At 41.3% G+C, this 288,358-nt stretch overlaps 1 protein-coding gene and 1 non-coding gene across 2 annotated transcripts; both read left to right on the top strand.

Annotated features, from left to right (window-relative positions):
* The first annotated feature begins 15,239 nt into the window (after positions 1-15,239).
* LOC148022342 (uncharacterized) lies at positions 15,240-29,907 on the top strand. The gene is made up of 7 exons (XM_087697963.1): positions 15,240-15,549; positions 15,692-16,355; positions 16,490-16,750; positions 16,858-16,935; positions 17,021-17,086; positions 17,439-17,504; positions 27,904-29,907. Exons 2-7 carry the CDS (start codon positions 15,693-15,695, stop codon positions 28,792-28,794), a joined length of 2,025 nt encoding a protein of 674 aa, XP_087554089.1. The 5' UTR covers positions 15,240-15,549; position 15,692; the 3' UTR covers positions 28,795-29,907.
* Positions 18,899-19,000, top strand: LOC148022343 (U6 spliceosomal RNA). Its single transcript, XR_015694517.1, has one exon. It is a non-coding gene; the product is annotated as a U6 spliceosomal RNA (small nuclear RNA).
* Positions 29,908-288,358: the final 258,451 nt, after the last annotated feature.

Here is a 288,358-nt window from a genome sequence, read left to right as displayed (position 1 = left end):
ATACAATATGAAGTTGGGCCCAAACATGTAGTGTTTTAGTTGTAGAAATTCAGGAACAGTCACAGAAAGCTTGCTGCAATAAAGTCTATACTAAATGTAGGAGGAAATCCTATAGCTCACCCTAAAGAGAGTATCATTCCCTTCAATTTCAAAAAAAATCTCCCCAATTAGAGTTAGAATAATCTAAGAGATATGGCCATTTTTGCATACTGAGGTCACTGTGGATAGGGTATAGACCACTACTAGATAGTCATAGAGATTCAATTATATAATTCTCTAATAAATTTCTATCACAAATTTTGATGGCTCATCTTAAAGAGGGATTCATCCCCTTTAATTTGAATAAAAAATCTCTCCAATCGGAGTTCCCTACTAGAAGTCACACACATTTTATTGACATTGGGTCTTGTGGAATAGCATTCAAATGATAGTGCAAAAAGGCAAATACAGGCCCATGATGAGATCCATAGAGAGACTAGAGACTCCAAGGCCTCAATGAATGATGAACATAGCTTGGCACAAGATTATAATGGTAACATGCAAGAGGATGTGCTCGATATGGACCCTTACAACATGCTCAGTCACACTCTTTGTCAACATGAGCTCCATCACATAGAAAGGCACAATGGCATGGTTGCTAATCATAATCAGATGCTATCTAAAATTGATATTGCAACTGAGAAAATGGCCCTCTCCAACTCTCAGAGTCAATAGACCTTAGAGTATCTCACCACTCGTAGCCTAGTTAGCCACTACTTTGGCATAAGAAAAGGAAAATGAGTCTAAGTACAAATCACGATAGCCTCCACCATTGGGGTCGCTTCATGGCCCATAAGATATTATTAGATCTAAGGGTATTCCCCCTACTACCACATATGAGGCTGGCAAGCCCTCTCATGTTAATGACGAGCCTCTTTTGAGCTCTCCCATCATCCAAGAAGCCAACCCTCCTGTGAGACCTCTGCCCACCATTGGTATAAACTCCCCCACTCTCCTTGTGAGCCCCAATGGCACTTATATGGCTCAACACAATAATGGATAGCATGGTATTAATGGCCAGATGGCATGTATGGACAACATGGTATGTACGGGGAGCATGGTATATATCAGTAGCAAGGCCCAAATGGTCTGTGTGACAAGATCATTATTACCAAGTACAATGGGCAATCACCATCCCCATCAGACTTGAAGGAATGGACTTCTAAATTGGATTCATATTTTAATATTTACCCATGCACTAATGATCAAAAAATGATATTAACCTCTCTTCATTTGAAATGGTTTGCCCACACATGGTGGTGCTATATCCCACAAGAATTTTTAGTTGATTGATTGGGAAGACTTTAAGATGTATATGGTTTGTCTTTGTATCCCCCATTAAAAAGGAGCAGTTGGCAAGACGATAGCACCAACTCGACCGACACAATCAGTAAGGGAGTACACAAACTAGTTTATGAACTCAACCATGTATGTTGAGAGCATTATTGATGGTGCAAAATTGCACGAGTACATCTAAGGGTTAGAGCCTAGCTTATCAGCTGATGTAACGGCTCAAAAGCTTTCTAGCTTATTTAAAGCGATTGAATTAGCTAAAAGATATGCAAGGAAGTACCATAAAAATGAGGGTTTTCAACAAGGTTTTGGGCAACCATGTACCTTGTAGTGAAAATAGAAATTAGAGGATTAGTAGATGAGAGGATACTATGCACAATAAGAGAAAGAGATAGAGACAATGTGGAAAATAGAGTGAACAACAGTTACTGATTTCATTGCTAGTAGCTATATGTATACATGGTACATTAAATGAGGTAGGTGACCTTCTACTCTAAATATCTAAGATATTTACAAAGGGAAAAACTATGGGATCATTTTGTCCACATGTTTGCATATCTTTATCTTATCCAAACTTTTATCCTAACATCCCCCTCAAAAGGATTCCATAGGAAATTCAACTAAATACAATTGCAAAAGAGAGAGAGAGAGAGTACCACTAAAGATCATGATTTATATCCATCATCTAGAATATTTTCCCCTCCCCATTTTAGAGCATGCAAAGGATTTGCATTGCAATTTTGTGTTTCAAGTGGGGAATTGATTTGGTGAGGAAATCATCATCATTATCCTAGGATGGTACATATTCAAGGGTGGTATTGGAAATTTCTACTATTTCATGTACAAAATGATATCTTATATCAATATGGTAGAGTTCGAGACTTAATTTAGGGCCTTGAACCATAGAGATACATGCTTTGTTGTTGGTGAAGATGGGAATTTGCTGAGGCTAATATCCTCCAAGAGTTTCTTAAGATAAATAACTTCTTTGGTGACCATGTTGCATGCCACATATTCGGCTTTCGTAGTAGAAAGTGCCAGTAATAAGTGATGTTGCTTGGTGTTCCGTGAGATATTACCATTTGCTAGAGTAACAATAAAATCTATGGGAGATCTTCCAATAGCAAGGTCGCCACCCCAATCTGCATCCAAATATGCCTTTAAAAGAAAGTCATTGGTGTCTTTAGAAAAACATAGCCCCACATGAGACATGACCTTAAGGTATCTCAAGACATGCTTTAGTTGCTTCCAATGTTTGTACGTGAGTTGATGCACAACCTTGGAAAGAATATGTCATGCAGAAGACAAGTGTGGATGGGTACAAGTCATTAGATACCTAAGATATCCAAGTGCTTCCATATAGGGAATAGTTTCCATTTCACATGCCTGGTCATCTGAAAGAGAGTGAGATGAAGACGGATTGAGTTGGAGATTCTGGGCAAGAGGAGTGACCATGGGGTTACATTGGAGCATGGAATAACATGAGAGAATAGACATAATGTAGGTATGTTGATGCATTTTTATGGATGTGGGTGTCTGTTCAATTACAATGCCAATACAGTAATGCATAGGACCATAATCTATTACAACAAATTGGGAGGATATAATGGATTTGACCTTGGACATGGGATGATGAGAGTTAGTGAGGACTAGGATGTCATCAATGTAGAGATCTAGGATAATGATTGTGATGCCTTGAAGAAGAATATAGATATTATGATCAATATTGAGGTTCTAAAGACATGGTGTATTAAGTGAGAATGAATGTGAATGTGCCATTGCCTTGGTGCTTCTTTCAAGCCATAGAAGGCATTATGCGATAGATAAACATAGGTAGGAATTTTAGGATCGACAAAGTTTGGAGGTTGGGACATATAGATTTGCTAATCTAAGTGACCATGCAAAAAGGCAGTTTTGACATGACATGATGTAGAATAAATTTGAAATGAGTACCCAAGGAAACTAATACTCATAAGGAAGCCATAGATAGTATGGGAGAGAATGTACTTCTGTAGTGGAGGCCCTCAATTTTTTTGAAACCACAAGCTACAAGTTGAGTTTTGTACTTGTCAATAGTGCCATCCAATTTGAGCTTTTTACAAAGCACCCATTTGCAACTGATTGTCAATTCTCCAAGAGGAAGTGGGACAATGTCCAGGTATCATTTTGAAGAAGAGCCTTGTATTCTTTGAGCCTTGCAGCTTGCCACCATTGAGAGGCTTCATGACTCGAGAATGCTTGACTGATGAAGGGCAATTGGGTGGCTTGGGAATGCTATTTGGATGTGGATATCGAGCTTGTCCAATGGCAATGTTGGCTTGGATACGAAGGCCATTCATGCTCTTGTAACATGGATTTGGTAGTGAGATGACTTCATCATTGTCTGAGTCAGAAGAGCTAAAGAGAGTAATGGGCATGGAAGGGGAAATTGGAGATGGAGGTTAAAGGGTAGTTACAATGAGAGCAGTAGGAGGGGAGTTTCCAAAAGTGGAAGACATTGCAACTATTCAAGCAAACCTTTGAAGAGTGGGAAGTGAATTTCAGTGTGCTTTTCTTGTGGGATTTACTATGGGAAGTTGATCAAGGGATAAGAGAGAATATTGCTAAGGAGATGAGGCAATTGTGAGTCAATTAAAGTATTCTAGATTTGTTGTAGTAGTTTGGGCTTTTACAAGTGCAATGATGGTAGCATGGGGTAGTTGAGATGGATATAGCTATGAGGATGCAATTGGAGAGCTTGGATTGTGTGATTCAAATGGATGAGGAGCTTTAGTAGTTGTTGTAACAAGAGCTGGAGAAGGAGATATGGCACTGGTTGCCCATGTGGACAGCTGATGAGGCAGATTGGGCACCATACTATGCTCGTTGAAATCTGGTGTATGCTTAAAGGACAGCATGGAAGGCCAAGCTATTATTGTAGGTGAGTTACTGGGCGGAGTAGGCATGATTGGAGCTGAATATTGCACTATGAATAGCACCAAATGCCATTGGGTTGAGTCAGGCGTGAGGTGGAGGGGAGCTTTAAGGATTTAGTTAAGGTGGAATAATTAATTTTGTTTGGATTTAGGGCTTGTCCACATGTGGCAAGTGGTGAGGAAGCTTTTTGACTAGATAAGTGATAGTTGCATACTCAGGAACGTCCAAGCGAAGCAATAGGAAGAGATGATTATGTGGCGGTGGATATAGTGAGCCCATCATGAGATTTTTCAGATGATAAATGCGAAGATGTGGTGGCAAATGGGGCAATTGCATAAAGGGTTAGGGATTGAGTTTGTGTGATGGTGGAACATTCTGGGAAGAGATTGAGTTCCCTAAATATGGCACTCCTAGCATGAAGGAAGTCCTTGTTGTATGGGTCATAAAACCAATAAGATTTTGACCATAAGGCTCACCACATCCCATAAAGATAAGTTATCTGGCTAGGGGAGAGAATTTGGACTTGTGATCTATGTTGACAAGAAAAGCAGTGCATCCAAATACCTTCAAATGTGATAGGTCATGAGAGTGGCCAAACGTAGGAAGTGTTATTGTGTAGAGAGATAGAGCACAACTTGTTTCGAAGATATGTTGCTATAGCAATTGCTTCCTCCCAATATTTTTTTTCCAAGATGTGCTAGTGATAGCATAACTCTTACAACATTTAGTAGAGTATGATTTTTATGTCTACCTCTCCGTTTTGTTGTGGATGATATAATATAGTAAGCTAGTTTTGAATGCCAAAAGCTTTGCAATAGTCTTCAAACTCATTTGATGTGTACTCTCCTCCATTGTCTATCCAAAGAGCTTTGAGTCATAACTCGTGCTTATTTTCAACTGCTTCCTTGTATTCTTGGAACTTGGAAAGGACTTGTGACTTCCTTGTGAGAAAATATACAACAATATATCTAGAGTAATCATCAATGAGTATCGTGAAGTATTTTTCTCTAGTGAGAGAAACATGATAGATAGGACCACAAATATCGAAGTGTCCGAATTGAAGGAGTTGATTTGTAATGGAGTAGGATTTGGAGTAAGGAAGATTTGTGGCTTTGCTGAGAGCACAAGCTTGACAAAATGGAAGTTGAGAGAGAGAAAGTGGAATGCAAAGGACAAGCTTCTTATGGATAAGTTGTTGGAGAACATGTTGAGAGTCATGACCAAGTTCAGAGTGCCATAGAAGAGTATGTTGTGGCATGTGAGTGAGGTGGAGTTAGCATAAGTATTTGCAAAGGGTTGGAGAAGTGAATAGCCAAGTATGTAAAGCTGACCTAGTTTTGGGCAAGTGAGTGTGAGAGAAGGTAAAAGTAGCTGCAAGATGCAATGGTCTTTGTAGAAGTGAGTAATGAGAGAGGATTGAAAAGTGAGCTCACTGACACTTAAAATATTTTTCTTGAGATTGGGAACATAGTAGACTTTATGTACCTTGATTATGTGATTGGAAGAAAGCTCCACTTGAATGGTGCTATAGCCTTAAGCTTGTTGGATCCTATTGTCCCCAATGGCAACACTAAGTGGAGTGGACATCTCTTTGAAATTGATCAACCATTCTTTATAAAAAATCATATGGTGAGTAGCTCTAGAGTCTAGGAACTAGGTATATTCTTCTTTGGAGTTTGAATCAGGTACCCAAACACTTATGGCTAGGTTGATGATATTTTTTGCTTGATCTCATGTATCATAATTGCCAACGCTAACAAAATGAGCTTGCCCCTTTGAGTGATGTTTGTTGAATCTATTTTTTGTTGACAATCCTTTTCTATATGACCTTGTCATTTGTAAACATTACATCTAAGATGATAGTGAGGATTTCTTAAGATGGATAAGGATTGAAATGACTGATGAGAATTGGGTTCACAATGAGAGTTACCAAGGATTCCTTTAAAGTTAGATTGATGAGAAAATTTGGGTTTTGGTGAAGGGAGTGAGCTCTTTTGTGAAGATGTTTTGGGTTGTAGGCAGTTATAGCTAGGACTTTGGAATCTTGAGTAGAAGAAGTGGAAAGAGTATCTCTCATGACTTACTCTTGCTTGATTGTATTGAGTAGAGGACCAAATCTTGAGTTTATCATTAGTAGAGATTTGAGTGGTAATAAAAGCTCTCTAGGATAGAGCCAAATAGGAGAGGAGAAACATAGATTATAGTTCTTCAAAGATGACTAAATCAAATATTATGGTTTCATCCTAGCAGGGATTGCCACATTTCTAAGAACTTAGTGGTAGACTTATCTTCATGCATAGTCACAATAGATAGTTTTTTGAACATGGCCATTTGATAAACAATATCTCTGTGTTCATAGGTATTGTTAAAGAAATCCCAAATACCTTTTGCAATGGGTATTATTATTACTAGTTGTACTTGTCGATCTCCACAATGGACAAGTATCTCCATTCTTGCAGCTACATCTCTTTGTATCCAATCTTCCTTGTCTGCTCCTTCTTGTTCAAGGAAATTTTCCTTGCCATTGATAATATTCGAGAGGTTGACTTGAGATAGGTAGAGTTCCATCCTTAGCTTCCAAACTTGATAGTTACTACCACTGAGTTTGTCAATCTTGATGTGTTGGCTATAGGTAGTGGCATTAAGGAGAGCCATTGGAAGAATAAGAGTAAAGGAGGATTAATGATTTGTGATTTTGAGGAAGATATGCTAAGCTAGAGAACTAGGCCTTGGGGCTACGATAACATGTAGTGAAAATAGGAATTAGAGGATTAGTAGATGAGAGGACATTGTCAGATAGAGTAAATTGCAGTTATTGATTTCATTGCTAGTAGTTATATATATACATGATACATTAAATGAGGTAGGTGAGCTTCTAATCTAAAATATTTGAGACATTTACAAAGAAGATAACTATGGGATCCTTTTGTCCACATGTTTGCCTATCCTTATCTTATCTAGACTTTTATCCTAACATACCCCAATGAGTCCGAGGGTAATATGGTGGTGTTTTTAGAGGCAATCCCATGCCTAGTAGTAGCCCCAAAATCCCTACTTATCCCCCCTTTCATGTTGAAAGAAAACATGGCGCTTTTGGGATAGCACTTACCTCTAATGGTGAGGATAAGTATGTTGAAAACAAGCCCCGAAATGCATTATCCTCAAGTGGCCATAATCACAAAAAATTCATCCCCCCAGATATTGTGAAGAATAGGAAAGAAAAGGGCTTATGTTTTAAGTGTAGAGATAAGTACGTGGTGAATTATTCTTCAAAATTCCCCTACAACACAACCAACGTCAAAGTTCACAACATTTATGTTATGGAAATTGCCAAAACAAAGAGGAGAAGTCACATGCTTGGAGTGCTCCAAATAACTTTGCACATGTTGAAAATGAGGAATATATAGAGGACTTGGAATAAGAAAAATTTTATGATCCAGAGGATAGGTTCTCCTTTGACCTAGGTGGCTGCCCACCTCATGATATTGGCTTGATCACTCCTATTACATCCCCTCAGGCTACCACTTCCCTTTGCTCCATTTCTATGGATGCATGGATAGGCTCTAGGAGCTGCAACACACTATGCATTCAAGGGAAAATTAATGGAAAGCATGTATTTATCCTACTAGATAATTATAGTACACATAATTTTGTCAATGAATCAAACATTGATTGGCTAAAATTCATTCCTACGAAATTATAGCACCCCCCCTGAAGGCTCAAGTGTTCAATGGTAAAGAAGAAATTAGCACATATGTATGCTCCAAATTTTCCCTATACTTGGTTGAAAACTATGTGGCATCAATTAATCTAATTGCATTAGGCATGGCCCCCATGATGTTATCTTGGGTTGTGATTGGTTAAAACACTTGGGTAAAATTACTATGAACTTGTCTCAACTCTATATGGAGTTTGTTATGCATTGACACCTCATCCATTTAGAGGAAGTTCATGATAATGCTGATTTTTAGTTAATTACAACAAGCAACTCAAACAAGAGTTTAAGAAATGCTCACAATTCTTTGCCTTGTACTTGAATAAGGAAAACATAGATCAATCCTCACAAGTGACTAAGAATTCAACATTGAAAGCCTTATTAAAGGAGTATAAATATTTATTTTAGATGCATACAGCCCTTCCCCTTAGAGGTAAGTGTATCACTTGATTGATCTTCTAATCCAGTAAACAAGCCACCTTATGGACTCTCCAAGTGTGAATGCAAAGAAGTTGCAAAGCAAGTCAAAGAGTTACTTGAGATGGGGTTTATTAAGCCAAGTTCCTCACCTGATGCATCTCCAGTCTTGCCAGTTAAGAAGAAAGATGGTTCTTTTCGAATGTGCATTGACTATAGAGACTTGAATAAGATCACGGTCAATAACCGATATCCTATTCCCAGGATTGATGACTTGTTGGATGAGTTGAAAGGGGCACAATATTTCACTAAGATTGATTTGTGTTCTAGCTGTCATTAGATACATGTGTAGGAGGGTGATGAGGTTAAAATAACTTTCAAGATTGATTGTGGAATTTATTATTTCCTAGTGATGCCTTTTGGTTTGACTAATGCCTCATGATAAAATCTTACATCCCTTCCTTTTCAAGTTTGCACTTTTCTTTGATGATATTCTTCTTTATAGTAGATCATGAGAGGAGCACTTGGCACATGTCAAAAGGGTGTTTAATCTCTTGAGAGAGCATAGGTTATCTGCTAAGGAAAGTAAGTGCATCTTCATGTTGACCTCAATGGAGAACTTGGAGTTTATTGTTAGTAAAAATGGCATACAAGTTGACCACAAAAAGGTGCAATGTATAAAGGATTTGGCCCACACCATCCACACCACTTCATTATGTGGTTTTCTTGATCTCTCCTCATTTTATAAATGTTTCATCAAGCATTATGCCACAATTGTAGCACCCTTGATAGATTGGTTAAAGAAGGAGTCATTTTTTGGGATGCTATTGCTGATCACAACTTTAACCAATTGAAGGGAACGCTTTATTGGGGCCATCCTTATATCCCCTAACTTCTTGAAAGAGTTTACCATTCAATGTGATGCTAATAGTAGAGGTGTCGATGCTGTCTTGCTGCAAGAGCATGGTGTGATTGCTTGAGAGAGCCGTAGGCTTGATGAAAAGGAGATGCATATGAATGTTTATGACCAAGAGATATTGACCGTCCTTCATGTTGTTGAGAAATGGCACCATTACCTATATGGCTGTTGGTTTAGAGTGAAGAGTGACCATTGAGTCCTCCAATACTTCTTGACTCAATCTACTTTGACTCTTAAGTAGAGGAGATGGGTGGAAACTTTGCAAAACTATGATTTTGACATCTCTTACACTAGGAGCAAAGACAATACAATGGCTAATTCACTATCATGAATGTGGGCATGCAAGGTATCATCCATCTCAAAGTTGCATAGTGATTGGATTGAGAAACTTTAGGAGGCCTATTTGCTGAATGAGGAATTTAGCCACATATTTCAGAAATTATAGTGTGGGGTAATGGAAGAAAACTCCTAATATCCGCTTAAAAATGGACTCATATGGTCCCATGTCAAGATTATTATCCCCCACACTTCTCCCTTCACACGGAATATCATGAAAGAGATGCATCCTTGCCCCACTACTAGTCATTTGGGTATTTTCAAAACATATGATAGAATTTCCAAGAGCTTTCACTTGAAGGGCCTATGGAGAGATGTCAAGGATTTTGTGGCTAGTTGTGTTCCGTGCCAATAGAATAAGAACAACACAATTAGACAGCTAGTCTCTTGTAGCCCCTACCTATTCTTGAAGGGAAATGGGCACATATCACTATGAACTTTATTACTAGATTTCCTATCACCAAGAAAGGATGAAACATTATGTATGTGGTAGTTGACAGACTCACTAAAGCTCTCCACTTTATTCCCACCAAAACTCAATATTCCGCATCTTAGCAGCAAGTGGCCACTCAAATCATGGAGCATGTATTTAAATTGCATGGGTACCATAGTTCATAGTGCATGACATAAATGCTAAGTTTATGAGCAACTTTTGGTAGGCTGTTTTCACATCTATGGGTACCAACCTTACTCCATCCACTGCATACTATCCACAGACTGATGGTCAAATCAAGAGGGTTAATATGTGGCTCCACTTAGTTGAAAATTGAGGTTTCTCCTTTTGAGACACTGTACGAATATAAGGTTCCCCTCCCTATGGTCTTATTCAATGATAATATCAACCCCTAGAGCAAAGAGGAATGCATGCATGCCTTGCTTTAGCAATGCAAAGTGAATCTTCAAAAGGCACAAGATCATGTGAAGCTTTATGCTAATGAGAGAAGAAGGCATATGAAATTCCAAGAGGGGGAGTTGGTCCTATTGAATGTGCCTAAGTCCCATTACTCTATTCTTAAGGATGGCAACAGTAATAAGATGGCCCATCGTTTCTATGGTCCCTATTGGATCCCATTGTTTCTATGGCCCCATCAGATCCTAAAGAGAATTGGTGAATTGGACTACTAGTTAGAGCTCCCCTCCACTACCAAGATTCACAACATGTTTCATGTCAACTAGTTGAAGCCCTTCATTGTCACCTCAATGGACTATGTGAGAGAGCTACCTCTCGTAGATGAAGAATGCAACATTCAATATATCCCTAAGGCAATCGTTGGGTAGTGAGATAAACACTTGAGATCTCAATCCATACCTCATCAAATGGCAAGCCCTAACCCTGAAAGAAGCCTCTTGGTGCCTAACCACTATCTTGGAAGAGTTTCCCTACTTAAGAGAGGCCCAATAGGCTGTGGACTAGATAGTTCTACCTGTTTTGACCCCATAGTGCAATTGACTCTTCACTTTCTCCTTTAGCTTCCATGGCTTCCTTCTCCCTTTGTTTCTCCCCTTTCTTGCAATTCTCTCTCCTCTCCTAGTATTTCTCTCTCCTCTTCCTCCTCTCTTCGTCTCTCTCTCTCTCTCTCTCTCTCTCTCTCTCTCTCTCTCTCTCTCTCTCTCTCTCTCTCTCTCTCTCTCTCTCTTCTTTATACTAAATTTTCACTCTCACACTCCCACTCTAATATCAACTAATAGAAATCGATTTAGATGCGTAATGGAAGGGAGATGGCACAAGATATGGAGGCTCAATCCATCATCTTCTTCTTCATCTTCATTCTTCTCATCTCACACAAGAGTATCTCCAAACTGGATAGATACTTTGATTGTAGAATGCTTTACACTTAGCCTCTTTCACATTTCATTTAAGCGTAGGATATGACTTAACCTATGACTTATACCAAATTTTCACTCTCACACTCCCGCTCTAATATCAACTAAAAGAAATCGATTTAGATGCACAATGGAAGGGATATGGCACAAGATATGGATGCTCAATCCATCTTCTTCTTCTTCTTCTTCATTCTTTTCATCTCACATAGGAGTATCTCCAAAGTGAATAGATACTTTGACTGTAGAATGCTTTAGACATAGCCTCTTTTTCATTTCATTCAAGCATAGGATATGACTTAACCTATGAGTTATTTCTCAACATGTATTACAATACATTTCTTTTTTAGTTAGTATAGCTTGGTTATTTTCCAACCATTGTATTTTTTTTGTGATATTGGAGATTGCATTTACTAGCAAATGGTGTGATCAACCTTTTCAATTGTGGTGACCAACATTTCTTAATTATTTTGTAACTGATGATCATGCTGGCTAGCATTTTTAGGCCCAATGTGACTAGGTTGACCAGCTTCTAATATTTTTGGCTTTATTAGCTTGCCTCTAGTGGTTGCCATCATTTTGACTTTGTACATTGCATCACATTCTGACATTCAGGGATACTCCTTTATCTTTTGATGCTACCTTCCATCTTCAACTTGATTTGGTGTCCTCACTGATGCTTGGGCTGCATGCAAGTACTGTGTGCCACTCTACTTAGCCTTCCATTCAAATTTAGTGCAAACTATCTCTTCATTCTCTTCTTTTCTTATTGTCTCTCTCATATTTACTCTCCATGTTCATATTTCTCTTTCATTGTGCACTCTTACAAGATGTAGCTGCCTAGAGCTACACACTGTATTGCTGCTTTTATAACAATTTCTCACACTACCCCACTTCTGACATGGTATTAGACCTCCATGTTAGGTTTTGTAGTGTTGTTTTCTATTATTGCATATTTGTGTCTACCTTCTTCTAAGGCCAATTTGCCCTCCATTGCATTGATGTGATTGACCTTCAACATAGGTGAAAATCTCCCTTGCATTTGCTACCCATTTTCTACTCCTACACAGCTTGTAGCCATCATTTTATGTATATAGCTTACCTAAACAACTGAGTTTTGGCAATACTCTATCTACACCTCTTTATTACTTCATCTTCTCTCCTCCTCTACCATGGAACCTCCTTATTGTTGTTCTAATGATGATAAGCTTAAAGATTTGGAGTATCTCACCTAGAGTGCTATGATGAAAGCTTGGTTTATGTAGAAGTGCCCATGGTATGATGTTTTAGGAGCAATCACGCATCCTTAGAGGCTAGATCTAAACTTGTATTAGTGCTTTTAATTTGGCTTTGGAGAGGGATGGGAAATTTGTTCATCATAAATATGGACATGGGTAAAGCTTATGACATGGTTAGGTGGAGTTTTCATGGCTTGCATGAGCTTTGGAGCTTATTTTTATAGCATGATACATGGTCTTTTCACCAATGCTACTACTACAATGTATGTTAATGGACTAAAATCTTATGATTTCCACTTGCGGACATTAGTTAGACAAGATTATCCTCTAGCTCCACTTTTGTTTGCCATCATTATAGACCCTCTTCTTAGGATGATAGACTTTAAGGTACAATAAGAGATTCTCAAGGGGTTGCCCCCTACCTAATTGAACTTCATTCCACACCCAAAAGTCCAATGATTTGATAACTTAAATGTGTTAGAAGCTTCTAAATCAAACATTGACTCGCTCATGGAGGTCTACAACATGTTTTGTTTTGTTTCGAGTCATGAAATTAGGAGGAGGAAAACTAAATTCTTCTTATTTGACAAAGAAGAGGATTGCCTTGAGTGTGGTTTCAAGCAATATGGCCCATAATAGATCTTCAAGTATCCAGGCTTTCCTAAGGGAATTAGGTCTTACAAAGTAGTGATTGTTTAGCCATGAAGGTGGACAACAAGATTGCAAGGTAGGGTATGTTAATTAGATTAAATGGGCACCATTATTGCATGTATTCTAAATGTGTACTACCGCTACTACATATATTGCCAATGTATACTTCTATTATTGCATGTATTGTCAATTTATATTATCATTAATGCATCAATTCCTAGTAGTTTATCATTACTCCATGACTAGTTTGTTTCCTTTGCGAGGAAAAGCATCCCTATTGCATGTGGGGATGCCTTCACATGCTCATACTATGAACATTGCTCCATGAAAAAGAAAGCTCATTTTTTTTATCACCTTAAAAAGTGCCAATTAGAATGAGCATCACAACATACTATATCTCATCATGGCATCAATTTATTGGTTATACGCTTCCACCTATCTATGGGTTGGTAATGAAGGAGCTCAAGTTAATGATGGATGTTGGGAAAAAAAACATTTGAATCCAGTAAAAATAGAATAGAAAAGAATATAATACATTGGTGACCAATAATATATGATCTTGTGCAATTGACAATGGTTCAATACATGCAATATTAATGTGATCATATATTATTGGTGACCAATAATATATGATCTTGTGCAATTGACAATGGTTCAATATAGGCAATATTAATGTGATCCACATCTCCATGTATAGATGTAACATGAAGAAGATAAAATTGAGCCCAACTCATGTAAAATCCACCACAACACCATCACCTACAAAACAAGACGATAAGAAACACATAGGAAGGCAATAGTTAGTCTATTTGATACCATGTTGATCTAATTTTTAGGATGCAATGACTATCTAAGTGTTGTACAACTTTGTTATTTTCTTATATATGGGCATTTGGGATTTTCTCTTTCACATACTATCATGGTTTTTTGCCTTCAAGTTATGAAATCTTTATATCCCTACCCACATCTAATGCAATATGCAATGTTTGCTTCAAATCTTAACTATGCACCTACAAGAAGTAGCGGTAGCTATTTCTCATAACATTCTTTGAGTGAGTTACACTCATGAGTAGTTTAAATCAGCGGACTAGGGAAGTTAGTAAACTTAGATGCAAAAAGGGTTTTGATAATGGAATACACAACCAGTTTAAATATGACTAGGGGAGTTAGTAATCTTAGATGCGAAAGGATTTTGTGATAATTGAACATCAAGGCTCACATCTAAACTTGTGGCCCGGGGATTGTTAGGTAGTTCTCATAACATTTTTTTAGTGAGTTGTACTTACAATAAGTTTAAAGCTCGTACTCTTAGATGCAATAGGATTTCGTATTAATTGAATGTTAAGGATTATAGCCATGGGGTGGCTGGAGCTTGGACTACCAACTCTACATGACATTCTAGTTAGAATATCCATCTGAGTGACTAGGCAAGTGGATCCATAGCTCTTTTTAAAAATTGAATATTGGTGCTTTCACTGTTGCATGTGAGCTAACGGTTTGTGATCATAATTCCTTAAGTAATCAATAAATTTGTAGATAGATATCTGGGAATAGCTGGACAGTGGACACCGAGAGAGAAAGGGGGGTTCCCGGCGGGGGGGGGGGGGGTTGGCGCTGTGTAAAGTAAAGCTCACTAATAAAAGGCCGGGAAGGGAAGGAAAAAGGTCGAATGACATGGATCCAGTCAAAGCTTTTTCCATCCGACGTGTCGAGCCAAGTGGCCGAGGGTGCATAAGCAAGCGCCACGTGGCAAGATTTGATATCGACTCCCCCTCCGGACCACAAGCAGCCAATGAGCACGAGGACGATCGGGGCCGTCGGCTGACTGATCGGACGGCAGGGAAGGGGGAGTCCGAGTTTCGCCTGTCAGAAGAGAGGGTTTCTCTCTCCGACGTCTTTGCCAAGCCCATCGCCCCGCAGCCTTCCCCCTTCTCTCTCTCCCGCTCTCTCTCTCTCTCATATTAGATTGCCCTAACGCTTTCCTCTCCTTCTCTCTCTCTCTGGTCGGATTGGTTTAGGTCCTTGCTTAGCTGTGCCTCCTCTGTTTTGATCCCGTGTGCCTTTCCACTCTCTCTGTTTTTCCCTCTCCTCGTTCTCTCCTTCCTTCTCTTGCTTTCCTGCAGGCTTCCCCTTGAAGAAGATCCCTTGACCAATTCACTCTGAAGAAAGCAGGATTACAATCTCGTCAGCCTGAATGCACTCAGGTATCCGTCCGTGCCCCTCCTCTTTCATGTGTTGTATGTGTTTAGTGAACTGTGCATGTAATATTCAGAGCGCCTCAGAGAGAGAGAGAGAGAGAGAGAGAGCCAGCCTGCCTCCCTCTTGATACCGCTCTGTCGCTTGCAGAATGCCAGTCAGAAAGGACTGCCCCAGTTGGCAGCCCTCCGCCTTGGAGGACCGGAAGCCGAGTAGGAGCGCCTTGCCGCATAAAGGGAGGAAAGCAAGCAAAGTACAAGCTTCTGGCCCAAAGCTTAGCTCCACTATTGATGAGATTTCGAACAGAAGGCGCAGGAAGAACTGTCTGGAAGATGATGCGGTCAAGCTTCTGAAAATAGAGTGGGATGCGGCTGAGGCATTGGCAGAGTTTTCTTGTATGGCCTACTTTCCCAAGGAGGAGAAGATGGCCTATCTTCCCAAAAAAGAGAAGATTACGAGCAACATCTACCCTACCTGTCTACCACGGTGGCTTGGCAAGCGCAAACGGTCCCCAAGGTCCGTTAATGGGTCTAACTCTGGAGACATGGCAAAGGATGCTGATCTAGTATGTGACTTGAACTGTGAAAGCAAAGATGTCTCTGCAGCAGAGTGCAATGAATTGGAGAGCAGGGCAATGGATGAATCTAGCGGAGAGTCTATCCCAGCTGATTCTACAGCAGAGAGTCCCAGTTCTCATTTGCCACCAGTGCCTTTGGACTGCAGGAGTATTTTGGTTGGGCAGGCAGTTTCGAAGTCTGCATTTCAGACAGTAGTGCCATCAACACCCAGCCAGACTACTTTGATCAATGTTAAGGTATTTGACATATTGCTGAGGTACATCTTACAGGCATATGCAAGAGTTCTCTATGTCAGGATTTTTTGCATGCTGCTTTTCCGATATCAATATTTTATAGTACGGTTCCATTTTCCAATTGCTTATGTTTGCAGGTTGAAGAAATGCAAGTGGATATTCCCAGTGTGTCGCCAGGGAAAGTTTCTGTGAAAAGGAAGCAGAAAGCTAGGCCTGCAGTCGTAGCCAATGAAGTCAAGGTGGAAGACAGAGATGGACAGGTTGTGGACACGATGGCATTAAAAGCCAGAGGGTGTGATGGCATGGTAGAACCAAACTCTAGACTGAAGTTTTTCCACGGAAAGAGTAGACAAGTTGGTTATCGCATGGTAAACAAGCCAAAAACTCCATTGAGTGAGGTGGGTGACATATAACTGGTCGGTACAATATTGTTGAGACTTCCATTTGGGTCTGGCATATGGGCCTGAAGTCAATCGTTAAGATGAAAGCTTGTCAATGGTTACAGGTAGAAAAAGAAGCTCGCAGGTTGCGTAGAGTGCAGGCAAACAGGGAATCTGCAAGACAAACAATCCGCAGAAAGCAGGTGCTTTTCTTTTGATGCCTTTATGTAGCACCTGCAGTATTTGAGACTGCTAATGTAGCTCCTAAGATGGTTTGCCGTATTGCAGATTTTATGCGAGGAGCTGACCAAAAAAGCAGCCAGCCTTGCTCTGGAAAATGCAGGCATGAAGCAGGTTGGCAATATTCAAGTTTGCCTTTTTGGCCTGCCAAGGCTACCCCCTTTGTATTTGTTTTGGGGATGACTTCATTTTCTTGAAGCCCATGGCTATCTTTCGGAAGAGCAAAATAGATAATTTGGTTGATTGACTAGAGCATCTAATTTTTAGGATATATCATAAAGACACACACGTCATAAAGACTTACTATTGGCTAGATATATCATGATTTCTAGGAAGGCCTTTAGGTTTATTGTATTAGGGAGGAATTGCAAGTGTCTTTTAATTAATGGCAGGACATTGTGCTTTGTAATTTTTTGGGTTTCATTGATCTGTTCTGTCTAAAATTTTGGGTTTTTTTTCTTGGCAGAAAAAGCAAATGCTGATGCAAGAGTTATATAGCTTAAAGGATCAAAACTACCATCTGAAAAAGCAGGTGATCACTGTTTCATTTTGCCTAGTTTGAGCCTTGCCTGCTTGCCTGTTGGAAAACAATCCATTATTTGCGGCCTGCTGAAGGCTTTTTGTGTTTCACCTAAAAGCAAAATAATAATCGTTTGTCACATAGTTGACAGTGCTGTTGTGACATTGCAGCACATTGTCCAAAATAGTGGTGATATTTATATTGCCTTGTTATTATCCATTTGCAAAGGAAGTTCATTGAGGTCCCATTACTTGAGCTAGGATATTTAGCAACTTCGACTCCTTGAGTTACAGTTTGTCACAAATAACAATATGTCTAACTTCTCTCACATTCTGCTTGTGTGATTGGTCTTCACTTTGAAGTGCTCATCATGTGCATTCTGTGGCATGCTGTAATGTAGCTTCTCTAAGTTTTACTCTGTTCTTTATGTCTACATGGTAATGAATGTGATTCTTGTCAGTGAACTTTATCTCATTGATCCTTGGGCTAAATTTTTCTTTCATTTGAGTTATTGATCACTTAGGACATGTATTTATGTTTAAGTGTGGGCCATAAGGCTTATATCCAGGACTCACGCTTTTAAATTAGGATTGGCATGTACAAGATTTGATTCTTGGGAATGTTCATAGCATACAAAGCGGAGTACCACTCGCAAATTTTTGTATGTATGTATGCCTTGTTGCATAGTTATGGACTACAGTACATTTATGGAAACACAACTTTTCTTATCCAGGTGATAGACTTGTTTCAAGACGATTGAGTTTTTTTGTAAAACATTACTTTTGTAATTAGTCGTATGATCCCAATGATTCAACAAATGCGCATACACATGGTTAATTGTTTCATTCCACATGTGTTCTGTAACAGCACCTTTATGAGGCTTTTAGGTATTGTCTTTTCTAAGTTTGTGTGCTTTATGTCACGAACTCAGACAACCTTTACTTTTTAGACTATATCTTCAAATATTGTACATTTTAACATGGTTGCTTTATGGGAAAACATTCTAACATGCTTTGACAGTGAACTCCATGAGAACATGAACTTCGACTTGATTATTTTTCAATTGTGTTCAAAGTTCCTACTTTTGACATAGTTAGTTGATTGTAGCATACATGTATCATTTTGCATGCACGTTTATATACCACATGCGTTTGTAAGCATTTGCTGTTATTTGTGAAGGGCCTTTATCTTGAGCTGACAAAATGCAGAACCATTGTAGCATACTAACATCAAATACAACATTAGGAGGGCAGAAGAAACACTGTAGGGGATCTCAAGATCACTGAAGGGCTCACAGGCCCTCAATTCGAGACTTGATGATTAAAATGAAGCACTTGAACTTAATACTAGAGACACAAAGAGAGAGAGAGAGAGAGAGAGAGAGAGAGAGAGAGAGAGAGAGTAATGTCTCTTTGGAGACATTTGATAAGATTTTAACGATACATAGAAGATTAGCATGGCCCCTACGCAAGGATGACATGCACAGAGAGAGAGAGAACAATGCACCTCATGTGACCTGCACCTGTTGGCATTCCACTTTGGAGAACCCCCTCCATCTGAAACTGGCTGTACTAACAATGTCAGTTGAATCTTTGCTCATTTCATGATGTCATTAACATGACCTTGACATTGCCAGTGCCAATGAGCTCTCTAATGTGAGCGGCCGCTGGAAATGTAAATGAGCTCTCAAATGTGAGTGGCCACCACCCCCCGTCCCCCACCAAAAAAAAAACCCAAAACCCAAACTGCCCTAAAAGAAAAAAAACCTCTTTGGAGAACCTCTTCCTCTTGAAACGGAGTGTACCTAAGACATATGGGGAAGCTTTGCTCATTGCATGATGTCATTAGGATGACCTGGACATTGCGAGTGTCACAATGAGCCCCCTAGTGTGCATGCAATCCCTCCCCTTCCCCCCACCCACTCCAACCCCAACCCCAAAATCCCCCTTCCTTTTTTTTAGACATCGATCACTGTTTGAGGTGCTGAGGTCATTCTACTCACAACCTTCTCTTCATTTCCAGCCTGCAGAGTCTATACTTTACTGCTCTCATCATTCAGCAGTCATCAATCAGCTATTGCAGCTCCATTTTTAGACATCTTTGCCTTTTCTCCTCCAATTGGTTGCCCAGCAGTCACCTAGCAGCAAACATCTCGCAGAGATTTCAGCATGTTCTTCATCTTTGACAGTTCTTGAGGACCGTGTTCCCCTTTGCTGCTGTCCTTCACTCTTGTTGTCTACTCCAATCCACAGTTTGGAGAATTGCATTTGACTCTCCATAGAGCATTCCTTGAAGGGTACTGCTGCTTGATCAGCCAAGGCAGTATAGTCACCCCTAAGCTTCACCTACCTCAGTGCTGGTCCTAGAGACATGGCCAGCCTGAGGCCGACTCACTCTCTCTCATTGCATTATATCAGCATGATTCATTCAGCATGCTTCAATGCTCATCATTCACCTTCATTCATCATTAATGTTTTTGAGTTCTTTGTCCCAGTGCTTGCTGTACATGTTTCTTGGGTTATAGGTGTTTCCTTCATCAGCAAGTACCATTCCCTTTAGTTCCCTCAATTGGGAACCCTACTGTGCTTTTACTTGCTGTACATTTAATAGCCATATATGGGCGGAGAATGTCTCTCTTACTCTTAGGGCACCATTTGGATGTGATAGGGGGTGTCTAGCAACCAAAGTCATTAAGTGCATTAACAAATGCTTGTTCTTACTATTGTAGTAGTTGTTAGTAGTATTGCTAGCTCATGAGTGAGTTTGGGCCATGTTTGGTATTCCTAGCTATTTTAGGCATTTTATTGTGGCCTGTATGATGCATATTTGGGTATTTATTGTTGGCCTACTGGATGCATTATTTGCATTCTTTTTGGCATGTTTATTTGGGCTCCTCCTTCACATTTAGTCATTCATCACTTGCAGATCCAGTGCATATCTTGGTGGAGAGAGGAGTTGGTGCCAGGGCCTTCGTAGCCAGTGACCCACTGTTGTATGTGTTGTCTCGTGTTTGGTATATGGATTCCATTTTCCGAGCATTTTTTTGAGTTATCTTCTTTGTAGTGTTCTTTCTTTCTTTCTCTTCCGCCTTGTGTTTAATAGTTTATTTCAGCACTTGTTTACACTTCCATTGCTGCATCCACTTCTGACATGGTATCATATTGCATGATCTAGGTTCTTGCTATTGTTTTTTTGTTGATTACAGGTCTGCCCCTGTCGATCGTTGCCTTTTCCTACTTGTTGCACAATGTCTGCAGCTTGGTGATTGCTGTTTGCTGTCCATTGCCCTATTTCCAGTCTTCTTTAGGCTGTGTTTTGATGTCCAGCTGCTGTGTTTATTGCGCCTAATGCCTTTGCAGGCTGGATGATAGCATCAGTCATCTTTTGATAGTGTTTGTTGGCTGTTTTCTCTTCTTTGCCGTTGATTCTGTGTGATTAGCTTGTGAACACGGGGTGTGAACTCTGTTATTGTGCAGTCTTTGTTGTTTGTTTGGCTGTACTCACTCTTTGCATACCTTCACTCTATCTTCTTTTCTTATCCTCTCTATATGGCTCTTTTGTGCACTTCTACTGATGATAAGTTACATGGATCTAACTATCTAATATGGAGTGTTGTCATGAAAGCGTGGTTTGTGTAGAGCAGTTATGGTATATTGTTTGTAGAGCTATTCCATGTCCTAAGTGTCCTTTTCCAATTCTTGAAGATTTCGATGAGAATAACCATGAGGAAGTTGTGCTTACATTGGATAGGGATGATGTGCTTGCCTATTTTGATATTCTTCGATGTATTTCTAAAGAAGTTATACTAGCAATTACCTCTTGCAGGACATCTCTAGAAGTATGGTCGAAGCTTCAATTGTTGTACGAGGCACCCTCCACCATGTGTGGATCAACCCTTTATGGCCAGGTTCAACAGATGAAGTTTGAGCATAAGGATACCATTTAGTCATTTTTGCTCCGTGTTACATATGTACATGACTAACTTCGACACATGCAATTTGCCCTTCCTAAGGCACCTCTTGTAGGAACCATACTCTACAAGCTCCCTTAGAGTTTGATGGAGTGGCCAATGCTTTGAGGGCATAGACATCATCTACGTGTGTGAGCTTCACATATGTGTCCTTGATATTGCTTGAGTATGAGGTATCTTTGTGTTTACAGGGGAGGCTTCTGTCTCACTATGGAGGTTTTGGTGAGGCTCTTGTAGCTTTAGAGAGGGGTGACAAGAAGAAGTTGAAGGCCTAGTGCTACCACTATGGTAAGAAGGGACACTTGTGGAAGGATTGCAACAAGGAGTTAGCAGCCTCATGGAAGGAGGAGGAGGAGAAGAAGCGGAATGCGGACTCCTCTACTGAGTCATCCTCTTTCTTCAACTCCGACTCTAATCCCACAGCCAAGGAAGAGTCCAAGGTGCGGAAGGGATATACTTCTTTTGGTTGAGGGAAGAGCTTGGTAGCTCCTTCCTCTACTCTTTCTAGCATAGGTGATGTGGTTATCCCTTAGGACTCTTCATTACCATAGAGGGAGTGTAAGAGGGTGGTGAGATGGGTTAGCCGAGCCTCGTCTATATAGGTATCTAGGTGCACAGGTTCTAGAGTGGGACGTCTTTGACACATTGACCAAAGTCTGGCAGGTTCAAACCTTGGTGCTGGGATTGACATCCAGGTTCATGATAAGCTGGTTATTTGACAGAGAGTGGGATTGGCTCATAGTTTAAGCTCACATGAGGGGACACTTTGGCAGTTTGGCCAAAGGCAGGTAATCCATGGTCCTGTATGTTCAGATGCATTTTTGACAAGATGGTCTTGTGTGCTACTGCGAGACATTGATGATGGACATAGAGACATGCAATGGTTCTTCTATACTTTTGGGAGTTGTTACGATCGACATCAACATCATGTTCTCTTTGAGGCATCTTGTTGGTGGCTTGATCATCCACTTCTCGGGTATTCATGGTTCTACTTTGTGGTCCTATGTTGTATGGACTATGATGAGTTAGTATCATTGTATCATTGTATTGGATTGGATCACCCATGAATTGAGAGAGGGTGTTAATATTATTGTCAACTCATGAATGAGTCTAGGCCATGCCTAGTATTACTAGCTATTTTAGGCATTTTATTCTGGTTTGTATGATGCATATTTGGGCATTTATTATTGGCCGAATTGATGCATTATTTGAATTCTTTTTGCCTATTTATCATTTAGTCATTCATCACTTGTAGATCTAGTGCATACCTTGGTGGAGAGAGGAGCCAGTGCCAGTGCCCATGTAGACGACGACTCATTATTGTACATGATAGTCTCGTGTTTGGTATACGGATTCCATTTTCTTAGCATTCTTTTGACCTGTTTTCTTTGCAGTGTTCTTTCTTTCTTTCTCTTTTATCTTGTGTTCAACAGTTATTTCAGCACTTGTTTATGCTTCCATTGCTGCATCTACTTGTGATAGTACTTCCTAATTTTGGTCTCCATATAGGGCCCCAAAAAGGCTTTATTTATATTATTTGGCATCTTTTATGCATGATAAGAAAACTACCGAAAGTGTTTGGCTGCTACCCGAGATATAGCCCAAGTGCCATTAGGTGGTGGTCTCATGTGTCTACAAAAAGAGCATGGACATTATTGTCTCAACGCACTCAGCCCATCTCATTCATTCTTCATTAGTTCCTCCACTCAGCATCCTCTAGTGCTCCCCACACCACTAGTCAGAAGACATCTCAGTTCACGGAGGTTCCCATGTGCTGGCCCAGCTGGAAACTTCTCTGCTGCTGATTGTGATCAGTTTTGGTGATTCAACCTGGCCATGGTCTTTCATGCAGTGTTTTGGTTGTGATCTATTTCCATTGTCATCTAGAGCAATGAACAGGCTGCATTTTGCTTCTCCCAGCTGGCCTCAACATTTTGACTGTAGTAGACAGGCCGCCCTAGTCATCCACTGCTTGCTGATCATTGTTTGAGGTGCTGAGTTCATTCTATCTATAGCCTTCTCAATGTTTCAGGCCTACATACTATACTTTGCAGCTGGCATCATTCAACTGTCATTGTCCAGCTATTGCAGATCTCCATCATCAGACATCTTTGTATTTTCATTCTTCAGCATCAAGGCATCTTTGTATTTTCTCCTCTAGTTGGCTGCATAGTAGTTTCCTTGACAGCAGCCATCATTTCGGAGAGATTTCAGCATGGCTTCATCTTTGATAGTTCTGGAGGATCGTGTTCCACTCCCCCTATTGTTGTCCTTCACTCTTGGTGTTTGCTCCAATCCCACTGTTTGGAGGATTGCATTTGAATCTCCGTCGAGCATTCCTTCAAGGTGCTGCCACTTGGTTAGCCAAGGTAGTGCAGTCATCCTCGAGCTTCACCTGCCTCAGTGCCAATCCTAGAAACATGGCCAGCTTGAGGTTGTCTCACTCTGTCTCATTCCCTTATAACAACATGATTCATTCAGCATGATTCAATGTTCATCATTCACCTTCATTCATCTTTAATGTTTTTGAGTTCTTTGTCCCAATGCTTGTTGTACACATTTCTTGGGTTACAGGTGTTTTCTTCATCAATGAATGGTAACTTACATGTTTTGGGGCTGTTAAAGAGCTAATTAGTATGGAATGACTTTTTTAGCTCAACAGCCTAACAACAACCATCAATTCGGAGAGATCTTAGCATGTTCTTGATCTTCAGTAGCTCTTGAGGACTGCGTTCCACTCCCTTTATGGCTATCCTTCATTATGGGTGTTACTCCAGCATCCCATTGACGAGAGGACTGCATTTCACTCTCCACATAGCATTCCTTCACAGGTGCTGCCGCTGATTCATTAGGGCAGTGCAGCCATCCTCGAGCTTCACTCACCTCAATATTGGTCTTAGAGACATGGCTAGCCTGAGGTTGGCTCACTGTCTCTCATTTCATTGTATCAGCATGATTCAACATTCTTTTGTGTTTTTGAGTTCTTTGTGACAATGTTTGCTGTCAACTCTCAACATGGTATCAAAGCATATTGTTCCATTTCTCAACACATGGCCTCACCTTGCTGTGTGGAGCACATGCCCCCAATGTTTCTTGTGTTCTTGCACAGCTGCATTCAGGCACATGTCTTGTGGATACCTGCCAATAGGATGTTGTGAGTTTACAAGTGCCTGAAACTGCTCTAATGATTATGATGGAAACCTAACTTGAGAAATGATAAGTATTCATGGGCTGAAAACTCTCAAAGGTGCTGGCTGACCAGCAACACCGACCTTAGTGGTCAATCTGGTGCCAATACACACTAGACAACAAATTTCTATCCCAACCGGCAATTCTTATTCATAATTTAGCTAGTGCAATGCCGATGCAACATGTGATTACCTAATGAAGCGAAAGGTCAAACATAGTCAACACTTGGTCAAATAGATGAATGCTGATGCTAACATGGTCCAAGATGATGGAGCCGAATTAAATGCACATTTGGATGCATGTGCACCAACTTTCTGAATCCTACATGTGAACTGCTCAACAGAATCCTCCAAACTAGGAGCAAGTAGTACAATCAATGATTACATGACACATTTTGGTTCTAAAAGCTTGCTAGTACTCAAGACTTGCTGTTAGCGTGCAAAGTGCTATTATTGTGGATATAGGACCTTTTGTATTATACCTTTGATTTTTGTGGATCAGCATTTTAGGGAAAATGTTCCATGTGGAGGCTTATAGGGCCCATTAAACCTACTTAACTGCATGGCTCTAGAACATGCAGGAAAACATAATGAATGTTTAAATTGTGGAATGTTGAGAGAGAGGACTTGAACACTGCAAACGATGCACATTTGACACATTGGAGTGGACAATGCATAGTCTTTAACACTTTGGCTAAACTTGGGGTGGTGCTGCACAATTAAACATTTGCTTGGGACTATTGGAGTGTATGGGGATTTGGGTGAGAACTTGCACAGAAACGCTTAGGAAACGAAGGCACGCAAATCAACAAACTGGCTGGCAGTGAACAGCCTAAAAATGCAATTGTGTTTTGTCACTGCATACCTCAATTCCCTAAGCTGGCCTCTTTTGAGTGTTCAGTCTTCAGCTTTGATTCTCCATTATAACTTATAACCATCACAAATAAAAGCTTGGAAGGAAATTCAAGCCTCTTTGGTCAATCTAGTTAATTATGCTTCCTAATACTTGAGAACAACAAAGCTTGAAATAGAACCGGTGTAGGGTAGAGAAAGTGTATTTGGACACGGCAAGGAGTCTCAAACCACAAAACACCCCCCCCCCCCCCCCCCCCCCCCCCCCCCCCCCACCAAATGCACCCACCCCGCTCCCCAAGGCCAAAAAAAAAAGTTTTTACTTTGTTCACTTATACACTTTGAGCAGCCTGCTTACTAATGGATTTATCCAGGCTGTCCAACAGCCACTGTTTCTTGTGGGAGCAGGCTGAGGAAGAGTTTCAGAGAGTGTTTTCCTTTGAGAATGGATCACGAGTGCAGCAAATGACAATACTGAGTGAAGAGATCTGATGTAGAGGGCTATAGACAGCAGGGCAGCAGTTTGGATGTTCGAAATGCAATGTCTCAGGCTGAGAATGATGAAGTGCAGCAGTGTATAGCGTGGTGACAACCTTTGGGAGGAGATGAGTCAAAATGTAGTAATGAGGAGCATGCTGACTGAAAATGCGGTTGTCAAACTATGCCAGAGATGGAGCAGTAGGACAGATGGCAGCAGATGGGTTGCAGTTTGCTGTGTAAAATCTGTCTAGGTGCATTCTAGCAGTAGGGCATAACCTCCAGGAGACTCGTGATGTCATCCAGGGGCAGGCAGCAACACCGGCTGAGTGGGAGGCAGTTGGCTGAGTAGAGGGCAGCAGCCAGTGGAAGGAGAAGATGATGAAGTTGATGATGATGATGGAGAGTTGTGGCATGGATGGGACAAAGTGGGAGTGCACACTGAGTCCCCTTTTATGGAACATTCTGAGCCAATTGACCTACTAAAAAGTCTTTGTGGTGCCTGAAACACGAAGTTGCTCTTTGGGGCCATTTCAAGAGCCAAACATATGATAATTTGAAAGGCAATTTTAGGTGTGTTAGCAAACTTAACCCTAGCATGTACATGATTCACAGTGAGGACAAACTTCAGCTAGTTTTAGCGATGATGAGAGAGTACTTTGAGATGGTGGTGTTCATGAGCTTTTATAGAGAGCACAATGTTGCTTCTGTTCTGATCATCCTTCTACCTCAATACAAACCAGCATATGACTATGATATGGAGCATTTTCTAGAGACTAGAAATGAGTTAAAAAGAATGCAATGTTATCTGTACAAAGACATGAAGATCGGATGAGACAAGTTTTGTGCCTTTTGGCAAGGCGGGCTCATCAAGATTTTACAAGAGAGACATGTTTGTTGTTATCCGTGGCAGTCGTTTTGCTTTTTTCCTATGACTATCAGGGGGTTGTGACTACAAAGGCTATACTTGGTACTCACATGTTCGAGGATGCGTATGATTAGATATGTCATGGGCTCTTTGAATATATAAATACGATGTACATGGCATCATGTAAATTTGCGGAGGGGCCTTATGTGGCATATAACATGGATATGATGAGATTGCTTGTCCTTACTTGGGCAAGCAATGTAGATAATGAGTATGATGAGATTGCTTGTCCTCACTTGACCTTGCTTATGTGGCATTGGACATGGGTATGTATTATGATGAAATTGTTTGTCCTTACTTGGACAAGCAACTTAGTTAAAGATTATGTATACTACATAACTTCATGGCATTTGTGGCTGGTGACTTGTTGAGCAAGAAGGCTTGCAAATTGCATTGTGGGATTCACTTAAAGGCATTGATTGTCAATTTAGCATGTATCGGGCTTGAGGCACTGGTAAGCCTTCAGTTGGGTGTTCACTTCAGGGACACAAGGGTGACTGATAAATACAAGGTAGTGACATGGATTAGGCTAGTTGGAGATACTAGAATGGTTATATGAGCTCAATCTGAGGTTCTCTGTAGGTATCAACCTGGGGCTTAAAAGTTCATTCACGTGGCCAGACTGTACAAACTCTGGTTTAATACAAGTGTATGTGGAATGTGTGTGTGTGAGAGAGAGAGAGAGAGAGAGAGAGAGAGAGAGAGAGAGAGAGAGAGAGAGAGAGAGAAGAGTCTTTATTGGCAGTTTGACATCATTGAGTCAGCAGATATTCTTCCTTGACCTGATCTCCTTTCTTGGCACACTGCTCTTTCTTTGGTTCCCTTGTTGGTCATATAGACCATTTGTTCTTGTAGCCTTGTTCTACTTCTGAATTTGTATTTTGGTAAGTAATACAATTACCCTTCATGAGAGAGAGAGAGAGAGAGAGAGAGAGAGAGAGAGAGAGAGAGAGAGAGAGAGAGAGAGAGAGAGAGAGTAACATATCCCTTATGCAGTTGGGAATTGAATCCTCTTCTGGTGACACGGGAAATGAATCTTTGCAACAATCATCAAACCTTCCTCCTCTATGGCCAGTTAATTTATCAGCTTTGCAATTATCAGGCCTCCATTATCCAGTTCCTGCACAGTCGTTGGTCTGGGCCGTAGCCATTTCCCAAGCTGCAGCTACGTACATGACATCTGGAATGCCAAGCCAGGGACAAGGCTCAGGTGTTGATTTCATGTCTAGGAGTTCTACAAATGACAATTCTGCCGCAAATGGTGCATCACCAGGCATACCTAAAAGCAGTCACACCTCTGTTCCTGTTACTACAGAACAAAGTGCAATGCCTAGTTTCACGGTGGAGCCTTCAGTTCAGGAGCAGACTTGCTCAGTGCCTAATGAGTCAAGTGCAACTGCAGGAACTTGTCTAGAGGGGCCTGATGTACCCAGTGATCAACAGCCTGAGTCAGCTTGCCAACTCAACTTAGCTGCTACAGATGGTCAGTGGTGTTCTGATGATGTGAGTCCTGCAGTTACACATGTGAATGCAGCAGGCCAGCGCTCTGGTTATCCTAAGGGCTCACAGTATGAGTCTATCACAGCCGTACATCCTTGGCCAGAGAGTATAAGCTCTGCAATTGTGGTTGATCCTTCTGGTGCTGCAATGGCACCTCATAGTTTGGCAAGTTGTATGGGAATGTTAGCACCGCAGTTTGGTGGACATGAAATCTCTGTAGCCGGAAGTAGAATAGGAGTTTATCTGGAAGGACCACTTGAGAGTCATCTGTTTAGGGGAAGGAGGTCATCTGCAGCAGCAGCAGCAGCAGCTGAAGCCAGGAGGAGAAGGAAGGAACTCACGCGAATCAAGTTCCTGCAATCTCGAGCACTAAAGCCGCGTTGCTAATCAATGTGGTTGTTTGACTGGATCATTCTTTTTACATTAAGTGAATTCAAGTATGGCGATAACATTATTTTTAAAAGCCTTATGTAACTGTTGTCTGTTTAAGAATGATTATAAGGACTTGGATGGTGCAACTGGTCCAGCTGAAATGTACAGAGGTAGTTTCAGCATGGTAAGATGTGAAAGAACGCCTAGCTCATTGCTGCTCCAGGCAGGGCTTATTGTTTTTCCAGATTTCATCTGACTTGGGGTCAAATTCCCCATGAAATACTGAGCCGAATTTATCATTTTTGAAGGAGGGACTTTGGTTAAATGCTCCTTTGCTAACCAGCATTCTTTTGAGGACAGACTATGGGGAGGGTTTTCCTAAGATTTGGACATTGTCCCTCTCATCACACTGCCATCTTTTCCTACAACTTTGATATTGCACTGCTCACCATGGCTCAGAAGTGGGAATGCTACTTTGTGAAGTCTACCAGGACAAAGATGCTGGTGTTGATAACAGTTGCTGCTTTGTGGATCCTCCTATTCATTGGGATATGTTTCTTTTTGTGCTCATTGTAATACTGGGAGCATCTTCAGGCCCCGAAGGTGTCACCTAGCAGGACATCTCCATCAAGCAGTGCTTGCTGGCTTGGAAGCACAATTATTTGCATTCTGATGAGAATGCATCAGGATGGCAACGGTTTCTCCTTCGGCACTTCTTCATTTTCTGTTTGTTGTGACGACCCACTTATCAAGATAAGCCACTCCCACCCCCACATTATATCTGCAACTTGTTCCTGAATGTGAGTTGCCAATAGTAGATCACTTGAACTCAGAATTGTAACCAAGCAAATTGGGAGGCTAGTTTTAATTAAATGGACTCGGGCATCTCGCCTGATATTCAGGATTGGTGCCGTGCCTGGCTTCTTTCTAGACTCACTACAAGTTTTGAAAGTGTCGCGAATAGGATTCCTTGACACGTACTCTCGGGTCCTATGTGCAGTCACTTTGCCTCGTTGGGGTCTCATGCATGACCACCCCCTTGGTGTGAAGTGCTAGGGGAAAAGGATACACATGACTAAGATAAGGAAAATGTGAAGGCAAGATGATGAACTATTGGATAATAAAAGAAAGTTGATATAAGGTTCAACTCTTACACGTGGTATTTGATGTAGCTAAAGTCAGGGTGTTGGGAGAGAGGTGGGAGACAGAAGTGAATGATTGAAGTGACTAGACCAACTAACATGGGAGCTTATAAATAGCCAAATATTGACTCAACGTTCTTTTGGATGACGATCAAATGTTTTAAGATGTCTTGGGCCAAAAGATTGACGGGGCCCAAAAATAGGGACAAAGGGTGTTGTACTCAAAATCGAAAGGAATGCAAATGAGGAAAAATCAAAGGCAATGGAAGAGTCTTCTCAAAGATGTTTGATGCATTGTCCACTATGGGAGCTTATAAATAGCCAAATATTGACTCAATGCTCTTTAGGATGACGATCAAATGTTTTAAGATGTCTTGGGCCAAAAGATGGATGGGGCCCAAAAATAGGGACAAAGGGTGTTGTACTCAAAATTGAAAGGAACGCAAATGAGGACAAATCAAAGGCAATGGAAGAGTCTTCTCAAAGATGTTTGATGCATTGTCCACTATGGGAAAGCAAACTAGCCGAGCTTTCTATCTTCGGTGTGCTTAACATAATAATATTGGATATCAATGTGCTTCTTGCGAGCATGATCATGAAATATTGGATTCCTAGCTGTAGTCAAGAAGCTCTAATTGTGACCCTGAACAACTATAGTTGCGAATGTGAAAATTCAATCGTAGCCAACATATGTCTCAACCAAATGAAACCATGAGTGATGCTCAAGTGGCTTTGTACTCTACATTGATGGAAAATAGAGTAACAATAGATTGTTGCTTGTTGCTTTAAGAAATGACAATTGAATCTAAAGCAAAGCAAAAGCGTATAGTAGATCTTCAAGAGTTTGTCACTTAGCCAATTTCTATATGTCCAACCTATCAAAAAGGCCCTCTCTCCATACAAGATCTTGTATGTTAGGATTCCCACAAGTACCTCAATGCCCTTGTAGGACTTATATAGCTAGACACACCCATGCCAACCTCTCTCCTCGCTCTAGATCCACCCATTGTCATGACACCCCCTATGGACATGCATGAGCTACTAGAATTCGATACATGGGAGTTAGAAGAGCATTGTATCGAAGAAGAGGAAGATTCAAGAGCTAAAGAAGGCCTACTCAATCATGATACAAACATCTAGAGCTCAATTGTTGCAAAACATAATAAAACACACCATTCCCCCCAAGCTACCGACCACACAGAGGAAGAAAGCCTTGAAGAGATTGTATAGAGATACTAGGAAAAGTAAGAAACCACTCCTTTTGTAGTCATTTTAAACTTTGTGCCCAACATATCTCTAGTGCACCAATGTGCTATCTACGATCCCCAATAATGATCAAGTCATCTACATAAATAAAAACAAAAAACCAACCTAGTTGATGATCTACAAATAGTAGAGCTTGGGATCATAACCTAACCACCAAAAGCCATGATCAAGAAAGAGGTGGTCAATTTGTTGATGCTAAGTTCACTATGCTTGCTTCAAGCCATAGAGAGCCTTTTGCAAGTGGTAAATTTGATCCTTTGATTTTGCAACGTGTAAGGTTGGTGGTTGCTCAATATAAATCTACTTATGAAGATCACCGTTCAAGAAGATTGATTTTACATCCATTTAGTAAATTGGCCATTTGTAATGGCAACCAATGCTAAGAGCATCTTGATGGTTGCTATAGAAGCGATTGGGGTGAAGGTTTTTATATAGTCCAAGTTGAGTTTTTGGGCAAAACGCTTGGTGGCAAGCTTGGCATTGCGCTTCCCATGTGCTTAATACTTGGTCATGCAGACCCATTTGACCCCACCTTCATAGTGAATGTGAAACCAAATCCAAGTGCGCTTTTGCTCAATGAAATCAAGCTCATCCTAATAGTGCGACACTAGGTATCCTATGTTAAAGCCTTGTCCATTGAAATGAGCTCTTTGCCCTACATAATCCTAATAGCGTGACACCAAGTATCCTATGTCAAAGCCTTGTCCATTGAAATGGGCTTTATGGCCTACATAACCATTTGCATAAGAGCATAGTTCACACTAAGTTAACCAACATGCTACTACTATCCTTGCAAACACTAAAGTTGTGATCTCTCAAGGCTACCATGAATCATATCTGGAAATAAATGAACTCTAGACTCTTGAAAATATGACAGTCGTAAAGTCTGTGGCTTCTCTTAGGGCACTTAAGAGTCCTGTAACTTTGGCTCACTATCCCCTTTTGACATCGACATATTTGTACCTTGTAGTTGAGGCTTAGGCTTCACAAACTTTGGCTCACTATCCCCTTTTGACATTGACATATTTGTACCTTATAGCTAAGGCTTAGGCCTCATAGGAGATGTAGATTGGGGGAAAGTATGTGTAGTAACGTAAGGTGAAATCGTGTGTGGGTATTGGGATGCTATGAAGTAGGAAGCAAAGGCAAAAGTTGAGGCTGAAGTGACTGCTTCTAAATAGTGACAGAATGTGCCTTCATGCAAGTGGAACTAGAAGGACCACTTGATAGAGCATTGTGCAGTCCTCAATGAAGACATCATCTTGGCCAACACTAACACTCTTATTGAAAGGATCATGGAGGCTATCTAAGAACAATCATAGAGGTGATAACTTGGGTATTTTTACTATAGCCAATGAAGGTTGGACTTGGAGTTCAACTTCCCCTAAATCTCCTTCGAAAAATGCAAATAAGTATCACAACCAAAAACACAAAAACAAGAAATTGATGGCCCTTTCTCTAGAAAAGCCTCATCAAGAGTCATACGAGTGATAGGTGTAATTTAGAACAGTTCTAGTTGTGAACTACAATGGCCATAACCACAACCTAAAGGAAATGAGGCAACTTGTAATGCTCAAGTGTGGAGTGGGCCATCTCTAGCATTGTCTTGTTTTGTTGCTTTATTGCACCATTCTTTGATGGTGTGTCAACATTGGCATGCTCCACTTGAATGCCATAAGAACAATACCAATGGTACTCACGGGAGAAAGTATCCCCACTTTGATTTGCTCTCATAGTTTGAACTCTACGAGTGGATCGTCTCTCTACCAAGCTTCGCAAAGTCATAAAAGTGCTTGAAAGCCACAAAATTAGGTTGCAAAAATAAAGGACTTACATATGTAAGGAAGTCATTTACAATTAATACGAGGTAAATAGCCTTGCCCAACGATGTGCACATGGAGCCACACAAAACCATGTGGACAAGTTCAAGAGGAGTGGTGGCTTGATGACACGCCTTATGTAGGAAAGGTTCTCTATCTCGCTCATCTCATGTGCAGCTGAGATAAGGTGTTGGAAGGCACGCTGCAAATCTGGTATCCCCTCATCATGTTAGCTAGCTATGCTGTAGCATTGACAAAGAGGAGGTTAAGCAAGAACTATGGACATAAAGGACCTTAGAAACAAATGCATGCCCTATCGGTTTGGCAACAGAGATATGGTGCCCATGCTCCCCTTCTGTCCCGGACATTCAGTATAGCCGCTCTCAATAACGGCGCATATGGCTAGTGGTTCCATTATCCACCAACCAAGGCTTCGGCTTAGATGCTGCCGAAGCTATCTCCCCCTGTACATCACAAAGAGCTACGGACATAGATACTGGAGCTAGTGTCATAAAGGCAGAGTCCTTTGCAGCCGTGTTGGGTGCCTTAGTTTTCCATAGAAGGATACATGTCAGGATGCTTCTACTCACAGTGATCCTTTATATGAGTAGTAGCCTAAGCGGCACTCCTTTGATGAAAATGTAGCATCCAGCAGCTTGTCCGGGTTGAAAACATAGGTTTTGCTAGCCTTCATGAGACATCCGCCTGGCAATCCAGCGGCAAAACATAGATCTTCCACCCTTTGAGGGACGTCCACCATGCAGTTGGGCAACAAAATACACGTCTAAACAGATTTGTATAGCGATAGATAGCCGAAACAGTTGGCGCCCAGCACTCACGAACAATAAAACATAAAAGACTGAAAATGCAAGGCTGGGGAAAAGAAAGCGGTGCCGAAGACAAGTGTAAATAGGTTGGTATAGGAGGGCGAAGCGCTGGAAGAGGGGGTAGAAGGGGGACTACACATGAGAATGTAGCTATGGCGAAAGGAAAAGGTTGTGTTGAGAGGGTGCAATATGCTCGCAAAGGCATAATGCTGATGATACCATGTGAGAGTAGACCATGTGAGGTTGGAAATAGTTACTAAAGCGAGCATGTGAGCCTATAAATAGGCAAGAGAGACCTAGACTCCTTTGGGATGGTGATCAAATCCTATGAATCAACGACTTGGGCCAAAATGATGGAGGAGGCCCAAAAGTAGACGGAAAGGAAAGAATGACCAAAAACATTGGACTAGGGTGGAGCTCTTAAAAACATTGGACTAGGGTAGAGCTCTTAATGTTCCTTATCGATTAGAAGAATCACAACAAGAGTTGACCAAGCCCACTAATAGCATGATTAGTATCAAATGGAAGTCCCACTAGACAAAAGAAGTTTGTGAGGACTCTTTGTGTGGGCCCCTTGTGTTGGGTCAAATGCTATCATAGTAGCCAGGAATTTCTACGTTTGTGAATTCAAGTAGGTAGAGTGCAAGTTTGCACTAGTTTGTCACTCTCATCAAGTGTGAAAAAGTAGTCTTATCAATGAAGATGCTATTGTAACTATCAATAATCTCCTCATATGCTAGGTGGTGGAACATGTAACATCCGCTAACCATATCTTATCAAGGAAAAACTAGCATAGGGTGTTCACTAGAGTATGTCACTCTCTTAGGTATTTCTAGTTGTCTATGACATGGAGCTAGTGTCAAAGCAAGTATGTGGTACTTGTAGATGGCCCTCTTTGAACCAAAGGGTTGTGCTGGTTTTTGCGAAGTCATAGGTGGTTCCAATTTGATTAGATCTTTCCTATTTACTTGGTTCTACTCATGGTGGCTAAGTTCATAAGATGGTGCCTCCAAGATATATTAAAAAGGTTGCAATGCTTCTGGATTGTGTCTATGTAGCCCAAACCAAACCTCAATCTATAATTACCAGCACCCTTAATCCTTGTCTAGCTCATGATCCCAACGATGGAAGATGCTATCATAGAGTCTAGACTCCCTTTGCCTATAATTTGGTGCTTAGCCTTGCCATCACGAAATCTGGAATTTGGACAGTGTACACCAGTGTGACTATACTTTTACTCAACAAAAGAGTTGCCACTTGTGTATGTAAGGAGGTCCCGCACACTGTGATATAGGTCACCCTTAACATCAATGCTTGAATATCCAATTTTTTTTCTAGCACCACATTTTGTGACTTGAATTGAACGAATGCTATGCATATAGTTTCTACATAAACCTCACAAAAGATTGATTATTAATATACTTGCATTTATTGCCTCTTATCTAGGGGTTTGCTCATGCTTGTCGTGAACTGTTGATCCAAGAATGTGAGTATGTTCTAATGATCCATTTTGTTTTATAAGCTACCTAACTTGATTGGGTACCGATGTGAGTTTTCCAATAAAGTCAAATACTTGACATAAATGAACTTTAACAAAGACTTGATTTCCTATGAAAGCCAATGCTTTTGGACATAGATGACTATATATCTTTACTTATAGTTGTATCATAGCCTCTATATGCTCTTACTTGAAAAAAGATCTTGAGGAGGTTCCCCATGCTTCATCTTGATAAGATAGGTGTAAACAAACAAGCAAGGAGAGAGGTAAAACAACAAGAGCACATGACTTGCACACATTCAGAAATAGGGTTGAAATCTCCTTCTTCACACAAAAGGCTTAGTCTACAACATGATAAAAAACCAATATGAGAATACCAAAGCAACTATATATGTAGTCACTAAGTGTGAACTTGCTAAAGGTAGATGAAATGGCATAATATATGTGGACTACATGGGTATAGTCCAGTTATAGTATCATTGGCATATCCTCTATGTTGGTCACTTAATACACGAGTGAGTAAAGTCCTACCATATATTCAAGGCTTGTAGCCAAACTATCTCACATACTACAACTATAACACCCATAAACATTGCCTGACTACTAGAGACACAACTATAGGTTGTTTCTTACTGCTCCAAGTAACATCAACACTCCCAAAGAAAAACATAAACCATTGGCAGATGTATTGTTTGAAATATTATCAATCCAATTTTTCATCCATGTAACCATTACACATATCCTTTAGAAACAACTAGCTATACCTCATAGTTCTCAATAGATCCATTCTCACCTTGTAAACCCATTTGTAGCCAATGGCTTTCTTGCATTGTGGCAAAGGTATTGAATCCCATGCGTTATTTGTCTTAAGTGCAATCATTTGTTCATCCATAGCATGATCCAAATGCTCATTACCCATTGCATTCTCAAAACTAGTGGGTTCTTTATCCTAAACCTAAGCCATGCTTGTACCATGATGAGCTACATAGCCATCATATGTTCATTGTGGCATTGGATTTTTTACTTTGGTTGATATGCTGGACCTAGATCACTACTAGGTGCCTTAGCATACTCTTGTCCCTTCCTTACACCAAATGTCTTAGAATCTAGAGTCCCAAACTCTTCATCCAAGCTCTACTTATAGCCATCTGAATCTCCAACAACATGAGAGAAACCTGGTGATACATCAATCATTACTAGTGAGTCCCCAATCTTCCCCTTGCCTTTTCTTGACATCTGTGATGCACTTAGTGGATTGACCTATCATACCAAGGTCTATCAATAGATCCATGACTAGGAGACTCCATGATCCACTTAATGTTTGTGACTATATACTTGTTTTCTACACAATCACAATCTCATGCACATCAACCCCAAATGTATCCTAAACATTAATATAATAGCTACTCATTTCATCAAGGAGAATATGCTTACTAACTCATTCCACATATAGCTAGCTTATAGTATCTATAACACTTTTGCTAAAGAGAATGTCCCATAAATACATATTTCAATGCATTGGGATTCACTTCATTACATAACTCATCAGGAATGTAGATATGAGCAATACATCTAAATACTTTCATATGGGATGGATATTGTTTTTTTCTTTGTATATTTCTCCTTACATGTCGCACCATATATTGTTGAGATATTTGCAATCACACCCAGCTTAGCCTCTTTGTATGGAGCAGTGCGGGCTCAGGATGTAGAATCCCATATGCACAGTGGAAAGTACAACCTAGTCTATTTCTATAAAGCATTGTACTTGACTATCACTTTTACAATGAGTAATGCAATATCACGATGCTTTCCTCTTTCAGTTAGTGTCATGGTCATTGTTAGTCCATTACATAAGATTGTGTTTATGAGTCCAAGCTTCTAGCTTGGAACCTAATTCACTTGTATAACAGTTGTCTCTATAGTCTCTATGTCAAGATGAATCTAGCCTTCATCTTCCATCCTCCATAGCTCCTGCCATGCTCTAGATCTATGCTTTTAACATATACAATTGTGGGTGTCCTGTTCATAATGTATACATTAGCAACAACTGCTTTAGCCTAATAGTAGTGATTACAATGGGTAATCACATGGATGGGTGTGTTGGATTTGTTCCACAATTGTAGAGAGAGAGAGAGAGAGAGAGAGAGAGAGAGAGAGAGAGAGAGAGCCTTGTGTGAGAATGGAAACTAAACCCTTGCCTTTTTTTCTTTATATTTTAAATGTAATTCTTAAAAAATGTTGTACTTTTGATTTGAAAGGGGTGTTGAGAATAGCAAATGGTGTTTGATATGTATGTCGATAGAGGCTGGATGTGTGCCCACAAAAGTCTTTCCCATAAGTGGCATTGTATGGAAGATAGATATATGATGTTGCTCTAGGAAGAGATGATAGAATCCCATAAGCATAGTGAGGTATAGTGATACTATCCAAAAAGCTATATAAGCAATAGACACTCATTTCAAAAGTATAGTATTATCATTTTGTATCACTTAAGATTGTGTTTATGAGTCCGAGTTTATCTAGCTTGGAACCTAATTCACTTGAGTTACAATTCTTTATCTCAATCATGTTTTATGTATATAACCTCCATCTACCATAGCTAGCATAGCTCTAGATCCATGTTTCTCAACGTGGTATCAGAGCCATGGTTGAGCTAGGTAGCTAGTGGTGTGATTTATTCTTCTTAGCAAGCTCTACTACAATTTGTTCCTCTTTCATTCTTCTCCTTGTACTTGTGTCCACTTCCATTCCAATCTCTCAAGCCATCCATTCCATTGGCAGCAGTGGCTACTGCTTTTGCTGAAAAAAACCCCATGCTCTGCCTCCTAGCACCATGTTGCTGCCCCTACCACTACTATGTCTCATGCTTGCGGTTTCTACCTCCATGTATTTGCTTGACATCAGTGGCAAGACCATGCCTCTCAGCGTCCACTCAGTAGCAAACGAGCAACCAACAATAGCCCCATAGTTTATGAGGAGGAGATCCAGAGGGTCGGCCAAGGCCTCGAGTTGTCCATTCAAGAGATTATTTAGCTAGCAAATACTGAGCCCAAAGATTCCAGTTAATGGAAAAAGAAGTCTCACATCTGGTATCCAAGCGGAAAGAGTTGTACCTAGGAGCACGCACAAGATTCTCCACAATCGTTTTTGATATTTTACATGCAAGGTTGCATGGCTTCAAAAGCTTCTCTTTAGGTACATGGTGGGATTTGTATAGTGGCACAGGCTCAATTGGCATTGAAGCTCTTAGCAGAGGATGCACTTCGGCCCATTTTGTGGAGATGGATCCTTGGATCATGTCAGAGGTGCTGAAGCCAAATTTAAAAGTGATAGACAAATATCATGAAGACTAGCAAAGAATGAAGACTAGAGCAAATGACAAAGACAACCACCAAAAAGAAGATAAAGAAATTGTTTCCACTGCCTGACAACATAAAAAAAAGAAACATTTCCCATAGTGGATGCAAAATCCCTTATCAAAGATGTAAATTTTCAAGCCTTAACTTGAGTAGGTTGCCAAAGACTAGTCTCCCAAGCCATGACATCATGTAGTGGGGGGGGGCAAAAGCCAGCAAGGGTAGAGACTCATCATTTGAGGGGGGTGTTGAGAATAGCAAATGATGCTTGATATGGATGCCCATAGAGGATGGATGTGTGCCCAAAAGAGGCTTGCCCATAAGTGACTTTGTATGGAAGATAGACATATGATGTTGCTCTAGGAAGAGATGATAGAATCCCATAAGCACAGTGAGGTACAATGATCCTATCCAAAAAGCTATATATGCATGTACTTGACACATTTCAAAAATATAGTACTATCATTCTGTGTCACTCAAGATTGTGTTTATGAGTCCCAGTTAATCTATATTGGAACCTAATTCACTTGAGTTACAATTCTTTATCTCAATCATGCTTTATGTTTATAACCTTCATCCATGATAGCTAGTATAGCTCTAGATTTGTGTTTCTCAACAAGGGGCCCTAGGGTTAAACTAAACCCCTTGCCCCTCTTTGCATGGTGCATGATGATAATGGTATCCTTATCATGAAGGATATTGTGTGCCTTGTTGTCCTCTTGTTAGTAAGAACATGTTAGAAGAATAAGAGAGAGATAGGGGCAATAGAGACCAAACATCTCTCAATGAGATTTTTCATTTTATTCATCACACATACTCAATAATTTAATACATGAACTACGTCTTAGTGACCAAAAGAACTAACCATTGACTAAGTATGGTTAAATCAAGTACCAAATTATTGAAGGCACGCACATGATAGACATCTACACACACCCAACTGTCATGTCGGTATGTAGTAGATAGATTGACCGAGCTTGCATATCTCAACAGTTCCCCTCAAGCTCAAGTCACTACCTGTATCCCAAGTAGCAATCTAAAATGAGTGAACTTATCTCTACCAACAAGTGATTTGGTAAATATATTTGCCACTTGATCTTCAGTCTTCACATGTATGAGATCTATCCTTCCTCCAAGCACTAGTGCTCATGTTATCACAATACAATTTGAAAGGTTTATCTACACAAATCCCCAAGTTATCCATCAACTTAATCAGCCATATTTTTCTTTTGTACTTGAGAGAGCCACAATAGGTTGTTTTTTACTACTCCAACTGACCATGCTACTTCCAAGACCAAATGCACATCCACTAGTTGATCTCCTGTCATACATACAGCCAGCCCAATCTTCATCACTACATCACTATAACCTGTAAGCTCAATAGGCTTTTTATACTCATAGAATAGTCTGTAAGACAATGCACCTTTCACATATCTCAAAATTCATCTCATAGCATCTAGGTGAGGTTTTCTTGGCTGCTGCATAAACTCGGTGATCAAACCAATTGCATAACTCAAGTCCTCAGTCTAGTGATAGTGAGATAGATCAGGCTCCCAAACATCTATCTATACACAGTCACATTCTCTATCACATTTCCTATATCAACAACTAGCTTTACATTTTGTTCAAGTGATGTATCCATGGGTTTGCATTCCAATATGCCATACTTCTCCAACATATTTTGTGCATACTGTTTCTGCATCATCCATATCCCATAAGTTATATGCACAACTTCAATCCCTAAGAAACATTTCAGCTCTTCCAAGTCTGAAGTATGGAATTCTTTTTACAACATAGCTTTCACGTCATCAATGCTCTATATGTCATCACCTATGATCACCAAATCATCTACATAGAGTATCAAAATCACATATATTGTCTCTGTTTTCCTAGTACATAGGTAGTGATAAGCTTTACCTAGCTGAAATCTAAGTGTTTGCAAGTGTTGAGGGTGCTCATGCTCAACCGCCCAAGACCCACATACCACTTATTTTTTTAAGCATTTCAAGCGAGTACAAATGGCTATCTCTCACCTAACTGACATGCCTTTAATCTTATCGGGGTGTAGTGAGCTTACCTTGATGCCTGAATGAGTAGCCTCCTCCCTCAAGCAAGCTAGTAGCTCCATGATTCATAATGCAAGCTCAAGCATCCTCATGCCTCCACCTCCAAGATCCATCCTCCATAGCCATGCATGAGAGAAGAGAAGAGAAGAGAAAAGAAGAAGAAGAGAGGATATGATGGAGAGCTTCCTCTCCAAGATCCCTCACCCTCACACACTCACTCTCTCACACTCTCATACACTCTCTCTCAAGTGCACACACCAAGCAAGAAGGAGAGAAGAAGAAGAGTCCACTTTAGCCATACACCAAAGAATGAGCTTCTCATTCACTTTTTGAGTTTATATACAAAGCCCTTATCCCTTTGGGTACCCATTCCCTTTTTTACATGACTGGCCATTGTGGCAAGGCCCTTTTTTTCCATTCCCTTCTAGTTGTCATTTCTCTTTACCTATGCCCTTCTACCTTTTACAATTTTCACAGGAGGGAGCATGGTGCTCTTTTATAAGATTTTAAGGGGCGCCTTACATTTAAAAAATGCGCAATTGCCTTTGACTTAGCTTTTGAGGCTGCCCTTGCACTTTTGGCTTTTTCCCTTCCTGATTTTTCTGCAGTGTCCGCATTTGGAGTTTTCTTGGACTTCCTTTTCTTCATCTCGAGCTGGGGTTAACAACAAGTAGCAAGTAATCCTTTCATTTTAGGCTCATGGGGCAATTCTTCAATTTGTATACATACAACGGATAGTCAAGATGCACATAGCCCTCTAGTTGATCCATATAAATCTCTTCTATCAAATCACAATTCAGGAATGTTGAGATATCGAGCTCCACTCGTGATACGCCAGGGTGACCGTTGTGTATTTATGTCACCGACTTGTCAGTTGCAGATGCGGTTGGTACACCGCCCCTGAATAATAGCTACATGATAGCTCTCCTTATCTACTCTAGTTCGTGGCTCAGTTAGTATGCCACCTTAGTTAGTTGAGTTTGGTTTGAGACCCATATCTAGGGTTCTTCTATTTTCTTTGTACTAGAGTTCTTTTGGCTTACACAACTAAGAAGAGGAAAACTGTTTTCAGCCTCCACCCTTGTGTGTCTTCCCCCATTGTGCAAGCAAGAAAGCTTCAAGCGAGACTCCTTCCTTCTCTCCCACAATCTTGACATGGTATCAGAGCCTTGTTCGTGGTAAGGAGCTCAAGAAAGCAAGCCAAGCTCGCGGTGTTCTGGTAAGAGGAGCAGTGTTGCTTTCATTTTCTGTTTTGGGAGCAGATCTCTGCAGGTAGCACAGCCAGAAATTGCAAGAGTGCATTGTCTCAGGTTGAGACGCCCTTCGCGGTGAAGCAAGAGGGCAGTATATGCTGCGGGAAAGAGCTTTAGCTCTTGGCGACCCTGTTTTTTTGATTTGAGGCCATTTCGGGGCCTGTTTTGAAGGCGGAAGTTTTCTGCATGCACTCAGGAAAAGGCCCTGTTTTATGCTGTGCGACCACTGTTCTACAGGTCGGTGAAAAGTTACCACAGAGATTGCATCGTATGCTTGTGTGCAGAGACATTGGGAGTTACAGAATCATCCCTGTTGCCTGTTGATGCAAAATCGTCACTAGGAAGTGACTGTGTGGTCAAATACCACTTTCGCCAGTTTTGCAGATTTGCCCTTGTGAGGGTGAAGTTGTGTTTTTGGCAGTGACAGAATTTTTTGCAGTATTCTGTAATGGCATCTGATTCTCTTTCACAGATTGTCACTGAAAAGCTTGACAAGAACAACTTCCAGGCATGGAAGTTTAGAATGACGAATTTCCTTATGGGAAAAGGATATTGGGAATTTGTTGCAGGAAATGAAGAAGAACCAGTTCTTCCTGATGTTCCCAATCAACAGCAAATGCAGGCATTTAAATCATGGCATGAGAGAGCCAGGAAAGTTATGTATTGGCTGTCTATCAGCATTTCAGACTCTATGATTGTGCATATTCAGGATGCAAGTACGCCAAAGGAGGCATCGGATACTTTGTCAAAAATGTATAGCACAAATACGCAAGCCAGGAAAATGCAGCTCAAGCAAGAGTTGCACAATGTGCAAAGAGAAAATATGAGCATCAACGACTACCATATGAAGGTGAAGAAGATTGCAGATGCACTTGCTTCCATTGGGTCACCAGTGGAAGATGATGATTTAGTTTTTGTGACCTTGAATGGTCTAGGAAAGGATTATGCACAGTTTCGAACATCCATTTCAGTTCGTGAAAGATTTCCTGATTTTGAGGAGTTGATTGCTCTTCTAATTTCTGAGGAATAGAGAAATGGTGGTGCATCTTCTTCAGGAGGAACTTCAAAAGAAGCTGTCTTCTACTCAAATGCTGGAAGAGGTAGAGGCAGAGGTAGAGGAGGCCGATTTGGAGGTCGTGGTAGAAATCAGAATATGCAGCAAACTCAAGAAAACCAGTCCTATGGAGGAGGACGTGGTATCTCTAGAGGCAGGGGGAGCCAAAGAGGTCGTGGTGGATGGCAAAGAGGTCAAAATGCAAACAGTAATGTTGAATGCTACTACTGTGGTAAAATGGGTCATATGGCTAAAGACTGCTATAAAAAGCAGAATGACATCATGAATGGAAAACTGCAACAAGGGAATTATGCATCTTCTAGCAGACAGGGTGATGACAGAAATGAGCATTTGTTCATGGTGCAGCACATGAACAATTCTGTGACAAGTGCAGAAGAAAGCAATGATGTATGGTATGTTGACTCAGGTGCATCAAACCACATGACAGGTCATGCAGAATGGATGGAGGATGCAAGGAAAATGGAAAAACCAGGATTTGTGGAGACTGGTGATGATACTGCACATCCTATTGTGCAGATTGGAAAAATTCCCTTGTCTATGCAGGATGGGAAAAAGAAATACCTGTCCGATGTATTTCATGTCCCGAATATCACCAAGAATCTGGTTTCTGTTGGTCAAATGGTTGAACAGGGCTTGCAGGTCAGATTTAATCCTCATGGATGCTTTGTTGAGGATATGAAAAATAAAGGTCGCTTGATAGCAAAAGGAAAGAAGAAGGGCAGAATGTTTACGTTGGATATAGACATGTCTGAATTGAGTGTAGCAATGTTTGCACATGGGACCGGTGTAGTTGCAGATATTGATATATGGCATAAACGCATTGGTCATGTTAATGTACAGCGACTTAAATCAATGCAGGCCCAAAATATTGTTGCAGGATTGCCCAAATTCAAGGTTGCAGAAATGCATAAGGTATGTGAAGCCTGTCAGTTTGGAAAACAGGCAAGGAAACCATTTCCTAGACATGTTCAAGAGAGTGAGAAGCCATTGGAATTAATCCACTCTGATGTGTGGACTACTAAAGCTGCATCTCTTGGAGGCTGTCATTATTTTGTCACTTTTATTGATGACTATAGCAGAAAAGTTTGGGTGTATTTTATGAAAAAGAAAAGTGAAGTTTTTGGGCATTTCAAAACTCTTAAAGCTATGGTTGAAAAAGAAACAGGCCTGCAGATAAAATGCCTAAGGTCAGATGGAGGGGGAGAGTACCTCTCAAATGAGTTTGCAAGGTTCCTGCAGGAGCATGGCATAAAGCAGCAATATTCATGTAGTTATACCCCACAACAAAATGGAATTGCAGAAAGAAAAAACAGACATATTGGAGAGGTGTCTCGTGCCATGCTCAATGAAAAAGACCTGCCAGATTTTTATTGGGCTGAAGCAGTTGCTACAACAGTCTACATAATGAACAGGACTCCCACTGCAGCAATACATGGAATGACTCCAGAGGAGAGGTATACTGGTAGGAAACCAGATATTTCTCATCTGAAAATTTTTGGTTGCATTGCCTATGTACATGTGCCAGATGAGCTGAGATCCAAGTTGGATCCAAAAGCTGAGAAGTGCATCTTTATTGGTTACTCTCTGCAGCAAAAAGGGTATAGATGCTATAACCCTTCTACTCGTAAGTTTACAGTGAGCAGAGATGTTGTTTTTGATGAGATGAGTAGCTGGTATAAACCAGTAAATGTGATTGATGATGTAGATGCACAAAATGGTAATGCTGCACAGAATTCACAGCAGCAGTCACAAAATATTAGTGGACCTGGAGCGTCCTCTAGCAGTGGTTCACATTCTTCGCCATGGACAGGTAGATTGAGATCAGGAGAATCTTCTCAAAGCAATGCAGATAGTGGTATGCAGGTATCACGAAAAGGAAAAGAGAAGGTTGATCAGCCCATGGTTGATGTGAATGCAGGTCACTCTTATGTGGATGGTGAATCCAGTGGCTCAGAACAGAGCATTGATGATGAGTTGGGTATTCCTTCTATTGTTACACCTGGAGTAAGGAAGACCAGGGATGTTTTGAGAGCACCTGGGAGTGAACCCACTTTGCGCAGGTCTACCAGAGTTAGGTATCCAGTGGATAGGCTGAAATATGATGGATTTACAGCCATTCACTATGCATATATGGTCAAGGTGATACAGGAACCAGAACCCACTTCTTTTGAGCAAGCCATGGGAAAAGAAAAATGGGAGAAAGCCATGGATGAAGAAATGGATGCCTTGGAAGCAAATGCTACATGGGAATTGGTACCTTTATCTAAAGGTAAGAATGCAATTGGCTGTAAGTGGGTTTATAAGGTGAAGCACAATGCAGATGGTTCTGTGAACAGATACAAGGCAAGATTAGTAGTCAAGGGGTATGCACAAACATATGGCATTGACTATGAAGAAACATTCAGTCCGGTTGCAAGGATGGCAACCGTAAGAGCAGTCATTGCTATGGCTGCATCAAAGGGATGGTCTTTACATCAGATGGATGTAAAGAATGCCTTCTTGCATGGTGATTTGCAAGAAGAGGTCTATATGGAGCAGCCACCAGGTTATGTGCATGATGTTCATCCTGAGTTTGTTTGCAGGTTGAAGAAAGCCTTGTATGGCTTGAAGCAAGCACCTAGAGCATGGTCTGACAAGATAGGACAGTATCTTGTCACTATTGGCTTCCAGATTTCCAAGGCAGATTTCTCACTTTATGTGAGAAAAACAGAGAAAGGTATTATGCTACTTGTCATTTATGTTGATGATTTGATTATGACAGGTGACAGTGATGAAGATATCCTTCATGTGAAAATGCTATTGAAGCAGAAGTTTGAGATGAAGGATTTGGGAGAGCTGCGTTATTTCTTGGGCATTGAGGTGATTAGATCACCAAGTGGGATACAGCTCTTGCAGAGGCAATATGGATTGGACATGCTGTCCAAATATGGGATGACAGGCTGTAAGCCTATTTCAGTTCCTTTGGAGCAAAATGTGAAGCTGAGCACAGATGCAGGTGAGCTTCTAGAAGACCCTACTATGTACAGACGCATAGTAGGAAGTTTGATTTATATGACTATTACCAGGCCAGATTTGAGCTATGCTGTTGGATTGGTAAGTCAGTTTATGCAGGCTCCAAGGAAACCACATTTGGATGCGGCTAGACGCATACTCAGGTATGTGAAGTCCACATTGCAGTATGGACTATTTTATGAGACTGGGGTTCAGATACAGCTGCATGGATACACTGATGCTGATTGGGCTGGTAGCATTTCTGATAGACGATCTACCAGTGGATATGTGTTCTCTTTTGGGAGTGCTGCAGTCACTTGGAGCAGCAAGAAACAGCCTACAGTTGCCTTGTCCAGCACAGAGGCTGAGTACAGGGGTGCAGCAATGGCTGCATGTGAGGTAGCTTGGTTGCATAAGCTACTTTATGATATGCATCAGTCTACAGATGGGCCAGTTGTCATTTATTGTGACAACATGAGTAGTATACACTTGGCAAATAACCCAGTCTATCATGCTAGAACAAAGCACATTGAGGTGCATTATCACTATGTGCGGGAGAGGGTTTTACTAGGTCTTATTGATCTAGTTTATGTCAGCACAGAGGATCAGGTAGCTGACATATTCACGAAGGCATTGGGCGCAGAGAAGCTGCGCAAGTTCAGAGACCTGCTTGGTGTGCAGGAATTGGGATTGAGCTCGAGGGGGAGTGTTGAGATATCGAGCTCCACTCGTGATACGCCAGGGTGACCGTTGTGTATTTATGTCACCGACTTGTCAGTTGCAGATGCGGTTGGTACACCGCCCCTGAATAATAGCTACATGATAGCTATCCTTATCTACTCTAGTTCGTGGCTCAGTTAGTATGCCACCTTAGTTAGTTGAGTTTGGTTTGAGACCCATATCTAGGGTTCTTCTATTTTCTTTGTACTAGAGTTCTTTTGGCTTACACAACTAAGAAGAGGAAAACTGTTTTCAGCCTCCACCCTTGTGTGTCTTCCCCCATTGTGCAAGCAAGAAAGCTACAAGCGAGACTCCTTCCTTCTCTCCCACAATCTTGACAAGGAAAGCATTTTTAATGTCCATCTAATAAAGATTCCAGCCTTTGGATGCAACCAATGAAATAACAATCTGTATAGTTGCCATCTTAGCAATTGGGCTAAAGCTTTCCATACTATTCGGTATATCCTTTCATGATCAATCTGGCTTTATACCTCTTTAGTGAGCCATCAGACTCACATTTTACCTTATAGACCCACTTGCATACAATAGGCATTTCGCCCTTAGGTTACTCAGCCAAATCCCATGTTCTATTTTTCAGCAAAGCCTCATATTCAACATCCATAGCCTTGTACACGTTTTCATCCTTAATTGCTTGTGCAAAAGATGTAGGCTCTTTATATTTCTCCATCTCTATCATGTATGCATAATGTTTCACTGAGTATCCACTGTAGGTAAGCCTATCCACAGGCTTTCTTTCTCTCTGTGATCTCTACAATGGTGAACTAGATTCTGCTCTCTCATGAGGCACTATATATATTTGCTTAAGTCCACGTGTAACGATTGTAGGTATGCCAAACTCTCCATCCAAACTCTTAGAGGAGTCATATCTTGAAGTCAATGGACCAATAACATCAATAGAAACCTCACGTTTTCCTTTATCTCTCCCCCTCACTAACATATCCATGCCAGTGGATGGAGGTCCATGGCTGTGAAGCCCTCATGTCCAAGGACTTATACTGGCAGGTGCATCATGAGAAGATCCACTAGTAGAGATAGTTTCTTGTTGTCCATTTTCAGCATACGTGCCTTGCGAAGGGTCATCATATACTTAGGCCTACTTAGCACCATATCGAGATGCTAGCTCATCAAACACGACATCATGACTGAGCAATATCTCTCGAGTAGTAGAAATAGTGCACTTGTATGCCTTTCTTTCATGTGAATATCCAAGAAAAACACATTTCACTGCTTTAGGGTCAAGTTTCTTCCGTTTTCATTTGGAACATGAACATCATGAACATATGCAGTACTTCCAGATACTTTCAAATGTTAGATGTTAGGCTTGTAGCCATAGAGCTACTTATAAGGTGTCTTTTTATGTATTCCTATTGTAGGTATTCTATTCATAATGTAGGCAGCTGTAAGTACTGCTTAAGCCCAATAATGTATTAACCCCAGTGCAATAAAGAAAAAATACGTAGGGGACAAAGCGAAAAAAGGCGGCTCGGTTGAAGAAATAGGAGAAAAAATGCCAAAAGTGCAAGGACTACCTGAAAAGTTCAAGGCATATGTAAAAGAGGAAAGACACATTTTAAATATAAAAGCGCATTCTAAATCCTTGTAAAAGATCACCAGGATCCCTCGCGTGCAATTTGTAAATGTAGATGGGTATGGGTGAAGGCACAATGCAATAGGGAAGGGAATAGGAAAAGAGGACCTAGGCCAAAATGACTGGGTATGTAAAAAAGGGATGGGTGCCCAAAGGGAATTAGGGTTTTGTATAAAAGGCAAAAAGTGAATGAAGAAACTCATTCTTGTGTGTGGCCAAAACTAGGTCTCTTCTTCTCTTCTTCTTCTTGTTCTTGCTTACTTGAGCTTGTGCTTGAGAGAGGGAGTGTGAGGGCGAGGGACCGTGGTGGAGAAGCTCTCCATCTTCTCCTCTCTTCTTCTTCTTCTTCTTCTTCTTCTTCTTCTCTTTTCTTTTGTCTCATGTGCAGCAATGGAGCATGGAGCTTGGAGCTTAAGTATCAAGCTTGCTTGAGCTTGCACCTTGGATTATGGAGCTATTAGAGTGCTTGAGGGAGGAGGTAACTCGATTAAGTATGGAGGTAAGCTCACTACGCTCGTAGGTGGGAGAGTACATACGGCTATGTGAGAGGTAGCCATTGCACTTGACTTGAAACACTTGAAGTAATAAGGGTCCATGGGTCATGGTTGAGCAATAAGCTCCCGTTCGGCCGGGACCAATGGATTCAATATTTGAGTGCTTGTGCGCTTCTAATCAAGCATTAAAGTAGGGTTTTCCCTGAATCAGTGCTTGAGATAGGTAGGAAGTGAGAAAGTTGAAGAGGTATTCAATTTTCTTTTTTGCAAGTAAATTTTTCTAGTTTTTGGGATTTAGGTAAGTAGGTGGGATTAGTGTAAGCGGTTGCTTGTGATTTGGATGCATATAGGTAAGAAAAAATCAAGAAAAACAGAGAAACAAACATTGGGTTACTGTTGTAAATATAGAAAAAATTGGCTTTAATGCATTGAGAGAGAAAAGAGAGAAGAAGGGGAGTGAGAGACTAAAGAACAAGGGCTTTAAGAGGCAGAGAGAGCAAATGGGAGCTCATTTCTACATTCAGAGTTGAGAGAGAGAGGGAGATGCCAGGTTGCCTGTAGGATAGCGGTCAAGCAAGGAGTGCTTTGATTTGTGAGAGGCCGGACATAATCACAGGCTATCGATGAGTTGGTTTGATAGCAAACTTCTTGTTGTTTAATCTTGGAGCTTTCCAAGGACTAGGGTGAGACATCAAGATCATTGCAACGAATTTACAACAAGTTAATGTTAGTTTTCATTGTTGCATTTGGTACTGGTCCATCCAACTACCCCAAAATCGTCTGATTTTCAAAATCAAACGCAATCAAATCATCCAATTTTGGACAAACCTTAACCACTCCAGAATCAAACAGCCCCAAAAATTGGATAGTTTGATCATTTGATTCGAACGAATCAAACTCGATAGTCTAGACTCGGATGTCCGACTCTAGGAATCATATGTGAGAAATTAGGCTTTCGTCTTTTCTTGTGTGCATCAAATGTTCAATTGATAGTGTGTCAATCCGATAAAAACAACATAGTTAATCATACACTCTTCCTGATCCTTTTGTGCATTTAATGGATAGTCTAGTTAGTTCATTCTGATCTCTATGGCATCGTGGACGTGTGATTTGAGGGGTAGTAGTTTTGGTTAATTATTCCAGGTCTGTATCGGAAACACAGGACTGAGAGTCAGTGTCGCTGTTGTTTTTTGGGCCATTAGATTGTGATTTGTGAGTGTGGTGGCCCTATGAGCCATTCCATGCATTTGGAGTAGACAGGGGGTATTGTCTAGATTTGGGCTTTGCCTACCCTAGGTGGATCCAATTTTCCAAAGTCTTATGTGTAGTCTATCCGAGTGACAATGTTTGAATGTTTGACTCCGATTGTTTGAGTCCAAGTGGTCATGTCCAAGTTTGGACGTTTGAGTGGCCTTGGTCATCTGAGTCTGAGTGAATGACCATCCAAGTCTGAATTAGGTATAGGGTTTGAGTCTTGGACTCGAGATTGTTTTGTGGTTGTCCGAGTGGACTTGTGATTGGGACTGTTCGAGTAGTAGTGAGACTTGAATGACTGTGGAATCCATCCAAGTGTTGCGCCAAAAGTTTCAAAATGACAAGAATCGTGACAAATCTCATATGCGCCTTGATCAATATCTCAACTATGATCCTCGAAGCAATTATCCAACACAAAGGCACAATCAAAGCTTACCTATGGGACTCGAAGGCGTGGTGGTGAAGATTGCCAAGCACAAAATGGTTTCTAGCCCATTAGCTCTCTCTCTCAACTGACTGCACACAAATGAGCTCTCTCTTTGCCCTCTTGGCTTCTTAAACCCCTCTTTGCTTAGTCTTTTACCTCCCCTTTCTCTCTCTTTGCTGTCTTGATGCCTTAAAGCTCCGTTTTCTCTATTTTTTCCCTCTTTTGGGCTTGCTATTATAGTAGAAACCCTACTATGTGTTTGTTTGTTTTCCTTGTTTTTCCTTAACTAAATGCATCCAAATCATAAGTAACCACTTACACTAATCCAACCTACTTACCTAAATCCAAAAAATTAGAAAAAATTACTTGGAAAGGAGATCGAACACCTCTTTAACTCCCTCACTTCTTACCTGTCTCAAGTACCAGTTTGGGGCGAACCCTACTTCAATGCTTAATTTCGGGCATGCAAGCATTCAAAGCTTGAATTCGTTGGTCCCAAAAATGAAACCAAAATGTGGGAGTTGTTGAGATATCGAGCTCCACTCGTGATATGCCAGTGTGACCGTTGTGCATTTATGTCATCGACTTGTTAGCTGTAGATGCGGTTGGTACACCGCCCATGAATAATAGCTAGATGACAGCTATCCTTATCTACTCTAGTTCGTGGCTCAGTTAGTATGCCACCTTAGTTAGTTGAGTTTGGTTTGAGACCCATATATAGGGTTCTTCTATTTCTATGTACTTGAGTTCTTTTTGGCTTACACAACTAAGAAGAGGAAAAACTGTTTTCATCCTCCACCTGTGTGTGTAATCCCCTATTGTGCAAGCAAGAAAGCTACAAGTGAGACTCCTTCCTTCTCTCCCACAATCTTGACATGGTATCAGAGCCTTGTTCGTGGTAAGGAGCTCAAGAAAGCAAACCAAGTTCGCAGTGTTCTGGTAAGAGGACCAGTGTTGCTTTCATTTTTCTGTTTTGGGAGCAAGTCTCTGCAGGTAGCACAACCGGAAAGTGCAAGAGTGCATTGTCTCAGATTGAGATGCCCTTTGCGGTGTAGCAAGAAGGCAGTATATGTTGTGGGAAAGGGCTTTAGCCCTTGGTTGCTCTGTTTTTTTGATTTGAGGCCATTTCGGGGCCTGTTTTGGAGGCGGAAGTTTTCTGCACGCACTCAGGAAAAGACCCTATTTTATGCTGTGCGACCACTGTTCTACAGGTCAGTGAAAAGTTACTGTAGAAATTGCATCGTATGCTTGTGGCAGAGACATTGGGAGTTACAGAATCATCCTTGTTGCCTGTTGATGCAAAATTGTCACTAGGAAGTGACTGTGTGGTCAAATACCACTTTCGACAATTTTACAGATTTGTCCTTGTGAGGCTGAAGCTGTGTTCTTTGCAGTGACAGAATTTTTTGCAGTGTTCTGTAATGGCGTCTGATTCTCTTTCACAGATTGTCACTGAAAAGCTTGACAAGAACAACTTCCAAGCATGGAAGTTCAGAATGACAAATTTCCTTATGGGAAAAGGATATTGGGAATTCATTGCAGGAAATGAAGAAGAACCAGTTCTTCCTGATGTTCCCAATCAACAGCAAATACAGGCATTTAAAGCATGGCATGAGAGAGCCAGGAAAGTTATGTACTGGCTGTCTATCAACATTTCAGACTCTATGATTGTGCATATTCAAGATGCAAGTACGCCAAAGGAGGCATGGGATACTTTATCAAAAATGTATAGCACAAATACGCAAGCCAGGAAAATGCAGCTCAAGCAAGAGTTGCATAATGTGCAAAGAGAAAATATGAGCATCAATGACTACCACATGAAGGTGAAGAAGATTGCAGATGCACTTGCTTCCATTGGGTCGCTAGTGGAAGATGATGATTTAGTTTTTGTGACCTTGAATGGTCTAGGAAAGGATTATGCACAGTTCCGAACATCCATTTCCGTCCGTGAAAGATTTCCTGATTTTGAGGAGTTGATTGCTCTTCTAATTTCTAAGGAGCAGAGAAATGGTGGTGCATCTTCTTCAAGAGGAACTTCAAAAGAAGCTGTCTTCTACTCAAATACTGGAAGAGGTAGAGGCAGATGTAGAGGAGGCCGATCTGGAGGCCATGGTAGAAATCAGAATATGCAGCAAACTCAAGAAAACCAGTCCTATGGAGGAGGACGTGGTAACTCTAGAGGCAGGGGGAGCCAAAGAGGTCGTGGTGGATGGCAAAGAGGCCAAAATGCAAACATCAATGTTGAATGCTACTACTGTGGTAAAATGGGTCATATGGCTAAAGATTGCTATAAAAAGCAGAATGACATCATGAATGAAAAATTGCAACTAGGAAATTATGCATCTTCTAGTAGACAGGGTGATGACAGAAATGAGCATTTGTTTATGGTGCAGCACATGACCAATTCTGTAATAAGTGCAGAAGAAAGCAACGATGTGGTATGTTGACTCAGGTGCATCAAACCACATGACAGGTCATGCAGAATGGATGCAGGATGCAAGGAAAATGGAAAAAGCAGGATTTGTGGATACTGGTGATGATACTGCACATCCTATTGTGCAAATTGAAAAAATTCCTTTGTCTATGTAGGATGGGAAAAAGAAATACCTGTCGAATGTATTTCATGTCCCGAATATCACCAAGAACCTAGTTTCTGTTGGTCAAATGGTTGAGCAGGGCTTGCAGGTCAGATTTAATTCTCATGGATGCTTTGTTGAGGATATGAAAAATAAAGGTCGCTTGATAGCAAAAGGAAAGAAGAAGGACAGAATGTTTACGTTGGATGCAGACATGCCTGAATTGAGTGCAATAATGTTTGCACATGGGACCGGTGTAGTTGCAGATATTGATATCTGGCATAAACGCATTGGTGATGTTAATGTACAACGACTTAAATCAATGCAAGCCCAAATATTGTTGCAGGATTGCCTAAATTCAAGGTTGCATAAATGCATAAGATATGTGAAGCCTGTTAGTTTGGAAAATAGGCAAGGAAACCATTTCCTAGACATGTTCAAGAGAGTAAGAAGCCATTGGAATTAATCCACTCTGATGTGTGGACTACTAAAGCTGCATCTCTTGGAGGCTGTCATTATTTTGTCACTTTTATTGATGACTATAGCAGAAAAGTTTGGGTGTATTTTATGAAGAAGAAAAGTGAAGTGTTTGGGCATTTCAAAACTCTTAAAGCTATGGTTGAAAAAGAAACATGTTTGCAAATAAAATGCCTAAGGTCAGATGGAGGGGGAGAGTACCTCTCAAATGAGTTTGCAAGGTTCTTGCAGGAGCATGGCATAAAGGAGCAATATTCATGTAGTCATACCCCACAACAAAATGGAATTGCAGAAAGGAAAAACAGGCATATTGGAGAGGTATCTCGTGCCATGCTCAACGAAAAAGATTTGCCAGATTTTTACTGGGCTGAAGCAGTTGCTACAGCAGTCTACATAATGAACATGACTCCCACTGCAGCAATACATGGGATGACTCCAGAGGAGAGGTATACTGGTAGGAAACCAGATATTTCTCATTTGAAAATTTTTGGTTGCATTGCCTATGTACATGTGCCAGATGAGTTGAGATCCAAGTTGGATCCAAAAGCTGAGAAGTGCATCTTTATTGGTTACTCTCTGCAGCAGAAAGGGTATAGATGGTATAACCCTTCTACTAGTAAGTTTATAGTGAGCAGAGATGTTGTTTTTGATGAGATGAGTAGTTGGTATAAACCAGTAAATGTGATTGATGATGTAGATGCACAAAATGGTAATGCTACACAGAATTCACAGCAGCAGTCACAAAATATTAGTGGACCTGGAGCGTCCTCTAGTAGTGGTTCACATTCTTCGCCATGGACAGGCGGATTGAGATAAGGAGAATATTCTCAAAGCAATGCAGATAGTGGTATGCAGATATCACGAAAAGGAAAAGAGAAGGTAGATCAGCCCATGTTTGATGTGAATGCAGGTCACTCTTTTGTGGATGGTGAATCCAGTGGCTCAGAACAGAGCATTGATGATGAGTTGGGTATTCCTTCTATTGCTACACCTGGAGTAAGGAAGACCAGGGATGTTTTGAGAGCACCTAGGAGTGAACCTATTTTGCGCAGGTCTACGAGAGCTAGGTATCCTGTGGATAGGCTGAAATATGATGGATTTACAGCCATTCACTATGCATATATGGTCAAAGTGATACAGGAACCAGAACCCACTTCTTTTGAGCAAGCCATGGAAAAAGAAAAATGGGAGAAAGCCATGGATGAAGAAATGGATGCCTTGGAAGCAAATGCTACATGGAAGTTAGTACCTTTGCCTAAATGTAAGAATGCAATTGGCTGTAAGTGGGTTTATAAGGTGAAGCACAATGCAGATGGTTCTGTGAACAGATACAAGGCAAGATTAGTAGTCAAGGGGTATGCACAAACATATGGCATTGACTATGAAGAAACATTCAGTCCGGTTGCAAGGATGGCAACCGTAAGAGCAGTCATTGCTATGGCTGCATCAAAGGGATGGTCTTTACATCAGATGGATGTAAAGAATGCCTTCTTGCATGGTGATTTGCAAGAAGAGGTCTATATGGAGCAGCCACTAGGTTATGTGCATGCTGTTCATCCTGAGTTTGATTACAGGTTGAAGAAAGCCTTGTATGGCTTGAAGCAAGCACCTAGAGCATGGTCTGACAAGATAGGACAGTATCTTGTCACTATTGGCTTTCAGATTTCCAAGGCAAATTTCTCACTTTATGTGAGAAAAACAGAGAAAGGTATTATGCTACTTGTCATTTATGTTGATGATTTGATTATGACAGGTGACAGTGATGAAGATATCATTCATGTGAAAATGCTATTGAAGCAGAAGTTTGAGATGAAGGATTTGGAAGAGCTGTGTTATTTCTTGGGCATTGAGGTGATTAGATCACCAAGTGGGATACGGCTCTTGCGAGGCATTATGGATTGGACATGCTGTCCAAATATGGGATGACAGGCTGTAAGCCTATTTCAGTTCCTTTGGAGCAGAATGTGAAGCTGAGCACAGATGCAGGTGAGCTTCTGGAAGACCCTACTATGTACAGACGCATAGTAGGAAGTTTGATTTATATGACTGTTACCAGGCCAGATTTGAGCTATGCTGTTGGATTGGTAAGTCAGTTTATGCAGGCTCCAAGGAAATCGCATTTGGATGCGGCTAGACGCACACTTAGGTATGTGAAGTCCACATTGCAGTATGGACTACTTTATGAGACTGGGGTTCAGATACAGTTGCATGGATACACTGATGCTGATTGGGCTGGTAGTATTTCTGATAGACGATCTACTAGTGGATATGTATTCTCTTTTGGGAGTGCTGCAGTCACTTGGAGTAGCAAGAAACAGCTTACATTTGCCTTGTCGAGCACAGAGGCTGAGTACAGGGGTGCAGCAATGGCTACATGTGAGGTAGCTTGGTTGCATAAGCTGCTTTATGATATGCATCAGCCCCTACAAATGGGCCAGTTGTCATTTATTGTGACAACATGAGCAGTATACACTTGGCAAATAACCCAGTCTATCATGCTAGAATAAAGCACATTGAGGTGCATTCTCACTATGTGCGGGAGAGGGTTTTACTAGGTCTTATTGATCTCGTTTATGTCAGCACAGAGGATTAGGTAGCTGACATATTTACGAAGGCATTGGGCGCAGAGAAGCTGCGCAAGTTCAGAGACCTGCTTGGTGTGCAGGAATTGGGATTGAGCTCGAGGGGGAGTGTTGAGATATCGAGCTCCACTCGTGATATGCCAGGGTTACCGTTGTGCATTTATGTCATCGACTTGTTAGCTGTAGATGCGGTTGGTACACCGCCCATGAATAATAGCTAGATGACAGCTATCCTTATCTACTCTAGTTCATGGCTCAGTTAGTATGCCACCTTAGTTAGTTGAGTTTGGTTTGAGACCCATATATAGGGTTCTTCTATTTCTATGTACTTGAGTTCTTTTTGGCTTACACAACTAAGAAGAGGAAAAACTATTTTCAGCCTCCACCTGTGTGTGTAATCCCCCATTGTGCAAGCAAGAAAGCTACAAGTGAGACTCCTTCCTTCTCTCCCACAATCTTGAGAGGAGCTTTTGCTTGACCGCCGAGACCCATGGATTGCTTATTGTTTCAAGAATTTCAAGCCAAGTGCAATGGCTACTTCTCACATAGCTATACGAGCTCTCACACCTATGAGTGTGGTCCATGCTCGATCGAGTTGCCTCCTTCCTCAAGTTGTTGGGAGCTCACGCTCGTCGACTGCCAAGACCTAGGGACCACTTATTCTTTCAAAAGTTTCAAGATGAGCACTAACCGCTACCTCTCACATAGCCGACACACTATCCCTCTCTATGAGTGTAGTGAGCTTACCTCGATGCCCGATTGAGTAGCCTCCTCCCTTGTGCACACTGGTAGCTCCACGATTCATGATGCAAGCTTGAGTGACCTCAATCTGTCTCCTTCAAGCTCCATCCTCCATAGCCGTGTGAGACAAGAGAAGAGAAGAATAAGAGAGGAGATGATGGAGAGCTTCTTCTCCAAGATCCCTTACCCTCACACACTCACTCCCTCCATCACTCACTCACACTCCCTCACTCCCTCACTGAAGCGCAAGCAAGAAGGCAAGAAGAAGAAGAAGAGTTTTTGACGCACACCAAAGAATTTGGTTCTCATTCACTTTTTGAGTTTATATATAAAACCCTTATCCCTTTGGACAATCATCCCCTTTTTTACATGGATGGCCTAGCCTAGGCCCTCTTTCCTATTGCCCTCCTATCTTCATAGCTTCCTTTTTACTACCCATCTACCCTTACAATTTGCACAAGAGGGAGCTTGACACTCTTTTACAATAATTTTGGCTACGCCTTTATATTCAAACATGGGCCTTCTCTTTTTTAGCAGTTTTTGGGCTCTAATGGTTGTGCCTTTGGACTTCTTATGGCCATGCCTGTGCTTTTGGGATCTTCAAGTCTGATTTTCTTTTGGGCTACCTCTTCCAGCTTCTCCTGATTCACACTTTTTCACTTTTTCTACTTTTTCTTTAGTTGAGGTTAATATTACCCCCCTCCTAGCGGAGTGCCAGTTCCATGGCACTGATGGGTAGTAGCTGGAAGGTGGGGTGGGTGTAGCTAGATGGATTTTTGAGTTTTTATACAAGCCCTTGCTAAGGATGGTGTTGAATGGATCTACCCTTGAAATTGAAGATGATGTTGGGGCGAGTTCCTCCCTGATGCTGACGATGGGTGGATTTGTCCTTTGAAATTGAAGATGGTGTTGGATGGATCCTTCTTGAAGAATGGCGAATGGAGGGATCTATCCTTTGAAATTGGAGATGGACAGATCATTCTTGGAGAATGGTGGATGGATAGATTTGTTGTTTGAAATTAAAGATGGTGTTGGATGGATCCTTCTTGGAGAATAGCAGATGGATGGAATTGTCATTGAAATTGAAGATCATGTTGGACGGATCCCTTCTCCTGCTCTTCAAGGTAGATACAATGCAATCTTAACCTACAAGACAAAGTTATGCACTTCCTAAGGGGTGTATCTACCTCTCCGTGTAGTGCATGGTGCAGGTGCTAGTGGAATTGGGAGTTGGGTTAAAACCTCAAGCAAGCATGTGGTGTTGTCCCACACTTAAGGACCTAGGTCATGCATTGTTGTAGGTGCGGTGTGCGGCTTAGGGAGACATGTTTGGAAGTCTTGCCCTTGAGGTTCCCTAAGCGTGAAGTGGGGGATGGGGCTAGGTAAAAAATCCTAGGTGTAGTGATTGTGGCACTCGCATGGTTTCAAGGACTTAGTCTTTTCATTTTCTTTCTTTTCTTTTCTTTTTCTTTTATTTTCTTTTTCTTTCTCTTAAAAAAAAGATAAACATTATCGACATCATAGATATAGGGGTGTTCTTAGGCTATGCCCGGTCCTCTTTTGATAATGTATCATGGGGTGGCTTAAGGGATTCCCTAAAAAAGGCATAGCTTTGCATGTAGCTCTTGAGATTAGCCCTGACGTTTAGAGGTGTGGTTGACAAAATTGGGTGTCTACACCTCGTAAATTGGCTATCATTCATGTTCTCAAGTACCTTCATACAAAAGGAGGGTAACAATATAGCCCTCATCATTATCCAGGCCATGGTATAACTATCTATTCGTAAGTTGAGATCAACAAAGAGTGGAGGGAGGTCGGCCTCCTCAGTGGCTGGCTTTTGCTTTAGTAGAAACCTAATAGTCCTAAGATAATTACAAGTTGTGATGAAAGTGGGGTTTGGATAGGATGAGAAATCCTTGAGGAAGTGTGTAATTGACAGACAGATGTCTCCTGCCTTGAAGGTTAGACACTCCTCGGGATTCTCTACATTGGAATTATAGATCTTAGAAAAGTCATACCTACCATGCTCTTCCCTATTGTAATCCACTTCGTGCCTGCGAGGGTGGGGCATGTAGATATGATCATTCCTTTCTTCAGGGAGCCACAGAGGCAATCTATGCATCAAGGTTTGTATTCTAGATCCTTCTCTACCACTTGGGCTGTTCTTTGTAGCCTTGGACCATTTTGGGAATTTGGTACACCTTGTCCCGCCAGTAGTCTAGGACCTCCCGCCTCCATCGAGTGATAACTATGCTCCACTTCTCGACCCATCAATTTGCCAAGTTGTTGGCCATTTTAATTATGCTCTCCACTACTTCCACTGGTAGGAATCGGTCTAGGGCCCACGGGTAGAGGAATGATAGCTCGAAGGGCTAGGTTTGGATTTATCCTTGCTCCCACATACTCAGTTCCTAGGGCTAGTTGACAGGATAGCAATCCTCGCGTTGTGGCACAGGCTCTCCAGGAAACTATTAGGGTTGTAATCTAGCTCTTTGCTATGCTTGCTCCACCAATTCCCGTCTTCTTCTCTTAGCTGGATATTATGATAGCCATGTATATCTTGAACAAGACTCCCAGTGCAGGTATTCATGATATGACACCATTTGAGAAGCTTTATGTCTACAAGCTTGATATCAGTCACATGAAAATATTTGGCTGTCTTGCTTACGTGCACATTCTTGATGAGAAGAGGAAGAAACTTGATCCAAAAGCACATAAATGTGTTTTTATTGGTTATTTGTAGGAGAATAAGTCATATAAATGCTATGATCCCTCTACTTTAGAGAGACCAGTGATATGATGTGATGGACAGTAAAGGGAAAGAAAAAGTCCTTGAGGATACATCTGGTGTGATGAAACCTAGCAGGATATTTACTACAAAGTAAAGGAAGCAAAAAATGAGGCATCAAGAGGAAAAGCGCCAGCCAAAAAAAGGAAAAGGCACCCTACAAGAGAGTGGAAGAAGTCTAAAAGCATGGGAACAACCACCAAGAGTACAAGATGCAACCATGGAAGCTGCAAGAAGCCAAAAGTAAGAAGGCACACCTTTAAACATAAAGGCAGAGCCAAAATCTTTGTAAAAGAGTGCTAGGATCCCTCTAGTGCAATTTGTAACCATGAACGAGTGGTAGGACTAAGCTAGGAAGAGAGGAGGACAATGGGAAAAATGGCCGGACATGTAAAAAATGGCCTAGCCACGTAAAAAAGGGGATAAAAGGATGATCGCCGAAAAGGGATTTAGGATTTTGTATATAAAGTTCAAAAATTGAATGAGAGCTCATTCTTTGGTGTGTGGAAAAGTGAACCCTTCTTCTTCTCTTCTTCTCTTCTCTTGCTTGCTTGTGAGTGCTTGAGGGAGGGAGGGAGTGTGAGTGAGTGAGGGAGTGAGTGTGTGAGAGTGAGGGATCTTGGAGGTGAAGCCCTCGTCCATCTCCTCTCTTCTTCTTCTCTTCACTTCTCTTATCTCGCATGTGGCTATGGAGGATGGAGCATGGAGGAAGAGGCTCGAGGGTGCTTGAGCTTGCATCACGAATTGTGGAGCTATCAGAGTGCTTGAGAGAGGAAGCAACTCAACCAAGTATCAAGGTAAGCTCACTATACTTGTAGAGAGAGATAGCTTGTCGGCTTTGTGAGAGGTAGCCATTAGTGCTTACTTGAAACACTTGAACAATAAGCGGTCCGTAGGTCAGATCACCTCTATATTTTGGTTCCGTTGCTACGACCAACGGATTCAAGCTTGAGCACTTGCACGCTTCACATCGAGTATCGAAATAAGGGTTTCATCCCAGAATCAGAGCTTGAGATAGATATGAGGTTTTGGGTTTTTAATTCGTGCTACAAGTAAGTATTTTTGGTTTTGATGATTAGTTGAGTAGAATTCAGTACTTTGCTTTTGATTTTTGTTGCATTTAGAGTAGGATACGAGGGAGAAATCAGAGGGAGAAGCTTAAGGTTCACTACCGTAAAAAATAGTCATGAACATGACACTAACAGGGAAAAAATGGAAAAAAAAGAGTGCTCAGATGTGTCAAGGTCGCAAGAGGAGTGATCGAGAAGGCTAAGGTGCTGGCTAGCAAGGGTTTAAGCTCATGGGTAACCAGGGAAAGCCTCATTTGCAATCCTGACTTGGAGAGAGAGAGAGAGAGAGAGAGAGAGAGAGAGAGAGAGAGAGAGAGAGAGAGAGAGAGAGAGAGAGAGAGAGAGAGAGAGAGAGAGAGAGAGAGAGAGAGAGAGAGAGAGAGAGAGAGAGAGAGAGAGAGAGAGAGAGAGAGAGAGAGCTTGCAAGTCATGAGTCTACGTTGGTTCCATCGGAGTGTATCAGAGCATTCTACGAGATTCAGGTATAGGATGCCCTTGGCTTACACCCTTGCTTGATTCCTGGAAGTTTTTGTAGGTGATAGCAAAATTGGAGTGGAGAGTTTTGGCAAAACGTGATCGACACGTGTTTCTAGCCGGCCAAATCAGACGCTTTTCATAGTGTCTGATTCCTAGAATCGGACTCGAACAAGCCCATCCAATTCGATCGGACATATTTGTCCAATTTTGAAAATCGGACCAAATTTTAATTGGACCAACTCCTAATTGGACGCACCACCTCTGTTCGATTCTGAGAATCAGACGAGAAGGAATTGAACACACCACCTTGTCCGATTTGATGCTCAATCGTCCGATCGCAGCAATCGGACCATAGGAATCAGACCTGATGTCCTATGTGATCGGACATATATTCGAATCGGACCAAGCGCCCCTGTGAGAATTAGACATATCTCAATTGGACCAACTCGAGTCGTATGATCAAACACACCTTGTTCAATTGTGACAATCGGACTTGACCCTGTTCGATTCCTAGAATTAAAAACTAGTAAATTGGATGTCTGATTTTCAAAATCGGACACAGGTAAATCGGACATAGCTTGAGAAAGAAAATCTAGAAATTTGACAAACCCCGACTAACGAGAAGCGTGACTTGCACCGAAAGAACCCACCGAATGCCTCATAGGTAGTTACAGACCTAGAAATCATGGCCGAATAGTTTGGAATTGTGTCTGGTGTTGTGGGCTGATTGTAAGACCCCAACTTGACCCTGAATGAACGAGTTGAACAGAATAGCGTAGTGAGAAACCCTAGAAGCTGATGAGGACAGCTAGAAATCAAACACACAACCCTATCAAGCCAACCCATAGACAAGAGTGTTAGAGCTACGCACACTTTGTTTTCTCTCTCACTTTGACTTCCAATTCTGAAACACATTTAAGGAGAGCAAAGAGCCTGGTTGCGCACTGTGCACTGAAAAGAATACATCCACACACACACACATACGGAGTGAGGGTAAGTTGAAGACTGGTTGCAATTAACAAGGAACTCACTCAGACATAAAACCTTGAAGGAACCCACGAGTGGGAGAAGATCGTAGGAGATAGAAGGGTGATCCAATTCCCAAAAGTAGGACCAAGCGAATAACGCGACTGAAGAGCCAGACACAACAAGGACCAACCCTATCAGAGAAGTGGATCTATGTGACCTCATTAACATGATTGACAACTTGGTGCAACATGAAATCCTAGACATGGAAGAGGGCAGCTCAGGCCATAGAAGCTACGAGGAGCTTAACTTAGGAGACCTTCCTGAAGCTGTCCAATAGTTAGTGAACAAATACGATGCTCAAACCTGGCTAGAACACCAAGATAGACCTATAGAGGATGTCATAGCAAACCTGAGGAGGAGAGGAAGTTGGCTTGCAAGACTTTTTAAGGCCTAGCCGCATACAACCATGACCAATAAACTAGGAGCTCGCACAAGAGCTTGGAAATGCGAGAGATCTAGAGAGTGCTATCCCTAGCAGGTAGGAATCGATCGAAGAGCAAGAGAGTGCTAGAAGGGGACCTCACATTGAGTGATCTCTTGATGAAGCGGTTGCTAGATAACACGGCAGCAGAGCAAAGTGTTGCAACATTAGCAACATTGCTACTAGTGGGGTTAGGGGTTAACCAAGGCTCTAAGAGCCAATTGAAAATTCATGTGGTGACAAAGCAAGTGGTGGACAAATACCAAGCAAATGATGACCCATACAACTTTGTGGAACTATTCCAGTAGGTTTGTGAGGCCAACGACCTCATCAATTCTACTCAACACTCCCAAGCTTTCGGACTGTGCTTAGGTGACAAGGGCCACACAAGTTTGGATGCTGCAGAGAGTGCCAATTTCAAGGGCTTGAAAAATATATTCATTAAGAGATTTTTCAGACCTGGGTACTCCGATAACCTACTAGTGTGACTCATGAACATCAAGCAGAGAGGGAAAGAGGATATTCGAGATTATGTGACCCATGTGAGGAGCCTCTTCAAGAGAATGGCTATGGGCAAGAGACCAACTGAAAGAGAGGTATCCACGGTATTCATCAACGGAATATGAAGTGAAGAGCTCTACAAAGCCTTTGGCCGGCAACTCAAGCTTAGAGCGAGATGCACTGGAAAAGGGTCTTTCAAGAAGCTATTAGAGTGGATGACTAGCTCAAGGAAAGAGGCTCCAGAGGCTCGAATTGAGAAGAGTCTAGTGCCAAGAGTTCCAAGAGGGCCTCAATGCTGAGTGAGAGAGCAGACCCAAGCATGCAGGACAGAGGGAAGGGCACAGATTCGGGACAAGAGCTAGCAGAGATTAGGATGGACATAGCCAAATTGTAGGAGATGATGAGATGGCCAATGCGCCCACATGTCCAATGTGTGCATTGTGATGGAAACCACTTTCCAGCTGAGTGTCAGGACCCTAGGTCATGACCTTGTACTAATTGTGGTAGGTTCATATTGCAAAATTAGAGTTGGAAGCATGAGAGAGTGTGCACAAGAGGGAGAGCAAGAGCTCAAGAACAATAATAAGATCTTGTTTAGTTAGTTGTTCAAGGTACAACTAGTACACTCTCCTCAATAGTGAGTGTGTACTTTAGGCTTTTAAATAGCCTTTGGAGGAGTTAGGGTTAGGGTTTTCCCTTGGTTCCCTGTCCTCCAATCCATTTACACCTAGCTACCCTTATCCTCTCTTGTATAAGGAGAGTTCCCATGCTTATGTCTCAACACCCCCCCTCAATGCCAAGTGGCATTGGATACATCATGATATGATGCCCCCCTTAATCCATAATGAGATGTCTTTATAAACTAGGCTATAAAAGAATGTTGTAGGTAGAGAGTGTTACAAGACTCAAAAGAGTTGGTCATCTGTGGATTGGGAGGCAAAGTTGGCCTCCAATTCCTTAGGTACTTTTGGAACACTGGGACACTTACTAGTGACATGCCCAGTCTTTTTGCATTTATTGCACTTCATTTTGTTAGGATATTTCTTCCAGCAATTGCTTACAATATGTCCTTTTTTGTGATAGAAGGAGCACTTAGTAGAAGCGGTATGGACTAACACTTGCTCACGGGAAGTAAATGCTGAAGTCTCTTCAGTATGGTTTCTCTTCTCTTCATCTAAGCAAGACTGAATGTTACTTGGCAAGGTTGGGTTTGGAATATTAGTTAGGGTAGTCACAAGGGTTGGAAAATCCTTCTTTACAGACTTCAGAAGGATGGCAATGGCATCTTCATCATGAATGGGTGCTTGAACGGAGGCCAGCTGTGCCCCATAAGCCCCTTCATATGTGAAATAAACTTAGATCTTCTCCTTGTTTGTACTCCAAGCTAAAAAACTTAATCTTTAGAAAGATCTTGGAGTTCTTCCCTGTAGCGCTGTAGAGCCTTTCAAGTTCATCCCACTTCTCCTAGTGGAGAGTTAGTCAATATGATGAATTAAAGATTCATCTAAATGAAGCCTGATGATGGCTTGAGCTCTTTCATCATTTTCTATATCAAGGGGATTGGATGGATCAATAACTTTGGCCCCTTTAATGAAGGGCTAGTAGCCTCTTTCCATCATTTTGTATTTTACTAGGACTTGCCAAGGATGGAAATCTTTTCCATTGAACTTGCAAATTTGAGGCCTTACATCTGCATAGGCCATGGTCACTATAGGAAGGTCTTACCTATTGCCTTGAACAATGGCAATGTTTAGTCCTTTACAGGTGGCCAAGTACAAACCAAATAACAAAACTGATAGCCCTACAAATAATAAGCAACTTTAAAGCTGTAGAGATGGAAATCATATATATGTAATATCTCAAGCTAGGATTTTGGAGGTCTTATCCTTCGAACAACCCTTGATTTAAGCTATACTGTTTTCTTAGGTTTCAATGAGGTGAGCTTTGACTCGACTTCACGCTCCTCTTGATAATGTGGCCTATTAGAGGAGTTCTTGGTGGAGCACGACTTATCAATCAACTCTATGCTATGGGATGAATCAGAGGAGAGTATAATAACACTCATTTCTCTAATTTACTAGTAGCAAACAATAAGGAGCATTAGCTGAATGCATTAGTAGTGCTAAGAAGCACTCTTACCAACATCCATTCTAGTACTCATAATGCAGGTTGACCTTTACAAGCTTAATATTGTGGATAGAATGAGGAGCACTCTGTATTTAAGCTCCATAGGGTAGTAACAAGGCTTGACAAGAGCTTTTCAGTGATTAATCACTATTGATAATGCCCAAGTTGAGAAATAATGAAAAAAATGAAAAATGAGTGAGCTTAAAGCTCCCTGGCTATGGCAGCCAGAAACCAAGCAGTTAGGATTTGTTTCTGTGTGGCCAGCAGAGAAGGAATTTTGTCAAACCCTTTTATTTTAGGGTTAGGAAGCCCACTTGGGGGGACTACCATTGCCCTAAGAAGCCCACCATGATTGCACCTTCTGTAGTGCGCACATTAGTATGAATTGATCTCGACCCAGATCTGCGCCTGTCTCTGCATTTTTTACAATGCCGCCTTTTGATGTGGACAATTTTGATGTTTCACAAGATAGGCTACTCTACCAAGAGCTAAGGCACAACTTCCCAGAAGAATGCCGGGCAAGATATGGGCTCCTTTGTTTTAACCAATCCCTTCAAGGTCAAGGGGTCAAGGTTTTGTTATGGAGGTAAGAAGGAAAAGATGAAGATGATGAATGCTCATGTGCACTTAGTGAAGTTAAGGATAGAGGAAGTTGAAAGGATCAGAGGATGCTCTGATACCATGTTGCAAAATCAGAGTTGGAAGCATGAGAGAGTGTGCACAAGAGGGGGAGAGAGAGCTTGAGAGCAGAGTTTTGAGGCCGGGATGTGCGTAAAATTTGTCAAAAAATCTGAAATTTAGGGGAAAAATATTTAACATCGAAGGCGGCGGCTGCAGCTAGGACGATTTTAAGCACCAAGTGAAAGACGACTTTTAAAAGGCACCCGAGCGACACTTGTGGATTTTTGATAATTTTTTCAACTGCTGTACGGGATGTTAGGAGTTGCCAGTTAGTGCGGGATACCAAGCCGGATGCTCGAGATTTTTCAGAGCTCGAATCGGAGCCAGGACAGGGAAATGGCCACATGATGGGCAAGATACGAAAAGGTGGACCAAACCCCATCCCCCCCCCCCCCCCCCCCCCCCCCCCCCCCCCCGCCCCCCCCCAAACTTTTGATCAAGAAAAAAACGTGGAGAGAGAAGGAGAGACATGGCGACAGCGCGCAACGCAAAATGCACCATCATCATCCTCTCTCATGATTGGGGGTTGAATGCACCCCATGGGACAGACATTGGGGCTTGATTTCTCTCTATGGGCTGAGCATATCGCCGCCCTTCGCGCGTGGAATGGCTGCCTGGATGGGAAGAACAGATTCTAGTCTTTCTCTCTCCTCCCTCCCTCTCTTCCCTATGGGATGTTCATGTGTACCATCTTGATGAACGAAATGCGCCATCATCATCCTCTCTCATGATTGGGGGTTGAATGCACCCCATGGGACAGACATTGGGGCTTGATTTCTCTCTATGAGCTGAGCATATCGCCGCCCTTCGTGCGTGGAATGGCTGCCTGGATGGGAAGAACAGATTCTAGTCTTTCTCTCTCCCCCTCTCTCTTCCCTATGGGCTGTTCATGTGTACCATCTTGATAAAGGAAATGGGGAAGAAGGATGAAGGAAATGGTGATGGAGGTTGATGGAGATGCTGAAGATTGAAGTACAACATTGGATTGAGAGCAATAGAGGCTCCTTTTGCTGATTATGTAATCATTCAAGGCGTCTCGGGTTACATAAAAACACGGTATGACCATTTTTATGAAGAAAATGAAGGATTTTTGATAGTTTATGATGATAATTATGTTCTTATTGGATGAAAATTTGTTTATGTGCTGTTTGCATTATGAGTAATTTCTGTTCATAAAAATATCTTGGTTTTGCAATGTAATCCCGAAATGCGGTTTTTTAGTGGTAAAATGGTAGTTTTTCCGTTTCGGGTGGGGGAAAGGTGTTCCCATGGGGGGAATATGGAAGATAAGTTCATTGTTAGTATGATGAAGTGATTGGAATAAGAAAAATAAAAAAATAGTGTATTTTATTGACAAATAAATCAAGAAAATGGAGAAAATAAGGGAAAAAATAAAAATACATCTTGGAAAAATAAAAAAAATATAAGAATTGTTTGTAGATGTGTGGTAGTGGTAAAGCATGAGGTTTAGCCTCAGTTTGCTCTATCTCTTTGTCAAAGTTTGTGATTTATTGCTTTTTCTACATCAAAACATGACAAAATGAACCTCTACACCTGTGCAACGAAAGCAATACCTAAACGTAGGGGGTTGGGATGTTTGAATGGTGTGATTTGCGTGCTAATTGTTGCTGATTTTTTGATGTACATCATGTCATAGAGTTCGGTTGTTTTGATTAAGAGGGTAGTAGCATGAGTGTTATCTCAGTGCTATTCTTTCATCGCCGCAATGTGTTAGACAATAAGCATTGAAAGCCTGGTTGTGCACAAGCACGTTGCTGATTTGAAAATTATGTTTAAGCACTTTAGAATCATTCATCTTTGCAAATTCAATGTTAGTATGATGAAGTGATTGGAATAAGAAAAATCAGAAAATAGTATATTTTATTGATAAATAAATCAAAAAAATGAAGAAAAAAATACGTCTTGGAAAAATAAAAAAAATAAAAGAATTGTTTGTGGATGTGTGGCAGTGGTAAAGCATGAGGTTTAGCCTCAGCTTGCTCTATCTCTTTGTCAAAGTTTGTGATTTATTGCTTTTTCTACATCAAAACATGACAAAATGAACCTCTACACCTGTGCAACGAAAGCAATACCTAAACGTAGGGGGTTGGGATGTTTGAATGGTGTGATTTGCATGCTGATTGTTGCTGATTTTTTGATGTACATCATGTCATAGAGTTCGGTTGTTTTGATTAAGAGGGTAGTAGCACGAGTGTTATCTCAGTGCTATTCTTTCATCGCCGCAATGCGTTAGAGAATAAGCATTGAAAGCCTGGTTGTGCACAAGCACGCTGCTGATTTAAAAATTATGTTTGAGCACTTTAGAATTATTCACCTTTGCATGTGCATTTTAACCATGGTATTGGAATAAGAAAACCTGGATGCATAGCATCTGTTTTCAACGACAACGATCCACATTGAGTGTGGAAAGGCATCCTAAGCCATAGAATAGATGTTCGGTTCTTAGGGGATTATTTAGTGAGGAAACATGGTATATCTCCTGAAAACTTTCGAAATGAAAGAGTGGAGTTTGTTCGTTTGTTTTATATGTTGAGCAGCGCATCAAGGGGCCAATCCCTGCGATATAGGAGAGCTGCTATATCGCAGGGATTGGCCCCTCCCATGTATGTGATTATCGTGGTATTTATTGCCAATGTGTATGGGTTCTCCCTTTGAGGAGTTTATAAAAAGGGAAATGTTGGACTACAAAACTACAAAACTATAAATGCATAGATTAGGCTTTAGGGCAGTTTGTCCTTTAGCAGTAGATAGACGCTCCTGGTCCACGAGGCCGTGAGGGTGTGTTTGTCTATTATGAGTATGAGGTCCGGCTAAGTGCCATAGCCAGTGCTGGCCCATTTCAAGTCCCATCAGTGGTGCGTTTGCTAGGAGCTGCCAACAAGTGGTGGTTCTCGAATCTAGGGTTTTTAGGGACCAAAAAGTTGGTTTATGTCCTTTGACAAGGACCGTCAAGCCGAAATAAAAAAAACAGAACTTGCTGAGAGGGATGGACGGCAATTGGAGATTGTAAGTTGCTATTCTCCTCAAAGGAGTAGCCCAATACGCATAAGAGGCAGTGGTCTTAGTAACCCAATTGCTGCACATAGTCCTTTAGGTGCATGAGGAAGCGTAAGTTCTTCCTCTCTTCCACCAAGTCAACCCACTTCAAGTGGGGGTGTGATCCTATAAGTTCAAACTCCCATTGTCAATCCGATCAACCCATTACAATTTCTGCAGGGATGCCGAATCTACCAGCTTTAGGAGTGCCTTTGCCCATTTTTAATGGGTTAGCCGAAGAAGATGCGGAGTTTCACATTTGTGAATTCCAAAGACTAATGTTTAATTACCGCATCCAAGATGAGGGATATCTTATGATGTTCTTTAACATGACGTTAAAAGGAAGGGCTGCGGTATGGCATCATAGCGTAGAGATTGGAACCATAACCACAATTGATCAATTTTATGCAGCTTTCCGAGGAGAATATGCCCCTGAAAGAGGTGGCCAATATTGGTTGCGTGTTTTGAATGTAACACGCCAAGACCCCCATGAGAATGTGAAAGCCTATATAGGCCAAGAAGCTTAAGAAAGTGTTTCGTAAGTTACAAACTTACATTCCCATTCCGCCGGCTGCCCAATTGCAATACTTCTTGCATGGATTGGACTTCAATATTCAGGTACAATTGAGCAGTGTGGCTTTGGCTGATATAGACACCGCCATTGCACGGGCAGAAGGAGTAGAAGCACGATTACAAACGGCCTACTCCTCTCCAATAAATCTTAATGTGGGTTTAGTACCTGGAGGCAATTTACCATTGATGAATGGAAGTCAAGGCATGCCTATGAATAACCCTAATGGGAGAGGAAGCATGGTTCAAAATGTACCTTTGCTACCAGCTCCTCCCAGTGTGACTATGCCTATGGCTAGTCAGTTGCCTCCACCAAATGTTGGGGGCCAAGTTTTGAATTCTAATGTTGTTCCTGTGAGTCAACAACCAATGCCCAATCAAATTGTTAGGCCAATGGAACGACGGATAGACGATCAAGGTTATGAGTCGAGTGCCTCTAATGTCCTTGGCGAAGTTAAGGATATGATGAAGCAATACACCGACATGATTTCTGAACAATATTGGCAAATAGCTGTTGACATCAATTTCTTGAAGAAGCAACAGAATCTGATAGGGAGTCGACGCTCTGAAGAGGGTGGCCCCTCAAGATTCAGCTGTAAGTGGTGTGGCGGACAACATTTCCCTAGAAACTGTCCAAATGTTAAATGTGATATTTGTGGGAAGTCGGGCCACTTAGCTGCTACCTGTTGGAGTAAGATTAGTTCCCTCCAACAAGGGAGTAAACAGCTAGGTCCAGTTAATCATAGAGCGCAAGGTAATAACCTACAACAAAATGATGGACCAAGGAAAATACTGCAAAGGGGAAAGACCTGTATAGAAGAGTTGCCACAAGGCAATGGAGTTAGCCTCATCGAGGCTGTACGAATCAATGGCACTGAAACCTCTAACCTATGAGCCCTGACAAGAGGCCAAAAGGCTAAAGAGGGTGATAGAGATAATGTAAAACCGGTTGAGGGAAACCCTAAGCAAGGGGATAAGGGGATGCAAGTCCTGAATCCTGGCGTGGAAGGGGGATCTCTAAGGCCTGTTGACAAAAAAGTCGATCCTAAGAAGGATGGGGAAGTGCCAAGAAAGAAGGCAGGAGCTAAAAAAGAAGCACCAAAGCCGGTCCTGAGACCAAAAGAAAGGATAGTTTGGCGAGAAAAGAGAGCTTTGGATACCTATCATTATTTTGATTTAGCAAGTTCTCTTTGCGAAGTCAAACCAGATGTAAACCTCTTACAATTGATTAAATTATCTCCAGGAGTACGCAAGGAATTCAAGAAGATCCTGCATATTGGGTATATTGTAGAACCTTTGGGCATAGCACAAGTAGGGGAAGATTGGTTTGATCATGCTGAAAAGAATTGCCCTAGGGTTCCAGCATAAGTGGATGGAATATTAGTGGAGCATGCTATCGTAGACACTAGGTCCTCCGTCAATATCATGAGTTCAGAGTTGATGGAGAGGTTGGGTCTAGGCATCCAAAAAGATAGCTCCACCCTTCTTAGAATGGCTGATGATAGTCTAAGGCAACCAGAAGCTTGCGTTACTACAATCCATGTTACAGTTGCAAATGTAGAATGCTTCTTGGACTTTAGGGTGATAAGATTTGCAGGATGTCCTAGCTATCGAGTTTTGCTAGGTAGGCCTTGGATCTTACAAACAGACTGTCAAATTGATACACCCGCCGATCGAGTGGTTCTAGGTAAAGGTGCTAATTGAGTGATAGTCGATGCTTGCCCTGAGTCTCCTCAGAGTGACAGAGCTCCTTTATCCTCTATTGAATTAGAAACAGCAGATGATCCATCTGGTAGTGAGACATCATCCAGTGACGAATCTAAAGAGGGGTCCACTATAGAGGATATTTATCAGATAACTCTAAATGAGCCGATAGATCCGCAAGATAGGATAAGAGACGCAGATGTGATTGAGTTGGACCTTGGCACGCCGAATGATTTGCGGCCAATTAAATTAGGTTCCATGCTCAGTTCAACAGAATGGGAGGATTATGTTTCCTTGATTCAAGAATTCCGCGACATCTTTGCTTGGAGTTATGACGAGCTGAGAGGCATTCCTCCCAGCCTGGCTATTCATACTATTTTTGTAAAAGAAGGCAGTTATCCTGTGCGTCAGAAGATAAGGCGTACGGCTTTCGAATTGAGGGACGGGCTATTTGAGGAGTTATAGAAGTTACGGAAAGCTGGTTTAATTTTCCCTGTATAGCACACACAATGGTGTTCATCAGTTGTTATCAGGAAGAAGAAAAATAACCAGATCCGATTATGTGTAGATTTTAGAGAGCTGAATAAGTAGACGGTTGAGAATTACTACTCGTTGCCATTTATTGACCACATTTTGGATCAATTAGCAGGTAGGGAAATATATTCATTTATGGATTGCTTTGCGGGTTATAACCAGATGGCAATTGCAGAAGAGGACAAGTTGAAAACGACTTTCATTATTGTCTTTGGTACTTTTGCGTACCATGTGATGGCCTTTGGTTTGTGCAATGCACTTGGATCATGGCGACGAACAATAGACAAGACCTTTGGTGACATCTCCCTAGATGAGCTGAAAGTGTTTATCGATGATCTGGGGGCAGCCACTGTAAGGGAAAGGATGTTGATTTTTTAAGAAAGTGCTTTGAGCGTTGCAGACAATTTTGTATCGCTCTTAACCCACATAAGTGTGTCTTTGGAGTGCCTTATGGGCTATTGCTAGGCCATGTGGTCAGTTCAGTAGGGATCACAACTGACCCTGAAAAGATCAAGGTTATAGTCGCTATGAGTCCACCACGCACTCCGAAAGAGGTACATAGCTTTCTGTCATCGATAGGGTACTATCGGAGGTTTATAAATGCCGTGGCAGAAAGGACGGTGCTATTAACGAACTTATTATCCTTTAGCTATCTATTTGTATGGAGCAACCCTTGTAAGGTAGCTTTCGAGGATGTGAAATAGGAGCTAGTAAAAGTACCAGTTTTAAAAGCACCTAAAAGAGGCGAGGTGTTTTACATATTTTCAGCAGCCACCATGCATAGTATCAGCTGCTGTTTAGCCCAAATCTGGGAGGAAAAGTGGTATCATCCGATAGCTTTTGCTAGTCGAAAATTGGGCATATCATAAATTAACTACATCTACATGGAGAAATTGTGTCTTGCGATGGTCTTTGCGACTAAAAAATTCAGGCACTACATCCTCTATGAGAAGGTAGTTTTCTATACGAAGGCGAAAGGGCTTAGATTGCTTATGAACAAGCTACAACTGCTTGATTGTTTGGCAAAGTGGTTAATCACTTTGCAGGAGTTCGATTATGAGATTAAGAGTAAGCCACCGAGGTTGCAAGGTATTGTGGAATGCCTTGTGGATTTCGGAGAGCCGAAAGAGACTTTGGCTGAAGGAAGTAATATTGAAGAAATGTTTAAAATTGATACAGCTTCTATTCCATCTTGCTATGTTGCTATCACACATTATCTATCAACAGGAGAGACTGGAGTTGGTTTATCAAAATCTGAAAAGAGGAAAATCAGACAACAGGCTTTGAAGTTTTCCTTGATCGCTGGGACACTATATCGATAGGGTGTTGATGACATTTATCACCGATGTGTGATGCCTGACGATGTTTCCTTAATTTTGGAAGAGTCCCATGACTCTACATGTGGAGGGCACTTCACTGGACGGTTGACGGCACAGAAAGCTTTAAGAGCTGGGTATTGGTGGCCGTCCATATTCCAAGATTCCTGTGAGTATGTTAAGAGATGTGATACCTGTGAAAGACATGACAACAAAGAGAATAGGAAACACCCACTTACGCCTATCATGGCTATCCTTCCATTTGAGAAGTGGGGCATTGACTTTGTGGTCCTATCACCCCGTCATCTACTACTCAGAAGAGATACATTATAGTATCAACTGATTATTTTACAAAATGGTCAGAAGCGCGGGCGACGAGACAGGACAATGCAAAAGAGACTGCAAGTTTTCTTTTAGAGCAGATTATATGCCGTTTCGATCCACCGCGAAGGAACTAGTGTCGGACCGTGGAACCCACTTTTTGAATAAAGTGATCAAAAGCCTGCTTGGCAAATCAAGCACAATAAAAAGACCCCCTATAATCCGCAAGCAAATGGGCAAGTTGAAAGTACTAATAAGCAGCTTGTGGGTATCTTGTCTAAAATAGTCTCTGAGAAGAAACGAGACTGGGACAGGAAGTTGTATGTGGCAGTATGGGTGTACAATACAACATTCAAGCGAGCTACCGGCCATACTCCATTTAAATTAGTTTATGGGGAAGAGTGTGTGTTACCCCTCGAAATCGAAATGCCCACCATATGGTTTGCAATTAACCACTCTTTGGGAGATGAGGATTCCCTCTTTGAATATTTCATGACTATAGCCCACCTGGATGAACCGAAATTGCAGAGCTTATTACACCAGGAGGTAGCTAAATGTTGGATGAAGCAGTTGCATGACCTTAAAGCAAAGAAGTATACCTTTAAAAAAGGGCAATTAGTTCTGTACTATGATGCGCGTAGGGAGCTGTTTCTAGGGAAGCTGGAACCTAGATGGGATGGCCCCTACAAGATTTTTAGGATAGGGAAAAATAGGTCTACGGCTCTACTAGCTGATCTGCAGGGAGTAGAATTTAATAATAAGATTAATCTTAATAAGATTAAACCTTACTATTTTTGAGTATGCTAATACAGAAAAATGCATTGCAGGTCCATGCTGGGGGCTGATTTGAGACCTGCAAAAGAGCTTAAAGCTGGTTGATGGGATGGTTAATTCCTTATTTGGAGCACCCATATCTAGAGCAGAGATACCGTCAGGAGAAACTTATCTGGTGGAGCAAAGGATACAAAGTGATTGAGCAAGAAGACGGAACCTTTGTGTGGGAGATCAAAGTCTTTTGCCATTAGTGGTTACGACTGTTGACAAGTATCCCTGTTGAGTTCAATGAACAAGGTGGGATGGAGCCGTCAGTTCATCCTCTCAACATGCTAAATTTTGACTATCATAATTACCAATAGAGGAGTTCGTGATGGTAGGCTGTGTAAACCCATTGTGGACGTACACATTATATTTTGATGGAGCGTCCAGGGGCCCTAAAAAAAAGGGAGTGTTGGAGTAGTAATCCGAGATCCCCGATGTAGAGTTACGATGAAGTTAGTTGCTTATCTCAGGGTAGGATTCACTAACAATATGGCGGAGTATAAAGCCTTGATTATGGGACTGCATATTGCCAAGCAAGGTGGTATTCGGCTGTAATATCTCCGCACAATAAAAGTTAGTTGGTTGGTTCGAAAGTTAGTTAGTCAATTAATAAGTTAGTAAGTTTACTAACTAAAGGCTAACTAAGGTAAAAACTAAGTAACATTAATTATTAATAATTTTTATTTAATTTAAAATATTTTATTTAGAAAAATCAAGAGTCGTAAAATTTGATATTTTTCTCGAATTGGCAAGGACCGTAGTCACCCTTCACGTAAATTACAACGTGAACAAAAATTATGAGTTATATTAATCACTAGGATAATATGTATAGTTTGGATAGTCTAAAAATATTAGATTTTGGGCAAAGCTAGTATATTTTAGATATTTTAGATATCATCCTAAAAGAAAAAGATATGGAGATTTTTAGAACTGGATGTCATTTAAAAGAAAAGACAAGTGATATTTTAGTTAGTTTGAAGATTTTATAAAAAGAAAAATAAAGAAAAGTGACTGGCGAAATTGCGCGCGCCGCGATCGCAGTTTACAGGCAGTAGACAGCACTTCGAACAGAGAAAAGAAGAAAGAGTGAACTGAGAGCTTTCTAACCAAGTGTCTTGGAGTTTTACCCCCCTTTCGGAGCCAATGGAACCATCAAATTTATGATCTGAGCATCAGATCACTGATCTTTCCAAGATCCCCCTCCACAAAGAGCTCCACTTTTCAACCACAAGCCCTCTTCTCTAATTCACTATAAATACGAGGCATGGGAGAGGCATTGAGAAGCATAAGGAGACCCCGAGAGGCTGCAAGAGAGAGGTAAAGAGGAGGATACTCCTCCAAGAGATTGTGAGGAAGAGTTTGAAAGAGAGCTTGAGAGAGAGAGAGAGAGAAGAGTCACCCCGAGAGGCTGCAAGGAAGAGAATTAGCTCAATTCCCTCTATCTCGATCCTCGACTTAACCATCTTCTCTTACGCTCTCCCATCTTGAATCTATTCCACCTTCTTAATCTCTTGAGTCTATTTGTGGACGATGGCCTCCAAGCAAAGAATGTCGCGTGCGGATGACAATCTTGCAACCAACAACAAGGCTTCGGGCAAAGGCATCACCATCAATCCAACTGCGGTTCCAGTCGTAAGTAATGTATTTTCAAATTGATAGATGCTTGCTTTGATTCTCATATGAGATACGTTAGGCCCCATACTATTGCATGAGAATAGGTCATGGGAAAGGATAAATTTCATCTCGCCTACTCGGAAGATGGAGTTTGTGAAGTGCATATATCAAGGGAAGATAATTGCACCTAGTCACATATGACTTATTTGCTAGTAGAGCAATTACAAGGAAGAATTAATTAAGCGTTATGAATAGCATAGTCGTCAAAAGAACGACATTAAAAGATTGGGCATATAAGTGCTAGATTAAAGTATAGTCAAGGGTTATAGATAGCATAATTGCTAAAAGAATATGACATTAAGAATCATGAATGGAGAAGTACTAGTTTAAAGTTTAGATACTTCAAAAGTACTTAGTCTAAGAGCCTAGGAGTCTAACTACTTGAGATCATCTCACACTTATCTTATCAAGTATTTATATGTTATGCCTATAACATATTTGATATATGAGGATAAATTTCTATTTGCCTCATGACTTGACTAAGAGCTAGTACAAGAAATTGATCATAAGGGTTAAAACTAGGATGTCTTGAGATCCGTTGGATAAGGATGACTTTTGCCAATCCAAATTCAGGGTTGGGTTATCAATCAAGGTAAGTGACCTATAGAACTTACATCATGAATAGTGTTTGAACCCTTAACATATGCCCTAGCCGAAGGAAGGAAGTGTTAAGAACATGTTTACATGGTATTGCTCTTAGATCCCAAGGGAGGGAGCAAATATACGATGGAAATGTTATATCGTCTATTCTTTCATTGTTTGGAAAGAATGCAATTGGTTTTGTTGATTGATCGAACAACATCCTAAATGTTTTTACATTCAATTGGTTGTTAGTTATTGTTTGGATGATTATTCCAAGTGCTTGTGATTTATGCCAAATGCATGGCAAGGGTCTGTGATGACAAGTCGCCATGGAAATAAAGGAATGTTTTCTTAGAAAATGTTATTAGGCTGAATGCCTTGTTTGTGCTTGATTCTTAAAGGATTTAATTAAGGAAGGATATCTTGTATGGGTGGATCACCTCCATGGTCGCACCGTGTATTAACCCGAAAGGGCACTGCTCGATTCACGGGCCGAAGGTCGAGTGGTGAAAAGGCCAACCACGGGTATGATGTTTCGCTCCTAGACAGCTTGTGGGTCAGTTGGAGCTCTGGACACCCCTTGCTAGGTCAAGAATGGAGTTGAAGACCTCCGTGGCCCCCAACATCTGGGCATGTTGGGAGATCCTATTCTAGATAAAGGATTGAGTTTTGGTGCCATGTGAATTGGACCAGTTACTTCTGCAGGGCAGAAGGGATACTTTTGTTGGACAGAAGCGAAATATAATTTCTCCTGTATGGGCGGGAGACAAAGATTAACTTGAAGATAAGTTAAGGAACTTGTTTGATCTTGTTTGTCAATAGATTGCTTTGCTCTGTTTTCGTGTCTGTGCTATAATTTACGTGAACGAACCTTGTTCCCTAAAAGGCTTAATTAATGAAGCTGATTTTAAGTGTCACACATAAATGTGGTAGGACCTAATTAGAAAACTAAAGCTATTAAGGGAAGCGGGTGGGCGGAACCCCCGATGGGTCCGTCCTATGGCAGGGTGGTCCCAGAGAACTGGGAGGCTTCTCACAAGTTTTTATCGTCATCCGACCTTTAGGTATTGATAGGTTAGAACCTGATTCATGCCGTTTTAGGGGACCGGAATGGGACTATGCCCTATGGGCAGAGAGGTTGAGCAACGCATCCCTCTCATTTCCCATTCTCTTTGAACCAAGTGCGGCATAGATCTGCTTCGGGTTGGGTATCTCTGCGTAAAGTAGGATGTCCAAAACCCGATGCTAGAATGCTAATAGGAGACCTTGACAACTAGGAACCCGAATTTCAGGTCGATCCTAGTGGGTTCGGTCGTGAACGTTCCGTTGCGAGGCGGATTCGGGAAACCCTAGGCGACAAAACTCAGAACATTCCTTGGGAGTGCCGGGCAGCGACGCTTAGATTCGTTTCTCGATAGACCGCTAAAAGAGTGCCTGTCGATGGGCGGGCACCTCACATCGGCGGTTGTTAGTAAAAGGGGATTCCCAGTTGATCTTGAATCAGCTAGATGGGACATACATAGTGCGGAATCCCATTCTTTGTATGTATCATCGAACTGCTATGACCCTACTTGAGGAGTTTGAGAGAGTGTCTTTTCAGCTGATTCCACATTACTGGAATCAGTTTGTGGATTCATTGGCAAATCTTGCTTATGAAGAAGACATTTTTTTCAACTGTGGTCCTAGTTTGGATATTGCTATCAATAATGAGACATGACCTGGTCGCTTGTGGGGAATGTTATCAGAGCATGCAATATATGGCAGGCGATGGTTGATATGGGTGATGCAAAGAGTAGCCGAGACCAATCTACCGTTGTTATCTTGGACCCATAGGCTGATTAGACAACATGTTATGCGTACGCCTCTTGCTATATATGCAGGAGGGATGGGTCATAATCTTATGCATTTAGCTTAGGGCTGCGAGTCCTATTTTTCCTCCTTGAAAAGGAGCATATTATTGTATATGTGTACTATTTCGGGGAGGGATGTGTAGGTGCTATTCTGTTTGATCTCATTAGGCCAAAAGGCCCGGTTGTCTGTTTAGTACAGGTGCGGTTAATGGTTTCTTGTTTTAGTCTTGTGCTAGACAAGTTTAAAGAAGAGCTTGAAAGGAGCCTTTATTGCATGGAAGCTTCTTGTGGCCCTATCCAGGTGATATCTCTCCTTTATGAGTACAGTGTTTTCATGCTATCTCTGTTTGTGTACTTATAGGGGATTTTCTTTTCTTATTGGGGACTATCGTCCAAGGCATGAAGTCCCAGGTTTAGGTTAGGTATGTCTGAGGGGGGTCTGAGTAGTCATTGCCTCCTGTAAAGACAATGCCAGGCATCGAAAGACCTGTTTTAGAAGGCAGTTCTAGTGAACCTATCCCGCTAGCCTGCTAGGCAGCCGTTCTAGGAGTTCTTGCTTAGTTGTGAGGGAGTTAGAGAAGCCCGCCAGAAGAAAAATGATGATGATAGAGAGGACAGAAACCCTGAATATCTCAAAGACAATAAATATATACAAAGGTGTGTAAAAAGGGGTTCTAACCCCTATAAAAATAGAAAAGAAAAGAAAGAAAAATTTATAATCAGCTGATCATTGCCTTGCGAAGGCCTGGTAGGTTCCTGGGGACGAGTCAGACCCGGGGCCAATGCCTTGTCTTCCTAGGGGTGACATCTTGCTGGAAAAGAAGAAAGTAAGGAAGGTTGGAGCAAAAATAAAAGTGAGCGTCAGAAAAGGATTAAGTGTCGCCTTGCAAGGGCTTGGTAGGTTCTTGGATACCGAGACATGACCTAAGGCCGATGCCCTATTCTCCTTGGGTCACTATGCTCAGCTCTCTCCTTTTTACCTGCCCGAGTATGGAAGAATAAAAACCTAAAGGAAGAAATGCGCTAAAAGGAAATACTTCTTGATCAGGCTATAGGAGTCCTCGCCTAGTAGGAGCTCCTGGTTGTGTTTTCCTTAGTTAGGTAGGTAGTTCAGACCACCACTTAGGGGGACCTCTTTGATAGTTCTTTTTAGTTTGGCCGTGTTGGAGCAGTTGATTAGTGACTAGCTTTGGACCTTTTATTAGATTATGCTAGGCCTACTCCTTGTGGATTTCATGCCTTGGTTTTGTCAGGGGGTAGGGTGAACGTTGTACTGTGTTTTAGTATGTATCTATTTTGTATCAGCTTGATACTTCCTTTGGTTGTTTTGTGCCGATTTGTTGTGGGATTCGACGGGCTGAGTTGCCCTATCTCGTGGTCGCCAATGAGAGCGGAGTTTTGAGGCCGGGATGTGCCTAAAATTTGTCAAAAAATTTGAAATTTAGGGAAACAATATTTAACATCGAAGGCGGCGGCTGCAGCTAGGACGGTTTTAAGCACAAAATGAAAGATGACTTTTAAAAGGCGTGTAAGCGACACTTGTAGATTTTTGATAATTTTCCTGACTGCTGTACGGGATGTTAGGAGTTGCCAGTCAGTGCGGGATGCCAAGCCGGACACCCAAGATTTTTCAGAGCTCGAATCGGAGCCAGGACAGGGAAATGGCCACAAGATGGGCAAGATACGAAAAGGTGGACCAAACCTTGGACAAGAGGGGGGGTGCCCTTTGGAGATTTTAACGCGGTATGACTATTTTTATGAAGAAAATGAAGGATTTTTTATAGTTTATGATGATAATTATGTTCTTATTGGATGAAAATTCGTTTGTGTGCTGGTTGCATTATGAGTAATTGCTGTTCATCAGAAAATCTTGGTTTTGAAATGTTTTACATGCTTTATTTAATTCTTGTAATCCTGAAATGCGGTTTTTTAGTGGTAAAATGGTAGTTTTTCCGTTTCGGGTGCGGGAAAGGTGTTCCCATGGAGGGAATATGAAAGACAAATTGAATGTTAGTATGCTTAAGTGATTGGAATAGAAAAAATAAAAAAATATTATATTTTATTGATAAATAAATCAAGAAAATAGAGAAAATAAGGAGAAAAATAGAAATACGTCTTGGAAAAATAAGAAAAAATATAAGAATTGTTTGTGGATGTGTGGTAGTGGTAAAGTATGAGGTTTAGCCTCAATTTTCCCTATCTCTTTGTCAAAGTTTGTGATTTATTGCTTTTTCTATATCAAAACATGATTAAATGAACCTCTACACCTGTGCAATGAAAGCAATACCTAAATGTAGGGGGTTGGGATGTTTGAATGGTGTGATTTGCGTGCTGATTGTTGCTGATTTTCTGATGTACATCATGTCATAGAGTTCGGTTGTTTTGATTAAGAGGGTAGTAGCACGAGTGTTATCTCAGTGCTATCCTTTCATCGCCGCAATGCGTTAGAGAATAAGCATTGAAAGCCTAGTTTTGCACAAGTACGTTGCTGAAAATTATGTTTGAGCACTTTAGTAGAATCATTCACCTTTGCATGTGCATTTTAACCATGGTGTCGGAATAAGAAAACCTAGATGCATAGCACCTGTTTTCAACGACAATGACCCACGTTGAGTGTGGAAAGGCATCCTAAGCCGTAAGATAGATGTTCGGTTCTTGGGGGATTATTTAGTGAGGAAACATGGTAGTTCTCATGGAAACTTTCAAAATGAAAGAGTGGATTTTGTTCGTTTGTTTTATATGTTGAGCAGTGCATCAAGGGGCCAATCCCTGCGATGTAGGAGAGCTGCAGTGGGGCCGCAGTGTTTCTACTGAGAGGTTGCCTCCCATGTATGTGATTATCATGGTATTTATTGCCAATGTGTATGGGTTCTCCCTTTGAGGAGTTTATAGAAAGGGAAACGTTGGACTACAAAACTACAAAACTATAAAAGCATAGATTAGGCTTTAGGGCAGTTTGTCCTTTAGCAGTAGATAGACGCTCCTGGTTCGTGAGGCCGTGAGGGTTATGAGTATGAGGTCCGGCTAGTGCCATAGCCAGTGCTGGCCCATTTCAGGTCCCATCAGAGCTTAAGTACAAGAATAAGATCTTGTTTAGTTAGTTGTTCAAGGTACAAGTAGTACAATCTCCTCAATAGTAATAAGTGTGTACTTTAGGCTATTTATATAGCCTCTGGAGGAGTTAGGGTTAGGGTTTCCCCTTGCACCCCTGTCCTCCAATCCATTTCCACCTAGCTACCCTTATTCTCTTCAGTATAAGGAGAGTTACCATGCTTATTTCTCAACAGTTCGGCCATGACACCATGCATTGTCGATTACCTCGGAGGCTCCCATACCCACAGCCTTACAGTCAACCCTACCTTGTGAACATGCCATCGAACTTCTTTGGAAGGGGAGTCCCATTGGCTCTCCTGGCACCTAACGACGCCAAGCTGTCTAGCCCTAAGATGGAAATAAATCTTACAGCTATCTCTAGACCACACGTGGACCCTACGTGACCCACCCACTGAGTGATGCTTTAGTCCATTATGTGGACAAGCCTAGCGGCGATGAACCTTATGTAAACCCATATGTGTTGTATGATGAGGAAGGCAACACAATCCTTATGGACTATCGACCAGTACCAATGATGGTGTTAGGAAGAGGGAGAGGCAAAGGCCTAGGAGCACAGATTCAAGAGCCAATGGACTTGCGGTCACCCAAGACACATTTCTTCGTGCTGCCTCAAGAGGAAGCAAGAAAATAGAGATAAGGCTGTGACCTGAGATGCGCTGAGTGTGGAATCACTCACCTCTTTGTCGATTTCCCTGGGTGGAGGCCATCCTCTAGTTTGACAAACAAGCCATCAATTCCATGGGGGTTGTTCAGTGTTGAGATACTTATTGGGGAGGCAACATCTATCCCATTGCATGTCATGACCCATGCACAAACAAAGGAGGCCGACATATCATTGCCAAGGCCTAGCAACCTTGATGCAACCTCAATTGGAAAGAAGAGTTGGAGACAAAGGAAGAAAAGACCAGATGCTAAGGTCAGTCTTAAAACTAAAAGTACACAACACTACTTGTTGGAAGGAAAGTCATTGAACAGAGGAAGAAACGTTGGCTCCACAGATGGTTGAGAAGGAAAGTGCTAAGGTTAGGGAGTACCCCAATCCGAAGCGCAACTGGAAGCCATCAAGAAGGTGAAAGAATGGGTGAAGGAGGCCTAGGAGCACCTAAAGGATGATGAGCCCATACTAGAAGATGAGATTGATGATCTCAAGTATAAGCACACCAATCTCTCTCCCATGACCAAGATCAAGGGAGGTGATGGCACCACAAGCGGAGCCGCTCAGACAAAGTCTAAATGCTTTGGGCCAGCAAACTAGTTAGGGCCATTGGCCAAGAACCGCAGAATTAGGAGAGAGGCAAGTGGCTAGCAACCTCCTTAATACATTGGTGACCACCCTTGTAACTCTAAGCTTAGGCGACTTGCTTAGGCAATATCCAATGCTATGGCTAGAGCCAAAATAGTGGGTTGAAGAACCAAATGAGCCTATTGCCACAGACTTTCCTGAGCAGGATGTAGAAACTCAAATATCGAGTCTGACGTTGCACTCCATGCCTAAAGCCTTGCACGTTAATGCCTTTTGGAAAGGCACAGAAATGCATGCAGTCTTGCCAGTCTTAGCCTTGGGGGACATCACTAGAAAGGGGATCGTGGACACAGGGGACAGGAGTGAGTGTACTAAGCCATATGGTACTCCAAACCTGGGGTGACCCACTAGTCGAGGCTGCTAGGTTCAATGTCACACTAGCTAATGGAATGAAGGTGAGACCATTCAAAGTGTTAAAAAATTGGCCACTAAAGATTGTAGGAATCCAATTATCTATCGACTTTATACTCATGAAGGGAGTGGACTATGACATCCTGCTAGGCCGATCCTGGATGCATAATGCAAGGGTCATAGAGGACTGGGGAAACGGTCTTATATTCTTGGAAAATCAAACATAGTGAGTGGATATGGATACATGGAAGACTATGCCTGTCAACCTGGATGCCATCTCCACCATGCTGAAGGGCGATGGACAGACTAGGGGATCCTATGGGACCTTTACAAGTATATCCCATGCCCTAAGGACGAGTGAGACTGGATGCATGTTCTTGCTACCATCGACCTACCATTCTCAGATACAGAGGAGTACGAACAAGCCATCAAGGCAACTAGCAAGCTCGAGGACATACCCTTAGTGCCAGTCTCCATGATGACCAGAAGCCTGGGCGAAAGACCAAACCCTGTCACATTCCAAGCCCTGAACAATAGACGAGAGCTCTTGGAGATCTTAGGATATTTGACAGACAAATCGAATGGCAATCTAGCCACGAATCTCAAGCCACTCCAAGACCTCTTAGACGAGCCTGATGAATGGCGATGGTGAAGCATTGTGATGAATGCCAATGGACTAAAATATCGATTTGTAAGGATCACATGGAGCTAACCCCAATTATTGCACGACGACCCTTTGAGAAATGGGGGATTGACTTCATCAGGCCCATTAGTCATGCGACACAGTATTCACAAGCCAAATACATCATTGTGGCCACATACTATGTAACAAAATGGGCAGAAGAATGAGCTACGAGAAAGAAGGAGGCTAGGACTGCTATTAAGTTCCTATGGGAGCAAGTGATCTCACCGTTTGGTTGCCGCGTCCAACTAGTTAGTGACCAAGGCACATACTTCATCAATGAAGTGATAGCTCACCTCATGTCCTCCTTTCTAATCATCCATAAAAAATATTTGCCTTATTACCGTTAGGCAATGGTTAAGAAAAATCCACAAATAAAATCTTAGTAAATGTCTTGACCAAAGTCATCTCTACTACACGCAATGATTGGGATAACAAGCTGATGGCGGCCTTGTGGGCCTACTATACGACTTACAACATGGCAGTAGGACATACCCCTTTAGATTGACATATGGTACAGAGGCAATTATATCCTTGGGATTCTTCGTACCAAGCCTCATGATAGCCCTTCAAGAGAGATGGGATGGGAAGGAGGCATGGATAGAACACTTGATTGAACTCCAATGCTTATCGAAAACCCAACTTCTAGCCACCCATGCGCTAATATGTGAGAAGGCGAGACACAAATGGTTGTTTGACAAGCATGTCAAGCAACACAACTTTGCACAGGGTGACTTGGTATTGCTGTACTCATTCAAAGGACATAAGCAAAAGCTGAAGTTTTGGGGGCTAGGACCTTTTAAGGTTTGAACCATTAGCCAAACTGGAAATGTAGAACTCAAAACCCTAGAGGGTGAGGGCATAGGCTTCTTCAATGGAAGCTGCATAAATAAGTACTTCCCTCTCATGCACCCATTGCATAAGCCCCCAATGCTAGCACCCCCTATCCACGTACAAGTAGCCACTATCATTGAGATGGATGGCAAGGATGAGGAAGCAATAGCACCAACTTACCTAAGCTTGATAGTCACTGCTAAGCACACATGAACCATCAATGCATTGATCAATGAGGGAGTTGATTTTAGTGTCTTAACCCATGATCATTGGACCCAAATTGACAAACTGCAATTGCAACCCACTAATGCTAAGCTTAGCCCTTATGAAGGAACAACCCTACAAACTTTTGGGAAAGTGCAAGGTTGTAGTTTCTATCAAGTCTAAAAGCATACCGATAATCTTCTATGTGTTGCCCCACACTAAGGATGCAGGCACAGAATCGCTGTTAAGACAAACCTTCAAGAAGCGAGCTCATTGTATTATCGACTACGAGTCATAACGTATCCACCTAGCCATAGGCGATGTACAGATAGTTACATCTTTCAGCAAGGGCAGCATGACTCCTTCCAAGTCTGCAAAGCCATCGGTAGAGAAACCCACCATCAAGTATAAGGAGGGGGGTTGTGACTCGTCACAACCCGCCAAACCTCAATACAGGCAACTCATTGAACCAAACACTGATGCCGAGAAACCCCAGTTCAATTGGGTAACTAAGCGTCAAGGAATACCACCTTGAAGCATACAACCATGGCCTCTTGTTGCTAAGGGCCCACACTCAAAACCTAGGAAACCAAGACGCAACGGTAAACAGAGATGCACGGTCAAGGTCCCCAAAATCTTGTTGCAAGTGTAAGGCTACTATGAGGGTAACCCCTAAATTTGGCTACCTAAAGACCAAACAACCAAAATTGCTATTGAAATGCCACCCTCGAGCTTGGACATAGGAAACAATGAGTTGGAGACACTTAGCCCATAAGAGAAGCGGGCCACTATGTCCATAGAACCGCTAAAACCTAGCTCAACAGCAGCAGTGCCTAAACCAATCTATCACCCAAAATCGGAGCCTGCCACTAACAAAACACCCAAATCTAGCCCTAATAATGCCCCTCAAATCTTAGACGCATCTAGTAGCATAACAACCGCAACTACAACCAAACCTATCAAACATGAGGCGAAGCTACAACCTAAGGAGCAAACCAAGATGCGATCATTAGCTTTTGAACTCTCTACTTCTGTCAAGCCTCAACCACCTACCGGACTTAGACCCTCTTATGAGTGGCGATCAATTCTGACCTTGGCCGGCCGCAGACTTAGCTGAAAATACGAGGGATGATGTGATTGCTTGCCTTACATGCTTGGATGCGACTTTCATGTTGCTTACTAAAAGCTATGACCGCTTAGACTTGGGGCTCTTGGACGAACCTTTAGTGATGGAAATATAGACACTTCCTTGTTCTTGGAAAGAGATGGAATTCGTGTTTGTCAAAGCTTCTGAAGTAGCTGCAGAGTTGATTGCCATCGAGGTTTATTGCAAACAAGCGCAGCAACAACGGCTCTTCACTACATATGACAAGTGCGCAACTTGTGCCAATGATCAAGAAATAGAAGACTTGAAATAGCTTTCAGCCAACAACTCCACTTTCTTGAAAAAATGATACACTCTTCGCCTCCAATGGGAGCTTGACGGATGTCAAGTCATGTCAAGTGCTGAGCAATGATGCGTAATCAAAACATCGGAGTACAACCCAACTTATGTTGCTCCAACCTCTTATAGGATATTAACGACCATTCATGATGACTGACCCATGGAAGACATATTCAAGGACACCCCTACTTAGATTGCATCCTCACCGAGGAAGAACTACACATTGCTAGTCACATGAACTCCAGTGACTTCTTGTTTGATGTCCTTACCTATATCACCCACCTCAGCATCCAATCTTTCGACATGGACCACTATGCACACATGGGATATAATCCAAACTTTAATGCTTGGCTCATGCAAAAGCAAAGTACTATACCCATGCGTAGAATGTCCTTTGCACTATAGCCTTCATTCCTAGGAAGGATTCTTCTCAATTCCAAGGGAAAAGGGTAAGGAAAAGGTAAGGGTAAGGTAAATCAAACCAAACACACAAGAAAAAAAATAAAGGAAAATGCACATGTTGGTAGGATGGAACATTTGTGAGTGCAAAAAACGTTAATAAAATTTGAAATCAACAGATTAATTGGAAGAAAAGTCGATTCTTGCACTCGAACAATTCAGTTTAGAAAATATTTATTAATTTTCTTTTGTGTGTGATTATTTTGAATAAACTAATGTCAAATATGGTTTCATGACAGACACCCATCATGGCAGGGTAAGAAAAGTGTGGCAAATTGTCATTTTCAGAAGAAGAACATGCAAAGTACAGCCTTTTAGTGGAGACACATGACTTTAATCAGTTTAAGTTCCAGCATATCTTCAACCTAGAAGATGTGACCATTGAAGAACGGGTTGTGAGGCAAATCATCGAGCAATGCAATTTGCAAAAATACATGGAAGCAATAGGCCAGGGGGTAGACTACTTCCAATGTGTAGAGTTTTTGAGGACTTTCCATATGAACCATGGCACCATAATTGTGCATGTGGGAGAGGAAATTCATTAGGTGTAGATTGAACTGACCTTGAAGCTAGTCGAAAAGGCATTGGGCTTGGTGAACAAAGTAGAGAGGAAGCCAAAGAGAGATGCATATGCCTTGCTAGGAATGGACAAGGTAAGGGTCCACACCAATGACGACATCAGCTTGGTAGATATTCATGACCTCAAAATTCAACTCCAAGCCAAGATGGTGCACATGTTGTTTTCTAGTCAGAGATACAACACCATCATGAGCTACATCAACATCCCCCTACTAGAGAGCATTGCAGCAAGGTTGCTGGATGCGGTGAACCTCAACGGTTTTGTGAGGAAGACCATTGAGACCTCGATAAAAGCTCTGGCAATGGGAGGACAACCCACTATGGAGGAATCCCCTGCCACCAAGGCTAAAAGAAAAGCTTCATCTTCAAAGGCATCAACCATTGGATTTGGTGGAGTCCTCACTGCTATCATTAGGGAAGCTTTGGGGCAAGGGCAAGAGGAAACAAAAGAGGGAGTGGATGAAACAGCCAGTAGGCTGCCATCTCACCAAGAACAAGAGGCACAGTCCAACGAAAGGATGCTGAGTGAGGAAGAAGAAAGTAGGGAACAAGAAGAGAAAACCAGCTGAGGAAAGGCTAAGAAGATGAAGAAGAAAATTGCACAAGAACAATAAGAAGAGGAGAGGAGGAAAAAAGAGAAAGCGGACTTGTAAAAGGCTCGAAGGGAGTCTAAAAAGGTCGAGGAGGAAAGAAGGAGGACATAGGAAAAGAAGGAGGAGGAGTTGAGAAAAAGAGAGGAGGAAGACATGGCTCTTGCCATGCGCATGTCCATTGAGTGGCAATTCAGGTGTTGTAGGAGGAGCAGGAACCCATGATTCCAATCAGAGACAAAGGGCTGAGTTCAATCACCCATGTGCTAGAGTTTGTGCCACCTGTAGTACAAGAAGGCAAGGGCAAGGCCCTAATCATCCCCATTCCCACTCCCACTCCCCCTCTCCTGACACCCATCACCACCACCTCCATGTCCACACCCAGCTCTATGGCCTAGGTGGATGCCAGCAACTTAATGGCTTGGATCTAGTATTTCATGAATAAAGAAATGGGCCAAGGAGTAGGAGAAGGAACCCCCTGGTAGGGACCAAAAGACCGGCTACAGGCAGGACCTGAAGAGGCAAAAGGTGGCAGGCTCCACAATCTCCATCCCCGCAATAGAGAGGCCATTCCTAGAACACAATGAATATGTCAAGGAGCTTCTCTCTCAACTAGAGAAAGCCAAGGAGGAGAAAAAAATAGTGGTGATTGAGTTGGAAGTCGAGAAAGAGTCGGTGGTGACCTTCCAACTGGAAAAAACTTGGTAGGTCACCATGTACCAAAAAGAGATTAGCAAGCTAAAGGCCAACCTTAGTGCTAAGGAGGAAAAGGAGAGAATCTGGAGGTAGCAGCTCAAAGATGAAAACCAGGAGCTAGTGACACTACAATGCAAATATAAGACCTTGGTACTATAGCACCAGACTTGGAAGCTTAACTACAAAGAGTCTAATCAGGCATGGAAGAGTTGGTGATAAGAAAATCGGAAAGGAAACAAGAACAAGAGGAGCATTATCGAGAGGCCAAATACCTCGTAATCAGAGTATTCCTGGAAATTGATGAGCAGGAGAGGCTGAATAGAGAGATTCAACACTTGGAAAAAGAGAAGGAGGAGCTCACCCACACGGAGAAGGAACATGAATTGATCATAACATCCCTAACACGCAGGCAGGGGGGGGAGAGATCCAAGGAGATGATGAAGAGAGCAGAAGAGTGGGAAACCCACAATGAAGGATGAATTAAAGCCTTGGCATGCCGTCTCACTCAAGTAGAAAATGAAAAAATACTTGCTGAAAGCAGAGTAGAGGTTTCCCAAGCGAGTTTCCAAATGCAGTAGTGTGCCTTCTTGGATACTCTATTGGATGTGACCCAGAAAGAGGAGAGAGAATCCATAGAGGCCACCAAAAGAAAATTGGGAATGGCTCATAGAGCATTGAAAGCACGACTGTAAATGCTGCCACAACCTAGTGGAGTTGGCCCAAGCTTGGAAGAGCAACACCATTATCTCCTATTGGCAAGCCTAACCTAGGAGGAAGTGGACGCACTTACTTGGGTTCATCAAAGAAGAAAAACCACAGGAGGTAGGAGTAGGGTCAAGCCCATGAAGGATCACAATGAGATGAGCAGTGGATTTCATCACCTTCCTCACCACAACTAGAGCCCTCTCAAGAACAAGATGGCACATCGGAAGGGAGGGTATTTCCACAACCTCCCATCCCACTAAAAAGGGAATGCTCACCCATGAATTGGAATACAGAGCTATTAGTTTGGGAGCAGTGGGAAAATTGCCACCAACCCTTCGATTTCACCTTCTGATACTAGTGGCCTTGAGCAAAGTACTATCCACCGAAGCGGTAATGAAAGTAATCACGATGGGAAGAAGGCTCAGTGACCGATGGCTCACTAAAAGAGAGAGAAATCCAATAGCTTTGGGGATAGAATCCCCGGATTACTGGGAAAACAAGGTTGAGGATGTGCCCCACACGGTGAAAGACTAGAATCCCAACCTAAGTGGAGGAGAAGAAATTGAATGGCAACATGGATGCGTGGATGTCGTTTTGTGGTTCCATGCCCTTTGAACAAAATGAACCGACCTATCTACCATATCCTCGGAGGGTGGGAGTAGATTTTGACCCTAACATCCATGGCCAATATACAATTCCTGAAGATCTACAACATCAATGTTAAAAAACCAGAGGAAGCACTCGCCTTCTCAAAACAAGATCTATGGGACTCCATGACCCATTTCTTGATGGAACTCTCCTCTTGTTGCCTAGACCCCGCCTTTGTAACAACATGCAATTTTATATTAGATTACTTAGGATTCTCCTTAGGCAACCCCTCACACCAGCATGGTACCATCTTTCACTGCTCTCTTTTGACATTAACGTGGGAATAGATGAATGCACCATGACTCGGCTAATGTTGCATGTTGCTTTACTCCCATCGTTTTGCATGGCCCTCCTTGAGGACATGAACAACACCCAATTCACCAATTGTAGCCATCCATTTTTGTCCATCACCCCTTTCCATGTTAAAATAGGCCAAAAAGGGTACATGCTAAGTAGGCACTTCCTTAGTAAATCATTAAAGCCCCTCTACCTCCCCATCCCATGCCCAAGAACCCAAAGAATAAATCTTCTCTCTTGTACTACCCCACCAAAGTCTAGAAACTATTTATATTCAAAAGAAAAAAGAAAAGAAAAGAAAGGAAAGGAAAAAGAAAAATAAATGGGAAGAGACACCACACAAAAACCGCAAGTTGCACATAGATAATAGTCAATGCACCTAGGGGTTCTCAAGTTAGGTGCGTTTGATGGCCTCGGTCGGCTGGCTCCGTGTCTAACCCCCTAGCTCTTTGGATTCCCCATGACACACATGCTTAGGATACATCAAGGGTAGGACACACCTAGGAAGGTAACTCTTGCCTATGGTTAGACTTGTCACCCTAACCCCCATGCATTGCACCTTCCCTGTGCACAAACTGGGTCCTCAAGTGTGGGATATCATTGAGGGCTTGTCCAAGGTTAAGACCCCTCTCCCAGTTCTACAAGCATGGGCACCATGCACTCCACGGTAAGGCAGACACACCCCTAGGTAGTGCACCTTCTTTTATTTCCAGGTACAAATAGAGGTCCTATCATCCATGCAATGCACTCCCCATCTTATGCAACATGCCACCATGTAAGCACAACAAAGCAAGGGGCGAACATGATAGCCCTAATCGAAAAGTGAATGAAGAAGATAATTTGGAATAATGAAAAATAAAACAATCGAGGAGGGCCAACAGAGGAATCTGTCAAACCTGGTGTTTCATTTCAGAACCATAAATTCCTCTAACTCACCTTCCTCTAGGGCTCATATCCAAACTCAAGGGCCTTTCAGAACCATAAATCCCTCCAACACACTTCAAGGATTGTATACAAACCCAAAAAAACTTCTAAAGGCATAAATCCCTCCCACACACATTCCACTAGGGCTCATATACAAACTCAAAAAGGCACCTAGCTACCCCAGCAACACCATTTGACTCACCACCCAATAACAGTGCCATGGGATTGGCACTCAACTAGGAGGGGGTTAATGTTAACTGCAAAGCAAAGGAAGTGGAAAACAAAGCATCAAGAGGAAAAATGCAAGGCAAAAAAAAGAAAAAGGCGCCCTATAAGAGAGTGGGCCCGGAAGAAGTCTAAAAGCATGGGAACAACCACCATGAGTACAAGACGCAACCATGGAAGCTGTAAGAAACCAAAAGCAAGAAGGCACACCTTTAAATATAAAGGCACAACCAAAACCTCTGTAAAAGAGCGTTAGGCTCCCTCTTGTGCAATTTGTAATCATGAACCAGTGGTAGGACTAAGCTAGGAAGAGAGGAGGACAATGGGAAAAAGGGCCTAGGCCACGGCCAGGGCCATGTAAAAAAGGGGATAAGGGGATGACCACCCAAAAGGGATTTAGGGCTTTGTATATGAAGTTCAAAAAAGTGAATGAGAGCTCATTCTTTGGTGTGTGGCAAAGTGGACTCTTCTTCTTTTCTTCTTCTCTTCTCTTGCTTGCTTGTGAGTGCTTGAGGGAGTCAGTGTGAGTGAGCGAGGGAAGGAGTGCGTGAGAGTGAGGGATCTTGGAGGTGAAGCCCTCATCCATCTCCTCTCTTCTTCTTCTCTTCTCTTCTCTCATCTCACATGTGGCTATGGAGGATGGAGCTTGGAGAAAGAGGCTTGAGGATGCTTGAGCTTGCATCACGAATCGTGGAGCTATCAGAGTGCTTGAGAGAGGAAGCAACTCAACTGGGCATCAAGGTAAGCTCACTACACTCATAGAGAGGGATAGCACATCGGCTTTGTGAGAGGTAGCCATTAGTGCTTGCTTGAAACGCTTGAACGATAAGTGGTCCGTGGGTCTTGGCAGTTGAGCTAGAGATTCGCCTCTACATAGGATGACTTTATGCTATGACTCAGCTGATATTCTAGATAGTGAGCTTGGTATTTCGACTCTATATACACCTGGCATGAGGCAAAACATGTACATTTCACCTCATGAGAGAGGGGAATTGAGTAGTGCACCATAGCTTAGACACTAACAGAGAGTCAAGTACCTTGTGGATAGACTGTTATTTTGTGAAGCATTATGCTTACATGACAAAAGTGACGGAGGTCAAAGAACCTGGAACATATGATGAAGTAGTGATGGATAAAAATTAGTACACAGTTATGAATGAGGAAATAGTTGCCTTGGCTGAAAATAGAACATGGGATCTTGTGCCACTGCGAGAAGGAAACAAGACCATTGGTTGCAAATGGGTCTATAAGATTAAATGAAAGTGGAATGGCAGTGTAGAGAGGTAGAAAGCTAGGTTTGTTGCTAAAGGATATGTCCAGCAATATGGTTTAGATTATGAGGAAACATTCAGCCCTGTTGCCAAGATGGAAACCATACGAATTATGATTGCATTGGCTACTGCTAAAGGTTGGAAATTGTAGCAGATGGATGTTAAGAATGCATTTCTCAATGGCGATTTAGCAAAGGATGTGTATATGGATTTGCCTGAAGCGTATGTACACCCTAATTTTCAGCATTATGTATGTGAATTAAAAAAGGCATTGTATGGGTTGAAGCAGGCTCCGAGAGCCTGCCATGCAAGGATCAACAATTACTTGCAAGGTTTGGGATTTGCTGTTGATAGGGATGATTTGGACATATAGGTGGATGCTCCAGTGACCTTGTTATGTGACAATCTTAGTAGTGTACTACTAGCAACAAATCTAGTTTACCATGCACGGACTAAACACATTGAGGTACACTACCATTTTATCAGAGAGATGGTTATTGTAGGGAAATTAGATCTTATGTATGTGAATACTAATGAACATGTTGCAGATATATTTACCAAGTCTCTAGGTAAAGATAAGTTCAGTCAATTCAAATAGCTACTTGGTGTATAGGTTTTTTCTTGAGCTTGAGGGGGAGTGTTGAGACTTCAAACTCTTGTGTGTGATCGATAGTGTCTTAAATGTGTCCAACTATATCAGCATGTGTGGGACATTTAACAAGTTGGGTTAGTCGATGTGACCTAACTAGAGTTAGTCATGGTTAGTTAAACCTAGTATATAACTTACACTTGAGTAATGGAATAATGGAAGTAATGAGAAGAGAGCATACAGCTCCTCTCTATTGCCTCAACTCTTCTCTCTGTCTCTCAACAATGTCTTCCTCTTCCTTTCTCCTCAACTCTTTTGCCTCCTCCTCTGCTTTTCATTTTCTCTCTTCTTCATCCATTCTCGACTCCTCTTCCACTCTCTTCAGCTTAGTTGCTTCCTTCTCCCTTCTCTCTTCTTTGGCCCTCTTAGACTCTCTTTGGGCCCTATCCAGATCGATCCATTCCTCCTTGGTCATTCTTTCTTTTGTTTCCTTTTGTGGCTTTCATGGGGTAACAGACTGTGTCACTTGCTCTTCCCTATCACTTACAGTCCTCTACTACTGGATTGCTCCTACTCAGGGTGTGACAATTGACTACGGGTCTCTCCTACTTCCTCTTCACCTCCTTCTATGTCCTTTAGGGCCTCGTGGATGACGGTCGTCAATACTCCATCAAACTTGATGGTGGATGCCTTTGGAGGAGGATGTTTTCCTAGTTGACCTCGTTATGGATGCCGAGGACTCCCCATATGATGCAGTTGCACTTGTGGCTAGGGCTTTTGCTAAGTTTTAAATGGACTTCCACACAAAGGTGTTCCAATCCACCTCATTTGGGGATCCAACTACAATGCTTTCTAGCAATGGTACCCCGATTTTGTTCATAAGGGTGTTGTATCTTTGATTGGGGAAGAGGGCATGAACCATCTTTCCTTGCATTTTAATTTCAGGGTTTGTGATATCTGCCAAGATTATCCTCTCAACTATGTGCATAGTAGCCTTGCTCACACCCAGCATGTTATACACATCCCTCCTTGGGTGTTTCTCAATCCTACTGGCTAAACCTAGGGCCTTCTCCACCATTGCATGGCTCAACTCCACCTCTACTTAGCGAGCTTCTTCTCCTCTTCTTACCGTCACTGTGCCACAGTTTCTTTGGTATCAAAGCTCCTCAGAAATTTTGTGCACTTGCTATAATCAATAGCTTGCCCGACCTTCTCTACATACTTGTGTAGATTGCACTTGTCCACGAGTTGTTTTACGACTAGCTCCTCCATGATGGCATCTTTTAGGTTTAGGGTAAGCTTGAATGTGAACCCCTCATTTCTACCATCAAGCCGTACTTTGCTTGCTCTTCCTCCATGAATGGGAGCTTGCTACCTTTATCTTGCCTTGCCATTTTAGGTTCTTGTCATATATCATATAGCTCGCCATTAGTTTTCTTGAGTCAACTTCCATAAGGTGGTAGATAAACATACATGGAAGCTCTTCAAATTGCAAAATGTTTAAGTATATAGTGAAATTTCCGCTTCAAGAAATCCACATGATTCAAAAATATCCAAGATAATTTTTCCCACATTCTAAGTCTTGTCATTTAAACATTGATTGGCGTTTAAAGCATGTTTGTTTTCTTTTTTTCCAGTTTTCTTTCTATGCTTGTTTCCTTTCCATATTACCCCCTCCCTCTCCCAAGAATGATTTGAATCCTTCTTGGGATTGGAAAGCAAAGGTTTAAGGGCATTTTTAAGTGCGTGTGGGCAAGACATTACCTTGCAAAAGCCAAGCATAGAATTGTGGGTTACATTCCAACTGAGCATGGCAGTCCATATCGTGAGGTCTGATGCCTACATATGTGATATAGGTGCGGACGTCAATGATAAGATCAGTAGAGTCAATCTTGCTAGCAATGTGTAGCTCTTCTTCAATAAGGACTCAATCTAGGTAAGGGTGACTCATGACATGATCTTCCAATGATTGATTGTGAGTGATGGCCAATACCCTAAAAGAGGTAGGAGCTACGTGAGTGGGATCATACTCAGAGGTCTTAATGGTGCGTCACTGCTTAGCATTCGTCATGATTTAGAAGCCTTCTTATTCCCACTAGATTCAAAGAGCATACCACTTGCATAAGAAGGATGAGTCATTATTGACTAGCTTACAAAGTTGCTCATGGCGGTGCCTTTACTCTTACTATAGGGGTGATTAGCCATTGTTTAAGGGCTTGGTCTCAAGATTTCTTGGCATTGAAAATCAATTCCTCTATGACCATGGGGGTTTTTACCATCATGGATTTGTATTCCTCCCAGGTGCATGGCAAGAAACAGACATCCGACTCTAAGGATACATCAAGTAGACCTAGGTGTAAGTGCTTATAGCTCTTAGCAAGTAGGGTGAAAGTGGCATCTAAGTGCTTTTGATATAGGTGACTAGGTCATCTCCTATGTTTTCAGCTAGGTCTTTAGCCAACACGAGGATCGATCATTGTTTGTAGGATGACTTAAGACCTATTGCTGGTTAGGGTCGATTTGAGCTAGACAAGGGGGATTCTAGTGGTTGATCCTCAGGTGGATCTTAAGGAGTAATGGCATCCTTTAGGACCATGGGTTGGGTGTGCGGCTCATGAGGATGTGCTACACTCAGCTTGAGAAGTAACTAGGTTGGGTTAATGGGAGTTAGCTATAGTTTTGGTTGATGGACTTATCGTGGGCTCTATGGGTATAGCGGCTCTGGGCTTGGATATGAGAGTCTCTTGGGACCTTGCTTCCTTAAATGGTATTTGATCTTGCATAGATGGGTTTGAGGCTGGCACTTGAGTAGTTCCCTTTTGACAGTTTTGGCTTTAGGCACCCATATCCAAGCATTGCCCTTGTAATAGCCTTGCGCTTGCAACAAGGTTTTGGGAAACCATTGCGGCTTGACCATTTTTCTTTGCATGTATCACCTATTCTGCAGCCTCCTAGCTCTTGGGTGTGAGTTTCTAGCATTGTGAGGTCATGTGTGCATGCTTTTAAGAGATAGGCCTTTGTACTTAGGCATCCATTTGAACTGTGGTTCTTAGGCCTTAGCTCTGATTTTTGTAGTTTGCTGGCATTGATGTTTGGTGGGTTGTGACAAGTTGCAACCCCCCTTGTTAGGCTTTATGGTGGGTTTCTCTATGAGTGGCTTTGCAGGATTTGAATGCGCTGTGACTAATAGTCATCAACATTACAAAGTTTCTACTTTTTAAATGTTCATCTTAACAACGATTTTGTACTTGCATCCTTTGTATTTGGAAACACATAAAAGATCATGGGTAGGCTTTCAAAATCAATAGAGATTGCAACCTTACACTTTCCCAGCATATGATCATCCCCCAAATGGGTTGAGTTTGGCATTAGTGGGCTACAATTGGGGTCTGCCAATTTGAATCCAATGATCATGAGTCAAGATATTAAAATCATCACCCTCATCCATCAATGCATCAAATGTATGTGTTTGCTTGGTAGTGATAGTCATGCATAGGCAAGCCAGAGCTATATCTTCCTCATCTTTATCTTCAATTTTTGTGATAATGGCCACTTGTACATTGACAGGGTTGGGTTGTCTATGCGAGCTCCTAGCCATCATCCATATTGGTATTGAGGGTGTGTCACTAGGATTATCGATTACTTTAACATCTTGCTCATACTCCTCATTATCCGAGAGTGGGAGATCGATTGTGGCTAGCACTATATCCAATCTCACTCATCCTTGCGACAAGGGATATACTTGGTGAGCGACTCGTAAAATTTTCTAACTTGCATATGACCTTTCAGCATGGTTGAGATGGCATCTAAGTCAATTGGTGTAGTCTTCCAAGTATCCATCTCTACCCTTACTGTTTCCATTCAATTGCCAAGGAAAATCAGAGTGTTGCACCAATCCTCTATGACTTGCACATTTCTCATCCATGGTTGGCCTAGTAGGATGTCATAGTCCACTCCCTTCATGACAATGAAGTTCATAGAAAATTGGACACCTGCGATCTTCAACGGCTAGTTCTTCAATACTAAGATTGGCCTAACCTTCATTCCATTGGCCAATGTAACATTAAACCTAGCATTCTTGATAGGTGGGTTATCCCAAGCCTGGAGTACTACATGGCTAACCACACTGTCTCCTGCCCCTGTGTCCACAATCCCTTTTCGTATGGCATCTCCTAGAGCTAGGACTAGGTAAGACTGCATGCATCTTTGTGCCTTCCTAGAAGGCGTTAATGTGCAAGGACTTGGGCATTGAGTGCAACATCAAACTTGTTATAGACATTACTAGGTCATGCTCATGTAAGTCAGCTACAACGTGCTCTATCAATCCTTCTATCCACTACTTTAGTTCTTGCCATAGCATTGGATGCTGCCTAAGCAGATCTCCTAAGCTTAGAGTGACTAGTGTGGTTATAGCATTGTAAGAAGATTGCTAGCTTCTTGCTTTCTCCTAGTCTTGCACTCCTTGGCCAATGGCCTTGGCTATTTGTTCGCCTATAACATTTAACCTCTGTCTAGGTGGTACTACTTGAGGTGCAAATGTATCTCTTGACTTTGTTCATGGAGGCAAAGCTAGTGTGCTTGTGCTTGAGACATCATCAATCAATGTCCTTAAGGTGCTCCTAGGATTCGTTCACCCACTCCTTGAATTTTTCTATGGCTTCTAGTTGGTGCTTTGGGTAAGGGTACTCCCCTACCTTAGCACTCCCTTTCTCAGTAGTATTTGGAGCGGATGTCTCTGCCTTTGCGTATGTGACCTTCTTTCCTGTTGTGGGTAGTGTTGTAGCACTCTCCATTTTAAGCATGACCTTGGCCTCTATCCTCTTCTTCCTTCACCTATGGCCCTTTTTCCCTATCGACGCTGTGTCTAGATTGCTAGGTCCAAGTAGTGATATGCTGGCTTACTTCGTTTGTGCATGAGTCATGACGTGTAACGGGATAGGTGTGTCCTCTTTGTCAAATATCTAAAATGCAAAAAACCCCAATGATACAAATGGCTTGTTCATCACGGACTAGAGGGTGGCTTCCATCTAGGGCATTTGGTAAACAAGTGAGTGATTCCACACTTTGGGCACCTAAGATTGGTATTTTCTTGATTAGCTTGCTCCTGTTCGGGGTAGCACGAGGAGATATGTCCTTGGTGACCATAAGTCAGAACTTGGGTCTACTCTCCTAAGCCTCTGTCTCTACCTTTACCTAGTATCATCACCGGTACTGGTCGATAATCCATGAGGATTGGATTGCCCTCTTCATTGTGCAAGATGTAAGGGTTCACATAGGGCTCATCGTCATTCGGCTCCTCCACATAGTGAACTAGAGTGTCGCTTGGTGGATGGGTTACAAAAGGTCGAGGTAGCTAGGGTATGCTTGTGGGATTTATCTCCATCCTAGGAATGACTGGTTTTACATCATTAGTGTTGAGTGTTGAAATGACTTGTTTTTTGGCTGATTTTTGTGGTTTTTGAGAGCTGAATGGTTGATTTTATGAGATGATTGATTGATTTGGAAGTGGTTTGAGAGTGTTTTGGATGATAATGATTGGGTTTTGAAAGTTCATGATGTTTGTTAGTGGTTCTGTGATGTTCTGATAGGTTCTGTATACCTTCTGTTTTGCTCTGTTTTGGTCTGTTTTGTTCTGATTGTCTTCTGTAAAGAGGGATGGAGTATTGATTGATGAAGATTGAGATCTTGAGAAAGCTTATTGAATGGTTTGTGAGAGTTTGGAATGGTTTGAGAATGAGTTATGAGGTTTTGATGACCTTCTGTAACCTTCTGTAGGTCTTCTGTAGAGCTTCTGTTCTGTTCTGTTCTGTTCTGTTCTATTCTGTACTGTAGCTGTTCTGGTACTGTTCTGTGACTGTTCTGTATGCTTCTGTATGTGTTCTGATGGATGAGAGTGTAGCTTGGGAAAGTTTTCTAGCCTTGGAAAGAGGTGAATACAAGTGCAAAAGAGCTGGAAGAAGTGGAAGAAGTAGCTGCCAAAGACTCAAGTGAAGACTAGAGTGAAGTGATAGTAGTGAGCTATGAAAGGACACTGTAGAGGCTCTGGTGACTTTTCATATCAGACATACCTCTTGGGAGGGGTATCCACGACCTAAGAAGGATTATTGAGTGTGATTTTGAGAGATTGTAGTAAGGATATGATGTATTATTGATGGAGAGAGAGAGAGAGAGTCAGATATAGCCAATTCTACTGAAACAGAGTGATTGTATATGAGAGATTGAGGGAGAAGACTATGAAGATATTGAAGATGAATACTATGTGATGTATTTCCATTCAAAGATGGTGTATTCCTTTGCTTTCTTTGTTCTATTGATGGATTTTGTGAAGATATTGAAGAATATGGTTGATTCTATTAAAAACCGTGGGAGATCTACATGACGCTGCATGAAGATTTGTTGTGCCTGGTGTTCTTTTCTTCATTGTGACCATATGAAACATGATAAACAAGCTTGTTGATGTTACAAGATAGATTTTCTTGCAAGAGAATTCCCTTTTCCTTGGTGTTCCTCTTGGGGCTCCAATTAGGTTGCAAGTATGGAAGTCATCTCGATAGTCTAAAATGCATGATATCATGACCGAACCTATTGCAATTGGTACAAGGTTGGGACCTAGGGTCCTAACACTCAGCTCATAAGTGGTTTCCGCCACAATACATCCACTGGATGTGTGGGCATGTCGGTCTCCTCACCATTTCTTGTAGCCTTGATATCTCCATCTTCATCTCAGTCAGCTTTTGGCTTTGGTCTACACTCTTCCCCTTGTCTTGGGTGTTAGGGGCTGATTGCTCACTAGATATAGCAGCTCTCTCTAAGCATCTAGAACTAGCGCTATCTCAAGTTAAGCTCTTGGATCTCCTCTCCTTGATTTGGTCATCTACTCTTATTGCTTCATCGAAAACCCTAGCTAGAATGTCTCTCTATAGGCTAGAGTTTCTTGCTAAGGCCTTGTAAAGTTCTTTATTATGGATCCCATTGATGAACACTATGGAGACTACTCATTCATTAGGTTGTTCATTAGATGGGATTCTCTTAAAGAGACTCTGCACGTGGATAATATAGTCCATTATGTCCTCTTTGTTCTTTTGACTGGCACTCATCAGTCAGACTATGAGGTTGTCTGAGTACCCTGTCTCAAGGAATCTCTTGATAAAGAGATTCTTGAGGTGATTGAAATTATTGCACTTTGTGGCATCGAAGCTTGTGTACAAGTCCTACTCTTGTCACCTAAGCAAAGCCTGAATGCTTGGGAGCATTGGCCAAGGTCCGTGAGACTGTTGGCCTTGCAAAATTGATTGAATTGCTCTACAAAACTATATGGATCGTTGCTAGGATGGTACTTGTCTAACTACTTGGCTACCATAGGGATCTTGAATTGGCTCTTAGAGCCCTCTCTGGCTCCTACCCCTACAAGCAATGAGGTCGCTAGTGTTGTTGCGCTCTACTTTGCAGATGCATTGTCTAATAGTTGCTTCATGAGAAGCTTTCTCAGCATAAGGTATTCTTCTAGCGTGCACTCACTCTCTCACACACACACACACACACTCTCTCTCACATTAGGTCTTGATTGATTTTTAATCAATTTCTATTTGCTAAGGCTAGCTAGATCTCCTGCATTTCTACATTCTATTGCAAGCTTCTAGCTTGCTATTCCTGATTGTATACCACTATGCCTTGCAAAGCTTCCCACGCTAGTTTCCTCTCCTCTTTGAGATCCGCTTTAATATCCTTCGATGACCTATCGTGGTGGTCCATCTAGGTTTGCAAGTCATACTTTCTCACCATCTATTGGATTTCATCTAGAAAATACCCTAGATTGAGCTCTTTGTTGCGTCTATGGTTCGTATTGGTCCTTCCCATACCTGCAGTCTCTTGTCCCACCAGGGTGTCCATGAGATTGATTAAATCCAGTAGATTGATGCCTGCAATAATGGGACCTTTGATTTTTTTGGCTCATGTGTCGCATCTTCCTCTTGGTCCTACCACTTGGGGTTCTTGATTACCTGTCCAAGTTTCAGGGTCTTTTTCTACTGGTGGGTTCGTTCAGTTTCTTAAGTCTGAGTGAGTTTCTTATTATTTACACACAATCCTCAATTTAAGTTCACCTAGTGTGTGTGATGCTCTTTTTCGTGCACTGTGCAAAATCAGGCTTTTGGCTTTTAAGTGCACTTTAAGTGATAAAATCAATGTGGGATTGAGAGCAGAGTTTTGAGCCCGGGATGTGTCTAAAATTTGCCAAAAAATCTGAAATTTAGGAGAAAAATATTTAACATCGAAGGCGGCGGCTTTAGCTAGGATGATTTTAAGCACTAAGTGAAAGATGGCTTTTAAAAGGTGCCCGAGCGACACTCGTGGATTTTTGATAATTTTTTCAACTGCTGTGCAGATGCCAGGAATTGCCACTCAATGCGGGATGTCAAACCGGACGCCCAGGATTTTTTAGAGCTCGAATCGGAGTCAGGACAGGGAAATGGCCAAAAGATGGGCAAGATACGAAAAGGTGGACCAAACCTTGGACAAGAGGGGGGGTGCCCTTTGGGGAATTTAAACCCCCCAACATTTCATGCAACAAAAAAATGTGAGAAAACGTGGGATAAAGCGTGAGGATATGGTGCCAGGAGGCGCCAAAATTTGCGCTCTCTCTCATGAGGATGAAGCATCTGGGTTGAATACAACCCATCTGACAGACATTGGCCCTTGATTTCTCTCTCTTTGCTAGTCTTATCGCCACTCTTCGTGCGTGGAATGGCTGTGTGGATGAAGTGAACAGATTCTAGTCTTTCTCTCTCCTCCCTCTCTCTCTTCTCTATAAGACTATTCATGTGTGCCATCTTGATAAAGGAACTGGGGATGGAGCATGTGTGCCATCTTGATGAAGGAATCGGGGATGGAGAATGAAGGAAATGGTGATGGAGATTGATGGAGATGTTGAAGATTGAAGTACAGCATTGGATTGAGAGCAATGGAGGCTCCATTTTGTTGAGATATCAAGCTCCACTCGTGATATGCCAGGGTGATCATTGTGCATTTATGTCACCGACTTGTCAGTTGCAGATGCGGTTGATACACCGCCCATGAATAATAGCTAGATGATAGCTATCCTTATCTACTCTAGTTCATGGCTCACTTAGTATGCCACCTTAGTTAGTTGAGTTTGGTTTGAGACCCATATATAGGGTTCTTCTATTTCTTTTGTACTAGAGTTCTTTTGGCTTACACAACTAAGAAGAGGAAAACTGTTTTCAGCCTCCACCCTTGTGTGTATTCCCCCATTTGTGCAAGCAAGAAAGCTACAAGTGAGACTCCTTCCTTCTCTCCCACAATCTTGACATGATATCAGAGCCTTGTTCGTGGTGAGGAGCTCAAGAAAGCAAGCCAAGTTCGCGGTGTTCTGGTAAGAGGATCAGTGTTGCTTTCATTTTCTGTTTTGGGAGCAAGTCTCTGCAGGTAGCACAGCCGGAAAGTGCAAGAGTGCATTGTCTCAGGTTGAGACACCCTTCGCGGTGAAGCAAGAGGGCAGTATATGCTGCGAGATAGGGCTTTTGCCCTTGGTGACCCTATTTTTTTGATTTGAGGCCATTTCGGGGCCTGTTTTGGAGGCGGAAGTTTTCAGCATGCACTTAGGAAAAGGCCCAGTTTTATGCTGTGCGACCACTGTTCTACAGGTCGGTGAAAAGTTACTGTAGAAATTGCATCGTATGCCTGTGCGTAGAGACATTGGGAGTTACAGAATCATCCTTGTTGCCTGTTGATGCAAAATCGTCACTAGGAAGTGACTGTGTGGTCAAATACCACTTTCGTCAATTTTATAGATTTGCCCTTGTGAGGCTGAAACTGTGTTCTTTGCAGTGACATAATTTTTTGCAGTGTTCTGTAATGGCGTCTGATTCTCTTTCATAGATTGTCACTGAAAAGCTTGACAAGAACAACTTCCAAGCATGGAAGTTTAGAATGACGAATTTCCTTATGGGAAAAGGATATTGGGTATTTGTTGCAGGAAATGAAGAACAACCAGTTCTTCCTGATGTTCCCAATCAACAGCAAATGCAGGCATTTAAAGCATGGCATGAGAGAGCCAAGAAAGTTATGTACTGGCTGTCTATCAGCATTTCAGACTCTATGATTGTGCATATTCAAGATGCAAGTATGCCAAAGGAGGCATGGGATACTTTGTCAAAAATGTATAGCACAAATGCGCAAGCCAGGAAAATGCAGCTCAAGCAAGAGTTGCATAATGTGCAAAGAGAAAATATGAGCATCAATGACTACCACATGAAGGTGAAGAAGATTGCAGATGCACTTGCTTCCATTGGGTCGCTAGTGGAAGATGATGATTTAGTTTTTGTGACCTTGAATGGTCTAGGAAAGGATTATGCACAGTTCCGAACATCCATTTCCGTCCGTGAAAGATTTCCTAATTTTGAGGAGTTGATTGCTCTTCTAATTTCTAAAGAGCAGAGAAATGGTGGTGCATCTTCTTCAGGAGGAACTTCAAAAGAAGCTGTCTTCTACTCAAATGCTAGAAGAGGTAGAGGCAGAGGTAGAGGAGGCCGATCTGGAGGCCGTGGTAGAAATCAGAATATGCAGCAAACTCAAGAAAACCAGTACTATGGAGGAGGATGTGGTAACTCTAGAGGTAGGGAGAGCCAAAGAGGTCGTGGTGGATGGCAAAGAGGGCAAAATGCAAACAGCAATGTTGAATGCTACTACTGTGGTAAAATGGGTCATATGGCTAAAGACTGGTATAAAAAGCAGAATGACATCATGAATGGAAAACTGCAAGAAGGGAATTATGCATCTTCTAGTAGACAGGGTGATGACAGAAATGAGCATTTGTTTATGGTGCACCACATGACCAATTTTGTGACAAGTGCAAAAGAAAGTAACGATGTGTGGTATGTTGACTCAGGTGCATAAAACCACACGACAGGTCATGCAGAATGGATGCAGGATGCAAGGAAAATGGAAAAACCAGGATTTGTGGAGACTGGTGATGATACTGCACATCCTATTGTGCAGATTGGAAATATTCCTTTGTCTATGCAGGATGGGAAAAAGAAATACCTGTCGGATGTATTTCATGTTCCGAATATCACCAAGAACCTGGTCTCTGTTGGTCAAATGGTTGAGTAGGGCTTGCAGGTAAGATTTAATTCCCATGGATGCTTTGTTGAGGATATGAAAAATAAAGGTCGCTTGATAGCAAAAGGAAAGAAGAAGGGCAGAATGTTTACATTGGATGCAGACATGCCTGAATTGAGTGCAGCAATGTTTGCGCATGGGACCAGTGTAGTTGCAGATATTGATATCTCGCATAAACGCATTGGTCATGTTAATGTACAATGACTCAAATCAATGCAGGCCCAAAATATTGTTGCAGGATTGCCAAAATTCAAGGTTGTAGAAATGCATAAGGTATGTGAAGCCTATCAGTTTGGAAAACAGGCAAGGAAACCATTTCCTAGACATGTTCAAGAGAGTAAGAAGCCATTGGAATTAATCCACTCTGATGTGTAGACTACTAAAGCTGCATCTGTTGGAGGCTATCATTATTTTGTCACTTTTATTGATGACTATAGTAGAAAAGTTTGGGTGTATTTTATGAAAAAGAAAAGTGAAGTTTTTGGGCATTTCAAAACTCTTAAAGCTGTGGTTGAAAAAGAAATAGGCCTACAAATAAATTGCCTAAGGTCAGATGGAGGGGGAGAGTACCTCTCAAATGAGTTTGCAAGGTTCTTGCAAGAGCATGGCATAAAGCAACAATATTCATGCAGTCATACCCCACAACAAAATGGAATTGCAGAAAGAAAAAAACAGGCATATTGGAGAGGTATCTCGTGCCATGCTCAATGAAAAAGACCTGCCAGACTTTTATTGGGCTGAGGCAGTTGCTACAGCAGTCTACATAATGATCAGGACTCCCACTGCAACAATACATGGCATGACTCCAGAGGAGAGGTATACTGGTAGGAAACCAGATATTTCTCATTTGAAAATTTTTGGTTGCATTGCCTATGTTCATGTGCCAGATGAGTTGAGATCCAAGTTGGATCCAAAAGCTGAAAAGTGCATCTTTATTGGTTATTCTTTGCAGCAAAAAGGGTATAGATGCTATAACGCTTCTACTCGTAAGTTTATAGTGAGCAGAGATGTTGTTTTTGATGAGATGAGTAGTTGGTATAAACCAGTAAATGTGATTGATAATGTAGATGTACAAAATGGTAATGCTGCACATAATTCATAGCAGCAGTCACAAGATATTAGTGGACCTGGAGCGTCCTCTAGTAGTGGTTCACATTCTTCGCCATGGATAGGCATATTGAGATCAGGAGAATCTTCTCAAAGCAATGTAGATAGTGGTATACATGTATCACGAAAAGGGAAATAGAAGGTAGATCAGCCCATGTTTGATGTGAATGCAGGTTACTCGTATGTGGATGGTGAATCTAGTGGCTCAGAACAGAGCATTGATGATGAGTTGGGTATTCCTTCTATTGTTACACCTGGAGTAAGGAAGACCAGGGATGTTTTGAGAGCACCTGGGAGTGAACCTACTTTGCGCAGGTCTACGAGAGCTAGATATCCTGTGGATAGGCTGAAATATGATGGATTTACAGCCATTCACTATGCATATATGGTCAAAGTGATACAAGAACCAGAACCCACTTCTTTCGAGCAAGCCATGGGAAAAGAAAAATGGGAGAAAGCCATGGATGAAGAAATGGATGCCTTGGAAGCAAATGCTACATGGGAATCGGTACCTTTGCCTAAAGATAAGAATGCAATTGGTTGTAAGTGGGTTTATAAGGTGAAGCACAATGCAGATGGTTCTGTGAACAGATACAAGGCAAGATTAGTAGTCAAGTGGTATGCACAAACATATGGCATTGATTATGAAGAAACATTCAGTCGGGTTGCAAGGATGGCAACCGTAAGAGCAGTCATTGCTATGGCTGCATCAAAGGGATGGTCTTTACATCAGATGGATGTAAAGAATGTCTTCTTGCATGGTGATTTGCAAGAAGAGGTCTATATGGAGCAGCCATTAGGTTATGTGCATGCTGTTTATCCTGAGTTTGTTTGCAGGTTGAAGAAAGCCTTGTATGGCTTGAAGCAAGCACCTAGAGAATGGTCTGACAAGATAGGACAGTATCTTGTCACTATTGGCTTTCAAATTTCCAAGGCAGATTTCTCACTTTATGTGAGAAAAATAGAGAAAGGTATTATGCTACTTGTCATTTATGTTGATGATTTGATTATGATAGGTGACAGTGATGAAGATATCCTTCATGTGAAAATGCTATTGAAGCAGAAGTTTGAGATGAAGGATTTGGGATAGCTGTGTTATTTCTTGGGCATTGAGGTGATTAGATCACCAAGTGGGATACGGCTCTTGCAGAGGCAGTATGGATTGGACATGCTGTCTCAATATGGGATGACAGGCTGTAAGACTATTTTAGTTCCTTTGGAGCAGAATGTGAAGCTGAGCACAGATGCAGGTGAGCTTCTCGACGACCCTACTATGTAAGATGCATAGTAGGAAGTTTGATTTATATGACTATTACCAGGCCAGATTTGAGCTATGCTATTGGATTGGTAAGTCAATTTATGCAGGCTCCAAGGAAATCGCATTTGGATGCGGATAGACGCATACTCAGGTATGTGAAGTCCACATTGCAGTATGGACTATTTTATGAGACTGGGGTTCAGATACAGTTGCATGGATACATTGATGCTGATTGGGCTGGTAGTATTTCTGATAGACGATCTACCAGTGGATATGTGTTCTCTTTTGGGAGTGCTCCAATCACTTGGAGCAGCAAGAAACAACCTACAGTTGCCTTGTCGAGCACAGAGGTTGAGTACAGGGGTGCAGCAATGGCTGCATGTGAGGTAGCTTGGTTGCATAAGCTACTTTATGATATGCATCAGCCTACAGATGGGCCAGTTGTCATTTATTGTGACAACATGAGCAGTATACACTTGGCAAATAACCCAGTCTATCATGCTAGAACAAAGCACATTGAGGTGCATTATCACTATGTGCGGGAGAGGGTTTTACTAGGTCTTATTGATCTAGTTTATGTCAGCACAGAGGATCAGGTAGCTGACATATTTACGAAGGCATTGGGCGCAGAGAAGCTGCGCAAGTTCAGAGACCTTCTTAGTGTGCAGGAATTGGGATTGAGCTCGAGGGGGAGTGTTGAGATATCGAGCTCCACTCGTGATATGTCAGGGTGACCGTTGTGCATTTATGTCACCGACTTGTTAGTTGTTGCAGATGCGGTTGATACACCGCCCATGAATAATAGCTAGATGACAGCTATCCTTATCTACTCTAGTTCGTGGCTCAGTTAGTATGCCACCTTAGTTAGTTGAGTTTGGTTTGAGACCCGTATATAGGGTTCTTCTATTTCTTTTGTACTAGAGATCTTTTGGCTTACACAACTAAGAAGAGGAAAACTGTTTTCAGCCTCCACCCTTGTGTGTATTCCCCCATTTGTGCAAGCAAGAAAGCTACAAGTGAGACTCCTTCCTTCTCTCCCACAATCTTGACACATTTTCTATGCAATCATTCAAGGTGTCTCGGGTTACGTAAAAACACGGTATGACCATTTTTATGAAGAAAATGAAGGAATTTTTATAGTTTATGATGATAATTATGTTCTTATTGGATGAAAATTTATTTGTGTGCTGTTTTCATTATGAGTAATTGTTGTTTATCAAATTTTTTTTGTTTTGCAATGATTTACATGTTTTATTTAATTCTGTAAACTCGAAAAGCGGTTTTTAAGTAGCAAAATGGTAGTTTTTCCGTTTCGGGTGGGAGAAAAGTGTTCCCATGGGGGGAATATGGAAGATAAATTGAATGTTAGTGTGCTGAAGTGATTGGAATAAGAAAAATAAAAAAATAACCTATTTTATTGCTAAATAAATTAAGAAAATGGGAAAAATAAGAGAAAAAATAGAAATACGCCTTGGAAAAATAAGAAAAAATATAAGAATTGTTTGTGGATGTGTGGTTGTGGGAAAGCATGAGGTTTAGCCTCAATGTGCCCTATCTCTTTGTCAAAGTTTGTGATTTATTGCTCTTTCTACATCAAAATATGACAAAATGAGCCTCTACACCTGTGCAATGAAAGCAATACCTAAACGTAGGGGGTTGGGATGTTTGGATGGTGTGATTTACGTGCTGATTGTTGCTGATTTTCTAATGCATTTCATGTCATAGAGTTTCGTGGTACGTTAATTAAGAGGATAGTAGCACGAGTATCATCTCGGTGCTATCCTTTCGTCGTCGCAGTGAGTTAGTGAATAAGCATTAAAAGTCTAGTTTTGCACAAGCACGTTGCTAATTTGAAAATGATGTTTGAGCACTTTAGAATTATTCATCTTTGCATGTGCATGAAATCATGGTATTGGAATAAAAAACTGGATGCATAGCACCTGTTTCAATGACAATGACCCACGTTGAGTGAGGAAAAACATGGTATATCTCCTGGAGACCTTTGAAATGAAAGAGTGGAGTTTGTTCGTTTGTTTTATATATTGAGCAACACATCAAGGGGATAATCCTTGCAATGTAGGAGAGTTGCAACGGGGCCACGGTGTTCCTACCGAGAGGCTGCTTCCCATGTATGTGATTATCGTGGTATTTATTGCCAATGTGTATGGATTCTCCCTCTGAGGAGTTTATAGAAAGGAAAACGTTGGACTACAAAACTATAAAACTATAAACGCATAGATTAGGCTTTAGGGCAATTTGTCATTTAGCAGCAGATTGACGCTCCTGGTCTGTGAAGCCGTGAGGGTGTGTTTATCTGTTATGAGCATGAGGTTCGGCTAGTGCCATAGCCAGTGCAGACCCATTTCAGGTCCCATCAGTGGTGCGTCCGCCGAGAGCTGCCAATAAGTGGTGGTTCTCGCATCTAGGGTTTTTAGGGACCAAAAAGTTGGTTTATGTCCTCTGACAAGGACTGTCAAGCCGAAATACAAAAAACAGAACGTGCTAAGAGGGCCAGACGGCGGTTGGAGATTGTAAGTCACTATTCTCCTCAAAGGAGTAGCCCGATATGCATAAGGGATAGTGGTCTTAGTAACCCAACTGCTGCACATAGTCCTTTAGGTACAAGAGGAAGTGCAAGTTCTTCCTCTCTTCCACCAAGTCAATCCACTTCAAGTGGGGGTGTGATTCCATCAGTCCAAACTCCTATTGTCAATCCGATTGTCGTCATGGCACAACCCATTGCAATTCCTATAGGGACGCCGGATTTGCCACCTTTAGGAGTGCCTTTGCCCATTTTAAATGGGTTAGCCAAAGAAGATGCAGAGTTTCACATTTGTGAATTCTAGAGTCTAATGTTTAATTATCGCATCCAGGATGAGGGATATCTTACGATGTTCTTTAATATGACGTTAAAAGGAAGGGCTGTAGTATGGTATCATAGCATAGAGACTGGAACCATAAGCACAATCGATCAATTTTACGCAGGTTTTCAAGGAGAATATGCCCCTGAAAGAGGTGGCCAATATTGGTTGCGTGTTTTGAATGTAACACACCAAGACCCCCACGAGAATGTGAAAGCCTATGCTAAAAAGCTTAAGGAAGTGTTTCGTAAGTTACAAACTTACATTCCTATTCCGCCGACTGCCCAATTGCAATACTTCTTGCATGGATTAGATTTCAATATTCAGGTACAATTGAGCAGTGTGGCTTTGGCTGATATAGACACCGCCATTATGCGGGCAGAAGGAGTAGAAGCACGATTACAAATGGCCTACTCCTCTCGAATAAATCTTAATGCGGGTCTAGTACCTGGATGCAATTTACCATTGATGAATGGAAGTCAAGGGATGCCTATGAATAACCCTAATGGGAGAGGAAGCATGGTTCAAAATGTACATTTGCTGCCAGCTCCTCCCAGTGTGACTATGCCTATGGCTAGTCAGTTGGCTCTGATGTTGGAGGCCAAGTTTTGAATCCTAATGTTGTTCTTGTGAGTCAACAACCAATGCCTAATCAAATTGTTAGGCCAATGGAACGATAGATAGATGATCAAGGCTATGAGTTGAGTGACTTTAATGTCCTTGGCGAAGTTAAGGATATGATGAAGCACTACACTGACATGATTTCTGAACAATATCGGCAAATAGCTATTGACGTCAATTTCTTGCAGAAGCAGCAGAATCTGATAGGGAATCGACGCCCTAAAGAGGGTGGTCCCTCAAGATTCAGCTGTAAGTGGTGTGGCGGACAACATTTCCCTAGAAACTTTCCAAATGTCAAATGTGATATTTGTGGGAAGTCGGGCCATTTAGCCGCTACTGTTGGAGTAAGATTAGTTCCCTCCAAGAAGGGAGTAAACAACCAAGTCCAGTTAATTATAGAGTGCAATGTAATAACCTGCATCAAAATGATGGACCAAGATAAATATTGCAAAGGGGAAAGACCACTATAGACGAGTTGCCACAAGGCAATGGAGCCAGCCTTATCGAGGCTGTACGCATCAATGGCGCTGAAACCTCTAACCTACGAGCCGTGACAAGAGGCCAAAGGGCTAGAGAGGCTGATAGAGATAATGTAAAACCGGTCAAGGGAAACCCTAAGCAAGGGGATAAGGGGACGAAAGTCCTGAATCCTGGCATGGAGGGTGGACCTCTAAGGCCCGTTGATAGAAAAATTGATCCTAAGAAGGATGAGGAAGTGCCAAGAAAGAAGGCAAGAGCTAAAAAAGAAGCACTAAAGCCGGTTCGAAGACCAAAAAAGAGAATGGTTTAGCGAGAAAAGCGAGCTTTGGCTACCTATCATGATTTTGATTTAGCAAGTTCTCTTTGCGAAGTCAAGCCAGATGTAAAACTCTTACAGTTGATTAAATTATCTCCACGAGTACGCAAGGAATTCAAGAAGATCCTGCGTATTGGGTATATTGTAGAACCTTTGGGCATAGCACGATGTCGTAGAGTTCATGCAAGAGCTGTAGAACACAGGGTTCAAGGTACAGCAATGGAAGAGACTAACAAGAAGAAAATTGAATTGTTGATGCCAAAGTTCACTATATTCCTTGTCAAATGAGTTACAAGAAGTTCATGTTCATAATAAACTGAAGTTCAACTGAAGTTCATCATAAACTGTTTCCATTCAGGTGTTCTCCTGTTCTTCTTTTCAGCATTTAATGTAGTGATCTCCTCTTTCATACATGAAAAGCAGTTACAACAAATTGTTCATCCTTTGAGTTGTTTAGGAATGACACAAGATTGACACCTAGTTGTGAGTCATTGACAGAAAATTCCTGTTATGTAGCCACCAGCAAAGCTAATTGCAAGCTGTATAGAATCACAAATTCCATCTTGTGTTGAATGAATTTATGGCTAAAGAATAGGATAATGTCACAGCCACTTCACTGCGAGATGATTGGAACCATCTGAAAGCCTTGCAATTGATTAAGTTTGATAAAAAGTAGTAGTATTAGATGCTTGTTGCATTCGTGGTATAACAGTCCTATTGAAATCTGCTGTCTACAATCAAGGAAACAACACAGAATGCATGCTTCGTTCTTTGGTTTGCCATCCAGGGTCCTTCCAGGCCTTCCTTGACAACGTCATCGTATACGGTATGTCCTGATTCGAAATTGACAAGCACAGATCAGCCTTTGAGGAGAGTGACGAAGGTGTAATTATTCAGCTGGACATGTTCTGGATTCGATTGTAGAGGTGGAAAGCATCATTCTTGTTGCTGGCACCAATATTCTGAAGAGCCATGGCTGCTGACCTCAATTAACCTTTACAACTCAATAAGGACCTTCGTCAGGATTAAAAAGCCGAACGTCCTCGCTTTCAGACCACCGGTGGTAGGTGCCCCAAAAGAAGTAAGAAGAAAGAGGGCATGTGTATGGACACCCCTCAGTCTGAAGCTTCTGAGCCCACCGATGCATACAATTATCGCTCAAAATTGAGCCACGAAGCATGCAGGCAGTTTGTAACTCCTCACACAATGAGATCTTTCATCAACTGCTTGTATGCATAATGGTCTGTCATGCTGAATGAATAAATTTGCTTTTCTGCACCTTTCTTGATATCATTAACCAAGTGATCTTGCAGTTGAAGCACCCGCAAGCGAGAAGCATTGAGATTTTCCTGCGAATCTCTAGTTGCTTCTCCTTCCTCTCGTATTCCTGGTTGATTTTACGTTTCTCGTCTTCCACATACTGTAGCTTCAGGAGCTGGAACTCCTCTTCGGCAGAAATGACAATCTCCCGAGCTTTCTCTTCCGCGTCATATTTGATGAAGGCCACCAAGCGCCGTATTTCAAAAGAGACATCATCATCGTTCATTTGCCTGAAAGGGGAGGCAAGGCGTGCGGTAAAATGTGTCTGGGAGGTTCTCTGATAAGGGAGCTCTGCGGGCGTAAGATCCTGCGGGTTGTATGATCCAGACACAGACACACAGAGAGAGAGAGATTCTCCTCTTTCTTTTTTTTATCTTCCTCTTACCACGTTACTCCATGAAGGCATGTTCCCAAAATTCTCAAAAAAAACCCCTTTTGAAACCAGGCTGTCCCGTCCCAAAACAGTGATTAGGAAACCAATTTTAGCATGAGTCCATCAGTGTCTTTCCACCAATAAAAAAAAACCCAAGAAGCTTTTATGCTTTTGAGGAATCTTAAAATTCCTATTACAAGAGAACTACTCCACTGCACATCTGCTTGCTCAAGTGCCTTCACAATTGTGATCACCGCCATAATCTTCATTTCATCCAGAAGTTCCAGCACCATTTTAACTATGTTTGCTTTGGCAAAGCCATTAATGACGATTTCAAAGGTCACCCTGTTTGGCGTCATATGCATGTCCTGCATCATTTCTTAAAGTTCATCATTGAAATAATCAGCTTGATAATGTCCTTTGGCATCAGTTTTTTCATATTTTTCTAATACACACACATCATGCATCCAAACAAAATCATACGCATGCACTAAGGGAATATATACATTGGATGCGGATTATCAAAATGCATCACACAAACAATGAATCACACGCAGAAATTAACACAAATGTACAACAAAAGAAATGGAGGTGTATACGACTCGGATGCGCAGCAACACGACAATGAATAGGGGAAGATTGGTTTGATCATGCTGAAAAGAATTTCCCTAGGGTTCCAGCATACGTGGATGGAATATTGATGGAGCATGCTATCGTAGACACTGGGTCCTCCGTCAATATCATGAGTTTAGAGTTGATGGAGAGGTTGGGTCTAGGCATTAAAAAAGATAGCTCCACCCTTCTTAGAATGGTTGATGATAGTTTAAGGCAACCAGAAGGTTGCGTAACTAAGGTTCATGTTACAGTTGCAAGTGTAGAATGCTTCTTGGACTTTAGGGTGATAAGATTTGCAGGACGTCTTAGCTATCGAGTCTTGCTAGGTAGGCCTTGGATCTTACGAAGAGATTGTCAAGTTGATATAACCGCCGGTCGAGTGGTTCTAGGTAGAGGTGCTAATTGAGTGATAGTCGATGCTTACCCTGAGTCTCCCAGAGTGAGAGAGCTCCTTTATCCTCTATTGAATTAGAAACAACAGACGATCCATCTGGTAGTGAGACATCATCTAGTGATGAATCTAAAGAGGGATCCACTACAAAGGATATTTATAAGATAACTCTAAATGAGTCGATAGAGCCGTAAGATAGGATAAGAGACGCAGATGTGATTGAGTTGGACCTTGGCACACCGAATGATTCGTGGCCAATTAAATTAGGTTCCATGCTCAGTTCAACAGAAAGGAAGGACTATGTGTCCTTGATCCAAGAATTCCACGACATTTTTTCTTGGAGTTATGATGAGCTCAAAGGCATTCCTCCCAGCCTGGCTGTTCATACTATTCATGTAAAAGAAGGCAGTCATCCTGTGCGTCAGAAAGTAAGGCGTATGCCTTTTGAATTGAGGGACGTGTTGTTTGAGGAGTTATAGAAGTTACAGAAAGCTGGTTTAATTTTTCCTGTACAGCACACGGAATGGTGTTCACCAGTTGTTTTCAGGAAGAAGAAAAACAACCAGATCCGACTATGTGTAGATTTTAGAGAGCTGAATAAGTAGACGGTTAAGGATTACTACCCATTGCCATTTATTGACGAGATTTTGGATCAATTAATGGGTAGGAAAATATATTCATTTATGGATTGCTTTGCAAGATACAATCAGATGGCAATTGCAGAAGAGGACAAGTTGAAAATGACTTTTATTGCTGTCTTTGGTACTTTTGCATACCATGTGATGGCCTTTGGATTGTGCAATGCACCTAGATCATGGCAACGAACAATAGGCAAGACCTTTGGTGACATCTCCCTACATGAGTTGAAAGTATTTATTAATGACCTGGGGGCAGCCACTGTGAGGAAAAGGATGTTGATTATTTTAAGAAAGTGCTTTGAGTGCTGCAGACAATTTTGTATCGCTCTGAACCCACGGAAGTGTGTCTTTGGAGTGCCTTATGGGCTATTGCTAGGCCATGTGGTCAGTTCAGTAGGAATTGCAATTGACCTTGAAAAGATCAAGGTTATAGTCGCTATGAGTCCACCATGCACTCCGAAAGAGGTACATTGCTTTCTGTCATCGATAGGGTACTATCAGAGGTTTATAAATGCCTTGGCAGAAAGGACGTTGCCACTAACAAACTTATTATCCTTTAGTTGTCTATTTGTATGGAGTGACGCTTGTAAGGTAGCTTTCGAGGATGTGAAACAGGAGCTAGTAAAAGCACCAGTTTTAAAAGCACCTAAAAGAGGCGAGATATTTTACATATTTTCAACAGCCACCATGCATAGTATCAGTTGCTGTTTAGCCCAAATCTGGGAAGAAAAGTGGTATCATCCGATAGCTTTTGCTAGTTGAAAATTGAGCATTTAAGAAATTAACTACAACTACATGGAGAAGTTGTGTCTTGCAATGGTCTTTAGGATTAAAAAATTCAGGCACTACATCCTCTATGAGAAGGTAGTTTTCTATGCGAAGGCGGAAGGGCTTAGATTGCTTATGAACAAGCTACAACCACTTGATCATCTGACAAAGTGGTTAATCACTTTGCAGGAGTTTGATTATGAGATTAAGAGTAAGCCACCGAGGTCGCAAGCTATTGTGGAATACCTTGTGGATTTCGGGGAGCCGAAAGAGACTTTGACTGGAGAAAGTGATATCGAAGAAATGTTTAAAATTGACACAGCTTCTATCCCATCTTGGTATGCTGCTATTACGCATTATCTATCAACGGGAGAGACTGGAGCTAGTTTATCAAAATCAGAAAACAGGAAAATCAGACAACATGCTTTGAAGTTTTCCTTGATTGCAGGAACACTATATCGGCAGGGTGTTGATGATATCTATCACCGATGTGTGATGCCTGATGAGGTTCCTTTCATCTTGGAAGAGTGCCATGACTTTGCATGTGGAGGGCACTTCGCGAGACGGTTGAGGGTGCACAATGCTTTAAGAGTTGGATATTGGTGGCCGTCCATCTTTCAAGATTCCTTTGAGTACGTTAGGCGATGTGATACCTGTGAAAGACATGACAGCAGAGAGAATAGGAAACACCCACTTACGCCTATCATGGCTATCCTTCGATTTGAGAAGTGGGGTATTAACTTTGTGGGTCCTATCACCCCATTGTCTACTACCCAGAAGAGGCATATTATAGTAGCAACTAATTATTTTACAAAATGATCAGAAGCACAGGCGACGAGACATGACAATGCAAAAGAGACTGCAAGTTTTCTTTTAGAGCAGATTATCTGTCGTTTTGGTCCACCAAAGGAAGTAGTGTCGGACCGTGGAACCCATTTTTTGAATAAGGTGATTAAAAGCTTGACTGAAGCTTAGAAAATCAAGCACAATAAAACGGCCCCCTATAATCTGCAAGCAAATGGACAAGTTGAAAGTACTAATAAGCAGCTTGTGGGTATCTTGTCTAAAATAGTCTCTGAGAAGAAACGAGACTGGGACAGGAAATTGTATGTGGCAGTATGGGCGTACAATACAATGTTCAAGCGAGCTACCGACCATACTCCATTTAAATTATTTTATGGGGAAGAGTGCGTGTTACCCCTCGAAATCGAGTTGCCAACCATACGGTTTGCAATTAACCACTCTTTGGGAGATGAGGATGCACTCTTTGAACGTTTCACGACCATAGCCCACTTGGATGAGTTGAAGTTGCAGAGCTTATTACACCAAGAGATAGCTAAACGTTGGATGAAGCAGTTGCACGACCTTAAAGCAAAGAAGTATATCTTTAAAAAAGGGCAATTAGTTTTGTATCATGATGTGCATAGGGACCTGTTTCCAGGAAAGCTGGAACCTAGATGGAATGGTCCCTACAAGATTTTTAGGATATGTAAAAATAGGTTTATGGCTCTACTAGCTGATCGACAGGGAGTAGAGTTTAAAAATAAGGTTAATCTTAATAAGATTAAACCTTATTATTTCTAAGTATGCTTATACAGGAAAAATGCATTGCAGGTCCATGCATTGTAGGTCCCATTAGTGGTGCGTCCGTCAGGAGCTGCCAATAAGTGGTGGTTCTCAAATCTAGGGTTTTTAGGGACCAAAAAGTTGGTTTATGTCCTCTTATAAGGACCGTCAAGCCGAAATACAAAAAGAAGAACGTGCTGGGAGGGCTAAACGGCGGTTGGAGATTGTAAGTAGCTATTCTCCTCAAAGGAGTAGCCCGATACGCATAAGGGGCAATGGTCTTAGTAACCCAACTGCTGCACAAAGTTCTTTAGGTGCAGGAGGAAGCGCAAGTTCTTCCTCTCTTCCACCAAGTTAACCCACTTCAAGTGGGGGTGTGATTCCGTCAGTCCAAACTCCTATTGTCAATCCGATTGTCGCCATGGCACAACCCATTGCAATTCCTACAGGGACACTGAAATTGCTAGCTTTAGGAGTGCCTTTGCCCATTTTTAATGGGTTAGCCGAAGAAGATGCAGAGTTTCACATTTGTGAATTCCAGAGACTAATGTTTAATTATCGCATCCAAGATGAGGGAAATCTTATGATGTTCTTTAATATGACGTTAAAAGAAAGGGCTGTGGTATGGTATCATAGCATAGAGACTGGAACCATAAGCACAATCGATCAATTTTACGCAGCTTTCCGAGGAGAATATGCCCGTGAAAGAGGTGGCCAATATTGGTTGCGTGTTTTGAATGTAACATGCCAAGACCCCCATGAGAATGTGAAAGCCTATGCTTAAAAGCTTAAGGAAGTGTTTCGTAAGTTACAAACTTACATTCCTATTCCGTTGGCTGCCCAATTGCAATACTTCTTGCATGGATTAGATTTCAATATTCAGGTACAATTGAGCAGTGTGGCTTTGGCTGATATAGACACCGCCATTATGCGGGCAGAAGGAGTAGAAGCATGATTACAAATGGCCTACCCCTCTCGAATAAATCTTAATGCGGGTCTAGTATCTAGAGGCAATTTGCCATTGATGAATGGAAGTCAAGGGATGCCTATGAAGAATCCTAATGGGAGAGGAAGCATGGTTCAAAATGTATCTTTACTGCCAGATCCTCCCAGTGTGACTATGCCTATGGCTAGTTAGTTGGCTCCACCAAATGTTGGAGGCCAATTTTTGAATCCTAATGTTGTTCCTGTGAGTCAACAACCAATGTCTAATCAAATTGTTAGGCCAATGGAACGATTGATAGATGATCAAGGCTATGAGTTGAGTGCCTCTAATGTCCTTGGCAAAGTTAAGGATATGATGAAGCACTACACTGACATGATTTCTGAACAATATCGGCAAATAGCTGTTGTCGTCGATTTCCTGAAGAAGCAGCAGAATCTGATAGGGAGTCGACACCCTGAAGAGGGTGGTCCCTCAAGATTCAGCTGTAAGTGGTGTGGCGGACAACATTTCCCTAGAAATTGTCCAAATGTTAAATGTGATATTTGTGGAAAGTCGGTCCATTTAGCCGCTACCTGTTGGAGTAAGATTAGTTCCCTCCAAGAAGGGAGTAAACAGCCAGGTCCAGTTAATCATAGAGCGCAAGGTAATAACCTGAATCAAAATGATGGACCAAGACAAATATTGGAAAGGGAAAAGACCACTATAGAAGAGTTGCCACAAGGCAATGGAGTCAGACTTATCGAGGCTGTACGCGTCAATGGTGCTGAAACCTCTAACCTATGAGCTGTGACAAGAGGCCAAAAGGCTAGAGAGGTTGATAGAGATAATGTAAAACCGATCGAGGGAAACCCTAAGCAAGGGGAAAAGGGGACGAAAGTCCTGAATCCTGGCATGGAGGGTGGACCTCTAAGGCCTGTTGATATAAAAGTTGATCCTAAGAAGGATGAGGAAGTGCCAAGAAAGAATGCAAGAGCTAAAAAAGAAGCACTAAAGCCGGTCCCGAGACCAAAAGAGAGAATGGTTTGGCAAGAAAAGCAAGCTTTGGCTACCTATCATGATTTTGATTTAGCAAGTTCTCTTTGCAAAGTCAAACCAGATGTAAACCTCTTACAGTTGATTAAATTATCTCCACGAGTACGCAAGGAATTCAAGAAGATCCTGCGTATTGGGTATATTGTAGAACCTTTGGGCATAGCACGAGTAGGGGAAGATTGGTTTGATCATGCTGAAAAGAATTGCCCTAGGGTTCCAGCATACGTGGATGGAATATTAGTGGAGAATGCTATTGTAGACACTGGGTCCTCCGTCAATATCATGAGTTCAGAGTTGATGGAGAGGTTGGGTCTATGCATTAAAAAAGATAGCTCCACCCTTCTTATAATGGCTGATGATAGTTTAAGGCAACCAGAAGGTTGCGTAACTAAGGTCCATGTTACAGTTGCAAGTGTAGAATGCTTCTTGGACTTTAGGGTGAAAAGATTTGCAGGACGTCTTAGCTATCGAGTCTTTCTAGGTAGGCCTTGGATCTTACGACCAGATTGTCAAGTCAATATACGCACCGGTCGAGTGGTTCTAGGTAGAGGTGCTAATAGAGTAATAGTCGATGCTTACCCTGAGTCTCCTCAGAGTGAGAGAGCTCCTTTATCCTCTACTGAATTAGAAATAGCAGATGATCCATCTGGTTGTGAGACATCATCCAGTGACGAATCTAAAGAGGAGTCCACTATAGAGGATATTTATCAGATAACTCTAAATGAGCTGATAGAGCCGCAAGATAGGATAAGAGATGCAGATGTGATTGAGTTGGACCTTGGCACGCCGAATGATTCGTGGAAAATTAAATTAGGTTCCATGCTTAGTTCAACAGAAAGGAAGGACTATGTGTCCTTGATCCAAGAATTCCACGACATTTTTGCTTGGAGTTATGATGAGCTGAGAGGCATTCCTCCCAGCCTGGCTATTCATACTATTCCTGTAAAAGAACGCAGTCGTCCTATGTGTCAAAAAATAAGGCGTATGCCTTTTGAATTGAGGGATGGGCTATTTGAGGAGTTACAGAAGTTAGGGAAAGCTGGCTGAATTTTTTCCTGTACAGCACACGGAATGGTGTTCACCAGTTGTTATCATGAAGAAGAAAAACAACTAGATCCGACTATGTGTAGATTTTAGAGAGCTGAATAAGCAGACGGTTAAGGATTACTACCCATTGCCATTTATTGACCAGATTTTGGATCAATTAATGGGTAGGAAAATATATTCATTTATGGATTGCTTTGCAAGATACAATCAGATGGCAATTGCAGAAGAGGACAAGTTGAAAATGACTTTTATTGCTGTCTTTGGTACTTTTGCATACCATGTGATGGCCTTTGGATTGTGCAATGCACCTGGATCATGGCAAGAAACAATAGACAAGACCTTTGGTGACATCTCCCCAAATGAGTTGAAAGTATTTATCGATGACCTGGGGGCAGCCACTGTAAAGGAAATGATGTTGATTATTTTAAGAAAGTGCTTTGAGTGCTGCAGACAATTTTGTATCACTCTAAACCCACGGAAGTGTGTCTTTGGAGTGCCTTATGGGATATTGCTAGGCCATGTGGTCAGTTCAGTAGGAATCACAATTAACTCTGAAAAGATCAAGGTTATAGTCACTATGAGTCCACATGCACTCCGAAAGAGGTACATAGCTTTCTGTCATCGATAGGGTACTGTCAGAGGTTTATAAATGCCTTGGCAGAAAGGACATTGCCACTAACAAACTTATTATCATTTAGCTGTCTATTTGTATGGAGTGACCCTTGTAAGTAGCTTTTGAGGATGTGAAACAGGAGCTAGTAAAAGCACCATTTATAAAAGCACCTAAAAGAGGTGAGATATTTTACATATTTTCAGCAGCCACCATGCATAGTATCAGCGGTGCTGTTGAGCCCAAATCTGGGAGGAAAAGTGGTATCATCCGATAGCTTTTGCTAGTCGAAAATTGGGCATTTCAGAAATTAACTACACCTACATGGAGAAGTTGTGTATTGCGATGATCTTTGTGACTAAAAAATCCAGGCACTACATCCTCTATGAAAAGGTAGTTTTCTATGCGAAGGCGGAAGGGCTTAGATTGCTTATGAACAAGCTACAACCACCTGATCGTCTGACAAAGTGGTTAATCACTTTGCAGGAGTTTGATTATGAGATTAAGAGTAAGCCACCGAGGTTGCAGGGTATTGTGGAATGCCTTGTGGATTTCGGGGAGCCGAAAGAGACTTTGGCTGGAGGAAGTGATATCAAAGAAATGTTTAAAATTGATACAGCTTCTATCCCATCTTGGTGTGCTGCTATTACGCATTATCTATCAACGAGAGAGACTGGAGCTAGTTTATCAAAATCAGAAAACAGGAAAATCAGACAACAGGCTTTGAAGTTTTTCTTGATCTCGCAGAAACACTATATCGGCAGGGTGTTGATGATATCTATCACCGATGTGTGATGCCTGATGAGGTTCCTTTCATATTGGAAGAGTGTCATGACTCTCCATGTGGAGGGCACTTCGCGAGATTGTTGAGGGCGCAGAAAGCTTTAAGAGATGGATATTGGTGGCCATCCATCTTCCAAGATTCCTTTGAGTATGTTAAGCAATGTGATACCTGTCAAAGACATGACAGCAGAGAGAATAGGAAACGCCCACTTACGCCTATCATGGCTATCCTTCCATTTGAGAAGTGGGGTATTGACTTTGTGGGTCCTATCACCCCGTCGTCTACTACCTAGAAGATGTATATTATAGTAGCAACTGATTATTTTACAAAATGGTCAGAAGCACGGGCAACGAGACAAGACAATGCAAAAGAGACTGCGAGTTTTCTTTTAGAGCAGATTATCTGCCGTTTCGGTCCACCGCCGAAGGAACTAGTGTCGGACCGTGGAACCCGTTTTTTGAATAAGGTGATTAAAAGCTTGACTGAAGCTTGGAAAATCAAGCACAATAAAACGACCCCTATAATCCGCAAGCAAACGAACAAGTTGAAAGTACTAATAAGCAGCTTGTGGGTATCTTGTCTAAAATAGTCTCTGAGAAGAAACGAGACTGGGACAGGAAATTGTCTATGGCAGTATGGGTGTACAATACAACGTTCAAGCGAGCTACCGACCATACTCCATTTAAATTAGTTTATAGGGAAGAGTGTGTGTTACCCCTTGAAATCAAGTTGCCAACCATACGGTTTGCAATTAACCACTCTTTGGGAGATGAGGATGCACTCTTTGAACGTTTCACGACCATAGCCTACTTGGATGAGCTGAAGTTGCAGAGCTTATTACACCAAGAGGTAGCTAAACGTCAGATGAAGCAGTTGCATGACCTTAAAGCAAAGAAGTATACCTTTAAAAAAGGGTAATTAGTTTTGTATTATGATGCGCGTAGGGAGCTTTTTCTAGGAAAGCTGGAACCTAGATGGGATGATCCCTACAAGATTTTTAGGATAGGGAAAAATAGGTCTACAACTTTACTAGTTGATCTATAGGGAGTAGAGTTTAAAAATAAGGTTAATCTTAATAATATTAAACCTTATTATTTCTAAGTATGCTAATATAGGAAAAATGCATTGCAAGTCCATGTTGGGCTGATTTGAGACCTGCAAAAGAGCTTAAAGCTGGTTGATGGGGTGGTTAATGTGAAATACGCGAGATCTAGGGCATGGCAGATGCGGAAGCTATGGAGGTTGGAAGAGGAAAAAGAAACTCATGAAGACATTGACCCTGACTAGGACAAATTGTTACACAAGTGAATCAGGTTCCAAGATTGAGACTTGGACTCATAAACACAATCTTGTGTATTGACAGTGACATGACACTTTACTAGAAAGAAAAGAGTACTATCATTGCATTAGAAAAAGAGTGCAAGTACAATGCTTTATAGGAATTGAGTGGTGGTACTTTCTCCTATTGTGCATATGGGATTTTGGTCTTGAGCCCTCACTGCTTCCCACAAAGGGACTTAAGTAGGTGTGATTGCAAATATCTCAACACCCCTCCTCAATCACAACCAAAAGTACAAAGTGTGTAGAGGCTTTAGTGAAAGAAACACCTACAATGTGTGGTCACACCATAAACATGGCAAAAACACCAAAGGCTGTCACAGAAAGGGCGAAGTGTGGGTACCACAAACATGATGGACATCTAGAGGCTGTAGCAGGGACCTCACAAAGTGTACAAAGGCTATAGTACAAGGATAACTGAGGAGTTTACAAGTTTATGTTTGAGGCATTAGGGCTAGGAAATACAAAACTAAAAAAGTTTATTTGAATAGAAGGACTGATGAGGTTTGTCCTTCTCCTGGTGGTCTTTTTCTTCTGCTTCTTCTTCTTTCTTTGCTCCATTTTCTTCTTCTTCTTTGACTGCAACTAGATAGGCCTTTTGGGACCTCTTTTTGGTGTGGCAGAACTTCTTGATGTGTCCGGTCCTTTTGTAGAAGTCATAGAAGAGCTGATCCTTCTTGTTTTTGTACCTATTGCCAACATATAATGCATGCTCATCTCTAGAGGTACTTGGTTCTTCCTTAGTTTTTAGCTTCTTTTCCTCCTCTAACAGTGATGCTTGGATATCAAAAAGTTTAGGATTTGGCATGTTGATTAAAGTTGTTGATACATTATTATATTTAGGAGGCAAACTCTTAAGTAGAACATCAATGCAAACATCTTCTTCCATTTTAATGTTGATTCCTACAAGTTGGGTTAGAAGTCCTTCCATGTAATTTAGATGTGTGGCAAGTGATGTGCTGGAATTCATTTCAAGCATGAAAAACTCAATTAGGAGACCATACTTTGATGATTTAGACTGTGCACTGAACAAGGTGTCAAGTCTCTTCCATGTATCCTATGAGGTCTCACAGTTATCCACATGGTGGATATAGTTGTCGTCTAGATCCAGTTTGATAATAGCCTGATCCTTATCATCATTCTTTTGCCAAGTGACAGCAAGATCCGCATCACGAGGCTTCTTTTCTTTTCCAGTGGTAATGGTCCAGAGGCCCTTCTTCATCAAGATCAATTTGATGCAGGTCTGCTAGGTATGAAACCCAACTCCTTTGAAACAGGCAGTTGGAGAATCTTTACCCATGTTTGACTTGAGAGACCAGCAGCAAATTAGCTTCAAATGACTGAGAATTTGTATGTGTCAAAAGCAATTGAAGTATCAAAAGATACTAGTTTGAAATTTGATGCTTGTTGCTTGATTTTGACTTGATGATCTTCAAAAAATCTTCATAGCTTTTCCTCCTTGCTGATTTGATGGTTGGATACTTGCTGAAAACTTCAGATTAGAGTGGCCTTGGCTTGGTTTAAGTGGCAGGAGAGAGAAAATGAAGGAAAGATGAGCTTAAAGGTAAGTGGCTATGGCTGTCCTGTAAAAATAGGGACCAGCAACTGGTAAATGAGCTCCCACGCACTCCACAAGTTGAATATGCTCAAACCCTTTGAGATGGAGGAACCCTCACTAATGGATCTAACTCCCCCTAAGAGGGTTTGTACTCATTATGCTCCAGTTGAGAGATCTAAGCCTTCAAAGTGGTCGCTATCAAAATTGCCCCCAGATTTGGGAAAATGCAAATGTCGGGCATGGTGTGCATCAATATCCTTGATTTTTGTGCTAAGAAGTTGTGACTTCATCTGAAGAAGAACTCTCAAGAAGAAATATTGAAGAGATATGGCCTGGTTGATGAGATATGGCTGCTCCAACAGAGGTAGGTAGGTGTTGTCCACAGACATAGTTATGGCAGCAAATCTGAAAAGAGGCAATGATGAAGCTATAGTTGCCCAATATCAATGATTGAGGTACCAAGAAGGAGCTTTGGAAGTAGAGAAACACTTCTCCAAAGGGAAGTTTAGAGAGATTTGACCTGTGGAGAGACATATGAAAGCTTCAAACTGACAGGGTGTTGCTGTCTATGGCTACCATGGAAGTTTCATTGAAGGTAGGAATGCAAATGAAGTTGGAGATAGGGTCCAATACTCAAACTGAGCTGACAAGAGATAGAAAGGAGCTGAGAGGAGTGAAAGTAGAGTTGGGCCATGCTCAACTGAGCTCTGATACCATGTGAAATACATGGGATCTAGGGCATGGCAGGTGCAAAAGCTATGGAGGTTGAAAGAGGAAAAAGAAACTCATGAAGACTCATGAAGACATTGACCCTGACTAGGACAAATTGTTACACAAGTGAATTAGGTTCTAGGATTGAGACTTGGAATCATAAACAAAATCTTGTGTATTGATAATGACATGACACTTTACTGGAAAGAAAAGAGTGCTATCATTGCATTAGAAAAAGAGTGCAAGTACAATGCTTTATAGGAATTGCGTGGTGGTACTTTCTCCTACTGTGCATATGGGATTTTGGTCCTGAGCCCTCACTACTTCTCACAAAGGGACTAAAGTAGGTGTGATTGCAAATATCTCAACAGTTAATTCCTTATTTGGAGCACCCATATCTGGAGCAGAGATACCATCAGGGGAAACTTATCTGGTGGAGCAAAGGATACAAAGTGATTGAGCAAGAAGACGGAACCTTTGTGTGGGAGATCAAAGTCTTCTGCCATCACTTCTTGCGAATGTTGACAAGTATCCTTGTTGAGTTCAATGAAGAAGGTGGGATGGAGCCATCAGTTCACCCTCTAAACATGTTAAACTTTGACTATCATAATTACGAATAGAGGAGTTCGTGATGGCAGGCTGTGCAAACCCATTGTGGACGTACACTTTATATTTTGACGGAGCATCTAGGGGCCCTAATAAAAAAGGGAGTATTGGAGTAGTAATCCGAGATCCCCGATGTAGAGTTATGATGAAGTTAGTTGCTTATCTCGGGGTAGGATTCACTAACAATATGGCGGAGTATAAAGCCTTGATTATGGGATTGCATATTGCCAAACAAGGTGGTATTTGGCAGTTGTTAGTGTTGATAAATATGTCATATCCTATGGTTGTATGTAAAGTGTCCTTAAGTTTGGGGTATCTATCTTTTGAGGATACCGTTTTTAGTGTGTGTGGACTATTGGAGAAATAGAAGAGAATAATGGAAGAGAAGAATAATGAAGGGGAAAAGAGCATGTGGCTCCAAATATCTACTTTTTCATCCTAGTCTCCCTCTACTTGCAGTTTTGTCATTTGGTATCAGAGCTTGGCATGCTCTCTGACATTGGTGAAATGCAAATGTTGTACAAGTCTTGTTGAGGTAGCATACGAAGGGGTTAATGGCCTACAATGGAGCTTAGCGGGTCAGCTGTGTGACCAACATATTCTGAAGAGCAGCAGACACATTGAGATAGAATAGCTAGGACCAAGTTTTTCACAAGTTTGTTTGTGGCATCATAGAGATGAAATGTGCTTGCAATGTTGACTAATTAGTCTACAGAATCACCAGCATCGACCCAAAGCAGCAAAACACGTGGCTATTTTTCCCAACGTGGACATCACCAAGAGTGGCCAGAGCAGCATGGCCGTGATTGAATCAGTTACTACCCAAGCAAAACCTGCGACCATCAAGCTGAGACACTTTGCTTCAGAGAGTAGCATTAACCCAAGTGGTAAGGGTGTATGAATCACAAATACTCGAGGTGCGCTACTGCCAGACCGAATCAGCATGGACAATGATAGAAAATGTTGCAAATTGAGGCTGATTATGTGGATGCCCTGGTCAATGCCATCAGTAGAGTAGCTACTAGAGTGTAGCACCTCTGCAACAATCTTGAGCATGAATGGCTGAGTGTTTTTGAAGATCAAATAGCAACAGAAATCAAGTGGACAACAAGGAAAGATTGCGCCAATTTTTCCTGTAGATTGTAAGTTATTCTGCAAGTCATGTGAGCTTGGATAGTAGGTCCTGAGCATTTAGGCAGGTTTGAAGATCACCTGGTTTAACATGGTTCCAGGCTTATGATCATCTCCAATTGCTTGCAGTCGTGCTCCTTTACGTGCAGTTGAGATTAGGCAAATACCACTCAACTCAAACATTGGCAAATTTACAGCCTTTTCATTACAGTTGGTTCTTTGGATGCAAATATTAGGCTTTCTAGTATGTTTTGTTTCGGCTGCAAATGTACAGGCTGGGTTTAGACCATGGAAATGTATATTAGCCTATTGATATTGAGGGCAGATTAGGAGCCTTTGGGTTTTTGAGTCCCACCTCCAATCCTTGCACAACTCGTTAGACTTCACTTAATGATGAGGTTCTTAGTGGTTCTATCTACAAGCCAGCATATTTCTCCTCTCTTTTTTGGCAATGCAGATGATGTGCAGGCAGTCAAGGAGGTCCTATGCAACTTACGAAAGACTATTTGGAAGTTGGTTTTTTGCTCAGAAAATTCTGGGAAATCTTCTGCAACTTCAGCTTGACAAGTACTTTCAGCTTGGCACAAAAAATTGCATAAAAATTGCAGGAAAAGTGGTCAACTTTAGACCCATGTTTTGATGCATTTTGGGTCATACAGACATCGTGTGGGATCCGATTTGGATGTTTCTTGTTGGGAACTGAATGTATGACATGTTGGCATCATGGATGGATGTATGTGACAGTTTTTGGACACGTGTATGACAATCATATTGCTGAATACCATTTCTGGACAGGTTGTATTGTTGTTTTCTTCTGAATTTGCAGCAGTCATAATGTCTAACACGGCACAAATCACTCAGATCGTGGGAGAGAAATTGACCAAAGACAACTATAGTGTTTGGTCTTACAGGATGGAGAATTTTTTGATGGGTAGAGGTCTATGGGACCTCATAACAGGTGATGATGAATGTCCAGAAGTTCCCGAACATCCAACTGAAGAGCAAAAGAAAGCGTACAAGGATTGGACTAGGAAGAATAGGAAGGTTTTGCATTGGATCTCCATATGTATTTCAGAAACATTGATTCCTCATATAAAAAAGGCAAATACTTGTAAGGAGGCATGGGAAATCATAGAAAAAATGTATGGAACATGTACAGAGGCTGGTAAGATACAACTTAAGCAGAGATTACATGGTGCATGGAGAGGCAATCACAGTATTAGTGACTATGTGGCAGAAATCAAGAAAAATTCAAAAGACCTTGCATCCATTAATGCACATGTTGATGATGATGATTTAGTGTCAGTGACACTTTAGTAGAGGTGCAGTTAATGGTTTCTTGTTTTAATCTTGTGCTAGACAGATTCGAAAAAGAGCTTGGAAGGATTCTTTGTTGCGCGGGAGCTTCTCGTGGCCCTATCCAGGTGATATTTCTCCTTTTCGAGTATCGTGTTTTTATGCTATAAGTGTCCGTGTACTTGTAGGGGATTTTCTTTTCTTGATTGGGGACTGGCATCCAATGCATGAAGTCCCAGGTTTAGGTTAGGCATGTCTGAGGGAGGATTGAGTAGTTGTTGCCTCCTATAAAGACATTGCCAGGCATCAAAAGACCTGTTTTAGAAGGTAGTTCTAGTGACCTTGTTCTGCTAGCCTGCTAGACAGCCGTTCTAGGAGTTCTTGCTTGGTTGTGAGGTAGTTAGAGAAGCCTGCCGGAAGAAAATGATGATGATAGAGAGGGAAAAACCCGAATATCTTAAAGACAATAAATATATACAAAGGTGTGTAAAAAGGGGTTCTACCCCCTATAAAAATAGAAAAGAAAAGAAAGGAAAATTTAGAAGCAGTTGATCATCGCCTTGCGATGGCCTGGTAGGTTCATGGGGACGAGTCAGACTTGGGGCCGATGCCTTGTCTTCCTAGGGGCGGCGTCTTGCTGGAAAAGAAGAAAGTAAGGAAGGTTGGAGCGAAAATAAAAGTGAGCATCAGAAAAGGATTAAGTGTCGCCTTGCGGGGGCTTGGTAGGTTCTTGGGTACCGAGACAGGACGACCTGAGGCCGATGCCTTGTTCTCCTTGGGTCACTACGCTCAGCTTCCTCCTTTTTACATGCCTGAGTATGAAAAAAATAAAAAACCTAAAAGAGGGAATGTGCTAAAAGAAAATACTTCTTGATCAGGCTATAGGAGTCCTCGCCTAGTAGGAGCTCTTAGTTGTGTTGTCCTTAGTTAGGTAGGTAGTTTAGACCACCACTTAGGGAGACCTCTTTGATAGTTCTTTTTAATTTGGCCATGTTGGAGCAGTCGGTTCATGACTAGCTTTGGACCATCTATCAGATTATGCTAGGCCTACTCCTTATGGATGTCATGCCTTGGTTTTGTTAGGGGGTAGGGTGAGCATTGTGCTGTGTTTTAGTATGTATCTATTTTGTATCAGCTTGATACTTCCTTTGGTTGTTTTGTGCAGATCTGTTGTGGGATTCGACGGGCTGAGTCACCCTATCTCATGGTCGCCAATGAGAGCGGAGTTTTGAGGCCGGGATGTGCCTAAAATTTGCCAAAAAATCCAGAATTTAGGGAAAAAATATTTAACATCGAAGGCGGCGGCTCCAGCTGGGACGATTTTAAGCACCAAGTGAAAGACGGCTTTTAAAAGGTGCCCGAGCGACACTTGTGGATTTTTGATAATTTTTTCGACTACCGTGTAGGATGTCAGAAATTTTCAGTCAATGCGGGATGTCAAGCCGGACGCCCAAGATTTTTCAGAGCTCGAATCGGAGTCAGGACAGGGAAATGACCACAAGATGGGCAAGATACGAAAAGGTGGACCAAACCTTGGACAAGAGGGGGGGGTGCCCTTTGGGGAATTTTAACCCCCCAATATTTCATGCAACAAAAAAACGTGAGAAAACGTGGGATGAAGTGTGAGGATCTGGCGCTAGGAGGCGCCGAAATTTGCGCTCTCTCTCATGAGGATGAAGCATGGGGGTTGAATACAACCCATCTGACAGACATTGGCCCTTGATTTCTCTCTCTTTGCTGGTATTATCGCCACCCTTCGCACGTGGAATGGCTGTGTGGATGAAGAGAACAGATTCTAGTCTTTCTCTCTCCTCCCTCTCTCTCTTCTCTATGGGTTGTTCATGTGTGCCATCTTGATGAAGGAATCGGGGATGGAGAATGAAGGAAATGGTGATGGAGATTGATGGAGATGCTGAAGATTGAAGTACAGCATTGGATTGAGAGCAATGGAGGCTCCATTTGCTGGTTATGCAATCATTCAAGGCGTCTTGGGTTACGTAAAAACACAGTATGACCATTTTTATGAAGAAAATGAAGGATTTTTTATAGTTTATGATGATAATTATGTTCTTATTGAATGAAAATTTGTTTGTGTGCTGTTTGTATTATGAGTAATTGCTGTTTATCAAAAAAATTTGGTTTTGCAATGATTTACATGCTTTATTTAATTCCCGTAAATCCGAAAAGCGGTTTTTAAGTGGCAAAATGGTAGTTTTTCCGTTTCGGGTGGGGAAAAAGTGTTCCCATGGGGGGAATATGGAAGATAAATTGAATGTAAGTGTGCTGAAGTGATTGGAATAAGAAAAACTAGAAAATAGCTTATTTTATTGCTAAATAAATCAAAAAATGGAAAAAATAAGGAAAAAAATAGAAATACGTCTTGAAAAAATAAAGAAAAATATAAGAATTGTTTGTGGATGTGTGGTAGTGGGTGAGGTTTAGCCTCAGTTTGCCCTATCTCTTTGTCAAAGTTTGTGATTTATTGCTTTTTCTACATCAAAATATGACAAAATGAACCTCTACACTTGTGCAACGAAAGCAATACCGAAACATAAGGGGTTGGGATGTTTGGATGGTGTGATTTGTGTGCTGATTGTTGTTGATTTTCTGATGCATTTCATGTCATAGAGTTTTGTGGTATGTTAATTAAGAGGATAGTAGCACGAGTATCATCTCGGTGCTATCCTTTCATTGCCGCAATGCGTTAGTGAATAAGCATTAAAAACCCGAAAATGACGGAACCAAAATGTTGAGAGCTCATACTCTATCGACAAGACCCATGGACCACTTATTCTTTCATGTGTTTCATCCCGAGTACTAATGGCTACCTCTCACATAGATGATGCAGTATCCCTCTCTATGAGTGTAGTGAGCTTACCTCGATGCCCGATTGAGTAGCCTCCTCCCTTGTGCACACTGATAGCTCCATGATTCATGGTGCGAGCTCAAGCAACCTCAATCTCTCTCCTTCAAGCTCCATCCTCCATAGCTGCGCAAGAGAAGAGAAGAGAAGAGAAGGAAAGAAGAAGAAAAGAGGAGATAATGGAGAGCTTCTTCTCCAAGATCCCTCACCCTCTCACACTCACTCACACTCCCTCACTCAAGCGCAAGAAGAAGAAGAAGAAGAAGAGCTTTTGCCACACACCAAAAGAATGAGCTTCTCATTCACTTTTTGAGTTTATATACAAAACCCTTATCCGTTTGGGCGGTTATCCCCTTTTTTACATGGCAAGGCCCTCTTTTCTATTGTCCTTCTATCTTCCTAGCTTCCTTTCTACCGCCCATCTACCATTACAATTTGCATAGGAGGGAGCATGGTGCTCTTTTACAAGGATTTTGGTTGTGCCTTTACATTCAAAGGTGCACCTTCTCTTTTTTAGCACTTTTTGGGCTCCAATGGCTATGCCTTGGACTTCTTGTGTCCATGCCTATGCTTTTGGGCTCTTCCAAGTACGATTTTATTTTGGGCCACCTCTTTCAGCTCCCGACTTGTGCTTTTCCACATTTTTTTTCTTTTTCTTATGTCGAGGTTGACACACACCCTCTGGTAGCTCCATGATCCAAGGCAAAAGCTCAAGCAAGCTCGATTGTCAAGCTTCAAGCTCCATGCTCCATTACTACATGCGAGACAAGAGAAGAGAAGAGAAGAGGAAGAGAGGAGAAGATAGAGAGCTTTTCCACCATGGTTCCTCAGCCTCACACACTCACTCCCTCACACTCCCTCTCTCAAGCACAAGCTCAAGCAAGCAAGAATAAAAAGAAAAAGAAGAAGAAGAAAGCTGATTTTAGCCACACACAAGAATGAGCTTCTTTAATCACTATTTTCAGTTATACAAAGCCATAATTTCCTTTGGACACCCATCCCTTTTTTACATGCCCAACCATTTTAGCCCAGGTTTTCCTTTTCTATTCCCTTCCTATTTGCATTGTGCCTTCACCCATGTCCATCTGCATTTACAAATTGCACAGGACAGAGTTTGGTGCTCTTTTACAAGGATTTAGAGTGCACTTTTATATTTAAAATGTGCCTTTTCTCTTTTGTGTTTGCCTTGAACTTTTGAGGTTTTCCTTGCACCTTTGGCCTTTCTTCCTCCTATTTCTTTAGTTGGGCCACCTTTTTCTGCTTTGCCCTAAATCTTTTTAATTTTTGCTTTTTGCTTTCTTTGCGTTGGTTAACACTATCCATAGTTTTATACTTAATGTCAACCCTAACCTCTTTCTACTCCTTTGAAAAACTCAATTCATGCTGCATATGCACACTACTTAGCTCTATTTGGTTAAAATTCAAGGGTTTATGTTTGCAAGCTCAAGAAAATGTTCAAGGGGCACATGGTGCAACTCCATGTGACCCGTCTTCTTTGCGATAAAGGATGGTAGTAGTTAAATGTGCAAACTCTACATAAACAACATCCCAATGGATCTTATATACGAACCAACATATATATATATATATATATATATATATATAGTTTCCAATAATAATAAATATATATTTTCCCTAGATCCGATCAATTTATATATAATTTTCCCTAGATTATGCAAAAATTTCCTTAGATCCGATCAATTAGTAGGACGTCCGCTCTTGGTATGCTTAGTCTCTTAACCTTGTCTTTCTATTTGATTTGCATCAATACCTCCTCTAGTTTCTTTTGCTATTGCTCATCCAAATTGCCTAAAGAGCTTGAATTTGACTTGCATTCTCCCTTCAAGTGCCTAAGATATGTCTCCTTCTCTTCCTTAGGCATTCACCTTTTTGCATTTCTAACCACCAAGGGCAATGCTTATGCTCCCAGTCAAACAATATGAAAGAACCTTCTAGCTTGTTATCATTCCTAAAAATTGGAGAGATATAGATGAAATAGGTGAGAAGACAGAGGATTGTCCAAGCTAGGCTTTGATGGAATTTTCTTCATCCCAAGAAATGGAAGAAGAAACCTAATCCCAAGAACAAAAATTAGGTCAACTATCAAATACATCCATTAAAAGAATCTAAAAAATAGGATACTAACTTGTATACCAGTTGTCAGAGGCCATTTTCATGTCTACATGCTTGGTTGCAGGAGTAGCCATAGACATCTCTTTTTGGAGAGGAAGAAAAAGTACTCCTCTATATCTTGCCATTATGTTTAAAAGTTATTGATCCAACATCAACTCAACTGGTATCTTAATCCTCTCTCTAGCAACATTTTACTCAATTACTTGTTTCAATAATTGAGAAGCCTCTTTCAAGTCACATGATCCGTCTATACCTCCTTTGCCAACCATGGTATAAAGAAACAATCACCTATGGGCATCCCATAGATGTGCCTCAAATTCTCATTTTCACCAAGCAACGATAGGATTGATAATTAATTTTGCATATAACATGCAGCTGAAGCAATGGAGTACAACTTCTCTATTGTTATCTTGAACTTCACGTCTTCAAAGGGATGTTTCCATAGTGTTTGAAACTAGTTATTGCCCAATGAAGGGTTCACCATAGGCAAAATCTAGAAATAAATAACCTTGATTGAATAGGACATTTGCTATGCATGAGTAGATATCTAGAAGTAAGACTTCAAACTTTAAAACTTGTTACCTGCGTCATTTTCCTATTACAAGTTTTGGTGACGGCCTTTCTTGCCAAATTCACCTTTGCTTCAATTCGGTCTCTTGGAAGATTGGAAGGGATCTTTTTGCGTGCCATTTCAAAATTAGCCTTCCACTTACCCTAAAAAAAAGAAAGGAGGATCAATGTTAAACCAACATTTACTAGAGACATAAATCACAAAAGAAAAGTCTACAACTCATTGCATAAACCATACCAAGGATGTTTGGGTAAGAGGATACCACACTCTTCTTTGTGTGCTTGCTTCCAAGGCCCGTGCTTTTTTGAATAGAAATTTTCTCCTCATCAATGAATCTATCAATAAATTCTTTCTCATTGCATAAACCATACAACCTAGACTGGCTAAGTGGATAGCACACTCTTCTTCCCATGCTTGCTTCCAAGGCCCACACTTTTTGCATAGACTTTTTCTCTTTATCAGTGAATCTATTAATACATTCTTGCTCCGACCACAATTTCATCATCGTTCATCCTAGAAAGTTACAACCACACATATGTACCCCAATGATAACACAAATATGTTCTCACAAATTTTCTGTAAAAGCTAGCAAGACCTAAGAAAGAACGTAATTCGTGCACATTTTTAGGTATGGGCCAATTCAAGTATCATCACCTACCCCAATTGGAGTAATATCAATCCTCTTGTCTTGCTCAACATTTCTCTATGTAAGAATTGTTTTTTTCCTCCCTCAACTTGAGGTTGAGGGACCCCTTCATTTCACCATGCCTACAATAAATCATGTTGAGCCATACAAGCACATTTAATATACATATTCATAAACACATATGATATAAATCTTTTGAGCCATAGAAGCACATTAAAACTTTGTATCTAGACATTGTTGCTCTCTTAGTGCTATCTCATGATATCTGAGGTAAGTAGGAATTTGTACTCTAGACATCTAGCTATAAAAGATGGGCTTCATAGGATTGCATAGCAATATGGATTTCCTAATGATTTGTTAACATTTGAGGGTTTAATGTATCATAAAATGACCTCAACAAATACAAGAACCTTTTCTTTTGGTATTAGATATGTTTGACCTTGCCTACTAGAATTGTGAACTTAGGGCCATCCTCAAAAGGCCATTGGTTCTCCAACTAAAGAACCTACATCTAACCTTTTTATAAGAGATGGGGAATACATGAATAAAACAATGGAGGAAAATACCTGCTACACAAGCAGGTATATAAGATGTAAGGGACTTGACATTTGGCCCATCAAATTATAATAACAAGTCTCCTTCATCTTCTCTCCCTCTCTTCAGCTTTCATGGCTTCCTTCCTTCCTTTTTTGTCCTTCTCTCTCTTCTTCTAGTATTTCTCTCTTCTCATCACTCACTCACTCTCTCTCTTCTGCAGTCTTCTCTCTCCTCTTTCTCTCTCTCCAATCCTCTCCTTGACAATTGGTATCAAAGCCATACGTTCTTGATCCAGTTGGCCAAAATTCCATTCAATTATCCCTTTTTAGTCACACAGATTTAAGAGCCACAGGTACACATGTATAGACATGACATGGAGCAGCAATGGAGTTACCAAGGATTTTTGGACCACAAGGACTACAAGTCTAGAGCATTAATGGAGTCTTGGACCAAGTTTGGAGGTTGGAAGACTAAATGTAGCAGCTCGTCACTAACTTTCATGTAAATTTTAGGGTCTTGGTTAAAGAAGGGTTTCAAAAGACTTAGAGGAGACTATTTTCCCTTCTACCTTTTGAGAACATGCATTTTCTTTTTCTTCTTCTTTGAGCTTCTTCCAAGCTTTCATAGAGGAAATCCCTTCTACTATATTGATCACTTGCTCATTGTGGGAGATAACTACAAGAAATGCATTCTTGACATTGTAAGCTTCTAATAGACAACCATCTTGATGATTATTCATGGAGTGATGGTTGCCATTTTTAGCTTGCAAGAGGTGCAGCCTCATGTGCTATTCTAAAAGCCTCATTACAGGTTTCTTCCTCAAAATGTGGAGTTGTTATCCCCCATTTTCTTCACGTCTTGCTTTTTCCCTTTTGTTAGGTCTCCACAAAGAGATGCTTGAGCCTCAGATCTAGGCCACCATTTTTGCTACAGGTTCTGGTGGTAAATGGATAGAAAGATTTTTGATTGTTAAGCTTAAGGATCAGAAGATAAAGAAACAAACAGACAGATTGTACTCTAATAGCTATTCTCACTGCTTACTTCAGCAAAGAGCTTCTACAACTTGAAGTATGACACCAGAGGAGCATTGCTATGGTGATGCTGAGGCCACGGTGATGCTGAGGCCACATTGACCCATTCTACACTCTCCAAGCAAAGTCGTCTGCAGGTGGCTGTGATTGAAACAAACACTTCTAGGAAAATGGCACATGATAACTACTTTTGACTCTCTTCCTCATGTTTAGCAGGGGTTCAAGAAACTCCATAGCAACCTTCATCACAGGTCTCACTTTTGTATCTGGATTGAGATAGCTGAGAGCCAAAGCAACAGTAAGGGAATGAGACTGAAGGCCATGGTGACTACTCTAAGGGGCTTTAGACAAATGGCCATGTCTTGAACTCCGTTTCCATGTGCAGGCGTGAAGTTGCCATAGTCCTTAATGTCTGCATGTGCTTTCTTGGTGGAAAGTATAGGCAGCAAAGCATTGCACGAGGCCGAGTTTTCTAACACAGGAATACTAACCCTCCAACCAAGGTGTAATATGAAAGATTTTGTGCATGGCTAGCCATCCTCCACAACCTTGAGGGCCATAGCAATAGGAATTATTGTACATCTTAATGAAGAATGCAGCTCCTTGCAAAGTGCATTCATATCTCTTTCATGTTTTACAAGGTAGTTCCACATAGAATGAGTCCATTCATCTTCTCACACACAACTTTCAGCTATGGCTTGGCCTCAACTGTCTTATTGGATCGAGCTTCCTTATTGCTAGCTTCATCTTCGCCTTTGTCAGATTGTAGTCCTAGAAGAATTTTTTTCTCCCACTGTTGCTTTTGCTACTTTGCTTTGCTTCATCTGAGGAAGATTCTCTACCACACATTTATCATGTAGCTTCCCAAAAATATCAGGTGAATCCCTTGCCTGTCACATTGTGATCAATAACTTCCCACACCCTTACAACTCTATCCTGCCCACCAGCACTTGCAAGATAAGCACCTCAAGATTAAATTTCATTGTCCATATGACACCTTGATGAGCTTGAATGTAATGTCCCCTACATTATGTTGAAACCCGAAGATTAAATCCATCTCGAGAAGATCTATTGGCATTCATCCTGATCGAATTCGATATTTTCAAACATATATATATATATATATATATATATTAGTACAAGTTAGTTGTGTTAGAAGGAGTTAGTTGATTGAGTAAGGTTAGTAAGTTATAAGTTAGTAGGAAAGGTTAGTAATAGGGTAAGGAAGATAGGTGAAAAGGAAAACATTAATTTCAAATTTTTTTTAAAAAAAGAAAAAAACTTACCTTGACTGCACTCAGCATCGCCATGATCATCGCCTCCTCCTTATGGTAGCCAGTGAGGGGCGGCATGGCTGCCTGCCCCTCCACTTGGCATATAGCCTCCCCCTCCTCACCTTATAAAGGGACCCCCTGGTGGTCCGCAAGGAGGGCAAGCTCTCCCCCCTCCGACGTAAGCAGAAGGCACCCCCGTGGACGTCGACAGGCATGTGCGCCCCCCCTTGTGCTCGTCACCCTCTCCTTGTGGAAGCAGCAACAACAGCCCCTAGGGCTTCTGATAAGGAACTCCCCCCCTCCCCCCTCCGTGCGGCAGCAACAATGCACACATCCCCCCCCCCTTCGGGCTCCAACTAAAACCTTCCCCCCTCCTCGTTTTGTCAGGCAATTGCCCCCCCATGATCAGAGAAGTAGAAGAAGGAGAGGGAGAGAGAAGAGAAGAAGAGGAGGAAGAGGGAGAGAAGGAAAAGGAGAGAAGAAGAAGGAGAGGGAGAGAGAAGAGAATAAGAGAAGAAGAGGAAGAGAAGGAGAAGGAGAGAAAGAGGAAGTGAGAGAGAAGGAGAAGAAGGAGTAAAGAAGAAGTAGAAGAGGTAGAAGGAGAGAAGAGAGAAGTAGAAGAAGAAGAGAGGCAAGGAGAAGAAGAGAAAAAGGAGTTGAAGAGGAAGAGGAGAGGGAGAGAAGAAGAGGAGAGAGAGAGAGAGTAGGAGAAGAAGAAGAGAAGAAGAAGAAGAAGAGGAAGAGAGAGGGTAGGAGAAGGAGAGAAGAAAAGAAGAAGAGGGAGAGAGAGAGAAGGAGAAGAGAAGAAGAAGAAGAAGGGGAGGGAGAGAGAGAGAGAGAGAGAGAGAGAGAGAGAGAGAGAGAGAGAGAGAGAGAGAGAGAGAGAGAGAGAGAGAGAGAGAGAGAGAGAGAGAGAGAGAGAGAGAGAGAGAGAGAGAGAGAGAGAGAGAGAGAGAGAGAGAGAGAGAGAGAGAGAGAGAGAGAGAGAGAGAGTTGGTGAGTGGTGAAGATTTGAGGAGCCACACTCAAGCCAACCCCTCATTGGCGAAGGACCCCTTCCCACGACCTTTCCTTCCTGAGCCAATCATCTTGAAGGCCATTAAGGACCGGACTATCCTAACTCTGCATGGAAATGGCTCCCAAAAAGAGAGTCATGGGAAGTGTAAATGCCAAAGCTACCATTGGGACCGAAAATGTGGGAGAGGCGAGCAGAGCAACCAATGCAACAAATGCCTCAATGATCACGAATCAAACCCAGGTTCTTTTTGAATATCCTAAGTTCTATAGTCAATATTGATTAAGCATATTCTGTAGCTACATGCATGGAACAAGAACAAGCCTTAGGACGTTTTGTTTACCCTAAGTGCTAGGTTGCATGCATGAAATGGTAGAGTATGGAGTTCGCATAAGTTTATATGCATGGAATGATAGCTTCTACACACATAGAATGATAAGGTTTCGCATTATTCACATAAAATAATAGCTTTCAAACCAGTTCAATGCATGAATAGTCATTTAGAATTCATGCTTTGTAATCATGATTAAAAGGAACACATGAAATGATAGTTCCGTTCGTAAGATGCATTGGCACCGTTGGAAAGAAACCTAGAATTTCATATACGCAAGTCACATGTGATCCGGTGCATTAGGAATAAGTATTTGTTGCTAGGTATGAAGAGAGTTAGAGATATACTAAATGCACCATGTGCATGATGGGTAAGGTTGATTGGAAAACTCTACATAGTACCACACTAAGATAGATGGAAGGGACGCATGCATCTAGACTAAATCCTGAAGGCTTAGATGAGGAATCTTGCATTGCCAAGTGTATTAACTGAACTTGGTTAGAACTGGAAGAATAAAAGACTTTTGGTTGGGTTGTGAATAAAGGCATGTCCGTTGCCTTGGTTGACCAGTTAATGCTCTGGGATAGGGTTAAGATACCATAAGGTAAAACCCAAGGGAAAGAGCAAGTCAAAATAAATTCAATTACCAAGAACATTTTCTTGCATGATCTTGTTTGTGATTATTGGGATCTCGCCAAGTTGCGAACGATCTAGGATCGGATGCTGGGAGCATCTGAGAAAAAGGTCCAGGATCGGATGCTGGGAGCATCTGGGAAAAAGGAATCACACCTTAGAAATTGGTCATACAAACGTCCTTCAAAATGTTTGTGATTGTACACTTAGGTACATTATTTGATCTCCTTTGCTCAAGGAAATAATTCAAGGGAAAACACTTAATGCTTCAGGTTAAAAGCCTGGAGGGTGAGGCAGGAACAGTTACCTCTGAGTATCTTCCTGGCCCTATCCAAGGGGGTTGTTAGCCGCGCCGGGTATATGGACCTAACCCGCCACGAGAGGTCTCTCCGTGGGTGTTGCTTGGAGCAAGATGATGCTTGGGTGCCAAGGGAGGCTCTGACTGTAAATCCCTTGCCTCCGGATCCCGCACAAGAGGCCGATGCGACTCAAGATGGGATCTCGAGGCTCGTGTACTAGTCTATGGGCGAAACTTGGAGTAGCAATCCTGTAGATTGCTAGGATAGCCTTCGAGCATGATACTTGATGTATTCTGGGATACGGAAGGATTATTTTTGCGGAGGCAAAAAGGAACACTTAATTCTTCTATATGGGCAGGAGACAAACATTAATCTGAAGATAAGTGAAGGAAGTGTTTGATCTTGTTTTATCTTGTCTTCGTGTCTGTGTCCTAAATTACATAAAGGAACTCGTGATTAACAGGTTAATTAAGGAAGCTGCTTTTATGTGTCAAACATAATGTGGTAGGTAATTAGATAACTAAAACAACCCTCGAGGGAAGCATCATGGATGTGACCAATGGGTCTATCCTACATCAGAGTGGTCTCGGTTAGCCGAGAGCTTTCCTCAAAGGAAGTGTTAATGAGGAATGTTAGGAAAAGTCAGACAATGACCTTAGACAATGTTGGTTAGAGCCCTGATTCATACCATTTTAGGAGGCCGGAATGGGACTATGCCCTACGAGCAGAGAGGTCGAGCGATGCATCTCTCTTGTTTCCCATTCTCTTTGAACCAAGTGCGGTATGAGTCTACTTTGGTCCAGTTGTACCTGTGCAAAGTGGAGCAGTTGTAGACCGACGCTAGAAGGTTGTTAGGAAGACTCGACTGCTAGGAACCCGGACCTCAGGTTGATCCTAGTGGGAACGGCCGGATAAGTTCCATTGCGAGGTAGACTCGAGAGACCCTAGTTGGCAAACCCCATGTCATTCCTTGGGAGTGCCGAGCGGCATCTTCTAGATTAATCTCTCGATAGGCTGCTAAGATGTGTCCCGCAATTTGAGGGGCAGACACATTACAGTTGGTATCAGAGCAAAACTTCATAATGATACATGATTATTAATGTTCGGTTCATAGACATATCCTAAACAGAAATAACCTAAGTAGTATGGCTTGATTGTCAGACACCTTCTGCACCCATGAATGCTGACCTGCAAGAGAAGAATTTCCTTCTTAAACAAATTAAGCCACCCGAGTTTAATGGCAAGGAAAGGACTATTCAAGCTGACATCGAGATCTAGATTGAGTCCATGGAGGACTATTTTGAGGCAGCATAGGAACTGCATCTGCTAACCAAGCCATGCTCGCCAAACTTAAGCTTACAGGCAAAGCGACACTTTGGTGGAAATAGTGGTGCAGAGACCAAGCGATCTTGGAGGGGACAGTCACTTGGGATAAGCCTAAGGAAGCTGTGCGAGGGAGGTATTTGCCGCCTACCTACCGCACACAAAAGATGAATGAATTCTATGACTTGAAGCAGCTAGGATTATCCCTTGAAGCATATTATTCGAAGTTTGTTTCACTCCTAATGTATGCACCCCCAATGGATATGTCACAACAGGTGTCAAAATTTTGTGTTGGGTTGAATCCACCCATAAACACTCGATTGGAATCAATGCGCCCAATGGGCTTACAAGACGCATTACTCCGAGCAAATCCAATTGTTCAAGAACTTAAATCAGGAAATTGTAGCAAGGATGACTATGGAGATCAAGATAAGAGATGCCATACGTGCGGAGAGATAGGGCACATCCGTACGAGATGCCCCTACCATCAATGCTTTCATTGTTAGGAGTTAGGACACATCCAAGCAGACTTCCATACGTGCGGAGAGATAGGGCACATCCGTAGGAGATGCCCCTACCATCAATGCTCCATTGTAAGGAGCTAGGACACATCCAAGTAGACTGCTTCCATTGTAAGGAGCTAGGACACATCCAAACAGACTGCCCTGATCTAAGTCCAGAAGACTTTGAGCCTCCAAGAAAACGAAGATACATAGGTGTAGTCTATGGATATATAGACGGATCAGATGAAGACGAAGACCCAGAGCCCACTAAACCTTATTAGGAGGACTAAAATTCCTAGAAGCTTAGTCATCATGTAACACAATTGAGAATAAATCCTACTCTTGTACCTATGGTTAATTCGAATAATATGAGTGCACTACTTGAAACATTAAGAGTAGCACAGGGGATGCATGGTGGGTCTTAACCCACAGGCTATAAGCCCCAATTGTGCTTGTCTTCCTTGGAAACCCCAAGCCGAGAAGGCAGAAAGACGAATGAAAAAGCAAAAAGAAGATGGAAAAGGAGCAAGGACACGCAGGCGGGCTCCAAAGCTAAGCCGGGGCTAAAAGCATAGTTTTAAATAAAAGACGCCCCAAAAACTCCAAAAAATCTTGTAAAAGAGCACCAGGCTCCCTCCTGTGTCACCTCTAAAAGAATAGTCAAATATAGGCCTAGGGCATGAAGTAAAAAGAGGGAATTAGAAAAAGGGACCTTGCCACAATGGCTGGTCATGTAAAAAAGGATGGGTGCCCATGGGGTTTTAGGGTTTGTATATATAAAGTTCAAAAAGTGAATGGAAGCTCATTCTTTGGTGTGTGCCCAACAAGAGCTCTTCTCTTCTTCTCTTCTTCTCTTCTTCTCCTCTCTTTACTTGTTTGTGCTCTTGAGAGAGGGAGTGATTGTGAGAGTGAGGGAGGGAGTGAGTGGAAGTGAGGGATCAAGGGGGTGAAGCTCTTCACCATCTTTTCTTCTCTTCTCTTCTCTTTCCTTCTTTTGCATGCATGGCTATGACGGTTGGAGCTTGGAGAAGGAGGAGGCTTGAGCATGCTTGAGCTAGCATCTAGGATCCTGGAGCTAACGGAGTGTGGAAGAGAGGAGGCAACTCATATCGGAATCAAGGTAAGCTCACTACACTCGTAGGATCGAGGGCACGTCAGCTATGTGAGAGGTAGCCATTAGAGCTTGCTTGGAATGCTCGAAAAAATAAGCGGTCCGTGGGTCTTGGCAGTTGAGCAAAAGCTCCCACATTTTGGTTCTGTTACCGGGACCAATGGATTCAAGCTTGAGCACTTGCATGCCCCATATCAAGCATCGAAGTAAGGGATTCTCCCTCGAAACGGAGCTTGAGGTAGGTAGGAAGGTTGGGTGTTTTGATCTTTGAAAAAAGTAAGTATTTTGGGTTAGTTTGTTTTATTTGATGATTGGAAAATAGGGAGAAATCATGTTAGTTTTTTGCTTTTGATTTTTGTTGCATTTAGTGTAGGATAGCATTAGGAAATTGAACCAGGAAAGGGTAGGGTTTACCGTTGCAACCAGGGCAAAACAGGGCATAAAACATGCAAAAAATGGCAAAAAGCTAGCTTGGCATGCTTAATGTCAGCAAGTGATTGATTGAGAGGGTCAAAGCCCTGCCCGGGAAGGGGTTTAAGGGCCAGGAGACCAAGGGAGAGCTCATTTGCAACCATTGCACAAAGAGAGAGAGAGAAAGAGAGAGAGAGAGAGAGAGAGAGAGAGAGAGAGAGAGAGAGCCCGCAAAGATTCGATCCAATCGCATGGTTGAAGAGCCTACCGCTCACCCCAGGTATGCCAATCACTTCCCTTGGTGCCTTATCCAGGATTTGGAAGTTTATGCAGAGGATGATTGCTTGACTAGGGAGATTCGATCAAAATCGTCATTGTGCGGCATTCGTCGCGCCGCGTTCGGCTCGTCGGAACGGCCCTTGTTAGGCCAAGTCCCAGACTCAGCTCTCGAACCCGCCCACTTCCTTATTGGTGATCTGGATAGGGGAAAGCTCGTCTCTGGTCATAGAAGCTAAGCCTTATTTTGGGATAGCAATAATCCACAACTAGACAGCCTTAAGAAAGCAAAAAATTCTAACCAAGAGGCCGTCTTTCTTTTGCATTGGTGCTGGATTTAGGATTTTATAAACTGGCATTCGGACATGGATTGGTATTGCGTGTGGTGTTGCTATAGTATCACTATTGCAGATTGGAGCTGGTCATTGAGAGGAGTTAGTTTTTTTAAATATTTGCAAAGTTGACTTGGACGGGTGATTTTTCTTGTAAGGAGATGAGACAGGATCATTGGAGTTGGCTTGCAGGCAATGCAGATTTGTTGCATTCCAAACCTTCCATCCTGACCGGAGTGATGCACATTCGCATTGAAGAGCAAAGAATTGAAACTTGCAGGATATGTAAATCATAGTCTTGGATCTCATCAACAATTGGAGGGACAACAAGGGCTAGAAGATGCTTTCAATTCTCAATTTTGGTAGATAAAAATATACAGCCCATACGGAGGGTTTATACCTGAATTTGTTGCTTGTATTAATTGAGCAGTGTGAAGTCAAGTTGCAGATGTCTCTTTTGTGTCTAGAATAAACAAAGTGACAATGAAATGGGTAGCACGTTTCAAAGATAAAGTTGGTTTTCCATAACCACAGTCTGCATATTTTCTTGGACATGACCAACTTGAAACTCCTATGAATGGGTCTCTTGTCAAGTCCAGTGACATTCATGAATCGGAGCTTGACTTCAGGAGGTTTTGGGAGGAGTTATAATCTTCATCTAATGATAAGAAAAAAGTAGAGTTGGAGAGAAATTCATCTAATGATAAGAAAGAAGCAGATTTGGAGACATCAATTGAGATATTTTCCAAGCTTGCAAGGCAGACAGGGAATCCCACTCACTTCGTAGATACATTAGTTGATGCTCGCGTGTTCTCGTTTGTGGTGGCAAGAGCTTTGGTTACAGAAGTTGCCAAGCTAAAGAAGCCTCAGCGAGATGAATGCCAAGATATAAATAATGCTCCATATAAAGCTAAGCTTTATACAACATTACTTTTGGATGTTGATATTGCCATGCTTCATGATGATCATCCTCGTTTGTTATTTCATTGATGAGGGTCTATATTCCAGCTGATGACACATCGTCCTCGTTCGTTATTTCATTGATGAGGGTCTATATTCCAGCTGATGACACATTATTTCGTTTATATTCTTTCCAGCTGATGAGCATCTATATTCCAGCTGATGACAAATTGTTTTATTTATATTCTGTTCATGGGGCCCTTGAGGGTCTATATTTCAGCTGATGACACATTATTTTGTTTATATTCTTTCCAGCTGATGAGCGTCTATATTCCAGCTGATTACAAATTGTTTTATTTATATTCTATTCATGGGGCCCCACATGTGTTATGTTGTCTATAGAGCGGCGTCGCGAACCGTCTCTATAGACCTTGTATTGTTCTTAGACCTTGTGTTGTTCTAATGTCACTGTAATGTTTTTCTTTAAGTTTTGATGTGACAGATATACTGCTTACATCCCAAGTTCAGTTGAAGGAATTTCTTGGAGATTTTATCTTTTGCAGTGATGTCGCTTATCCTTATTTTACATGTTGTACATTTAGGAGTGATGTAGCTCCTTTGATGCCTATGAATAGGCTCTTGTAAGTTCAACTTTGTAATTTTATATTTTGAATATTAATATAACAGTAGGCCTATATAGAGCTGTGGGTTTTTCCCTTGAGCCCCCAAGGGTTTTTTCATCCATAGTAAGGGACCTTTATTTGAGCGGGGGTGTTAGCTATATATAGTCTGTCTATATATAGCGCCCCAGGTCCCCTCTATATATTCCTATCATGTGTGCTCAGTTGACACACTTTTGGGGTTCCACTTTCGGTGTTTCATATCTCTCTTCTCTCCTCTCTTTCTTTCGTCTCTCGTCTTCCTCACAGTTTCCAACAGACCCATCCACTGAGTGATGCTCCAGTCCACTACGTGGAAGAGCCAAATGAGGAAGAGACTTACTTATATCCTTATGTCTCTCACGACGAAGAGGGTAATGCCGTCCTCATGGACTATCGACCAGTACCAGTGATGGCATTAGGAAGAGGATGAGGTAGAGGCCTAGGGTGGCCTTGAAGAAATACATGCCTTTTGTTACCTACAGGGAGTTGTATGGTACAGGATATGATTGTTGAATGCTATGAGCATTGAGATGAGAATTGAAGGCTCTTAAAAACTGAAATCTGAATTAGAGAACAAATTCTTTGACAGTGTATTGGCTGGTCATAAACAGTCCATGTACTTTTTGACATTACTTCTTGAAGACAGAGAGTCTACGAATGCCCGTATGGTTATGTATTGATCCCTACACACAGTGGCATATGTATGAAGTAGCCTGAGGATTTCTTGGGCTGAAATACATCTTGGTTTGATAGTTTATTGGCTGTATACAATGTGTGAGCAAATTTATGTCACTTGTACTTGTTGGGTATGGACTGTTTTGTGCCCGTATGACTATGTCTAGTTGCCTACATATACTAGAAAATGTCTAGGAAAGTTTGGAGCATGTATGACATGTTTTAAAGTGGTTTTTGACAGCAAATTCACTTTTGGTACTGAAAAATTATAGGTTTAAGACTGCGTATTCTCTTTACTGCAATAAGCTTGCATGACAGAGAGTTACAATACTTGCAAAATCTATGTACTGACTGATGTACCTACGGGTTATACCACATGTTTGTGGATGTTTTTGAAGTTTTAAAGGGCTGAAATACCCTCGTTTTTTGTAGAGAATAGTTACAAAAAACTGTCATGAACAATCAAGGACTGAGGCTGGTCAGAGTGACTTGTTGGCTTGCAGGAAGTCAGGCAGTGACTAAATAGTGTTTGGTACAACATGGCAAATGCAGAAAGGACTGAAAACATAACCCAGATAGCGGGGGAAAATCTTGACAGTAACAATTATGCCATATGGAAGTTCCGCATGGAGAACTTCTTAATAGGGAAAGGCTATTGGGAGTTGATGATGACTGGAGTGGAAGTTGAACCTGAGCTCCCAGATCGACCTACGGCTGATCAGAGAGACGATTACACCGAGCTTGGATAGAAAGAGCTCGTAGAGTCTTGCACTAGCTCTCTTTATGTATCTCAAATGCCATGGTAATGCAGATAATGAACTGCAGCTCTCCTAAGGATGCATGGGACATTTTGGTCAAGTATTATGAGACAACTACAAGTGCCAGGAAGATACAATTGAAGCAGAAGTTCAACAACATGGAGAGGAAGAGCAGATCTGTACAAGATTATGTCACGGAGGTTAAGACCATTGCAGATCAGTTGGCATCTGTTGGTTCACAGGTTGAAGATGAAGACATGGTTGTTGTGACCTTGAATGGCTTGGGGCCTGAGTATAAGTCTTTTGACACTTTCGTGTTTGTGTGGGCTGAAATGCTTGATTTCAATGAGCTGGTTGCATTGCTTATCCATGAAGAGGTAAAGCTTGATTTGGCTGCAGGATCTAGCAGTTCGAAAAATAAGGATGCAGTTTTCTATTCCAATCAATGTGGCCGTGGAAACCATGGTAGAGGCTATGGATTTGGCAGAGGAGGCCAGCAAAATGCATCCTATGGCAATAACAACCAAGAGATATCAAATGCAAGAAGTGGTGGAAACTTTAGAGGCAGGGGGAGATCTAGCCTTAGAGGTAGAGGCTCCTGGCAACAGCAGTGTCCATGTGACAATCCGAACAAGGATAAGGATTGTCATTATTGCGAGAAGTATGGGCATATTGTCAAGGGCTGCTGGAAGAAGCAGGGAAATTAGAAAGGCAAACAACATGGGCATTTTGCTACATCTAGTCAGATAGATGATACTTCAGGAGATAGATTTTTTGCCATGTAGTATGTAAAAGATAGAGTTGCTGAAAAATGCATTGATGATGCAGTTTGGTATATTGATTCAGGGGCATCAAACCACATGACTCCTCACGGTGATTGGTTCACTGATATGGTGGTTGAAAAAAATGGCTATGTCTGTACAGGTGATGACATGCAGCATAGCATTGAGCATAAAGGCAAAGTGCCTCTTGTGGTTCATGATGGCAAAAAGAAAAATTTGCATGATGTATTGCATGTTCCTTCGATTATGAAGAACCTACTATCTATTGGACCAAAACTTGCAGGTTAGATTCAACAAGCATGGTTGCTTTATTGAAGAGTTTGGTAATGGATGTAAGTTGATAGCTCGCGGTCACAGGAATGGCAGAATGTTTACTCTTGATGTTACCTTGCCAGAGCTGAATTCAGCCATGTTTGCCCATGGTTCTGACACTATCAGAGAGTTGGAAACTCGGCACAAGAGAGTGGGGCATGTAAATTTGCAAAGGCTGCAAATAATGCAGAAGAAACAGATTGTTACAGGTTTACCCAAGTTCCAATATTCAGATATTGGTCATGTATGTGATGCTTGCCAGTTTGGTAAGCAGTCAAGGTTGCCATTTGTCAGGCATGTAAGGCAGAGTACACGTCCGTTGGAGTTAGTGCACTCTGATGCTTGGGGGCCAGCCCATAATGTATCCATGGGAGGCTCAAAGTATTATGTTACATACATTGATGATTACAGTCGCTATACTTGGGTTTACATTTTGAAGACAAAGGATGAGGTGTTTGCTGTCTTTTAGCAATTTAAAAAGCAGGTGGAAAAGAAATTTGATTGTTATATCTCTTTCTTGAGGTCAGATAGTGGTGGGGAGTATGTGTCAAATAAGTTTGATAACTTTCTAGTTGAAAATGGCATACGTAGGCAGCTTACCTGCAGCTACACACATCAGAAAAATGGGGTAGCTGAAAGGAAGAACATGGACTTGATGGAAGCTGCTCGTGCCATGATGAATGAGAAGAAGATGCCACTCTATTATTGGGGTGAGGCTGTTATGACAGCCATGTATATCTTAAATTGGACTCCCACTGCAGGTATTCATGAGATGACACCATTTGAGAAGGTGTATGGCTATAAGCCGAATGTAAGTCACATGAAAGTCTTTGGCTGTCTTGCTTATGTGCATATTCCAGATGAAAAAAGGAAGAAGCTAGATCCAAAAGCGCATAAGTGTGTCTTCATTGGATGTTCGTAGGAGAAGAAGGCATACAAATGCTATGATCCCTCTACCAGGGAGACCTTGGTGAGCAGGGATGTTATTTTTGATGAGATGGGTTCTTGGTATGTATCACCGGCAATAGTGCCATCGGATATGCCTTCCACTCATGTATCTACAGGTGATATGTAGTAGAGCACTGCTATGACAGGAAGTAGTAGTCAGGTAGTATGTTAAGATAGAGAGAGCCAGAGATGGAGTGAGGAGCAAGCATGCTCTCATCTTCTTCATTCATTCATTCATTCATTCTTCCATAACCACACAAAAGGTAAGTGTATACAATAGTACTAAGGTCCGTAGGACCATTCACACTAGGTCTAAGACCACCGACTTATTTAATGTCCCACACTGGCTGATACAGCTGGACAAGACTCATGTCGGTCATACATACTATGAGATTGATATTCTAACACTCCCCCTCAAGCTCAAATCATCTAATGAACTCCAGGTAGCTATCTAAAAACTACTGAACTTATCTTTACCTAAAGACTTGGTAAAGATATCTGCAACTTGTTCATCAGTCTTCACATGCATAAGATCTACTCTCCCTGCAAGAACCATCTCTCTGATAAAATGGTAGTGTACCTCTATGTGTTTTGTCGTGGCATGGTAAACTGGATTCGTTGCCAGGAGTACACTACTGAGATTATCACATAATAAGGTCACTGGAGCATCCACCTGAATATCCAAATCAGCCATAAGCTTGAGGAGCCATGAAATCTCACATGCTGCCAAAGCAGCACCCCTGTACTCTGCCTCAGTGCTAGACAATGCAACCGTTGGTTGCTTCTTACTGCTCTAGCTGATTATGCCACTTCCAAGGCCAAAAGCATAACCACTCGTAGATCTGCGATCATATGAGCATCCTGCCCAATCCGCATCTGTGTATCCAATAAGTTTCAAGGGCTTATCTCTCATATAGAACATCCCATAATCTACAATGGACTTAACATATCTCATAATCCGCCTAACGGCATCCAAATATGGCTTCTTGGGCTTTGCATAAACTGACTTATGAGCCCAATCGCATAACTCAAATCCGGCCTAGTGATGGTCAAGTAGATCTGACTTCCAACCATCTACCTGTACATAGTCACATCCTGAATTTCAGCTCTAGCGCTAATGTCCAGCTCAACATTCTGATCAAGGGGTGTATCTGAGAGCGGATTTTTGATGCCGATAAGTGCTTAAAAATAGCTAAAAATTACGAATATCAAGGGAAAAATATCCAACGTCGAAGGTGGCGGCTCAAGCTGGGACGATTTTAAGCATCAAAATGCTTTAAAGGCACTCGAGCAACACTTATTGATTTTTGATAATTTTTTAGACTGCCATGTGGGTTGTCAGGAGTTTCCGGCCAATGTGGGACATCAAGCCGGATGCCCAGGATTTTTCAGAGCTCGATTCGGAGTCCGAACGTGGAAATGGCCAAGGAAATGGTCAAGATGCGAAGAGGTGGACAAAACTTTGGTCAAATGGGCAAGTGACCTTTAGGAGCCCAACATTTTAATGTAGCATGAAACTTTCATGCAAGAGGAAGAAGCAAAACGTGGAGAGAGGAGGCACCAGGATGCGCCGAAAAATGCGCCTCCTCCTCTCTCATCATGGCATGCAGGTTACAAACAACCCCCCCAATGATCATTGGCAGTGATTCCCCTCTGTATGCTGATTCTATCGTCGTGCTTTGGCCGTCAAATGGTGGCCTCAATGGAGATCTCTGATTTCAGTCTTTCTCTCTCCTCCCTCTCTCTCCCTTAAGGGGCTATTCTTATGTGGAAGAAGACAATGAAGGATGGTGGAGGAAAGCTTGTCCGGATGAGACCGGATTGCTTCCGGGTGGATGAAGACATGAAGAGTGATGTTCTTGAAGATGCTGGACATTGAATGAGGGCTAACACGCAGTCCCATAGCAAAACCAAGATCCTGAGACACAAAGGCTAAGCGGTAATTCAATTTTTATGAAGAAAAAATGAGTTTTTATGCTATTTGGTTGATGAAACATTGTTCCCATGGGCTGATTATGCATTATGTTGTTTTTTGCTATGAGTTTGATTAGTTTATGCTCGGAAAATCAAAAAATCATAAGTGTTATGACTAAAATTAATGGTATAAAACCCGTAAAACATGCGTTTAAGCGGCAAAATGGGGGTTTTTTCCAAAATAAAGGGGAAACATGAGATATAACATCAATAAGACCTGAAATTTTGCTGTCAAGAAACCTAAGGGCCATAGCCCATAATCAATCTTAATTTCTAGTCATTTTTATTGAAGAAATTAGAGGAAAAATACCAAAAAAGGTGGAAAATGGGTTTTAAATGTGAGAAAATTAGGAAACGATAAAAGGAAATTTCCAAAAAATCACATAAGTGTTTTTGCAATGTATAATGAAGGTAGAGCACGAGATTAGCCTTGGTTTACCCTCATTTCTATGTTTTTTCCGTATTTATTGCTTTCTCTACAAAGAAATACACATAAAACAACTCTTATACCTATCAACGATTGCAAAACATTAAACGATAGGGTGAGAGGGGAGTTTGAGCGTCAAAGTACAATCCTAAATCTGATTTATGTGTTGCATCATGGCTATAGGACGTTGTTTCAAAACAAAGGAAAAGGCAGCATGAGCATAAGGCTCGGTGTCTCTCCTCGTTTCAATACATAAACGTTAGTATGAAAATCATGAAAAGATTGGTTGCGCACGATGCACAATGCTGATTTTCTATTGTTTGTGCACTAAACCATTCACATTATGCACTATGCATGGTTCATGGTATCGAAGGAAAATCTCCTGGACTACATAGCAATTGTTTGCTTAGGACTTTGACCCACGATTGAGAGTATGAGGTTATCCCTTGCCGTAGGGTAGAGGGTCAGTTTCCTAAGGAACTGTGAAGTGAGGAAGCATGGTATATCTCTTGAAAATACGAGAAATATAAAAGAGAGGAGTTTGTGCTCGTTTGTGTTATATGTTTAGCAGCGCATCAAAGGGCCAATCCCTACGATGTAGGAGAGCTGCAGTGGGGCTCCGACTATTAGTTAGTGGAGTGCCTCCTATATGTGTCTGACGAGGTGTTATGCCTAAGCACTTTGGGTTCTCCCTCTAAGGAGTTTTAGGGGAATGTTGGACTATGAACTATAAATGCATGAATTAATCTTTAGGGCAGTTTTTCCTTCAGCCTTAGATTGACGCTCCTGGTCCGCGAGGCTGTGAGGGTGTTTGTGTGTCATGAGCATGAGGTCTGGCTTGTGCTATAGCCAGTGCCGGCCCGTTTTAGGTCCCATCAATGGTGCATCTGCCGGGAGCCACTTATAAGTGGTGGCTTTTGGATCTAGGGTTTCTAGGGACCAAAAGGAAGCTGATTTATGTCCTCTGACAAGGACCATCAAGCTGAAATCTAGAAAGCAGAATGTGCTGAGAGGGCTAGACGACGGTTAGAGATTGTAAGTTGTTATTCTCCTCAAAGGAGTATCCCAATACGTATAGAAGCAGTGGTCTTAGTCATTTAACTACTCCACCTATTCCATTAGGTGCAGGAGGAAGTGTAAGATCTTCCTCTCCTCCACCAAGTTTATCCACTTCAAGTGGGGGGGTGAATTCACCCGTTCAAGCTTCTATTGCTAATCCGACTGTCACCATGGCACAACCTATTGTGATTCCTGCAGGGACACCGTATTTACTAGCCTTAGGAGTTTCCTTGCCCATTTTTAATGGGTTAGCGTAAGAGGATGCATAATTTCACATTTGTGAATTTCAGAGATTGATATTCAATGGTGTAGCACATGATCAATTCTGTGACAAGTGCAGAAGAAAGCAATGATGTGTGGATTTGTGGAGACTGGTGATGATACTGCACATCCTATTGTGCAGATTGGAAAAATTACTTTGCCTATGCAGGATGGGAAAAAGAAATACCTGTCGAATGTATTTCATGTCCCGAATATCACCAAGAACCTAGTTTTTGTTGGTCAAATGGTTGAGCAGGGCTTGCAGGTCAGATTTACTTCTCATGGATGCTTTGTTGAGGATATGAAAAATAAAGGTCGCTTGATAGCAAAAGGAAAGAAAAAGGGCAGAATGTTTACGTTGGATGCAGACATGCCTGAATTGAGTGCAGCAATGTTTGCACATGGGACCGATGTAGTTGCAGATATTGATATCTGGCATAAACACATTGGTCATGTTAATGTACAACAACTTAAATCAATGCAATCCCAAAATATTGTTGCAGGATTGCCTAAATTCAAGGTTGCAAAAATGCATAAGGTATGTGAAGCCTGTCAGTTTGGAAAACAGGCAAAGAAACCATTTCTAAGACATGTAGAGTAAGAAGCCATTGGAATTAATCCACTCTGATGTGTGGACTACTAAAAGTGCATCTCTTGGAGACTATCATTATTTTGTCACTTTTATTGATGACTATAGCAGAAAAGTTTGGGTGTATTTTATGAAAAAGAAAAGTGAAGTTTTTGGGCATTTCAAAACTCTTAAAGCTATGGTTGAAAAAGAAACATGCCTATAATAAAATGCCTAAGGTCAGATGGAGGGGGAGAGTACCTCTCAAATGAGTTTGCAAGGTTCCTACAGGAGCATGGCATAAAGCAGCAATATTCATGCAGTCATAACCCACAACAAAATGGAATTGCAGAAAGGAAAAACAGGCATATTGGAGAGGTATCTCGTGCCATGCTAAATCAAAAAGACTTGCCAGATTTTTACTGGGCTGAAGCAGTTGCTACAACAGTCTACATAATGAATAGGACTCCCACTGCAGCAATACATGGGATGACTCCAGAGGAGAGGTATACTAGTACGAAACCATATATTTCTCATTTGAAGATTTTTGGTTGTATTGCCTATGTTCATGTGCCAGATGAGTTGAGATCCAAGTTGGATCCAAAAGCCGAGAAGTGCATCTTTATTGGTTACTCTCTGCAGAGCAAAAAGGGTATAGATGCTATAACCCTTCTACTCATAAGTTTACAGTGAGCAGAGATGTTGTTTTTGATGAGATGAGTAGCTGGTATAAACCAGTAAATGTGATTGATGATGTAGATGCACAAAATGGTAATGCTGCACAGAATTCACAACAGCAGTCACAAAATATTAGTGGACCTAGAGTGTCCTCTAGTAGTAGTTCACATTCTTTGCCATGGACAGGTAGATTGAGATCAGGAGAATCTCCTCAAAACAATGCAGATAGTGGTATGTAGGTCTCACAAAAAGGAAAAGAGAAGGTAGATCAGCCCATGTTTGATATGAATGCATGTCACTCTTATGTGGATAGTGAATCCAGTGGCTCAAAACAGAGCATTGATGATGAGTTGGGTATTCCTTCTATTGTTATACCTAGGGTAAGAAAGACCAAGGATGTTTTGAGAGCACCTGGGAGTGAACCTACTTTGCGCAGGTCTACCAGAGCTAGGTATCCTGTGGATAGACTGAAATATGATGGGTTTACAGCCATTCACTATGCCTATATGGTCAAAGTGATATAGGAACCATAACCCACTTCTTTTGAGCAAGCCATGGGAAAAGAAAAATTGGAGAAAGCATGGATGAAGAAATGGATGCCTTGGAAGCAAATGCTACATGGGAATTGGTACCTTTGCCTAAAGGTAAGAATGCAATTGGTTGTAAGTGGGTTTATAAGGTGAAGCACAATGCAGATGGTTCTGTGAACAGATACAAGGCAAGATTAGTAGTCAAGGGGTATGCACAAACATATGGCATTGATTATGAAGAAACATTCAGTTCGGTTGCAAGGATGGCAACTGTAGAAGCAGTCATTGCTATGGCTGCATCAAAGGAATGGTCTTTACATCAGATGGATGTAAAGAATGCCTTCTTGCATGGTGATTTGCAAGAAGAGGTATATATGGAGCAGCCACCAGGTTATGTGCATACTGTTCATCCTGAGTTTGTTTGCAGGTTGAAGAAAGCCTTGTATGGCTTGAAGCAAGCACCTAGAGCATGGTCCCATTTAAAACCCATTTTCCACCATTTTTTGGTATTTTTCCTCTATTTTCTTCAATAAAAATGACTAGAAATTAAGATTGATTGTGGGCTGTGGCCCTTAGGTTCTTTGACAGCAAAATTTCAGGTTTTATTGATGTTATATCTCATGTTTCCCCTTTATTTTGCAAAAAACCCCCATTTTGCCTCTTAAACGCGTGTTTTACAGGTTTTATACCATTAATTTCAGCCATAACACATGATTTTCTGATTTTTTGAACATAAACTGTTCAAACTCATAGCAAACAACAACATCATGCATAATCAGCCCATGGGAACAATATTTCATCACCCAAATAGCATAAAAACTCAATTTTTCTTCATAAAAATTGAATTACTGCTCAGGCTTTGTGTCTCGGGATCTCGGTTTTGCTATGGGACTGCGTGTCAACCCTCATTCAATGTCCAGCATCTTCAAAATCAGCATCCTTCGTGTCTTCATCCATCCGGAAGCAATCCGGTCTCATCTGAACAAGCTTTCCTCCATCATTCTTCATCTTCCTCTTCCACACAAGAACACCCTCTTAAGGGAGAGAGAGGGAGGAGAAAGAAAGACTGAAATCGGAGATCTCCATTGAGGCCACCATTTGACGGGCGAAGCATGGCGATAAAGTCAGCATACAGAGGGGAATCACTGCCAATGATAATTGGGGGGGTTGTTTCCAGCCTGCATGCCATGATGAGAGAGGAGGAGGCGCATTTTTCGGCGCATCCTGGCGCCTCCTCTCTCCATGTTTTGCTTCTCTCTTTTGCATGAAAGTTTCATGCTACATTAAAATGTTGGGCTCCCAAAGGTCACTTGCCCATTTGACCAAAGTTTTGTCCACCTCTTCGCATCTTGACAATTTCCTTGGCCTTTTCCCCGTCCGGTCTCTGAATCGAGCTCTGAAAAATCTTGGGCGTCCGGCTTGACATCGTGCATTGGCCGGTAATTCCTGACAATCCGCACGGTAGTCTGAAAATTTATCAAAAATCAACAAGTGTCGCTCGGGCGCCTTTAAAGCACTTTGACGCTTAAAATCGTCCTAGGTCGAGCCGCCGCCTTCGGCGTTGAAATGTTTTCCCTTGATATTCGTAATTTTTAGCTATTTTTAAGCACTTCTCAGCATCAAAACTCCGCTCTCATTGGCCACCACGGGATAGGGTGACTCAGCCTGTCGAATCCCACAGTAGATTTGCACAAAACAACCAAAGGAAGCATCAAGCTGATACAAAATAAATACATACTAAACATAGCACAATGCTCACCCTACCCCTTGACAGAACCAAGGCATGACATCCACAAGGAGTAGGCCTAGCATAATCTGATAAAAGGTCCGAAGCTAGTCACTAACCAACTGCTCCAACACGGCCAAACTAAAAAGAGCTGTCAAAGAGGTTGCCCTAAGTGGTGGTTTGAACTACCTACCTAACTAAGGACAACACAACTAGGAGCTCCTACTAGGCGAGGACTCCTATACCCTGATCAAGAAGTATTTTCTTTTTTTCACATTTCTTCTTTTAGGGTTTTTATTTTCCATACTCGGGCATGTAAAAAGGAGGGAGCTGAGCGTAGTGACCCAAGGAGAACACGGCATCGGCCTTAGGACCTGTCTCGGTACCCAAGAACCTACCAAGCCCTAGCAAGGCGACACTTAGTCCTTTTCTGACGCTCACTTTTATTTTCGCTCCAACCTTCCTTAATTTCTTCTTTTTCCAGCATGATGCCACCCCTAGGAAGACTAAGGCATCGGCCCCGGGTTTGACTCGTCCCCAGGAACCTACCAGGCCTTCGCAAGGCGATGATCAACTGCTTATACATTTTTCTTTCTTTTCTTTTCTATTTTGATAGGGGGTTAGAATCCCTTTTTACACACCTCTGTATATATATTTACTGTCTTTAAGATATTCAAGGTTTTTTTTCCCTTTATCATCATCTTTTTTCTTCTTGCAGGCTTCTCTAACTACCTCACAACTAACAAGAACCCCTAGAACGGTTGCCTAGCAGGCTAGCAGAACAGGGTCACTAGAACTCCCTTTTAAAATAGGTCTTTCAATGCCTGACAATGTCTTTACAAGAGGAAACGACTACCCAGGCCTCCCTCAAACATACTGAACCTAAACCTGGGACTTCGTGCCTTGGACGCCGGTCTCCAACAAGAAAAGGAAAACCCCCTTACAAGTACACAAACATATATAGCATAAAAACCACAGTACTCATAAAGGGAAGATATCACGTGAATAGAGCCACGAGAAGCTTCCGCGCAACAAAAGGCTCCTTCCAAGCTCTTCTTCCAAACCATTAAGATTAACCTTATTTTTAAACTCTACTCCCTGTAGATCAGCTAATAGAGCCGTAGACCTATTCTTTCCTAGCCTCACAATCTTGTAGGGCCCATCCCATTTAGGTTCCAACTTCCCTGGAAACAGCTCCCTACGCGCATCATAATAGAGGACTAATTGCCCTTTTTTAAAGGTATATCTCTTTGCTTTAAGGTCATGCAACTACTTCATCCGACGTTTAGCTACCTCCTAGTGTAATAAGCTCTGCAACTTCATTCAGGTGGGCTATGGTCGTGAAACATTCAAAAAGGTAATCCTCATCTCCCAAGGAGTGGTTAATTGCAAACCGTATGGTCGGCAATTCGATTTCAAGGGGTAACACACACTCTTCCCCATAAACTAATTTAAATGGAGTATGGCTGGTAGCTCGCTTGAACGTGGTATTATATGCCCATACTGCCACATACAACTTCCTGTCCTACTCTCGTTTCTTCTCAGAGACTATTTTAGACAAGATCCCCACAAGCTGCTTATTAGTACTTTCAACTTGTCCGTTTGCTTGCGGATTATAAGGAGTTGTTTTATTATGCTTGATCTGCCAAGCTTCTGTTAGGCTTTTGATCACTTTATTCAAAAAATGGGTTCCACGGTCCGACACTAATTCCCTCGGTGGACCAAAGCGGCAGATAATCTGCTCTAACAGGAAACTTGTAATCTCTTTTGCATTGTCCTGCCTCATCACCCACGCTTCTGACCATTTTGTAAAATAATCGGTGGCTACTATAATGTACCTCTTCTGGGTAGTAGACGACGGGTAATAGGACCCAAAAAATCAATGCCCCACTTCTCAAATGGAAGGATAGCCATGATAGGTGTAAGTGGGCGTTTTCTATTCTCTTTACTATCATGCCTTTGACAGGTATCACATCTCTTTACATACTCAAAAGAAACTTGGAAGATGGATGGCCATCAATATCCATCTCTTAAAGCTTTCTGCTCCGTCAACCGTCCAGCGAAGTTCCCTCCACATGCAGAGTCATAACACTCCTTCAAGATAAAAGGAACCTCGTCAGGCATCACACATCGGCAGTAGATATCATCAACACCCTGCTGATATAGTATCCCTGTGATCAAGGAAAACTTCAAAGCCTGCTGTTTAATTTTCCTCTTTTCAGACTTTGACAAACCAGCTCCCGTCTCTCCTGTTGATAGATAGTGTGTAATAGCAGCATACCAAGATGGGATAGAAGCTCTATCAATTTTAAACATTTTCTTGATATCACTTCCTTCAGCTAGAATCTCTTTCGACTCCCCGAAATCCACAAGGCATTCCACAATACCCTGCAACCTTGGTGGCTTACTCTTAATCTCATAATCGAACTCCTGCAAAGGGATTAACCGCTTTGCCAAACGATCAGGCGGCTGCAGCTTGTTCATAAGCAATCTAAGCCCTTCCGCCTTCGTATAGAACACTAATTTTCATAGAGGATGTAGTGCCTGAATTTCTTAGTCCCAAAGACCATCACAAGACACAACTTCTCCATGTAGGTATAATTGATCTCTGAAATGCCCAATTTCTGACTAGCAAAAGCTATCGGATGATACCACTTTTCCTCCCAGATTTGGGCTAAATAGTAGCTGATACTATGCATGGTACTGAAAATATATAGAACACATCACCCCTTTTAGGTGCCTTTAAAACGGGTGCTTTTACTAGCTCCTATTTCACATCCTCGAAAGCTACCTTACAAGGGTCTCTCCACTCAAATGAACAGTTAAAGGATAATAAATTCGTTAATGGCAACGTTCTTTCTGCCAAGGCATTTATAAACCTCCGATAGTACCCTATCGATGACAGAAAGCTATGAACCCTTTTCGGAGTGCGCGGTGGACTCATAGCGACTATAACCTTGATCTTTTCAAGTTCAGTTGCTATCCCTACTGAACTGACCACATGGCCCAGCAATAGCCCATAAGGCACTCCAAAGACACACTTCCGTGGGTTAAGAGCAATACAAAATTGTCTACAACGCTCAAAGCACTTTCTCAAAATAATCAACATCCTTTCCCTTATAGTGGCTGCCCCCAGGTCATCAATAAATACTTTCAACTCATCTGGGAAAATGTCACCAAAGGTCTTGTCTGTTGTTCGTTGCCACGATCCAGGTGCATTGCATAAAGCAAAGGCCATCACATGGTATGCAAAAGTACCGAAGACAGTAATAAAAGTCATTTTCAACTTGTCCTCTTCTGCAATTGCCATCTGGTTATATCCTGCAAAGCAATCCATAAACGAATATATCTCCCTACCCGCTTATTGATCCAAAATCTGGTCAATAAACGACAATGGGTAGTAATCCTTAACTGTCTGCTTATTCAGCTCTCTAAAATCTACACATAGTCGGATCTCGTTGTTTTTCTTCTTCCTGATAACAACTGGTGAACACCATTCTGTGTGTTGTACAGGGAAGATTAAACCAACTTTTCTTAGCTTCTGTAACTCCTCAAACAGCCCGTCCCTCAATTAAAAAGGCATACGCCATACCTTCTGACGCATAGAACGACTACCTTCTTTTACAGGAATAGTAGAAACAGCTAGGCTGGGAGGGATGCCTCTCAGCTCATCATAACTCCAAGCAAAGATATCATGGAATTCTTGAATCAAAGAGACATAGTCCTCCCTTTCTGCTGAATTGAGCATGGAACCTAATTTAATTGGCCGCGAATCATTTGGCATGCCAAGGTCCAACTTAATTACATCCGCATCTCTTATCCTATCTTGCAGCTCTATCGGCTCATTTAGAGTTATCTGATAGATATCCTCTGTAGTGGACCCCTCTTTAGATTCATCACTAGATGATTTCTAACTACCAGATAGATCATCTGCTGTCTCTAATTCAGTAGACGATAAATGAGCTCTCTCACTTTGAGGAGACTCAGGATAAGCATCAACTATTACTCGATTAGCACCTTGACCTAGAACCACTCGACCGGCGGGTATATCGACTTGACAGTCTGTTCGTAAGATCCAAGGCCTACCTAGCAAAACCCGATAGCTAGGACGTCTTGCAAATCTAATCACCCTAAATTCCAAGAAGCATTCTACACTTGCAACTGTAACATGGACCTTAGTAACGCAACCTTCTGGTTGTCTTAGACTATCATTAGCCATTCTCAGAAGGGTGGAGCTGTCTTTCTAGATGCCTAGACCCAACCTCTCCATCAACTCTGAACTCATGATATTGATGGAGGATCCAGTGTCTACAATGGCGTGTTCCACTAATATTCCATCTACATAAGTTGGAACCCTAGGGCAGTTCTTTTCAGCATGGTCAATCCAATCTTCCCCTACTCATGCTATGCCCAGGGGTTCCACAATATACCTGATACGCAGGATCTTCTTAAATTCCTTGTGTACTCCTGGAGATAATTTGATCAACTGTAGAAGGTTTACATCTGGTTTAACTTTGCAAAGAGAACTTGCTAAATCAAAGTCATGATAAGTAGCCAAAGCTCTCTTTTCTCGCCAAACCATCCTCTCTTTTGGTCTTTGGATTGGTTTTGGTGCTTCTTTCTTAGCTCTTGCCTTCTTTCTGGGCACTTTCTCATCCTTCTTAGGGTCAACTTTCTTGTCAACCGGTCTTAGCGGTCCCCCTTCTATGCTAGAATTCTAGACTTGCGTCCCCTTATCCCCTTGTTTAGGGTTTACCTCAACCGGTTTTGCATTATCTTTGTCAACCTCTTTAGCCTTTTGGCCTCTTGTCACGGCTCTTAAGTTAGAGGTTTCAGCATCATGGACTAGTATAGCCTCAATAAGGCTGACATGTTGCCTTGTGGCAACTCTTCTATAGTTGTTTTTCCCCTCTGCAATATTTGTCTTGGTGCATCATTCTGCTGCAAGTTATTTCCTTGCGCTCTATGATTCACTGGGCCCGGTTGTTTACTCCCTTGTTGGAGAGAACTAATCTTACTCCAATAGGTAGCAGCTAAATGGCCCGACTTCTCACAAATGTCACATTTCACATTTGGACAGTTTCTAGGGAAGTGTTGTCCACCACACCATTTACAACTGAATCTAGAGGGTCCACCCTCTTCAGGGCGTCGACTCCCTATCAAATTTTGTTGCTTCTTCAAGAAATTAACGTCGACGGCTATTTGTCGATATTAAAATCATATCGGTATAATGCTTCATCATATCCTTGACTTTGCCAAGGACATTAGATGCACTCAACTCGTAGCCTCGATCGTCAACCCGTTGTTCCATTGGCCTAACAATCTGATTGGCATTGGTTGTTGACCCACAGGAACAACATTAGAATTTGAAACTTGGCCTCCGACATTTGGTGGAGCCAACTGACTTGCCATAGGCATAGTCGCATAGGGAGGAGCCGGTAATAAAGGTACATTCGAAACCATAATCCCTCTCCCAATAGGGTTAGTCATAGGCATCCCTTGACTTCCATTCGTTAATGCTAGATTACCACTAGGTACTAAACCCCCATTAACATTCATTCGAGAGGAGTAGGCCATTTGTAATCGTGCTTCTACTCCCTCTGTCCGCATAATAGCTGTATCTATATCTGCCAAGGCCACACTGCTCAATTGTACTTGGATATTAAAATCCAACCCATGCAAGAAGTATTGCAATTGGGCAACTGGTGGAATGGGAATGTAAGTTTGCAACTTATGAAATACTTCCTTCAACTTCTTGGCATATGCTTTCACATTCTCGTGAGGATCTTGGCATGTTACATTCAAGACCCTCAACCAATATTGGCCACCTCTTTCAGGGGCATATTCTGCTCGGAAAGCTACATAGAATTGATCAATGGTGGTTATGGTCCCAGACTCTATGCTGTGATACCATACCACAGCTCTTCCTTTTAAACTCATATTGAAGAACATCATGAGATGTCCCTCGTCTTGGATGCGATAATTGAACATCAATCTTTGAAATTCACAAATGTGAAATTCTGCATCCTCTTCCGCTAACCCATTAAAAATGGGCAAGGGAACTCCTAAGGCTGGTAAATCCGGCGTCCTTGCAGGAATCGCAATAGGCTGTGCCATGATGACAATCGGATGAGCAATAGGAGCTTGAATGGGTGAATTCACCCCCCCCCCCCCCCCCCCCCCCCGCCTTTGAAGTGGGTAAACTTGGTGGAGGGGAGGAAGATCTTACACTTCCTCCTACACCTAATGGAATAGGTGGAGTAGTTAAATGACTAAGACCACTGCTTCGTATACATACTGGGCTACTCCTTTGAGGAGAATAACGGCTTACAATCTCTAACCGCCGTCTAGCCCTCTCAGCACGTTCAGCTTTTTGGATTTCGGCTTGACGGTCCTTGTCAGAGGACATAAACCAACTTTCTTTTGGTTCCTAGAAACCCTAGATCCGAAAGCCACCACTTATAAGTGGCTCCAAGCAGACACACCACTGATGGGACCTGAAATGGGCCAACACTGGCTATAGCACTAGCCGGACCTCATGCACATGACACACAAACACCCTCACGGCCTCGCAGACGAGGAGCGTCAATCTAATTCTAAAGGACAAACTGCCCTAAAGCTTAATTTCTGCGTTTATGGTTTATAGTCCAACATTTCCCTTAAACTCCTCAAAGGGAGATCCCAAAGTACTTAGGCATAACGCCTCGTCACACACATATAGGAGGCACTCCACCGACTAATAGTCGGAGCCCCACTGCAGCTCTCCTACATCACAGGGATTGGCCCTTTGATGCGCTGCTAGACATATAACACAAACTAGCACAAACTCCTCTCTTTTATATTTCTCGTATTTCCAGGAGATATACCATGCTTTCTCACTTCACAGTCCCTTAGGAAACCGACCCTCTACCCTACAACAAGGGATAACCTCACACTCTCAATCGTGGATCAAAGTCCTAAGAAAACAATTGCTATGTAGTCCAAGAGATTTTCTTTCGATACCATGAACCATGCATAGTGCATAATGTGAATGGTTTAGTGCACAAACAATAGAAAATCAGCATTGTGTGTCGTGCGCAACCAATCTTTTCATGATTTCCATGCTAACGTTTATGTATTGAAATGAGAAGAGACACCGAGCCTTACGCTCATGCTGCCTTTTCCTTTATTTTAAAACAACGTCCTATAGCCATGATGCAATACATAAACTAGATTTAATATTTTACTTTAACGCTCAAACTCCCCTCTCACCCTACCATTTAATGTTTTGCAATCGTTGATAGGTGTAAGAGTCGTTTTATGTGTAATTCTTTGTAGAGAAAGCAATAAATACGAACAAAAACATAGAAATGAGGGTAAACTGAGGCTAACCTCATGCTCTACCTTCATTGTACATTGCACAAACACTTATGTGATTTTTGGGAATTTTCCTTTTATTTTTTCCTAATTTTCTCCCATTTAAAACCCATTTTCTACCATTTTTTGGTATTTTTCCTCTATTTTCTTCAATAAAAATGACTAGAAATTAAGATTGATTGTGGGTTGTGGCCCTTAGGTTCTTTGACAGCCAAATTTCAGGTTTTATTGATGTTATATCTCATGTTTCCCCTTTATTTTGCAAAAAACTCCCATTTTGCCTCTTAAATGCGTGTTTTACAAGTTTTATACCATTAATTTCAGCCATAACACTTATGATTTTCTAAACATAAACTGTTCAAACTCTTAGCAAACAACAAAATCATGCACAATCAGCCCATGGGAACAATATTTCATCACCCAAATAGCATAAAAACTCATTTTTTCTTCATAAAAATTGAATTACCGCTTAGGCTTTGTGTCTCGGGATCTCGATTTTGCTATGGGACTGCGTGTCAGCCCTCATTCAATGTCCAGCATCTTCAAAATCAGCATCCTCCATGTCTTCATCCATCCGGAAGCAATCCGGTCTCATCCGGACAAGCTTTCCTCCATCATTCTTCATCTTCCTCTTCCACACAAGAACAACCTCTTAAGGGAGAGAGAGGGAGGAGAGAGAAAGACTGAAATCAGAGATCTCCATTGAGGCCACCATTTGACGGGCAAAGCACGGCGATAGAGTCAGCATACAGAGGGGAATCACTATCAATGATCATTGGGGGGGTTGTTTGCAGCCTGCATGCCATGATGAGAGAGGAGGAGGCGCATTTTTCGGTGCATCTTGGTGCCTCCTCTCTCCACGTTTTGCTTCTCTCTTTTGCATGAAAGTTTCATGCTACATTAAAATGTTGGGCTCCCAAAGGTCACTTACCCATTTGACCAAAGTTTTGTCCACCTCTTCGCATCTTGACCATTTCCTTGGCCATTTTCCCGTCCAGTCTCCGAATCGAGCTCTGAAAAATCCTGGGCGTCCGGCTTGACATCCCGCATTGGCCGGTAACTCCTGACAACCCGCACAATAGTCTAAAAAATTATCAAAAATCAACAAGTGCCGCTCGGGTGCCTTTAAAGCACTTTGACGCTTAAAATCGTCTTAGGTCGAGCCGCCGCCTTCGACGTTGAATATTTTTCCCTTGATATTCGTAATTTTTAGCTATTTTTAAGCACTTATCAGCATCAAAACTCCGCTCTCACAATTATGGTCTAGGGAAGCCCTTACAATTACCTCCTAACATTATCCCTGGATTACTTTGGGGTCTTCTTGTTGACACGTCATATTTTGATCGTTGATGGTTAGTTTGGGTTATGAATCGAGTAGCAAGTGAACACCTTCCTACTCTGTCATGGATGCATAGGATTGTGTATCGTCATATTCGTCGGATACCCCTTGCTATTTATACAAGGGGGTTAGCTGGTAACCTGATGACTTAGTGTAGGGCCTAAGAAGCCTTATTCTTGGGTCAGTTTTGTGCTTTAGTAGAGTAACGTTAGGACCAAGGTATTGTTTCAATAGTACATAGTGATGAATGATAGCCAAATGCTTTATTTCATAAGGCAAGGAGGGCTGTCTTTATCGAGTCCTAAATTTTTTACTTCATAAGGCCAAGAGGGCCGACTTTGTTGGTTGTGAAATGTTATATCTCTTTAGGCCAAGAGGGCCATATGCCCATTTAGTGTAGGTACATTTAATGGTTTTCTGTTTTAGTGATTGCATTACACAGGTTGGACGAAGTACCTAGAGGGAGCCTTTGCTGCACAGGAGCATCTTGTAGCCATTCCAGGTGGTGTCGTTACTTTTTCGAGTTTTTTCTGTAAGCTAATAATGTTATATGTGTATGTGGGGGTGATTTTCTTTTCCTTTGTTGGGAACCAGTAATCAAGGCATGAAGTCCTAAGGTTTGGTTAGGTATATATGGGGGAGATTTGAGTAGTTGTCTACCTCTTGTTAGGACATTGTGAGGAATTAAAGACCTATTATAGAGGGTAGTCATTGTGACCTTGTCCTTCCTGCTAGGCAGCTGTCCTAGGAGTTCCTGTAAGTGTGAGGCAGTTAGAAAAGCCTATCGAAATATCAAAGGAAATCAAGTTTTGAATATATCTAAAGAAAAAAATTGCAAAGGTGTGTAAAAATGGATTCTAACCCCTCAATAAGAAAAGAAAAGAAAAAGGAAGAAAATTCCTACAAGTAGTTGATTATCGCCTTGCGGAGGCCTGGTAAGTTTGTGGGAATGAGTCACCAATTCCTTGTCTTCCTAGGGGTAGCACCTAGCTAAAATAAAGAAACAAAGGAAAGAAAGATTGAAGCAAAAGTAAAAATGAGCAAAAGAAAAGGATTAAGTGTCGCCTCATGAGTACTTGGTAGGTTCTTGGGTATTGAGTTAGGACCTGAGGTCGATGTCCTATTCTCCTTGGATCACTCTACGCTCAGCTCCCTCCTTTTTATATGCCTGAGTATGGAAACCTTGGAAGGGAATGTGTTATAAGAAAAATATGATGACCAGGCTATAGGAGTCCTCGCCTAGTAGGAGTTCATGGTCCAGTTTTCCTAAGTTAGGTAGGTAGTTCAGGCCACCACTACGATGACCTCTTTGTTGATAGGCTCTTTAGCTAGTCCGTATTCCAACAATTGGTCAACAACTAGCTCTGGATTTCTGTTAGATAATGCTGGGCCTATCCCTTGTGGATCCTCATGTCTTGATTCTCTCAAAGGGTAGGGTGAGAGCTGTTCTTATGCTTTGATGAGTATATATATTTTGTGGCAGCTTGATGCTTTCTTTTGTTGTTGTTTATGTTCATCAGTTCATGGGATTTGACGGGTTGAGTCATCTATTCCATGGTCACCAATGAGAGCAGATTTAAAATTCTGTAAAGTGTGAAAAAGAAGCAGATAGTGCTAATTTATCTGAAAATTTTAAAGACCAAGGACGATGGAAATGCAAAACTTTGACCATTGCGGTGGTTGCTAATTTTTAGTACTTTTTTTGAATGATGGATGGAAAAGAGACAGGTTCCTAGTTGTTTGGATGTTGAGCTAGTCAGGTAGAGATTTGCAGAACCAAAAACAGACATCGGACGAGAGAAATGTGAGGCTGGGATTGATCCAGAGGCTTAAAGGACCAACAAGATTTGGAACTTAAGCATGGCCCTTTGGAGGGCCAATTGGGTCCCCAATGCAAATTTTTGATTTGTGTGTGCGTGGGGGGGGGGGGGGGGGGGGGGGTTTCAAATGGCAGTAGCTGCAAAATGATGCCCTCCCCCATCACGACGTTTTTGGGAAGGGGGCAATGACAAGCTGAAAGTAAGGCATGCAACAGATTACAATAATGTTCTTCTACAATTTTTTGCTCTTCAATGTCGGTCTTCGCCTGCACAATGACTGCTCAATCAAAAAGTCACAATTCTAGTCTTTCTCTCTCCTCCCTTGTCTCTCCTCTTGAGGGTTGTTCATGCATATGGATCTATGCAAGAAAGGGAAGGAGATGGATGCACGATGCTAATGGAATAAGTGTTTTAGGGTGGAGGGGATTGTAGCTCAGAGTTGGAGAGAGCATCTGTAGCAAAAAATAAGCGTCAATGACCTTCCAATCATTAATTACATGTCTTCAAAATCGGGTTTCTATGCGTAAGCACTTATTTTATTCGTTTTATGAAAGATGTTTGATAAAATTGTTTGTAAATGAATTCTTTTGATTGGAAATTCTGAATTTGATAAGAGTTTTTTAAAAAAACTAGAAAATTCAATCATTTAATAATTTAAAGCAAAACATGCAAAACCCGCAGTTAAGCGATTTTCATGATAATGATAAAATTTGGGGTTCATATGGAGTGAAAATGAATATAAAATTAATGCTCAAAAATTGTGATCAATCTCAACTCATAAATCAGAAATATCAAAATTTTTCTTTAAATATATGAAGAAAAATAAGAAATTTCTTTTAAAAAATTACTAAAAATTTAGAAAAAAATAACGTTTATGTCCATGAATGTACGGCATGGCTATAGCATGAGGGCTATGCCTTATTTTAGTTGTGTCTCTATGTTAAAGTCTATTTTTATCACATTTTTACAGAAAACCACATGGAAAAAAATCACTCTTTACACCTATCAACGATGCACAACCTAAATGGTAGCAGGGAAGAGGGGTTTTGATGCTGATTAGTTGCTAAGAATATATGAAATTATGATCTATTTGTTTGTGCATAACATATAGGATGTTTGTAAATTAAGTTTAAAGGGGTTAAGCAGCACGAGGATGCTTAGGGCTGACCCTTAGCAACGAAGCACGACATGTATAGACTGAAATCATTAAAAGAAATTTTTGTTGCACTGCACAATGCTGATTTATAAAATGTTTGAGCTCGATGGCATTTTTAGTTGCATTACGCATATCACATGGTAACTCTTGGATGCATTTTAATTGGTTTCCTATACACATGACCCATGCTGAGTTGTGAGACACCTAGGCTCTAGGTTTGGGCATTTGGGTTCCTTGGAAAACTGTTAAGTGAGGAAATTTCTATCTCCTCAAACATTTGAAAATAAGAGTGGATCTTGTTACGTCTGTGTTATTTGTGTTAGCACCACATCGAGGGGCCATTTCCCTCCATGTAGGAGAGCTGTAGTGGGGCCATGACATTCAGTCTCATCAGAGGGGTGCCTCCTTCTATTTGTGATTACGAGATATTTCATACCGATCTATGTGTCAAGACTCCCTTTGAGGAGTGTGGGGTTTAATCATTGAACTATTTAAAACAAATGCAAGATTCATGATAGCAGTTAGGGGAGCATGTCCCTTAGACGCTTTTGGTGGCTGTGAGGCTGAGGAGGTGTGGTTTTTTGAGTATAGAGAGGCCGTGACTAGCGCTTATAGCTCATCCCCAACATCAGCACTCAACTTCACATTTTGCTCCAATGGTACTAGAAGAGGCTTACATTTTGTCATACTATACTTAGATAACATATCCAAGCCATACTGACTTTGGCATAGCAATATACCATCATCACATCTAATCACCTCAATACCAAGAAAGTATCTAAGCGCACCCAAATCCTTTATCTCAAACTTCTTCTTCCAAAATTCCTTAACTTCAGCAATCCCATTTTCACTGTCACTTGCAATAGTCAAGTTAACAATATAGATGATTATGATGATCAAACTCGCATCTCCTTTTCTCATATAAAGTGAGTGCCAATATTGACAAGATACTTTTTGATGTTGTCAAACCATGCTCTAGGTGCTTGCTTCAGCCATAGAGCACATTCTTTTACCTACACACATATGTGGGATAATCTAAATCCTCATAACCTACTAGTTGCTCCATATACAACTCATCTTGCAATTCACCAAGGAAGAAGGCATTCTTGATATCCGTTTGCTACACACTCCAACTTTTAAGTGCTGCTAAAGTAGTCACACATCTAATAGTTGCCATCCTAGCAATTGAACTAAATATCTCCTCATAATATATGCCATATGTTTAAGCATATCCTTTTTGCAACCAGCCTAGCCTTATATCTGCTAACCAAACATAACATAAAGAAAAATGCAAGGATGACCAATCTCATACTAGTGCTACCTCCTTATCAAATTTGCACCTTTGTACATAATAAAATTCCATGAATATTACACGAAACACTACCTTCTAGTGTGGCGAATCTATACCTATGGGATATTTAATGTGATTGTGAGTGGTAGGCAATTACTAGATTGAGTTACCATTGATTTTTGAATCTATTGCGATTCTTCAATATAATGATTTCTATAGTTGACTAAATATCTATGATAGCAATTTCTTATATGAATTGTAGATTGGTCATAGTCAAGGATTACTTCAGGAATAAGAATTTTGGTATCTTCTTTCACTAACAAAGGAGGGTCATTAATAATAGGAGTAAGTAGAGATGTTTCCTTAAATGGTTTCAACGGACGAATGTTAAAAGAATATGAATTTGCTAGTGAGAAAGGATGCTAAATCTAAATGCATTCTCATTATTCTTATGAATAATATGGAATGGGTCATAATACCTTGGTACTAATTTAATATTTGGATGATTTTCAATAGATTTTAACTTCCTCTTTTCAATTCTCAACTAGACTAAACCGGAGAGATTATTTTTGACATCGAGAAGTGCTTAAAAATAGCTAAAATTTCAGAATTTCAAGAAAAAAATAGACTTCTTCGAAGGCGGCAGCTGCAATCAATACGATTTTAAGCGGCAATGCCCAAAAGTGCTTTAAAGACACACAAGACGATAGTTGATGAATTTTCACAATTTTCGGCATGTCAAATGGGACTTCTAGAGATGCCCGACGGTGGGGGACTTCGAGAAGGACGCCCAGGAGTTTTTGGAGGTCAATTTGAATGCTGAACGGACGTGAGGCTAAGGGCCAAGTGGATAAGTGAAAATGAACTTTAGGAAGCCAAAGGGTGTGCCTTTTGGGGGCTCCCTAACTTCTTGATTTTCATGGGGAGGGGGGCTGTTTTGGCAGCCAAAAAAAAAGGGCTGAAGGCACCTCCTTGAGGGTGACAATTTGATTTAGGGGGGGCTATGGTGGCTGCAAGAAACCCCCCCAATAGATTACATGGATCCGTAAAACATGGTTTTTATGAGGAAAATGGGGTTTTTGGTGTTTTCAGGTGGAATAAACCAATACACATGGGATAAAATGCTAATAAAATCTATATTTTTGTTGTTCTAAGAATCAAGAGCCACAACTCTGAAAATATATCAATTTTTAATTGTAGAAATAGAGAAAAATGGAGGAAAAAAAAAAGGAATATGCCTTAGAAAAATAGGGAAAAATATAAGTGGTTGTGGATGTATGGTGGGGTAAAGCATGAGGTTTGGCCTCAGTTTGCCCTATTTTTTTGTTACAGTGTGTGATTTATTACTCTTTATACACTAAATCGTGACAAAATAATCTCTATATACCTATGCTACGAAGTAAAACTTAAACTGTGAGGGGGGAGTAGGATTTCGTGAAACACTTTGAGGGCTGAGATAATACAAATTAAAATTGGTTTTTTCTATGCATAGAATTTAGGAAACGGCCTATTTGGAAATGAGGAATCTAGTAGCACAAGGTTCGCCTTGGTGCTAGATTATTGCAATGAAGCATACATGTATTAGTTGGAATTCATGGAAAGACTGTTTGCGTACTAGCATATAGGTTGACTTCGAAATATAACTGTTTGTGCACAATGAGACATCCACTATTGCATTGATTATACATGTGGTATCAACTCTTGGAAATGCATAGCATTTGTTTGAATTATAGTTGACCTACGTTTGAGAGAGTGAGATTCCCCTTGTGGTAGGATAGCCGTTCGGTTCGTGGGGAAAATTATTAGTGAGAAACATGGTATCTCTTGGATCTCGCTGACAAAGAGAAGAGTTTTGTGCAAATGTATCTATATGTAAAAGCAGCGCATCGAGGGGCCAATCCCCAAGATGTAGGAGAACTACAGTGGGGCCAGGACAATCAGCCGATGGGGTGCCTCCTGTGTCTGTGATATGTGGCACTTATTGCCAATACGTGTGGGATACCCCCTTTGAGGGGTTTTGGTAAAGGTGCCATTGGACTCCTATCCAGCTATAAACGCAATATTAGAAGTATCTAGTGTGCATGTAGTTATTACAAACGCTCCTGGACCACGAGGCCATGTGGTGATGGAGGTTTCTACTGTATGCATGAGGGTCCGGCTAGTGCCTTAGCCAGTGCTGGCCCATTTTCGGTCCCATCAAAATCATTCTCTTGAAATCTAATAGCCTTTCACTTCTTATAAGCTTGAGCTACATACCTCAATCGGGATTGCTTAATATTTTTAATGACTTTCTCTAAAAAATTTCTATGGTCACTAGCCAAAGTGTCAAAAATAGAACATTAGTAGCAATGGTCATCATCGGGATAGAGAATTTCTTTCCATCAACTATCTCAAAAGGAGCAATAGTCCCAATTATTAGGTTGATCAATTTTGTAGGGTCTAAGAAGGTCAATGATAGTTATATTACTTGCTTCAATCCAACCATTATTTCAACGTGGAAAGATGAGGTGAAATCCATCTTAGAATCTAGAATTTTAAATAGATTTGTGATGAGGAAATATAATATTAATGAAGAGTTTAGTAGCTTGTGAAGTGGATAATGTTTTTTTACAAGGAATAAAATGGATATGTTGACTGAATATATCCACAATTGTCCAAATCATGTCATGGTGTGTAGACATTGTAGGAAGACTAGTAATAAAGTCCATAGAAATGTATTTCCATGGGCCATCACAAGAAAATAGAGACATAAGCAAACCATATGATTTTCCATGCTGAAAATTTATATGTTGGCACACAATGCATTCAGACACAAATTTTGCTAGGTCATGCTTCATGACATGCTAATAATAATATTCTTTGCATGTAGCTATAATGGATTGAATATCTCTATGCCCCATATAAGAAACCTCATGCATTTCAATCATAGCAATATCTCTAAAAGATATTGTTACAGACAATTCTCTTTGTTAATATTACAATCCATTCATATAAGAGTAATACTAAAAAACATTGGTGTTATTGTTCTAAAATCTTTATCAAATAAAAGAGAAATCAAGCTCCGAAATATACATAGGAATCATGGAATCAAAAGTTCAAATTTCCATGGTAGAAACATGATTCAAACAACACTTTCAATTCTATCAACTCCAAGAAAATGTTGCGATGTAATATTTTTCATTAGCCTACCACTTAATGCATCTATGACTACATTAACATGACCTAGCTGATACTGGATTATTGGATGAAAATTTTGAATAAAAGAAGCCCATTTAATGTGTTAGTAAAAAATTCAATATTGGTTCAATGAATGTTTTATGGCCCTATTGATTAGCTTTTATGAAAACCTCAGACCCCATAAGGTAATGTTTCCAAATGTGCAAAGCATGTACTATAGGTAGTAATTCTTTATCATAAGTATTATAGTTTTGTTTAGAAGGTTTTAATTTATAACTCTCATAACCAATAGGATGACCATTTTTTCTTCAAACTGCACCTCCCGGATCACAAGAAAGAAATGATGGGAAAAATTGAGCAATTGAAGAATAGGTGCATGGTTCAAAGATACTTCAAAGTGTCAAATAATTTTTATTGACTAGAGTCCCAACAAAAAAAAAAATGTTTGTAGCAATATAATCAAAGGATGTGATAGTGAAAGATAAAAGAAAAAGAGATGATATGAATCTTGGGACCTCAAGGATCATTATTAGAGGGGATGGCATGATAGAGACTTATCACTCTATGACTCTTGCTAGACCCAATCTAGAGTAAAATACAAAAGATGTACATGAGAAGAAAGAGAAAAAAAGAAAAGAAACAGAAAAAGCTAAAAGAAAAACAACCAAGATACAAGTAGAACATGGAATATGAACAGAAGAAGAAAGAGCAAAAATAAAAGAAATAGAAAGACCAGAGGAAAAGCAAAAAGCTGCTCTTTGACATAGAGATGTCCACAAATCTTAAAAAGGTTTTGGAAGAGAGAATTCTAAATGACAAAGTCAAGTTTACATTAGGTAAAATCCTTAGAATAGAAAAAAGAGTGTTCCATGAAGAAATTATAGACATGATAAAAAGAAGAATATAGTTTGTGGGTGAGTCAAGTTAGGCTATGATACAAAGTGAAGAAAGTAATAAAGAAAAAATTTCTAACAAATTTTCTATAAGACCCAACGAATCCTAGAAAAGATCTAACTTTATGCACACTCTTAGGATTAGGCTAATGTTTTATTGTTTGAATTTTCTTAGGGTTAGCTCTGTAGTACCTTCACCAAAAACTATAAGTCCCAACTATTCAATTTGATTTTGAAAAAAATACTCTTGTCAGGATTTTCATACAACTGCAATAAATCAAATACAATACAAATATATATATCCATCCTCTGATTACTCAAAACAAGTATACCATCAAATAAAACTATTCCAAAAAATTGATAATTTAGAAAAAATCTATTCATCATGCGTACAAATGTTGTCAATGTATTAGTAAGAACAAATAATGACCAAACTATTTCCTAAGTACGATCTTCAATACATTTATTGAATCCATAAAAATTTGATGATATCTTGATTTGAGATTTATATTGCTAAATTTTTTGGCTCCAACTCTAATTTTATGAGTCAATCATCAAGTCTCGAAATATGGTATCAATTTCTAGTCACTTCATTTTGATCTCTATAATCAATGCATATTTGGTATGTTTTATTTTTCTTTTCAACCAATAAGATAGGTGCACCGAAAGAAGAACTAGGATAGATTAAACCATTGTTTAATAATTTAGTCAATTGTCTTTGGATTTCTTTTTAATGCAAAGGAATGTGCTTATATGGAGCTTTGTACAATGGAGTAATACCAATAAAAAGTTTAATTTTGCAATCTAGTTCTCCTCAAAATGGTAGCAATTTAGGTGGATGATCATCCAAAGTAATATTTATATGAATCTTAAAACGTTTTTGGTTTGGGTGACAATCCAAAAACTTCAAACTTTTCTACTTCAGTCACAAAATTCATGCATGCCTTTTTTTGCTTAGTCTACATACATGTGGCCAATCATGAAAATAATTCAATTTTAAGGTCACTAGTCAAAGAAATTGTTTATCCCTGAAATTCAAAGTTAATGTGTAAGTATGATAGTCAATGGCATGATTAAAGTGATGTCTAAAAGACATACTAAGGATAACATTTGATGATTGAAGATATGCAACTAGAAAATCTTATTTTTCTTAACCCTTTTATTTTCAGTGTTCCATTGTATCTAATTCCTTAAAATATAGATTTAACCTTGTACAATGAAGAATTAGTTTCTAGTTGTAACCTCCTAACAAATTTTTTTGAAATAAAATCATGAGAACTACTATCATCATACAAAATAGTCACATATGAATCATGCACACAACCTTTCATCTTCAATAAAGCATGTAAGGAAATAGGTGTACCTAGTTTTTTTTCAATTATTGATTCTTGCTCAATGTTTTAGTAGTCTAATCAAAAGCTTAGTCAGGTGCCTCCTTGACATTATGCAATTGAGCCATGCATTGATGATTGTTGGGTGTAATTGAACCCAAAAGTCCGATTGATAATGTCCAAATTTTCCACAATGATAAAAGGGAAAATGGGTCTATCTACAATGTTTTATTACAAGGAATAAAATGGGTATGTTTACTAAATCTATCCACAATTGTCCAAATCATGCCATGGTGTGTAGACATTGTAGAAAGACTAGTAATAAAGTCCATAGAAATTTATTTCCATGGGCCATCACAAGAAATAGAGGCATAAGCGAACCATATGATTTTCCATGCTGACATTTTATCTGTTGGCACACAATGCATTTAGACACAAATTTTGCTAGGTCATGCTTCATCACATGCTAATAAAAACATTGGAGCAATTTTAATGTCCAAGTAAGCAGACCCATTTTATTCATTGTAAAAAACATTGTAAATAGACCCATTTCTACAATGATAATGTCCAGGTTTTCCACATTGAGATTTGTAGTTTGAACCTTTACCTTGTTATTCAGATTATTGTTTGTATACCTTTGTGCATTATCATTTCTTAGTAGGAAGTTGGAAGACCCATTAGGTTAAAGAGAGTTAGGAAGATAGGGTGCATATTGTTTCTTTGGGCTGTAGTTATTGTTGAAAGTTTATGATGGATAGGATTATTGATAGTGAATTATCTGGGCTTTATTGAAATTATTTCTCAACGTCATGGGCATATAAGAGAGATTCATGAAGAGAAGTGAATTTAAGAAAATCCAATTTATCTTGGATGTAGGATTGAAGATGACGTTCATATGTGCATTGCAGTGTGCTCTAATGAATTTTCTCAATCATATGCAATAGAAAAAGTCTTTGCCAAAATCTTTCTGTATAGGTAGATATATTATGACCTTTAATCCAATATAAATTTGACCAATTACGCCTTTCTTGAATATGAAACTAAGGTGAAAGGAAATATTCTTTAATTTTTTCTTGAAATTCAATCCATGCCTTCAGTCAATTAGTGCTTTGGTGAAGACTCAGGGGGGTCACTCATGAATATATGTATATATAACGTGAGTTCAAAATAAGGGGTTTTTAAAATACTATTTTTATACTTTTTTACATACAGAAGGGTGTCATATAAAGGGGTTACTTACAGATTGAATAGAAAAGGTTTGTGTTTTATTCAAGAAAAATTTACAGATTAGGATATTTCTAAATAGGCCATGAATGCATGGTATATCGAGGATATATATATAGCGAACCCCCCGAGGGTGAAGAACATTCCACCAAAGTGAAGCTTTATCCATCAAATAGTTGGTTACGCACTTGATTTTATCCTTCTTAGGATAAGATTTTCATCAAATTGACTCAACCAAGACAAAAAATTTCCATCCATTTTTCCATCAAATTTGAAAGGGAAGGTGAACCCAGCAGGAAGAAGCTTGGCGATGAGAGCTATGGCAGATGGAGAGTAAGAGCAAGAGAGAGAGTGAAACTCAAAGTGGGAACTCCAACAATCACAATGTGTGGCTGGGCCTTCCTTTATTCAAACTGTCACTAAAAGAATAAATAATAAGTGACTGTGACGGGCACCCACCACCTACAGTGTGCAGTGGCGGGTACTGTTAGTGTAGTAATACACGAGCGGCTAGGCGGAGGTACCCTTACCCCCAACAACCTCCCACTTAAAGAAGAATCTACCCCAATGAGAGAGAAAAGAGAAGAAAAGACAGTACAACATGTACACATGTACAACAGGATGAGGAAAAAGACGTCATCTCATCCAACGCCCATCAATCTCCTGAGGAAAGCAAAGCACTACATAATGAGGCTCTTCGTGAGCAAGTCTGTGGGATTTTGCTCAATCGGAATCTTGACAAGGTCAACGGATCTGTCCTCAATGACCTCACGAATGAAGTGATATCTCACCTCAATATGTTTCGTCTTCGCATGGAAGATCGGATTCTTGGCCAACTGAATGGCACTCATAGAATCCGAATGCAGTGTAGGCATAACATCTGTCATACCAAGGTTTGCAATCAAACAGCCTAACCAGATAGCCTCCTTGCAAGCCTCTATGGCTACAATATACTCAGCCTCTGTAGTAGAAATAGATGTACACTTCTGCGCCCTGGACATCCAAGAGATAGCCCCTCCAGCATAAGTGAACACATAGCCAGAAGTGGACTTCCTACTATCTGCATGTCCTACATAATCAGAGTCCGTGTACCCCATGACTCCTATATCCTGGCTGCCATAGCAAATACACATATATGCTGTGCCCTTCAGGTACCTCATGATACCCTTCAAGACATCTCAATGTTTCTTCCCAAGTGTAGTCATATAACGTGCCACAACCCCAACTGCAAAAGAAATATTTGGACGAGTGACTATCATGGCATACATAAGACTACCCATGGCTGAAACATAGGGAATCTTGGCCATCTCGGCCCTCTACTCATCTGTGTGCAGACAATTGGCCTATGAAACCTTCACATGAGAAGGTAATGGACAGACAATAGGCTTAACATCTTGCATATGGAAGCACTCAAGGACTTTATGAATGTAGGGCCCTTTGTGATAGATAGAGTAGTCCTTGAGATCTATCACGTGTAATGCGCATACCAAGTATATGAGAGGCCTATCCTAGATCTTTCATCTCAAAGATTTTCTTGAGCTCAGCCTTAAGAGCATCTAGCTCCTCATGAGCTGTCATGGCTAAAAGCATGTCATTCACATAGAATACCAAAATCAGAAAAGAACCTTCACGGCTTTCTTCATGTACATGCACGGATCCATAGCAGTGCGGCTATAGCCCTGTGACTGCATGAATGCATCAAAATTATGGTACCATTCCCTAAGTGCCTACTTCAAGCCATATAGACTCTTCTTTAGCTTGCACACTAGGTGTTCCCTGCCAGGGTTTGCAAAGCCCTTAGGCTACTCCATGTAAATCTCATCATGCAAGTCCCCATGTAAAAAATCCATCTTGATATTCATCTGGTACAAGTCTAGGTCAAGTTATGCAACCAAGGCCAAGACTAAGCATAGGGTGGTCATCTTGACCATAGGAGAAAAGACTTCATCAAAGTCAACACCATGCTCTTGCTTAAAACCCTTAGCAACCAATCGAGCCTTGTATGCCAACTTGGGGTGTCTAGGGGTACTTTTCAGCTTGTACATCCACCTGCATGGAAAAGCCTTCTTACCCTGAGGCAAGGAAACCAGATCCCAAGTCTGATTCTTATGCAATGAGTCAAGCTCAGACTACATAGCCCTCTCCCAAGAGTGACAATCATTCCTGTGCATAGCCTCATCATAAGTGAGAGGCTCTCCTACATCTGTAACCAGTACATAATCCATAGAGGGTGCAAAATGGTCAAGAGATCATCTATCTCTAGTAGAACACCTCAACCCAGGCTCTGCTGCCTGACCGACATCCTGTCTAACATCTAGGCCATGTTGAGATATCGAGCTCCACTCGTGATACGCCAGGGTGACCGTTGTGTATTTATGTCACCGACTTGTCAGTTGCAGACGCGGTTGGTACACCGCCCATGAATAATAGCTACATGATAGCTATCCTTATCTACTCTAGTTCGTGGCTCAGTTAGTATGCCACCTTAGTTAGTTGAGTTTGGTTTGAGACCCATATATAGGGTTCTTCTATTTCCTTGTACTTGAGTTCTTTTGGCTTACACAACTAAGAAGAGGAAAACTGTTTTCAGCCTCCACCCTTGTGTGTCTTCCCCCATTGTGCAAGCAAGAAAGCTTCAAGCGAGACTCCTTCCTTCTCTCCCACAATCTTGACATGGTATCAGAGCCTTGTTCGTGGTAAGGAGCTCAAGAAAGCAAGCCAAGCTCGCGGTGTTCTGGTAAGAGGAGCAGTGTTGCTTTCATTTTCTGTTTTGGGAGCAGATCTCTGCAGGTAGCACAGCCGGAAATTACAGGAGTGCATTGTCTCAGGTTGAGACGCCCTTCGCGGTGAAGCAAGAGGGCAGTATATGCTACGGGCGGAGGGCTTTAGCCCTTGGCGACCTTGTTTTTTTGATTTGAGGCCATTTCGGGGCCTGTTTTGGAGGCGGAAGTTTTCTGCACGCACTCAGAAAAATGCCCAGTTTTATGCTGTTCAGCCACTGTTCTACAGGTCGGTGAAAAGTTACTGTAGAAATTGCATCGTATGCTTGTGCGCAAAGACATTGGGAGTTACAGAATCATCCCTGTTACCTGTTGATGCAAAATCGTCACTAGGAAGTGACTGTGTGGTCAAATACCACTTTCGCCAGTTTTGCAGATTAGCCCTTGTGAGGTTGAAGCTGTGTTCTTTGCAGTGACATAATTTTTTTGCAGTATTCTGTAATGGCGTCTGATTCTCTTTCACAGATTGTAACTGAAAAGCCTGACAAGAACAACTTCCAAGCATGGAAGTTTAGAATGACGAATTTCCTTATGGGAAAATGATATTGGGAATTTGTTGCAGGAAATGAAGAAGAACCACTTCTTCCTGATGTTCCCAATCAACAGCAAATGCAGGCATTCAAAACATGGCATGAGAGAGCCAGGAAAGTTATGTATTGGCTGTCTATCAGTATTTCAGACTCTATGATTGTGCATATTCAGGATGCAAGTACGCCAAAGGAGGCATGGGATACTTTGTCAAAAATGTATAGCACAAATACGCAAGCCAGGAAAATGCAGCTCAAGCAAGAGTTGCACAATGTGCAAAGAGAAAATATGAGCATCAACGACTACCACATGAAGGTGAAGAAGATTGCAGATGCACTTGCTTCCATTGGGTCACGAGTGGAAGATGATGATTTAGTTTCTGTGACCTTGAATGGTCTAGGAAAGAATTATGCACAGTTTTGGACATCCATTTCAGTTCGTGAAAGATTTCCTGATTTTGAGGAGTTGATTGCTCTTCTAATTTCTGAGGAACAGAGAAATGGTGGTGCATCTTCTTCAGGAGGAACTTCAAAAGAAGCTGTCTTCTACTCAAATGCTGGAAGAGGTAGAGGCAGAGGTAGAGGAGACCGATTTGGAGGCCGTGGTAGAAATCAGAATATGCAGCAAACTCAAGAAAACTAGTCCTATGGAGGAGGACGTGGTAACTCTAGAGGCAGGGGGAGCCAAAGAGGTCGTGGTGGATGGCAAAGAGGCCAAAATGCAAACAGTAATGTTGAATGCTACTACTATGGTAAAATGGGTTATATAGCTAAAGACTGCTATAAAAAGCAGAATGACATCATGAAAGGAAAACTGCAACAAGGGAATTATGCATCTTCTAGTAGACAGGGTGATGATAGAAATGAGCACTTGTTTATGGTGCAGCACATGAACAATTCTGTGACAAGTGCAGAAGAAAGCAATGATGTATGGTATGTTGACTCAGGTGCATCAAACCACATGACAGGTCATGCAGAATGGATGGAGGATGCAAGGAAAATGGAAAAACCAGGATTTGTGGAGACTGGTGATGATACTGCACATCCTATTGTGCAGATTGGAAAAATTCCCTTGTCTATGCAGGATGGGAAAAAGAAATACCTATCCGATGTATTTCATGTCCCGAATATCACCAAGAATCTGGTTTCTGTTGGTCAAATGGTTGAACAGGGCTTGCAGGTCAGATTTAATCCTCATGGATGCTTTGTTGAGGATATGAAAAATAAAGGTCGCTTGATAGCAAAAGGAAAGAAGAAGGGCAGAATGTTTACATTGGATGCAGACATGTCTGAATCGAGTGCAGCAATGTTTGCACATGGGACCGGTGTAGTTGCAGATATTGATATCTGGCATAAACGCATTGGTCATGTTAATGTACACCGACTTAAATCAATGCAGGCCCAAAATATTGTTGCAGGTTTGCCGAAATTCAAGGTTGCAGAAATGCATAAGGTATGTGAAGCCTATCAATTTGGAAAACAGGCAAGGAAACCATTTCCTAGACATGTTCAAGAGAGTAAGAAGCCATTGGAATTAATCCACTCTGGTGTGTGGACAACTAAAGTTGCATCTCTTGGAGGCTGTCATTATTTTGTCAGTTTTATTGATGACTATAGCAGAAAAGTTTGGGTGTATTTTATGAAAAAGAAAAGTGAAGTTTTTGGGCATTTCAAAACTCTTAAAGCGATGGTTGAAAAAGAAACAGGCCTGCAGATAAAATGCCTAAGGTCAGATGGAGGGGGAGAGTACCTCTCAAATGAGTTTCCAAGGTTCCTGCAGGAGCATGGCATAAAGCAGCAATATTCATGCAGTCATACCCCACAACAAAATGGAATTGCAGAAAGGAAAAATAGGCATATTGGAGAGGTATCTCGTGCCATGCTCAATGAAAAAGACTTGCCAGATTTTTATTGGGTTGAAGCAGTTGCTACAGCAGTCTACATAATGAACAGGACTCCCACTGCAGCAATACATGGAATGACTCCAGAGGAGAGGTATACTGGTAGGAAACCAGATATTTCTCATTTGAAAATTTTTGGTTGCATTGCCTATGTACATGTGCCAGATGAGTTGAGATCCAAGTTGGATCCAAAAGCTGAGAAGTGCATCTTTATTGGTTACTCTCTGTAGCAAAAAGGGTATAGATGCTATAACCCTTCTACTCGTAAGTTTACAGTGAGCAGAGATGTTGTTTTTGATGAGATGAGTAGCTGGTATAAACCAGTAAATGTGATTGATGATGTAGATGCACAAAATGGTAATGCTGCACAGAATTCACAGCAGCAGTCACAAAATATTAGTGGACATGGAGCGTCCTCTAGCAGTGGTTCACATTCTTCGCCATGGACAGGCAGATTGAGATCAGGAGAATCTTCTCAAAGTAATGCAGATAGTGGTATGCATGTATCACGAAAAGGAAAAGAGAAGGTTGATCAGCCCATGTTTGATGTGAATGTAGGTCACTCTTATGTGGATGGTGAATCCAGTGGCTCAGAACAGAGCATTGATGATGAGTTGGGTATTCCTTCTATTGTTACACCTAGAGTAAGGAAGACTAGGGATGTTTTGAGAGCACCTGGGAGTGAACCTACTTTGCGCAGGTCTACGAGAGCTAGGTATCCTGTGGATAGGCTGAAATATGATGGATTTACAACCATTCACTATGCATATATGGTCAAAGTGATACAGGAACCAGAACCCACTTCTTTTGAGGAAGCCATGGGAAAAGAAAAATGGGAGAAAGCCATGGATGAAGAAATGGATGCCTTGGAAGCTAATGCTACATGGGAATTGGTACCTTTGTCTAAAGGTAAAAATGCAATTGGCTGTAAGTGGGTTTATAAGGTGAAGCACAATGCAGATGGTTCTGTGAGCAGATACAAGGCAAGATTAGTAGTCAAGGGGTATGCACAAACATATGGTATTGACTATGAAGAAACATTCAGTCCGGTTGCAAGGATGGCAACCGTAAGAGCGGTCATTGCTATGGCTGCATCAAAGGGATGGTCTTTACATCAGATGGATGTAAAGAATGCCTTCTTGCATGGTGATTTGCAAGAAGAGGTCTATATGGAGCAGCCACCAGGTTATGTGCATGCTGTTCATCCTGAGTTTGTTTGCAGGTTGAAGAAAGCCTTGTATGGCTTGAAGCAAGCACCTAGAGCATGGTCTGACAAGATAGGACAGTATCTTGTCACTATTGGCTTTCAGATTTCCAAGGCAGATTTCTCACTTTATGTGAGAAAAACAGAGAAAGGTATTATGCTACTTGTCATTTATGTTGATGATTTGATTATGACAGGTGACAGTGATGAAGATATCCTTCATGTGAAAATGCTATTGAAGCAGAAGTTTGAGATGAAGGATTTGGGAGAGCTGCGTTATTTCTTGGGCATTGAGGTGATTAGATCACCAAGTGGGATACAGCTCTTGCAGAGGCAGTATGGATTGGACATGCTGTCCAAATATGGGATGACAGGTTGTAAGCCTATTTCAGTTCCTTTGGAGCAAAATGTGAAGCTGAGCACAGATGCAGGTGAGCTTCTAGAAGACCCTACTATGTACATACGCATAGTAGGAAGTTTGATTTATATGACTATTACCAGGCCAGATTTGAGCTATGCTGTTGGATTGGTAAGTCAGTTTATGCAAGCTCCAAGGAAACCACATTTGGATGCGGCTAGACGCATACTCAGGTATGTGAAGTCCACATTGCAGTATGGACTATTTTATGAGACTGGGGTTCAGATACAGTTGCATGGATACACTGATGGTGATTGGCCTGGTAGTATTTCTGATAGATGATCTACCAGTGGATATGTGTTCTCTTTTGGGAGTGCTGCAGTCACTTGGAGCAGCAAGAAACAGCCTACAGTTGCCTTGTCGAGCACAGAGGCTGAGTACAGGGGTGCAGCAATGGCTGCATGTGAGGTAGCTTGGTTGCATAAGCTACTTTATGATATGCATCAGTCTACAGATGGACCAGTTGTCATTTATTGTGACAACATGAGTAGTATACACTTGGCAAATAACCCAGTCTATCATGCTAGAACAAAGCACATTGAGGTGCATTATCACTATGTGCGAGAGAGGGTTTTACTAGGTCTTATTGATCTAGTTTATGTCAGCACAGAGGATCAAGTAGCTGACATATTCACGAAGGCATTGGGCGCAGAGAAGCTGCGCAAGTTCAGAGACCTGCTTGGTGTGCAGGAATTGGGATTGAGCTCGAGGGGGAGTGTTGAGATATCGAGCTCCACTCGTGATACGCCAGGGTGACCGTTGTGTATTTATGTCACCGACTTGTCAGTTGCAGACGCGGTTGGTACACCGCCCATGAATAATAGCTATATGATAGCTATCCTTATCTACTCTAGTTCGTGGCTCAGTTAGTATGCCACCTTAGTTAGTTGAGTTTGGTTTGAGACCCATATATAGGGTTCTTCTATTTCCTTGTACTTGAGTTCTTTTGGCTTACACAACTAAGAAGAGGAAAACTGTTTTGAGCCTCCACCCTTGTGTGTCTTCCCCCATTGTGCAAGCAAGAAAGCTTCAAGCGAGACTCCTTCCTTCTCTCCCACAATCTTGACAGGCCATGAGTATCAAGTGAAGCTGCACGCTGTCTAGTTGGTCATGGAGCGAGTTGAATGGGAGCAGGTGGCTCCTCTTGAAAGATAACTCTACGTACCTCAACCACTTTCTCAAGCTGCATATGCATTTTTTCCTCATGAAAGATGACATCATGGCTGTAGATCACTTTCCGTGCCTGTGGGTCCCATAGATGGTAACCCATCTCTCCTGCATCTCCATAGCCAATGAAAATGCAGGTTACACTTTTAGGATCCAACTTATTGCATTTGTCCTTGGGCACATGGCAAAATGTCTCACATCTAAAGACACACAAATGATCATAAGAGGGGGGACTTACTTGCCTTGACCTCCTTTGCAACCTGGAAGTCAATGCCACTGCTAGCTGACCTGTTAATGAGATGCACTGCAGTAGTAACTACCTCAGCCCAAAAGTGCTACGGTAAGCCAGCCTCGCTATAAGCATGCTACGGACCCTTTCCTGAATGGTCCTATTCATGCGTTCGGCCATACCATTCTAGGGTGGGGTGTAAGGGGCAGTCAACTGACGCTTAATATCCCGCTCATCCCAAAACTACTCAAAAGCATGTGATACATACTCACCCCCATTATCTGACCTTAGGCATTTTAGCCTTTTCCCAGACTAGTTCTCGGCTAATGCAAGCCAATGCTGAAATGTGTCTAAGACATTAGATTTTCTCTTTATGGGATAAGCCCAAACATTATGTGAGTAATCATCTATGAAAGTAACAAAATATTTTTTCCCACCTAGTGACTGACAGGGCATGGGCCCACATACATTTGAGTGCACAAGAGCCAAGGGCTCACCCATGCATTTCTTACCAGACTTTTTATGCGTATTTCTAGTCTACTTGCCATACAAACAATGATCACAAGAATCAAAATGCGAAGAGTCAAAAGGCAGAAGATATTGCAAAGCACAGAGCATTTTCATTCCTTTAAGGGACATATGCCCCAAACGAGTATGCCAGAGGGATACATGGGAGATAGAACGATCCAAGGTAGCTCTAGATATAGCTAAGGGATAGAGGCTGCCAGACTTGGAACCTCTTGCAAGCACAAGCCTGCCATGAGTAATCTTCCATGCAAAGTCTCCAAAAGACACAAAATACTCTACATCATCAAGCTATCCAGTTGACATAAGGCCATGAGTCAATGCAAGTACATGGCATACATCATGCAAAACAAAAGAACTGCCAGAAGGAAACTGCAACCTAACATCTCTAATGCCCATAATGTCAAGAGACCTGTCATCACCAAGATGCACAGAACTAGAGATGGTACGATAGGTATGAAACCAATCTCTACAGGGTGTCACATGAAATGATGCACCCGAATCCAAAAACCAGCATTGCGCATACATAGAATGTATCTCAGAAGCCTGTAAGGCATTGCATGAAGAAGCTGCAAGTATGTAATCTTCATCTGAATCAGTGGCCTACATGACATTAACCTCTTCTATCTTGACACTGGAATTTGTAGGTAAAATACTACGCTCAGAAGACTTTTCCTACACTTTCTCTTTTCCCTTTTCCTTGCGCTTATCATCGCGCATCTTATGGTACTTTGGCCTAATATGTCCTGCTTTCCCAAAACAATGATAGGTAAGATGATGGCACCTAAAATGGGCCGGCACTGGCTGTGGCACTAGCCGGACCTCTTGCATATGACAGACAATCCCACCACACGGCCTCGCAGGCCAGGAGCGTTTGAAACTCACTTTTCACTAAATGCTTATGACGATTTTGTGTTTGTATCCAATATGTAGTCCAACGTTCATCTTCCCTTTTCCTCAGAGGGAGATCCCATAACATATAGGCATAATGCCTCGTAATACACACATAGGGAAGCACCTCTTGGCTGATTGCTGCGGTTCTACTACGACTCTCCTACACCTTGGGGATTAGCCCCAAGATGCGTCATTAACACATATGACATTCACACAAACTCCACTCTTTCATGATTCAGCATTCCAAGAGATTTTGATTTCCTCACAAAACTTTCCCCACCTACAACTTGGGTTTCCTGTCCTCTCAGCGTTGGTCAAAGTTTATCAAACAAGTGCAATGCATTCCAGGAGATACCACGTGGCATGCTTGATGCAAGGTGTATGAAAATTGTGCACAACCATTTTATGATTTAAAAAAAAACAAACATGTGAGGTGCGGAAAACAACCCTTTCATGAATTTTAAATAAGCATTACGTACTGCGCTGCTTTAGCGACTAGCACCGGAACTTCCATGCTACTAGTCACCTATATTTAATTATGGAACGATCCCTAAATGCTATGCACAAAGAGGAAAATAAGAATTTGTATCTTTTCAGCAATTAGTTCGTCGCACAAACTTCATCCCCCCGTTACCGTTTAGGTGTTGCTGCGGTGCATAGGTGTAAATGGTTGTTTTGTTTCATTTTTGTATGTAAAAAGCGATAAACATAGACTATAACACAAAGGACTAGGCCAAAATGATGCTTGACCTCATGCTTTAACCTTGCCAAACATTCGCACACACAAATCTTGTTTTTCCATATTTTTTGAGCGCAAAAAACCCAAAATTTTCTATTTTTCACTATTTTTTCTATTTATTATTAATAGAAAATATGTATTTTTTGATTTATTGTTATTGGCTTATCATTTTGACTGAAACTTAACATTTTCTCCGATTTTATTCCATTTCCATTGATGGGACCTGAAATGGGCCGGCACTGGCTATGGCACTAGCCGGACCTCATGCTCATAATAGACAAAGACACCCTCACGGCCTCGCGGACCAGGAGCGTCAATCTAATACTAAAGGACAAACTGTCCTAAAGCCTAATCTATGCATTTATAGTTTTGTAGTTTTGTAGTCCAACGTTTCCCTTTTTATAAACTCCTCAAAGGGAGAACCCATACACATTGGCAATAAATACCACGATAATCACATACATGGGAGGCAACCTCTCGATAGAAACACCGCGGCCTCACTGCAGCTCTCCTACATTGCAGGAATTAGCCCCTTGATGCACTACTCAACATATAAAACAAATGAACAAAATCCACTATTTCATTTCGAATCTAGGAGATACCATGTTTCCTTACTAAATAATCTTCCAAGAAATGAACGTCTATCCTACAGCTTAGGATGCCTTTCCACACTCAATGTGGGTCATTGTCATTGAAAACATGTGCTATGCGTCCAGGTTTTTTTATTCTGATACCATGTTTTCATGCACATGCAAAAGTGTGATTCTAAAGTGCTCAAACATAATTCTCAAATCAGACACATGGTGTGCACAACCAAGCTTTCAATGCTTATTCACTAACCTGTTGTAGCGATGAAAGGATAGCACCGAGATCACACTCGTGCTACTATCCTCTTTATTAAAATAACACGGACTCTATGTCATGATATGCATCAGAAAAACAACAACAACCAACATGCAAATCACACCATTCAAACCTCCCAACCCCTTACGTTTAGGTATTGCTTTCATTGCACAGGTGTAGAGGTTCATTTTGTCATGTTTTGATGTAGAAAAAGCAATAAATCACAAACTTTGACAAAGAGATAGGGCAAACTCAGGCCAAACCTCATGCTTTGCCACTACCACACATCCACAAACAATCATTATATTTTTTCTTAATTTTCCAAGAGGTATTTCTATTTTTTCTCTTATTTTACCCATTTTCTTGATTTACTTGGCAATAAAATATAATTTTTTCTGGTTTTTCTTATTTCAATCACTTCAACACACTAACATCCAGTTTATCTTCCATATTCCCCCCATGTGAACACTTTTTACCCACCCGAAACAAAAAACTAGCATTTTACCACTTAAAAACCGCATTTTGGGTTTACGGGAATTAAATAAAGCATGTAAATCATTGCAAAACCAGAATTTTCTGATACACAACAATTACTCATAATGCAAAAAACACACAAACAAATTTTCATCCAATAAGAACATAATTATCATCATAAACTATAAAAAATCCTTCATTTTCTTCAATAAAATGGTAATACCGTGTTTTTACGTAACCCGAGACACTTTGAATGACTGCATAACTAGCAAACGGAGCCTCCATTGCTCTCAATCCAATGCTGCACTTCAATCTTCATCATCTCCATCAATATTCATCACCATTTTCTTCATTCTCATTCCCTGATTCCTTCATCAAGATGGCACTAATGAACAACCCATAGAGAAGAGAGAGAGGGAGGAGAGAGAAAGACTAGAATTTGTTCTCTTCATCCACACATCCATTTCTCGCGCGAAAGGCGGCAAAATGATCAGCCAAGAGGGAGAAATTGAGGGGTAATGTCCGTTGCATGGGGTACTCTCAGCCTCCATGCATCATCCATGGAGATCATGGCGAAAAATGCGCTCTGCGTCTGATCACGTTTTCTCCCCACGAATTCTCACGTTTTTTTCATCCTCTTCTTCATAAAATTTTAGGGGGGGGTCAAGGCTCCAAAGGGCACCCCCCCTTTGGTCCTCAAAGTTGTCCACCTTTTCGTATCTTGACTGATTTGTGGCCACTTTCTCGTCCGGACTCCGATTCGAGCTCTAAAAAATCCTGGGCATCTGGCTTGACATCCCGCACTGATTGGCAACTCCTAACATCCTGCACAGCAGTCGAAAAAATTATCAAAAATCCGTAAGTTTCACTCGGGCGCCTCTTAAAAGTCATTTTTCACTTGGTGCTTAAAATCGTCCTAGCTGCAACTGCTGCCTTTGATGTTAAATAATTTTTTCCTAAATTTTAAATTTTCTGGAAAATTTTAGGTACATATCGGGCTCAAAAATTCACTCTCATTGGTGACCATGGGATAGGGCGACTCAGCCCATCGAATCCCACAATAGATCTGTACAAAACAACCAAAGGAAGCATCAAGCTGATACAAAATAGATACATATCAAAACACAGCACAATGTTCACCCTACCCCCTGACAAAACCAAGGCATAGAGTCCACAAGGAGTAGGCCTAGTATAATTTGATAGAAGGACCAAAGCTAGTCACTAACCGACTGCTCCAACACGACCAAACTAAAAAGAACTATCAAAGAGGTCACCCTAAGTGGTGGTCTGACCTACCTTCCTAACTAAGGACAACACAACCAGGAACTCCTACTAGGCGAGGACTCCTATACCCTGATCAAGAAGTATTGTCTTTTAGCACATTTCTTCTTTTAGGTTTTTATTTTTCCATACTCGGGCATGTAAAAAGGAGGCAGCTGAGCGTAGTGACCCAAGGAGAACAGGGCATCGGCCTCAGGTCCTGTCTCGGTACCCAAGAACCTACCAAGCCCTCGCGAGGCAACACTTAATCCTTTTCTGACGCTCACTTTTATTTTCGCTCCAACCTTCCTTACTTTCTTCTTTTCCAGCAAGATGCCACCCCTAGGAAGACAAGGCACCGGCCTCGGGTCTGTGACTTGTCCCCAAGAGCCTACCAACCCTTTGCAAGGTGATGATCAACTGCTTCTAAATTTTCCTTTCTTTTCTTTTCTATTTTTATAGGGGGTTAGAATCCCTTTTTACACACCTTTGTATATATTTATTTTCTTTTAGATATTCAGTGTTTTTTTTCCTCTATCATCATCATTTTTCCTCAGGCAAGTTTCTCTAACTACCTCACAACTAAGCAATAACTCCTAGAATGGCTGCCTAGCAGGCTAGCAGAACAGGGTCACTAGAACTACCTTCTAAAACAGGTATTTTGATGCCTGGCAATGTCTTTATAGGAGGCAACGACTACTCAGACCTCCCTCAGACAGACCTAACCCAAACCTAGGACTTCATGCCTTGGACTCCGGTCCCCAACAAGAAAAGAAAATCCCCTACAAGTACACAGACACATATATCATAAAAACACGGTACTCGTAAAGGAGAAATATCATCTGGATAGGGCCACGAGAAGCTTTTGTCAACATAGACTCCTTCCAAGCTCTTCTTTAAACTTGTCTAGCACAGAACTAAAACAAGAAACCATTAACCGCACCTGTACTAAACAGACAACTGGCCCTCTTGGCCTAATGAAATAAAACATTTCACTACAAAAAACTGATCGGCCCTCTTGGCCTAATGAAATAAAACATTTAAAACCTCGCAAAACTGGCCCTCTTGGCCTAACGAGATCAAACAAAATAGCACCTACACATCCCTCCCCGAAATAGTACAGATATACAATAAGATGCTCCCTTCCAAGGAGGAAAAAATAGGACTCATAGCCCTAAACTAAATGCATAACATTATGAACCCATCCCTCCTGCATATATAGCAAGAGGTGTATGCATAACATGTTGCCTAATCAGCCTATGGGCCTAGGATAACAGCGGTAGATTAGTCTCGGCTACTCTTTGCATCACCCATATCAACCATCGTATGCCATATATTGCATACTCTGATAACATTCCCCACAAGTGATCGGGTCGTGTCTCATTATTGATAGCAATATCCAAACTAGGACCACAATTGAAGAAAAGGTCTTCTTCATAAGCAAGATTTGCCAGTGAATCCGTAAACTGATTCTAGTAACGTGGAATCAGCTAAAAAGACACTCTCTCAAACTCCTCAAGTAGGGTCATCGTAGTTCGATGATACATACAAAGAATGGGGTTTCCCACTGTGTATGTCCCATCTAGCTGATTTAACATCAACTAGGAATCCCCTTTTACTAACAACCACCGAATACCACCTTGTTTGGCAATATGCAATCCCATAATCAAGGCTTTATACTCCGCCATATTATTAGTGAATCCTACCCCAAGATAAGCAACTAACTTCATCGTAACTCTACGTCGGGGATCTCAGATTACTACTCCAACACTCCCTTTTTTATCAGGGCCCCTAGACGCTTCGTCAAAATATAATGTGTACGTCCACAATGGGTTTACACAGCCTGCCATCACGAACTCCTCTATTCGTAATTATGATAGTCAAATTTTAGCATATTTAGAGAATGAACTGACGGCTCCATCCCACCTTCTTCATTAAACTCAACAGGGATACTTGTAAACAGTTGTAAGCAGTGATGGCAAAATACTTTGATCTCCCACACAAAGGTTCCATCTTCTTGCTCAATCACTTTGTATCCTTTGCTCCACCAGATAAGTTTCCCTTGATGGTATCTCTGCTATAGATATGGGTGCTCCAAATAAGGAATTAACCGCCCCATCAACTAGCTTTAAGCTCTTTTGTAGGTCTCAAATCAGCCCCATCAACCAGCTTTAGGCTCTTTTGCAGGTCTCAAATCAGCCCCAGCATGGACCTGCAATGCATTTCTCTGTATTAGCATACTTAGAAATAATAAGCTTTAATATTATTAAGATTAACTTTATTTTTAAATTCTACTCCCTGCAAATCAGCTAGTAGAGCAGTAGACCTATTTTTTCCTATCCTAACAATCTTGTAGGGGCCATCCCATCTAGGTTCCAACTTCCCTGGAAACAGCTCCCTACGCGCATCATAATATAGAACTAATTGCTCTTTTTTAAAGGTATATTTCTTTGCTTTAAGGTCGTGCAACTGCTTCATCCGACATTTAGCTACCTCTTGGTGTAAGAAGCTCCGCAATTTCAGCTCATCGAGGTGGGCTATGGTCGTGAAACGTTCAAAGAGTGAATCCTCATCTCCCAAAGAGTGGTTAATTGCAAACTGTATGGCTGGCAACTCGATTTCAAGGGGTAACACACACTCCTTCCCATAAACTAATTTAAATGGGAGTATGGGCGGTAGCTTGCTTGAACGTTGTATTGTACGCCCATATTGCCACATGCAACTTCCTGTCCCAGTCTCGTTTCTTCTCCGATACTATTTTAGACAAGATACCCACAAGGTGCTTATTAGTACTGTCGACTTGCCCATTTGCTTGTGGATTATAGAGGGCCATTTTATTGTGCTTGATTTGCCAAGCTTCAGTCAAGGTTTTAATCACTTTATTCAAAAAATGGGTTCCACGGTCTGACACTAGTTCCTTCGGTGGACTGAAACGCCATATAATCTACTCTAAAACAAAACTTGCAGTCTCCTTTGCATTGTCCTACCTCGTCGCCCGTGCTTCTGACCATTTTGTAAAATAATCAGTTGCTACTATAATGTACCTCTTTTGGGTAGTAGACGACGGGGTGATAGGACCCATAGAGTCAATGCCCCACTTCTCAAATGGAATGATAGCCATGATAGGTGTAAGTGGGTGTTTCCTATTCTCTCTACTGTCATGTCTTTGATAGGTATCACATCTCTTAACGTACTCAAAGGAATCTTGGAAGATGGACGGCCACCAATGTCCAACTCTTAAAGCTTTCTGTGCCGTCAACCGTCCCGCGAAGTGCCCTCCACACGCAGAGTCATGGCACTCTTCCAAGATAAAAGGAACCTCGTTAGGCATCACACATCGGCGGTAGATATCATCAACACCCTGCCGATATAGTGTTCCTGTGATCAAAGAAAACTTCAAAGCCTGTTGTCGGATTTTCCTCTTTTCGGATTTTTATAAACTAGCTCCAATCTCTCCCATTGATAGATAATGTGTGATAGCAGCATAGCAAGATGGGATAGAAGCTGTATCAATTTTAAACATTTCTTCAATATCACTGCCTTCAGCCAAAGTCTCTTTCAGCTCCCCGAAATCCACAAGGCATTCCACAATCCCCTGCAACCTTGGTGGCTTACTCTTAATCTCATAATCAAACTCCTGCAAAGTGATTAACCACTTTGCCAAATGATTAGGTGGTTGTAGCTTGTTCATAAGCAATCTAAGCCCTTTCGCGTTCGTATAGAAAACTACCTTCTCATAGAGAATGTATCGCATGAATTTTTTAGTCGCAAAGACCATCGCCAGGCACAACTTCTCCATATAGGTATAGTTAATTTCTGATACGCCCAATTTTCGACTAGCAAAAGCTATCAGATGATACTACTTTTCTCCCAGATTTGGGCTAAAGAGCAGCTGATACTATGCATGGTGGCTGCTGAAAATATGTAAAATACCTTGCATCTTTTAGGTGCTTTTAAAACTGGTGCTTTTACTAGCTCTTGTTTCACATCCTCGAAAGCTACCTTACAAGGGTCGCTCCATACAAATAGACAGCTAAAGGATAATAAGTTTGTTAGTGGCAACGTCCTTTCTGCCAAGGCATTTATAAACCTCCGATAGTACCCTATCGATGATGGAAAGCTATGTACCTCTTTCAGAGTGCGTGGTGGACTCATATCGACTATGAGCTTGATCTTTTCAGAGTTAGTTGCTGGAGCCCCAAGAGGAACACCAAAGAAAAGGGAATTATCTTGCAAGAAAATCTATCTTGTAACATCAACAAGCTTTTATTTCATTCTTTTGATCATCAAAACAAAGAAAACAACAATTCTTCATGTAGCATCATAGTAGATTTCTCCCACGCATTTGATAGAATCAACCATATTCTCCAACATCTTCACAAAATCTATCAATAGAACAAAGAATACAAAGAAATACACCATCTTTGAATGGAAATCAATCACATATTATTCATCTTCAATGTCTTCATAATTCTCTTTCTCAATCACTCATATACACTCACTACTGTCACTGTCACTTAGTCTTCTCTTCAGTCTTGAGCAGCTATTTCTTCCACCTGTTTTAGCTCTTTTGAACTTAGATTCATCCTTTCCAAACATTAGAAAACTTTCCCAAAGTCACACATACATTCTAGAGAACACTTACAAAAGGTCTATAGAACAGTTATAGTACAGTACCAGAACAGCTACAGTACAGTTACAGAGCAGAGACAGAATAGAGATAGAGGCTCTACAGAAGATCTACAAAAGGTTACAGAAGGTCATCAAAACCTCATAAATCATACTCAAACCATTCCAAACTCTCAAAAACTATTCAATAAGATTTCACAAGATCTCAATCTTCATCAGTCATCAATCCATGCTTCATATAGAAGACAATCAGAACAAAACAGAAGCTATACAGAACCAATCAGAACCTATCTGAACATCACAGAACCTCATATCTCCACTGAAAATCATCATAAAATTTCAAAATATAATAAATATCATCCAAAACACTCTCAAATACTTCCATTAACAATCATACATCACTCTAAATCCACCAAAAAACAACAAAAATCAGTCAAAAATTCAGTCTTTTTCCACTCTCAACATATCCCCACACTTAGAAAGGAAGCATCCTCGCAACCCAAGGAAAAAAAGAATATAAGTTCACTAAAAGAGCTCAATTTGGATCTTCCTTCAGATCTTCAATAATCTTGCCAAAAAATGACCCCAACCTATCACCTGTATCTGATAGAAAAAATACTACTAAAGGAAAACTTCAGTATTCATTAACTCATCTGATTAATCATGTAAAAACCATTACAAATTTGTAAAGGATATAAGAGGTTCTCTTCAGCTTTCCACCATAGGCTTTTCATGGACCAGCAATCTTTTGAAAATAGCTCTCAAACAAATAGTCGCAACCAACACGAACTCATCACATACAATTAAGACAACACATACACGAAACTAACACAACCATCTGAATGACACCTCCAAAAAGAGATATATCATTAAAATTCTTCCAAAATACATGGAAAAGGTATCAATGAAGATGATCCCTTTTAAAAGCTTGGTGGTTTCGGAATCGATCCATGGAGAAGGATTCATCTACAAATGTCTTGGGAGGATTCTGAAAAAACTGCAAGTAGCACATCCTTTATAGCAAGACAAGGTATCTGCTAGGGAGACATAGGGCATGAAAGTACAAGACATCCAACTGGTAAGAGTCAATGTTCACATTGACATTCATATAAAGTTTTGGAATGGCCTTTTGATCATTATGGGAATGCCTATGCATGTATGCTAGATACCAAGCAAAATGAGCTGTCAATCTCACCGAAGGATCTAGAGACTGTGAATATTGGTGAGCAAAATGAATATAGTTCTAGTATGCTTGACTGGTAGTTGTCCAATCTCCTGGAATAATTGGCTAGTTTATCTGAAGTCCTGTAAGAGAATCATTCGAGCTCCATCCCCTTCTTTTGGAAATCTAATGATCAAACCCGTCATATTCACTAACCAACTGAGGTGGTTGAGAGATAGAAGTGGCAGGAGATGGAAGTGGAATAAGTAAAAGTGGATGAAGACAGGGGTAGGAAAAATCATAAAAGGAAGAATAGTTTAAAGGAGTGGTTGAAAATTTTAGGGAATCACTTAGGAAGGGTGTTAATTGATAAATAGAAAAGGTAGAAGGTATATGAATGGAGGGAGAAGGACATGGTGGAGAAGGGGAAAATACTCTATCTTCGATAAAAGAATAGTATGTAAATATGGGAATTTGAGGAAAAGATTGAGGTTGGAAAAGAAGGGGTAAGATGATTGTGGAGAAAAGAAGGGGTAAGATGATTGTGGAATTGGTTTGATAAAGGGAAAGATATATATAATAATGGTGAGCCATTTGTTGGTAATACAGTAGGGTAGGAACAGAAGGACCTAAGATAGATATTCTCTGATAGGCATCAAAAAAGGTAGAATCAAATGGATTATGTTTGGAAAGATAAGCTAAGAGATCCACCCTCAGTTGGTTAGTGCTCTGTACATAGGTAGGGGCTGTGTTCTGCTTTGATTCAAGACCACAGAATCAATCATGGTATGCCAGGAATTATCAAGGCAAGTAGCCACTTTGGAGGAGGAACTCTGAAACATGTCATCTATTCACAACTTCAAATAGTTGACATATAAAACAACTTGTAAAACCATGTCTCCCACATACCACGCCATATCTACTTCATCTGGAATCAACAAGTCTCCTCGTAGATACATATATGACATCAACATGGTATCGATTGTGACAGAATCTTCAAACACCATACGGACCACCTCTGTCAGCAACTTAGGAGACCAAGCCCCACTCCAACCATCCTCTAGAAGAGGAAGATCCATTGTGGAAAGCTTCATGTAGAAGGCCAACTTCTGTAATTGATAGTGGACAAAGAAAGAATGGTCCGGAGGAACATATTCCTAGAATTGCTCAAATGTAGACCATAGCAGATCCATCCTGGACTGCAATCTTTTCACTTTATCTTGGAAGAGAGGACACAAGGTAGCCTGTCTTTGAAGAACTGCCAAGTCCTGCTGTGAGAGAGAAGGGATCAAGGGAACATTAGGGCTTGGAGGAACAGATCGTGACTTTACCAGCTGATCTTGCAACTGCTTGATTTGGGAAGCTTGTGATGCGACTGTGTCATTAGCAGTCTGTAAGACTAAAAGTTTGACTTCAAAGAGAGTTTGGAACTCTTGCGCTTCTTTGGACATCCTCTCCTTCTCCTCTGAGATTCTAGTAACCTCTGATTGAGCCTCTGTTAAAACTTAATCTTCAAAGAAGAGATTGTTAGACATGATCAATGCCCCACCCTCATTAAGTGCTACCAATGATCCATGGTGCTCAAAGTTATAAGGCCCCCATTATGAGGAGAAGCCAAATGTGAACCCGGACATTGGTTGAGTCATGACTTGTATATCAGATGAGATCTATGTGACCGCATGGCAAAAAGTTGACCGTTGTAGGTCTAATCTTTGGGTTAGACGGAGTGGTTAAGTTGGTAGCAACTTGAGGCGCATGGCATCGAGTTGCGGGGTAAGGGAGTTAAAAGGGGGCCCTATTGTGGGGTCCGCGGGCCGCAGAAGCGGCCCCTGGTTGGGGGGGACCCAGGGAGGCCAGTGGCCTCCCTGGCGGGCCCGATGATAAAGGGAATATTCCCTGGCCGACTAGTGAAGGCTTATATGGTAGATCGGTCAGGCCAACCTCACGGCCTTCGCAGGTTATAAAAGCTAAACCCCTTCATAGCCATCGGTCACTCATCTTCACCCAGTCAGAGTTGTTGTTCCAGCTAGCCTTAAGCTCTTCACCTATCTTCTGTCTAGATCGCCATCTAAGCTTTACACAGTGGAAGCGCACGGGTGGAGAGAGCCATCTTTGTATCAGTTGTTTGGAGCTAAAGAATTTACTGATTCTCCTCTTATCTGTTGTGTACTCTCTATCTCTTTCTCAGATTCTGTTCGATGTGCCGTGTAATATTTTACATGGTATCAAAGCCCAGGGGGCTCTAGACATTGGAGAGTGTGCAAGAGGCAAAGGCTTCAACAGCAAAGAGAAACTATGACGACTTCCGGAAGCAGTGCAGGAGGTTATGTTGCTGTACCAGCTATTCAAAAACTGAGGATTCGTCCACCAACCTTTAGTGAAGGCAAGTTAGATGGTACAAACTACACCTTGTGGAAGTTCAAAATTACAACTATCCTTGATTCTTATGAGCTTTTGGAGACTGTGGTGGGGACTGATGCAGAACCACAGCCTACCCTCGACCCATCAAATCCTAGTGTGATGATTCCTCCGAATGCAGATCTTCTACGAGCTTGGAAACGAAGGAATGCAAATGCATTGTGTGCCTTAGTTACAAGCTGTTCTGACAGTGTTCTGACTTTGATTCAGCATACAACCAAAGCGTCAGAGGCTTGGAATGTACTAAGGAGTCAGTATGAAACGCGAAACCAAACAAGGATTCAAAACTTGGAGAACCAACTAGCAGTGGAGAAGTTTGCTGGCGATGGGATACAAAAGACTAGCGAAGAGCTAGCTCGGAGGTGTCTTCGGATTTGTCCACAAAAGTTTGATGGACTAGTAATTGCCCTTAATACTCATGTGAGACCTCAAGCTTTGAATTTTGAGGAGTTTTGTGCATTATTAATGGAGGAGGAGTTGAGGCTGAAAGCCCGAGAAGGAAGCAACAATGGAGATGCTGCATTCTCTGCCAATGCAAAAGGCAAAGGTGGTTCCTCCACCATAAATGATGATGACAAAAAGAAGAAGGGCGGAAAGAAGAAGTTTCAAGGAGAGTGCTTCTATTGCAAGAAGAAAGGACATGCAATTGGAGATTGTCGTGTCAAGAAGACAGATGAAAAGAATGGTACCCTTAAAAGTAAAGGAAAAGAGACAGCCAATACGGCTGAAGCAGAGCTGGAATTATTCATGGTGACCATTGAGGAAGTGTGCTCCTTGGCACAAGAAGAATCTACATTGACTCATGGGTGTTGGATAGCGGGGCCTCCCATCACATGACCAACAAGAAAGGTCTATACAGTTCTATGCAGCCTCTACAAGAATCCATCACTGTGACAGTTGGAAATGATGCTAAATGCCTTGCTGCGGGCATAGGTACTATTGCTTTTGTTGCTGCAAATGGTGAACTCAAAAAGCTTTCGAATGTGTTGTATGTTCTCGAAATTAGGAGAAATCTCTTATCAGTTGCTGCCATAACTGATCTTAGTCATGAAGTGAGGTTCAAGAAGACAGGTGCAGAAATTATTGATAGTGCTGGCACAATTGTTGGCAAAGGAGAAAGAAGGAACAACCTATATGAGCTAAGGTGCCCTTACAGCCACTGCTGGAGTGGGCACAAGTAAGCTTTGGCATGAAAGGTTTGGACAATTGGATTTGCAGTGTTGAAGGAGATGCAAAAGTAAGGTATGGTTGCTCACCTACCTACAATAACTGAATTGAAGGAACCATGTGAAGCTTGTATGATGGGCAAGCAACAGAGAAAGGCATTTCCACAAGAAAGCAAGAATAGAGCACAGGCTCCTCTAGAGTTGGTGCATGCTGACTTGTGTGGTAAGATGCCTACACAGGCCTTGGGGGGATCTTCTTATTTTATGTTGATTGTCGATGACTACAGTAGGAAGATGTGGGTGTACTTCCTTCGTGATAAGGCTCAAGCTTTTGATAAGTTTAAAGAATGGCTAAAACTTGTTGAGAATGAAACATGGAAAAGTGTGAAGAAATTTAGAATAGATGGTGGTGGTGAGTTCAACTCAAAGGAGTTTGAAGGCTTTTGCAAGAGCAAAGGGATCAAGCGTCAATTGACGACGCCTCACACACCTCAGCAGAACGGTGTTGTGGAATGCAGGAATCGCACCATTGTGGAGATGGCAAGATGCATGCTAAAGGGAAAGGGATTGCCTAACCATTTTTGGGCTGAAGCTGTTAATACTACAGTCTACATTCTAGATCGGAGCTACACAAAGGCTCTCAAGGGGAAAACACCTCATGAGGCTTACAGTGCTAAGAAACCATGTGTCTCACATTTCAGAATTTTTGGATGTGAATGTTATGCACATGTTCCAGATGAGAAGAGAAACAAGTTAAAACCAAAAAGATGAAAATGTATCTTCTTGGGTTATAGTGATGAGCAGAAGGCTTACAAATTATATGACCAAGAGGAAAAGAAGATCATCGCGAGCCGTGATGTGGTGTTCAAGGAGGAGCCGCATACAGTGGAGGAGGAGAAGGTAAGTTCTTCCACTTTATCATCAAGCGAAGAAGTAGTCCACTATGAACCTGCCCTGAGAGCTATCCCTATCCTTAAGGAGGAGGAAGCATCATCTTCAGATGATGAGGAAAAAGTTCACCAACCTGACATCACCCCACCGGAAAAGCCATTGCTGCACTGGGTGAAGCAGCTCTATGCACAATAATCCTATGCCTACATCTGTTAAGGAGAAGGCAGACGTACCAAGGAGGTCTCAGAGAATAGAGGAGCAAAGGAGGGCTTCTGCTCACATACTCAATATGGCCTTGATGGTTGAGATTATGAGAGAAGTAAAGGAGCCAACTGACTTAGAAGAAGCACTTGCAGATCCATCATGGAAGGCTGCTATGCAAGCGGAGTATGACAACATAATGAAGAATGACACTTGGGAGCTAGTGGATTGACCAGCAAAGCGGAAGGTTATTGGCACCAAGTGGATCTGGAAGGTAAAGTACAAGGCTGATGGTACCTTAGAAAAGTACAAAGCTAGATTGGTTGCCCAAGGATTTTCACAAGTTGAAGGGTTTGATTTTCAAGAGTCATTTGCCCCAACTGCCAGAATGACCACTATTCTCACGGTACTTGCAGTGGCTGCCCACTAGAAGTGGCCAGTGTACCAAATGGATGTTAAGTCAGTGTTCTTAAATGGTGACCTCAAGGAGGAGGTGTACGTGGCTCAGCCACCAGGGTTTGAGGCCCCCCATTCAGAGAACAAAGTGTGTAAGCTGAAGAAGGCATTGTATGGGTTAAAACAAACCCCCAGAGCATGGTACAAGCGGATAGATAAGTTCTTTTTAAACCTAAACTTCAAAAGATGTGCCTCAGATGCTAACTTGTATGTTTACAGGGATGGTAAAAAGTCTGTAGTGATTGTCCTATATGTGGACGACCTTCTTATTACAGGTGACTATGAAGATATGATCAACCAAACTCGAAAGGCTTTGAGTTCTGAGTTTGAAATGACAGACTTGGGCTTGCTACACTATTGTTTGGGGATTGAAGTCTGGCAAGAGCCAGGAAAGATCTTCATCTCTCAGAAGAAGTATGCATGGAAAATCTTGAAGGCATTTGGCATGATTGAGTGCAAGGAGATAGCTATACCTATGGAGGTGAATGCAAAGTTATTCGTCGAGGATACATCAGCACTAGCAGACATTGGGAGATATAGGAGGTTGGTCGGCAGTCTAATCTACTTGTGTAACACCAGACTAGATATCAGTTTTTCTGTTGGTGTTTTGAGCAGGTTCTCAAACAAACCTCATGAGAGTCATTGGAAGGCTGGGATGCGGGTGCTCAGATACTTAAAGAAAACTCTTGACTATGGTATCACATATAGTTTCGGAACTTCTCTTGTGGGGAACTGTGACTCAGATTGGGTAGGAGACAGTGATTCCAGGAATTCAGTTTCTGGTTATTGTTTCTCTTTGGGTTCAAGAATTTTCTCTTAGATTAGTAAGAAGCAGCCAACAGTGGCATTGTCTTCTACCGAAGCATAGTACAAGGCAGCTTGTTTTGCTGCATGTGAAGCAGTATGGTTGAGAAGGATTATATGGCATTGGGAGTGTAGGATGAAGAACCGACTGTGCTGAGATGTGACAATTAGAGTTGCATCGCCATTGCCAAAAATCCAGTGTTTCATGTGCACCAAACATATAGAGATCTAGTATCACTATGTGCATGATTTGATTGAGGATGGGATAGTGGAAGTGGTCTACTGTCCAACAGAGGAGAATGGGGCAGATATCTTCACCAAAGCACTTACGAAGGATCTGCTTCAAGTTCATCTTTAGAGACTCGGCATTGGGCCGAGGAGATAGTTCACCTATGGGTGGACATTGAGGGGGGTGTTAGATATGATCAATGCCCCACCCTCATTAGGTGCTACCAATGATCCATGGTGCTCAAAGTTATAAGGCCTCCATGATGAGGAGAAGCCAAGTGAGCCCGGACATTGTTTGAGTCCTAACTTGTATATCAGATGAGGTCTATGTGATCGGATGGCAAAAAGGTGACCATTGTAGGTCTAATCTTTGGGTTAGACGGAGTGGTTAAGCTGGTAGCAACTCGAGGCGCATTGCATCCGGCCCGATGGTAAAGGAAATATTCCCTGGAATATTCCCTGGCCGACTAGTGAAGGCTTATATGGTAGGTCGGTCAGGCCAACCTCACGGCCTTCGCAGGCTATAAAAGCTAAACCCCTTCACAGCCATAGATCACTCATCTTTCACCTAGTCAGAGTTGTTGTTCTAGCTGGCCTTAAGCTCTTCACCTATCTTTTGTCTAGATCGCCATCTAAGCTTCACACAGTGGAAGCGCACGGGTGGAGAGACCCATTTTTGTATCAGTTGTTTGGAGCTAAAGAATTTACTGATTCTCCTCTTATCTGTTGTGTACTCTCTATCTCTTTCTCAGATTCTGTTCGCTGCGCCGTGTAATATTTTACAAAGATCTCATCTCTTTGGGTTTCAATCAGTTGGGTTTGTTGCTCCATCTGCTTGAACAGATCTACCAGGGTATCCTTAGTAGAGGCTAACTTGGATGTTGCCTTATGCAACTAGTCCTTAGACTACATCAGTTCTTCATAAAAGGAAGCGTACAACTGTTGAACATAGGCTGTCAGACAATTCAATGGAACTATGAATGTCTTTACATAGGAAAGGAATAGCATCACCCGAGACTAGACTATTCAGTGAGGGGAGATCACTGCCAGAGGTAGCAGGAATGGGCACGGAAGGAAGAACTGAAGGAGCTTTATCTGCGGCCCGCTTCAAGCGTTTGCACTGTATGACCAGGGGAGGCGGAGAATCCAAATCCTCTATATCAATTGGTTCTGACTTATCTGAAGGTGGAGGAGGAGGTACTGGATCAGATGGAGGAGGTGGAGGCACACTCTTCTATAAACCTAAGTAGGTTAAGAAGGCATATAAGTACGATCCATAGGTGACATTGGTAACATTGCCCCTGGTGACTTTGACGAAATGTTGATCCATCTTAGTGAGTAGGTAAGTGCTCCAATCAATAGCTACTCCTTTTAACACCATCCGTGAAGCTATAAAGAGCTATTTGGACAAGTAATGGGGAAGATGCTTTTTCGCAGGCATAAACCTATCTTGGAGAAACTGACAGACCAACTTCCACACAGGATCAGTGATCATGGAAAAAGAAACTCTTGAAGAGTTGATCACCTTCTTAACATCTAGAATTTCCTTGGTCTGTTTTTGTAACAGCTTCAAAATCTCTTCGTTAGAGAAAAGATGGCGAGTTGTAACAAAGGGTTCACCTTTGTAGGGAAGAGATAGAGCCTTCCCTAGGCCTCGAGGTGTCAAAGTCATGGAAGTACCCTGGACCAGTCCCGACTTCTTGCTGTAGGAGGCTAGAAACTCATCACACATTGATGGATCCTCTGGAAGCAATGGAAAGGAGGCAGCCACGAAAGGTGCGAGTCCCGCCTTTGTGAGAGGCTCAAAAGTGAGTAGGGAAGAGTAATCCCTACTGACTAGTGGGACATAGTGGATAGGGGGAGGAGCGTGAGGCGCCATTCAGATGGTAAACACACACACCACAACACAGACAGTCACAAAGAATGCCTGCAAAACAACCAAAAGGTGATAAAAAAGGAAACAATCCAAAACAAGGACACTCATACAAATATAGACGTAACTAACCCAAGTACCACCCGAGACAATACACAGCCTAGAAAAATTTTGGCATGACCTCTACATATATGCGACCGACAGCTTCATGCTATGCAAACACGCAAGCACCCAAATCCTTGTATCAGGCAATAAAGAAAAAAAACTACACACCGTACCCGTAATCGTAACACATGAACAAATCAGACTACCATAAAAAACGGACATCAAGACTGGACCATAACTTGACCATCAGTGTCAACTAATAGACTTATACGCGCCATCCCACAAAGCGAGTTCATTAAAAAGGGGAAATAAGTGCAGTGAGGGGGAATTAATTTAATGAAAGGTTCATTGGAATAAATTATTAACAATGGGTGACATTTTATTAGGTGATAAACCTTAATAAGAAAACGACGGTTCATTCTTAAAATTTTAATTACAAATTATTAAGTTGAAACGGTGCTTTAGTGCAACCCGGACTTCGATGCCCAGACTGGGTCTCTAAATGCAAATTCCTTAATTAAAAATTAAGAGTGATGTGGAGCGTTTTTTTGCCACCGTGTGCTCTTATGACTGCTGGTTCATTTTTATTATAAATTAAAGTGCCTCTTAAGCGCACATAGCGCGTGCAAAGTGAACAGTTGGTTCATTTTTATTATGATGAAATTGTGTGTTTAGCGCGAATGCGCGTGGAAAATGTGGGTGAATAAATGTTTCATTTTAACAATTAATTTGTGATTAAGGGAAAAATGAAAATAAATAAAGCACATGAAATAAATACCTGGAAGGGGTGTGTATGCAATGCCTGAAGGCGCACAGAAGAGTCCCCCAAAAGGAATGAACCCAGTAAAAGAAAAGAAAAGACCACTGACTGAACAACAAAGACAAAACCGTAGTGGACGTGTTAAGTTTGAATATGATGTATTAGGAGAGTTTTTGTTTTGTTTAATTGTATATTGTGTTTTTTTGGTATTTGAGGGGGTATTAGGTGTGGTGATTGGAATTATGTGTGTTTTTCTGGATTTGTTTGTTAATAAATTGTATGTAGTTGGTTGTGGATTTTGTTGTTTTTAGTTTTTAATCAAAAGGAATAATAATGGAATATAAATAGGTGATGAAGGAAAAAGAAAATGGCACCCAGTTAGGAAATATCCATAATTTAGGGTATGAAAATAAGATAGGGATTTGTATGATAAAGTTTTGTGTGTTGGTCTTTTTTGTTTTAATAAATTGTTTCAAATAGGGGTACCGTGTATAAAAATATTTTAAAGGAAAAAAATGAATGGAAAAAGGTCAGGTGGTGGGTGGAATTTTTTGGAAATTTTTAGAATTTTATATGTATTTTTACTAATTTTAAATGAATTTTTTGTATTTTTGTAGGTAATTTTGAATAAATTGGCAAATATGGAATTTGCTGGAATTTTAAGGGTTGAAATTTCTAGCTGAAAAATTTCCAAAAATTTTCAAAAAGTGAAGGGAATTTTTAGAAATTTTCAAAAAGTGAAGTGGAGACTAACCTAAGGGGGGTTAGGGTAACTAGGCTAGGGTTAGGTTAACTGAACTAGGGTGAGTTGACCTAGGTATGGTTAGTCTAACTAGGGTAAGGGTAACCTAACTAACTAGGGTTAGGTCAACTAGGCTAGGGTGAGATTAACTGAACTATGGTTAGTGTAACTATGCTAGGGTTAGTGTAACTAGGGGGTGGGGTCAACTAACTACAGTTGGGTGAAACTAACTAGGGGATTAGTAAACTAACTAGAGTGGGGTTAGTTTGACCTAGGTTGGGTTAGACTAACCTAGGGTGGGGTTAGGTTGACCTTGATTGGGGTAGACTAACCTGGGGGGGGTTAGACTAACTAGGGGGGTGTTAGGTTAACTAGGGTAGTTAACTAACCTAACTAGGGTTAAACTAACTAGGGGATTAGTAAACTAACTATAGGTCAGTTAAACTAACTAGGGGAGGTTAGTTAATTAGGGGGGTTAGCTAACCTAACTAGGGTTAAACTAACTAGGGGGTTAGTAAACTAACTATAGGTCAGTTAAACTAACTAGGGGAGGTTAGTTAATTAGGGGGGTTAACTAACCTAACTAGGGTTAAACTAACTAGGGGTTAGTAAACTAACTATAGGTCAGTTAAACTAACTAGGGGAGGTTAGCTAATTAGGGGGGGTTAATTAAATTAAATATGGTTAGCCTAACTAATGAAGGTTAGTTAACTAACCTCTAGGAAGGGAGGAGGAAGGGAGGAGGGAGGAGGAGGAGGAGGAAGAGGGCGGTGGTACAGCTGGTGGGAGAGTTGGCGGTGAGGAGGTTCAGGCGGTGGTGAGCGACGCCCTGGCGGCAGTCAGGCGGCGGAGCAGAGTCCTGGCGACGACGAGTGCGTCCCGGCGCGACGAGCGGCGTCCCGGCGGCGCTGGCGACAGAGCGGGTGCCCTGGCGGTTGCTTCAAAGCCTAGGCGGGGGGCGTCAATGCCCTGGCGAGGGGCGGCCCTAGAGGAGCAGACGGGCGCTGGAAGGGGAGGGAGGGCGTGAAGGGAGGCGGAGAGAGAAGGGGAAAGGATGGGGAGGGAGAAGGGGAAGGAGGAGGAGGAGGAGGAGGAGGGAGAGGAGTAGGTGGGGGTAAGGAAGGAGGAAGGGGAGAGAGAAGGGAAGAAGCCGGGGAGAGAGAGAGGGAGAAGGAGGAGGATGGAGGGAGGAGGAAGGTAGAAGATGAAGGGGGAGAAGGAGAAGGGGGAGCGGGAGAGAGCAGAGGAGGAGGGTGATGGAGGGAGGAGGGGAGGGAAGGGAGGGAGTGAGATGGTGGTGGTAGGAGGGAGGGAGAGGGGCGCAGAAGGAGGAGGGTGTAGGGAGGAGGAAGGAGGGAGAAGAAGGAGGAAGTTACGGGGAGAGAGAGGGAGGGGGAGGAGAGAGGAAAAAAAAAGAACAAGAAGGGAGAGATAGAGAGAAGGAGAGAGAGAAGACGGAAGGGGGGGGGGTGTGCTTTGAACAGACGCGGGAGGGGGGGCGAAACATTAATTTTTTTAAAAAAATAATAAAGATTTATTTGTGAAAAATAATAAAAAGTCTTTTGGTGTGTGAAAATAATAAATAAATGAATTAAAAGAAAGGGGTGCTCCCGTCCCGTGCGCATACGTGGGGCGGGGTAAAAAAATTTGCAGTGGCGGGATCAAAACGGTGTCGAGATGTTGGCACGGGGTACGCGTACGCTATCGGGCATGGCAAGACGCGTAAAACCGCAAATGTGTGGGTTCACGCACGAGACGAGTCGCACGAAACACGTCAAAATAAGGAAAAATTAATATCTCACAATCCGATCGTCGAAACAAAATGGAGTAAAAACAAAAAATGTACCAGACGGCAAGGGGAAGATAGGGGAAAAGGTCAACGGGGGTTTCGGGGGGAATAAAGGGCGTGCACATGCAAAAAATCACCAAAAACGACCCCAAAAACACATACGGGGATTAATTTCGGGAAATCCGCTTGTCGGAATGCAGGGCAGAAAAAAGGAAAAATGTGCAGAAGAACGCGCCCGACAACCCTATCACGTCAAAACATAGTTTCGACTGTAAAAATGACATACGCAAATACAGTCGAAAATTAATAACAAAAGATCGGTTCACCGGAACAGGGGGCAGCAAAAATGACAACTATGCGGGGGACAGGGTTTCACAGGCTTGTCACATTAAAACGCAGTTCCGATAGGGTTCAGAGGCGTTCACATGCAAAAAAACCAAAAAGACACTCAAAAACACTGTTAAAAATTAATAATAATAAAAATCTAGAAGTCAGAATAAGGGGGAGAAAAAAGGAAAAATGTAGGGAAAGGCGCGATGGACACGACTATCAAGTCAAACTGGGATTCCGATGCAAACAAGGCAGGTTCACATGGAAAAATGTCAAAAGGACGCATGAAAAGGTCCCGAGAAACCGCAAAATTTAATATTGGACAAACCGTGCATCGAAATGTCATGGAGTAAAAAGGAAAAATGTCAAGGGGAAAGGGTAGGGTAGGGCTATCATGTCGGATCACTGTTCCGAAGCAAGCAAGACACGTTCACATGGGAAACGGTCTAATTTTGCAAAATCCGTCAAAAATTAATAACTCAAAAATCGTGCAGCGAAACAGGGGTAGGTAACAAGGAAAATTGGACAGTGCAAAGGGATGAACAGGGCTATAAGCTTAGATTGGAATTTGGGGGAACGTAGAGTGCGTTCAGGAAAAAGAGAAATGGAGGGGGAACATCCCCAAGGGAGGGGTGACAGTGGACGAGTGGGTGGGGAAGGGACCCCAAGAGTGGAACTGAAAGTCATGGCATACATGCATGAGCAAAGGGAGGCATATGCAGGCAGTATGTAATGTAGACACGCAGGGACGCGTCCCCACACTTAAAACCTTTATGGGTAGGGTTGACCGAGCAAGAGGGACCTGATACCACACAACAAACCAACCACTAACGTCCCCACACTTAAAACATGAACATCACGGACAACAAAAAGTGTAGGGTTAGAAAAACTTGGCCCATGTTGCCGAGAATCAAGGTTGACTGTCGATGACATGTCCACTGTCGTTGTCGGCTGCAGGAGGTACCAAGGTATCTTCATAGCACACATCCGTCATGGCAGGGACCACGCGGCAACACCCAGGGAGGTAGCTGGTGGATGAATCTCGTCGAGTCGGTGTCGCTGTGACGAAGGATAGTCACTCAGCTTACAGCACTCAGATGGGATGAGAGAACCGCCACTCGCCCCATTATGGACATCACTCGATGAATAATGATTGAAACCCATATCTCACACCCGGTTTAGGAATTGACAAGGGGATGGTGCAGAGGGAGTATGCTAGGGTGCACAATTGATGGTGCATTAGTGCGTCCAACCCGTCTAGCATAGGTGCAAGGAGGAGGGCAAGGGAGCCTTACAGTGCAGTGTATAGAACAAGGTGACGTGTTTTGTGTTGATGGCAGAGACCCACCCCGTGGGTGCATAGGAAAAAGAGAACATACCTTGCTCCAAAGATCGTAACGTCCCTCAATCCTCACCTCTCTGTAATTGATTGAAGAAACTCCAGTCACACTCAGCCCACCCCCTGTCTCACGCTCTGTTGATAGATACAGGAGGGCAGCCATTTCCTGAAACCCATTGATGTTATCCTCACGGTCACTTGTGGAAAGGTTGTATGTCTTGTGCGCATTTGATGGTGCAACTGTGCATCCCGCCCTGTGCCGGCATTCGGTGTGAGAAGGAAGGCCATGGAGCCTTATGGTGCAGTGTACAGAAACAGATCATGCTTTGTGCATTGAGAGGCCCATCCCGTGCGTGCAACACTTCATTCACACTTCTCACCTCTCATTTGATTTGAAGGGAAAAGACTGGTCACTAGCTCCACCCTTTGTCTCACTCTCTGTTGATAGTTACAGAGGGCAACCATACTCACTTTTTCATCTGGTTAGGATGAAAGCTCACGTCACTCGATTGCTTGTCAATGAAGATCGCGTCATCAGTTGTTGAAAAGGCGTACCCAGGGAGGTAGCCATCAGATCGAACGTGGGGTTAGATAGGAATATGGCGTCTGCTAGAGGACTGTCAAACGCTTTGCAGAAAGGCACAGGACACAACGTACCAAGAGAGGGAGCTTTGGAATTGGATCCTGGGGATGTCAATTGATGAATCCACGTTCTGGACTGCTAGGTATTGCCACCTTTTCCATAGCTAGCTTCTCGCCCAAGGGTGTTAACCACCTTTTCTTGGAACGAGGCCTGCTATGACAGGGAATTTCTTCCTTTTCTCCCATAACGGTTTTTTTCTTCTTTTCTTGTTTTTTTTTTCTCTTCTTTTCTTTTGTTTATGTTTTGTTGTTGTTTTTTTTTCTCCTATTCCCGAGGGTGTCTCCACCTTTTCTCGAAGAATAGGTCGGCATGACCGATATGTATATTTTTTCTCCCATGACCGATATGTATATTTTTTTCCTTTTTTTTTTGAATTAAGCAAGGGAATGGTCGAAATACCATTTGTCAGAACCAACCTTGCCACTGCCGTTGGTGGAAAATAGAGGATAATAGATCAGGGCTGGAAGGTGGGGCTGAGGGGGCAAAGGGTTGCGTTCACCTCATCAGGAATGGCTGAAGAACGACTATCAGAAGTAGCATCATAAGAGATACAGTGCCACGCCAACGGGGGAAAGGATCAGGTGACCGTGATTGTCAAGATCCCCAAGGAGGGAAGTACTTTTTCACGCGATATCCATTGATCAGGAAGGGATCATCAGAGGCATCAATGGTCTGCACTTGGATAGAGCCATTAGGGTTGATAGCAAGTACCTTATATGGGCCCATCCACCACTGTTGGAGCTTGCCAGGAAACTTGCCAAATCGTGAATCATAGGCTAGGACCAAATCACCTTCTTTGAACTCCTTGTGCTTGATGAAGTTGTCATGGTAAACCTTACGTCAAGCTTGCATGGCTTCCATGCACTGTAGAGCCATCCTGCGAGTTTCGTCCAAACATTCCAAGTGCAGGAGATGGTGTTGCAGTGAATCATCGTCCCCCAAACGCTCTTTGATAGCCACTCGCAAAGAGGGAAATTCCAGTTCAACAGGGAAAACAGCTTCTGTACCATAAACCAGCTGAAAAGGGGTCTGTCCTGTTGCTGCTTTATGGGAGGTTGTGTACGCCCAGAGGGCCTCTGTAAGTCGATCATCCCAATCACACGATGGGCGGCAATTGTCCTTGTCAGGATCGAGCAGAGAATGCATTGGTGACTTCGACTTGGCCGTTGGCTCTGGGGTAGTAAGGAGTGGACTTGCAATGGCGGATCTTATACAGTTCTGTCAACTCTTCCATGACTTTATTAAAGAAATGAGTGCCTCTGTCACTTACCAGCTCTAGGGGACTGCCAAAACAGGTGATGATATTCTCGTACATGAACAGGGCCACGCTGTTACCATCGTCCCGCTTTAGGGCTTTAGCTTCACACCACTTTGTGACATAATCTGTACATACCAAGATGTATCTGTTTTGTTTTCTTCTGGTGGGTGGATCAATGGGACCCACGAAATCAATCCCCCACTTCTCAAACGGCTTCAAAGGAAGGATAGGTTGCAGTGGCATAGTGCTGGTCTTGGTGGGTTTCCCCATCCTTTGACATGCATCACATCGCTTGCAGTAGTCATAGGCATCCTTATGAATGGTCGGCCACCAGTAACCTGCTAGTAGAGGCTTCCTGGCTGTATCTTCTCTTGCGAAGTGGCCTCCACATGGCTCGTCATGGCAAGCCTTCAAAACAATCCCAATCTCATCTCCTGCAACACATCTTCTGAGCACTTCATCTTTGCCTTTCTTGTATAGTGCTCCACCTAACAAGGTGTAGGGGGCTGATTCTAACATAAGCTTCTTCCGTTCCCGACTAGAAATGCCAGGAGGGTACTGTTGGGTTGCCAGCAGATTGGCAATGTCTGCATACTAGGGGGTTACAGTTTCTACCAGGAATAGGGAAGCATCAGGGAGGTCTGGATCATCCTGCTCCTCGTCTGCAGTCTGTGGGATACACAACAGATTATCAGCGAGAACATGGGAATGTCAAGGTTTGGTAATTACCTCAAAGTCAAACTCCTGGAATAGAAGGAGCCATCTCATCATTTGTCCTTTCATGTCTGCTTTGTTCATCAAGAAGGACAGGGCCTCGTAATTCACAAAGAACTTGAAATGTGTGGACAATAGATAGTGTCGAAACTTGTCCAGTGCAAACACCATTGCCAAGCACTCAAGCTCTGTCACTGTGTAGTTCCGTTCCCTATCAGTGACCTTTCGGCTTGCATAATATATTGGTTGATCTAATTTGGAGGGACCCTTTTGACATAGGACAGCACCTAGCAACTGATGCATCTGTGTGCACATGGAACTCCTTCGTCCAATCGGGAGGTTGTAAAATAGGTGCCTAGATCAGGCATTGTTTTAGAGTATTAAAGGCTTCTTCACAGTCATCTGTCCAAAGGAAATCAGCTTGTTTTCTTAGGAGCTTGTGCAAAGGGGCTGCATTAGTTGCAAAATGTGCAATAAATCTTCTGTAATAGCCCACATGGCCAAGAAATCCTCTCAATTGTTTGAGGTTTGTCGGTGCTATTAAAGCAGCAATCTTTTCAATCTTTGCCGGGTCTGTTGCAATTCCTTGTGCAGAGACAATATGGCCCAAAAGAACTCCTGAGGAGACACTAAAGACACATTTGTCGGGGTTGAGAGAAATCCCATACTCTCGGCATCTATCAAAACATTGCTCTAGGTGTCCCCAGCGCTCACGGATCAAACTATAGACATAGAAGTCATCAAGGTACACCTCAATGAAATCATGTAGATGGTTCTGGAAGGCCGCCACCATTACTCGTTGGAAGGTGGCAAGAGCATTACAGAGCTCGAATGGCATCACTCTGTAGGCATATGTCCCCCATTCCGTGGTAAAGGTTGTTTTAGATTGGTCCTCTTCTGCGATTTGGACTTGGTTATATCCACTGAATCCGTCCAAGAGGGAATACAGCTCATGGCCTGCTACTGTGTCCAACAGTTGATCTGTAAAAGGGATAGGGAAATGATCCTCCTTCATCTTCGAATTGAGATTTCGGAAGTCAACACATATTCAGAGCTTCCCATTCTTCTTGGGTACTACCACAATGGGCGAAACCCATTCACTGTTAGCCATGGGATAGATGAACTCTGCTTCAAGAAGTTTCAATAATTCGGCCTTCACCAGAGCATAAGAATTAGGATTCATCCATCTTTGTCTTTGCCTTACAGGTTTGGCATCGGGCTCTAGGTCAATGTGATGTTGACATACTGTGGGATCAATCCCCTTTAGGTCTTTGTAGGACCAAGCGAACACATCTAAGTTCTCCTTTAGTAGGTCCTGAAGGACCACTAATTCCTCTTCTGGAAGATTGAGACCCACTTTTAGGTGACGTTCAGTACCCTCAGCATCCAAGAACGTTACTTGTCTTTCACATTCCACTTCGCGGATAAATGTCCCATGAATTGCTTCTGGGTAGAGGTCTAACTCCTTCGAAAGAGTCGTATCCTCGTCTGATGTCCCACTAGAACCAGTGTCCTCCTTCTGAACAGATGACTCATTCGTCTCTTTAAATTGCTGAAAGGGTATCAGAGCCTTATTTGCTTTTGTTTGAGTGGTGTTGAGAATCAGCAATCACACTCACTAAACAACCTCTTTGTATGGAGCTTCAGGGTCAAGGATATGCAGGCTAACCTATCCCATATGCACAATGGTGCCTACTGCAGTTTCCTACTTTCCTATAAAGCATTGTACTTGCTTCCTTTTCTTAATGCAATGATAGTACTCTTTTCTTTTCAGTGAAGTGTCAATGTCATTGTCCACATACACAAGATTGTGTTTATGAGTCCAAGTCTCAATCTTGGAACCTAATTCACTTGTGTAACAAACAGTGTCTTTTCCATCATGAGTCCACACTTCTCCTTCCATCCTCCATAGCTTTTGCCTTTGCCATGCTCTAGATCTTGCATTACTCACATGGTATCAGAGCCCAGTTGGGGATGGCATTGCTTCTCCAACTTCTCTTGATTCCTCTCAACCTCAATCTAGCTCAATGTCAGCTCATGACTTCATCTCCCAACTCTACTCTCACTGAAGCTTCCATGGTAGCCATAGCTAGCAGCACCCTGTCAGATTGAGCTGCTTATATCTCACTCCACAGGTCAAATCTCTTGGATCTTCCTTCTGGAAAAGTATTCCCCAACTCACAAAGCTTCCCTGTATCACATCAAACCATGACATTTGGCTATCTGAATCTTAGCATTGTGAAAATTCTCAATCTCTGCTCTGTGTCTGCCATAGCCAGACAGGACCTACCTCACTTGGAACTTCAATAACTTCTCAACCAGGCCACTTCAGCTCTTGATTTCTTCTAGGGAATTGTTCTTCTACTCAAGGCGCTTCATCCTGGTACGAAAATCAATCACATTGCTGCGCCCTGACCCCGACATTACAGAAATCGTGGAAACCTGTCCTGAACTGCGTCGAATCTGTTCGAGGGCCCTGCGTGCTTCATACAGCCAGCGATCGTGACGATTTTCATAGGGTTTTGATAGCCCATGAAGTAAGCTTCCTAGGCATGTAAAATTTTTTGAAAATGATCAAGTATAGCTCCTGCAATCTGAGAAAAACCAGGCCCCTGTCTCAGAAACCCTAATTCCACCATAGCCAAAATTTCTCAAGCTTTTTTTTCCTCAGTTTTTCTTTCTCCTGACACTCAACCCAAGCCTCTGTCACTCTAATCCATTGACCCAGAATCAAATCAAGGAGGGGAAGGACCTGAGAAGATTGAAGAACGACCAAACGATCCCGAACAAGAAGAATCAAGCTCAACATCAACACTGATATAGTGTGTTTTCACACTGTCACTAACTGTGTCTCTTGACACACTGCATTCTGCTCTTCTACTGATAAAATCTCAAAATTCTGGTGTTGATTTGCTGCTGATCTTGAAATCTCAACATGGGAAAAGACTCTCCAAATGCTCGATTCAAAGGAGTCGGGTTTCACACCTGGCAAACCCGCATCAAGCTCATCTTGATGAAAAAGGGTCTCTGGACCATGACAAATGGCAAAGAGAAGAAACCTCGGGACGCGGACCTTGCAACTACTTGGCAAAAGAATGATGACAGAGCCCAGGCCATTATCAAACTGGAACTAGACGACAGTTATATCCACCATGTGGATAACTGTGAGACCTCATGGGATACATGGAAAAGACTTGACACCCTGTTTGGTGCACAATCTAAATCATCAAAGTATGGTCTCCTGATTGAGTCCTTCAGGCTTGAAATGAAGTCCAACACATGACTTGCCACACATCTCAATTACATGGAAGGACTCCTAACCCAACTTGCAGGAATCAACATTAAAATGGATGAAGATGTTTGCATCGGTGTTCTACTTAAGAGTTTGCCTCCTGAATATAATAATGTATCAACAACTTTAATCAACATGCCAAATCCTGAACTTGTTGATATCTAGGCATCACTGTTAGAAGAGGAAAAGAAGCTAAAAACTAAGGAAGAACCAAGTATCTCTAGAGATGAGCATGCATTATATGTTGGCAATAGGTACAAAGGCAAGAAGGATCAGCTCTTCTGTGACTTTTGCAAAAGGACCGGACATACCGAGAAGTTCTGCCATGCAAGAAAGAGATCCCAAAAGGCCTATCTAGTCGCAGTCAAAGAAGAAGAAGAAAATGGAGCAAAGGAAGAAGAAGATGAAGATGAAGACCACTAGGATCGGAAGGGCAAGACTCATCAGTCCTTCTACTCTCATAACTCTGATAGACTGTTTTAAAAGCCTTGTACTTCCTTGCCCTAATGCTTCCTGCCATAAGCTTTGTAAACTCCTTATGTAACTTGGCATTACAATCCCTGTTACAGCCTCTGGATGTCCATCATGTTTTGGTGCCCACACTTAGCCTTTTCTGCACCAGCCTCTGGTGTCTACCATGTTTGTGGTGTGCCCACACTTTGCAGGTGGTTCTCATTACAGCCTCTACACACTTTGTGCCTTTCTAGTTGTGATTGAGGAGGGGTGTTGAGAATCAGCAATCACACTCACTAAACAGCCTCTTTGTATGGAGCTTCAGGGTCAAGGATATGCAGGCTAACCTATCCCATATGCACAATGGTGCCTACTGCAGTTTCCTACTTTCCTATAAAGCATTGTACTTGCTTCCTTTTCTTAATGCAATGATAGTACTCTTTTCTTTTCAGTGAAGTGTCAATGTCATTGTCCACATACACAAGATTGTGTTTATGAGTCCAAGTCTCAATCTTGGAACCTAATTCACTTGTGTAACAAACAATGTCTTTTCCATCATGAGTCCACACTTCTCCTTCCATCCTCCATAGCTTCCGCCTTTGCCATGCTCTAGATCCCGCATTACTCACAAGTGGTGACCTCTTCAGGACTCAAGGCTTCATCTTCAGAGGATGCGTCCAGGAATGTCACATAGCACGGACCTGCTAGAGGCCGTGACTTTGAGGGCTTGGGCTTTTGTTGGCAGGGGGCATCATCATCATCTTCTCTTTGGACTGAACAGTCAGGGCGACAGGAGCCATTGGTGAACTTAATTTTTATTCTTTTAATCCATTGCTTATACAGATTCTCCATACTTTGGGGTCAATGGTGTGAGGATGAATGAAAGAACAAATGTTCCATGTATGGTCCACACTATCATTTACAGTACCACATGGACCACTGCCACATTTCATGTTGATTGCTAGCTTCTCCTCATGAGCTCAACCACTCCATGATGCCCTAGAACGAAGGTGCAAGCACTCCATGCATCATTTTTTTAATTGGTTTTTAGCACTTTCTTTGTCTAGCTCCCAACCAATCTTAACATTGCACACAACTACCAGCTGAAATCTTTCTTATAGCCCAAATAGTGTCATGAGGGACTATCTCCACCACCATTTTCTTGAAAGAATAATGGAACCATGGTCATTCCATCCAGTACCCTGAGATATTCGGTCTCTGAGGTCTCTGTAGGGACATCAAACAGATCATCCTCTATCAGAGGAAATTCTTCATCTGCACTTCCATAGCCTACTTCATTTTCTTCCTCATCAGTTTCATTCTCATCTTCTGGAGGCTCGGCCTCGGCCTCTGTAGAGGTTCTGTAGGAGAAGAACAGATCTTCTGCCTCTGCATCTGCTTCTGCTTCTGTCTCACCAGTTTTGACTCTACTTCTGCTTTTGGTTCTGGCTCTATATCTGTTACTGTCTTTTGTAACTGTCTTTGTAACTGTCTTTGTATCCGCTCTGTCTCTGTTCTATAGTTGCTCTGTAACTGTATTGTCTCTACTCTATCTCTATGACTGTCATGTAATAGGGAGAACAATACATCCATGTTTCTATTTCACTGTCAGAGGTGATTTCAGAAGTTAATTCTAATTGAGTTAGGAGATATTCACCCATGATCAAGGATTTTACTTTCCTTGGCAGTTGGCTTACAGTGCCCACTGTTAGGGACCGTGCCTCTGTTTTCTTAGGAAAGATTTTCTTAATTGCCTCTTCATCTCCTGATGTACCATCTGTTACCTCATTAGAGGAGTCAGTTATGACTTCAATGGATGTGGATCCATTGCCTTTTCGCGATCCATACAGCTTGAACACTGCTTTATTGGGTCCTCGGCCTAGGGTTAGGGTTCCTTTGAACTAGTCCATCCTGGCTCTTGCTTTAAAAAGCCAAGGTCTTCCCAACAGTAGAGGGTATGAGGTCCCATAAGAATTTGGTTTGACCACTAAATATGTCAGCCAATAGTCTCTTCCTGCAAGGGTTGTTTTTAAATATGGGAGGATGCCCAACGGTTTGACTCTACTTTGGTCTGCCATGTGATAAGCCACTGTGTAGGTTGAATTCCTTGCAACCCTAAGTCCTTCATTGTGACATCCGTCATTATGTTTAATGATGAGCCTCCATCAATCAATGCATCTGAAATGAAGCATCCTTCTATCCATACACTAATCTCTGGGGTTCTAGGATCTAGGAAGGCATTAGCCACATTTACTTCCTTTACAAGCTCCGGGGCCTTATTGGTCTTGGTTGCTGTTGAAGGAGCGATCCTTAATCCACGCCTTCTTGTCAAGATGCTTTTGAATCTCTTTTGGTAGCTGGGAGACAGCATCAACAACTGCCGAAATGTTAAATTTGGCTTAAAAGTATCTAGGTCTTTGACCAAGTCATAATCTTTAATAGGATCCACAGGCTTCTCCAGCTGGTTGGGGAATGGGGCTACACTCATTTTCATCTTTTCTTTTTCTGCTAACAATTGCTGCATCGGCACTTCCTCTATTTCTGGAAGTGCTTCTGTATCATCTATCTCTTGGGCCTCTGGTCTTGTCTCTGGGACTGTCTCTGTAGCCTTCTGTGGCACAATAGTGCTTTGTACTGTACTGTACTGTTCTGTATTGCTCTCTCCCTTTGTAGGTAGGTTGAACTTCAAAATCTTGGCAAGAGAGTCATTTCCATTTTGAACCACTGATTCCTTCTTCTTGGTGCGCGTCACAGCGGCAACTTCCAACTCGACCAAATTGGAAGCAGGTTCTTATACCTTCTGTTGGCTATCAGTGACATTGGCCTTTACAAGGGCTAGACTAGGATAGTCCTTTGTAGTGCGGCCTTCTCCTTTGCATCGATTGCATAATGGCTTGTAATTCACTGATCGTCTAGGGTTTGGGCAATTTGAGGAGATATGTCCCTTTTCTCCGCATCTGTAACACTCCACCTCAGATCTCTGACCACCACCAGACTGTTGTCCTCTGTAACTTTGAGAGGGAAACCTCCTTGGATCGAAATTAGGACCAAACTCTCAAGGCTTGGGTTCAATATCCTATGTTGTCCTTTTAGATTCCAGCAAGTTGAATCTTGCATTTTCATCCTTCTCTCTTCGTTCTTCATGCATCTCTTTCAGAGAGAAAATATCATTTGTATGGTTATTCCGCAAACAATAAGAATAGAAGACTCTAGCAATGGTTGGTTTTTGGATACATTCAGTGGCTAAATGTCCCGCTTGATGACACTTTCCACACCAAGTATTTGACCGCATCACATCTCTTTCGGCTCCTACAGAAGTGGATATATTGGCGGTATTCACCTTCAACGTCTGTAACTACGTTGTAATCACATCCAGAAGCTCTTTCTTGATACTTGCAACTGAGTTGGATAAGTAGTTCTTCAGATTTTTACCTCCTGCAGTGCTTGTTGTAGGGTTTTGGGAAGCTTCTATAATTACTGCATACACTGGTTGGGTAGTTCTAGGAGGTCCTTTGTTCTGGTTCTGATTTAGAGCTCCTGTTGAGACTTGGGGTTGTTGATTCCAGTTGATAGGATTCCACTGTTGTTGAGTCGCCATTGGAGGAACTGTTTGAGGCCGCTATTGTTGTGGTTGAACCATCATCTGAGGCACTGTCATCTGCGGGGGTGACCACACTGGATTAGGTGCACTATACTATGGCACTATTTGCATCTGGGGATAGGGGTAGGGAACTGTCTCTAGGACCGCATTTGATGGGTATACCATTCCAGGCATAGGAGGAGGTAAGACTCCTCTTCTTGGAGTCATTGAAAGCCTTGCTTCAACTTCGTCATACAATCTTGCACCTTCCACTGCAGCTTGCAGATTGACTGGTCTTCTCAATTCCACGAACTTGCGAACTTCTGGTTGTAGGCCCCTGAGAAACACTCCTTTCTGGATACCTTCATCCAAATGATGGTTAGTCCATGTCTTTAGGATGGATTCCATTCGCGAGACATAAGCTTCTACTCTTTCTCCATAGGACTGACTTAGATTCATGAATTCCTCTCACATCCGCTCTTCAAAACCTTCATGCCTAAATTTAGTGAGGAAGGCCAACTTCAGGTCGTCCCATGTGCCAAAAGTTCCTGTTGCTTGTCTCTCATACCATTGAAATGCCGCGCCCTTGAAAGTGGCGGGAAATATTGCTAATAAATGCTCAGGGGTTCTGGCATTGCTAGCCACACATGCTACCATAAACTCTGCTACATGAAGATCGGGATCTTTATTGTACTCTCCCTTAAAAACTGGCAATGGGACTACATTTGCTGGCCTATCATTAATGTTTCCAGGACGAATCTGACTAGGAAGGGGACCTTGAGTCGCCATGGGAACTTCTATAAAGAGTGCTTTTAGGGCGTCAAAGGAAGCTTCTGCTGCGAGCTCGTTCTCAACTTTGATTTTTGCCTTCTCTCTTCTCACGTACCTCTGAACTCATTCTAACGCTTGCCTCTTTATTGCATAATTCATCAGGGGGTTGGCTTCAACCAGTTGTTCTGGACTTAACATGATAGTATCCGAGAGGGCTTTAGTCTCTGAGGGATTCTCTGGCCAACATATCCTCTACTTCCTTCTTTTCCACATCTCTAAATTCAGCTTTCAAACCACTACAGAGGGGAAGATATTCTATTCTAAAAGTATCAGAATTCATTCTTCTTAGGATCGTTGTTGCGTCATTATAATAATGCCAGCTTCTGAGGGTTTCAACAGTGTATGTTGTGAAAAACACTCTGTCTACCAACTTCCAGTGGGTTGCTAATTGAACAAACAGAAGATTATCAGTGCACCAAGCATCCCATGTATCTTGCTGTTGAGCATCCACGAACAAATTCCAACTTTTTTCCTTCTTGTCTTTGTGAACCTCTACAGACCAAGACTCCTGAAGCTTCTTCACAATCTCCCACTTGATGATGTATGGAAACTTCTCAATGAATGTCAAATCTTCCATGGATGGTCATTCTCTCTGTTTCTACTCTTTAGTTTGGTCCCAAACAGTTTGCCACCAAGATGCAAGTTTCTGCTGCTTCAACAGAAAGAGGAAATAGCCCACCACATAAAGCATGCATCATGATGGTGATATGTTTCCGCCATTGTGGGATGAACTTCTTGTGGAAAGTGGCTTTGATTATGATAAATTTCAACTTTTCAATGGAATAAGGAGCTTTACAAACATCCATTGAATTCTTCTCTTCTTGGCAATGCCATTTCCTTCATTTTTAGCCTTTTCTGGTGCTTGTTGATGGCAAGTTTCCCCGGCTGCGCACCAAAAACATGGAGTCCCAAGAGGAACACCAAGGAAAAGGGAATTCTCTTGCAAGAAAATTATCTTGTAACATCAACAAGCTTTTATTTCATTCTTTTGATCATCAAAACAAAGAAAACAGCAATTCTTCACGCAGCATCATAGTAGATTTCTCCCAGGATTTGATAGAATCAACCATATTCTCCAACATCTTCACAAAATCCATCAATAGAACAAAGAACAAAAAGAAATACACCATATTTTAATGGAAATCAATCACATATTATTCATCTTCAATGCCTTCATAATTCTCTTTCTCAATCTCTCATATACAGTTACACTGTTTCGATAGATTTGACTATCTCTGACTCTCTCTCTCTCTCTCTCTATCAATAGTACATCATATCCTCACTACAATGCTCTCGTAATGACCCTCAATAATCCTTCTTACGTCATGGATATACCTCCCAAGAGGTATGTCTGATATGAAGAGTCACTAGAGCCACTACAGTGTCTTTTCACAGCTCACTACTATCACTATCACTTAGTCTTCTCTTCAGTCTTCAGCAGTTGTTTCTTCCACCTATTTTAGCTCTTTTGAACTTATATTCATCCTTTCCAAAGGTTAGAAAACTTTCCCAAAGTCACACATACATTCTACAGAACACTTATAGAAGGTTTATAGAACAGTTACAGTACAGTACCAGAACAGCTACAGTACAGTTACAGAGCAGAGACAGAACAAAGATAGAGGCTCTACAGAAGATCTACAGAAGGTTATAGAAGGTCATCAAAACCTCATAACTCATACTCATACCATTCCAAACTCTCAAAAACTATTCAATAAGCTTTCACAAGATCTCAATCTTCATCAGTCTCAATCCATGCTTCATATAGAAGACAATCAGAACAAAATAGAAGCTACACAGAAGGTATACAGAACCAATCAGAACATCACAGAACCTCATATCTCCACTCAAAATCATCATGAACGTCCAAAACATAATCAATATCATCCAAAATACTCTCAAATACTTCCATTAACAATCATACATCACTCTAAATCCACCAAAAAACAATAAAAATCAATCAAAAATTCAGTCTTATTCCACTCTCAACAGTTGCGATCCCTACTGAACTGACCACATGGCCTAGCAATAGCCCATAAGGCACTCGAAATACAAACTTCCATAGGTTAAGAGCGATACAAAATTGTCTACAATGCTCAAAGCACTTTCTTAAGATAATCAACATCCTTTCCCTTACAATGGTGGCTGCCCCAGGTCATTCATAAATACTTTCAACTCATCTGGGGAGATGTCACCAAAAGTCTTGTCTGCTGTTCGTTGCCATGATTTAGGTGCATTGCATAAACCAAAGGCTATCACATGGTATGAAAAAGTACCAAAGACAGTAATGAAAGTTATTTTCAACTTGTCCTCTTCTGCAATTGCCATTTGGTTGTATCCTGCAAAGCAATCCATAAACGAATATATTTTCCTACCTGCTAATTGATCCAAAATCTGGTCAATAAATGGCAAAAGGTAGTAATCCTAGACCGTCTACTTATTCAGCTCTCTAAAATCTACACATAGTCGGATTTGGTTTTTTTTCTGCTTCCTGATGACAATTGGTGAAGACCATTCTGTGTGTTGTACAAGGAAGATTAAACCAGCTTTTCGTAACTTCTATAACTCCTCAAACAGCCCATCCCTTAATTCAAAAGGCATACGCCTTACTTTCTGATGCACAGGACGACTGCCTTCTTTTACAGGAATAGTATGAATAGCCAGGCTGGGAGGAATGCCTCTCAGCTCGTCATAACTCCAAGAAAAGATGTCGCGGAATTCTTGAATCAAGGACACATAGTCCTCCCTTTCTGCTGAATTGAGCATGGAACCTAATTTAATTGGCCGCGAATCAGTCAGCGTGCCAAGGTCTAACTCAATCACATACGCGTCTCTTATCCTATCTTACAGCTCCATCGGCTCATTTAGAGTTATCTGATAAATATCCTCTGCAGTGGACCCCTCTTTAGATTCATCACTAGATGATGTCCCACTATGAGATGGATCATCTACTGTTTCTAATTTAGTAGAGGATAAAGGAGGTCTCTCACTCTGAGGAAACTCAGGGTAAGCATTGACTATTACTCGATTAGTATCTCTATCTAGAACCACTCGACTGGTGGGTATATCGACTTGATAGTCTACTCGTAAAATCCAAGGATTGCCTAGCAAAACTCGATAGCTAGGACATCCTGCAAATCTTATCACCCTAAAGTCCAAGAATCATTCTACACTTGCAACTATAACATGGACCTTAGTAACGCAACCTTCTGGTTGCCTTAGACTATCATTAGCCATTCTAAGAAGGGTGGAGCTATCTTTTTGGATGCCTAGACCCAACCTCTCCATCAATTCTGAACTCACGATATTGACAGATGACCCAGTGTCTACGATAGCATACTCTACTAATATTCCATCCACGTATGCTAGAACCCTAGGGCAATTCTTTTCAGCATGATCAAACCAATCTTCCCCTACTCGTGCTATGCCCAAAGGTTCTACAATATACCTAATACGCAAGATCTTCTTAAATTCCTTGCATACTCCTGGAGATAATTTAATCAACTGTAAGAAGTTTACATCTAGTTTGACTTCGCAAAGAGAACTTGCTAAATCAAAATCTCTAAATCATCACGGTTCTGTATTTGTGTAGTTACAGACCTCAATCATGATGTAAACAAGGTTCAAACAAAATTTCATTGCATATGAACAACATTTGGACCATGAAACAACAAAAACAATCAAATTTCTTTATAAAATTGGAGCATACCGCGTGACTTGTGTGTTGCGGGTTTTTTAATAATGATTTTGAGCAGCCCACGGACTGGTCAGCAACCATTCTTCAGTGCTGAACCTCTTTCCTCAGCCTCCTCTTCATCTTGAAGCAATCTGATCACAGCCGGACAAGCATTCTTCAGCCCCTCTTTTTCTTGACTTCTTGCACACGAATTGCCTCTATGCAGGAGAGAGAGGGAGGAGAGAGAAATATTGGTTTTTGTTCTCTTGACTGAGTGCATCATTTCTTGATTTGTTTGTGGCGATGGAGGGCGAAGGATAGAAGCATTCCAGGGCCAGGAGCATTCCTCTCCATTCTCTCCAGATCTGAAAATCATCATGAGGGGAGAAAAAAAACGGGTGCAAAAAACTGACCCCTCCCCCCCCCTCAATCGTTTCATTTCATGGGATTTTGGCTCATAAGCTCTTTGTTAAGAGCTTTTAAACTCTTAATCAACTTATCTAGTTCATGCCTCTTGCATTCACACTTTCGGCAAGTGCGTTTTTTCAGATTTGAGGGGGTAAACGACATCGGATTCGAGATCCGTCTGGACGGGTGGCTGCATGGCATTGAAATCTACAAAGATGGGCCTCGTCACGCTCTTCTCGGCTTCCAGATCTAGTAGCTACTTCACAACCCCGAACCTTGCGGGGATTAAATGGGGGATCAAACGACCTTGGAATGGAGATCCGAGACTTGCGTTGGATTCCTGAAGCCATTTTGCATCTAGGAAAACTCCAGCTCAGTCATCCGCCACCGTTTGATTTCCATGAAAATTAGCACTAGCAGGTTAGCAGAATAGGGTCACTAGAACTCCCCTCTAAAATAGGTATTTCAATGCCCGACAATGCCTTGTAGGAGCCAACAACTACTCAGACCTTCCCCAAACATACCTAACCTAAACCTGGGACTTCATGCCTTGATTGTTGGTCCCCAACAAGAAAGAAAACCCCCTTCAAGTACACAGATACTGTTAGATATGATCAATGCCCCACCCTCATTAGGTGCTACCAATGATCCATGGTGCTCAAAGTTGTAAGGCCCGCATTATGAGGAGAAGCCAAATGTGAGCCCGAACATTGGTTGAGTCCTGACTTGTATACCAGATGAGGTCTATGTGACAGGATGGCAAAAAGGTGGCCGTTGTGGGTCTAAACTTTGGGTTAGACGGAGTGGTTAAGCTGGTAGCAACTCGAGGCGCATTGCATCGAGTTGTGGTGTAAGGGAGTTAAAAGGGGCCCCTATTGTGGGGTCCGGGGGCCGCCAAAGCGGCCCCTGGCTGGGGGGTCCTAGGGGGGCCAGCAGCCCCCTGACAGGGGTCTCGAGGCAGCGCCCCCGGCCCGATGGTAAAGGGAATATTCCCTAGAATATTCCATGTCCGACTAGTGGAGGCTCATATGGTAGGTCGGTCAGCAGGCTGACCTAATGACCTTCGCAGGCTATAAAAGCTAAACCCCTTCATAGCCATCTCTCACTCATCTTTCACCGAGTCAGAGTTGTTGTTCCAGCTAGCCTTAAGCTCTTTAGCTATCTTCTGTCTAGATCGCCATCTAAGCTTCACACAGTGGAGGCGCACGGGTGGACAGAGCCATCTTTGTATCAGTTGTTTGGAGTTAAAGAATTTACTGATTCTCCTCTTATCTGTTGTGTACTCTCTATCTCTTTCTCAGATTCTGTTCACTGCGCCGTGTAATATTTTACACATACATATAACATGAAAGAACAGGCACTCGTAAAGGAGAGATATCACCTGGATAGGGCCATGAGAAGCTTCCACGTGACAAAGGCTCCGTCCATGCTCTACTTTGAACCTATCTAGCACAGGACTAAAACAAGAAACCATTAACTGCACCCGTACTAAAGAGACACCTGGCCCTCTTGGCCTAAAGAAATCATACATTAACTACTTAAAGCTACTGGCCCTCTTGGCCTAAAATGGATAGTTCATTCTAATGCATGCAATATATGATCTCCTTGGCATATACATCACATCCTATCAAACTAATCAGGCTAGCATAAAATAGAAGGACTAGCCTCATGTTACTCATGTGAGTTAGCTAAAAGCTTGATCTATGCTCTTTGTAGATTCACTAGCCCAAGCCTTTCTATTGATATCTCAATGGTCATCTCTTCTTGGGTACTATGAGCTGAATGAATGACATCATTAGGTTGATATATCTCATCCCTTTGGTTATCATTCAATCATTCAAACGGATCGCTTGTCCCAGCTTTCCAGTAACTCCTACAAGGGAATCATGGATTTATGATCATTCAACTCTTCTCTAATTGGACCATTCCAAATATCAATGATACGACCCAAACTAGACAAAGCTTCAAGCCTAGACCCATCACATAGATGCATCTCAGGGTGGCGGTCCCTATTGTCAGATGTGTTGCATTATGGCCTTTAGCTGCATCCTCTTGGGAATCCATCAAAGCATTTCCACATGCGATTCCTTGCCCTTCATCTGACACACCAACAATATTTTTAGGGGTTTTGGGCCTCCAAACCCATCTCATATTCCTTTTCATATTCTTAGACTACCTCATTTTCCCACATTAGTCCAATGGACTCACAGTGGATTTATCACCATTACCAGATGGCCTCACATCCTTATGGCTTCTATTTAGTACAGGTGGACCTTGGGCATGCTGCATCTTCTTCATATGAGATGTCTTCCCTTTCCTTTGTCCACTACTCTGCAACTGCTTAGCCATAGGAACCATGCTTTTACTAAAAGGAATAGCATCTACTTGAAAGCATGATTCATCTATAAATCGGAAAGGTCTCTCAAGATCCTTACTAGGAGCACAACTAGAACAACCCATAAAACGCTCATCTAAGCTTGTAGACCTAATGGTTCTATCAATTCCACTGTCATAACTACCTCTCATGGAAGTGTTGCAAGCCTTGATGGTACTTACTAGGCTTGGAATATTTTTATCCCAAGGGGGTATATTATCTCTACTATTGCCATTTTCTGCTTGGAGATTTTGGCTACCAAGGTTCCTCTCATAGGTTGCCTTGGTATCAACAAGTGAGATGTCTTCTTGTAGAAATGGTTGGAAGCTAGGATGCACTTGTACTGAGCGGGAAAAACTCCAAAAGTTTTCCCAACATCTTTGAATATGTCCCTCATAATCAATGGCATGCATCTTTGCTTCCCTTAATGACTTAGGATTCCGCAGTCCCACTTGGATTTGCATGTTAATCTCTAAGACACTCAAAAAGAGCTCACATAGCACATCAGCTGACAATGTAGTAGCTCTTCTTGGCCAAAGCCTCAGAATATCATAAAAGGCTCTAGCGTATTCTTTAACACAAGGATAGGACTCTTGCCTAATAATCTGCATTAGCTGCCCTAAAACTTGGGTCATAGGCATCTTCTTCTCATATTCATCTAAAAATCGATCACTCAACTCCTCAAAGGATTTAATAGACCCCCTTGGGAGGCTCCAGCACCATTTTTTAGCCTCTCCCTTTAGGGTACTTGAGAATACGAGCATCCGATGAATATCATTGAACCCACTTGTAAGGAAAATTAGGGCGTATTCTCGTAAATGCACCATCGGATCCTCATTAACCAGCCCATGAAACATTGGGAGATCCCTATAAGGAGGAGGGCATTTAGTCCTTTCCTTTGGGATCAGCACTGGGCCATTAAAATCCTCATATTCATGACCTAACTCTAGTGTCTAAGGGTCTCCAACCTCTTCCATTTCCACCTTTACTGGTGTAGGGAGGTTAATATTATCCTTAATGTCCCTTTCTGCTGAGACCTATAGCTCTTAGCATGTCATTTTGATTCTTTCTTAGAGGATCTTCCATATCTTGCCCCTTCCTAGGCAGTTCCATGATGGCTTTATATAGGAGCTTCTGCCTCTCATCAAAAGCAAACTTATTCTTAGCACTTAGGACCTGGGGACCGTGTCTTTTAAGCAATGGTTTTCCCTTTACAGCTAGGGCTTCTAACATCCTTGTGATACTTGAAATTTTGGCACGATGCCCCATCACATGGGATGTTTCAGCCATAACTTCACTCCACTGTGTGTCGAGTTTTTCCCATGGCACTACGGCTTTAGCATAATCACTTGTTGATGCCATGACCACCATAGCTTTCAACATACTTATTCCATGCCCTCTAGGTTGATGAATAGTTATACATGATTTCTCTTGGGTAGAGACCACACCAAGGTGAACCTCGGCCCATGCCATCGCATTAGAGGATGGGGTAACCACTAATTGGTTACTCTTCTCATCACCTAAATTATCTTCTATAGAGGACTCATGCTCTACATAACTAACTAAGTCCATCAGTAAGTTTTGTATAGGGAAAGCCAAGGTTTTTCATCCTTGAATAAACCCCATTTTATGGTTAGCTTAGCATACTCCTAATGGAAATTATAAACTTAGGTCCCTTTACAACCTAGATTTGGAGACTACCACTTATAGGCAGCTCCTGACAGATGCACCACTGATGTGACCTAAAATGGGCCGGCACTGGCTATGGCACTAGCCGAACCTCATGCATACGACAAGCGACCCCACCACATGGCCTCACGGGCGAGGAGCGTCTCAAACTCACTTTTCACTAAATGCTTATGACAATTTTGCGTTTGTATCCAATATGCAGTCCAACGTTCATCTTTCCTTCTCATGAGAGGGAGATCCCATAACATATAGGCATAATGCCTCATAATACACACATAGAGAAGCACCTCTCGGCTGATTGCCGCGACTCCACTACAACTCTCCTACACCTCAGGGATTAGCCCCAAGATGCGTTACTAACACATATGACATTCACACAAACTCCACTCTTTTAGGATTTAGCATTCTAGGAGATTTTGATTTTCCTCACAAATCTTTTCCCAATGGAAGCACCTGCCTAAACCTACAGCTTGGGTTTCCTGTCCTCTCAGCATTGGTCAAAGTTTATCAAACAAGTGCAATGTATTCCAGGAGATACCACATGGCACTCTTGATGCAAGGTGTATGACAATTGTGCAAAACCATTTTATGATTTAAAAAACCAGCCATGTGAGGTGCGAAAAACCAACCCTTTCATGAATTTTAAATAAGCGTTACGTGCTGCGCTGCTTTAGGGACTAGCACCGGAACTTCCGTGCTACTAGTCACTTATATTTAATTATGTAATGATCCCTAAATGCTATGCACAAAGAGGGAAATCATAATTTGTATCTTTTCAGCAATTAGATCATCGCACAAACTTCATCCCCCCCTTATCGTTTAGGTGTTGTTGCGGTGCATAGGTGTAAATGGTTGTTTTATTTCATTTTTGTATGTAAAAAGCGATAAAAATGGACTATAACACAAAGGACAAGGCCAAAATGAGGCTTGACCTCATGCTTTAACCTTGCCAAACATTTGCACACATAAATCTTATTTTTCCATTTTTTTAAAGCGTAAAAAAACTAATTTTTCCCATTTTTCATTATTTTTTCCTATTTATTATTCATGAAAAATAGGTATTTTCTGATTTATTTGTATTGGCTTATCATTTTGACTAAAGCTTAACATTTTTTCTGATTTTATTCCATTTCCACCCTTTTCTCCAACTCAAAATTGAAAAAAACCATCAATTTCCATTGAAAATGACATTTTGCAGGTTTTAAAGGATTAAGAATGGCTCTAAATCATCACGGGTTCTGTATTTTTGTAGTTACAGCCCTCAATCATGATGTAAACAAAATTTCATTGCATATGAACAACATTTGGACCATGAAACAACAAAAACAATCAAATTTCTTTATAAAATTGGAGCATACCGCGTGACTTATGTGTTGCAGGTTTTTTAATAATTATTCTGAGCAGCCCACGGACTGATCAACAACCATTTTTCAGTGCTGAAACTCTTTCCTCAACCTCCTCTTCATCTTGAAGCAATCCAATCATAGCCAGACAAGCATTCTTCAGCCCCTCTTATTCTTGACTTCTTGCACACAAATTGCCTCTATGCAGGAGAGAGAGGGAGGAGAGAGAAATATTGGTTTTTGTTCTCTTGACTCATTGCATCATTTCTTGATTGGTTTGTGGCGATGGAGGGCGAAGGATAGAAGCATTCCAGGGCCAGGAGCATTCCTCTCCATTCTCTCCAGATCTGAAAATCATCATGAGGGGAGAAAAAAAAAGGGCATAAGTTTTGTGGGATTTTGGCTCTCTTTGTTAAGAGCTTTTAAACTCTTAATCAACTTATCTAGTTTATCCCTCTTGCATTCACACTTTCGGCAAGTGGGTTTTTTAGATTTGAGGGGGCAAACAACATCGGATTCGAGATCCATCTAGACGAGTGACTCTGTGGCATCGAAATCTACAAAGTTGGGCCCTGTCACACTCTTCCCGACTTCCAGATCTAGTAGCTGCTTCACAACCCCGAACCTTGCGGGGATTAAATGGGGGACCAAACGACCTCAGAATGGAGATCCGAGACTTGCGTTAGATTCCTGACGCCATTTTGCATCTAGTAAAACTCAGCTCGGCCATCCACCACCGTTTGATTTCCATGAAAATTAGCACTAGCGCTTTAGGGACTTGCTGCTTAAAATTGTACTAATTGCCACCGCCGCCTTCGACGAAGTCTATTTTTCCCATGATATTCATAAATTTTGGCTATTTTTAAGCACTTCTCAGCATAAAAAATCATCTGTCATAAGATCAAACTTCTCTCCATGAGACTTACTGAGACCACGTGACTTGGACCTGGACTTCTGAGAGTCCCTGCCCTTATGATCATTATCATGCCTGCCATGTCTGCCACCTCTAACGGTCAATGCATGTGAAGAGCGGGAAGCATCATTTTTCCTTTTGTTGATTTTCTCAGTCAATAAAGCACTCTCAACATCTTTGATTTTCCGCCCATCAAGCTTGTTTGTGCATATGGCAGTACGGAAGACATCCCATGATTTAGGCAAGGTGCCAAGCAGAAACAATGGATGCAAGTTGTCTTTGAACTCAATATGTGTGACAACAAATTCTTCATGATAGCATGAAATTGACTGAAATGAGATGATAGGGATGTCCCCTCCTTCATGTGAAGGTCCATTAACTGCTTGAGCCAACACATATGTGACGCAGGACTCTTTTGCACATAAAGCTATTGAATCTTCTCCCATAAATCCCATGCACTCTGATTCTCATCTTCAACAACATAATGATGAACCTCCTCTGAGAGTGACAAGATAATGGTAGACTTGCATAGCTCATCAACTTCCATCCAAACATCATCATCCATATCCTTGGGTTTAACACCCTTGAAATGCAAGGGTTTAATCTACAACTTTTGCATCAAAACTTGCCATATTTAGGACTTCTAATAGCCATAGTTGGTACCATCCAACTTGGTAATCAATGCAAAAAAGCAAAATTGCAGGTTGTTGTAATTAGCAAAAAATGCACTAAAACCACAGTTAAAATTGGCTGAAAGAGTGGATATCACCAAGAGAACCACCTGTCCACCAAATATGACCAAGATAACATCAAACAATAAGCATTACCCTCATAGAAGTGCTCGAAATCTACAGATTTTAGCTTGCTGGAATAAATGACAGCAGTATGTAAAACTATCCCAAAGTGAAGCAATCACTGATACATATGTCACTGCAACTGCTAGGTAGCAAGATACATCCAACAGTGAGTGTCAAGGGGCAAGAAGCTACCAAGAACTATCAAAACAATAACCTATTAGGCAAGAGACATGTGATAGGTCTAGAAGTCATGCATGTAATGGGTCTTCGGGTAAGAGAAGAGACCAAGCACAAGCACAACTAATAGAGCAAGAAGCTCAATGCATAACATCCAAGATGCATACAAAACTGACAAACCTGTGATAGAGATAGGTGCCTACCCCAATAGGCATATCAAATCAGCCCATTAGAGACTAACTGCAGACATAAAGCTCTCAAGAGAGCAAATGCATGTAACTGTCCCACAAGCTCAAGCTCAAGTGTAAGTAAGACTCTGTGTATATCCGAATATACCAAGAGGCTCCCACTGGAAGTAAAGACAGATGAAAATAGATTAAGAAATGCTCTAATACATGGAGTACATAGCATCAGATATGCCAAATCCCAGTAGGATACATTCGGAGCATAAATCCCAAGCTATCTCAGACCCATAAAGCATAAGCCTGAAAGCATTCAAATAGCATGCAACTGACAACCAAATGTAATGCCCAATAGGTCCAAAATGCTCAAATACATCTCAAGACAAAGCTCCAAGTGACTGTCAAGCATGGGAAAACCAAGTGGCATCCATATCTGACCAAAGCATGAATGCAAGAAGCCTAAATGTCAAGCAGTGACAATAGGCATAAACCGGTCCAAAGTATGCCAAGTGAAGCCAAATGCCAGTGAATTATGACCAAGGGAGAGCCTAATCCAAGCTCAAAATCATTCCAAAACCAAAAAGAAGCATTTGACAATCTCCAAATACATCAGTATGATCATTCAAATCTCCAGTAAGCACCCCATATCCAAGAACCAATGCATACACCAAGTAAATGAGCTTCAACCTATTGTATTACAGTAGCATATTTACTATTAAATGAAGCTCAATCAGTGCCCAAATCTGCTCCAAATCAGTCCCAAAGCATAGATATAGCATCCCATAACATCCAGGCATCACAGGGCATCAATAGACATCAAACGGGCAATGCCAAGAAGCATCAAATAGTAAATGTCAAGTGTTGCCCTGTTTTGATAGTCTTGGGACTGTGTATACAACAATGGCTGAAGGTGGAAGCACTCAAATCAATTTTCGAGAGCCAAGAACTAATGCTAGGGAGTCCAAGGATGATTGGGAATGTTGCCAACAATGCCCGGAAGCCGGGGAAGGAGCTGGAAATGCCAGGAAGAGATCAATCCAGGCCCCCTAAAAATGCACTGTGTTTTGTGCTGGCTGTTCTTGGGGGCTGGGGGGTCTTCAGCAATGCTCTAGAGCACTTGGTAATGTTGAGGGGGCTCTGATGTAGCCCTAGAAGGTGCCAATGGAAGGTCAAAAAATCGAGGAGGAGGAGGGAGATCAAAACATACTTACAAATGAAGGTGCCATGGCTGCCATTGAAGCTCACGCTCTTCAAATCCAGGCTGAAGAGAATGCCGGGCAAGCTCCAATGCCTTTGCTTTGATACCAGTTGAAAGGGAAGGGGAACCTAGGAGTAAGAAGCTTGGCGGTGTGAGGTATGGCGGATGGAGAGTAAGAGCAAGAGAGAGAGTGAAACTCAAAGTGGAAACTCCAACAACCACAATGTGTAACCTTTGTAAAGATAGTCCTTCTAGATAGTTTCCATCACTAAACCTGTGACTACATGACAACATGCCTAATTTGAGGATCCCTAAGTGCAGTGCCTTGGCCATGCTTGCATTTCTTTTTCTTTTTTAAAAATAAATATTGTGGTTAGACATAATATTCTCATAAATTAAGTAGGTATGCTATCAATATCGTTTATATAGCACATGAAACACAAGCAATAGCACATGGTCAATTTCATCAAAATAACTTTGAGATTGAGCTTGGCCATGTGGTTAAGCTCACTCAAACTCTCTTTGAGATTGAGCTTGGCCATGTGTAGAACCTCAATCTAAAGGAGAGTTTGAGTGAGCTTGAGCATATGGCCAAGCTCATCTCAAAGAGAGTTTGAGTGAGCTTGAGCAAATGGCCAAGTTCAATCTCAAAGAGAGCTTTAGTGAGCTTGGGCTACATGTGCTGACTCAAACTTTAAAATACTTACAAGTTAAAATTTTAGGGTTAAAAATATTTGAAACCATCATTAAAGTTTATACAATTCAACTTTTCTCACATAATATCATTGAATGCCCTAAAAATTTAAAACTCAAAATTTCCTCATGAGTATGAGGTATATTTGATCTAAAAAAGTTGAAGCTTTTTCACATTTATTAATATTAGCTCTTTTGTTATCTCGCTTTTATATTTTTTGTCATGATTTGAATTTCAACACAAAAACTAAGAAACCTTATTTGTGCCAAGATTAAAATTTCAACAAATGATAAAGAAACCATGCAAACAAGACCATGTGCATACTATCCATCAAGCCTTTTAATTTTAATTATGGTTTTTTCTACTCCAATAAAAAGGAGATATACTAGATTAATTTGTGTGCTTAGAATAATAGTTATAATGTACTACCCATTAGTTGTGTGAAATGTTGAAAGATTTATTGTTGGAAACTTGCATAAAATCACATAAATTATTAATTATTGTTAATCTAGATTATCAACTATTAATATCTAGAGAGAGAGAGAGAGAGAGAGAGAGAGAGAGAGAGAGAGAGAGAGAGAGAGAGAGAGAGAGAGAGAGAGAGAGAGAGAGGAATGAAAAGACACACACAAACAGAAAGAGAGCATGTGTATGTCTAGAAGAGAAATGGTCACACACACACACACACACACACACACACACACACACACACACACACACACACACACACACACACACACACACACACACACACACACACACACACACACACACACACATAGACCCTATGTGGGAACTCCAATAGTCACAATGTGTGGTTGGATTTTCTTTACTCAATAATCACTAAAAGAATAAATAATAAAGTGATAGTGATGGGCACCCACTACTACAATGTATAAGTGTGCAATCATGGTGTATGTATTAAATACATGGCAGTGTAGACACATACACATTTGTCCCCATCGACCTCCCACTTAAAGGCTAATGTGTCTCTAGTGAGGAGAGAATAAGAAAAAAGTGACCAAATACACATGTACATAAAGTACAATAGGCTGAGGAATAGAAGTTATCTCATCCTACATCCATTATCTTCCTAAGGAAGGAAAAAAGGTTTTGCTAAGAGATATTTAGTTGAGAAAATCTACAGGATTGTCATTAGTTGACACGATAAATAGAACTATCACTTCCCTGATGAAGTGATAGTGCATCTCAATGTGCTTTGTCTTCCCATAAAAGATAAGATTCTTAGCTAATCGAGTAGCACTCATAGAATTTGAATACAATCTAGGAGTAATGCTAATATCAAGATATGCCACCAGATGGCCTAACTATAAGACCTGCTTACAAGCCTCAGTTGGGCTACAATATACTCTACCTCAACAATAGATAAGGCTATGCATTTCTACACCTTGGACATCTAAGAAAATAACACCTCCAGCAAAAGTAAAGACATACACAAAGATGGACTTTCTACTATATTGCATATCTTGCATAGTCAAAGTCAGTGTAACCCATGACTGTAGAATTCTAGCCACCATAGTAAATACACATATTTGCAGTGCATTTGAGGTAAATTATGATACCCTTCAGAACATTGCAATGTTATCGGCTAGGTGTGGCCATATAGTGTCATAACTCTCACTATAAATGCTATGTCAAGGCGAGTGGCTATCATGGCATACATCAAACTACCCACTGTGGATGCATAAGGCATCTTGGCTATCTTGGCCTTTTGCTCTGTGAGAGCCTTCGCTTGACTGCTAAGACTCATGGACCACTTGTTGGTTCAAGAATTTCAAGAAGATTGCTATGGCTATATCTCACATAGCCATACATGCTCTCAATATTATGAGTGTAGTGAGCTTACCTTGATGCTTGATTGAGTAGCCTCCTCCCTCAAGCACTCTCGTAGCTCCATGATCTGAGATGCAAGCTCAATCCTCCACCTCCAAGCTCCATCCTCCATAGTCGTGCACAGAAGAGAAGAGAAGAGAAGAGAAGAGAAGAGAAGAGAAGAGAAGAGAAGATGGAGAGCTTCTCCACAATGGTCCCTTACCCTCACTCACTCACTCCCTCACACTCTTACACTCCCTCTCTCAAATATAAGCACAAGCACAAGTAGGGAGAAGAGAAGAAGAAAGTCACTTTAGTGACACACCAAGAATGATATTCTCCATTCACCTTTAGACTTTTATACACATGTCATCATCCCTTTGGGCACCCATCCCTTTTCACGGTTCTTTTATTCTTACACTTCTACATTTATAATCTGCACAAGAGGGAGCATGGCGCTCTTTTCTAAAATTAATTACATTACACCCTGCATTTTCCTTGCTAAAGCATTTTGTGCACCTCACTAGAATATTTGGTGCACCTTGCTAGAATCTTCGATGTACCTTGCTAGAATATTTAGGGCTTTCCTACATTTTTTTTTGAGCTTGCCTTCTCTTCCACTTTTCTCACTTGGCTAGAATGAGCTTCTCTATTCACTTTTTGACTTGGGATTCCTTGGTCTTCCTTTGCTTCTTTTTGGGCTTTATGGTTCGTGACATGTTTGTAACATTATCCCCCTCCTAGTCGAGTGCTAGTCCCATGGCACTTGTCGGTGAGGGCTTGATTGGTTGAAGGTTGACCTTTGTGAGTTGGTGATGGGGCTTGGAAATGGGAGAGAAGCATGTAAAAATGGTTGATATTGTAGAGGGCAAGGGTACTTTGAGTCATTGTGACAGGGGACTCCAATACTGGTGGTTGGTTGCAGCTATATTTACTTGAAAAGGAAAAGAAAAGTGTACTGCCTAGGGTGTGTGCCTACCTTGCCGTGTGGTGATTGTATTTTTGCTAGTGGAATTGGGAGCTAGGTTAGAACCACAAGCATGCCTAGGGTGTTGTCCCACACTTGAGGACCCATTGCATGTATAGGGAAAGTGCGATGAGTGTGGCTTAGGGAGACATGCTTAACCATAGGGGAGTATGACCTCCCTAGGTGTGTCCCGCCCTTGAGGTGCCCTAAGAGTGAAGTGGGGAACAAAATGGATTAGGGGGCGACCAACCAAGGCCACCGGACATGCCTAACATGAGGACTACTAGGTGTAGTGATTGTGATACTCAACAAGGGAGATATTCTTTTCCCTCCCTTCTTGCTCTTGTCTTTGTACTTTTTCTTATCCTTTCTTTTCTTTGAATTTCCTTGCACCTTTTGTTCTCTTCTCTTTTTTTTTGAACAACAATGAAAATGAGAGAGCATGATAAGAAGTGTCCCATTGCGGTGCAAGAGCCAAATTGTGTGGTGCCTCGTATCCCTCCATCCTCTAGGGTACATGCACCACCTTGTCTTCCCAATAGGTAGGTTCCTGCTGCCACCTAGTGGGGTGCCTTCTTTGGTCCTTTAGCCATCTCCTTCCCAAACTAGTTGAGAGCTTGATGATATTCTCCACCACCCTAGGAGATAGTACTCTTGCCAATGAGCGAGGGAAGGTGAAAGAGAACTCAAAGAGGTTGCATTTCTCCCATTGCTCCCACATTGCAAGTTCTTAGTCCTAGCTAATAGGATCACACTTTTCACTTTAATGGAATGCCACTTGAGAAACTTGTAGTGTCCCAGCTCGAAACTTTCTGCAAGTCTGCTCTATTTGCTTTTTTCACCTATGCCTTGCCTCCACCATGTGGTGGCCTTGCTTCCTCCCCTTGTTTTTTTGGTTGCTCTTGTGGTAGCATAGGGTGGTTTGACTCCTACATTAGCTCCTCCTCTTGATGATTTGGTTCCAAGTGAGGTCCTTCCTCTAGACAAACTCTAATGGTTCTTGTTGTAGTGGCTATATTGGCTATTCTGGCTCCCCAAGCCCTAGAAAGGTGAGCTCTTGTGTGGTTAAGCTAGTTGAGAGTAGACAAGCACATTGCTCTTCTAGCTTCAAACTAGTGGTAGTCTAGGGTGCCCTATCATGTAGTCCATGGTGAAGAGCCCTTGTCATCAACTCTAACTTTCTCTTGAGCTTCTCCTCCCTCTATTCCCCTCCTAGATGTGTGACATTTAACACTATTCATAGGAATGCGTATTGGTGCTCCATCATCCCCATCTTGATAGATGTGGCTTTGCTTTTTGCTAGGAGGTGCTCACTCTCGGTGTGGGCAAGCTTGTATGCTAAATAATTGACTTGGTCTTCATTTTTGGCCAACCACTCTTTTGATTTTTCCTTTATCCTTCTACTCTGTGGTTTTGATAATGGGCTAGAGAGGCAATTACTTTATCCTTCTACTATGTGGTTTTGATAATGGGCAATTACTTGCTCTTGATCTTGCCACAGTGTATTCATTCTCTCGAGCTCCTTAGTTTTTCTCATTATACCTGCTCTTTGAGTATGTCTTGCTCATGGATAATTTCTTACAGCTGGTTGTGTAGCTCCATTAATTTTCTTTTGTTCTCCTCATCCCATTGGTTCTTTATGTCTTGCAGCTCCTTCGTAGCCTATTCTTTTTGTCTCTTCAGCTCCTTCATTTCTAGTTCTAGTTCGGCTGTTCCCACTTAGGATCGACTTGAATTAGGGTTTTCCTGATTGGTCATTCCCTAACAACAACTAGCGTCAGACCCAAGTGAACTACTTTATGCAGAAACACCAGTTCTGAAGCTGATTCACACTGCACTTGGTTCAAGGAGAATGGGAAACGAGAGGGATGCAAAGCTCAACCTCTCTGCCATAAGGCATAGTCCCATTCCGTTCCCCTAAAACAACGTAAATCGGGTTCAAATATAACTCTAGGTCAACGCTCTTGTTGTTCGTGTTCTTTGACGATCTTCCAGCTGTCCATCGTGATTTGAGAAAAGTTCCCGACCAACCGGGACCACCCATCCGTAGGATGGACCTATGGCCCATCCTCCGCAGTTTCCTTAGGTTGTTTTGGTTATTTAATTACCTAACACATTAGTTGGACATGTAACAACCAACTTCTTTAATTAACCTGTTAGACACTGGTTCCTTCACGAAATTTTATCACTTGACATAGAAAAACAATATCAGACAAGATTCTTATTAACAGGTTATCATATTTATCTTTGAAATACAAGAGTCCAGCCCGTAGGCTTATCCACAATCCACCCGAAGGCTATCCAGCAATCCACAGGGATCACTAATCCAAGTTCCGCCCGTAGACTAGTATGCAGGCCTTGAGATCCAATCCTGAGTCACATTAGCCTCTTATGCAAGACCCGAAAGGCAAGGGATTTATAGCCAGGGCCCCCCCTGACACCCAAGCGTCCTCGTGCTCCGAGTAGCACTCAACGGAGAGACCTCTCGTGGCGGGTTCGGTCCACTTTCCCGGCGCGGTCAACAACCCCCTTAGTTAGGGTTAGGCAGGCAGTCGGGGGTAACTAAAGCTGCCTCTCCCTTCAGGCCTTCAACTTGAAGTATAGATATTCATTTATCTTTTAATTCATTGATCAAACAAAGCCAAACAGTGCTCTAAAATCTGTAGCAAGCACAAACATTTCCATTGATCGTTTTTGTTGGCAAACTGCTAAGGAATGAATCCTTCCTTTCGAATGCATCTAGCACTCGATCCGGGATGACTTGCAACTTGGCAAGATACCCTATATCCTGGGTTAGGGCGTACCCTATTAACCCAACTTGGTCAAACCTTAAGTTCATTGGGTACTTCAGTTTATCGGCTGGTCTTTAGTTCCAATTAATCTTCCTTACTCAAGAAGGATACTAAAGTGTTCATCCTCTTGCAAGATAACTTGCATAAGGGTTCGCTATCCTCGTTGTGAGAATTTGGACTTTTTCTTGTGATCCAATCACAAGACCATATGACTCCGCGCTTGCTCCGCAAGTGTTGCATTGTACTATGCAATAATGGAGTCACGAAACAATCCGTTTCAGGTTCTTAGGCTGACGTCATTAGACCTAGGGTTTCCAAGTTTCATCTTGTAAGATTCTTAGGGACAAACCCTAGCTCACTTTACGATTACAATTCACTGGCCCTACATTCAGGGAATGTGGCAAGTATTTAAGGTATAGGCATTTCTTGGAATTTAACTTATTCCGAAAAAGTACTCCGCGGCTTAGGTGTTTTAGTTTTATGCCAATTTGGTTAACTCTAGAAGATAATTTCGAGATTACTTCCACATGATTCATTGTCTATGTGTAAATTGAAAATTTTAAACCCTAACTTATCGGTTTGAGGTCAGGCATAGGTTAGGTTAATTTCAACTAATCTTCCCTTTTCTTTGTGAACAAAATTCATGCTAAATAAGCAACCCTTTTCTTGCTAATTTATGCAGTTGACAACGATAATTTCATAAAGTTTATGCATCGTAAAAGTCGTTTCATGCTTTGCATTTTCCATGATGATTCATTGAGATATGGGTTAATAGTGCGAGATGCAGTTTATATTTCTAGGGTTCACCGAAGTATACTATTTTAATGGATAATAATCTAATCTTATAATTCATTTCAATGCATAAGCTATTTGCTAGAAATGCTTTTATGCTTTCTTTATTTTGCGTGTTTCATTAAGAGTATTAACGATTAAGTTCCTTCGTCGTGAGCATCTAGGACGAAAATATATATCCTATTTCTAACAATTAACCTTGCAAGATTGAATTATAACAATATCAAATAATAATTAGGAAGGAAAACCTGGGCTTGGGGTGAGATATCCACGTGGATGCTGGGAGACGACCCTCCCGCGGTTGCACTTTGGACTTTCTTAGGAGGCATTTCCGCCGTGGAAGCAGCTTTACAACTTCTTTTTGATATTCCACCGTGGCTCTCTTTTGCAATAACTTGCACCGTCCGTCGAAAGCAGTTTTAGAAGGCTTCCTCCTTGGAGTCGGGAGTTTGAAAGGGGTGTTTCATAATCTTTCACGACTAAGACTCATTAAGCCATGGGGAAGGTTTAATGGCCTTGTAATGATTCGTTCAAACGAGGAATGGAAAGGGGTTGAAAAGCACAAGGTGCGGGAGAGCTCCAAGGGAAAATAATAACTGTAAAGGTTATAAGTAAGGGTCTAAAGACCCTTATGCAAATTAGGAGAAAAGGGGCTTAAGGGTTATAAAACACGGAAAAGGGGGCTTAAGGAAAGGGGGCTAAGTGAACTTTAAAAACAGGGGGGGGGGGGAGGGTGGTTTTTCAACATTCATGGGAAAGGACCTAAGGGTTTATGAGGGTTTTAAACATGGGGGGGGGGGATAAAAGGTTTTTAGAAGGAACAATTAGGGGGGGTGAAAGGGGGCTTATGAAGCTCCCTTCTAGAAGCTTCTACGTTTCCAAGGGGGAGAGTACAGTCGACAGCGGCGTAGGTCCTCAGCGGCGGGGCGTCTCCATGGTGGTGGCCTGTTCACACTCTGCATCAGCTCCCGGTCATCCTCCCCTCTCTCAAGGGCTTCCCTTCTCACACTCGGCATGCGGCATGGCAGCTGTTGTTCCTTCCTCTATCCCCCATCACGGCAGGGGCCCTCCGTCTAGCGTCACGGCAGCCCCACTCTCTCTCCCTCAGTGTTTTAGCTAGCGGCCCTCCCTTCGTCTTCAATCCCTCGTACCTCCTCCTTTCCGGCAGCAGCCCCCCTTCTGGTTAAATAGGGGGGGGAGGGGAGATGATTCCTCCCCTTCGTGTCAATGCACATGGTTTTATCCCTCTGCGAGCTCCACCGAGGAGCTTCTACGACCTTTCTATTCCCCTCCCCTTCTAGCACAACAGTCGGCTGGGGAGGGGAATAATTTAAAAAATTTGCATTATCCTTGGGTAATTATCAAAATTGATATATCATTATCCCCATTACCTAAAAGGGTTAGTTCACGTGAAGAAACAGATTTAGAACTTTACAATTAATGATTGTCATCACCCTTGCTTGATCCATCCTATAGTCTGTGAACATATCCTTGTCTTTCTTGAGCTCGGCAAGGGTGGCCTTTTTGTCCTCACTTGCCTCATGGAGTTGGTTCTGAAATTCTTCCACCAATTCATCTTCATCTTTGTTATGGTGCATGGCCAAAGGTATCGAAGTAGTTGAGACTTCCCAGTGGGGTACCTTTGGCCCTAGGCATGACTCTGCATCTACAAACTAGTCTCTTGGTCTCTACCAAAGGGGCTCCTTCACTGGGTGTAGGTGTGATCTCTTGTACTTGCTAACTAAATACTACACCTAGGTCATGAGGTTACTTTCAATGACTACTCCCTCTACAGCACTCTGTGTCAGGGTGATTGTCGGTGCAACCAAGATTGGTGGAATGGGGTATATTGCGGTCTTGCCCTTTCCTTCTACAACCAAACTTGGTCCAACTTCCTCCGCTGCTACGCTTGTACTTGGCGGGTCTTCTCTCACTAGGCTCATCATTGCTAATTCTTGAGATCAGGAGGGTTGCTCCATGAATCTTTGAATGGCTAGAGTGATCTCTTCTTGCTCTTGTTTCCTTAGCCTTTCTTCCTCCTCTTCTTGCCTCCTTTGATGCTCTTCTTCTAGTATTTTTTACTTCTCTTCTACCCTTTGTAGCTATGTGTTCTCCTCAATGGAGTAACCCTTCCATATGGGGATCTTGAGGGTATTTTTCCTTCTTCCCCCTTGGCTTGAGTGCTCTGAGCCTTGCTACTCATTAATCGTTACTTCGCTTGAGGCTTGTTGGCGCTGAGGTGGTTGGTCATGCTCCTTTCCATTAATGAATTTTGCTATATCATCCTGTTGCTCCTTGTGGGTTTCTTCTCTCTTCTATTCTGCTCCTAAAATTGATTTGGTTGGGCTTGCTAGGGTGGGGAAGTGGTGCTCCTCATGGATTGTTGATGGCTCTTGGTGAATAGGTGATGACTTTAGGGTTTCCTCCACCACTCCCTCTCAACCTCTTGTAGTGCTTCTTGGATGATGGTTGTTAGTACTCCTCCAACACCTATGGTTGAGGCTTTGGAGGCAAGTTTCTTCCTCTTGGATTCTACAATGGTAATTGAAACTCACCTCTTATCATCCCTAGTGCTGAGGCTAGCACCCTTACCAAGTCTGTATTGTTCTTCAAACGTAGGCTCTCCAGTTTATATCATCTTTGGTGTAGACTCTCCTTTTGTCCATCCCCAGCATAGTAGTCCAAATACTATGGAAAAATCCCTACTTGTGTGATGTACATCAACACGTTAGTTAAGAGGTGACTTGAGTCAAGTCGACTCGCAAGGTGGAGTTTCTCCTCTATTAGAATGTTATCCAAACATAGGTGAAGCATGTAATTATCTTCTAAGGACCGATTCCTAGTTAGGGCCATCATCTTAAAGGAGGTGGCGGACACATAGGTTGGGATGTACTCTGAGGCTTTGATGGCATGTCTTTGTTCCACATTGGTCATGATTTAATGTCCCTCTTAGGCCCATGAAAGGCACAAATTATACCACTTACGCATGAAATTGGACTTAAATTCAACAATTCGTTGGAGTTCAGAGAGTTTTTGGAGTGGCATGGGGGTTTTGCTTTTATGATAAGATGTGATTAAACACAAGATTTTGACATTCTCTCATGAGATTTCATTGCTGATCATCTCTTTTGCAATAGTGGAAGTTTTAATGAAGATGAATTTTTAATCTTCCCAAGAACATAGTAAGGACGTACCTTGATTACTATGGATTCTTCAACTAGACCTAGTTATAAACGTTCATAACTTCTAGCAAACAATGTGAAGGTTGAATCTACCTGTCAGATGCTTGTGGCCAAATCATCCCCCGTGGCCATGGCCATGTTGGATGCCACTTCAAGGATAGATTGTTGTGGCAATAGTCACTTAAGGTGTTCTAGTGGCTTGGGTTTGCTTGTTGGGCAGGACCATTTGATTGGTGGCCCTTCCCCTAAAAGATCTATAGTGGTTGTAGTAGGCTCAAATTGTGAGGGTTGCAACTCCATTGATGTATAGGTGTTGGGGGCCTTGGTGATTATCTTAGAGCTTTTAGGCTGGACTAAGGTTGAGCTTGGACTCTAGGATGCACTTTAGTTTGATAGCCCATTCAAGCACTCAAGTTTTGAGCACCTTGTGCCTCAATTCCTCTCCTCCCTTGTTTCAATTGAAGTTGTGGGAGCTTAGTTTGTGGGGTCTGAGATCAGGGATCCAAGTTAGAATTTTCTAGTTTGTGCAACAACAATGAGATGTTACCCTCATAGTATCCTTGAGCTCCTAACAGGCCTTCGAGATGACCCATCATTTCTTAATCACATGTGCACTATGGGAGTTCCAACCCTGCCATTGAGCTAAATACATTTTCTAATTCTCCTCTTATCTATTGTGTACTCTCTATCTCTACCTCTTTCTCAGATTTTGTTCATTGCGCCATGTAGTTTTTACACCTACCTATCTCAAGCACCAGTTCGGGGAAAACCCTACCTTAATGCTCAATTTGAAGAATGTAAGCACTCAAAGCTTGAATCTATTGGTCCTGGAAACCAAACCAAATTTTGGGAGCCTTCGCTTGACCACCAAGACCCACTAACTACTTGTTGCTTCAAGTGTTTCAAGTCAAATGCTATGGCTACCTCTCACATAGCCATATGCACTCTTGATCCTATGACTATAATGAGCTTACCTTGATGCCCGATTGAGTAGCCTCCTCCCTCAAAAACTCTAGTAGCTGTATGATCTCATATGCAAGCTCAAGAAATCTCAATCCTTCATAGCTGCGGGTGCGAGAGAAGAGAAGAGAAGAGAAGAGAAGATGGAGAGCTTCTCCACCATAGTCCCTCACCCTCACTCACTCACTCCCTCACACTCTCACACTCCCTCTCTCAAACAAAAGCACAAGCAAAAGCAGGGAGAAAAGAAGAAGAGAGCCACTTTAGCCACACACCAAGAATGAGCTTCTCCATTCACTTTTAAACTTTTATACATGCCCTCATTCCTTTGGGCATCCATCCCCTTTTTTACATGATTGGCCGTCTTAGCCAAAGTTTTGTTTCCTTATATCTTCCTTCTTTTCATGGTAATTTTGCTCTTGCACTTCTACATTTACAATTTTCACAACAGGGAACTTGGGGCTCTTTTATAAAATGAATTACATTGTGCCGTGCGCTTTTCTTGCTAGAGTATTTTGTGCACGTTGCTAGAATATTCGGTGCACTTTTCTAGAATCTTCGGTGCACCTTGCTAGAATATTCAGTGCTCTCCTACGCTTTTTTTGAGCTTGCTTTCTCTTGCACTTTTCTCACCTGACCAGAATGAGCTTCTCTATTCACTTTTTGACTTGGGCTTCCTTGGTCTTTCTTTGCTTCTTTTTGGGCCGTATGGTCCGTGACATGTTTGCAACATGCTCATTTGACTATAGATAATCAACCCAATTGACCTTCACATGGGAAGATAAAGGATAGCTAATCAACTTAACATCATGCATATGAAGTTGCTCAAGCACCTTTTGTATGTACTCTTGTTGTGATAGGTAAAGAAGCCCCTTAGAGTGATTGTGCGTGCCATGAATATGTTAGGCATACCTCATGTTCTTCATCTCAAAGCTCTTCTTGAGCTAGGTCTTTAAAACATTCAACTCATCATGAGCTCTCCTAGAAATCAACATATCATTAACATAAAGCAACAAGACAATAAGATTACCATCATGAGACTTCTTCTTATGAAGACATAGATCCATATCATTGTGATTATATCCCTACAAATGCATGAAAGTATCAAACTTATGGTACCATTTCCTAGATGCATGCTTAAGGCCATAAAGGTTCTTTCTCAACTTGTACATTAGGTGTTCCCCCCCCCTTTTTCATAAAGCATTTATGTTGCTGCATATTGATATTCTCATGCAAGTGCCCATGTAGAAAAGTTATTTTCACATCCATTTGATAAAGGTCCAAATCTAAGTATGCAATGAAGGCCAAAACCAGTCATAGGATAGTTATCTTGACTATAGGAGAAAATATTTAATCAAATTCAATACCATATTCCTTCTTAAAAACCTTAACAAGCAACCTAACCTTATATGTTGGCTTGGGATGTCCAGAGGTACTCTTCAACTTGTATACGCACTTGCATGGCAATGCATGTTTTTAACTAGGCAAAGGAACCAAATCCTACATGTGGTTTTTCATAGAGAGTGAATCAAACTTGGACTACATGGCCCTCTCCCAAGAGTGGCTATCACCTCTCTATATGGTCTCCTCATAAATAGGGGCTCACCAACCCTATCACCATAATATAGTCAGTTTTGGACTCAAATCAATTGGGTTGATGTCTACCTCTAGTAAACCGGGCTTTTCTAGTCTCATAGAACCTATCATGGTTGCTATAGGATTAGAACCAATCCCTATCTAGGGTAACAGAGATGTATCAAGAGAGGAAGTTGCTAAGATGTACTCTTTATCTAGCTCTAGTTGCACTACATTTATCTCTTCAATCTTTACATTTGACCTATTAAGGACAATGTTGCAATTATTAGATTTTTTATGCACTTTACCCTCGTCTTTCTCTTTGCACTTATCATTGTGCATCTTATGGCACTGCATTTGAATATGACATTGCGTTCCACAATAATGGCATGTAATAGAGGACTTACGACCATGTGACTTACTGCAAGGCTACTCGCAAGACTGAGACCTTTGTGAGTCTCTACCATAGTAGTCATTGTTTCTCTTACTAGATAATGTCTACCCCTAGCATCCAATGCATGAGAAGTGTAGTTGCATCCACATTCTTTTTGTTTATCTCCTTTGTGAGTAAAAAAACCCTCAATATCCTAGAGTTTCAAGACATCCTTAAGCTTATCAACACAAAGTGTCCCATGAGTCAAGAAGTATTACAAGTAAGAACAACAGAGGTATGCTATCCTTAAATTCAATGCCATGCAAAGTCCATAGGCTGAAAATTGAATGAATTCATTCAAATTTGAGAATGTATTGGTCCTTTCATGCGAAGGTCCATAAGCTATTTCAACAAATATATATGTGATATATGAATTTTCTTGTCATAATATTTCATATCTTTTTTCATAATTACCAGGCATTATCCTCAAGTGCAACAACATTGAAATAAACTTATTTACACAATGTCAATATAAGGGTGGATCTACATACCTCATTCAACTCATCCCAATCATCTTGATCCATGCCTTTGGGCTTTACACTGTTGGTTTTCAATGACCTAACATGCTTCTTTTGAGTTAGTACCTACCATATCTACGTCTTCCAATAAGTGAAAATTATACCATCAAGCTTTTCAATATTGAAAATAGCACTATCTTTCAAAGAACCTACCATAATGATAGTATACCAATGAAAAATCCAAGAGAATGGGCTATTGTAAATGACAAAAAGTCAACCCCCCAAAACTCTGCCAAGAAAAAGCGAAAATAGGAGGAAATATCAAAGTATAGATCTGTCCACCAACTATAAGTAATATATTGCCAAAGTACAATGTCTACTCTCCATATGAGAAAGCATATACATGAACCAAGAGTCCCACTATCTCAAGAATAAAGCTCTGCCAAGTAAGTACAAGTGTATCCTACTAGAAGTGAATCTAGAATGCAAAATGCATAACCAAATATCAACACATATATACTTCATATACATCAAATCATCCAAGAAGCCCAAGTGCATCACAAATACATCTGGTACAACAATGTACACTTCAATGACTGAGCTAATTAAGCTCTTATTACCCCAAAATCCTTTCCAGAGAAACAATGCATCAAAAACCTCCACAAACAACCCCCATATGCATCAGTAGAGCATAAAGCAACCAACTAATTTCTATCTATATGTAGAATCACCTCTATGAGTGCTCATATCTATAGCTGTCCTTATTCTCTTCATTTCTAGCTATATAGCATCCGAATGATATTGTATGTAAAAGGTATGGACAAAATATGACAGTGTTGTCAAGTTGCTATAGCTGTCCTCAACTTGTGTAGCATGTTGTGCATCCACTCAAAATAGATAGAATGGCTAGTTCTTAGCTTAATAATCCTCTACAAGGCTTAACTAGGCTATGGGAAGCTCCTTGACAAGCTAAGTAAGCTAGAAGAAGCCAAGAAAAATGAAGATTCAATGCATACCTTGGGAGGAAGAATCAATGGCTACTATGAAACCTTGAGCTGAAGCTTTGAATCTCAACTACAGTAAAGGATGAAAAAGCTCCTTGAATGCTTGCTTTGGTACTAGTTGAAAGATAGAGCCTCAGTGGAAGCACACACATGGAAGCAAGAGCAAAGTAAGAGCTATGGAAGATGGAGCAAGAGAATAAGATAGAGACACCACCTACCGTATATAGGTGTGCAATCATGGTGTGTGTAGAAAATATAGGGTGGCATAAACATAGGTATCTTTATCCCCAATAGACTCTTACTAAATCCTTATGATTAAGGCCTTTTATTTAATCCCCCCTCTCTACCCTTGATTGGTGGATATCATGTGATCGTAAGGATTTGAATATATGAGATTAAGTTCTAATAACTAATGATAATTTTGGATTAATTTAAATACATGGAAGGACTTATCTTGAGGGGTATAAGTCATGAAAGATTTAAAAATATCAAAAGGTTACAAGTTTATGAAAAAGAAAAATCTACAATTATTTTGAAAGGATTTTTGGAATTCTATCCATGTTGGCCAATTAGGTCTTTTTACTTCAGTTTGAGTACTTCCATAACCCTATTTGAAGCTCCTATGATAGAATTCTGGCTAAACAAGTTACATCTAGATGCACAACCTATACAAAGTCAAAAACAAGAAAACCAAGTAAGGCAAAAAAGGAAAAGTTTAAGCTTTTGAGTGTAGAAAGCATGGAGAGATCATGTATATGAGAAGCATGAATATATGAGGGAAAGATTAGCCTATTTTTTCCTTGACCAAGATGAAATATATGTTATATGCCTAGATCATGATAAAATACAATCTGCATATTCATGAGGTGTGATTTGAAGCTAATGCATGGTTCAAGGTTTATGGTGAAATATATCCCTAAATCAATATAAACTATAAATCTCAGGTAATTTACTCATGAATATATGTGTGCATCATGTGGATTCAAAATAAGGTAATTTTTAAAAACCATTTTTAAATATTTTCTACATACAAAAGTGTGTGATATAAATGGGTTATTTACAGATTGAATAGAAAAGGATTATGTTTTATTCAAGAAAAATTCACAAATAATGATATTTATAAATAGGCCTTCAACGCACGTGTTGTAGAGGATATATATATATATATATATAGTAACTTCCCCAAGTTATAAATACAGATTATGCATGTGCTTATCTTCATCTATTATTTCTCTTCTCTTATGGAGTTTTCTAAGACAAAGACCTAATGTCTTCTTGGTTGCACTCACAAATTTCCTCAACAAAATTTATCAACTCTCCCTTCCACCTATCTCACTCTCCCTAAGGTTCCTAACTAGTGGGAGATTTTCCCAAGGTATAGTGTCATAGGGTATGTGCATAATGGTGGTTTTATTTAGTGCTTTTGCATCTAATTTTGCTAAGTATAGCCTTAGCAAGCCTCATGCAATGTAATGCTTCTAATGGTGCAAATCAATGGGTCCTTCCCCCATGGCATGGTAGCAATTTTGAGAAGATAGAGAAGTCGAGATCCTAGTGTAGTGCATGAAAATCATGTGCAGTATAGTACTGAATGATAAACCCCTACTGGGTGCAAAGTTCAAGGAAAGAAAATGAGACTTTTAGCCATAATATTTTTATTGACTTCTCCTTCTTTTGATCTCCAACAATCCTGCATAAAACTAATAGGCAATATCATTAGATATTATAAATAATATCTTCCTCCCGGTCATTGTGTCTTATCACACTTTTTTCCTTAGACTTTAGATGCTTTTCTTGGTGTATTATCCATTTTAAACTTGGTCTATAGGTCTAATTTGATTCTAAGCTAAAAAAGGCCCTCATCATGCATGTCTTGTCTATTTTTTTCTTTCTATCAATTTGTCTATTGAGATGCCAAGCTCAACGTGTGTGGATATTGATAGTGGACCAATTGCTTAGATATATATGTATGTTTAAACTTAGCATGTCAACAGTCATTATGATACTCACATGGCCACTAACTTATCACTTATTATATTTTGTTAGTTACTCCTACCTACAACTGGCATAGTTATAGTATCTATTGATTAATATAGTTAGTTATGCACTATTTCACTTAATATACAACTTTTCTTTATATTGTATCTTATCTATACTGTGTATATTACATTATGTGAGGAAGAAGGAAGAAAAACCAACAAGAAAATGTTTTGGTCTTCATCTCTCTTCTTGTATTCTTGAGTGAGATATCTCTTGTATGTGTTGTGTATGCTCGGTGCAATAGCTCAAGCAAGTCCTCCCATCATGCAATTCATGACATTGTATCAGAGTGGCACCATTGAGAGAGGCTGATTTTAAAGGTTGAAGTGAAAGAGAAGGAGCAAGGATTCAAGCAAGCAAGGAATTAGTAAGAAGCTTTCCCATTTTTTATTTATTTCCCTTGGTGATAGTGCCTATCGAGGCATTGAAAGCAAGGCACAAAGCCAAAAAGTCAGATTATTGTGAGATTGGGTAAGCAAGCAGAACATTTTATATTCTACAAACAAGAATTACGACTATGCCACTATGTTTTTGGCCATTTTAGGTTATTTTGGGCCTTATTTTAGCTCTATATGGTTGTAGATAATAGTTTTAGAACATATTGTAATTTTAGCTATGTCGACCATTCTCTTATTCACAAGTTACAAATTTCAAATCTATAAATTCTAGTATATTTGTTAAGAAGAAAAAACAAGATTTACTTGCAAATAAATTGTAAATTATATATATTATTGAGTAGTTTGTGAAAAAGGCTGTCTAATTTATTATTGTGCACATCTTGTGAAGGGTTGCAAAATTTTTGCTTATTTGGTGCTCAGTTGTGTCATAATGGATGAAAATAGTGTAAATCAAATTATTGAGAAATTAGATAAGAATAACTATCCATCATGAAAGTTCCATCTGACAAACTTCCTTATTGGAAAAGGTCTCTATAAGTAAAGAAAGAAATCAAAGTTAAGTAATTCTACAACTATAAAATAATTAAAGGCATAGAAAGAATGGAATGCAAAAGGAAAAAATGTAATGTATTGGTAATCTATAGTTATTGATAACACTATGTTGGGGCACATAAAAAATACGAAAACTTCACATGTAGCTTAGACAACCTTCACAAATATGTTTTTAGTAAATACAATTAAGGCACGTAAGACTCAAATCAAGCAAGACTTGAATACCTTGAAGAAAGGAAAGATGTCTATAAATGAGTATGTTTTGAAGGTTAGAAGCATTATAGATGTCTTAGTAGCTATTGGTATAATGCTTGATGATGATAATTTGGTTTCATCTAGTTTGGGTAGTCTTAATAATGAGAAGGCTTGGATATCTTTTACAAGTTTTGTATATATAAAGTCCAAATTTTGATGAGTTCATCTCCCTCATGATTACTAAAGAGATCAAGATGCAAGATGAATTATCTTTAAAAAGGTGGTAAATAGGTCCAAGAATTTTGCTCAATTTCAAGAAGGGGATGTGGAAGATCATCTTTAAGATGTCATGGTATGGGTTTTATTGGTGGTAACTATCAAAATAAGTTAAATCAATAGTTTGGTGACATGCAAATTTTAGGAGGCCCTAGTAATCCTAGAGATAGCGGAGCCTCTAGAGAAAGAGCTTGTTGGCATAACAAGGGTTCTAGAAATTTTAGTATTATCTAGTATTACTGTGAAAAAGCAAGTCATGTTATATCCTATTGTTTTGATAAGAAGGATGATATTTGTAGTGGAAAAGTGTTGCAAGAAAATTATGCATCATCTTTAAGATAGAATGATGACAAAAATAAGCATTTTTAAATTATGAAGCATACAATAAATGCTATTATAGGAAAGGGATTATGTGATGATGTATGGTATGCTGATTTTGGTGTATCTAATCATATGCCCATCCATGCTAAATGGTTTAGAGAGACACGAGATTTACAAAGTCCAAGTTATGTAGAGATGGGTGATGATTAATGTCATTTCATTTCACATATTGAAAAACTTTCTTTGTCCTTACATGATGGTCACAAAATGTTTTTATCATATATTTTATATGGGCTATCCATCACAAAGAATTTGATGTCTATTGGTCAAATAGTAGATCAAGGGATACATGTTAGATTTAACACCAATAATTGTTTTATTGAAGACTTTAATAATAAGTGCATGTTGATTGTGCCAAAGGAAGTAGAGTTGGTTGTATGTTTAACTTGGATGCTAGAATTCCTACTATAAATACTACTATGTATGCTAAAGACAAAGATATGGTTGTAGACATTGAAATATAGCACAAACATATTGGACATTAAATTTTGTAAATGTTAAAATTAATGCAATAAAAAGGGTTGGTTATAGGTTTTCCCATATTTAGAGTTATAGAATTACATAAAGTTTGTGAAGCATGCCAGTTTGAGCAGAAAAGGCAACCATTTTTACATGAGCTAGATGTAAGTAAGAATATACTTGATGTTGTGTATACAGATGTTTAGGGGCCTACCTAGAATATATCTCTTGGTGGAAGTAAGTATTTTGTTATATTCATTGGTGATTGCTCTAAGAAACTTTGGATATATTTCATGAAGGAAAAGAGTGAAGTGTTTGAGAACTTCAAAACTTTCAAAGCTATTATTGAAATACAAATATGCGTGAAAAGTGTGCGACAGGGTCAAGGTTTATGGATTTTGAGTCATGGAGCCAGCCATCGAATTGGATCGCAATTCCAAGTCTATTTCCCCCTCCAAACAAGTGGAAAACCCTCGCAGAGCAGTATGAAAGTGGTTTTTTCAAAATGTACATTTAATAAATGACATAAAATGAAATGTTAATGAAAAAAAACATGCAAATTCTTGCCTGATAGGAGGAGGTGGTGTTTTTTGTTTTGGGTCCCATTTTTGGATGGATTTGTGCCTCTTCAATACAGCTCGATCGAGAGAGAGAGAGAGAGAGAGAGAGAGAGAGAGAGAGAGAGAGAGAGAGATGGAAGTCTGATCTACATGTTAAGAGCAAGATTTTGACTATAAGCTTGTGAAATATGATCAAAGAAATAAAATTCTAGTTTCTTAGTCTTTCTCTCTCCTCTCTCCTGTTGGTGCCCATTCATATGCTTGATTCTATGAGAGGAGAGGGTGGGTTTGATGAAAGATGCTGATGAAATGATGGTGTTGGAGTACAAAGGATCACAGATTGGGCTATGGAAGAGCATCAATGACCAAGAAAGAGCATTAGTAGCCTTGCAACCTTGAAATATGAGTCTCAAAAAGCATGTTTTTATGCATAAGTGATCATTCTACATATTTTATGATAGATTTTGGTTGAATTTTTTTGAAAATGATTCTCTTTGGTTGTTAATGCTATAATCTATCAGAGATACTAAAGAAAATAAGAAAATTTAGTCACATAATAATTTATACATAAACTTGACTACGCTGTTTTAAGGAAAATGTTTTGGGGTTTTTGGTGGTGTTAATGGGGTTTGTGTGGAATAAAAAATGATATAAAGTTAACTCTCAGTATACATGATTAGTCCAAACTAGAAAATTGGAAAATATCATATTTATGCATAATAAATAAAAAAGAGAAAATATGGAAAAAAAGAAGTTTTTTGTATTTGAAAAATAGGAAAAAATAAGATTTATGTGTGTGGATGTGTGACATGGCTGGAGCATGAGGGCTAAGCCTCAATTCAGCCTTGTCTTTGTGTTAAAGTGGAGTCTTTATTACTTTTATAAAGAAAAACACATTAAAAATGCTTCCTACACCTATCAATGCATGCATAATCTAAAGTGATGGGGAGAAGGAGGGGTTTTGAGAGTAACTAATTGTTGATAAGATTCTGAATTTTGATTTTTTGTTGGTGCATGGCATATAGAACATTTATGGTTTAAGTTTGAGAGGGCCTAGCAGCACGAGAATGCTTGGTGGTGACCCTCAGCAACGCATCATTATGTGTAGATTAAAATCATTGAAAAAAATATATTTGCACCTCACAACATTGATTTCTAAATAATAAAATGATTGAGAACTATAGTTTATACACAATTGCATTGCACGCAACTCATGGTATCATTATTGGATGCATCGCAATTGTATTCATGCATATGACCTATGTTGAGTATGTGAGATATACTAAGCTATAGAGTTAGACGATCGGTTTCCTTGGGGAGTATTTAGTAAGAAAAATATATATATCCCCTGGAATGTTTGAAAACAAGAGTGGATTTTGTGATGTACGTGCTATTGGTGTTAGCAGCGCATCGAGGGGCCAATCCTCGAGGTGTAGAAGAGCCACAATGAGAAAGCAGCATTCAGCCGACGGGTGCCTCCCCCTCTGTCTATGCTTACATGGTATTTTATATCGATATGTGTAGGGACTCCCTCTAAGGAGTGTGGAAAAGGCTTAACTATTGGATTATAATAAAAAATAGACATGAAATTTATGATAGAAGTTAGGGCAGTGTGTCCCTTATACACTCCTAGCCATGTGGCTAAGAGGGTGTGTTCTTTGAGTGTAGAGTGTCCCATAGCTAGTGCCTAGAGAGTCAACATTAGGCCCATTTTGGGTCCTGACAAGTATCAAAACCAAGGGTTAGAGTATATGAAGAAAAGAGTAGAAGAATGGGCAGCCACAAATGAAGATTGAGTCAAAAACTTGGCCTACTGCTAGATATGCTCAATGCCCCACCCTCATAAGGTACCACCAATGATCCATGGTGCTCAAAATTGTAAGGCTCCCATTATGAGGAGAAGCCATATGTGAGCATGTATATTGGTTGAGTCCTGACTTATATGTGAGATGAGGTTTATGTGATCCAAATAGTTAAGTTGGTAGCAACTCCAAGTACATTGCATCGAGTTTTGGGGTAAGGGCATTCTCAGGGGCTCCTATTTTGGGGTCCGGGTCTGCAAAAGTAGCCTCTAGTTGGGGGAGTCTTAGGGGGGATCAATAGCCCCCCACGTGATGGTAAAGGGAATATTCCTTTGAATATTCATTGGCTGACTAATGGAGGCTCATATGGTAGGTCAGTTAGGCGGACCTAACCACCTTCTAGGCTATAAAAGCTAAATCCCTTCACAACCATCTATTATATCTTTCACCCACAAGTAGAGTTGTTCTAGCTAGCCTTAAGCTCTTCACCTATCTTCTGTCTAGATCGCCATCTCAGCTTCATAGTGGAAGTACAAGAGTGGACAAAGCCATCTTTGTATCAGTTGTTTGGAGCCAAAGTATTTTTTAAATTCTTCTCTTATCTGTTGTGTACTCTCTATCTCTTTCTTAGATTTCGTTTGCTGCGCTGTGTAACTTTTACATGGTATCAATCCTAGGGGCTCTAGGGATCAAAGATTGCACAAGAGGTAAAGGCTTCAACAGCAAAGAGGCACAATATTATCGGCACATCAGGAAAGAAGTGGTGAAGGAGGTGGTGTTGTTGTACCGTCTATTCAAACACTGAGGATTCGTCTACCGACTACACCTTGTGGAAGTTCAAATTTACAACTATCCTTGATTCTTATGAGCTTTTGGAGATTGTGTTGGGGACTGATGTAGAACCACAGCCTAACCTTGACCCATCAAATTCTAGTGTGATGATTCCAAATGTAGATATTCTATGAGCTTGGAAATGAAGGAATGAAGATGCATTGTGTGCCTTAGTTACAAGATGTTTTGACAGTGTTCTCACTTTGATTCAGCATACAACCAAAGCATCAGAGACTTGGAATGTACTGAGGAGCCAGTATGAAGCATGAAACCAAACAAGGATTCAAAACTTGATGAATCAACTAGCAACAGAGAAGTTTGTTGAAGGAGAGATAGCTAAATCATTCATCACTCGGATTAAGAATCTGCGCGACTAGATGGCTAGTGCTAGGATACAAAAGACTAGCAAGGAGCTAGCACAAAGGTGTCTTCAAATTTGTCCACAAAAGTTTGATGGACTAGTAACTACCCTTAATTCTTAGGTGAGACCTCAAGCTTTGAATTTTGAGGAGTTTTGTGCATTATTGATGGAGAAGGAGTTGAGGTTGAAAGCCAGAGAAGGAAGCAACAATGGAGATGTTGTAATCTCTGCCAATGCAAAAGGCAAAGGTGGTTCCTCCACCAAAAATGATGGTGACAAAAAGAAGAAGGGCGGTAAGAAGAAGTTTCAAGGAGAGTGTTTCTACTGTAAGAAGAAAGGACATGCAATCGTAGATTGTCATGTCAAGAAGGAAAATGAAAAGAATGGTACCCTTAAAAGTAAAGGGAAAGAGACAACCAATACAGCTGAAGCAGAGTTGGAGTTATTCATGGTGACCATTGAGGAAGTGTGCTCCTCGATACAAGAAGAATCTAATAGTGACTCATGGGTGTTGGATAGTGGGGCCTCAACAAAAAATTTCTATACAGCTCTATGCAGCCTCTACAAGAATCCATCACTGTAACAATTGGAAATGATGCAAAATGCCCTGTTGTAGGCACATGTACTATTTCTTTTGTTTTTGCAAATGGTGAGGTCAAAAAGCTTTCAAATGTATTGTATGTTCCTGAAATTAGGAGAAATCTGTTATCAATTGCTACCATAACTGATCTTGGTCATGAAGTGAGGTTCAAGAAGACAGGTGTAGAAAATCTCGACAGTGCTCGCAAAGTTGTTGGCAAAGGAGAAAGAAGGATCAACATGTATGAGCTAAGTGCTCGTACAACCACCACTTTCACCTTATTTAGAAAATGGGTTCCATGGTCCGACACTAATTCCTTTTGCATATCGAATTGGCAGATAATCTGCTCAAGTATGAAGCTACTAGTCTCCTTTCCATTGTCCTTTGTTGCTCCTACTTCTGACCACTTTGTAAAATAGTAAATTTTCACTATGATATATCTCTTCTATGTAGAAGACGACGGGGTAATAGGACCCACAAAATTGATGCCCTACTTCTCGAATGGTGATATAGCCATAATAGGAGTCAGTGGGTGCTTCTTATTCTCCCTACTATCATGCATTTGATGTATATCACATATCTTAACATACCCAAATGAGTCCTGGAAAATGGATGGCCACTAATATCCAACTCTTAAAGATTTTTGTATAGGCAACTGCCTAGCAAAGTGCCCTCCACAAGCAGACTCATGGCAATCTTCAAAGATAAATGGAATCTCATCAGGCATAACACATTAGTAGTAAATATCATCAACCCCCTGTTGATATAGTGTTCTTACAATCAAGGAAAATTTCAAAGCCTATTGTCTAAATTTCCTATTCTTTAATTTTGATAAAGCGGCTCTAGTCTCTCATGTGGATAAATAGTACGTTATAGGATCATACTAGGGTGGAATGGAGGTTGTATCAATTTTAAACGGTCCCTCAATATCACTAACTTCAGCCAAGATTTACTTTGGTTACCCGAAATCCACAAGTCATTCAACGATGCCTTGCGACTTTGGTGGCTTACTCCTAATTTCATAATCAAACTCTTGTAAAGTAATCAACTATTTTGCAAGGGCAATAAAGTATCTGTAACTTTTTTAGCAACAATCTTAGTCCTTCCACCTTCTTTTAAAACACTATAGAGAATATAGTGCTTGAACTTTTTGGTTTCAAACACCATCCCAAGGCACAATTTCTCCATGTTGATGTAATAAGTTCCAATATCCCCAATTTATGACTAGCAAATGCTATTGGATAATACACTTTTGGGTGCTTTTAGGAATGGCACTTTTGCTAGTTTCTTCTTCACATCCTTGAATGATACTTGACAAAGATCACTCCAAACAAATAGAAAATTAAAATATAATAGATTTGTCAATAGAAATTTTCTTTTTGCCATTGCATTAATAAATCTTCAATAATATCCCACTAATGACATAAAGCTATGCACTTCTCTAGGAGTATGTGACAGAATCATAGCGACAAGAACCTTTATCTTTTCAGGATCGGTCACAATACCAGTTGAACTAACCACATGACCTAATAGTAGTCCATAGGGCACTCCAAAGATGCATTTTCTTGGGTTAAGAGAAATGCAAAATAGCTTGCAATACTCAAAATACTTCCTTAAAATAATCATCATTATTTCTCTTATGGTGGCTGCCCCCAGATCATCGATAAAGATTGTAAGCTCCTCGAGGGAAATATCACCAAAAGTCTTATCATCTGTACATTATTAAGAACCCAGTGCATTGCATAATCCAAATGCCATCACATGATATGCAAAGGTACCAACTATTGTAATAAATGTCATTTTCATCTTATCTTCCTTTGCAATACCCATTTGGTTATATCGAGCAAAGAAATCCATAAATGAATAGATATCCCTAACCGCTAACTGATCTAGAATCTGAACAATGAATGGAAATATATAGTAATCTTTAACTGTCTATTGATTAAGCTCCCTAAAATCTATTTAAAATCTAGATATGAGTATTCTTCTTTTTCCTGATAACCACTGGAAAATACCACTCCATCTGTTCTATAATAAATCTCATGCCAATCTTACGCAATTTTCATAACTCCTCAAATAATCTATCCCTTAGCTCATATGCCTCACTTTCTATCGCACAAGATGGCTACCTTCCTTCAAAGGAATAGTATGTACAACCAAACTGGGAGGAATACCCCTCAGCTCATCATAACTCCAAACAAAGATGTCATGGAATTCATGGATCAGGGACACATAGTCCCTCCTCTCCTCTAGACTAAGCACAGCCCCTAATTTAATAGATTGTGGATCATTCAACATTCCGAGATGATCTAGTCAATCACATCTACGTCTCATATTCTATCTTAAGTTTCAATCGGCTCATTTAGAGTCACCTGGTATATATCCTTTGTAGTGGAGCCCTCTTTTGATTCATATCTTGATGAAGTCTCACTACCAGATGGTTCCTCTAATGCATCTAATTTTGATGAGGATAAATGAGCTCTCTCACTTTGAGGAGACTCAGGATATGCATCTACTACCACGTGACTAGCACCTCTACCAAAGTTCAAATGAACAATAGGTATATCCTCTTGACAATCAGATCGCAAAATCCATGGCCTTTCGAACAATACTTGATAGCTTGGCCGTCCAACAAACCAAATAACCCTAAAGTCTATAGTGCATTCCATACTCACAACAGTCACATGGACTTTGCTTCAGGTTGTCTTAAACTATCATTAGCCATTCGAAGAATTATGGAGGCATCCTTTCGGATTTCTAATCTCAACCTTTCCATCAATTCAAAACTCATGATGTTGATAGAGGATCCCATGTCTACAATATTATTATCCACTAATATTCCATCAACATACACTGCTACCCTTGGGCAATTTTTTTCAGCATGCTTAAACCAATCCTTTCCCACATGAGCTATTGCCATGAACCAATCCACCACATAGGATGACTTCTTTGATGGTTCTTTTTAGCCATTCTATGTTGCAACAATTGGTAATTAGCGACTCAATTTTGATTTCTATCAAATAATGATGGGCCAATCCCTTGTGGATTTTCATGCCTTGATTTTATCAAGGGATAGGGGGACAAATGTGTCTTGTGCTTTGTTGTATTTTGTTTTGTAGCAGCTTGATGTTTTTCACGATTGTTATTTGTGCAGTTCAATTCATGAGATTCAACGGGTTGAATCACACTATCTCATGATTGCCAATGAGAGTTGGATTTTGAAGCTCGTTTTTGAAGTGAAAAAGTGGCTCGAGAGGTGTAAAAGACCAATTTTTCATAGAAAATGAAATGGTTGTGGATCAATGAGCTAGAATTTTTCTAGATAGAGTTTGATGCTAGGAACGCAAAGTAAGTCTTGGTTTGTCAATCAGAGTTTGTTAGACTCCATTTAATCTCCATAAGGTTTCGCATTATAAAGCAGATATGTGATCCAAGAGCCGAAAAGTGTGCAATGAAGGCCAAATTTATAGATTTCGACGCCATGTAGCTACCTAGCCAATAAGATCTCGAATCTGAGTTTGTTTGCCTAGCCAAAATGCAAAAATCCACTTGAGTTATAGTGTGAAAACCCAAAAGATAAACTAGACATTTTAAAGGTTAAAGCTTAAGCCTTAATTAAAAGGCTTAAACAAAAAAATATGAATTGTGGGGGGGGAGGGGGCGCCATTTTTATCGGCCCTCCCTCCTTGATTAAAAATTTACTTGTTGCGACTATTGGCGTCAAGCTGAGGGAAGAGGGCAACAAGATAGAGATTTTCCACGCTTCCCATTGCAAGAATCAAATTAGAAAATGATGCATTCTATGAAGAAAGCATTTTTTAGTCTTTCTCTCTCCTCTCTCCTCTCTCCTCTCTCCTCTCTCCTCTCTCCTCTCTCCTTTAATTGTGTGTTTCCATGGTTGATTCTATGAGAGAAGGGGGTGGACTGAAATGAGAGATTTTGATTGTGGAATGATGCTGGAGCATAAAGAAGCATAGATTGAGGATTGGAAGGATTGTCAGTGACTGTTGGAAAGCGTCAAGAGGCTTCCAATCACGACATATGTACATGATAAGGGAAGTTCAATTAGCTCAAATCAATAAATCCAAAAATATGGGTATTTATCAATAAATAAATAGTGAAAAATAAAAAAAGAGAAAAATAAGGTTTTTACATTCAAAAAATAGGAAAAATAATATTTATATTTGTGAATATATATTAAGGCTGAGGCATGAGGGTGAGCTTTAGTTCAATCCTATCTCTATGTTAAATAGGGTATTTATTTATTTCATGAAGGAAAAATATATAAATATTTACTATCCAAACCTACCACACCAAATGCACAATCTTAAGCGATAGGGAGAAGCAGATGCTAGGTGCTTAAAATATGATAAATTTTGATATTTTTCTAATGCATGGTATATAGGACACATGTGGTTTACTAGCCCTAAACAACGCAACAATCTCAATTTAGAGTAAATGCATGAACAAGCATGTTTTTTGTACCCAACACTGTATTAGGAAATTTGGGAGTTTCCATGCACTTTGGTAACCCCCAATACCTTTATTATTTGACCACATGGTCAAATCTTGTTGTCTTACTTAAAGGTGGAGTCTACTCTAAATACTATATAAGCTATCTTCCCAAATCCCACTTTTAAATATGGATTAAGATTTAGCCACATGGTCAAATATTTATCACCTACTTGAAAATGAAACTTGGGAAATTCCTAAATTCTCTAATATGGTGTTACCTTTGCAATGCTAGTTGTCAAGAAGAAAATTGTTTGAGTACTATAAATCATACACAATTGCATTGCACCCAACATATGGTATCATCCTGGATGCACATCAATTGTTTTCATGAATGATGACCTATGTTGAGGAGGTGAGGTACCCTAAATTGTAGGGTTTGTGGTTCATTACTTTGGGAAATATTTAGTGAGGACTATATATTATCTCCGAGATCGATTGATTAAAAGGCTAACGTATGTGTCGTATGTGCTTTATGTATTCATGGCACATCTTGGGGCCAATCCCTAGGGTGTAGGAGAGCCGTAGTAGGGCTGTAGCAATCAACCAAGGGGCGCTCCCTCTTTGTCTCTGCTTATATGGTGTATCACACACGTGTGTAGGGACTCCCTTTGAGGAGTGTAGGAAGGGTTATCCATTGGATTACAATCCATATAAACATGAAGCTTTACATTAGAGGTGAACGCTCCTAGCCGCGAGGCCATGTGGGGTGGTTTGGGTGTGTAGTAGAGGCTTGGCTTGTGCCATAGAGCTGGTGTCAAGCCTGTTTTAGGTCCTCACACTCCTTGAGATTGGAAAAAAAGAGAATGAATAATATGGGGATTTGGTTGAAGTATAGACTAATAAGAATCAAATCTATGGATCACCTATTGATAATAAACGAGTGAAGGTATCAATGGACCTAAAACAAATCGACAATTATAAGCTTCAAAGAAGGATGTGTCAAAAGGAGATTGTGTAGAAATATGAGCTAAAATATCCTCAGCAATTGGTTAGAGTTTTTCAAGCATGCAGAGGCTTTTAATTGTCGAGGATTCAAGTCAATAGAATCTATCATTGGATGCCAAGAAACTTTAAGGTAGTTAATCATTTTGGATGAATAATCTTGGAAAATCTCATCTATCCTTATCCCTAGATGTCCAACATAAAGGATGTCTTGCAAAATAATATCCCCCACATCCCAAGTCAAATCCTTGTTCTTTGGAATCACAAGATCACCTCGAATATACATGTAATACATTAGCATGGTGTTAAGATTATCTAAGGCTTCAAATACCATCCTAACCACTTCCACAAGGAGATCAGAGGACCAAGAACTACTCCATCCAACCTTTGAAGGATGCAAATCCATAGTGCATAACTTCATATAAAATGCCAACTTTTGTTGTTGATAATTCATAAAAAAGGAGTCATTTGTGTCAAAAATCATGTGGTGGGGAGACTTGCTTGAGTTACTGTACCAAATACACACTATATACACAAGAGGAAACTCACCCAAGAACACAAGAAGAGAGATGGAGGCCAAACATTTTCCTACTAGTTTCTTATTCTTCTTCCTTACACATAATACAATGTACACAAATTATAGATAATATATAACATAAAGGAAAGTGGCCTACTAAGTCAAATAGTGCATAACCTGACTATACTAATTGACTGGCATTATAACTATGGCAGCTCTAGGTAGATGCAATAAACCAAATATAATAAGTGATAAGTCAATGGCCATGTGAAAATCATAATGACCACTAATATGCTAAGTGTAGATGTGTGGATCCATCTAACCAAGTGATCTATCATCAATATCTACATGTGTTGAGCTTGCCATCTCACCAATCCCCATCAAGCTCAATTGTATCTCTGTAACTCCGAGTAAGCTTCAAAATTTTTGAAGCTTCACTGCACCCAATACCTTTGTCAAAATAGTAGCTATCTAATCATGTGTGCTCTGACATATACCAAGTCAATCTCTCCTACAAGTACCTTCCCTCTAAGAAATTGATAATGCATCTCAATGTCTTTTGTCCTAGCATGGGACACTGGGTTCCTAGCTACCCATATCATGCTCATATTGTCACAATGAATGACAACTGGACCATCTCCCTACACATCTAAATCACCTAATAACTTTTGTAACTATACTACCTCACATGCTACCATACTAGCACCTTTATACTCAGCCATAGTACTCAATAAAGCAACTCTAGGTTGTTTTTTATTTCTTCATGTAACTGTTGCACTACCAAGGAAAAACATGAATCCACTAGTAGACCTTTTGTTAGACATGATATAAGCCCAATCTACATCTATGTATCCAAACACCTATATATCCTTACTTGCCTCATAAAAATTTCCATAATGCAAAGTGGACTTCCCATACCTCAATATGCATCTAACTGCATCCAAATGAGGCCTTTTAAGCATCTACATAAATTGATTGAGAAAGCCAACAATATAACTCAAGTCTTTGGCCCTATGATAGTCATGTAAATCAAACTCTCTACCATTCTCATGAACAAAGTATAGTCTTCTATCTATTGAAAAATACGCAATCACATCCATGTGGCAGCCTCCTTGTATGGACTAGTGGGCAAGGAAAATACTAGCAGTCTAGCAAGAGGTCTTGAATCCCATAAGCATAGTGGTGCAAAATGTTGCCTATGGAGCTTCTATAAAGCACTATACTTAACTATCACTTTCATAATGAGCAATGCAATATCATGATGCTTTTCCCTTTCAGTTAGTGTCATTGTCATTGTCAGTCCATTACACAAGATTGTGTTTATGAGCCCAAGCTTCCATCTTGAAACATAATTCACTTGTGTAACAGTTGTCTACTCATTGTCTATGTCAACATGAATCTAGCCTTCATCTTCCATCCTCCATAGCTCTTGCCATGCTCTAGATCTATGCTTTCAACATGGTATCAGAGCTCAGCTGAGCATGGCACAATTCTCTTCTCTGGCCTCTTAGTCCCTCTTCATCTCAATCCAGCTCAATTTGTGTAAAGTTCTAAATTTCTTCTTCGCGTGAACTAACCCTTTTAGGTAATGTGGATAATGATATATCAATTTTGATAATTGCCTAAGGATAATGCAAAATTTTTTATTATTCCCCTCCCCAGCCGACTGTTGTGCTAGAAGGGGAGGGGAATAGAAAGGTCGCAGAAGCTCCTCGGTGGAGCTCGATGCTTCTAGCTGCCATGGCGATGCGACACATAGGAGAGGGAGGATCCCCCTCCCCTCCCCTATTTAAATAGGAGGAGGCGCTACCATAGGGGGTAGTTGAGCCATGTGGAGAGATCGTGAAGAGAGGGCTGCTACTAGCCATGAGGAGAGATCGTGAAGAGAGGGCTGCTACTAGCCGTGAGGGAAGGAAGAATCTGCTACGCGACAAGTGGTGAGCTGGGTGGGCGTCGCTGTGAGAGGGAGGGGACGAGGCGCTGATGTATGTTGGGCCTGGACGACGTCGCTTTGCTGTGGCCGCTCCAGTTGACAGAACGCCAATACGGCGTTGAATTCCCCCCCCCCCCCCCCCCCCCCCCCCTACCACGTAAGAATCCATAGAAGCTTCTGAGCCCTCCCTTGTGTTTAACCCTTAATCCCCCTTTCACCCCTGTGCTAAAACCCCTTTCCCTTCACTTTGGAGACACCCCCCCCCCCCCCCCCCCCCCCTTGGTTTTAACCCCTATAAGACCCCTTTCTCTTGGGCCTTGAGACCCACCCCCCTTTCTCTTGGGCCTTGGAACCCACCCCCTCCGTGTTTTATAAAACCTTAAGCCCCTTTGCCCCCGGGTGTTGGAATCCCCGTATCTAAACCCTTAAGCCCCTTTTCCCCGGGCATATTGAAACCCCCCCCCCTCGTATTTAAACCGTTTCCTTGGCCTATGCAAAATACCCTTGGGCTTTGTTTTTCCCCCACTCGCCGCTAAAGGAAAGAGAGTGTTGAGGATCTTTTAACACCTCCCTTTCCCACACAAAAACCCTCGTAAGGGATTCCACCCCTTTTCATTCCTTGTTTGAATGAGTCATTACACGGCCATTAAGCCTTTCCCATGGCTTAATGAGTCTTAGTCGTGCAAGATTCTGAAACACCCCTTTCGAATTCCTGACTCCAAGGAGGAAGCCTTCTAAAACTACTTTCGACGGACAGTGTAAGTTATTGCGCAAGAGAGCCACGGTGGAATATAAAAAAGGAGTTGTAAAGCTGCTTCTACGATGGAAATGCCTCCTAAGAAAGTCCAAGGCGCAACTGCCGGAGGGTCATCTCCCAGCATCCATGTGGATATCTCACCCCAAGCCCAGGTTTTCCTTCTTAATTTTTATTTGATATTGTTGTAATTCAAACATGCAAGGTTAATTATTAGAAATAGGATATATTTTCATCCTAGTTGTTCATGACGAAGTAACTTAGTAATCAATACTTTTAAATAAAACATGCAAATTAAGAAAGTATAAATGCATTTCTAACAAATAGCTTATCCATTGAAATGAATTATAAGACTAGATTATTATCCATTAAAATAGTATACTTCGGTTAAGCCTAGAAGTATAAACTACATCTTGCACTCTTAACCCATATCGCAATGAATCATCATGGAAGGTGCAAAGCATGAAACGATTCTTACGATGCATAAACTCTATGAAATTATCGTTGTTAACTACATAAATTAGCAAGAAAAAGGTTCCTTATTTAGCATGAATTAAAGGGAAGATTAGTTGAAATTAACCTAACCTCAAATCGATAAGTTAGGGTTACGCATAGACAATGAATCATGTGGAAGTAATCTCGAAATTATCTTCTAGAGTTAACCAAATTGGCATAAACCTAAAACACCTAAGCCACGGAGTACTCGTTCGGACTAAGTTAAATTCCAAGAAACACTTATACCTTAAATACTTGCCCACATTCACTGAATGTAGAGATAGTGAAATGTAATTGTAAAGTGAGCTAGGGTTTGTCCCTAAGAATCTTACAAGATGAAACTTGGAAACCCTAGGTCTAACAACGTCAGTCTAGTAACCTGAAATAGATTGTTTCGCAACTCCATTGTCTCATAGTTCGATGTGACACTTGCGCAGCAAGTGTGGAGTCATATGATATTGTGATTGGATCATAAGGGAATGGCCAAGTTCTCACAATGAAGTTGGCATGTCCTTACGCAAGTTATCGCAAGAGGATGAATAATCATCCTAGTTTCGTGGTCTTTCTTGAGTAAAGAAGATTGATTGGAAACAAAAGACCAGTTGATAAATTGAAGTAACCAATGAGCTTAAGGTTTGACCAAGTTGGGTTAATAGGGTATGCCCTAACCTAAGATATAGGGGATCTTGCCAAGTTGCAAGTCATCCCAGATCGAGTGCTGGATGCATTCGAAAGGAAGGATTCATTCCTTAGCAGTTTGCCAACAACAAAAACGATCAATGGAAATGTTTGTGCTTGCTACAGATTTTAGAGCACTGTTTGATTTTGTTTGATCAATGAATTAAAAGATAAATGGATATCTATAGTTCAGGTTGAAGGCCTAAAGGGAGAGGCAGCTTCAGTTACCCCCGACTGCCTACCTAACCCTAACCAAGGGGGTTGTTGGCCACGCCGGGAAAGTGGACCGAACCCGCCGTGAGAGGTCTCTCCATTGAGCGCTACTTCGAGCACAAGGACGCTTGGGTGCCAGGGGGGGCTCTGGCCGTAAATCCCTTGCCTTCCAAGTCCTGCACAAGAGGCTAACGTGACTCGGGATTGGATCTCAAGGCCCGCATACTAGTCTATGGGCGGAAACTTGGATTAGTGGTCCCTTTGGATTACTGGATAGCCCTCAGGCGGATTGTGGATAAGCCTACGGGCTGGAATCTTTGTATTTCAAAGATAAATATGATAACCTGTTAATAAGGAACTTTTTTTATATTGTTTTTCTATGTCAAGTGATAAGATTACGTGAAGGAACCAGTGCCTAAAGGGTTAATTAAAGAAGCTGGATGTTACATGTCCAACTAATGTGTTAGGTAATTAAATAACTAAAATAGCCTAAGGAAAGTGCGGAGGATGGGCCATAGGTCCGTCCTATGGATGGGTGGTCCTGGTTGACGGGGAACTTTTCTAAAATCACGATGGACAGTAGGAAGATTGTCAAAGAACACGAACAACAAAAGCGTTGACCTAGAGTTATGATTGAACCTGATTTGGGCTATTTAGGGGAACGGAATGGGACTATGCCTTATGGCAGAGAGGTTGAGCTTTGTATCCATCTCGTTTCCCATTCTCCTTGAACCAAGTGTAGTGTGAATCAACTTCGAACCTGGCGTTTCTGCGTAAAGTAGTTCTCTTGGGTTTGACGCTAGTTGCTGTTAGGAAATGACCAATTAGGAAAACCCTAATTCAGGTCGATCCTAAGTGGGAACGGCCGGAATACTTCCGCTACGTGGCAGATGTGAAAAGCCCTAGATCGCAAACCTCGTAACATTCCATGGGAGTGCGGGGCGGAGCTTTCTAGACATCCTTTCCGATGGACTGCGAAGACGTGTCCTAAAGATACAAGTGGACAGGTTAAAACTTGAGTGTATGACCCCCATTTTCACTTGTATCTTCAGTTAAGCTTGTGGCAGCCATAGCCAAAACATCATCTACCTGACTTTGAGCTTCTGAATCTCTTAAACCAAAGCATATCACAACTCGCTTCCTTCTAGGGACTGACTTAAAGCGCTACTTTGTATCACATAAGAGCTTGACATTCTCCACTCTAAAGCTCAACGTTGTCAAAATTCTTGGTCACTATTCACAACTACTCCTGTGTTGTCTGTACAGCCTGCTCTCCTTGTATGTAGCACAATACTTGCCATCACCATAGGGCAATTGAAGCTCTACCTCTAAGATTTCTCCCATTCAAAGGGTTCCCTAAATGACCCCCTATATGATCTGAAATCTAAGAAAGACTATTCGGGTACAAAAACCCTAAAGTGAGCAGCCACAGCTTTTTGAGCTTAAGCTCATCTCTCGCTTCATTTTCTCTCTCCTACCATTCAAAATAACCTAGTGCTACTCTAATTCATTGATCTACTTAGTGCCACACATCAAGGAAAGAAAGATCCTTGGAAAGTTTTGGGAGTTCTTGAAGACTTGGAAGATTTAGAAGACCATCAAGTAGCATCATCAAGCTCCTCTTCCAACTCACTCTTCTCAATCTTCTCACTCCATTAGAGATTTGCCACTCTCTCTAAGATGAATCCCAACTCAGATTCCAACAAGTATAAACTCAAGAATAAGATTTTTTGAAGATCCATTCATGAAGACTTGCTCAACAAGGTATTCGAGCATCATCAAGCTTTATAACTATGTAGTATCTCTTAATACTAGCTCTAGTGTTGTGAATCACACTTCGAAAACGCTTTGGCCCTTTTCATTCCTTATTTGAATGAGTCATTAGAGGGCCATTAAGCCTACCCCATGGCTGAATGAGTCTTAGTCATGAAAGATTTTCAAACACCCCTTTCGAATTCCTGACTCCAAGGAGGAAGCCTTCTAAAACTTCTTTCGACGGATGGTGCAAGTTATTGCGGAAGAGAGCCACGGTGGAATATCATAAAGGAGTTGTAAAGCTATTTCCACGGTGGAAATGCCTCCTAAGAAAGTCCAAGGCGCAACTACGGGAGGGTCATCTCCCAGCATCCATGTGGATATCTCACCCCAAGCCCAGGTTTTCCTTCTTAATTTTTATTTGATATTGTTGTAATTCAAACATGCAAGGTTAATTATTAGAAATAGGATATATTTTCATCCTAGTTGTTCCCGACAAAGTAACTTAGTAATGAATACTTTTAAATGAAACATGCAAATTAAGAAAGTATAAACACATTTCTAACAAATAGCTTATGCATTGAAAGGAATTATAAGACTAGACTATTATCCATTAAAATAGTATAGTTCGGTTCAGCCTAGAAGTATAAACTACATCTCGCACTATTAACCCATATCGCAATGAATCATCATGGAAATCGCAAAGCATGAAACGATTCTGACGATGCATAAACTCTATGAAATTATCGTTGTTAACTGCATAAATTAGCAAGAAAAAGATTGCTTATTTAGCATGATTTTGTTCGCAAAGAAAAGGGAAGATTAGTTGAAATTAACCTAACCTCAAATCGATAAGTTAGGGTTACGCATAGACAACGAATCATGTGGAAGTAATCTTGAAATTATCTTCTAGAGTTAACCAAATTGGCATAAACCTAAAACACCTAAGCCACGGGGTACTCGTTCAGACTATGTTAAACTCCAAGAAACGCTTATACCTTAAATACTTGCCCACATTCACTGAATGTAGGGATAGTGAAATGTAATCGTAAAGTGAGCTAGGGTTTGTCCCTAAGAATATTACAAGATGAAACTTGGAAACCCTAGGTCTAAGGACGTCAGCCTAGTAACCTGAAATAGATTGTTTCGCGACTCCATTGTCTCATAGTTTGATGCGACACTCGCGCAGCAAGTGTGGAGTCATATGATCTTGTGATTGGATCACAAGGGAATGGACAAGTTCTCACAATGAAGTTGGCATGTCCTTACGCAAGTTATCGCAAGAGGATGAATAATGATCCTAATTTGGTGGTCTTTCTTGAGTAAAGAAGATCGATTGAATACTAAAGACCAGTCAATAAATTGAAGTAACCAATGAACTTAAGGTTTGACCAAGTTGCGTTAATAGGGTACGCCCTAACCCAAGATATAGGGGATCTTGCCAAGTTGCAAGTCATCCCAGATCGAGTGCTGGATGCATTGGAAAGGAAGGATTCATTCCTTAGCAGTTTGCCAACAACAAAAACGATCAATGGAAATGTTTGTGCTGGCTACAGATTTTAGAGCATTGTTTGACTTTGTTTGATCATTGAATTAAAAGATAAATGGATATCTATACTTCAGGTTGAAGTCCTAAAGGGAGAGGCAGCTTCAGTTACCCTCGACTGCCTACCTAACCCTAACCAAGGGGGTTGTTGACCACGCCGAAAAACTGGACCAAACCCGTCGTGAGAGGTCTCTCTGTTGAGCGCTACTTGGAGCAGGAGGACGCTTGGGTGCCAAGGGGGGCTCTGGCCGTAAATCCCTCGCCTTCCAAGTCCTGCACAAGAGGCTAACGTGACTCGGGATTGGATCTCGAGGCCCACATACTAGTCTATGGGCGGAAACTTGGATTAGTGATCCCTTTGGATTACTGGATAGCCTTTAGGCGGATTGTGGATAAGCCTACGGGCTGGAATCTTTGTATTTCAAAGATAAATATGATAACCTGTTAATAAGGAACTTTTCTGATATTGTTTCTCTATGTCAAGTGATAAGATTACGTGAAGGAACCAGTGCCTAACGGGTTAATTAAAGAAGCTCGTTGTTACATGTCCAACTAATGTGTTAGGTAATTAAATAACTAAAACAACCTAAGGAAAGTGCGAAGGATGGGCCATAGGTTTTTCCTATGGATGGATGGTCTCGGTTGACCAGGAACTTTTGTCAAATCACGATGGACAGCAGGAAGATCGTCAAAGAACACGAACAACAAAATCGTCGACCTAGAGTTATCATTGAACGTGATTTAGGCTATTTTAGGGGAACGGAATGGGTCTATGCCTTATGGCAGAGAGGTTGAGCTTTGCATCCATCTCGTTTCCCATTCTCCTTGAAGCAAGTACAGTGTGAATCAGCTTCGGACCTGGCGATTCTGCGTAAAGTAGTTCGCTTGGGTCTGAGGCTAGTTGCTGTTAGGAAATGACCAATTAGGAAAACCCTAATTCAGATGGATCCTAAGTGGGAACGGCCGGAATACTTCCGCTACGTGGCAGATGTGAAAAGCCCTAGATCGGAAACCCCGTAACATTCCATGGGAGTGCCGTGCGGAGCTTTCTAGACATCCTTTCCGATGGACTACCAAGACGTGTCCTGAAGATACAAGTGGACACGTTAAAACTTGAGTGTATGACCCGCATTTTCACTTGTATCTTTAGTTAAGCTTGTGGCAGCCATAGCCAAAACATCATCTAGTTGACTTTGAGCTTCTGAATCTCTTAAACCAAAGCATATCACAACTTGCTTCCTTCTAGGGACTGACTTAAAGCGCTACTTTGTATCACATAAGAGCTTGACATTCTCCACTCTAAGGCTCAACGTTGTCAAAATTCTTGGTCACTATTCACAACTACTCCTGTGTTGTCTGTACAGCCTGTTGTCCCTGTATGTAGCACAATACTTGCCATCACCATAGGGCAATTGAAGTTCTACCTCTAAGATTTCTCCCATTCAAAGGGTTCCCTAAATGACCCCCTATATGATCTGAAATCTAAGAAAGACTATTCGGGTACAAAAACCCTAAAGTGAGTAGCCATAGCGTTTTGAGTCATTGATCTACTTAGTGCCAAACATCAAGGAAGGAAAGATCCTTGGAAAGTTTTGGGAGTTCTTGAAGACTTGGAAGATTTAGAAGACCATCAAGTAGCATCATCAAGCTCCTCTTCCAACTCACTCTTCTCAATCTTCTCACTCCATTGGAGATTTGCCACTCTCTCTAAGATGAATCCCAGCTCAGATTCCAACAAGTATAATCTCAAGAATAAGATTTTTTGAAGATCCATTGATGAAGACTTGCTCAACAAGGTATTCAAGCATCATCAAGCTTTAACTATGTAGTATCTCTTAAAACTAGCTCTAGTGTTGTTAATCACGCTTCAAAAACGCTTTGACCCTTTTCATTCCTTGTTTGAATGAGTCATTACAGGGCCATTAAGCATTCCCCATGGCTTAATGAGTCTTAGTTGTGAAAGATTCTGAAACACCCCTTTCGAATTCCTGACTCGAAGGAGGAAGCCTTCTAAAACTGCTTTTGACGGACGGTGCAAGTTATTGCGGAAGAGAGCCACGGTGGAATATCATAAAGGAGTTGTAAAGCTGTTTCCACGGTGGAAATGCCTCCTAAGAAAGTCCAAGGCGCAACTGCGGGAGGGTCATCTCCCAGCATCCATGTGGATATCTCACCCCAAGCCCAGGTTTTCCTTCTTAATTTTTATTTGATATTGTTGTAATTCAAACATTCAAGGTTAATTATTAGAAATAGGATATATTTTCATCCTAGTTGTTCACGACAAAGTAAGTTAGTAATCAATACTATTAAATGAAACATGCAAATTAAGAAAGTATAAACGCATTTCTAACAAATAGCTTATGCATTGAAACGAATTATAAGAGTAGACTATTATCCATTAAAATAGTATACTTCGGTTAAGCCTAGAAGTATAAACTACATCTCGCACTATTAACCCATATCGCAATGAATCATCATGGAAATCGCAAAGCATGAAACGATTCTGACGATGCATAAACTCTATGAAATTATCGTTGTTAACTACATAAATTAGCAAGAAAAAGATTGCTTATTTAGCATGATTTTGTTTGCAAAGAAAAGGGAAGATTAGTTGAAATTAACCTAACCTCAAATCGATAAGTTTGGGTTACGCATAGACAACGAATCATGCGGAAGTAATCTCGAAATTATCTTCTAGAGTTAACCAAATTGGCATAAACCTAAAACACCTAAGCCACGGGGTACTCGTTCAGACTATGTTAAATTCCAAGAAACGCTTATACCTTAAATACTTGCCCACATTCACTGAATGTAGGGATAGTGAAATGTAATCGTATAGTGAGCTAGGGTTTGTCCCTAAGAATATTTCAAGATGAAACTTGGAAACCCTAGCTCTAATGACGTCATCCTAGTAACCTGAAATAGATTGTGTCGCGACTCCATTGTCTCATAGTTTGATGCGACACTCGCGCAGCAAGTGTGGAGTCATATGATCTTGTGATTGGATCACAAGGGAATGGACAAGTTCTCACAATGAAGTTGGCATGTCCTTACGCAAGTTATCGCAAGAGGATGAATAATGATCCTAATTTGGTGGTCTTTCTTGAGTAAAGAAGATCGATTGAATACTAAAGACCAGTCAATAAATTGAAGTAACCAATGAAGTTAAGGTTTGACCAAGTTGGGTTAATAGGGTACGCCCTAACCCAAGATATAGGGGATCTTGCCAAGTTGCAAGTCATCCTAGATCGAGTGCTGGATGCATTGGAAAGGAAGGATTCATTCCTTAGCAGTTTGCCAACAACAAAAACGATCAATGGAAATGTTTGTGCTGGCTACAGATTTTAGAGCACTGTTTGACTTTGTTTGATCAATGAATTAAAAGATAAATGGATATCTATACTTCAGGTTGAAGTCCTAAAGGGAGAGGCAGCTTCAGTTACCCTCGAGTGTCTACCTAACCCTAACCAAGGGGGTTGTTGACCACGCCGAAAAACTGGACCAAACCCGTCGTGAGAGGTCTCTCCGTTGAGCGCTACTTGGAGCAGGAGGACGCTTGGGTGCCAAGGGGGGCTCTGGCCGTAAATCCCTCACCTTCCAAGTCCTACACAAGAGGCTAACGTGACTCGAGATTGGATCTCGAGGCCCGCATACTAGTCTATGGGCGGAAACTTGGATTAGTGATCCCTTTCGACTACTGGATAGCCTTCAGGTGGATTGTGGATAAGCCTACGGGCTGGAATCTTTGTATTTCAAAGATAAATATGATAACCTGTTAATAAGGAACTTTTCTGATATTGTTTTTCTATGTCAAGTGATAAGATTACGTGAAGGAACCAGTGCCTAACGGGTTAATTAAAGAAGCTGGTTGTTACATGTCCAACTAATGTGTTAGGTAATTATATAACTAAAACAACCTAAGGAAAGTGCGAAGGATGGGCCATAGGTCTGTCCTATGGATGGGTGGTCTCGGTTGACCGGGAACTTTTGTCAAATCACGATGGACAGCAGGAAGATCGTCAAAGAACACGAACAACAAAATCGTTGACGTAGAGTTATTATTGAACCTGATTTAGGCTATTTTAGGGGAACGGAATGGGTCTATGCCTTATGGCAGAGAGGTTGAGCTTTGCATCCATCTCGTTTCCCATTCTCCTTGAAGCAAGTACATCGTGAATCAGCTTCGGACCTGGAGAATCTGCGTAAAGTAGTTCGCTTGGGTCTGACGCTAGTTGCTGTTAGGAAATGACCAATTAGGAAAACCCTAATTCAGATCGATCCTAAGTGGGAACGGCCGGAATACTTCCGCTACGTGGCAGATGTGAAAAGCCCTAGATCGCCAACCCCGTAACATTCCATGGGAGTGCCGGGCGGAGCTTTCTAGACATCCTTTCCGATGGACTACCAAGACGTGTCCTGAAGATACAAGTGGACACGTTAAAACTTGAGTGTATGACCCCCATTTTCACTTGTATCTTCAATTAAGCTTGTGGCAGCCATAGCCAAAACATCATCTACTTGACTTTGAGCTTCTGAATCTCTTAAACCAAAGCATATCACAACTTGCTTCCTTCTAGGGACTGACTTAAAGCGCTACTTTGTATCACATAAGAGCTTGACATTCTCCACTCTAAAGCTCAACGTTGTCAAAATTCTTGGTCACTATTCACAACTACTCCTGTGTTGTTTGTACAGCCTGCTGTCCCTGTATGTAGCACAATACTTGCCATCACCATAGGGCAATTGAAGTTCTACCTCTAAGATTTCTCCCATTCAAAGGGTTCCCTAAATGACCCCCTATATGATCTGAAATCTAAGAAAGACTATTCGGGTACAAAAACCCTAAAGTGAGTAGCCATAGCTTTTTGAGCTTAAGCTCATCTCTCGCTTCATTTTCTCTCTCCTACCATTCAAAATAACCTAGTGCTACTCTAATTCATTGATCTACTTAGTGCCACGCATCAAGGAAGGAAAGATCCTTGGAATGTTTTGGGAGTTCTTGAAGACTTGGAAGATTTAGAAGACCATCAAGTAGCATCATCAAGCTCCTCTTCCAACTCACTCTTCTCAATCTTCTCACTCCATTGGAGATTTGCCACTCTCTCTAAGATGAATCCCAGCTCAGATTCCAACAAGTATAAACTCAAGAATAAGATTTTTTGAAGATCCATTGATGAAGACTTGCTCAACAAGGTATTCAAGCATCATCAAGCTTTAACTATGTAGTATCTCTTAAAACTAGCTCTAGTGTTGTTAATCACGCTTCAAAAACACTTTGGCCCTTTTCATTCCTTGTTTGAATGAGTCATTACAGGGCCATTAAGCATTCCCCATGGCTTAATGAGTCTTAGTTGTGAAAGATTCTGAAACACCCCTTTCGAATTCCTGACCCCAAGGAGGAAGCCTTCTAAAACTGCTTTCGACGGACGGTGCAAGTTATTGCGAAAGAGAGCCATGGTGGAATATCATAAAGGAGTTGTAAAGCTGTTTCCACGGTGGAAATGCCTCCTAAGAAAGTCCAAGGCGCAACTACGGGAGGGTCATCTCCCAGCATCCATGTGGATATCTCACCCCAAGCCCAGGTTTTCCTTCTTAATTTTTATTTGATATTGTTGTATTTCAAACATGCAAGGTTAATTATTAGAAATAGGATATATTTTCATCCTAGTTGTTCACGACAAAGTAAGTTAGTAATCAATACTTTTAAATGAAACATGCAAATTAAGAAAGTATAAACGCATTTCTAACAAATAGCTTATGCATTCAAATGAATTATAAGAGTAGACTATTATCCATTAAAATAGTATACTTCGGTTAAGCCTAGAAGTATAAACTACATCTCACACTATTAACCCATATCTCAATGAATCATCATGGAAATCTCAAAGCATGAAACGATTCTGACGATGCATAAGCTCTATGAAATTATCGTTGTTAACTGCATAAATTAGCAAGAAAAAGATTGCTTATTTAGCATGAATTTTGTTCGCAAAGAAAAGGGAAGATTAATTCAAATTAACCTAACCTCAAATCGATAAGTTAGGGTTACGCATAGACAACGAATCATGTGGAAGTAATCTCGAAATTATCTTATAGAGTTAACCAAATTGGCATAAACCTAAAACACCTAAGCCACGGGGTACTCGTTCAGACTATGTTAAATTCCAAGAAACGCTTATACCTTAAATACTTGCCCACATTCACTGAATGTAGGGATAGTGAAATGTAATCGTAAAGTGAGCTAGGGTTTGTCCCTAAGAATATTACAAGATGAAACTTGGAAACCCTAGGTCTAATGACGTCAGCCTAGTGACCTGAAATAGATTGTTTTCGCGACTCCATTGTCTCATAGTTTGATGCGACACTCGCGCAGCAAGTGTGGAGTCATATGATCTTGTGATTGGATCACAAGGGAATGGACAAGTTCTCACAATGAAGTTGGCATGTCCTTACGCAAGTTATCGCAAGAGGATGAATAATCATCCTAATTTAGTGGTCTTTCTTGAGTAAAGAAGATTGATTGGAAACTAAAGACCAGTCAATAAATTGAAGTAACCAATGAACTTAAGCTTTGACCACCTTGGGTTAATAGGGTATGCCCTAACCCAGGATATAGGGGATCTTGCCAAGTTGCAAGTCATCCTAGATCGAGTGCTGGATGCATTGGAAAGGAAGGATTCATTCCTTAGCAGTTTGCCAACAACAAAAACGATCAATGGAAATGTTTGTGCTTGCTACAGATTTTAGAGCACTGTTTGACTTTGTTTGATCAATGAATTAAAAGATAAATGGATATCTATACTTCAGGTTGAAGGCCTGAAGGGAGAGGCAGCTTCAGTTACCCTCGACTGCCTACCTAACCCTAACCAAGGGGGTTGTTGACCACGCCGGAAAACTGGACCAAACCCATCGTGAGAGGTCTCTCCGTTGAGCGCTACCTAGAGTAGAAGGACGCTTGGGTGCCAACGGGGGCTCTGGCCGTAAATCCCTTGCCTTCCAAGTCCTCCACAAGAGGCTAACTTGACTCGGAATTGGATCTCGAGGCCCGCATACTAGCCTATGGGCAGAAACTTGGACTAGTGATCCCTTTGGATTACTGGATAGCCTTCAGGCGGATTCTGGATAAGCCTGCGGGCTGGAATCTTTGTATTTCAAAGATAAATATGATAACCTGTTAATAAGGAACTTTTCTGATATTGTTTTTCTATGTCAAGTGATAAGATTACGTGAAGGAACCAGTGCCTAACGGGTTAATTAAAGAAGCTGGTTGTTACATGTCCAACTAATGTGTTAGGTAATTAAATAACTAAAACAACCTAAGGAAAGTGCGAAGGATGGGCCATAGGTCTGTCCTATGGATGGGTGGTCTTGGTTGACAGGGAACTTTTGTCAAATCACGATGGACAGCAGGAAGATCGTCAAAGAACACGAACAACAAAATCGTTGACGTAGAGTTATTATTGAACCTGATTTAGGCTATTTTAGGGGAACGGAATGGGACTATGCCTTATGGCAGAGAGGTTGAGCTTTGCATCCATCTCGTTTCCCATTCTCCTTGAAGCAAGTACAGCGTGAATCAACTTCGGACCTGGAGAATCTGCGTAAAGTAGTTGGCTTGGGTCTGACGCTAGTTGCTGTTAGGAAATGACCAATTAGGAAAACCCTAATTCAGATCGATCCTAAGTGGAAACAGCCGGAATACTTCCGCTACGTGGCAGATGTGAAAAGCCCTAGATCGCAAACCCCGTAACATTCCATGGGAGTGCCGTGCGGAGCTTTCTAGACATCCTTTCCGATGGACTACCAGGACGTGTCCTGAAGATACAAGTGGACTCGTTAAAACTTGAGTGTATGACCCCCATTTTCACTTGTATCTTCAGTTAAGCTTGTGGCAGCCATAGCCAAAACATCATCTACTTGACTTTGAGCTTCTCAATCTCTTAAACCAAAGCATATCACAACTTGCTTCCTTCTAGGGACTGACTTAAAGCGCTACTTTGTATCACATAAGAGCTTGACATTCTCCACTCTAAAGCTCAACGTTGTCAAAATTCTTGGTCACTATTCACAACTACTCCTGTGTTGTTTGTACAGCCTGCTGTCCCTGTATGTAGCACAATATTTGCCATCACCATAGGGCAATTGAAGCTCTACCTCTAAGATTTCTCCCATTCAAAGGGTTCCCTAAATGACCCCCTATATGATCTGAAATCTAAGAAAGACTATTCGGGTACAAAAACCCTAAAGTGAGTAGCCATAGCTTTTTGAGCTTAAGCTCATCTCTTGCTTCATTTTCTCTCTCCTACCATTCAAAATAACCTAGTGCTACTCTAATTCATTGATCTACTTAGTGCCACACATCAATGAAGGAAAGATCCTTGGAAAGTTTTGGGAGTTCTTGAAGACTTGGAAGATTTAGAAGACCATCAAGTAGCATCATCAAGCTCCTCTTCCAACTCACTCTTCTCAATCTTCTCACTCCATTGGAGATTTGCCACTCTCCCTAAGATGAATCCCAGCTCAGATTCCAACAAGTATAAACTCAAGAATAAGATTTTTTGAAGATCCATTGATGAAGAGTTACTCAACAAGGTATTCAAGCATCATCAAGCTTGAACTATGTAGTATCTCTTAAAACTAGCTCTAGTGTTGTTAATCACACTTCAAAAACGCTTTGGCCCTTTTCATTCCTTGTTTGAATGAGTCATTACAGGGCCATTAAGCATTCCCCATGGCTTAATGAGTCTTAGTTGTGAATGATTCTGAAACACCCCTTTCGAATTCCTGACTCCAAGGAGGAAGCCTTCTAAAACTGCTTTCGACGGACGGTGCAAGTTATTGCGGAAGAGAGCCATGGTGGAATATCATAAACGAGTTTTAAAGCTGCTTCCACTGTGGGAATGCCTCCTAAGAAATTCCAAGGCGCAACTACGGGAGGGTCATCTCCCAGCATCCATGTGGATATCTCACCCCAAGCCCAGGTTTTCCTTCTTAATTTTTATTTGATATTGTTGTAATTCAAAGATGCAAGGTTAATTATTAGAAATAGGATATATTTTCATCCTAGTAGTTCACGACAAAGTAACTTAGTAATCAATACTTTTAAATGAAACATGCAAATTAAGAAATTATAAACGCATTTTTAACAGATAGCTTATGCATTCAAATGAATTATAGGACTAGACTATTATCCATTAAAATAGTATACTTCGGTTAAGCCTAGAAGTATAAACTACATCTCGCACTATTAACCCATATCTCAATGAATCATCATGGAAATCGCAAAGCATGAAACGATTCTGACGATGCATAAGCTCTATGAAATTATCGTTGTTAACTGCATAAATTAGCAAGAAAAAGATTGCTTATTTAGCATGAATTTTGTTCGCAAAGAAAAGGGAAGATTAATTCAAATTAACCTAACCTCAAATCGATAAGTTAGGGTTACGCATAGACAACGAATCATGTGGAAGTAATCTCGAAATTATCTTCTAGAGTTAACCAAATTGGCATAAACCTAAAACACCTAAGCCACGGGGTACTCGTTCAGACTATGTTAAATTCCAAGAAACGCTTATACCTTAAATACTTGCCCACATTCACTGAATGTAGGGATAGTGAAATGTAATCATAAAGTGAGCTAGGGTTTGTCCCTAAGAATATTACAAGATGAAACTTGGAAACCCTAGGTCTAACGACGTCAGCCTAGTAACCTGAAATAGATTGTTTCGCGACTCCATTGTCTCATAGTTTGATGCGACACTCGCGCAGCAAGTGTGGAGTCATATGATCTTGTGATTGGATCACAAGGGAATGGACAAGTTCTCACAATGAAGTTGGCATGTCCTTACGCAAGTTATCACAAGAGGATGAATAATCATGCTAATTTGGTGCTCTTTCTTGAGTAAAGAAGATTGATTGGAAACTAAAGACCAGTCCATAAATTGAAGTAACCAATGAACTTAAGGTTTGACCAAGTTGGGTTAATAGGGTACGCCCTAACCCAGGATATAGGGGATCTTGCCAAGTTGCAAGTCATCCTAGATCGAGTGCTGGATGCATTGGAAAGGAAGGATTCATTCCTTAGCAGTTTGCCAACAACAAAAATGATCAATGGAAATGTTTGTGCTTGCTACAGATTTTAGAGCATTGTTTGACTTTGTTTGATCAATGAATTAAAAGATAGATGGATATCTATACTTCAGGTTGAAGGCCTGAAGGGAGAGGTAGCTTCAGTTACCCTCGACTGCCTACCTAACCCTAACCAAGGGGGTTGTTGACCACGCCGGAAAACTGGACCAAACCCGTCGTGAGAGGTCTCTCCGTTGAGCGCTACTTGGAGCAGGAGGATGCTTGGGTGCCAAGGGGGGCTCTGGCCGTAAATCCCTTGCCTTCCAAGTCCTGCACAAGAGGCTAACGTGACTCGGGATTGGATCTCGAGGCCCGCATACTAGTCTATGGGCGGAAACTTGGATTAGTGATCCCTTTGGATTACTAGATAGCATTCAGGCGGATTTTGGATAAGCCTACAGGCTGGAATCTTTGTATTTCAAAGATAAATATGATAACCTATTAATAAGGAACTTTTCTGATATTGTTTTTCTATGTCAAGTGATAAGATTATGTGAACGAACCAGTGCCTAACGGGTTAATTAAAGAAGTTGGTTGTTACATGTCCAACTAATATGTTAGGTAATTAAATAACTAAAACAACCTAAGGAAAGTGCGAATGATGGGCCATAGGTCTGTCCTATGGATGGGTGGTCTCGGTTGACCGGGAACTTTTGTCAAATCACGATCGACGGCAGGAAGATCGTCAAAGAACACGAACAACAAAAGCGTTGACCTAGAGTTATTATTGAACCTGATTTAGGCTATTTTAGGGGAACGGAATGGGACTATGCCTTATGGCAGAGAGATTGAGCTTTGCATCCATCTCGTTTCCCATTCTCCTTGAACCAAGTACAGCGTGAATCAGCTTCGGACCTGGAGCACCCCTTTCGAATTCCTGATTGCAAGGAGGAAGCCTTCTAAAACTGCTTTCGACGGACGGTGCAAGTTATTGCGGAAGAGAGCCATGGTGGAATATCATAAACGAGTTTTAAAGCTGCTTCCACTGTGGAAATGCCTCCTAAGAAAGTCCAAGGCGCAACTACGGGAGGGTCATCTCCCAGCATCCATGTGGATATCTCACCCCAAGCCCATGTTTTCCTTCTTAATTTTTATTTGATATTGTTGTAATTCAAACATGCAAGGTTAATTATTAGAAATAGGATATATTTTCATCCTAGTTGTTCACGACAAAGTAACTTAGTAATCAATACTTTTAAATGAAACATGCAAATTAAGAAAGTATAAACGCATTTCTAACAAATAGCTTATGCATTCAAATGAATTATAAGAGTAGACTATTATCCATTAAAATAGTATACTTCGGTTAAGCCTAGAAGTATAAACTACATCTCGCACTATTAACCCATATCTCAATGAATCATCATGGAAATCTCAAAGCATGAAACGTTTCTGACGATGCATAAGCTCTATGAAATTATCGTTGTTAACTGCATAAATTAGCAAGAAAAAGATTGCTTATTTAGCATGAATTTTGTTCGCAAAGAAAAGGGAAGATTAATTCAAATTAACCTAACCTCAAATCAATAAGTTAGGGTTACGCATAGACAACGAATCATGTGGAAGTAATCTCGAAATTATCTTCTAGAGTTAACCAAATTGGCATAAACCTAAAACACCTAAGCCACGGGGTACTCGTTCAGACTATGTTAAATTCCAAGAAACGCTTATACCTTAAATACTTGCCCACATTCACTGAATGTAGGGATAGTGAAATGTAATCGTAAAGTGAGCTAGGGTTTGTCCCTAAGAATATTACAAGATGAAACTTGGAAACCCTAGGTCTAACGACGTCAGCCTAGTAACCTGAAATAGATTGTTTCGCGACTCCATTGTCTCATAGTCTGATGCGACACTCGCGCAGCAAGTGTGGAGTCATATGATCTTGTGATTGGATCACAAGGGAATGGACAAGTTCTCACAATGAAGTTGGCATGTCCTTACGCAAGTTATCACAAGAGGATGAATAATCATCCTAATTTAATGGTCTTTCTTGAGTAAAGAAGATTGATTTGAAACTAAAGACCAGTCCATAAATTGAAGTAACCAATGAACTTAAGGTTTGACCAAGTTGGGTTAATAGGGTACGCCCTAACCTAGGATATAGGGGATCTTGCCAAGTTGCAAGTCATCCCAGATCAAGTGCTGGATGCATTCGAAAGGAAGGATTCATTCCTTAGCAGTTTGCCAACAACAAAAACGATCAATGGAAATGTTTGTGCTTGCTACAGATTTTAGAGCACTGTTTGACTTTGTTTGATCAATGAATTAAAAGATAAATGGATATCTATACTTCAGGTTGAAGGCATGAAGGGAGAGGCAGCTTCAGTTACCCTCGACTGCCTACCTAACCCTAACCAAGGGGGTTGTTGACCACGCCGGAAAACTGGACCAAACCCGTCGTGAGAGGTCTCTCCGTTGAGCGCTACTTGGAGCAGGAGGACGCTTGGGTGCCAAGGGGGGCTCTGGCCGTAAATCCCTTGCCTTCCAAGTCCTGCACAAGAGGCTAACGTGACTCAGGATTGGATCTCGAGGCCTGCATACTAGTCTATGGGTGGAAACTTGGATTAGTGATCGCTTTGGATTACTGGATAGCCTTTAGGCGGATTGTGGATAAGCCTACGGGCTGGAATCTTTGTATTTCAAAGATAAATATGATAACCTGTTAATACGGAACTTTTCTGATATTATTTTTCTATGTCAAGTGATAAGATTATGTGAAGGAACCAGTGCCTAACGGGTTAATTAAAGAAGCTGGTTGTTACCTGTCCAACTAATGTGTTAGGTAATTAAATAACTAAAACAACCTAAGGAAAGTGCGAAGGATGGGCCATAGGTCTGTCCTATGGATGGGTGGTCTTGGTTTATCGGGAACTTTTGTCAAATCACGATGGACAGCAGGAAGATCGTCAAAGAACACGAACAACATAATCGTTGACCTAGAGTTATTATTGAACCTGATTTAGGCTATTTTAGGGGATCGGAATGGGACTATGCCTTATGGCAGAGAGGTTGAGCTTTGCATCCATCTCGTTTCCCATTCTCCTTGAACCAAGTATAGCGTGAATCAGCTTTGGACCTCGCGATTCTGCGTAAAGTAGTTTGCTTGGGTCTGAGGCTAGTTGCTCTTAGGAAATGACCAATTAGAAAAACCCTAATTCAGATCGATCCTAAGTGGGAACGGTCGGAATACTTCCGCTACGTGGCACATGAGAAAAGCCCTAGATCACAAACACTGTAACATTCCATGGGAGTGCCAGGCGGAGCTTTCTAGACATCCTTTCCGATGGACTACCAAGACGTGTCCTAAAGATACAACTGGAGACGTTAAAACTTGAGTGTATGACCCCTATTTTCACTTGTATCTTCAGTTAAGCTTGTGGCAGCCATAGCCAAAACATCATCTACTTGACTTTGAGCTTCTGAATCTCTTAAACCAAAGCATATCACAACTTGCTTCCTTCTAGGGACTGACTTCAAGCGCTACTTTGTATCACATAAGAGCTTGACATTCTCCACTCTAAAGCTCAACGTTGTCAAAATTTCTCGGTCACTATTCACAACTACTCCTATGTTGTTTGTACAGCCTGCTGTCCCTGTATGTAGCACAATACTTGCCATCACCATAGGGCAATTGAAGCTCTACCTCTAAGATTTCTCCCATTCAAAGGGTTCCCTAAATGACCCCCTATATGATCTGAAATCTAAGAAAGACTATTCGGGTACAAAAACCCTAAAGTGAGTAGCCATAGCTTTTTGAGCTTAAGCTCATCTCTCGCTTCATTTTCTCTCTCCTACCATTCAAAATAACCTAGTGCTACTCTAATTCATTGATCTACTTAGTGCCACACATCAAGGAAGGAAAGATCCTTGGAATGTTTTGGGAGTTCTTGAAGACTTGGAAGATTTAGAAGACCATCAAGTAGCATCATCAAGCTCCTCTTCCAACTCACTCTTCTCAATCTTCTCACTCCATTGGAGATTTGCCACTCTCTCTAAGATATTGCGGAAGAGAGCCATGGTGGAATATCATAAACGAGTTTTAAAGCTGCTTCCACTGTGGGAATGCCTCCTAAGAAATTCCAAGGCGCAACTACGGGAGGGTCATCTCCCAGCATCCATGTGGATATCTCACCCCAAGCCCAGGTTTTCCTTCTTAATTTTTATTTGATATTGTTGTAATTCAAAGATGCAAGGTTAATTATTAGAAATAGGATATATTTTCATCCTAGTAGTTCACGACAAAGTAACTTAGTAATCAATACTTTTAAATGAAACATGCAAATTAAGAAAGTATAAACGCATTTCTAACAAATAGCTTATGCATTAAAATGAATTATAGGACTAGACTATTATCCATTAAAATAGTATACTTCGGTTAAGCCTAGAAGTATAAACTACATCTCGCACTATTAACCCATATCTCAATGAATCATCATGGAAATCGCAAAGCATGAAACGATTTTGACGATGCATAAACTCTATGAAATTATCGTTGTTAACTGCATAAATTAGCAAGAAAAAGATTGCTTATGTAGCATGATTTTGTTCGCAAAGAAAAGGGAAGATTAGTTGAAATTAACCTAACCTCAAATCGATAAGTTAGGGTTACGCATAGACAACGAATCATGTGGAAGTAATCTCGAAATTATCTTCTAGAGTTAACCAAATTGGCATAAACCTAAAACACCTAAGCCACGGGGTACTCGTTCAAACTATGTTAAATTCCAAGAAACGCTTATACCTTAAATACTTGCCCACATTCACTGAATGTAGGGATAGTGAAATGTAATCGTAAAGTGAGCTAGGGTTTGTCCCTAAGAATATTACAAGATGAAACTTGGGAACCATAGGTCTAACGACGTCAGCCTAGTAACCTGAAATAGATTGTTTCGCGACTCCATTGTCTCATAGTTTGATGCGATACTCGCGCAGCAAGTGTGGAGTCATATGATCTTGTGATTGGATCACAAGGGAATGGACAAGTTCTCACAATGAAGTTGGCATGTCCTTACGCAAGTTATCGCAAGAGGATGAATAATCATCCTAATTTGGTGGTCTTTCTTGAGTAAAGAAGATTGATTGGAAACTAAAGACCAATCCATAAATTGAAGTAACCAATGGACTTAAGGTTTGACCAAGTTGGGTTAATAGGGTACGCCCTAACCCAGGATATAGGGGATCTTGCCAAGTTGCAAGTCATCCTAGATCGAGTGCTGGATGCATTGGAAAGGAAGGATTCATTCCTTAGCAGTTTGCCAACAACAAAAACGATCAATGGAAATGTTTGTGCTTGCTACAGATTTTAGAGCATTGTTTGACTTTGTTTGATCAATGAATTAAAAGATAAATGGATATCTATACTTCAGGTTGAAGGCCTGAAGGGAGAGGCAGCTTCAGTTACCCTCGACTGCCTACCTAACCCTAACCAATGGGGTTGTTGACCACGCCGAAAAGCGGGACCAAACCCGTCGTGAGAGGTCTCTCCGTTGAGCGCTACTTGGAGCAGGAGGACGCTTGGGTGCCAAGGGGGGCTCTGGCCGTAAATCCCTTGCCTTCCAAGTCCTGCACAAGAGGCTAACGTGACTCGGGATTGGATCTCAAGGCCCGCATACTAGTCTATGGGCGGAAACTTGGATTAGTGATCCCTTTGGATTACTGGATAGCCTTCAGGCGGATACGGGCTGGAATCTTTGTATTTCAAAGATAAATATGATAACCTGTTAATACGGAACTTTTCTGATATTATTTTTCTATGTCAAGTGATAAGATTACGTGAAGGAACCAGTGCCTAACGGGTTAATTAAAGAAGCTGGTTGTTACCTGTCCAACTAATGTGTTAGGTAATTAAATAACTAAAACAACCTAAGGAAAGTGCGAAGGATGGGCCATAGGTCTGTCGTATGGATGGGTGGTCTCGGTTGACCGGGAACTTTTGTCAAATCACGATGGACAACAGGAAGATCGTCAAAGAACACGAACAACAAAAGCGTTGACCTAGAGTTATTATTGAACCTGATTTAGGCTATTTTAGGGGAACGGAATGGGACTATGCCTTATGGCAGAGAGGTTGAGCTTTGCATCCATCTCATTTCCCATTCTCCTTGAACTAAGTACAGTGTGAATCAGCTTCGGACTTGGTGTTTTGTGCGTAAAGTAGTTGGCTTGGGTCTGACGCTAGTTACTGTTAGGAAATGACCAATTAGAAAAACCCTAATTCAGATCGATCCTAAGTGGGAACAGTCGGAATACTTCCGGTACGTGGCAGATGTGAAAAGCCCTAGATCGCAAACCCCGTAACATTCCATGGGAGTGCCGGGCGGAGCTTTCTAAACATCCTTTCCGATGGACTACTAAGACGTGTCTTGAAGATACAAGTGGACATGTTAAAACTTGAGTGTATGACCCCCATTTTCACTTGTATCTTCAGTTAAGCTTGTGGCAGCCATAGCCAAAACATCATCTACTTGACTTTGAGCTTCTGAATCTCTTAAACCAAAGCATATCACAACTTGCTTCCTTCTAGGGACTGACTTAAAGCTCTACTTTGTATCACATAAGAGCTTGACATTCTCCACTCTAAAGCTCAACGTTGTCAAAATTCTTGGTCACTATTCACAACTACTCCTGTGTTGTTTGTACAGCCTGTTGTCCCTGTATGTAGCACAATACTTGCCATCACCATAGGGCAATTGAAGCTCTACCTCTAAGATTTCTCCCATTCAAATGGTTCTCTAAATGACCCCCTATATGATCTGAAATCTAAGAAAGACTATTCGGGTACAAAAACCCTAAAGTGAGTAGCCATAGCTTTTTGAGCTTAAGCTCATCTCTCGCTTCATTTTCTCTCTCCTACCATTCAAAATAACCTAGTGCTACTCTAATTCATTGATCTACTTAGTGCCACACATCAAGGAAGGAAAGATCCTTGGAAATTTTTGGGAGTTCTTGAAGACTTGGAAGATTTAGAAGACCATCAAGTAGCATCATCAAGCTCCTCTTCCAACTCACTCTTCTCAATCTTCTCACTCCATTGGAGATTCGCCACTCTCTCTAAGATGAATCCCAGCTCAGATTCCAACAAGTATAAACTCAAGAATAAGATTTTTTGAAGATCCATTGATGAAGACTTGCTCAACAAGGTATTCAAGCATCATCAAGCTTTAACTATGTAGTATCTCTTAAAACTAGCTCTAGTGTTGTTAATCACGCTTCAAAAACACTTTGGCCCTTTTCATTCCTTGTTTGAATGAGTCATTACAGGGCCATTAAGCATTCCCCATGGCTTAATGAGTCTTAGTTGTGAAAGATTCTGAAACACCCCTTTCGAATTCCTGACTCCAAGGAGGAAGCCTTCTAAAACTGCTTTCGACGGACGGTGCAAGTTATTGCGGAAGAGAGCCACGCTGGAATATCATAAAGGAGTTTTAAAGCTGTTTCCACGGTGGAAATGCCTCCTAAGAAAGTCCAAGGCGCAACTACGGGAGGGTCATCTCCCAGCATCCATGTGGATATCTCACCCCAAGCCCAGGTTTTCCTTCTTAATTTTTATTTGATATTGTTGTAATTCAAACATGCAAGGTTAATTATTAGAAATAGGATATATTTTCATCCTAGTTGTTCACGACGAAGTAACTTAGTAATCAATACTTTTAAATGAAACATGCAAATTAAGAAAGTATAAACGCATTTCTAACAAATAGCTTATGCATTGAAATGAATTATAAGACTAGACTATTATCCATTAAAATAGTATACTTCGGTTAAGCCTAGAAGTATAAACTACATCTCGCACTATTAATCCATATCGCAATGAATCATCACGGAAATCGCAAAGCATGAAACGATTCTGACGATGCATAAACTCTATGAAATTATCGTTGTTAACTGCATAAATTAGCAAGAAAAAGATTGCTTATTTAGCATGAATTTTGTTCGCAAAGAAAATGGAAGATTAGTTGAAATTAACCTAACCTCAAATCGATAAGTTAGGGTTACGCATAGACAATGAATCATGTGGAAGTAATCTCGAAATTATCTTCTAGAGTTAACCAAATTGGCATAAACCTAAAACACCTAAGGCACGGAGTACTCGTTCAGACTAAGTTAAATTCCAAGAACGCTTATACCTTAAATAGTTGCCCACATTCACTGAATGTAGGGATAGTGAAATGTAATCGTAAAGTGAGCTAGGGTTTGTCCCTAAGAATATTAGAAGATAAAACTTGGAAACCCTAGGTCTAACAACGTCAGCCTAGTAACCTGAAATAGATTGTGTCGCGACTCCATTGTCTCATAGTTTGATGCGACACTCGCGCAGCAAGTGTGGAGTCATATGATCTTGTGATTGGATCACAAGGGAAGGGCCAAGTTCTCAGAATGAAGTTGACATGTCCCTACGCAAGTTATCGCAAGAGGATGAATAATCGTCCTAATTTAGTGGTCTTTCTTGAGTAAAGAAGATTGATTGGAAACTGAAGACTAGTCGATAAATTGAAGTAACCAATGAACTTAAGGTTTGACCAAGTTGGGTTAATAGGGTACGCCCTAACCCATGATATAGGGGATCTTTCCAAGTTGCAAGTCATCCCAGATCGAGTGCTGGATGCATTCAAAAGGAAGGATTCATTCCTTAGCAGTTTGCCAACAACAAAAGGATCGATGGAAATGTTTGTGCTTGCTACAGATTTTAGAGCACTGTTTGACTTTGTTTGATCAATGAATTAAAAGATAAATGGATATTTATACTTCAGGTTGAAGGCCTGAAGGGAGAGGCAGCTTGAGTTACCCCCGACTGCCTACCTAACCCTAACCAAGGGGGTTATTGACCACACCGGGAAAGTGGACCAAACCCACCGTGAGAGGTCTCTCCGCTGAGCGCTACTTGGAGCAGGAGGACGCTTGGGTGCCAAGGGGGGCTCTAGCCGTAAATCCCTCGCCTTCCAAGTCTTGCACAAGTGGCTAATGTGACTCGGGATTGGATCTCGAGGCCCGCATACTAGTCTATGGGCGGAAACTTGGATTAGTGATCCCTTTGGATTACTGGATAGCCTTCAGGCGGATTGTGGATAAGCCTACGGGCTGGAATCTTTGTATTTCAAAGATAAATATGATAACCTATTAATAAGAAACTTTTCTGATATTGCTTTTCTATGTCAAGTGATAAGATTACGTGAAGGAACCAGTGCCTAACGGATTAATTAAAGAAGCTGGTTGTTACATGTCCAACTAATGTGTTAGGTAATTAAATAACTAAAACAACCTAAGGAAAGTGCGGAGGATGGGCCATAGGTCCGTCCTATGGATGGGTGGTCCCGGTTGACCGGGAAGTTTTCTCAAATCACGATGGACAGCAGGAAGATCGTCAAAGAACACGAACAACAAAAGCGTTGACCTAGAGTTATGATTGAACCTGATTTAGGCTATTTTAGGGGAACGGAATGGGACTATGCCTTATGGCAAAGAGGTTGAGCTTTGCATCCATCTCGTTTCCCATTCTCCTTGAACCAAGTGCAACGTGAATCAGCTTCGGACCTGGCGTTTCTGCGTAAAGTAGTTCACTTGGGTCTGATGCTAGTTGCTGTTAGGAAATGACCAATTAGGAAAACCCTAATTCAGGTCGATCCTAAGTGGGAACAGTCGGAATACTTCCGCTACGTGGCACATGTGAAAAGCCCTAGATCGCAAATCCCGTAACATTCCATGGGAGTGCCAAGCGGAGCTTTCTAGACATCCTTTCCGATGGACTGCTAAGACGTGTCCTGAAGATACAAGTGGACACGTTAAAATTTGAGTGTATGACCCCCGTTTTCACTTCTATCTTCAGTTAAGCTTGTGGCAGCCATAGCCAAAACATCATCTACCTTACTTTGAGCTTCTGAATCTCTTAAACCAAAGCATATCACAACTTTCTTTCTTCTAGGGACTGACTTAAAGCACTACTTTGTATCACATAAGAGCTTGACATTCGCCACTCTAAAGCTCAACATTGTCAAAATTCTTGGTCAATATTCACAACTACTCTTGTGTTGTTTGTACAGCCTGCTGTCCCTGTATGTAGCACAATACTTGCCATCACCATAGGGCAATTGAAGCTCTACCTCTAAGATTTCTCCCATTCAAGGGGTTCCCTAAATGACCCCCTATATGATCTGAAATCTAAGAAAGACTATTCGGGTACAAAAACCCTAAAGTGAGCAGCCATAGCTTTTTGAGCTTAAGCTCATCTCTCGCTTCATTTTCTCTCTCCTACCATTCAAAATAACCTAGTGCTACTCTAATTCATTGATCTACTTAGTGCCACACATCAAGGAAGGAAAGATCCTTGGAAATTTTTGGGAGTTCTTGAAGACTTGGAAGATTTAGAAGACCATCAAGTAGCATAATCAAGCTCCTCTTCCAACTCACTCTTCTCAATCTTCTCACTCCATTGGAGATTTGCCACTCTCTCTAAGATGAATCCGAGCTCAGATTCCAACAAGTATAAACTCAATTTTAAGATTTTTTGAAGATCCATTGATGAAGACTTGCTCAACAAGGTATTCAAGCATCATCAAGCTTTAACTATGTAGTATCTCTTTGTTAATCACGGGATTAAGGAAAGGGCCAAAAACGCTTCAAGAAATGCACTTTTGTTAATCACGGGATTAAGGAAAGGGCCAAAGAGAGTTCGCCACGTGTGCAAGAATATGGTATTATTGTCTCCTCTTTTTTAGAGATAGTGGAGTCCATTTCGTGATTCTCTCTTCTTTTTTAGCCAAGACCCCTAAAGTCTGACATGTTTTGGAGTCCCAAAGACGTTATTTACTTACAAATCTGACAAAATATGTGACAAAGATTTGATGAAATTAATAATGAGTTTTTTGAAAGTCGGGAGATCTTTCAATATTGTTTTTGGTGCCCATTACATACTCATTTGTGTTCTTGGCGCTACTTTTTAGTTCATTCACCCCTCTTTGAGCTTCTTTCTCTGCGCTTTCATTCTTTTCATGGCTTCCTCCAGGCGCCCTTCTCATTTAATACACTCTTGCGTAGTCTATAGCTAGGGAGCATATGGAAATTTTGAGCCCAAAACCTTTGCTGTAAATAATTGGGTTACCATGCTGCCATCTTGCAAGGGCTCTCATAAGGTGAAAAGAAGAAAACGAGATGATATAAAACATCACTGGAAGGGGCGTATCATTGCCTTAAAAATTATGCCCGAAGGCTGGTTTGTCAAGGTGCAACATGTTTACATGGCCAAGGATATGCACGCCTCCAAACGAACGTGTTCCCCAACAAACACATTGTAAGTTATTAGTTGAATAACGTATATAATTATTTTCCATTTATG

This window comes from Lygodium microphyllum, chromosome 17 (genome assembly GCF_053477565.2).
Source record: "Lygodium microphyllum isolate KBCC chromosome 17, Lygodium_microphyllum_v1.1.10, whole genome shotgun sequence".
NCBI classification, from domain to species: domain Eukaryota; kingdom Viridiplantae; phylum Streptophyta; class Polypodiopsida; order Schizaeales; family Lygodiaceae; genus Lygodium; species Lygodium microphyllum.
This window is presented reverse-complemented; position numbering and strand designations above follow the sequence as displayed.

What these genes read in the sequence shown, in the direction of transcription:
- LOC148022342 (XM_087697963.1), top strand. Translation starts at nt 15,693, where the DNA reads ATGCCAGTCAGAAAGGACTGCCCCAGTTGGCAGCCCTCCGCCTTGGAG. An exon ending in CTACTTTGATCAATGTTAAG is followed by an intron (nt 16,356 to 16,489) that starts GTATTTGACATA and finishes TTATGTTTGCAG; the next exon opens with GTTGAAGAAATGCAAGTGGA. An exon ending in CAAAAACTCCATTGAGTGAG is followed by an intron (nt 16,751 to 16,857) that starts GTGGGTGACATA and finishes CAATGGTTACAG; the next exon opens with GTAGAAAAAGAAGCTCGCAG.